Raw genomic sequence first — 280,618 nt, 5'->3', positions numbered from 1 at the left:
CAAACCCCCCTAGGATTGCCTCTCCACTTCGGCAACCAAATGATACATTTCAACATCCCAATCTTTCATATTTAAAAAAGGTGAGCACAATAAATGGCTCTGTAGTTGTTGCTGAAATATACCTTTCACCATCCCACACTACGGCTTACGCTAAGTGGGTCTGCTGGGGATTGTGACTTAGCAACATTTGGAAGATTTTATTTAAAAAAAACTGTGCTCCAGGAGGTACAGCTTACCTAGTTTGTGCAAAGATCCTAGATTCTCTCCAAAATGAAAGAAGGAAAAGATGTGTCAAAATCCTTCAACCTTTAAATTCTAGGTGACATTGCACCATATCACCAATTATCCAATGAATAAATGTGGAAAAAAACACTTAAAGAAGGAAGCCTCTCAGAATTGGAGATTGCCATCTGCGATGAAATGCTCCTATTTATTTTCAGTAGGACCAATTTTTTTTTTTTTGGATCTACTCCACTGTATCCAGTGACTAAGCTGGCAATCTTAAATTTGTTGTCCTAAACTAAAAAATTTCCCCTAGAAACCACCACATTAAGAAAGGGCATTTGGCGCGTTCAAAATTTTCTCCTCTTGTGAAAAATCAAAGCATAAAGAGGCCTATGTGAAGAGCAGCGCGGGATAAATTTAGCTCGCTTCCCCACCCCCAAAGAAAGTTTTCCAACACTTAATTTTGCCATCACAGAGCAAGGGTGGGGGAGTTTCCTTCTGAGTTGAGAGGCTATAATGGCCTCCGTCTGGGGCTAAATCAGAAGAATTTATAGCGTCTTTGGGAGCTACTGTTATTTCAGCTGCACAGATTTAGACCTAAGCATTGTTTAATTCTCTGTCGCATGTAATGTGCATTCAGCCAAAAGAACGTTCCTTATTTTGGATGCAGATTTTAAAATCTGAAGCTGTATTTTCATGCATGAGCTTCCACGGGATGGGGCCACGACGCAGAAAACATGCCATGTTTGATGACATCATCATGCAAATGATGCCATAACCATGGCGTCATTTGTAACATTTGCACAATGACGTCATCATACATGTGATATCACTGTGGTTGGTGTAGGGCACCAATGCAGGGCCCCGATATTTGAGGGGCTGACACAAAGAAGAGAGGCTCAGCCTATTTTTCAAAGCACCAGAAGGCAGGGCAAGAAGCAACGGATGGAAACTAATCAAGGAGAGAAGCAACTTAGACCTAAGGAGAGATTTCCCAGCAGTGAGAACAATTAACCAATGGAACTGCTTGCCTTCAGACATTATGGGTGCTTCATCACTGGAGGCTTTTAAGAAGAGACCGGACAGCCACTTGTCTGGATTAATATAGGGTTAGGCTTGAGCAGGACGTTGGACTAGAACGGTGGCCCCCAATCATTTGGGCACCAGAGACCAGTTCCGTGCAGAGAGGTTTTTCCACGGATCGGAAGGAGTGTGATTTCGTGTGCTGCCTGCATCTCATAGATGGGGTTTCGCTTGTTTGCACAAACCTGTTTCAGGCATGCTGGTGGCCCAGTGCTGGTCCATGGCCCGGGTGTTGGGGATACCCTGGACTAGACGACTGTTGAGGTCCCTTCCAACTCTGTTATTCTATTTTGTTCTGTTTTTTCTTATTTGGAATTTCTTACTTCAAATCAGTTTCTACAACATCTCTACAATATTGCTGTCAGAAGCTGTCATTGTTCAACTTGGCAGATGGTTTCTACTACTGTTAACTGGTACAGTTTAGGCACAGCATACACGAATGATTTGACACAAAGATTTTACTGTAATCAAATAAATTTGGAGAGCTGGGTCTGAGTGCAGTCTTCAACTACGTTACAGCTGAAGTTGCCATCCACCACCAGAGGTAAAGGTAAAGGTTCCCCTTGCACGTATGTACTAGTTGTTTCTGACTTTAGGGGGCGGTGCTGATCTCCGTTTCAAAACTGAAGAGCCAGCGCCATTTGAAGACGTCTCCATGGTCATGACTTAAACGCCGAAGGCGCAAGGAACGCTGTTACCTTCCCACCAAAGGTGGTTCCTATTTTTCTAGTTGCATTTTTACATGCTTTCAAACTGCTAGATTGGCAGAAGCTGGGATAAGTAATGGGAACTCACTCTGTTATGTGGCTCTAGGGATTCGAACTGCCGAACTGCCGACCTTTCTCACCGACAAGCTCAGTGTCTTAGCCACTGAATGTTAGACTAATCCTGGTTACAGGGATATATTTCTTCTAACAAGGAAACTAAATCCAATTGGAGGAAAGGAATTCACCCCACCTCCCAATCCTCCGATTGAGCAGCCCTGATTAATCTCTCTGGAGCTCCTTTTCGCAGTCATTTTCTCATTCCTATGTATTTTAGAAGTCACAGGCAGCCTTGGGAAACCGCATCGATTTTGCAAGCATAAGAATCGAGAGGATGTTTTCTTACTTGGAAAAAATTGCAAGCTAAAGTTTTGCTTGCTTTGTACGCAAGCATGTTTCCATCTCCCCCTTTTCCAAAGGGTCAGAATATCACAGCATCCATAAAGCGTTTTATTTGGAAGAGGGAGATCCCTGGAACATTGTAAATTTTGTGTATATTTGCGAGCAGACCAATCATTACGGCTGTACGGAAACAAGCAGGAGGGAGCAGATTCAACTAATTCCACAGCAATGTGCCGAAAATCCCCCAATGCTTTCAAGCAAGCCAAATAAGCGCTATTTATTTTCTGCTGTACGACACTCCGCACTAAAACACCTATTTTTTCATTGTTTAAAAACCAATAGGGGAAGGGGAAAAAAACCCCAATGCCTCACCGGAGTAAGAGAGATGGAGTTGCCTATTTGCACTTATAGGAAGAAAATGGCAAACGTAATTATAATTCAAGTACAAGTTCAGTGTATCTACTCAAGTGGGGAAAACTGGCCATTGTCAGCCATTTGTCCTACCAGTCTGGTGTCCAGATGCTAAATGGGGGCCAGCAACAACCATGCCTCCAGCTCTTCTGATTTCAAACTGGATTTGGAATGGATAAAATTTCAAATGCAATTTGCCTTCCAACTGAGGACTTAGCAAGAGGATATCTCTTGCTTTAAAAAACGGGCTTACAGTAAAGCTATTCCCTGCTCGTGGTTCTTGACAAGAAAAGCCCACATTTCTGAAGGGCAGAAAATTATTACGTTCATGTAGAATTTGACACATGATACACACTATCTTCCCTTGACAGCAGGTGCCAATTTCATGATGAATAGATTTCTTTGGTGATCGAAGTCCACAAAGAAAGGATGATGCAACTCTGCAGAACACAATTCCCGGCTTAACTCATGCTATGATTTTTGTCTTTAAAAAAATAAGCAAAGGCAACTGTGATAGAGCTTAAGACTGCTACATTTCTCTGGGGAAAAGCTGGAGAGCAATAAGCCACAATGCTAATAATTTTTTTTAAGGATTAAAAAAACGAAGGTGTTGATTTATTCTCCAAAGTACCTGAGGGTAGGACAAGAAGGAATGGATAGAAGCTTAGCAAAGAGAGATCCAACCTAGAACTAAGGAGACATTTCCTATCAGGGAGAATAATTAACCAGTGGAACAGCTTGCCTCCAGAAGGTGTGGGTGCGCCATCACTGGAAGTTTTGAAGAAGAGAATGGGCAACTATTTACTGGGCATGATATAAGTCCTCCTGCCTTGAGCAGAGAGTTGGACTAGGACTGTTATGGCAAACGTATGGCACGCATGCCAGAGGTGGCATGCAGAGACCTCTCTGTGGGCACGTGTGCCATCACCAGCTGCTCTTCATGGGTGCTGGGGTGCCGGAGAACAGTCTGAAAAATGTCCAAAAAGAAGGCTGTTTTCCGGACCATTTCTGGGGTGGTTTTCAGACAATTCTTGGGGCCATTTTCAGGTGGTTTTCAGACCGTTTTCCAGGATGTTTTCAGGTGGTTTTTCGAGCCATTTCCAGGCCATTTTTTGAGCTGTTTTCAGGGCCATTTTTGCCCAAAAATGGCCTGGAAAACAGCTCAAAAAATGGCCTGAAAACAGTCCCCCAAAACAGCGTGGAAATGGTCCAAAAAGGCCTGAAAACAGCTGTTAGATACTTGCGCTAACTACAGTGGTTTCCACCAAGGTCATTTATTCCGGCGGGAACAGATGTTGAATCCTATTGGTCGAAGGGTCTGACAGCTCCCTATAAAAGGGCTGCTGTCAGACTCAACCTCCGCTGGATTGTTCTCACTTGTTGTACTTAATAAAGAGCTGTTGTTACCGTTAAGCCTGTGTGTGCCTATCCATTACCCAATCTAACAACAGCCTCCAAAATGGCCCCCAAAACTGGCATGCATTTGCTGGCCAGCTGGTGGTTGGGGTTTTGGTGCTTCGGTGCACGCACAAGCACATGCATACATACACGTTCCAGTTTGAGCACTTGGTGCTGAAAAGGTTCTCCATCACTGGACTAGGAGACCTCCGAGGTCCCTTCTAACCCTACAATTCTCTGTTCTGTGGAACGTTCCTGACTAACCTCCATCTTCCTTGAGGACTTGGCTATTGCTGATAAAGCAGGTATCATTTGACCGTTTCTGCTACCGAGGCTGTGATTAACTTATTTCTTCTAGCACAAGAAGAAATTGAAAATAAGTAGCTTTCCTTTGGGGGCCTTACTGACTTGCTTCTAGAGAAAGAAAAGGAGAGGTGGGGGAATTCAGCCAAACTATTCCAATCTTTTTTCTTTTCTTCTTCTGGCACACATGGAAAATGCGTTCCACTGTTTAGACAATCTTTTAGCATCCATGCCTTACCACTCATTGGTTAACCGATGGCTCCTATGTTTATGTAATTGCAGGGTTCACTTCCAATCTGACACCTTAAGGCCTTGCCCAAGGTTGAAATGAAATGATTCATTTATGACTATTTTTGCAAAGAAGGGTGGAGTGGGGGGGGGCGGCGGGAAGCCAGCATAGAGTTGTTTGCTTTAGCCTTCGTGAAGTCCCCATTCATGGGTGTGTGAAATTCATCAGTGTCCTGGTGAGTATTTGCTGGTGAATGAAATCTGTATGGGGGCCAGTGGAAGGGGAAAAAAAGAGGAGATGTGCCAGCCAGAAGAGAGCAAGATTTTCCTGGGATCTACCCTATTGTGGTGGCACTGGAGAGACACAGTTTTAGGAGGCATGTGCGTGCTTTGTCTTGGCTAAATTCTCCTTTAGCCTCACAACACACAAATTCAGCTATTTTGAATCTGGTGCTTCTATTGAATCCAACGAAGGACATATATGGGGGCCGTGAAAGCTTCTCTTCCATCTCCTTTCTTCTTCCTTTAATTGTTGTATTAATTTTGTTTTTATTATCTTGAATTATGAAAGATGGATGTATTGATTTTCTTTTGTAAAAAAATCTGACAGTTTTTAATCCCTTTTTAATTTTCTTGTAGTCCACTCTAGGCTACCTCATAAGGACGGACAATATAAAAATACATTTAGTCATAATAATACCACATAATTAAGACTGGCAAAAACAAGCCCTCCATACATTTCTTGCAAGATTTCTGCATGCTTTTTATTCAGATCGTGGTTCTATATTGGCACATTAAACCGGTTATTTGAGGGAGACCTTATCTTCTGTTCAATCCAACAAGCTTGGCACATTTAGGTTACCTTCGATTGGGCAACATCTCCTCCTGGAAATCTGGAACCCTACCTTCTCTGTCATGGCATCTGCCTTCTGGAATGAGCCCCCCACCTGCCCCCTCTTGAGATTGGGATAACTCCTACCAAGATGATATTCTAGAGGCCATTCTTAGACTTGGTTCCTTTCCCAGGCTGGATGCTTGGAGTCCCTCGTAGGATCTATATATGTTGCTGTTGGCTGGGTTCACCATCTTCTTTATTGTTTACTTTATCTGGATTGTATATTGCTGTTTGTTTACATGCTGCGAACTGCCCAGGGTTGACTAAACTGAAAAGAATCTTGGGCACCATTGCCTCTTCCCTAATGGCCAGATGCAGCCATTTTGCTTCCCCGGGGTAATAGTCAAAATGATAGGTTGCTCCATGCATAAAAAGAACAAAAACTGGACTCAATTTCATTTCAATATAGGGATGGAATGGGGTCCACATATTATCCAGAATTTTGTGAAGGTTTACACAGTGCCTCTCTCTACTGAGCAAACATATGATCTGCTGTCAGCTGATAAAGTGCTGTTTTCTCGGGTTCTTGCACCGTATTTTGCCAGCTGCTACCCTTTGATTGGCAATATTTGGTATGTCATTCTGTCCAGTGGTAGGTCCGCTTTTAGCACATGGACAGAGTAGTACTGGCAATAAATCTTTACTGCTGGATGATGTTGATGTTATTACCCTGCAGTTTGATAATAACTGGGAATTAGCGGCATTGTGTCTGCAGAATGCAGAAAAAGCAAAGGCAACAAACCAGCAACAATAACCACTACAACAATACGCTTTGTCATCTCCTGCGTTCACATTTCAACAAAATTGCTATAATTTTTGTTAGCAAATGGAGACTTAGGGGCATCTGGTCTGGATCAAAACATTTTCTCAAAACAGCAGAGTTCAGAAGAGGCATCCAATCTTATGTTGATTCCATCTTTAAGCATCATTTCAAAAATACTAACAGAATAACAGAGTTGGAGGGCATCTTGGAGGTCTTCTAGTCCAACCCGCTGCTCAGGCAGGAAACCCTATACCATTTCAGACAAAGGGTTGTCCAACCTCTTCTTAAAAACGTCCAGTGTTGGAGCATTCCCAACTTCTGGAGGCAAGTTGTTCCACTGGTTAATTGTTCTCACTGTCAGGAAATTTCTCATCAGTTCTAGGTTGCTTCTCTCCTTGATTAGTTTCCACCCATTGCTTCTTGTCCTGCCCTCAGGGGCTTTGCAAAATAGGCTGAGCCTCTCTTCTTTGTGTCAGCCCCTCAAATATCGGAAACCGGCAGAGATGCCTGATACCAACCACAGTGATATCACATGTATTATGATGTCATTGTGCAAATGTTACAAATAATGCCATGGCTATCACATCATTTGCATGCTTATATCTGTTATCTTAAACATGCTTGATAAAATAATATAAAATAAAATATAAAATAAAATAAATAAAAACCCTGGAAAAAGTTAAATGCTTCAGACAGCTTTGGTTTTCTGCGGGGACCTTAAGTATATTTTATCCATCATATAAATGCGACCTGGGTACATTTTTCCTATCCCGATTCCATAGTTTCCCATCCGAAAAATGGCTTCATGATAGCCTCTAGGCCTCTGTGGGTTGTATTCTCCAAAATACAACTCCTCCTAAAAGAAAACAGCTTCTAACCACACCCTCTTCAGGCTATGCTGATCCATTTCCCACTTTCTTTCCTTAAACTCAGACTAAACAGCGCAAGGTTGGCAAATGTGGCAGATATTTATGGAAAGAATGTACCCATGAAGTCACTGAGGAGGTGGGTGGCCATCTACCAAGGAGGTGGTCTAAGAAGGCACCGTTTCAACCTGGAATTGACAAAGGGTTCGCAAAATGAGGCTCCGCCGGACAGCTATTCTGCCAGATTCCATAACTGTCCTTTCCCATTTCAGAAGGAAAAAAAAAAACCAGCCTAAGAGTGAACCATCTGCCTCCTTTGCTCTCTGCTTTGATGAATCAAAAGGTAAGGGAAATGGGAAAGCTTTCAAATTAAACTCAATTTTTCAATTAAAGGAGAATATAGTTTTGGTGACGTCTTTGTGAATTATGAAGGCACGATGGTTCACTGGTTAAAGATGCTGAGGCTGTCAGCTGACAGCCGGGTTCAAGATCCGAGCATCATATGATGGGGCGAGCTCCCATCGCTTGCCCTAGATCCTGCCCACGGAGCTGTTTGAAAGTGGGCAAATATGAGTCGACAAATAAGTATCACTTTGGTGGGAAGGTAACAGCGTTCTGTGTATAGTCATGCTGGCCAGAGGACTACGGCAGCGTCCTCGGACAATGCCAGCTTTCTTGGCTAAGAAACAGAGATGAGTATCAAGCAAATGAGCTGAAAAGACTACCAGGAAAAATTGGGAAAGAACCAATAAGAGAAGGGGTTCCTGTATTAAGATAAAGGTAAAGGTTCCCCTAGCACATATGTGCTAGTTGTTCCCAACTCTAGGGGGCGGTGCTTAACTTCGTTTCTAAGAGCCAGCGCTGTCCAAAGACGTCTCCGTGGTCATGTGGCCAGCATGAATAAACGCTGAAGGCGCACGAAATGCCATTACCTTCCCACCAAAGGTGGTTCCTATTTTTCTACTTGCATTTTTACATGCTTTCGAATTGCTAGGTTGGTAATGGGAGCTCACACCGTTACGCGGTGGTAGAGATTTGAACCGCCAAACCTTTCTGATCGACAAGCTCAGCATCTTAACCACTGAGCCACCGCATCCCTTTTTCTATATTATTTAGTGAGTGACAAAAACTGATAGAGAATATTGCAGTTCAGGGTTGAACTGTGAAGGTCCTTGGTGTGCTCTCTGAGCTTGGTGGTTTTCTTGCAGATGTTTCATTACCCAACTAGATAACATCATCAGTGCTAGAAAGGAATGGGGTATGCATAGAGGAGGAGGAAGATGAAGACTATGGGGTCCTTGGTGTGCTCTCTGAGCTTGGTGGTTTTCTTGCAGATGTTTCATTACCCAACTAGCTAGCATCACCAATGGATCTTTAGTGACAAGAAATATGTAGGGATGTCTTGCCTTGAGCTACCCAGTTATCTCTTCAACAGCCTTCCTGATTTCCCATCTTTCTCTTCAACCCAAGGAAGGAAACCAGGAGGGGATTTTTTTTTTGGGGGGAGACTCTTTCAAGTGGAAAAATAGACACACCCAGGGAAGCTGCGGAAGGATGAAACATGATTCCTAGAAAACAAGGACACAGGGACAAAAAACCTTTGTCCCCTCCAGCAAGAAAGGAAGTTCAAAAAACGTCACCAGACGAAACTGAAAAACCAATTGCCTGGAAGCTCGAGAACAAGGTAGAAGTACAGAAATATATTTCCCGATGAATAGGTATTTTGGGGGAATCCAAAAGATACATTGCAGCACGGTTTCAACCCTACCCAAAGTGAGTAGAAAGCAATTGAAATATGATGTAGGTGAGCATAAAGTAACGCAACTTTGAAAGGGCACGCAGACATGCAGAGAGTCTAATTTCTAAATTAACCACTCAGGAAGGGGGAGGGGGGAAACCCTTAGGCATTACTGTTCACTGCTCAGTGGAAACTTCTGCTCAACACACAGCAGTGGTCAGAAAGAAAGAAAAATAAGTAGGAAAACAAATCAAAAACAAAACATTAGGTCCACATTAAAAACCACACTGGGAAGAATAGGGTATATTATTATAACACTGCTAAATAGCTGCACCGTAAGCATTTAAGTTAAAGACATACCTTCAACTCTGGAAAGAAAGAACGAGAGAGGGGGGAGGGAGGCTGGGAGGAAGGAAGGAAGGGTAGGAGGCAGGGAGGGAGGAGGAAGGAAGGAAGGAAGGAAGGAGGAAGGGAGGAAGGAAATCTGCTTATTACTTACATTAGTAATACATTTACATTAATTATATTTACATTAATCTACTGTTTTTTGCTGTTATTGACAACAAATATTCATTAAATATTTACATGCAAAGCAGCAGAGTAATAATTACCACAATAACAATGCTATAATCGTCATAATGATGATACCAATGAGAGATACCAATGGAACAGATGAGATTGATAATACAGTCAAACTACATGAGTAAATAGACATAAGACACTATTGTGGGAATTAATGAAGGAAAAACTAATGGGGAAATTGGTATCCATTCCCCAAATGCTTTCTTGCTGATTTTTTCTTCCATTCAGATTCTTTGGAGATTATTAAGCAATCCAAATTACAGGATAGGAACAAAACTCCTTATCTTTGGGAATTATCTGCCGCTTTGAGAAAGCTTTTGTGGATGCCACACAGTTTAGCCTATCTGGATATATGGAGCTTGTGGATTTTATGAAAGCATGTTTGTTTCTGTCCTCATTAAGGTGTAGTAGACAACCGTGACCCATTGGATCCTCATTTCACAGACATTTCCTTACCAGATTCCTCAAGTCCTTCCAAAACGGCACAGCTTCTAATCTACGTGAAAAGTTCTTCAAAATTCAGGGAGATAATTCAAAGATGTGTCTGCCTTGAATGCTGAACTGCATAGCAGACTCAAACACCAGGAGTTGACCACAGGAAAACTTTTACATTTTGTATTAACTCATAAAATGCTCCTTGATAATTTTAGGTCATAAAATATTTTGTAAAATTTGCCAAAGTTCAATTCCAAGGAGTCATGGGTCCTGGATTTTGGATGCATTCTGTAAATTAGGCCATTTGAGGTACCTTGGTTGAAAACATTTTGCCCTGTGATATATGTATGTATGTATGTACGTATGTATGTTTGTGTTGTATTTGTGCTGATAAATAAATAAAGGGAGACTAGTATAGATCTATTTCAAGCTATTAGCTCTCACCAGCTAGCCATACCCTTACTGGGATTCCCTTTATTTATTTATCAGCACAAATACAACACAAACATAGCAAAGGCAACATTAAAAATAAAAATATGGTTTTCTGCCTGGATGGTCTTCTGTAATGAGCCGAAGGACAAAAAGGGGGAGTAGTGAGCTCCCTCCCATATTTTGGGCATACCAGGGGTTGTAACACAAATACATATATTGTCCTTCGGCTCATCACAGAAGACCATACACACACACACACACACACACACACACACTTATTTCAGTTACGTTTGCGAAAATTCAGATGCTTGGCAACTGACTCATATTTATGATGGCTGCAACATCCCAGGATCATGAGATCACTTTTTGCGACCATCTGACAAGCAAAGTCAATGGGGAAGCCAAATTCACTTAACAACCATATTACTAACTGAACAATGGTAGTGATTCACTTAACAACTATGGCAAGAAAGTGAAACATCTTCAGAAGAAAAAACAAGGAAGTCCAGTTGCCTCCTGAAAAAGCACCTTTGGGACAACCATGACCAGGATGACTAAGAATCTCTACAGACTGTTAGATCGCAAACAATGTAATACTTGTGAAACAAACTTGAAACCCTGCTTCGTAAGCCATCACCATGTGAGAACACACAGAGAGACACCAAAAACCAAAGTAGCCAACTCCTAAAGAGTTTCTGTAGCAAAAACAAATATAGTTGAAGGTGTAAATGATTACATTCCTCACAACAAACGCAGTTAGCCAACACACCACAACTGAGCTGGGAACTGAATCTGTGAATCTCACATCACAGTGAAATGCTGGTTTAGATGCTAAGCAGTAACATCTCTCCCTTCTTCCAATATTGGAGAAAAGTTTGCAAGCTGAGCCACATAGGAAATAAACCACCTACCTGGAAATACACCTTGATCAGATCTTCAGGGAAGGATGGACCGCTCGAAAGGACTATCTTTCGTGCTATGGAGGGATTGCCGATAGCTAATGAGATGAGGCTAAGAGCATAGCCATGATCACCTCGCCTTTCACAGAAGTTGTCTCTATAGTTGGGTGGGTTTGAAGCACATTCCCATGTTTTGCCAGTTATCTTGAGAACATCAGCATTCAACACGCAAGGGCCTCCTTGTCAGCTGATGTGGTCTTCCTGAAGACTTTGAGGCAGAAGAATGGGGGAAGACGAGGCATGACTTCGTATATAGGAGGTTTAAAAGGAACAGGAACTCCAGTAGTTTTCATAGCTTGTGAAAAGAAACACCAAGTTAGAGACAGAAGTAAATAATTGCATAAATGTAGCTGGGCATAAATAGAACTCTACTTTTTTTTTAAAAAAATGAGATGTGTGTGTGCGCGCGCGCCTTTATTTATGCCTCTGGTGCTGAATTAGCATTCAGTTCTAAATCCTTGTTTTATTGCAAAAAGAGGGAACCAAAAAACAATACCACCCACCGTACCCTGAATGGGCTCATTGCCTACTGTGGAACAAGAACATTTTCAGTCCAATTTGTGTCTTTATATAATGGGTAGTTCCTGAAAACTAAACAGCTTGCCGTGGCTGGGCAAGAGGCGCAATGTTCGGCATAAATCAACGTTGCCGACTCAAGTTGGACTTTAGGGAGAAGGGGGGGGGGGACACGTTTCCTGATGCTTGAATGTGCATGTGTATGCGTGATGAATGAATTCTTTGTTCAGAAAAAAATATATGTAATTGCTTGCAGGAGCAGACTGAGCATGCTTCTGCTCTCTTTCTCTCTCTTACACACAGAGTGATGTACTGTGCAAATGACCAGTCTCCGTCAATGCAATCAAGATATGAGAAAGATGCAAAGACATATGGTTTCTATAACGAACCAACAAATATTGGAAGACTGCTATCATGTCGCCCCTAGTCCTCCTCTTCGTTAGACCAGGCATTTTCACTGAACAGTTCAGCCTCCAGTCCCCTAACCATCTTTTGCTCTTCTCTACACTCTTTCTAAAGTCTCAGCATCTTTTTTGTATCATGGTGACCAAAACTGGACAACTGTTAAGTATTCCAAGTGTGGAATACTGTGTGATGATGGCTCCTTTGCCTTCACTACACAAGCTCTACGATGATCATCCTTTTCTCCTGCCTGCTCTTCAACGAAGGACAAATCAAGACTGAAACATCTACTCTGGGAGGGAAATAAAAGAGCACGCCAAGTCTTCCTCAGATGGAGAGCCAGAACAAATGCTGTCCTCATATCTGCCTTGCAATTCTTCAAATGTTTTCATCCTCCCATGAAAGAGGCTTTTGTGTTCCCACCTTATTCGGGGGTTGTTTGAACATTTCTGAGCGATTCTTTCTTGGTGATTTTCAGCTGACTTCCTCGTTGTAGGTGGTGGCGTACATGACTACGGCCATTATTTTCTGCGATGTATTTTTCCATCACTCTGTAGCCCATCTATACTTTCAAATCAGGGGGGGGAAGCCCAATAGGATTCCTTGGTACTAAATCAAGATCACGTGAAGTGTTAATACCGCTTTATAATGCCTTGGTAAGGCCACACTTGGAATACTGCATCCAGTTTTGGTCGCTATGATGTAAAAAAGATGTGGAGACCCTAGAAAGAGTGCAGAGCAACAAGGATGATTAGGGGACTGGAGGCTAAAACATATGAAGAATGGTTGCAGGAACTGGGCATGGCTACCCTAGTGAAGAGAAGGACATGATAACAGTCTTCCAATATCTTAGAGGCTGCCACAAAAAAGAGGGCATCAAACTATTCTCCAAAACACCTGAAGGCAGGACAAGAAACAATGGGGGGGGGGGGAACTAATCAAGGAGAGAAGCAACTTAGAACTAAGGAGAAATTTCCTGACAGTTAGAACGATTAACCAGTGGAACAACTTGTCTCCAGGAGTTGGGAATGCTCCAGCACTGGAAATTTTTAAGGTGATATTGGATAACCATTTGTCTGAAATGATATTGGGTTTCCTGCCTAGGCAAGGAGTTGGACTAGAAGATCTCCAAGGTCCCTTCCAACTCTGTTATTCCATTCAATGGAAGCTTGGCCAGTGTTGATTACTGGAGAAAAGGCTTGTAGAAAGAAAAAGATGATCCTTTGCCCATCTCAAATGCAAGAACACCGGGCTCCATCCTTATAAGTCCCACCACAATTCACTTCTCATAAAAGAAATATCAAAAGCAGGTGCGTTTTCATTAAATAGAACAGGAATCTTGTAGAAAAATCACACAGATTAATATTTCCTGCCAAGGACAAGCCATGGAAGCATCTTTTAGTCAATAAATCTGAGTAAAATGCTATAAAGATGCATCAGAAAGAGGAAGGAGGCAGAGTTGATCAGAATGAAGCTGAAAGGGATCTTGGAGGTCTTCTAGCCCAACCCCTTGCTCAAGTAGGAAACTCTACACCATTTCAGACAGGTAGCTGTCCAGTCTCTTCTTAAAAACCTCCAGTGGTGAAGCACCCACAACGTCTGAAGGCAAGCCGTTCCATTGGTTAATTGTCCTCACTGGTAGGACGTTTCTTATTATTTCCAACTTGCTTCTCTCCTCGATTAATTTCTATCCATTGTTTCTTGTCCTGCCCTCTGGTGCTTTGGAAAATAGGGTGACGTCCTCTTCTTTGTAGCAATTCAGCCGGTTCTATTTGATTCGGTCGAACCGGTAGCCGTGGCGGAACGGAGGCTCCGCCCACCCGCCCTGACATCATCACGTCCTGTTTTTGACGCTCTACGCATCCACGAAAGGCCCTGCGGATGTGCAGACGCTCACACTTGCGAACCGGTAGTGAAGGTAAGTTGATTTCACCCCTGTGGCAACCTGCTCAAATATTGAAAGATCGCTATCATGTCACACACACACAGACACCCCTAGTCCTTTCAATGAAATAGTACAATTTAAATAGCAAAATAGTAACCCTCCGCTTTTCATAAAATCTCTGCCTTTTGCTGCTGCAGAGGGCCATCTCCCAATTGGGACAGAGGGCTGGGACTTCAATGCTGCCTTTTGGGAAGAGGACGGCTTTTGCCAATGGGGCACATTCAGAGGGAAGAAACGAAACAGTCCCTCGTGTAGAAATCCTGATAAGCTACATGGATCCTTGGTTCTGGGTGGTCCAGCTTTGTTCCATTTTCTTCCAAGTTTCCATGTGTGGCAGGGGGTATCTTGACATAAGTCAGCAGGACTACTACACACACACACACACACACACACACACACACACACACACACACACACGATACTTTCTGCAAACACAAAGCAGGAATGTGTCTGCATAAATTCACCCTCAAGAAGTATAGCTCATCCTTCGACAGCCATGCCAGAAAGTAAATGCTTTCCAGGTTTTGTATTTTTATTTTTTGAATGAATCGTTTACGGAAGAGGCTCTGAGTTCACAAAAGCCTGAGAGTAGCTCCCTCCAACAGCTTCTCGCTTCCCCCACTCCAGACTCCTTGGCCAGTTGTGGGATTTTCAGTCCAACACGGAACATGTTGGCTTTAGAAGATACCCAGAGACAGAAAGACCGAGAGCATAGCCAGCCGCAGACTTCTTTCAGGTATGTTGCTTGAGGCGCATTTATTTTTTTTTAATCTAAAAATTTCTATACTGTTCTTCCAGGGCTTACACCGCAACTCACCCAGGACAGCTCACAAAATCCCGGTGGAAAATGCAAACTGTTTAAAAGGAAAACAAAACCAAAGTAAAAATATTACGGAAAAGAAGATTGTGGTTGGAGAAGGTCACACGCCATCATAACGGCCTTTGCTTATAGAACAGGGGTCTCCAAACTTGGCATCCTTTAAGACTTGTGGACTTCAACTCCCAGAATTCCTCAGCCACCATGGCTGGCTGAGGAATTCTGGGAGTTGAAGTCCACATGTCTTAAAAGTTGCCAAGTTTGGAGACCTGGAGACCTGGCTGAGAAATTCTGGGAGTTGAAGTCCGCAAGTCTTAATGTTACTACGTTTGGAGAGCCCTACTGTAGAACGAAAGCCTTCCTAAGAAAGGAATGAGAGGAGAATGGTTCAGCTGCTTTCCTGAGTCAGGGAGTTCCACATCTTTTCCTCTTTTATTTTTGACAGCAAGGCAGATGATTAGCTTGAGTAAAAAGTAGCTAGGGTTCTTCTGTCCATGAATTGCATCCTGGAAAATTCCTCCAAACATTTGTCTTTCTAAAATGCTTTGTTTCCCTGCTATGAAGAAAAACAAGAAAGATATACAGTAAGCATCCTTTCCATTGCTAATTCAATCCTACAAATATTTCCACCATCCTCACTTCTTCATGCCAAAATGACTGGCAGCCCAGGGGTGGGGCAGAGAAATACTGTTCTGAAGTTTCGTGGGCCTTCTCCAATGGATCACTCTCTAGATACGGTTGGACAATCTTTTCCAGAATTTCCAGTCAGATTCCCAATGGGGAATTATGGGGTCTTTAGTACCAACACATCTAGAAGCTGCCCAATAAAGAAAACCTGCTACAGCTTTATCTTCTTACGGTCATTAGAGTAAAATAAACATTCTTAAAAAGAGAGAGAGGGGAGAAGAGAGAGAGGGAGGGAGGGAGGGAGGGAGGGAGGGAGGGAAGAAGAAGAAGAAGAAGAAGAAGAAGAAGAAGAAGAAGAAGAAGAAGAAGAAGAAGAAGAAGAAGAAGAAGAAGAAGAAGAAGAGATATAGATAGATGATAGATAGATAGATAGATAGATAGATAGATAGATAGATAGATAGATAGATAGATAGATAGATAGATAGATAGATATAGATAGATAGATAGATAGATAGATAGAATCTTCTTAAAGAGTGATGCTGCCATCCTGTGGCCAAAACGAAAGAAGGTCGAAGTTAGAGAATTGTTTTTACTCAACATTTTATTCAAGATTCAATCATTAATTTTGAAAGTTATTCAGTTTACACTGCTATTATGTTTCAATATACCTTTAATCCTTTCTTCATTCTCCTCCTGCTCCTCCTCTTCTTCATCATCACCAGCATCATGCTGTTTTTTTCTTCTTGTTGTTGTTTTTCTTTCACGAAAGCAGGAAGTTTAACTGTTCATTCCGAGGATCTTTCATAGACATTCTCTATTTTGTGTTCTCGTCTCCTCTGACTGAGGCTTCGGCCTGTTGAACATTGTCGTTGAATCGTCGCTAGGATTCCCCGTGACTATTATCCAGTGGTTCTTGCTCTCTTCAGCTTTGTGGGAATCCAGATAGGTGTGGCAGTTGATTTCGCATTCTTTCCCAAAGTAGGTCCTTGAAAAAGAGAAACAACACACAGGGAAGAAAAAAAAACTAAACAGAAACTGCAAAACAGCCTTTCCAAAGGTCCCTTTTGGCCAGTGGTGGGATAACAACCGGTTCTCTGCCCTAATGACCAGCTGGGTAGGCGGGGCTTGGTGGTCATGTGACCATGTGGGCGTGGCCAACTCAACATCACTCATGTCGATGGGCGCTTGGCCTTAGCTGTTGCAATGGAACAAGGGTTAACCGGAGAGGCAGCTTTTGTAAGCAGGGCAATCAAGATGAGGCTAGAAACAACACCAGAATGTTTCTTTCCTTCCTGCCTTCCTTACAGGATTAGCCCTGTCAAGTGGGGGAAAACAAAAGGAGATTTCTTCCAACAACCAGTTCTCCCGAATATGTGCGAACCGGCTGAACCCTAACTACTGCCTCCAACCCTGATCACGAGAAAGAATTAAAGCTCGTTTAAATGCAGGTTGCAGATCTGGAGATGCCTGGGGCTCACCTTAGCCAGAAGGTCCTGGGAACTGCGAGTGCCTGATTTGTATGGCTATGAACTATGACAACTTTCGTATTTGCCTACAAAAGAAGGACAAAAGGACAGGGAGGCTTTAAATGTCCATATTTCAACTGCTCATTTCAATCAATTATACTGGCCCAGAATTCTCAAGCATAGAATATAAAATAAAACGTATTTCCTACTTAAACAGGTTTCGAATGCAAGTATACGTAGTCCTCGACATACAACTGGTTGCTTAGCAACTGTTTGACATAAAAACTGGGCCCTCCCCCCAAAACTAACCCATTTCTGAAGTTGCAATGTTTGCCCCTCCCCAGAGTCATGTGACTACATCTGGGCACCTGGCAACCAGCCTGCATCTATAGCCCCACAGTCTCACAAATTGTCATTTGTGACATTTTTGCAGGAAGCCGGGCTTTGCCTTTGCTTAAAATCGCAGTGTTTGCTTTATGACCACTGCTTTCATTTAATGACTGCCACAAAAAAAAGGATGTAAAATTGGATCTGGTCATCTGATGTCCCCGTTTTATGACTATCGTGTCTTACGGCCGTAATTGCAGAGCTCAATTATCGTTGAAGACTACCCATATCTTCACATCTTCACATTCCTTTTACGTACAATATGGGCTAGTCGTTCCCGACTCTAGGGGGCGGTGCTCGCCTCCGTTTCAAAGGCGAAGAGCCAGCGCTGTCCGAAGACGTCTCTGTGGTCATGTGGCCATCATGACTCAACGCCGAAGGCGCACGGAAGGCTGTTACCTTCCCACCAAAGGTGGTCCCTATATTTTTACTTTTTACATGCGAACTCCTAGGTTGGCAGAGGTTGGGACACGTAGCGGGAGCTCACTCCATTACGCGGCACTAGGAATTCGAACCACCAAACTGCCAACCTGTCTGATCAACAAGCTCAGTGTCTCAGCCATTGAGCCACCATGCCCCTTGGTCACATTCCTTTTAAACCCTTCTAATACCATATCTCTTGGAGACATGTTAATGTTATTCTGTTCCTCTTCTGCAGTACAAACAACAGCATAGACTTTAGCTACTCACTAAGAAAGATATGAATGCTGATTCGACCCAAAGTGAGAAACATAAAATATATTCACATGAATCAGTTCACATTTTAATACCGAACATTTTGAAAATGGAGATAAAAATGAAACCAGAACTTTTTTTGGGAGGGGGGAGGGTTTGTATTGGAACTTCCAGAACTGAAGAAGCTTCTGGGATGAGAAGTGAAAAGTCTTCAAGGAAAAATTAAGAAAGTCGAGTTGCCTCTTAGAAAAAGGATTTTTGGGAAATTATTCAGAATGGCTTCCCTTAAAGCTCGCTCTCACACACTCACATTGTCTCTTTACAAATACAGATGTTTTCTTACCGCGATTGGCAACCCTTCGTATTCCATGCGTAACTGTGGATCCAGGAAGGTAAACTGCCAGGCGCACAGGTATGAAAGTTCATCCGTCATGAAGACAGGCTGGAGAGAAGATTTCTTGGCCATATTCTGAAATGATTTATGGTCGCTGGACATAAACAGCTGGAAATGAAGACAGAAGGGGGTGATTTGTCTGGAAATTAGATAAACATTGTTGAAGATCAACAGAAAACAAAAGGGGGAAAATTAACAGTAGATTTACTGTTCCCTATGATCAGTGGCTGCCTTCTCCCATTTGCAAATCTGAGGCTGAACATATGGAGGGTTCTGTATAGTTTCCCTGAATGGGAGGAGACACAGAAATATAACTGTATTGAACCAGAAGCTGGGACCCTTGCCAAAGATACAGAGATCTACAGGTTGTGCTTGGGATCATCTCCTTTGAATGACCTCATAATCCCTTGAGAAGTGGCGTTTGGGCAACTGAATAGAGCTGAGTGTTTTCTGGCCAGATGCCCTTTCTGTTGCCAATGTGGAGTTTTTTTCAGCAGATACATTGACTTTTTCAGTGTATATACACCCAAAAGTGGGTGGAAATGTCTGTGTGCCTTATAGAGCAAATGTTGCCAAAGCCCCGCCCACCCACTGGCCCCCACCCTTCAGCCTCTGCCTCCCAGCAATTTGCCTCCTTGCAGCAAACAGCCGTGTCAGCTTCAGCACAGCCTGATTTAGCATGAGCAGTTGATTGGCGGTTGGATCTGCCTGGCGGAATACTGCCTATCAGCTGTTCCAGGCTGCGGAGATCCCCGCTGTTGCTGCCGTCGCCACCCATTGCCCCCACCTATTGCCGCCTCCGCGTGCCCCATTTTCAGCCTTTGCATGTCCCATTTTCAGCCTGTTCCAGGCAGTGGGGGACTGCTGTTGTCGCCTATCCCCACCGCCTGGAAAGGGCTGAAAACGGGGCGCGCAGAGGCTGAAAATGGCTCATGCGGAGGCCACAAATGGGGTGCACGGAGACAGCGATAGACAGCAGCAGCGATGGACAGTGACCGCGATCCCTGCGGTCTGGAACAGCTGATAGGTGGTATTCTGGGAGGCCGATCCATCCACCAATCAGCTGCTCGTGCTAAATCAGATTGTGCTGAAGCTGACCAGGCAGTTTGCTTTTTGCTGCAAATTGCTGGGAGACAGAGGCAGATTTTTTTCTTGTTTTCCTCCCCAAAAGCTAGGCGCGTCTTATAGTCCGGTGCATCTTATATTTTGAAAAATACCATATTCTCAATGTGCCCAGAGAGAGAAATATCTGCCTCTACCTAGGATCGAACTCACAGCCTCCTAATTGTGAGGTGAGAGCTCCACTCCAGGTTGTGCTTGGGATACAGGTGTAAATTTGAAATTGAACAATAGGATCCACCTGTAGGGAAGGAGAGGGTTTTTTTAAAAAAAAGATCAAAATGCAACAATGCATCTAGGATTATAACTCTGAATTGGATTAGGGACGATATGAAAGTTGGAAAGTGTTTCTCACGTGGCTTTATCCTATTTCAGATTATTTTTTAATCAGGCCTGTCTAGCTAGACATCAGTTCTCCGGACAAATGTATTTTCTATTAGCTCCTCCAAAAATGGTTTCCTTTGGAATGAAACATTGAACTTTGTTATTAAGTTGATGTCATTTATCACTAACCATTTTCTCCTGAAATCCACCAGCTGCTCCTAGGCCAAAATTCTGCCCGTATCTAAGAGGTTCCCCCATGGCTTCTCCTTCGAGGCTATAATAAGGAGAAAAATATCAATGCAACACAACGCAATACAATCATTTACTTTGAAGCGACTCCTTTAATCCTATATACAGGGGTGGGGGAATTCCCTGGCAGTCTAACCAAGAGGGGGAGAAGGAGTCACTTGTTCCTAAGAGCTTCCAGTCCGACTTTTCATAGGGAGAAAGAGAACTTTTGGGGAGAAAAGGTAGAGATTTTCAAGGTATTTCAGGCCACCAACTTGATGGCATTCTTTACTAATTTATTTTCAACATAGGTAAAGGTTCCCCTCGCACATATGTGGGGGGAGGGAGCTGGAACCGGTTCTAAACGGCACTGTCGATTTGTGGAACCTCTTCTATAGAAGAGATTAGAACTGGCAGGAACCCAACCCTGGTATATATGTATGTATGTATGTATGTGTGTGTGTATATGTGTGTGTGTGTGTGTGTACATATATATATATATATGTACACACACACACACACACACACAAAGATATATGAAAGAATAAGAAGGGGGTTAGGAACTGAAGGATGGTAGTAAGGGTAAGTGTAAATAATATGAAATAATGAAAATGAAATGTAATAACTATGAGTAACAATATTATGTTTATTTGTGTTGAAATGTTTGATACCCAGGTATCACACCATTCACACATTGATATGTATAAATAACATAAAATTTAAAAACTGGGAAAAAAGAAGGAAGATGTGTGTGTGTGTGTGTGTGTGTGGAGAGAGAGAGAGAGAGAGAGAGAATGAGTGACCCCACTCACTTTTGGTTTTATTTAACGCTTCCTTCTGGCCCCACCCACCCTCCCAGCTGCCCTCGGTGTGATGTCATCATCATCATCATCATCATCACGGCTCCTCCCACAATGACACTCGGGCCCCATCCATTGTTCCACCCCTTTCCCTCTCAACTATCCGCCCGGCTTGGTCCCTTTGCCCATCTTACTGCCAAATCTTTTCACCAGAGAGTCCCACCTTAAAATCCGAAACACATTCCGCCCAATGGGGTTCATGTGTTCGATTGCACTCAAGTCACACGGAGCTGTCAAATTATCACCCGTGTACAGAGTCGATATATCAGGATTCACAGCCAAGGACAGATTTCCACCCATAATAATAGCTTTTTCCTCTGGGAGTCTAACGACGTCGAGGTTCACAAACAGAACCGTGTCTCCGAAATGAATATATCCATCTTTTGAAATGGAAAGTTGCTCCTGTTGGTGAGAAGAGGAAGGAAGACAGTAAGTGTGCACAGTTCCCCTTTATCTTTCCCACAATAGCAATAGCACTTAAACTTGTATACCACTTTACAGCCCTCTCTAAGGGGTTTACAGAGTCAGCCTATTTGTCAGCGTTCCAAATATCATGCAGAATTAAATCATTGTCCAAGGCAAAGTAGTCCTTAAAACTCCAATTTAATAAGACAGGCATGTTGGCATTAAGCTGGTGAAATTTCAACTCTAAGGTACATCCGGTGAATTCCCCAAGTTAAAAGTTCATCATCTATCCCCACACCCCATAATTCATCACATGGTCCAATCTTCATCTTCCACGCTGGCATGTACACCCCTCTTCTTCCGGCCAGGTGTCGAGGTGCGGAGACAAAAGACGACCTTGAGCTTCTAAGAAATCCATAACAATACATTCCACAATCCTACTCCTTTCTATTCCCCCCTCCCAACTACTATACCAATGAAACAGCATAATATGTATGTTTTAATTATGTGGCAGGCCAAAGATCCTAAAAGGAACAGAATTACAGGCCTGACACTATTTGCCCTCAACCATCCTCATTCTACCCACCTCGGAAGGATGGAAAGAAGGCTGAGTCAACCTTGAGCCTGGTGAGATCCGAACTGCCAAATTGCAGGCAGCTGGCAGGCAGCAGAAGCAGCCTGCAGTACTGCACTCTAACCACTGCGCCACAGTTGTTAAGTAAATCTGGCTTCCCCATGGCCAGAGTAAATGAGTAGGGAACAAAATCCAAGTATTCTAGAGAATTAGGGAAACCCTCAAACACGTTTTGGGATGTAATACCTTCTTGTAAAGAGTATCTTTCAGTCTTCGCGATTTCTGGATGATTAGTTCTCCATTTTCTCTTTTATATAGAAAATCTTTCAACGATTCCTATTTTTAAAAGGGGAAAAAAAAAAGAATTTCTTATGCCTCCTGTATATTACTGCAGTGTGATCAGGTGTACCAAATCACCCACCTTAGGAAATTCGACCCAAATGGCTAAATCCCATCTAAAGAATGAAAACAAGGACATTAAAAAAAAACTATGAAAAGGTTTTCCCACATCTATGAGGACAGAGCAAATGAAGTGAAGGCAATAATATCTTGTAGACGTGCCCAGTGAAGTTGTTTGAGGAATACAGTTGCTGTAAATTCTTGCATAAAATAATCTGCTGAACCAATGCAACAGAGTAGGTCATCCAATAAATTCTGCCTCTTTCTAGAAGTTGCCAATGGCTCATAGAAATACATTTTTAGAAAGAGAGAACGTGCATTTAGCATCAGCATCTTTTAACAACCCCATAATCCCTTGTGGGGTGGCGTCTGGGCAACTGAGTGGAGCTGGCAGAGTGTTTTAGTGGCCGGATGCTCTTCCTGTCACCAATGCGGAGTTCTGTTCAGCAGATATATTCTGAGTGTACCCAGAGAGAGAAATATCTGCCTCTACCCAGGATCGAACTCACAGCCTCCTGATTGTGAGGAGAATGCACATTTAGCATGCAGCATTAAAGTCTGCAATACACCAAATAACTCCCCAAATAATGCAGAATGAGATGGAATTAGGGTTTAAAGAAATAACCCAAGCATCAGGCTGTAAATAAAGCAAGTCACCAAGAGTCAACCTGAACATCAGGAAAACCTAGACCTGCTGCTATCAAACCTCCCTATTACAATCAAATTCCTCTCTAAGTTGCTTTTGAGATTTGCACAAAGGACCAAACATAAACGGAACCATGCAAAAGGTGGATAGTTTTTATTTACCTCTTCTAAGCACACATCTTCAAACCAGTTACCGAGAAGCACACCAGGACTGTACATCCGGCCACTCTTACTTGTCCGGGGGTTAATCATCTGGAGTAGCTCAGGGCACCAAGGTGGCTTAAAGAAGAGGATACTTTGGACAAGGCTGGGGCACCCTGAGATCAGCAAAATAACCGATCAATGTTGAGTTTACAGGTTGCTATGGGGACTGTGAGTGGCCAGGATTGGTCCAGCAGGAAAGGGCTATCAGCCAATCAGAATAGATCTGGCTTAGAATGGGTGAGAAAAGAGGTGAAAAGTTATCCTTTCAATGGACTGGGGACAGTCTCAAACAAGACACAATTCTCTTGTAAAGCAGAGAGAGAGAGAGAGAGAATGCAAAAGTACATGCTTCTTTTGAAAGATAAACACGCATATGAATATTCCAGATTAAAAATAATGAACCGTTCTTCCTCACAGCTTTAGAGTGAATGACATCCTGTTTTTTTGATGGAGGCAATGTTTTTTTTTTTTAAACGCTAAATAAATAAGGCAACATGTACAAGAAGAAAAGCAAGGAAATGAAAGGGATAATTAAAGCTGGGGAAAGAAAGGGATAAGCCAAGTGCTTGTATCTCAAATTGTTTGTGTATCTCCTTCCCTTGTATAGTATTTAAGGTATATGTTGATAAGTAAGGGAAAAAACCCCTTTTTATGATCCTGTAATCCATTAATTAATAATACCCCGAATTAATAATTTTATTGATATGTAAGAAACACATAATTAAGTTCAGAATAAAGGCATTGTTTAATGTATTGGCTTAAAAAACAGAATCAATTCAACCCAGCCATAACAGCTTATAAATCCAAGCCTTAACTTGACTGCAAATGTTTTTACCCGCCAAACAAACAAGGATGAATTTATCCTGATCTTCCCATGGAGGATTTCCACATCTTGAGAAATGCAATAAAAAAAAACATTTCAAATTAACCAAGATATCTGGGTTCACACCACCTTCACCCACCCAAAGTAGATGAAATGGTATGTATAGACATTTTAAAAAGACAAAATAAATAAAATACTAGTTGTGAGGAAGGGAAGTGGGGACATCCAAGCTGGAAACCAAAGATGGTGATTTCACAGTATTTACACTGTCATAGCATGATGTGATAGTGATGAGAATTATGAATTCTCATAATTCAAATAATGGATAGTTTAATATTCTCATCAAGAATTATGTTACAAATAAGCTTGCTTTTACTATATCCAACCTTAAAATCAATGATTAATTAATATAAAAACAGAACAAAGTGTCTTGTGGCATTTTAAAGAGTGACCAGTCCAACGAATATTTAGTATGTTGTTGGTAAAGATAGGTAATAATATATTTTACTTTCTGGAACTTTTAAAATCAAATTCTTATTTATTTATTTAGTCACTTATTAGAGACATGGATAATGTGCACTATTGCCATTGCATATTTTAGAATATCTGACAAACTGCAGATCATATGCAGCTTTAAAGCGTCATTATTTGTGTATTTAGTAGAACAACATATTTAAGAGTTCATAAAACTTTGCATCAGCAGGCTTATTAAAGGCAATGCAACAGCGCCATCTTCTGGAATATCTGAGACAATGCACATGATGGCTAAGTTTATTTTAAAACTGATCTCTAGATCATAAAACCCTCCTGCTGGATACTGAAATAAGAGAGTGGATAAACATTGGTTTTTGCTCAAGTTTATTTAGAATTCCCAATTGAGAGTTTGGAACCAACTTGTAGAGTGTAGAGATTTCCCCATTCATAATAATCTGATTAAAATGTCTAGGATCATAAGAAAACTGTATTTTGTGTGCATGTGAAGTTTTTTTTAAAAACGTTTTAATTAGATTGGCTGGGTAATCTCTGGATATTTGTACAGAAGACATATTCAAGCCATCTTTAAAGGGAAGCTGAAACTTAAGTCTGCAATTTTATACATGTTTATCTTGAAGATCTCTCCGAGAATAGGTCTTATTAAAATCAAAAGTGCTTGTTTTCAAATAGAATTGGGCTGTGCTGGACATCACATATTAGCTATACAGAATTTAAATGGGTAATTGTTATCCCATTTCTTCTGCAATCCAAGCACAGCTTAGTGAAACATTTTATTTTCTTTTTTCTTTAGCAAAACTGCTATGTATCAAATTTTCTACAGTTGTTTTAATTATAAACAAAAGAGATTCCTGATTGTTGCTGCTTTCAGAATGCTTTCCTGTGATTATCTGGCCGTTCTAATAAGCCACTTTAGCTGGGCATCATGACACGTTAAATGTACAACTATATTTTAGCCTAAAGAATTGTGCAAACTCGGTCAACTGTGGTTAGTTTATGATTCAGTGTGTCATGCGAGCCCCTAAAAAGGAATTGATTTAAGAAACACAGCTAACTACAAACATAAGTGTGCGATACAAACATGTTACAGAAAGGTAGAGAAAGGGAAGCAATTACTTTAAAATAAATTATTACTTTCCATATGTCATATTAACCATAATCAATAATCAATACATCAGTGGCTAGTTCGTATCCTTTGTTTTGCTTTATCTTGGAAAAGATTAGAAGCCGGCTCTTGGATCCATTCCCTGTTTTCTAAATCTTTATCCTGAAATTGATTTTGAGTTTGCCTTTACCCAGAATTGGAATTTGATCAATTCTATTTTTAATCCGCATGACCACACCAAATAGTGGGAAGGGGGGGGAGGGGTTGTTTTGCCATTTGGGAGAAACATGTCAGATAAGTGCATCTTTGAACACCCATTTGGGCCGTTCATTTCCTCTTTGGCAGGAAGTACTCCATCAAGGGGATTTTTGTTTTTAAGTTTTCCACCTATTCATAGTTGTTGGGAAGGACCCACCCAGGCTGAGCCTCCTTCCTATATGCAAGTCATTCTTCTCTTCACAGCTGGGAAGACAAAACTTCACAAAAGTAAATTGTGGGCTGTCCTTGACATCCTTTTACCACTAATTTTACCCATAATTACTCCCCCTCCCTCCAGTTTCTCCTTCCTTCTATATTCATAAAAAGAGAGAAGACAATGCATTGCGTAAATGCATAAATACATTTACGACCAGTTTGATGTAGTGGTGAAAAGCACTGGATTAGGAACTAGGCGACCAGGAGTTCTAGTCCCACATTAGGTACAAATACAACTGGGTGGCTTTGACCCAATCTTTCACTCTCAGCCCTAGCAAAAAGGAGGCAAGAGCAAACGACCTCCAAAATGTTAGGCTTGTCCAGGCGGTCTTCAGAAGTCATACACAAAAAGAAGGTTGCCATTTAAAAAAAAAGGCAGAGTGCCTCTGAAATTAGGCAAAATAAGGCAACTGCTTTAGACCAAGATTTTTGACTATTAGAAACATGACAATAAACAGCTAACTGTTCTGTAGAACCACATTATTTGCTTATCCTTAGACTCAAAAGTTGGATAGGGTCTCCTGCTTGGGATGGGGGTGGGGGGTTGGACTACATGACATACAAGATCCCTTCCAACCAGGGGTGGGCTTCAAAAATTTCAGCAACTGGTTCTCTGCCCATTGCTGGATGGGCGTGGCCATGGCTTAGTCAGCTTCCTGCAGCATGGTGTGGTGGGGGGATGGGTTCACCTTCCCAAGGCTCTGGAGAATTTCCTTGAGCCTCCAGGAAAATTGCCTCTCCTGGGCTTCGGAGGCTCTCTGGAAGCTGGAAATGGGCCCGTTTCCAGCCTACTAGAACCTCTGGGAGGCCCATTTTCTCCCTTGCTGAGCCTCTGCATAGGCCCTGCGCTTACTTTACATCCAAAACAGACCACCTGGAGACTCCTGGGGAGGGGAGGGGTGGGCGGGGCCAGCCAAGGGCAGGATTTGGAGGTTCTCCAAACCGGCCATAACGTTAGCTACGGGTTCTCCCGAACTCGGGCAAACTTGTAGCAGCCCACCTCTGCTTCCAACTCTGTTAATCTGTTTTAAAAAAAAACTCTACAAAAATGACTGAATAATGAATCATGGCAGGAAACTTGTAGGAGAGATCTGGGAGTCAAGAATCAAGTTCTGTTTTTGTTGTTGTTGTTGTGGATTGTGATTTTTTTTTTTTTGTAAGTAGTCCTTCCTACCTGGCCAACGTGGTTCTAAGTCAAAATCTCCTTTGCTTTCCGAAGTGGTTGCCTCCAAACAGAGATTCTTTGGCTCACTGTTAAAACCAAGACCAGATTACGCCCCCCCTCCCCCGCCCCCAGTTTGTCAATCATTACATTTTGGGTAGGTGCCTTGTTTAAATTATCACCCCCAATTTTAGGTTTTTGGTATCTGTCAGTTGCAGGAAGGGCCTGGAGAGGGAGAGCAGCTGATCCAGAGTTCGGCGTTCCCTTTTTCTTTTAACCGTCTAAATTGGCCTCTTTTCGGAGTTCCCACCCAGTGATATAATTCTTGGGAAAAATGCCCTTGCAAGAAATATGGGACATGAGGATTGTAGCTAATGCTCCGTTCTTTTGGGACACCTGCAGAGGTTTGGCCTTTGTTTAGCCGTGGATTAAAAGGAATGAAGAATTTGAGGGCGGGTTTGGATGAAGTTTCACAATAGGGCAAAATGGGCAAACAACAAAGCAGGCATTATGAGCCTCAATCTTGATTGGAATGTGAAAGATTTTTTGTTACTAAGGGATTTAATTCCTGCCCAAATTACCTTCTTAATATTAGCTTTTCCATCAGGGCCATTCTTGGTCCCCCTGGTAATTGAAGGCTACCTGTATTCATCTGAGTCAAAAAATAGATCTGGGGGTCTGATAAAACTACTTTGCAACCCTTTTTAAAAATGCTGTAATTTGTTCTAACTGATGCACTGTAGCTTTTTGTTTTCTTGCTTTAATTTGGCCATTGTTGTCTGCTTCTAATATTAGAATGTTGGAAGCAGTTCAGGTCCTGAAGGAATCAGTCCTGCATTTCTTTAGCAGAATTCCTTTCCTTTCTTCTCTCTTCCTTTCCTTTCCATTCCTTTCCTTTCCTTCTTTCTCTCCTTTCCTTTCCTTCTTTCTCTCTTCCTTTCCTTTCCTTGTTTCTCTTCCTTCCCTTTCTTCTTCCTTTCCTTTCCTTTCCTTTCCTTTCCTCCCTCCCCTCCCCTCCCCTTCTCTTCTTTCCTTTCATTTCCTCTTAAGTCATGTGGAAGCAATTATGATTAAGAGCTTTTGATTATATTCCAAGTTCCACGTGAGTTGTAGTGGTTAAATGTTTTGCTGGGTGGGAAAAGAGGATGTTTGCAAGAGAGGAGGGAAAAGTTGCATCCTTGTTATTCATTACTGGTACTTTTTAAACATTTAGAATTATTGCATCTGCAGATTAGGATGAATCAGGATTGTGCCATGTCAGATCTCAGATGTGTTTGGGGTATAAATTGTTAATACAAAAAAGATATTAACTACAAAAAAGATATTGAGACTTTAGAAAGAATGCACAGAACAGCAGCTAAGATGATGAGGGGACCGGAGGCTAAAACATACAATGAACAGTTGCAGGAACTGGGCATGGCTAGTCTAGTGAAGAGAAGGACCAGGGGAGACATGAGAGCAGTCTTCCAATATTTGAGGGGCTGCCACAGAGAGGAGGGGGTCAAGCTACTTTCCAAAGCATCTGAAGGCCAGACAAGGAATAACGGATGGAAACTGACCAAGGAGTGACTCAACCTAGAAATAAAGAGAAATTTTCTGATAATGAGAGCAATCAATCCATGGAACAGAAGTTGCCTTCAGAGGTTGTGGGAGCTTCATCACTGGAAGCTTTCAAGACTAAACTGAGCTGCCACCTGTCAGAAATGGTATAGGGTCTCCTGCTTGGGCCGAGGGTTGGACTAGATGACCAACAAGGTGCCTTCCAACTCTCTTAATCTGTATCTGTGGTTGAGTCTTTCCACATGACACTTTCTTGCTGGCTTTATATTCAGTGTTAAATCCGAAGTTGGATTTCCTGTAATGAGTCAAAGATCTAGATCTGCAAGTTCTTCAACAACTCTATGACTTAGCTAATGACAAAATAGGGTTTGTATTAAATGTAGTTTATTGAATGAATCACAGTTGGCTTCATTTAGCACGCTCAGCCAGTATCCGTGATTCACAAACCACAATGGCCGGATTCATGATTTGTGCTAAACTGAAAACAAAACATCTATCAGCTTAGCATAATATTTAAACGTAGCCAGCACTTCCAAAATCCCAGTTGTGTTCAGTGGACTCTGAACAGCTGGCAGCAGAATCGGACAGTGAGGAGGTTGGGGAGGAACATGGCCCAGTCCTGGAGTCTGTGGAAGGCTCTGATGAGGGCTCTGTGTCGGAGGCAGAGAGGGGGCCAGAGCCGTATGCCAGTTATCAGCTGCCTTTGGAGTCAGACATCAGTCAGGCAAGACGAACAGCTGGAGCCTGTTCCCAGTGTGCGCATGCGCAGAGTTGCCTGACAAAGGGAACAGCTAAAGAACAGGGGTCGACTTGGGAGTAAGGCCACAGGTGGGCGATGAATGGCCCCTCCCAGAGGACATAAAAGAGGAGCGAAAGGGGAGTGGAGTTTGCAGGAGACAATTAGTTCTCTTAATTGGCTCATGACTCTCCGAGATTCCTTGCCAGGTTTTGCAGATATCGGCCTGGCAAGCTCTCCAAGCCTGACAAGGTCTGTGACTGTAAATCCTCCCTTGAAAGACTTTGTTGGATGTGAATCACCAGAATTCACTGTAAATTAATGAAAAGGGTTTTTGTCAGGACAAGGAGTTTGCTTCATGCTCTTGGGAAGCCTAGCGATTCACTTAACCAAATGTGGTAAGAAAAGTCCTAAAATGGGGACAAATTTCTCACTTAACAACATAAAGTTTGAATTTAGAATATGGCTCAATTATGGTCATAAGTCGAGGGCTACCTGTGTTGCTTCTCCTTCTCCCTTTAACACTTAGCCCTGCTCGTTTCCCTCCAAACTGGTCACTCCTAATTCCAACTTCAGGGAACTGGCTGAGGTAGAGAAGCTAATGCAAAGCAGCAGGCTCGTTTTGCAGGGCTGTGTACATTCTCTCTCTATGATGTCATCCCTGCTGTTGGCTTGGGGCAAAATGCTTTCCACTCCACTGTTGTTGGCGGTTTTATTTATTTAAATTTGCCATCAAAGAGGATGGATCATTGGTATGTTCTCATCCATGTTGGGGATTTAATGCATGCATTAAAAATGAATGAAAGGAGGGTTGTTTTTTTAAAACATCATTCCCAATATAGCTAAACCTCCCTCAAAATCACATTTTCTCCCCCCCCTCCCATAAAAAATGAAAAGCACACAGCCCGCTCTCAGATAAACTAGCAGGAAAACTGATGACATTCTCTAAAACACAGCCCACATTTATTTGATTTTTTAAGATGCATATTCCACCTTTTGTGCAGAACTGCTCCAGGTAGACTAGAGATGAGGGGTCAGCAACCTGTGGCTCTGGAGCCATATGTGGCTCTTTCATCCCTCTGCTGTGGCTCCCTGTCACCAGTTGGCACCACAATTTTGAAAGAAGGTTGGGAGTGGGGCAGGGGTGGGCTCCTGCCAGTTCTAATCTCTTCTATAGAAGAGGTTCCACAAATCTACAGTGCCGTTCAGAACTGGTTCCAGCTCCCTCCCCCCACCCGTCCGCACATCATCAAGATGAAGAGCGAGAGGAGGAATTCTGGGAGTTGAAGTCCACAAGTCTTAAAGCTTTCAACTTTGAACACCCCTGGAGGTTTTTTTCTAAAGGGTTAGGGGTGCAAGGGTCTTGTAACTTGAGAGCTTTAAGACTTGCACACTTCAGTGCCAGAGTTCCTGAGCCAACATGACTGGAGGAGGAATTCTGGGAGTTGAAGTCCACAAGACTTAAAACTGTCAAGTTTGAACACCCCCTGTTTTTTTTAAAGAATTATGGGTGCATAGGTCTTGTAACTTGACAGTTTTAAGACTTGCATGCTTCAAATGCCAGAGTTTCTGAGCCAACATTTTGGGTGCTAAGCAAGAGCGTTGTTAAGTGAGTTTCACCACATTTTACAAGTTGGCCACGCCCACCCAGTCACATGAACTGCCAAGCCACTTCCACCCGGTCACATGGCCGCCAAGCCACTCCCACAAAGCAGGCCACACCTACAGAAGAGGTTCTAAAAAAAATTGAAACCCACCACTGGAGTGGGGGAAAGCACAGCACTCCAGGAAGAGACTCTAGGGCCAGGAGCAGTTTTTCCAGTCAACTCCACAATTGATAGGGCTTTCGGTTAGGACAGGTTAGGACAATAGGAAAAAGAATGCCGTGCTAGGAGGAGACTCTATGGTGGGGGAACCGGACTTCTGGTTGGCTCCAGAATTGAACGGGTGGCTTCCGGTTAGGACCTTTGTGGGTCTTTGAGGGTTTAAAGTTGCCAACCTCTGCCATAAACTATGGTGCTCACATTTTTATTTATTTTATTTATTAAATTTTCAGGTTCTGCCCATCTTCCCTAAAAGGTGACTTTGGACAGCTACCACAATAATTTTGTAAGCCAGGTCGGGTTGAAAACGGCTGGTCCAAAGTCATTCAGTAAGCTTTTGAGGGTGGACAAATAAGATTTTCTTGCTCTTGTCTAGCACCTTAACCATCAGTTCGCAAAATACGATTCATAAAGTATTTAGTTGATGCAACCATATTTTAAAACATAGCCAGGTGACTGAGTAAACCATGATAAAGCAACCTGTAGTTTAATAATAATAAGTTTAATGAATGTCATTCACTTTTAAATCAGCACAATGCACAATTATAACTTAGTGCTAGCCAAAAACAACCCAAACTATCTTGTTCAACAGCATTAAGGATTTTCACCTTTTTGGGGAGGGCAGACTTCTAGTACAGGCTCAGTAATGGAAGTCCATGGTGTAATTATAATTCATCTATCTCCATGTGTAGCTTTCCTTCTGATGTCCCATTGCTTAAAAATGGCTTTAAGAGTGAGATGGGTGGCAAATAAATTGAATAAATAACAAATAATAATAATGTCAGTGCCAAAATGCACAGCAGCCTGCCTGGTTTTGGAATATTGCTGTTTCTGATATCAACGCAGGAGAAGGACAGACAGAGCTTGGGCACAGAGTCAACAGAGGTATCAACTTGGAGCCATTACATTACCACAAAGAGTCCAACTCCGTTTGGATTCCATTGATTCTAGCACCAATTTAATGCTGACCATTAGCTGACTAGATTCTTGTGTATAGTAAGGTAAAGGTAAAGGTTCCCCTCGCACATATGTGCTAGTCATTCCCGACTTTAGGGGGCGGTGCTGATCTCCATTTCAAAGCCGAAGAGCCAGCGCTGTCCGCAGACGTCTCCGTGGTCATGTGGCCGGCATGACTCAATGTCAAAGGCTCACAGAATGCTATTACCTTCCCACCAAAGGTGGTCCCTATTTTTCTACTTGCATTTTTGCATGTTTTCAAATTGCTAGGTTGGCAGAAGATGGGAAAAGTAACGGGAGCTCACTCCGTTATGTGGCGCGAAGGATTCGAGCCGCCAAACTGCCAACCTTTCTGATCGACAAGCTCAGCATCTTAGCCACTGAGCCACCGCGTCATGTATAGACATGAGCAAAAAATCAGCAACTTCACATGTAACTCTGATTCTTTTTGCCTGACATCGGATGTTTATCATGATTTCATACTCTTTCAAACTTTCATTTTTACCAGCCTCTCACCTTCTAGACTGCAGAAGGCACAATCTCCCCTGCCTTTAGGGGTGGGGGGGGAATGAGGTGTGAAACCCCTTCCCATGATGACACATGTTTCTAATTTGAACATTGTTGAAAGAAACAGGAAAACACAGTACTACGGGTGGCTTTCTAACTAGGCAGGTTTCGAGAACGATCTGGTGAGGCAAAGCACTCGGCTCTGAGCTCTTGTGTGGATTGCAACACAACTGTGTTCTCTCTTCCTCCACCCCCGCACTCGCCTTTTCATTTAATAGTGGAGATATTTATAGAAAGCCTTTTCGTGCAATAATCTGCCAGTTGCAGTCACATCATGTGAATATGCTGTCATTAAAATCAGGGTGAAAGGGTAAGAGAAAATATAGAAATTACCCACCTTTTAAATGTTTGAACTTGGCAACAATTAGCTGGGTGGGTCCAAGCTGAAGCTTTTTGTCCAAATTTTAGCAGAAGGGAAGGGTGGGAAAAATTGTTCTTAATTCATTCCACAGCCTGTTTTGTTAAAAATCTATCTGACCCGCTGTGTGATTTACATGAAGGAAACTCATCGACTATTTTGAAATATAGATTTTTAAGGAAGTCTCTTTCTGTTGGCTTTTTAAAATTTTATCCTTGAAGAATTGTGAATGAATTCTACAGAACACATGCACTTGGGGCAGGAAGGATAGTGTCATTCTACACTCTTCGTTTTTCAGCCTATTCAACTGCCTAAAAAATTATCTTGATCAAACTGGAATCGCCAAACAATAGTTATGAAATCAAAAGCTATTTTGGTATTTATGAATGAAACTCTCAAGCTGTTGTTTACAGTTCTTAGAGTTCTCTTTGGCAGGATTTGGTGAATAAAGCTCTCCACTCATTAGAAGAGACGCAGAGAGAGAACAAAAGGTGATTTGAGTTTTAAGAGCTTAAAACGAATCTTGCCAATATATTAATAGGGACACTAACATATTAATATTTCATATTTAGTCATCGATAGCTGCCATTAGAATTCACAATGGGCCAAAAAATGTAAAATTTGCTTCACCCAACATGTTTATGGAGATTCTCAATCATCCATGGTTGTACCAGAGGTGCCTTTCTTCAGAACTGAAGAAGCTTCTTTGATGAGGAGCGAAATGTTTTCCAGGAAAAAGCAAAGCTCAATTGCCTTTTGAAAAACACCTTTGGGACTTCACTCAACATGATAAAGTGTAATGCAACTTTATTTTGCCTTAGCATATGTGCACCTAGTCATTGCACTTCATGTAGTATGCTGTATTATCTGATGTGATGGATGGATTTTAAATTTATTAATTGCTTAATATACACAAAGACAGAGTGCCTTTCTCACAAAGTCAGAGGGAATCTGCTAGGACATTTCCTCATAAACAAAAAAAAAAAACCAGAGTTGGAAGGAAACTTGGAGATCTTCTAGTCCTACTATGGCACATGTGCCCAAAGCGTCACGCGAAGCCATGTCGCCCGGCACGCACAGCCTTGCCTGCTTGTCTTCTGGGTTTCTGGTGCGCATGCGCATGAGACAACCAGCTGTCCTTCAGCAGAAGGCAGTGCCAAAAACTGGTGTGCACATGTGTGCCTGCCAGATGATTGTCAGGTGTGCATGCATGCTAGAACCTGGAAGTTCGGCTTTTCCGAAGTGCAGCCCCAACAAGCATATGCACGCCCACATATTTCCGCGCAGTGGTGGGTTTCAATTTTTTTTAGAAGCTCGTAGGTGTGGCTGCTTTGTGGGAGTGGCTTGCTGGCCATGTGACTAGGTGGGAGTGGCTTGCCATCCACGTGACCAGGTGGGAGTGGCTTGCTGGCCATGTGACCAGGTGGGAGTGGCTTGCCAGCCATGTGACTGGGTGGGCGTGGCCAACTTGTAAAATGTGGTGAAACTCACTTAACAACGCTCTTGCTTAGCAACCAAAATGTTGGCTCAGAAACTTCAGCATGTGAAGCACGCAAGTCTTAAAGCTGTCAATCTACAAGACCCTTGCACCCCAACCCTTTAGGAAAAAAACCCCCAGGGATGTTCAAACTTGACAGCTTTAAGACTTGTGGACTTCAACTCCCAGAATTCTTCATCTTGATGATGTGCGGACAGGCGGGGGGAGAGAACTAGAACCGGTTCTAAACGGCACTGTAGATTTGTGGAACCTCTTCTATAGAAGAGGTTATAACTGGCAGGAACCCATGCCGGTTTCCGCGCGACCTTTTTGGTACTCGGTGCCGAAAAAGTTTGTCATCACTGTTCTAGTCCAACCCTCTGCTCAAGTAGAAGACCCTATACCATTCCAGATGTATGGCAAACAAAAAGCAGTCAAATTTTAAAACAAATTGTAAAAGTGTGTGCTTTTTTAAAAAATACTATTTGTTTCTCAGAAATGGTCCTGCCACATAGAACAACCTTGGAAAGCCAGTTGGCTCTAGTAGCTAAGACACTAGGTTAGAAACTGGAAGATTGTGAGTTCTAATCTTATTTTAGGCACAAAATCCAGATGTTTGACCTTGGGCCAGTTATTCCTTCCTAGGAAGAATAAAATGGCAAATCACTTCTGAAATTCTTGACAGGAAAACTTCAGGGACATGTCTGGGTGGTTATCAGGAGTCAGCTCTGACTTGAAGGCATAAAATAATAATAACAACAACAACCATATATTCTTACTTGAACTTACAAGGTAGAATAAGAAAGAGAGTGTTTGAATTTTTTTTTTTAAATCCTCCTTTTTCCTATTCTGTTTTGTACCTTTTGAATTATAAGCTTATGGAAAGGATTTATTTTCCTTTCCAAATTATTATTTTTTCTGAGAAAATCCTTTCATACCAGTATGCAGATAAAATATAAAAGTCCTCCTCCAAATGGCTTTTTTAGAATGAACGCTAACAAATATTTTTGGTCCTAAATGTTTTGGACGCTCTTTCCAGAGATCTCAAGAATCCTTTGAGAACTTAAAGGAGACTCTAAAGAAAACTCATTATATCACTGTCTACTTTCCAGTTTCAGATAATATATTTCCAGACTGATATTTCCACGCCAGAAACTCCTCAAAACAGGACTTTGGGGGTGAGTCAACTAAATTATATCACTTGAAGCATCCTGTATCTCTTGAGCTCAAAGGGAGAGAAGGGGGGGGGGGGGGTTAGACCTAAATAACTTATTACTTTTATTTTAAGAGCCTCTTCCTGGATGGATCAAACAATTAATTATCAGCTCAAGTGGCCCAAGCAGAAATACATATCTAAGACACTTCCGTCCGTCTACTTCTTGCTTGTGTCTGAGTAGATTCTGTAGGCAGCAAAACAAATAATCTCATGATTAACTTTTCTTAAAAGAAGAGTTGGAAATTTTATCATCCTTTTTTACCTTTGAATTCATGTTCAGCACAAAAGGAAATGGGAAGAGTAAGATAAGGGTAGGATAAGCTTTCCCTGTATTTGTTCCTCATCTGACTTACTATCAGAAAAATCAGTTTTTCTGTTTAAAACAAAACAAGATACTCCCTCGTCTCTCTTCTGTGCTCCAAGCTGTAGTTTAGCTAGAAATGAACTTCCCTTTGTATTTTCTTAACCTAGTTTTACATTAATTTTGTCATTCTGTAGGCTCTCCTAAAATGTTTTGCTGTGGGGTGTGTGTGTGGAACCCAAATGTCCTCCTCAATCTGAAACAGTACAGTCCTGCAAAAATCCCTGCTAATTATTTTGCTGATTCTATAGCTTGGCTGCCACTTAAAAAGGTAAAGGTTCCCCTCGCACATATGTGCTAGTCTTTCCTGACTCTAGGGGGTGGTGCTCATCTCCGTTTCTAAGCCGAAGAGGCAGCGCTGTCCGAAAACGGCTCCATGGTCATGTGGCCAGCAACGCTCAACACTGAAGATGCACGGAACGCTGTTACCTTCCCACCAAAGGTGGTTCCTATTTTTCTATTTGCATTTTTATATGCTTTCGAACTGCTAGGTTGGCAGAAGCTGGGACAAGTAACGGGAGCTCGCTCCGTTATGCGGCGCTAGGCATTCGAACTGACGAACTGCTGACCTTTCGGATCAACAAGCTCAGCATCTTAGCCACTGAGCTACCACGTCCCTCATGTGACTTTAGGATGCTGCAAATGGCCATAAATATGAGCTAGTTATCAAGTACCCAAAATGCAATTATGCAATGGGGGGGGGGGAGCCATCAGAACTTCAGAACTGGGTCATAAATAGTTCTGGTGAGGTACATCATAACTCCAAATGGTCATTAAGCAAGGACTACCTGTATTGTTTCTTGTTGCTTGTGAGATTTGCTTCATATGCATCTGGGGAACCTTTACCTTTAAAGTCACATGACTGAAGATGTTTGACATTTTTTTTTCATTTTCCATTTTCAAATTTAGTTCTGGTTTCTAGAACAAACAACTATCCATCCAAGAAAATGGGTTCATTTAACAACCACTGCAAGCTAAGTCATAAAATTAGGAATGTAGCCCACTTAATAATAATCAAACTTAATGATCATAATTCTGGGCTCAATTATGGTTGTAAGTTGAGGATTACCTATAGAACAATAACACCAACATGAGAACTGTATTCTTCAACAAACCCAGATCCTCCACATCTACATCAACAGCATTTGCACAAGCCTCCACAATTCCATGCACAAGATTAGAGCCAACATCTGCCAGCAGCCTCCCTCTGGACTTTACGTAGGACAAGAAGCGCCAGCTTTGTACAAAAAGAATTAATGGAGATACATGTGATCTCTTGACTCAAAACAAGGACAAAGAAATGTTAGAGCATTTCAACCTCCAAGAGATTCCGTGGCAGACCTTGAAACGGTTGTTTTGGAAAAGCAGACCTTCAACAGCGCCGCTGAGCAAGACATTGTTGAACCCATATGCCTCAAATGTTTTGGGCTACCTCAAGAGAGTCTGAACAAACATGAAGGGCTTTAACCCATCACAATTGTTAGCTGCAATCGGCATAACCAGCCTCTCTTCTTCTCCTGTCCTCCCAAATCCATTCTAGGCATCTGATGAAGAGAACCGCAGCTCCCAAAAACTTGTGCTTTTTAATAAAATTTGTGAGCTGGAAAAGATGCTCAAGAAAATAGGCTCAAGATCCAAATGGATCTTGACAGACTTCAACACTGGGCCCAATCTAACAAAATGAAATTCAATGTAGAGAAAAGTAAAGTCTTACACTTAGGCAAGAAAAACCAAAAGTATAAACATAGACTGGGTGAAACCAGGCTTAAGAGCAGTGACTGTGAGAGGGATCTTGGGGTTTTAGTGGACAACCAGCTAAATATGAGTTAGCAGTGCGCAGCGGCAGCCAAAAAAGCCAATGCAATCCTAAATTGCATTAACAGAGGGATACAATCAAGATCAAGTGAGATACTAATACCACTCTATAAAGTCCTAGTGATGATTAGGGGACTGGAGACTAAAACATATGAAGAACGGTTGCAGGAACTGGACATGGCTAGTCTAGTAAATAGAAGGACCAGGGGAGACATGATAGCAGTCTTCCAATATTTGAGGCGTTGCCACAGAGAGGAGGGGGGGTCAAGCTCTTTTCCAAAGCACCTGAAGGCCAGACAAGGAATAATGGATGGAAACTGACCAAGGAGAGATTCAACCTAGAAACAAGGAGGAACTTTCTGACAGTGAGAACAATCAACCCATGGAACAGAAGTCGCCTTCAGAAGTGGTGGGAGCTCCATCACTTGAGACTTTCAAGAAGAGATTGGACATTTGTCATTTGTCACCAATGGTGTAGGGTCTCCTGCTTGAGTGGGGGGTTGGACTAGATGTCCTATAAGGTCCCTCCCAGCTCTGTTAATCTGTTAAAAGATGCTGCCTGACTCTTGATTTTCCCCCCCCTCCCTGTACCGGGATTTTCACACAAACTCAAGTTTCGCTGCTACCATGTGTCTAGAATTTGAGATTTGCCCTTGGCTCTGTATTAAATTACTCACTTTAAATATTTACATGTAATATCAACAGATGGTTGAACAAGCACCAGATTAGAACTAGTGAAAATATGTCTGCTGTATTTGAAATGATTTTCTTCCCTTGCATGTAAGGGAAACGTTCATAAGCAAAGCGAGGCAATTCATCTAAATCAGTGTTTTTGAAACTTGCCAACTTGAAGAGGCATGGAGTTCAACTCCCAGAATTCCCCAGCCAGCACAGCTGAGGAATTCTGGGAGTTGAAGTCCTCGCATCTTCAAGTTGCCAACCCTGACCAAAATGCTTGTCTGGAAGCACTCAAGCATCTCACCCTGTGGCAGACAGAACCTTCGGTTGTCCTTTAAAACCGGCTTGGCAGGTTTCTGAAAATACATTTTTGAAAAAATACGGGACACAGAATCATGGCCTCCAGTTATAAGAAAAGAAACACAGGTTGAAACTAGAGTTAACGGCGTAATGGGAAGAGCAATTTGATGGCAGACCCAATGGTGTCCTTCCTTTTGGCCCCGTGTCATCAGGGAGATGTAATTTATTGTGGATTCTGCCCAGCGCATAGAGCTTGAGTTTCTTGTTAGCCACAATAGCCTCTTTCAACTCTATAATTCAATCACTACAAAGTCCCGCAAAGTCCCGGAGTTAGAAAGCAAAATAAGCATTAAAATGTGAACACACACACACACACACACACACACACACACACACAGCCTTCTATGAATAGCCCAAGAGAATTAGTTTAAACTCATTGCATTTAATTGGCTCTTAGGAGCTTAAGAGGGACACAAATACGGTAGTCTCTTTATGGCATCAATTATTGCTAGCCCTAACCTATCATGGGTTTTTTTTTTCTTTCAATTAAGTACTGACCTCTTTTTATTTTGGGGCAACTCTGCTCTACTTCTCGGGGCATTTTTGCTGAGAAACTCTACCAAGGTCTGTAGAAGAGCTATTCTAGCCTAAATCGGCCAATAGGGCTGAAATGATTTTTCACTCATAACGCTAAAGGAATCTTTTTTAATTCAGAAAAATCAGATCCAAGGTAACCTACGGTCTAATGTGGGGGTTTCTCTCTCCTCCCCCAAAGCTTGGCAACTTGAAGACATGCAAACTTCACTTCCCAGAATGATGACTGGGGAATCCTGGGAGTTGAAGTCCACAAGTCCTAGAGTCGCCAAGTTTGAGAAACACAAACAGGTAACCGGACATGGAGGTGCACCTTTTTATGCTGCAATCCTAAAATCCAGTTTGGCTGCATTTACAAATGACTGCGGAGCACAAACTAGTCCAACCGGATTTATCCAGATATAGTAGGGAAAACCATCCCCAAAAGGGTTTAATAAGAAAGCAGTAGCTAAACCACGAGGGCATTGTGGCATGCATAGATAGCCTCATTTGAGAGTCCCCTTCATATTTTTCAGATGTGGAATGTAGTACAGGGCAGTTTTTGTTCTTAAGGCTATTTTTTGTCTGAGTCCAATGTTTTCCTTACCAGTGTAGCTCTGACATGGCAACTTTGCATTCACATTCGGTGGTGGGTTTCAAATTTTTTTAGAACCTCTTCGGTAGGTGTGGTCTGCTTTGTGCGAATGGCTTGCCGGCCATGTGACCGGGTGGGAATAGCTTGCCAGCCATGTGACTGGGTGGGCGTGGCCAACTTGTAAAATGTGGTGAAACTCACTTAACAACGCTCTTGCTTAGCAACCAAAATGTTGGCTCAGAAACTCTGGCATTTGAAGCACGCAGGTCTTAAAGCTGTCAAGTTACAAGACCCTTGCACCCCTACTTCTTTAGAAAAAAAACCCAGGGATGTTCAAACTTGACAGCTTTATGACTTGTGGACTTCAACTCCCAGAATTCCTCCTCTCGCTCTTCATCTTGATGATGTGCGGACGGGTGGGGGGAGGGAGCTGGAACCGGTTCTAAACGGCACGGTAGATTTTTGGAACCTCTTCTATAGAAGAAGTTACAACTGGCAGGAACCCGCATGCTCAGTTATTCATGGAAAGGGCACCCACATCCTGAAGCCATAACCAGAACAAACTATGGCGGTTGCAGTCATCTATCACACTAAGTTGGCACCAAGTCTATTTATTTGCTCCCTTTTGAGGCAGTTTTTGACTGCTGTTGACTTCCTGGACTATTCCTGTAGTTTCTTGGCAAAGGTTTTTTTATTTTTTTTGCTATTGCCTCCTTGCTAGGCGACTATGCTGGCTTCATGCCTGAAATAGAACTAGAATTCCCAATCTCCTGGTCTCTATCCTGGTGCCTTAACCACTACACCAAAGAGGCTTGGTATAAGTTTGATAGCTTAATTACCAAGTTTTCCTGATAATAAGACAGGGTCTTATTCCCCCCCCCCAAATAAGCGCTTGACCTTATTTTCAGCGGCATCTTATTATTTTTGCGGTGCGCCGGCAGGGGTCACCTCATGGCTGCTGCTGTGTTGCACTGCTGCGGCAGCACAAAACAGCTGCTTGTGGCCATGCGCATGCTTCCAGACATGCTTCCCAGGACTCTGTACCCTACTGTCAGGCCGGCCATGCCGCTGCGACCGGATGTCCCATTGCTGCCTCCCTGTTCTTTGCTAATGGCTTTTGTGGCAGCCATTAGCGTGACAGAAGGGGTGTGGTGGCTAGGGTTGTGGGAGCAGCTGTTAGGTAAGGGCATTTGGGGTGTATGGGGCATGTCCTCCCCTCTGGCCTCACTTCCTCACCCCGTGATATTTGTGTGGCAGGCAGCCAGAGGAAATGGCGGGGACCGGCTGCGCACGGTTTCAATATTTTTGGGGAGGACTTTTTTTGGGGGGGAGGGCTTATTTTAGCACATGCACTCAAAAGCCTGATTGGGCTTATTATCCGGGGAGGTCTTATTTGTGAGGAAACAGGCTAGAAACCATGGTTTAAAAAGTCACATGGGAACCTTATTCCCAAGTTGTACACCCGTTGGTTGACAGAGCTGTTGCTTCCCCACCCGCCCAAAAAATTTTTTTTTAAAGCACCGTTCATCCCATCTGAAAGTAAAAGAGCTTCCCAAGTGAAAAGATGGAAAGACAGATCAGAGGGAATGCAGTGGACCTTTTTCCCTCCTTTTACAGGAAATGGATGAAATCTAGGCTGAAATAATTTCTCAGCCTGTTTTTTTTTTAAACTGCTGCTGTGGAGGAAACATATCCTGTTAACAACAGGAAACCAATAGCTTTTGCTAAGTAACTGAGTTCTGAGGACCAATATGGGGAGGCGGGAAAAATGGAGAATGGCAGCCTGCTTGAGGATGCAAGGGAGCGATTAAATGGTCTGGAAACACAATGCAAATGCAGCCAGACTGTTGCTCCTTAGGGCACATGATCTCTGTGTTGCACCCCAACAGGGGAAGAGGAAACTGTGTGCAGGCAAATGCATGTGTGGGAGACATTAAACATTGCTTTTTTTAAAAGGAGACTCTTAGAAGGGAATATAGTCCTTTAAAATCAGGAACGTATTCAGGAAAAGTAGTGTGTTGCTTTCTTCCCTTGTGAATTTTATTCGTTTGAAGATGATTCTTTCATGCATCTTCTCTAGTTCTTTTTTCAATGGCAAAGATACCCCATACAGCACCAGAGCCATGGTTTTAGTTGTATGTATGGGGATGCTGAAGGTGGCTCAGTGGCTAAGATTCTGAGCTTGTCGATCAGAAAGGTCGGCAGTTCGAATCCCTAGCACCATGTAACGGAGTGAGCTCCCGTTACTTGTCCCAGATTCTGCCAACCTAGCAGTTCGAAAGCACGTAAAAAATGCAAGTAGAAAAATAGGGACCATCTTTGGTGGGAAGGCAACAGCATTCTGTGTGCCTTCGGTGTTTAGTCATGCTGGCCCATGACCAACAAGACGTTTTCAGACAGCACTGGCTCTTCGGCTTTGAAATGGAAATAAGCAATGCCCCCTAGAGTTGGGAACAACTAGCACTTATTTATCTTTTATGGGGATCTGGGGTTTTAGGTCCTGCATTATGGTCTCTGCTAAGAGTCCCAAGACTGATTGGTTAGGCTCATGATTCTGGGTATTTTGATCTTAAGTGTGTTTTGTAGTACTGCTGCCATGGATTCTGGATCTATGGACCCGAAGAGTGCTCCCACAAGAGAAGCTGTCTAAGAACATTATTCAAACAAGTGCAAATGCTGGCTGGGGAATTCTGGGAGTTAAAAGTCCACCCATTTTAAAGTTGCCAAGTTTGAAAAACACTGATGTAAGCCTTTTGCAAGTCTGTGGAAGAATGTGAGCTCTACGGAGTCACGATTCTACCATTTGCAACTCCAACTTCATAGCAGTCAAAATTTTGCCACAGATTGGGAGGGCCTTGTTATTACTGTTTATCTCTTGAACTGGGGCTGCAGTAGGTGATAGGAGCTCCAAGAGCACTTCCTTTCACACACACACCCCTGCTCTACCATCTCTATGTTTCCAGGGGGGGGGGGGAAACCTCTCAAGGTAAAGATTAAGCACATATTCCAAGGCCAAATTATCTGTTTACTCACAGTGACATTAGCAGAGAGACACAGTCCAAAAGCAGAATTCAAAGTTGCTCAAGTAGCAAATTCAAGACCCAACTAGTGAAGGTCCAAAAGGACAATGACAAAGCTGAGACACAGAACTCCAAAGAAGGCTGTTGATGAGTTACCCAAGCATCCGTCTCTGCTCGGGGAGGCTCTTTGATTCAGGAAGCTCCCTCAACCCCACCCAAGCCCAGCTGTTACTCATTATTTTAAGGCTGCAGAGCTACTCTTAATTCCCAAATAGACAATTGTTTTCTTGGTGGCCTTTGAAGTTCGGAATTCCTCCTCAGATAGCAACAGCAACCAAAATATCATGTTTACAAATCGGGCTAAGCCACGATGTGTTTGCCTTTTTTTTACCATGGCACAAACCCAGCTACTGTGCTTTGTTTAACTATGGTTTATGCCATATATTAACCTGGTCTCCAGGGATTAAACCATAGGAAAACAAAGAAAAGCTTAACACAATGAGCAAATTCAGCCAAATTTGGCTGAACTTCATGTCAAGCAGGCCTCCCTCAGCAAACAAGAAAGAAACCACTTAACTCCATTTTGCAGAATTAAGAGTACCTTTACTGGTTCTGAAAAGATAGCAGCTAAGCAAAGCAAGATCTGAGGCAAAAGCGCGCGAAATCATACATATCAATATGTGACCAAACCCTTCCCCCTGGTAGCCCTCATCCCACTGTCCAATCTGTAAATCCCTTAGGTGTCATGTGAGTTCTTCAAGGAGCATCATCAGGTTGGTATGCAGGACAGTTGGCCTTGACCGATACCAAGCACTAATCTCCACTAGACCATATTCCAAAAGGAAGAAAGGAGGACATGCCTCCCAAGAGTGTGTCCATGTTGTTTTCCTTACAACAATGCAAAAGAGTTGTGCTGTAACCTCATTGTGGTTTTAATTCACTGACCAGCCCACCTTGAAATGTCCTTTATGGTCTTTCATCCAAATGCTAATCAGGTCTGATCCTCTTACCGTGTTTCCCCGAAAATACAATGTGTCCTGATTATAAGGCCATGCCACATTTTTCTGGTGGGCAAAAATATAAGCCCTCCCCCGCAAATAAGCCCCCTGGACAACCCCCCACCTCTGGCCAGGCAGAGCACTGCTTACCAATCTAGCGGTATCCCGAAGATGCCAAGCCGCGGGAACCCAGGGGGGGGAGGCAAAGGTGATCACGTTGCTTGGCGCCTTCGGGGTACCGCTAGGTTGGTAAGCGACGCTGTGCCCAGCTGAAGAGGGGGGTTGCCGGGCGGCTGCTTTCTTGCGAGCGGGCTCCCAAAGAGCCGGGCACAGCCTCAGGGGCGAACGGCTGTGTTGTGCTGTCGCAGCAGTGCAACACAACAGCAATGAAGTGACCACGCTCACGAGCAGCCACCCGGCAAACCCCCTTTCCAGCCGGGCACAGCACCATTCACTGACCTAGGGGTATTGCCAAGCCGCGTGAGCGCCTGCTTGCCACTGCCTGGCTCCCACGGCTTGGCGCCTTCGAAATGCTAGTGATTGGTGCTCTGCATGGCTGGAGAGGGGGGTTGCGCGAGTGGCTGTTCCACTCTCGCTCATGTGTCTCCCAGCCTCACGATGCCCTGGCCCAACTCTCCCTGCAGAGCCAGGGCACCTCCGTTGCCGCCGCCACCATCCCAGCATGGCTTTTTCGGCGACTTCCAAATGAAAAAGCCATGCTGGGGTGGCGGTGGTGGCTGTGGTGGCAGCAGGGGTGCCGCCGCAAACAGGCGCTCGTGCGGCTTGGCGATACCCCTAGGTCAGTGAATGGCACTGTGCCTGGCTGGAGAGGGGGGTTGCCGGGTGGGTGGTCGTGAGCGTGGTCGCTTGCAACACAGCCGTTCGCCCCTGAGGCTGTGCCCGGCTCTTTGGGAGCCTGCTCGCAAGAGAGCAGCTGTCCGGCAACCCAAAAACGATAAACCCTTCCCTCATAATAAGGCCCAAGCCATATTTTGTGGGTAAAAAGAAAATAAGACCCTGTCTTATTTTCGGGGAAACATGGCTTTTCAAGATCCGCCAAAATCAACCAGGATACTCAGAGGCAAACTGATCTGTTCTTCATCAGTTTCCTATTTTAGTACTGTACATTCCACTACCCCAAGGAATCGGCCAGATCTTTAGTTTGTTTTGAAATGTATCATGCTCAGCACGGCCTGTTGAACCACCGTTTGTTGAACGAATCATCCTTGCTTGGCATTAGTATGTTGTAAAGAATGAATTGGGAGCCACCAGGGTCAGATTCACAGAATTAAAGCCAATGACATTATGGCTTAGTGCTTATGAGCTGGTCTTAACACTTCAAGTTGTTATCCCGTTGAAGTTGTTTTCTCAAGGAATAATATATCCAACTGTTGAGAATTGGAATTCTTCCTGCTTTTAGGAAGTTGGATTGTTTCCACTGTTGCTAGTGAACGGCGTATTTCATAATGCTACAGGATTTAGTTCTGAAGGCAACAGTTGTGCCCAGTTACTGTTTTGCCCAGAATTTCAAATATGGGTAAGAAATTAAGTCAGACAGTTCTCTATCTTTAACATGAAATACTTTTTTAAAAATTGCATCTGATGGGGAGTGTGAGGAGGAAAGAAATAAATATGATTGGAAGGTCTTCAAATTATTTTCAGTTTCTGCTGCTTTGGACCAAAGAGTTACAAATAGATTTGGTACAAAATTCTAGCCCCAAATCAAAATCACGGAGCATTTAGCAATTCAAACTCCATTTTTATGACCCTGCTGTCCCTTAATCTGGGGTAGAGTCGGAGTAGCAGATGGAGGTGAACATTTGCTGGCCGGAGGCCTTTCCTGACACCTACACAGAGTTCACAGCAGATATGTTCTCTTTGCGGCCTGAGAGAGAAATATCTGCCACTACCTAGGATTGAACTCACAACATTCCGAGTGGGAGGCAAGCATCGTCACACTAAGCCAACCCCAAATTAAGGAACTAGAGCCGGGATGTCAAATTGGTGGCCTGTGGGCCAGATGCTTCAGGTGCAGGCCACACCCACCCCAGCTCCGTAAATGAGAAAAACGTGACAAAACGTCACATGATGGCAATATGATGTGACAAGTTTGATACCCGTGGACTAGAGGTTTTTAAAAAGGGAGATTTAAAGGAAGTTTGAAGCAATTCAGAACAGAAAAAAAGCTCAATATCCAAGAACATTACCCCAGTGAAAATACTGTGTCTTAATTGTAAACTGGCTGCTTCATTTCTCCCCATCTGCACACATGGACAGCATTCCCTTGCAAGCTCTTGACTCATTTCTTTTAAGTAGGTCTTCCTGTTCTTAAATCAAGGGCAGCAGCAAACAGTTCTCTGGCTTCAGCAAAATGCCCCAATACAAAGGTTTTAAGAGACAGCAGTTCTAGACTTAAAACAACAGATGGACTTGCTCTCTTTCTGAACACGCCACATCAGAGTGCACGGAAAATGGAATTCAAAAGCTTTTCCAAAACCGCAGCCTGGGTGAAAAATAAAATAAAAATAAATCTGATCAGAGCGCTCTATAAAGTACAGCTTATCCCCGAACAACATTTGCCAGGATTTTAACAGTAGCTGAATAAGACACCTCCTCTACCTTATGAGGCCAATAGAGGGGGTGGGGAAAATAAAGATTAAGTCCATAGAGTTTATCCGAGGAATTTCTTTAATTAAGAAGGATCATTTTGTGTCATGAAAACACAAAACTTGGCTTGCACGTCATCAGGGCTAACCCTGAGATATCGGGAAAGGAGAGGAAGACAGAGAGAAGGCTTCAAACCCTGACTCCAGCAGGAAGTCAGTGGGAAAACGTTGGGGGCTCACAGGGTACAGTTCTAGGAAAGGATTTCTTTGAGTTCTGGGCAAGATGCTGAATTTTTGGAGATTGCTTCATTTTATCATCATCATTATTTTGAAGTGTCAGTCTAGGAACAAGTTAAAGGTTCCCCTCGCACATATGTTATGCTAGTCGTTCCTGACTCTAGGGGGCGGTGCTCATCTCCGTTTCAAAGCTGAGAAGCCAGCGCTGTCTGAAGACGTCTCCGTGGTCATGTGGCCGGCATGACTAAATGCCGAAGGCGCATGGAACGCTGTTCCCTTCCCACCAAAGGTGGTTCCTATTTTTCTACTTGCATTTTTACATATTTTCCAACTGCTAGGTTGGCAGAAGCTGGGGCAAGTAACAGGAGCTCACTCCGTTACACAGCGATAGGGATTTGAACTGCCGAACTGCTGACCTTCTGATCGACAAGCTCAGCATCTTAGCCACTGAATCACCGCATCCCTATTAGGAACAAGTTACATAATATTATGATAGGCGGGCCAGAAATGAAACGGTTGCAACTTCTTTGCAGGACAATAGAAGAAAGAGGGGAGCTTGCAGGGATGATGATATGAATGGAAAAAGGATCATTTTAGGAATGCTTATTTTAAAACATATACACCACTTTTCACTTCGGGATGAAACTCTCCAGACTAGTCAGTCTGTTTAAAGTCAAACTCAATCAGCATCCGTTAATCGTTGGAAATGTTTAAAAATAGCTTCTCTCCACCCGTCGTATTTTTTTCTTCTTCTTCAGGCTGTGTGAGAACTTTTAAAATATTTGTCTTGGTGTCATTTTTGAAATGATGCTGTGTGTTGGAGTTACGTTGAGGGGGTTTGCTGGGACATCTTTTTCTGTGGCATAGAAACCTAGATGCTATCTAGGTTAGGAGGTGCTGTTGAAATCCTTTATCCAGGGTTTCTCCAGATTCTTCTGAATCGAAGTGTGATAATTGTAAAAATGAGACCGGACAGCCATTTGACCAGGATGGTATAAGGTCTTCTGCCTTGAGCAGGAGGTTGAACTAGAAGTCCTCTGAGGTCTCTTCCAGCTCTATGATTCACCTGTCCCAAACGGATGACTTGTTTATTCACTCATGCCCTCCCTTCTCTGATTACCTCCAAATCAAGGGAAATGCAGGAATACTGTACCTAAGAGAGTCTAGAATCTTGTTTAGATGGAGATTTTGGAAGCAAATTCTCTTTCATTAAGTTGAATGAAAAATGAAAAATGAAGACTTCTGCTCCACAGTGCTAAAAATAGAATAGTGGGATATCAGTAAAATGAGACAGTTGAATCTCTTGTGGCAGTCAGCTTCATTTAATGCTATTTTAGGAAAGCATTCCATTATGTTTTCCATCAGCATCTTATTTCCATTTAAAACCAATGGTTCTTGACCTGTGTTTCCAAAATACGGTGATATTGAGCACTCCCTCCACCAATTTTCTGTGTACAACAACCTTGTGAGGTAGACTGAAACAAAAGATAGGAGGTAATGTCACCCAGTGAGCTTCCCATCACCAAGGACAGACCTAAATACAGAGTACCCTGTATTGTGTTCTTTTCTCAAATATTACATTGTAAGGCCCTTAAGGAGAGAAATGTCTTTTTAAAAAATGGGGACAAAGAAGAGATTTTAAAACTTTTCCAGGCTGCACAATCTGTTAAGAAGAATAAATTTCCTGACCAAGAGTTAAAGTTCTAGTAATAATAGGCTGACTTCAAGGTCTCATGGGACATTTCCAAGCTCTTGTTGAACCCTAGAAGTTCCATGAAACCATTTGAAAAACTCAGCAAGAAAGTACCAAAAACATTACAAGTAGTCCTTGATGTACAACTGTTTGTTTAGTGATTTTTCGAAGTTACAACAGCACTGAAAAAGTGACTTACTTGCACCTAAGACCATCACAGATTCCCATGGTCACATGATCAAAATTCAACCAGTTTGCTTAACGACCATGTTATTCAGTTAATAGCTGCAAGGAATGAGGTTTGAACCTAAAAGGTAAAGATAAAGGTTCCCATCGCACATATATGCTAGTCATCCCTGACTCTAGGAGGTGGTGCTTCAAAACCGAAGAGCCAATGCTATCTCCGTGGTCATGTGGCCGACATGACTAAACGCCGAAGGCGCACGGAATGTTGTTACCTTCCCACCAAGGAGTTTCCTATTTTTCTACTTGCATTTTTACATGCTTTCGAACTGCTAAGTTGCTTGGACAAGTAACGGGAGCTTACTCCTTTACGCGGTGCTAAGGATTTGAACCGCCCAACTCCTGACCTTTCTGATCGACAAGCTCAGCATCTTAGCCACTGAGCCACCTTTTTTGAACCTATAACAATATCCTAATCAAGGAAGTACTAATTCAAACCATCAAGCATTAAGTAACAGCATAATCAAGGAAGTACCAAGGAGAAAACACTTTTACCAACACTGATAAGGCAAGCTATTGTATATCAACAGGATGCAAACCCCACTCCCTTCTAGAACTGATGATGTTACTTAGTTGGGTAATGAAACATCTGCAGATAAACAATTAAATTCAGAGAGCACCAAGGACTCCAGAATTCAACCCTAAACTACATTTATTCTTTCCTATTGAGACTGGATTTTCATTTACTCTCCTCTGCCATCTGACAACCTTACAAGCACAAGCATTCCAAACTCCACCCACGAGAATTAATTTCCTTGTAAATAAAGTTCAAAAAACAAATTGTCTTTCATCAAACTGAATGACAATTGGTTGGAGGAAAACACAGAAACGTTTATCTGCCTAAAAAATGAGAAGGGAATTATCTAGAATGCTGTATTTTTTCCCAAACAGAAATTGAAACTGCATTTTCTAAGTCTGTAAATTTCCCTAACTTTCCTAATTCAGGGGCAAAAAATAGTAACTTTCACTTCCATTTGAAGTAACCAAGGCAAGAATAAACAAATATTCTGTCTCTCCAAATCATGATGTTGCAGAATAAAAATATAACCCAGCTGCAAAATTGCAATCATAGATATTTGAATGGATGGAGGAAAACCCTGAACAATCCCATACTAATGTGTGCAGGACATGAACAAATGGAGTACCAACAACAGAGCTGAAACAATCAGAAATGCCTGTTGAATTCCTCCCTTATAGTGTACTAATGAAATGTTCCATTTCTACACATCCATGCAACATTTCAACACACAAATTTACGGCTAATCCTGGCATAGATAGATACCATCATCACATAAAATAATAAAAAAAGCAAGCTGCAACTGCAAAGAAACTTACTAAAGAGAAGGCTGCGTTCACACGATTCTAAACTGCGTCTTATTTTACCATAGTTGATTGACTAAACCACAGGAGGTAGGGTTCATCCAACATGCTAATCCAAACTAAACAAAGAGCATTACAGTTTAGCACAAAGGAGCATGGACTACATACATCCATGTCTTGATTTATCCCCTTTTCATTTCAAATTAATCCCAAAACCTCAGACTATTTAAATTCCATCTGCAATGGGAATTACTTCTGAGTGACTATCTAGGAATGTGCTATTTTGCGCATCCAAGTCCCTTGGTTTTAATAGGCATTAACTCACTTAACTTTGCAATTAATCAGGCTTTCCAGATCAAACAACCTATGCTATTCCCCTCCCCCCATACAGGGGGACTCCTCACTCCCCCACATAAGTTTAAAACAGAAACACCATATTTTTTTTAAAGAGCTTCCGCAGATCAATGTTTTATGATGAACCAATATATTCCAAAGCAAGTTGCTTTTCTGTAACCCCAAACACTTAAAGAAACATAAATATAGAGGCAACTACAACTGTTGTTGAGATTTAAAACAACAACAACAACAACACACAGTTGAGTTAGGAGTGTTTCAAAGAGTTAGGAAAGAAGCCAAAGCAAAAAATGTCCGGCCTAATCTGTCCCCAGAGCATACAATGGGTCTAATGATGAATAATTTTTTTAAGATCAAGACCACGGCTGCCCAGATGGTTAATATTATTTCTATCTCCGATTCCCACCCCGTTGTAGTGGAACAACCAATCGCTAGATAAACCAGGGGGAACCATTGTTTTGTCATTGCCATCTTCCCCAGTAAATCATCCTGGCTGGGTGATGACAGCATGATAAACCTAAATTAATAAAACATGACTCATAGTTGGTCATTTAATCTAAATAAATCTCGTTATGGCTTCTCGTGATGTTTGGGTTCACCTCCCCTCCTCAGGAAGGGCTCCAAGCACAAAACAAATGCAATAGCACTTAAGACTGATCTCCTGCTCCATAGTTCTTTACAGCCTGCTCTTAGAAGTTTACAAATGTCAGCATATTGCCCCCAACAATCTGGGTCCTCATTTGACCAACCTCAGAAGGATGGAAGGCTGAGTCAACCTTGAGCCCCGTCAGGATTGAACTCTAGACTGTGGGCAGAATTTGCCTGCAATATTGCATTCTACCTACTGTGCCACCAGGGCTCATCTTATCTGTCAGAAAATAGATCTGTTCAGGTATTTATTTTTTTAAATTATCAATTTTGGAGAATCAAAGGGCTACAGTGAGAAGTGGCAATGCTGGAATAGCTAGGATTTGGGACCATGTCTATCTCTTTCTGCTCCAGCTTTTCCTAGCTGCATTAATTCCATCTCTTGAATGCATCGTGTATTTGGGATAGAAGAGAAATGAGAGGCAGAAGAGATGCAGGAAGGAAATGTGCCTGCTCCACCCCTAAACGGCATCCATGAAACTAAAAAATAAAATAAAATTGGAGAACTGCAAGGAGCATTCATTGAACAGGAAGGTAGTTAGGTATCATGGATCAGGTGGAAGTGACATCACAGATCTATTTTATCATTGCAAATATTGCATCTAATGCAGAGCTGTCAAACACGCGGCCTACGGGCCAGGTGCATCACATGCTGGCGTCCACGCCCAGCTTAATGAAAGGGGGAAAAGTTGCAATACGTCATGTGACGCCACCGTGACGAAGCATGTTTGACACCCCTGGTGTAATGTTATGCCGGATGCTTATGCTTGAGATCATGGTCACGATTAGGAAGCAGCTGAAAACCATACCTTAAACTTGACTTGATCCCAGTTCAACCATGAGTTTTTAAAACAATTAAGGAAGGAGAAAAATAATTAGATATAAACATCCAGCCTCATGCCTTTGAGGATATTTCTGAAGGTAGATTGGTCACTCTTTGTTAGCAAAGCCTCTTTGAATAGCTCTTCTACTGGTAGAGCAAGGACAGAGATGAAGTTCAGGAATAGGTTCTGCCAGTTACTGTCAGAATGCTAGCTGGGGAATTCTGGTAGTTTTAGTCCACAAGTTCTAAATTTGTCAAGGTTGGACACCCCTGCATTAAAATATTCTCTGGAAATTACATCCGATAAGCCATTATTGCTTTCCTCATGATTTGGATAAACCACAACTTTATAAACGAGGGTTTACAAATCATAATTACTACAAAGCACATTATGTGAAAGGAAATATGATGGCTTAACATGATGCATGAATCCAGCTGTTAATGTACATTCTATAGACAGCCAAAGTAGCACAGGGTTAAAATGTTGTAGTAGTATTGGGAAGGCACAGGTAGCAGTCTGCTTCCATCACGGAAATTCTTCAGTAACTTTCAGGTAGATGATTTCAGGTAGATGAGAATAAAATTAGAGAGGATTGCCTAGAGCTCCTGAGAAACAGGATGATTAAGATATTATACATTGTCCTTGACTCAGAACCATTCATTTAGTGACTGTTTAAAGTTGCAATGAAAAAAAGTGACTTACGACTGGTGGTTTACACTTGCAATCGAGAATCAAAATTCAGCTGCATGGCAACCAACATGCATTTACGATGGTTGCAGTATCCCAATGCGATTGCCATTTTGCAATTTTCCCAGTTGGCTTCCAACAAGTCAAGTCAATGGGGGAATTGACTTTAAGCCGATTTGCTTAATAACTACATGATTCACTTAGCAACCGCTTAACCACCATGCAAAAAAAAAAAGAAGTTATACAAACTGGAAGTGACTCACTCTTAACAGCTATTTTGCCTAGCAAAATCACCACTCAAGGATAACCCCGGAATGTTAGGGCTTCCCTTTTGTAATAAAGGTTTACCTCCTAGGCATGCTTCAAAATCTTATGCACACATTAATAATCAGATCACACAGGCAGGCATAGTGTATGTGTGTAAATGCACACGCATACGATCTTTCTTAAACTGTTTATTGCAAATTAAGATCACCAATGCAATGACTACAACGGTTGTGGCTCATTTCACGGTAGAATCTTATGTCTATTCAGAAGTAAATATAACTTCAGATAAACTTAGGGACGACTCTTGCAGCCTGATTTTCTTGCAGATAAGGGGGCATCGCTGGGTTGCAAAGTCTCTCTAGCCACACATGACATAAATAAGCACTGTGTTTAGTATTTTTTTTAATGTCTTAAGTCTAATAAAAGTTTATTTCAAATTAATAGAAGCCAATGAATGTTATCTTTTATCACCCGCTTGTATATTTTTTAAATGTTTGCCATTTATCAGTGAAGCAAGTTTAATAAAGTGATGGGACAAATGGTAAAAAATGTGAAGGAACTTGGTCATCTCATGAGTGGATCTACTGGTTGACATTTTATTAAAGGTGCCAGGAAAAGAGCTCTTCGTTTGCAAATAGCTAATGAGAATTATTTTGCTCTAATTGCAAAGGGTTTTTTTCCCAGGAAAAAACATGCTAGTGAACAGCAAGCCATCTTCCACTACAACAGATATCAAAGGTGATGTGGGGCTTTGCGAAAGCGTGACAAATTCTGATATCCACGCTTTAAAGAAAACAAGGTGCAGTTCTTGAACAGAGGAAGCCACTCGATGTGCTCTAGATTATCACTTGAAAGGATGGGAGCATTATCTGGTCCAGAAAGGCTTAGGTAAGCATGGTTCATTATTATTCATTACATATTGCCTGCGCTACCTCTGAGGGTGTCAACGTAATACAAATCCTTTCCCATCTTAGCACCTTAACACCTTGAAGTTTTGCTAAGGTTAAGCTGCATCCCTGAACAGAACATTACTATTACAAATTTCCCTTTATTAACATCGTATGGAATACCCTCTATGGGTAGTTCTCGGCTAACAACAGTTCACTTATTGACTGTTCCAAGTTACAACAGCACTGAAAAAAAGTGAGCCATGACCATTTTTTTCACACTTTCGACCACTGCAGCATCCTCATGGGTCACATGATCAAAAATCAGATGCTTGGCAACGGATTAATATTTTTGACGGTGGCAGTGTCCTGGGGTCACTTTTGTAACCTTCTGACAAGCAAAGTCAAAGCCAGATTCACTCAACAACTCATGTTTACTAACTTAACAATTGCAGTATTTTAACTTAACAACTATGGCAAGAAAGGTCGTAAAATGGGGCAGAACTCACTTAACCAATGTCTCAGTAACAGAAGTTTTGGGCTCAACTGTGGTTCGAGGATTACCTGTACTATGCTCACTGGGTCTTGACCTCTAGACTACACACCTTAGGAACGTGATGGTGAATCTAGGGCACGTGTGCTGGAAATGGCACGCAGACCCATCTCTCTGGGCACGTATACCATTGCCTGTTGATCTTCTGGGTTCCGGCAAGCACATGCACACCAGCCAGCTGGCCTTCACATGCATGGGAGCGTCAGAAATTGGAAGAGCAGCCGGGAAACTGAGCTTCTGGTTTCTGGTGCCCGTGCATTTGTGCGCTAGGGAGCTGCTGTTCTGATTTCCGGTGCTCCCTTGCGCGCACTCCCATTTTGGCACTTGGGGCCGAAAAGGTTCGCCAACACTGCCCTAGGACTATAGGATTTTGTCTACTCCAAAGTAAACTTCATAGAGCAGGGCTTTCCCCAAATTTCCACATCTAGAAATCTGTATTTTAAGTCGGCAAAACTCAACATGTTACAATGAGAAGCTCCTAAGTGAAAACAAAAAGGCGTGTTTCCGAATAAATATATCTAAACTCCTAGTGGATTCATTTTTGGAACATTTGGATCAGATAACAGTACAGCTCATTTGGGAATATTCCGGAAACAAACATAGCCATTCAACTTCTCAAACTCCAACTTTTGGCAAAGTAAAATTCAGGTGAATGCAAGTGAAGGAGAGGAGAAAGCAAAAGAACGCGTCATTTTAAAAAGTCAGATCTCAAATCTACAGAAGCTCATAGTAAATTAAACCTCCTTCCCAATCATCCACTTTTTTTGGGGGGGGGGGAAGACACATTTACACAACAGAAGGTATTCTTTAAGTGTTGAGAGATTCACAAAAAGCTGAGAAACAACATTTTAATAGATGAAATAAATACTCCAGTACATGCAAGATTAAAAAAAACACTGAAAAAATAATAATTAAAAATCAAAATCACTCATTGTTATAGTGTAATTTACCCAATCCCTATTTTAACACACTCACAGTAGCTTCCCCCCCCATTGGAAAATGACACCCAGCTTTCCCTGCAAATGCACTTCTAACCCATCACTTGATTCAAAAGTAACCATACAAAACAAAACAATAATCGTAGCTACATCCATTCTTAAAAGTTTTCTTTCTTCCAGAGTGTATGAAAAACTGAGGTAACTTTTTCTCTCTCCCCTTTTTCTTCTTCCTGCTCAACTGAGCAATAAAATCTAGGAGATTTTGGTAGAACCACCCTCCTCCCACAAACCCCCATCTCCTGACATTTTAAAAATCGCATCCAGCACGATTAAAGCTTGGACCCCCGTCAGTAAACCTTTCCTAGGATTACCGTAACCCCTGCTTGACCACAGGCTTCAACAAAATAAGGAAGCAATGAAGCAGAACCAGCTTGGATGCAAGCCTTAAGGAACCATTCCAAAGAGACTAGCCTGGGCAAGGTCCTAGGAGCCTGCTGGCAGCCAGCAATGGAAGAACAGGGAATTTAAATCATTTTGCACAAGGCCTACGAGAGAGGAGAGCCTTGTCCTCCAAGAACTGACCTTGATTTTGGGCCAAGCAGAAGGAAGCGCGGACTGCAGGTTTTCCTTTGCTCCCTTGCCTGAATGGAATTCTACCTGCCTGTCTTAGACCACTGCAAGCTGCCTACAGTTCCATGCTTACATATAAGGCTGCTCGGATGATTTTTAAAGATTTGGGAGGGAGGGGAATGTGCTTCCTGTTCCCTTTCCCCAGGTAAAACATCCATGCCGATTATGACATGTAAGCTAAAAAAGCATGGTCTCACAACCTCCTCACACTGTTATTTTAACAATAAGAAGAATTAAAGGACTGCGCTACACAAATTCTTTGGTATACGAAAAGAAAATCTGGGGCAGGAAAGGGATGTCCTATCTTTATGTTAGAGGCGGCCATGCAATCTAAAAATGAATAGATTAATTCACAGAATTTGCATTTGCTGGCGGTAAAGTCCGGGGTGACGAGCGTTCCCTTAGGGCCTGAGATAACAGGTTGCAGCCATCGGAGACCGCGCACGCTGAGTTCCTCAACCTTTCCCTGTATTCAGTCATCTTGGTGCTACTGTCGTTGTGTTGGGCTATATCCCTGAGGCATTGAGTAAGGAGCACGCACGCCGAGACGACACTCATCGCACCGCCCAAAATGGCCGTCTGCACAGCTTTCCCCTCTGGGTTGATGGTGGCCGCTCTGCCCAAAAACTGAGGCTCTGTGGCAAAGCCCACCAACGCACACACAGACTGCACCAAAGGTCCACTAAACAAGACGCACCGGTTGCGTGTCAGCTCGCTGGGGGACGTCTTGACCTCCCGGACACAGGCCAGGAGTGCAGAAGCGCTGGTGCTCATACATTTGACGCTAAGCTTGAACTGCTCCTTGGCAAACCTATCCTTGGACTTCTCGCTGGCCAGGACGCAGGCGTCGGTCAGGAACTTCAAGTTTTTGGACATGTTCTGAGAGACCTCCAAAAGGAGCTGAGGGCTTAGGTCAACCAGAGGGGTGGTCTTCAAGACCCCACACCCGTGTTCCACCTCGTGCTTACATCTGGTCACCTTGTAGCGATCCACCAAGCCGGGTAAAGCCGGCTGAGCCCCTGGCGTCTCCACTGCCGCCAGGTAAGCGGCATGGGCCGAGCACTCTGTCAAAGAGACTACCAAGTCCCCCATCTCCCCCAGGATGTCCCCCACCTCGGTGAAACGGCCCATGTTGAGTTGGCTCTGGATGTCATGGGTCAAAATGGAGAGGCCTTTGGTCCTGGCGATGATGGTGTCCCTGCACTTTTCAAAGGATTCTCCGAAGACGGACAAGCTCTCTGTATGGACAGGCCGGCTCTCGCTGGTTAGCAGGAGCAGATCCGCTACCAGCTGCATCTTGATCTTGCAGAGGTCACAGGTGGCCACAAGCTTCCTCCTTGGCAAAGAGCTGCCGCTGGGGGTGGATGTCTCAGTTGTGGACTTGCCAGAGCCGCCGCTAGCCATGGTGCCGGAGGGGCACACACATGCCTCTGGGGACCCCACTGCTGCGACCACTCCGCTTCCAGATGCCTCCTGAGGAGTCCCCGCTGAGCCCGGCAGGATCGCTCTGCCCTTTCCGCACCATCATTCCATTAATCTGCACAAATAAACCAGAGTCTCTCGGAGCACCAGAGGGAAAGAAAGGGGGCTGGCAGACCCACCACCAAGTCGGAATCAAGCAGGGCAGAAGCGACCAGGGTCCCCTCCACCTTCCAAAGGTGCCACCACTCCAGACACCGGTCACAACATCCAGCCTGCGGATGAGAAACGCTGCGGTGGCCGCCACTGGCTCATGGGACCCTCAAACCCACGGTTCTTTAAGGGCATCTTCGCGGCTCCGGCTGACTTTTCTTTCCGAGAGAGGCGAGGAAGAACCCAGCCGCCGCGACGCAGACCTGCCAATACAAAGAGCAACGTTAAAACTTCCCTGCAGGCTGGCTTCATTCGGCCGGATCTCGCCTCCCCCAGCAAAGCCAGCGACCTCCCGACAGACTTCACGCCTTTCCAAGGGAAGCTGGCCCCGCGGGCAGTAAAAGCGCAAGACCGGCGCGCCGCCCGTTCGCTCTGCCGCCCCCCACCCCTGGCGCGGAAAGCGGGAGGGCACCGGTCTTCCTCTCCCCGCTATCAGGAAGAGCAGGCGAGGGTGTGGCCCGGCTCAGCTTGAGCAGCCCAGCAGCAGCAGCGACGGCGGTGGCGGGCGGAGAGCGAGGGAGGGGAGGGCCGGCTGGGCTCGCCAAGAAGCGTTTTTACGCGCTCACCTCCGGAGCAAAGGAGGACACGGGCGTCCGGGGGAAGACGCGGCGCAGAGGGCGGGGGAGGCAGCGCCTCTTGCTCGGCGGCCACCTTTCCTTCCTTCGCCAACCCGGAATCCTCTGGGCCGTTTCTCGCCTCTTTTGCCCCGATCACGCCACCCACTTGGCTCCCCCGTTTCCGGGAAGACGCATCTCCGGCGGCCTCCAAGGCGTTGGCGCATCCGCTTGGCGGGCGGAGAACTTCGGGCTCGCCTCGCCGGTCAGGTGGAGGGCTGTCCGGGGACTCCCTGAGGACGAGATCCTCGCCGGCTTCGGTCCCCTCCTCCGGCCATGGCCGAGCTTTCCTTCCCCCTTGGAAGACGCCCCGACTTCCAGACGGGTGGAGGACTCCGAGGCCGGAAAGCAACACTTCCTATCTGCGGGGAGGAGCGGGCTTGGGGAGGGGGCTCTCCGGACTTCCCAACTTTGTTTTAAAAAGTGGGGGAGGGATGGCTGCTAAGCGGCGCCCACTTCTGCGGTGGCTGCCACCGCCCGGCCGGGATGCCTTGGCTGCTGCAGGGTTGGGAAGGGCGGGCGGCCGTGCGCCCTAGCCGACGCGCCTGCTTGCTTGCTTGCTTGCCTGGCTCCCCCCCCCTCCCCACGCCGCCCTTTTCCCTCCCGTTGCCTCCGCTGCAACCTCGCCTTAAGCCTATAGCAATCTTTTGTGCGGCTTGTCGCCGCCCTTCCTTTTAAATGCCCACGCCCGCTGCTTACGGAAAACTCCTCCCCGGTGGAAGAAAGGAGAGGAAAGGCGGGGCGGCGGGAGCAGCGCCGCCGCCGCCGCCGGTCTCCAGCTTCGGTTGGTTGCTGCGCTCCCCGGGTTGGGTTCGGGGTTTGCGCAAAGCTGGGCTTGGTTTCTGTTGAAGGGCCAACGCGGCTGCTACCGCCCTTGACACACATTCGTCTTCGGGCGCCTGTCCAGCCTGGTCTAAATTGTGCATTCATTCAGGACGAAGTCCTCCCCCCCCCTTTTTTTTTTAATAAAAAAGTTATGACTGCATTTAACCTGAACGGAAGATTAATCCCCCCTCCCGAGTTATCTTTCAAACGGGAGTTGTCTCTTGGAGGATTTTGAAGTAGGATAATGCACGTGGCTGGGAGTGCCCGCGCTTTCTTTTTTCTTTTTCCTCCTCCGGAGAAGGGCTTCAAATCGAGGCCATCCATTATTAGTAATAATAGTCCCCAACTCTATTAGCTGTGCAAAGCTGACCATCTACTGAAAGGCTGACAACATTGATGAGGTCACTGATGCCCAAGGAGTTTTTCCCAAGCCAGCTGTTGGGATTTGATTTTTTTTTGCCCCTTCCCTTCTTCAAGATAGAAAAATAAGGGGAGGGGTGGGGGCGAAGGAAGGAAGAAATAATAACAATGCAAACTAATGAGGTCAGCCCATTGGTCTTGCGAGCTGATTGGGTCGCGGTTTGGTTCCTACTGGCCAATTAGAAAACAGCACAATTTAAATAAAAAGAGAGAGAGAGAGACCAGCGCTGTCTTTCATTATTGGACGCGTTCCCGGTGTTTAAAAGAAAAGGGGGAAAGTGTGCATAAGACCGTTAAAACAATAGGTCATAAAACGAGAAACCAAAAAACACCACCGTTTGAACACCTCGTGACCACATGAAGATCCGTCAGAGGTCGAAAGCTGGTTTTTCATCCTGCAGCTGGTTTCGGAGAAGCGTTTCTGAGAACCGATTGGCCGGATTCAAGCAACATATAAGATAAAATGAGTGGCTGTGCAGTTTGTTGGTTCGCAATGTATGGAGCAAATTCTGCCAGCAATATAGGCTTCGTTTGTGGATGGTTTTGTGCATGCAAACCCAGGAGATTGTGTTAAAGTCACAGTAAACTGCTGTGAACACAAGCCACGGCAAAAGTTAATTCTGGGGCTTGCTTATTTATTTATTTGTTTTAAATTATTAATAAAAGCTATTCTCGAAAGCACCTGAGGGCAGGGCAAGAATCAATGGATGGAAGCTAATCAAGGAGAGAAGCAACTTAGAACTGAGGAAAAATGTCCTGAAAGTTAGAACAATTAATCAGTGGAACAACTTGCCTCCTGAAGTTGTGAATGCTCAAACACTGGAAATTTTTAAGATGTTGGATAACCCTTTGTCTGAAGTGTAGGGTTGGACTAGAAGACCTCCAAGGTCCCTTCCAACTCTATTATTCTAATTTGTGACAATCTTGTTCTCTCGCCCTTCCTCACAATCTAGATTGACACATCTCTGCAAGCCACATTGGGCTTTGCTTTTGATTTAGCTTGTAAGTAAGTATAATCTTTATTGTCATTGTACTTAAATACAACGAAATTGGTTTTAACCTCACTGGTACAAAATTATAACAGAAACGAAAAAAGAACCACTATATTTTCTGGTGTTTACTTCAAGCATTAGCAAGTTGTATATATATTACATTGTATAGTTTGAAGGGGCCAGTTAAGTCGCTGAATTCAACCCTGTAATCTTCATGAATCAAAATCAAAGCACCCCCTTACAGATGATCGAACTTGTCTGGTGGAAAGTGCTGATTTGTACATTTGTACAAGCCAGGAATGATCTTTGTTTCTTAAATAAACTAATCTGTTTGTGAATTGGTATCCTGGAGAAGAGCCCAATGCTGGGAAAGATTGAGGGCAAAAGAAGAAGGGGACAGCAGAGAATGAGATGGCTGGATGAGATGGCACCAAAGCAGTAGGCGTGAGCTTAAATAGACTCCAGAGGATGGTAGAGGACAGGAAGACCTGGAGGAACATTGTCCATGGGGTCACGATAGGTCGGACATGACACTGCAACTAACCAAGGTAGTTAAGTTCACCCATATCCACAATGAACCACATTACGGCTTATGGTAATAAGTCCCTTCGGGGAGAGGGGGCGGTCTATGAATCTAATAAATGAAATGAAATAATACCTATATCCACCACCACCCCCCCAAAAAATCTGACCAGAATTATACACCAAATCAAAACGATTAGATTTTGCTTACAAACCCTGCGATTCTTTGACTTTGGAGGTTTCAGAAACCTACCCACATTTTTGTAGATAACAGGTAGTTATCAATTAGTGCTGATAATAAACCCCATGAAATTCACATTATTTGAATTTGCACTATCCAGAGTGAGATTTCTAGGGAAAATTGGGTAGCTGGTTACAGCTTGACAAAAAAGGGCCACGAAAAAGTTAAAACATATTTTTTATAAATGTATTAATATAACAGTAAATTTTAAAAGAACATACCTAAAACTTAAATTCATTTTTAATAAAGCTAAAGAGTAGACTAGTTTCTAGAGTAGTTCTAGAAAGAAATAAAAGAAATAAAAACAAAATCTAAATCGCAGTCCTATCTACCTTCTAGGTAGACAGATCTCATAAATACTTAACTACAGTTATTCAATGGAAGATACAAACTTTCATATACAAACTTTATCCTATATTCTGCAGTACTTCTTCAAAATGAGCCTTTACTTTTTTTGAGCTTTTCCTGAATAATGGATCCTTCCTTTTCTTCATTTTGCACACTTTAAAAAAAAATATCACCATATCGTAGTGTATCACATGCCGATTAGTGTCCAAAACCCCAACACATTATCCTCACACTGGATTTGGGCTTGCATTAAATTGCAACCTGATAGCAATGTATGATTCACACTAAAATCTATATATATAAAAGCAAAAACCACTCATGTGACATCACAAAATTTCCAGAACCGTAAAGCCTACAAACCTGAAATTTGGCACGTATGTTCCTCTTGGCTTCTAGGTGCTCGCTAAGAAAGGATTTTTTGAAATGACCATCAGATAATTAGTATTTTTATACAGAATTAATACACGTCGATGCTAAGGAGTTAGACATTCTACTCCCCCTCCCCACCTGAAAAGAACTCTGTTCCAACTGCCAGTTGCCTTATATTAACATGCTCTGATGCTAAGGAGTTACACATTCTACATTAATTTTCAAGCTTTAAGTGTCAATTTATCAAGCCCAATCACAAAGTTTCGTAGCAAAGCATGGGTATCCAGCTAGTGTATCATGAATCAAACTCACACTAGTTGTGACCTACCTGTGTACATTCTTCAGGGCTAAAAGGAACTTCCTGCCAAAGGGAAGTCAAGGTATCAATTCTGCAAATGAATGAAAGACTGGTCAGTTCCCGGTTGCACATGAATACATTGATCAAAAGAGCTGTAAGGTTAGTAAAAGTGACAACCGCTTTGTGAGTTTGCTGAAGGCAATGGTTACATTTCTGAGGCTTCTGTGAAAATCTTTCCATACATTTCAGGAAATATAGACCGGGTGCTTCTGCCACAGCTGGGCAACATACGGGTTGGGTTATACACAATGCAAGTCAGGAAGGGTGGGAGCCGAGTTAATTTCTGCGCAAATGTTGTGAACTCCTTTGATGTTGACGAAAACAGGCCCAAAAGGGAGTCTCCAATTCCTGTTCCCCATTTTTTTAAAAAACAAAACGAAACCACACAACCACACTTAACTCTGATAGCTAGCCCGGGGCTAAACACCCTTTTAAAAAGTATCCTAAGACTTCCCGTGTAGTTCTCCTTTTGTTTTTCTTTTGTAAATGGTATACCCTGACAATACACTCTATTCAAAACGTTTATGAATAAAATAAATAAAAAACAAACAAACAAACAAAAATATCCTAAGACCAGCAAAGTCATCTAAAAACATGGCCTGGTATTTATCATTAAAAGATTATGAAAATAAATATATTTTTACGTATATTTACAATATTTTCAAATACATATTTTAATCTATATAAAAAATATTTCTTTATTGTAGTCTGTCAGAGAAGTGAGCAGCAGCCATCCAGCTAAAAGTCAGAGACACTAATAGAAATTGGCAGTCTTTTAAATATATATATATATATATATATGTATGTATGTATGTATGTATGTACGTACGTACGTACGTACGTACGTACGTACGTACATACATACATATATTTATCAGTCAACATCATCCAGAAAGAACAAACACAAATTAGGCAGGAACATCATGAGGTAAATCAAACAGTATATAGAACATAGAAGAAAAAGGCGGGAAACATGGGAAGAATAGAACAGAATAGAATAGAATGACGGAGTTGGAAGGGACCTTGGAGGTCTTCTAGTCCAACCCCCTGCTTAGGCAGGAAACCCTACACCACTTCAGACAAATGGATATCCAATATCTTCTTTAAAATGCCCACTTTATACTTAGGGCAACCAAAGATAGCATAAATTACCTCAGGCATGAGTCAGCACACTCTAACTAATCAACTACAACGGTTATGTTTTGGTCTATTGTACACTTTACTGTTCCAGCTACTGTTACCTATTACTAAAAGATTTTGAAAACAAATATATATACAAATATGAATTATCTATTTGTATTCCACTTAAAGGGGCAAATCTATCCAACACACCTATTTTCCCTCACAACAACCCTGTGAGGTGGGTTGGCTAAGAAAAAGGCTTTCATGACTAAGGCGGGGCTAAAATGCAAAGTCTCCTAGTGATTGGTCCAAAGTCATCCAGTCGGCTTTCATCCTAAAGTGGGACTAGAATTCAGTCTTCTAGTGATTGGGCCAAAGTCATCCAGCTGGCTTTCATCCTAAGGCAGAACTTGAACTCATGATCTCTCAGTTTCTAGCCTGGTGTTTTAGCCACTAGACCAAGCTGTCTCTCTGTATAATTTATCTATAGCCATACCCAGTTCCTGTAACCGTTCTTCATATATTTTAGTCTCCAGTCCCCTAATTGCGCTCCTGGTTGATCTCCTCTGCACTTTTTCTAGAGTCTCAACATATTTTTTATAGTGTGGTGACCAAAACTGGATGCAGTTAGGTGTGGTCTTATTAGGGCTTTATAGAGTGGTATTAGTACCTCACTTGATCTTGATTATATCCCTCTATTAATGCAACTTATGCATTATGCAATATGTTGCAAACTACTTGGAACTCAATAAATACAAGACCAATAAAAGAAAACAAACATTTGCAATGGCCAGTATGTAGCAAAGCAATTTCCTGATATTGTAACACAACGATTATGTTTACAAGAAAATAGAAGAATTCATCACTTTGTTTGGCCGTTGCGTTCCAAGCATATGGATTCAGAAGTAAACCACCTGCATGCATGCATGCTAAGGAGCTTTCTCCCGAGGAATTTATACAAGATTACAGTTTTGGATTGGGACGCTTGTCTAGGATTATTTCGGTATTTAATGAAAACTGGATTTCTGCTTGCTTTTTTTAAAGAGAAGAAAACGAGGGGAATTAAGTAAGCGTGTTTACAACAACAACAAAGTCCCACCCTTAGAATGCAAAGTAGTACAGTCCGCCTCCCCCTTTCCTTCTGCCTCACTTGCAAAGCTCCTTGTTTAAAAAGTGCTTGTCGCGCCCAGCGCCTCCCGATTTTTCCTCGTTTCAGGCCTCGGTGCGCCTGCGCAGAGGTTTCCCCGCCAGGCGGGCGGGCGAATCCTTGGTTTCCGATTCCCCTTCCGAGGTGGGCGGGAGAAGATGGCGGCGGCTTGCCGGTGGTTGTTCGTGGCGGTGGTGGTGATCTGCGCCTGCTTGGTGGCTGCGGAGGAGCCGAAGAAGAGCTCCGACAAGCCGGGGAAGAAGAAGAAAGACATTCGGGACTACAACGATGCCGACATGGCTCGGCTGTTGGAGCAATGGGAGGTATAGGCGAAGTGGAGGAGGAAGTGGAGGAAGAAGAGAGGAGGGAGAGGAAGTTTCTTAGAAGCCCCCACTCTACCCCACTTTTCTGCCCTCTCAGGAGCGAGGCTTGGCTTCCTTTGGTTCCATTAAAAAGCTTCGATCCTAGCTAGTCCGATCATAGATTAACAGAGCTGGAAGGGACCTTGGAGGTCATCTAGTCCAACCCCCCTGTTCAAACAGGACGCCCTTACAGAATCATGAAATCACAGAGCTGGAAGGGACCTTAGGGTTCATCTAGTCCAACCCCCCTGTTCAAGCAGGAGGCTCTTACAGAATCATGAAATCACAGAGCTGGAAGGGACCTTGGAGGTCATCTAGTCCAACCCATCAATCTTCAGGTCCTGCTTCACTAAGTGAGGGGAATGCGGGCGGTCTGAAAGTAGGATTGTGAAAAGGATTGTGCGTTCAATAAATGCATTGTTGTTGCTAGTTGCGAAGTTGACCCATTGCAATCCCATGGAAAACACTCCTCAAGGGCTTCCTGTCCTCTACCATGCCCTGGAGTCCATTTAAGCTCACGGTGACTCCATCCAGCCACCTCATTCTCTGTTGTCCCCTTCTTCTTCTTTTGCCCTCCATCGTTCCCAGCATGAGGCTCTTCTCCAGGGAGTCTTTCTTCCTTCTCATTAGGTGGCCAAAGTATTTGAGTTTCATCTTCAGGATCTGGCCTTCTAAAGAGCAGTCAGGGTTGATCTCCTCTAGGACTGACCGGTTGGATCACCTGGCAGTCTAAGGGACTCGCAGGAGTCTTCTCCAGCACCATAGTTCAAAGGCCTCCATTCTTTGGCGACAGGAAGGGCATCTGGCCATTAAATCACCCTGCTAGCTCCATTCAGTTGTCCAGACTCCACCCCGCAAGGGATTATGGGATCATTGAATGAAGATGATGATTTAGTTGGCTATCAAATTGAGTGTAAAGGATGCCAAAGGAATGAATAAGTGCTTCTATTTTTCAGGGATCCGCTTATATCCCTTGGAGGTGGTTAAGGCTTGTCTTCCTTTTCAAAGTCTTTTCAAGGCTCCTGCTTTCTTTCAAAAACAGGAGGATGATGATATAGAGGAAGGAGATCTTCCTGAGCACAAGCGCCAATCTGCACCAATCGACTTCTCCAAGATCGATCCAAGCAAACCCGAGAGTGTCTTGAAAATGACCAAAAAGGGGAAAACACTCATGATGTTTGTCACCGTGTCAGGAGAGCCAACTGAAAAAGAGACGGAGCAAATTACAAACTTGTGGCAAGGAAGCCTGTTCAATGCCAATTACGATGTACAGAGGTAAGACCCGCTAAGGGTTGTGTGATTTCTCCACACCCGCTTGGATTTCTTTTCCCTCGGGCATTCTCCTAGTTGCAGCAGTGATTCCCTGTGTCCAGGTTGAAATGTGGCTCATCTTTTACCGCCGGTTGCAATGTTCCATGGTCATGCGACCACGATTTACAATGTTTTTTGACAAGTTTCTGGCCAAAAGGAAAAAAATGCCCTTAAGAATAAATGCATTTGCTTAATGACAGCTGCAAAAATTGGGTTTAGTCACGTGGGTGCATTGAGTTATGACATAAATTCTTGAAGTTTACTTGAAATATATTTAACCTGATCCTTATATTTTAAGAAGTATTTTATTGGGGCGGGGGTGAATCACCTTCCAGGTAAATGTAATATTTTATCGACTGAGCACTGTACATGTATGCATTGTAGCTAGTTTCCCTCTTTGCTGTGTTTTTTCTCTGATCTAAATCGAACATTTACCATTACCTTTTATGCTATAATAAATCCCAATTTGAGTACCATTTACTTTTTTAAATGCAGATGTGCCCATTAGTACTTGAACATCTATGCAGATTCTGGATTTATTTATTAGTCATATTTATGACTACCCATCTCTCACAGAGTGTCTCTGGGTAGCATATAAACATATTTCTGGATTTCTGCCTCCTGAAAATGTAGGAGTTTAGCAAAGACTAACTAAATGTCTTCTGAAATCTAGGTTCATTGTTGGTTCAAATCGTGCCATTTTCATGCTGCGTGATGGAAGCTATGCGTGGGAGATCAAAGACTTTCTGGTAAACCAAGAGAGATGTGAAGATGTCACTGTGGAAGGTCAAGTCTACCATGGTAAAGGAGGCCGAGGAAAAGAAAAAAATAAACTGAAGCCTGACAAATCCTCCAAGAAAAAAGAACCAGAGGTGAAACCTGGAACCGTTACAGATAGCAACCGTGCAAGCAGAGGAAAAGAGGACCTTTGATATCAATGCCCTGAAATACTGTCAAAAAAGGTTTAGAACGTTTCAGAAAGAGAAAACTCTGGGTTGGTTTTCCAAGTTTCCAAGTATTAATGATTAAGGGAGCAGTTTACTTATTAATGAGGGGTATTCATTTAGAAATGGCAGAGTTGGTAGATAATGGCTGTGGGCTGCTTACATTCATTCAACTATTAAGTCTCAACTCCCTATCAGTTTAGTATTATGGTACTTTGTCCAGGGGATGAGAAGATGGGTTGAATGTGGGTCACCATTTGGAGAACTGATTCTGACAGGTGGTATCGCAGATGGCTCAAAAGAATAGGGAGAAGGAAAAGCCAGACTTAGAAGACTCCTGGTGTTTCAATATTTTGATTAATCCTAAAATTACCAATACACTTCCCATTGCATCTTAAAGCTTGAGATTTGTCTACCGATTCTACCAAAACAGATCCAGAGCAATAGTTTCTCAGTCGATTTGCTTTTTTAAAATACTGATAATCCAATATTCCACACCGAAATGGAAATAAAACTTTCTGTTAATTAGCTAATAAGGCTAGAGAATTACCACACTAAATCGATTGATGTACTTCTCCTTCATTGTTTGAAGTAGTATAAAATGTGAGGAATGCTCACAGGCGCAATTCAATTGATTGCGAGAACGAAGTGTGGGGGAATATGGTACGGTTTTTCTGTGGGTAAACCTATCCAAACAAATGGATATGTTACAGGTGACATTGGTTTCTTCTGAAATGTTTACCGAAAAAGTTCAATAAGTTTGCGGCCATTGTATTGGATTTCATTTGCTGTTACCGTTTTATATTCCGTGCCGTGGAAAAATGTGCAATGCTTTGAACAGCCATGGCAGTTTTTTTTTTTTTCTTAAAAAAAAGATAACTAAGAAAAAAAAATGCTGTCTGTTTGAATACTTCCTCCGAAACTTCAATAAATTTCTATGATTTTTTCAGAAGAGATTGCTGTTTGGAATTGTTTGTTTGTTTGTTTGGATTTATATGCCGCCCTTCTCCAAAAGGACTCAGGGCGGCGTACAACATTAAAAAAACACACATCCCAAAAGTTAAAAAGAAATTAAATATATATCCAAAAAAAAACACAAATCGAATTTATGGAACAATACATTTAAAAAATGAGTTAAAATTAACAGGCCAGGCCGGCTTGCTGGAAAAGCCAACTTTTTAGGGCACGTCGGAAGGACCGGAGGTCAGGGATTATGCGAAGCTCCGGGGGCAGCTCATTCCTTATTCATCCATCCTTCTCTTACTGTGGTAGCTGATGTGAGTTCAGACTATCCACATGGTGGTGCTATCTTTATGCCAAAGGAAATGTGCTTGTTTTGATGTCTGCTTAATGTAATGTGCAAATCTTTTCCAGAAGCCAGGCCTGTTTTAACAAATTGACATTTTACATGCCGAGGTTGTTCTATAAAAGCCTCGTTGCTTTGAACTTTGGAGGGCGATTGGAGTGCTAATTGACGGTTTATCCTTGATGTTAAATTTGTCTGCTTCCTACATCCATCTCCCCCCCCCCCCCCTTCTTGATTTTGTTTTGAAAGAGTGTTTTCTGGCATTCAACTTGCAAGGACAAGTAAGTGCATTTTTACTCCAGCAGGTTAAAAGATTTTTACTGGGGATGGAATGGTGCTGTTTAAAGAAAGGCAAAATAACTTGGACTTTGTATTTTTTTTAAAAAGACCTGGAAGGAATAGCCATAGGCAAGATTAGAAACATGCCTGATGGCAGGGGTGGGATTGAAATTTTTTAGCAACCTGTTCTCTGTCCGGTTGCTGGGGGTGTGTGGCCATGGGGGTGTGACCTAGTCTGCTTCCTGCACCACAGTGGCAGGGGAGGGGGTATTTTCACCCTCCCCAGGCTCCGGAGGCTTTCGTCCAGCCTCTGGGAGGGCGAAAACGGCCTCCTTCAGGCTCCGGAGGCCCTCTAGAGACAGAAATGTGCCCGTTTCCAGTACTTCTGGGAGGCCCGTTTTTGCCCTCCCAGAGCCTCCATGCGGGCCCTGCACTTGGCATGATGAACAGGCCGCATGAAGACTCCTGGGAGGGGAAGGGTGAGGTGGGCCGGAGTCCCTACTGGTTCGGCGAGCTAGATTAAAATTAACATCCAGTTTTGCCAAACCAGTCCGAACTGGCTGAATCCCACCCCTGCCTGATGACATATTTGCATGACGAACCAGTCCGAACTGGCTGAATCCCACCCCTGCCTGATGACATATTTGCATGACGAATAAATGTATTGCCTGCTATTTTGCAGTTATTTGTGAAACGAGATTCCTAATCTTCAGTTCCAGTACAAGACTTTTATCAATCAGTGTAACCAAGAGAGGGAAAAATGGGATGACGCAGAACCGTCTCTTAGGTAGCGGGAAAAGCAGCATCAGCACAATATATAAAGAGCTTTTAAGTGCAGACAGACTTTGGAAATAGAGGTGCAAAAACATATCCGAAGGTGCTTTTTTTCTAAAAGCCAACTGGGCTCTCTTAGTCTTTTTTTTTTTCTTCAAAAATGCTTCTTTTAACTGAAGAAGCTTCTTGGCTGAGAAGCGAAACGTTCTCAAAGAAACTAAGCAAGTCCAGTTGCCTTTTGGAAAAAGCAATTGAGAATCCCAATAGAGATTTAGATGTGCAAACATTTCATGAAGATTTCTCTGCCTGTCCTGCAGTTCTTTAACCTACGTTGGGGGTGTGAGAGATGCAGAGAGACACCAACATATTTGAAGGGGACAGGAGTGGGGATGTAGGTAGCCATTGTTTAGCAATCATAATTGGGACCAGCAACTTGGGTGTTAAAAGAAGTGGTCGCTTGTGACTGCTTATCATCTTCCTTCAACGTTCCTTTGTTTTATAGGCCTGTGACGGTTGGAAAGGTGAGGATTGGTTGGAAAGTTACACATATACATAGTTTATTCTTTAGCCCAGAGGCCATATCAAAGTGCAGAATCCCAAACACAAATTATTGCTAAAATCCGATTAAAAAAAAAAAACAATTTGAAAATGAAATTGGGATATAAATACAATTTGAAATGAAGTTGGAATGTAAAGTTACTTTTTCATCAGAGATGAAACTACAAAGCGTGTCATGCCCTCGTGGGAGCCTGAATCTGCAGAGGAAGATGAGCTGGAAGTTGACCGAGATCGAGGGGGTGGCTTCGGAAGAAGATGGGGAGGAGCAAGCCCAGTCAGGCCAGGGCCTTTTAGGATTAGGACGGCTTGTAAGCAGGGAGGAACACGGGCAGGATGACGAAGAGAGTTTAAGCAGAGAATGTGAGAGACAGCTCAGGTGATGAGCAGGGAGCACTCCCTCCTGATCCTTGAGCATGGAGAGTGGAGAAAAGGCAAGAACAGCCAGACTGAATCATCTTCTCAGGAAGAGAGCGCCCTGCCCTTCACAAGGCACACCTGGGGACTGACTTAAGGAGTCGCTGTAGGGAGGGGCATTTGTGGAGTGTTGAGTGCCGATGTTGGAACTTCCTTGGATACCTTCTTGGTTTTTGGATTCTTGCCTTGCTCCTTGGCTTTCTGGACTCTTCAACTGGCCTGCTGGATTTTCTTGCTTGCAGCCATGGTGCTCGCAATATTGGATTGGACTATTTGCAGCCAGAAGCTGCTTGAGGTGTGTGCGCGCGCACACATGCGTGTCATCCCTTGGCTCTGGGAACTTGCCAGAAACGTGGGAGTGTTTGGGAGGAATTTGGAGCAATAAAGGGGCGGTTTGAACTGCCAGCTGCCTGCGTTGCCTCTATGCTGGGTCATCACAAAGAGTGACTAAAGAAGGCAGTTGTTAATCTAAGACTACCTGTACACTTTATTTTCTATATTACAAAATGCACAATAAGAGCATCAGCCTTTTTTACAGGTAGTGCTAATAAACAACTTCCAGGGTCAAAGATCATGTGGTCACTATTAAGAGCTATTAACAATAATGCGTATTGTTAAAATATTCATGACTGGGAGAGACATGGGAACAAGGTCAGCCAATGAATAGGCATACCAACGAAGTCAGCCAATGGGAGCTTAAACAGATCTGTGTCTGTGCAGAGAATTGAAACAGAAACATGAATCAGTCTGCTGCTCTGAGAAGTAAACTAGGCAGGCAGCCTGGGCTTGTCTGCTGAAATGAAACTTAACTGCTTGTGTTTGCCTGTAACTCTCCTGCCTTGTGTTTACTTGGAAGAACCTCCTGTTGGCATTGTACATTTATTCATCTATTCGTATTCTTATGTATATAAAGAAGTTAATGAATCCTGCTGCGTCAGTTCTGTTTGTGCGCTTCTGGATTTGAATTTATGCAACACACACTGACATATTCATTTTATCCGTCATCCTCCCCGCTGTCAGAACTGATGAAGCTTCTTGGATGAGAAGCAAAATGTTTTCCCTGTCCTCAAGGCAAAAAAAAAACCCAGTCCCAGTTGCCTTTTGAAGAAAAAAGCACCTTTGAGAGCAGCTCAGAAATGTTGCTTACCAGCTTAGGTCGAAGAACTCCACTAGAGGGAGAACAAGCATAAGGAAGAAGATTGCTGTATTAGCTTGCGGTTGAACCAGCTTCTCTGCCTACGGTTGACTTAAAGCAAGTTCACCGAGTTAACCCAGTTGTTTAGGCTTGCATAAGATGGTGACGTCTAAACCAGGATAGTAGCACCATATCCTAGCAATGCCTGTTGTGCAAAGCTGGCCACAGCTAGGATTTACGGAACGTCATTGTTGGGAAATGGGAGCTGCTTCTCAGCAACGTTTTAGCCGTTTTGTTTTCCAAAATACTTTTTTTTTTTCATCAGGGGCACAGACCAAGGAAGACGGGGGAAGATTTTGCTTATGTAGATTGCTTAAAATACCAAAGGGAATTTTTAACTCTTTGGGATTTGGAACGTAGAAGTGAGTCACATCTAAGTAAACAGTGAACAGAACTGCAGTTTACATAGAACAGCAGGGTGAAGTTGTGGTTGTATTCCATATTTTCGCCAACGGCTTGGAAGGAGGTCCCAAAATGCAGCTTTTTATTATTTTACTTGTTTATTTTATTAAATGTTATGCCGCTCATTTTCCCTGTAAGAGGACTCTGGATGGCTCTTTAAACTCCTTCGCCCAAATGGTGAGAAATGCTCTTGATACTTTTGCTCCGGCATGTTGTTGTTGTTGTTGTTTTTTTAAAAAAAAAAGCTTTTTAAAGGATACTTTATATACAAAAGGGATGCGGTGGCTCAATGGCTAAGACATTGAGCTGGTCAATCAGAAGGTGGCCAGTTTGGCGGTTCGAATCTGTAGCGCCGCGTAACGGAGTGAGCTCCCGTGACTTGTCCCAGCTTCTGCCAACCTAGCCGTTCGAAAGCACGTAAAAAATGCAAGTAATAGAATAGGGACCACCTTTGGTGGGAAGGTCACAGCATTCTGTGCGCCTTCGGTGTTTAATCATGCCGGCCACATGACCCCCAAGACATTTTCAGACAGCACTGGCTCTTCGGCTTTGAAATGGAGATGAGCACCGCCCCCTAGAGTCAGGAACGACTAACACATATATGTAAGAGGAACCTTTACATTTACCTTTTCATTATAAGAGGACTCTGGATGGTTTTTTAAACTTGCCCTACACCCAAATGGTGCAAAATGTTTGGTTTTTTTTTTTTTTTTAAAAAACGCTTTTAAGGTATGTTTTATATGCATAGATCAAGCACAAAAAGTGAACACTTTTTTTTTTACTCGTAGAGAATGGGTTAAAAGGTGTTTTAGTAGTTTAGCATAATAAAGTCACCAAACGGGGATAAGCAATTGACAAATTGCACTGAAATTTTATTTCAATTGTGTATTCCAAACCACAAAATGTTAAATTGCAATTGAAAACAAGAGGTTTATCATAAAAAAAAAAAGAAATCTGCCAAGAGACAGTGGCCATTAAAAAAATTCAACTCTAAAGAGTTTTTCCATTCTTTTTTGGGGGGCAATCTCCCCCCTCTTCCCCCTTGTAACATCTTTGCTCTCTTCCATTATAACCCTTTTAGTGCCTTTGCAATAAATAAATATATCATTCCCACCTTCAGGATTTTTTTTTTTTTTTTTAGAAAATATACAAAACGCTATACATCTTGTTCCGAAAAAGGACCAGCTATTTCGGGTAAAAGATTTGAACTGACATACGGACAAAATAACAAAATATCATGTAAAACGGACTGTTCAATGTAGGCTGGAAAGAGACAACTTAGCTGTGGATATAATTTTTAAAAAGTCACAGTTCATAGAACGCAAATGGTCAGTTGGATGTCAGAAACCTTAATATGTCACTCTTAGGTTACAAGCAGTCCTTGACTTAACCACCATTCGTTTAGTGGCCGAAGTTACAACGGGCACCAAAAAAAGTGACTTACGACCGTTTTTCACACTTATGGCCATTGCAGCTTCCCCATAATCACGTGATCAAAATTGGGATGCTTGGCAACTGGTTCATATTTATGACGGCTGCGGTGTCTTGGAGTTACATGATCCCTTTTTGTGACCTGACAAAGTCGGATTCACTTAACTTTTGGGCTCCATTGTGGCCGTACGTCGAGGACTTCCTGTACAGAAGGGCAGAGGCTGGAGAAGCTGCCCTTAAGGACTATCGTTATTGTACAATATTCCCGCTCAATGGCTGCTGAGATTTGAAGCTTTCTGATCCAGGAAGCGTGGGCAGGGAACGTATACACAACCCTGTTTGCCTATAGCTCAATATAGCTTCAGTTATTAAATATGCGTACGAGGGAAGAAGTAGCATCTTTCAGGCTAGGAACAGGCTAGGCCCGTGATGGCGAACCTATGACATATGTGCCAGAGGTGGCCTGCAGAGCTTTCTCTGTGGGCATGCACACCATCGCCAGCAGCTCTTCCAGGTCCTGTCGCATGCATGCACACCAGCCAGCTGTTTTCTTCCAGGCTTCGGCATGCATGCATGCTCGCACCAGTTTTGGCACCTGATGCCGAAAAGGTTAACCCTCACTGGCAAGGCGTTCCTCTTTAGCCAAATATATCCCGTACATTCAGAGTAATTGTTTTTATAAGCTACGATTTCCTAAGACTGGATCTTCATTGTTGTTCTCGTGTGAGATGTCCCACCGTCTCAGTAATAGCTTTAGTGTAATTAGCAAGCTTGAGGCTATTCTGGTATTTGAATGCGGCATGGTAGTCCGTCTATAAAAATCCCCCTCTCTTGTCCACTCTTCGCGGTGCCCGTTGACCAGCCTAGCAATACTGATGGGCTTGGAACATCTGGCAGCTCTTGCTAAGCTGTGCATTTCGACTTTAGCCTGCACGTCCTTATTTACATAGCCAGCAGTACCACGTAAAAATGGGATTCGTTTCCTGAGTCTGCATTTGAACATTCAAGACAAGTGAAAGGTTGAATTGGAGAAGAAGAAGAAGAAGAAGAAGAAGAAGAAGAAGAAGAAGAAGAAGAAGAAGAAGAAGAAGAAGAAGAAGAAGAAGAAGAAGAAGAAGAAGAAGAAGAAGCATCTTCTGTACGTCCAATTAATTGAGGACCACTGTGATCCACGAATCAATCATAAGGTGGCTTCATAGAAAGGAGATGAGAGGAGACCATTAAAAAAGAAAATATCTGTGGCCGTGAGCCTCCTGGCAGGTCAGAGAATCTGTTCGTAATCGAAACCGATCAAACCAAAGTGGACTCATTTGGCTAAGGAATGTTGGTTGTTCAAGCTGAAGGCTTATTTACAGTATCTTCTCTCTTATGTACAGCAACAAAATATATTACACCTTAGAAGAGCCTTCCTTGTTCTCTGGAGGGCGTTTTGAAAGAGGAGATGCTTCCTCAGAGTTTCATTTTCTTGACCACAGGAACGGGCAGCGCTTGGAAGATTCTCACGGCGTCCTCATCGGTCTCCAGCTTGATCCAGAAAGGCTGGAAGCTGCCCTTGTAGCCGACAAAAGCCATCTTATCTTTAAATAAATAAATAAGAGTGTGCGGTGAGAAAAAACAATCCCGGGACAATATTTATAACCAATACTCTGCAGAGAGTGTATTTCAGCACCATCAGAGGCCATTTCCATGAATCATCATCATCTTTTAATAATCCTTGCCCAGCGGGGGGCGGGGGGGGGGAATCTGCGCAACTGATTGGAGCTGAGTGCTTACTGGCCAGATGCCCTTCCTGTTGCCAATGTGGAGTTTTGTTCAGCAGATACATTCTCATTGTGCGCAGAGAGAGAGAAATATCTGCCTCTACCTAGGATTGAACTCACAGGCTCCTGATTGTGGGGCCGAGAGCTCCATCAGTAGGCTACTGCACCACTCAGAGGCCATTTCTGTGAATGCTACACCTCAAACCCACAACATTTTTTCTTGAGAAGATTCATGTTGCTTTCTCTTTCTTTGTCCTCTCAAGAACATTTTAGAGATCATAACCAAAAGCATCAAATAGCCAGTTCTCCAAAAATAGTTGGTTAATTATTATTATTTTTGAAAATTGAAGATGGTTGAGCTTGATGTTCCTTTTGGGCCTGTCCATCTCCACACTTCTATAATTCTACAAAGAGCCCTTTCCCTCCCAGTTTAATAGGCATTAAGATTTTTTTTTAATTGAGTGGGTTGAATAATAGCAAACTAGGAATGGAAAAAATTGCCATTCTGCATTTGGTGATAACAGAATTTCTAGGAATGTTCTAAGTATGAAGAACCCAATTACTTTAAATCCAGTTCTCTCTCCGGCTACCACATTGGGACAGATGGAACTGATGTGTGGAATACTTAAAAATACCTCTCAAATACATTTCATGTTCAGTAAACACTGTGCAATATTTCTAAGGACTTTTCCAAATCTCGACCCCCAAGTTTCCTTTCCTGATGCAGAATCCTTACTATTCTTTGCTGGTTTAGAATCCAGGATTTTTAAATTGATTGTATTTGAAGTGCAGCTGAATTGTATAACTAATATTCATCTTTTCGTGAGGTGGGAGTGCCTTTGAATCTGTCTTGATTCCTGGTGACTGCCTAGATATGTCCCTGGTAAGATGCCAAAGTAAATTTGTGGCAAGAATTCAGAAGTGGTTTGCCATTGCCTCCATGCTTGGGCTGAGAGAGACTGACTGGCCCAAGGTCACCCAGCTAACGTCATGCCTAAGTTGGGATTGGACTTCACAGGCCGGTTTCTAGCCTGCTGCTTTAACCCCTACAGAAAACTGGCTCTCCATGCATGGTAGCGCAGTGGTTAGAATGTGGTATTGCAGGCTAAATTCTGCCCACTGCCAGCAGTTCGATCTTGACCGGCTTAAGGTTGATTCAGTCTTCCATCCTTCCGAGGTGGGCAAAATGAGGACCCAGATTATTGGGAGCAAGATGCTGACTCGGTAAACCACTTAGAGGGGGTTGTAAAGCACTGTGAAGTGGTATATAAGTGCTTTTGCTCCATATTTATTATACTAAAAGACATTCCTGAATTTTTGGCTGCAAAAGGGAAGGCCAGAAAGTGAGTTACAGAAAGGGCCTCTCCTCTCCAAAGCTTCATCTCAATGCAGTTGCATGAAGGATTTCAACAGTTTACCAAGATGAAATATTTGGAGTATGTTCAGATATAAAAACCAAATGGACAATTCTTAAGGGTTTTACCATTATCTTCTCCTCTACCAGCCTTCTAGAAAAGACATTGGGCGGTAAAAATTATGATCTGAAAAGAAAGGTGCAGCCATTGGACAGCAAAACCTGCTCAGCCATAATAAAAGCATGTCCCATTTCAGATGGTATTTCATGATATTAAGAATGCATTACCTTTCAATTTAAAACCGGGTTTTGCTCCAAGGGTCTCCAGCACTTTGGTCCATGGACTTTTCGAAACAAATCTTCCCTTCGAAGTCATTACCACTATAGAACTAGAAGAGAGCAGGAAAATTACATGCCTCATTTCCTTGAATTAGTTATTCACCCAAACTGATTAGCTGAGCAGCCTCATTGCAGTCATCAATCATAGATATCCACAGAATTTCTCCAATCATCCCAAATTTGCTCCATAGACCTATTTAATCTAATCAATTTATGTATGGTTTGGTTGTGGACGTTGGTTTTTTCAAAGTTTTTTTTTTTGGACAGACAAAGACAAAACATAAAACACAAGACCATCTTCAATTGCATTCAGAGTGTTGATTGGTTGCAAGATTTTTGTGCATCCTTTCCATAGTTCTCACTTACAATTTATATGAAATCACATATTATCAATCCAATATATATGTATACATATTATCATTGTACGTCATTTATTTGACTATCACTATTATTCCTTCCTTTTAAACGAGATATTCTAGATATTGGATTCATTTATATTATAACGATTCATTCCATCATCTTAAATCTATCCAATAATAAGGTATCATTATATTGTATTCTGTATCATTCTGTAATTCTTAGATTATAAAATTCTCTAGTGTCTTTCATTTCCATGTTTTTTTTTTAATCTAACCACTGAAAAAATAAATCCCATATCTTGTAATATTGTTTATCTTCTTGTTCTCTAATTTTAAATGTCAATTTACTCATTTCAGCACATTCCATTATTTTCTGGACATTTCTTTTGAATGTTGATTATGCTGATGAATATTTCCGGTGCTACCATAGGTGAAGGCTGCATGCTGTAATTGGATGACTTTACAAATATGTCTTATTTCTGAAACTTGGAGACCCCTCCCCCCTTTCAGTTTACTTACTTGTTTCGAATGTTGTTGACATAATTGATGATCTGAGCTGGGATTCCTTGTAGAATAATATTTTTGAAACTCATCCGGTTAACAACTTTTCCTTCGTGACCATCAATCACGACTACTTGAATACCCTCTTCAGAAAGGTAGAATGTCTTGCCATCAACCTACACAAAAGGAAAAAGTGATTTTTAACATCCTCCCAGAATGGAGGTTTTGGAAACAAATTGCTGCTTGTTCTGAAAGTTTTCTTGGATGCTTCATTTTGGAGATATGTCGTCTGCTTACAGAATTGTATTGTAAATTGAACTTAAAATGAACATCCTTATATAAAAATAAATTGGCATGTTAATACGCAATTTTTTTAAAAAATATGTGGTGCAAACACTTACTGAGATATAGGCAAAGTCGTCCTTGAGATGGTAATATTTGGTCTTGTAGCTCTCTATCTTTAGCTCTACAAAATGATCCCTCTTGTTCTGTTTATGAAAAAGAAAGAAAATGGCATTTACATCTAATCTTCAAGGATTTTCTAAACAAACTTTTAATATTGGAATCAGATAGAGCAGAATAGAATTTTTTATTGGCCAAGTGTGATTGGACACACGAGGAATTTAACTTTGCTGCATATGCTCTCAGTGTAGATAAAAGAAAAGATATACTCATCATGAATCGTAAGGTACAACACTTAATGATAGTCATAGGGTACAAATAAGCAATCAAATCATACTAGGAAACAATCAATATAAATTGTAAGCAACAAAGTTATAGTTATACAGTCATAAGTGGGAGGAGATGGGTGATAGGAACGATGAGAAGATTAATAGTAATCATAATGCAGACTTAGTAAATAGTTTGACAGTGTTGAGGAAATGATTTGTTTAGCAGAGAGGTGGCATTCGGGAAAAAACAGTTCTTATGTCTAGATGTTCTGGTGTGCAGTGCTCTATAGTGTTGTAGGAATTGAAACAATTTATGTCCAGGATGCGAGGGGTCTGTAGATCTTTTCACAGCCCTCTTTTTGACTTGTGCAGTATACAGGTTGGTAGCCATTGTTTTTTCTGCAGTTCTAACTATCCGTTGAAGTCTGTCTCTGTCTTGTTGGGTTGCAGAGCCAAACCAGACAGTTATGGAGGTGCAGATGGCAGACTCAATAATTCCTTTGTAGAACTGCATCAGCAGCTCCTTGGGCAGTTTGAGCTTCCTGAGTTGGCACAGAAAGAACAAAGATCTGGGCAATTTATGGCCTTACTCTGAAGGCATCACACCCAAACTCCACCTCTTTTGCTTTTCTTTCCTGGTATAAAGTCAGAAACTTTGATCCATGTGGAAGAAGATATAATAGACTAAAATGTTATTCACACCATTAAAATTAAAGCTAATCAAGAGAAAATCCTCTTGAATTAGATGACCCAGAGCTGGAGTTCGGTTCTATAGCTGCGTTCACATGTTATGCTGAATCATAGGCTGGTTTCAGCCCGCATGGTTAGTTTCTGAGTCAATGGTTTGGGTGGACCTGGAACATTTTATTAATTGAACAAGCAGGTATTAAATTAACCATAGCTAAAGGATATTGAGTAAATACAAAGTATGCCAGATAGAATCCCCTGTCAGTCACCCTCCTCTCTGCCAACACATGAAGAAAGGTTTTTCTACTGAAGCCAACATCAAGAGAGACTCAAACCCAAGCCTCCAGGCGTAACATGTTCTGAAACTTTCCCCTAAAGTCAAAACAAGACCTTGAGAATCCCAGAGAGATATTCCCCTAAGGAAATGAAAACAGTAAATCAATCTACCATGTGTGCACTGGGCAGCTTTTTGGGCATTGGCACGTCCACGGTTGGCTTCTCGGCATATTTTGGGTAAGCCAGAGCTTCACAGTCACTGGTCCCAGTTTGCTTGGGGATATTGGCTTTGATCCTGATCCGTTCACAGCCTCGGTTGGAACAGAAAGCAAATGGCTCCTTCTCATGCTGAGCTTTCAGTTTGAGAAAGAGCAACCTATTAAAAGAAAAAGAAGAAGAAGAAAGCAAGAGTTGAACAGCCACGACCGAAGATATGACATAGTCATCAAGGCAACAGACGTCATCCGAATAGGACGCAACTCTTCCTGGCAGTGGCAAAGATGAAGCTCCACGGGGACTTTCCAGTGGAGGTGCAAGCCCTTCTCCCTTCTACCTGAGGCCTGTATCCATAAGGCAGTGATGGCAAACCTTTTCAGCAACAAGGGCCCAAACCAGAATGTGCACGCATGTGTACATGTGTGCGTGTTAGCATGCATGCACCGGCCAGCTGGTCTTCAGGTTTCTGGCATGCGCACCTGCCCGCCAAACTTCATGCACGTCGGAGCACCCGAAAACCACGACCCACTGGCTGGCACACGTATACCTGTTTTTTGGGCATTTTCCAGGCTGTTTTTAGGCCAGTTTTGGGGCCATTTTCCAGGCCAAAAATGGGTGGAAAACGACCCGGAAAACAGCCTGGTTTTTTTGGACCTTTTTTGGGGTGTTTTGGGGGCCATTTTCTGGTGCTTTGTACCCTGAAGAGAGGAAACCAGAAGAGCAGTGGCAATGGTGTTCATGCCCACAGAGAGGGCTCCATGTGCCATCTCTGATACGCGTGCTATAGGTTCATCATTACAGCCATAAGTATTAGGATGGATTCTTTCCTTTGGGGCAGGAGGGACTACAAGGGACAGGGTCAAACCTGAAGCTGGCCTGACCTGACTGAGGTCATTTTCTTTCTTGTTGCTTCAATGCTGACACAGCCTAGAGCTGAGGGGAAGGGAGGGAGAGTGGTGGTGGTGGGGGTAGTAGAGACAATTGAAGTGCTGTAGTCAAAATAAAACTCTTTCCCCTGGGAACCAAGGACATTCATGCAGGTGCTTGGAAGGAGGAGACTGGGATCATATAACAACTGGACTGTGTGCTAATTGGACCTTGTAACCAGTGTGTCAGGCCTGGAAGCCGTCTTTTGCGTTGGGCCTTCCAGCCTGCCACAATTATAGCTGTGGGAAACTGGGAGGGGAGGGATTATATGGAGTGGGGTAGATATAGTCAAAATAACATCCCTTACTCAAGATAGTCAATATCTTGAGTAAGGAACTGGAGTGGTGTGACTGGAGGCATCTCCAATTGGGATGGTGTTTGATTGGACCATGGGATGGACATGTGGGTGCTGGGCAGGGACTTGAACTTTCGTTTGGGTGGGGGAAACCTGGAAACTTTCAGATTCAGGTTTTCCCAGATGTGCCAATATGACATCTCGAATAAAATGGAACTTTGAGGAATCCCAAGCCTCGGACTCTTCTTTCATTAGGGGTGTTACTTGGACCCCTGACACAGTGACTCTGGGGAAGTGACAAAACTTTTACTTTCAATTAGGGGAAAATCGGTGGGAATTTAAGAGTCGGTTTTCACCAGGTTCGTGCCAATACGAGATACACCAATAAATTGTTCTTTGATGAAAATGCCTGCCTTGGAGTTCTCCTTGTTGTGGATGTATTTCTTGGAGCCTTGACATTCAGGCCTCTAGGACTTAAAACCAAACCATCTTCCTGATTGGGCAAGTTCCCGTTCTCTTTTTGATGGCCAACAAGAATGCTGGAAATGTGTGGAAAGCAGATCTCTCTCTCTCTCTCTCCATGTTCTCATGAAGATTTCAAAACCCATGAAGGTAGACGCAACTGATGTACTGTCCCATGGAGCGAAGTGGCTAAGACTGCTGTGCGAGAACCTTGCAAGGCCACATATGCAGTGGTGGGATTCAAACATTTCTACTACCGGTTCTGTGGGCGTGGTGTGACTTGGTGGGTGTGGGAGGGGAAGGATACTGTAAAATCCCCATTCCCTCCCCACTCCAGGGGAAGGTTACTACAAAACCACCATTCCCTCCTGATCAGCTGGGACTCGGGAGGCAGAGAATAGATGGGGGCGGGGCCAGTCAGAGGTGGTATTTACCAATTCTCCAAACTACTCAAAATTTCCACTACCAGAACTGGTCAGAACCTGCTGAATACCACCTCTGCACATATGGTATTGCTTTCCTTGCTGATGATGTTCCCATCAAAAAGGACACCAACGGGCAGGGTTTGAACAATTTACATAGACAAGCCCTAAGGATGATTGATGCTTTTCATTCATTCAAATCCAATCAGAAATATAGCTCTTTCTACCCACAATGCACACGGAAATTTGAGAATCCTTGCTAATTCCTTACCCAGTGTCTTCATCCCAGTAGTAGTAGCCTTTGGTAGGATATCGATATTCAAGCTTATCCATTTGAAGAGCTGGGTAAAACACCCCTGTTTTATAGGTTTTCTTCAAAAGGCGATTGTGAATATCTGAGAGAATGGAAAATGTTGTCCCTTTAGGATAACAAAATCCAACTTGGATCCAGTCGTTCCTAAATAAAGAAAAGGAAAATAAGCATTACTAAAAACAAAAAGCTCTACCCCAAATCTCATGACTATGACTTTTCTGGAACGCGCCACGAGCCAAGCCAAATATTTAACTTTTTTTTTTAAAAAAAGCGATTCTTTCCATGCTGGCTTAAATGTTTAGATGCTGGTGCTTAACTAGTTCCAAGTCAATTTAAAGATCCATTAATGTCACATGGAACAGTTCTCCGGTGGTAGGTCATTGGCTCTGAGCAAGGAATTAGTCTGAGTTAGAATCATTCCGTCGTTGACATGATGACTGCTTTGCCTCTCTTTTTGCAAGAACTTAGAACGTGAAGGTGAAAAGATGGTAAAACTCAGAATGAAGTTGTTGAAATGATGGTGGCAGAGCTAGAAGATTGTAATGTGTAGTGTTTCCCTAGATCAGACAGAAGTGGGATTCAGCCTGTTCAGACTGGTTCAGGCGAATCGGATGCTAATTTTACATCCAAACCGATACTTGCAAGGACCGGCTGGCCCCGCCCACCCCTCCAAACCGATAGTTGCAAGGACCGGATGGCCTCGCCCACCCCTCCCCTCCCAGGAGTCTTCATGTGGCCCATCTTGGATGCCAGGTAAACGCAGGGCCCGTGCGGAGACTCCGGGAGAGTGAAAAATGGGCCACCTGGAAATTCCAGAAGTCTGGAAACGGGCCTGTTTCCAGTCTCCAAGAGCCTCTGGAGCCCAGGGTGGGCCGTTTTCACCCTCCCATAGGCTCAAGGAAAGCCTCTGGAGCCTGGGGAGAGCGAAAGTGCCCCCCTCACCATGGTGCAGGATGCCGAGTAGCCCACACCCACCATGGCCAAGCTCACCCAGCAACCGGATAGAGAACCGGTTGCTAAAAAAATTGAATCCACCCCTGGCTCAGGGGTCCCCAACCCCTACTGGTCCACGGTCCATTCAGAATCGGGCTGTGGAAGCAGTGGGTGAGTGCATGTGCAAGTGTGCAGGCTTTACTTGCATCTACAGTGGGTGGATGAGTGCACGCGCAGCTCCCTTTGTGCGAGTGGCATCGCTTACACAAATGCAGCTGCATGCACACACACACACGTTGACCCACCACTTGCACAGAACCCTCCCCCCCCTCCCCCCACCAGTCTGCAAAGCAGAAAGGTTGGGGACTGTTGCCCTAGATGATGGGCATGAAAAGTCCAGAAAGGTTTTTTTTTTTTTTTAGGGCTTGCATCCTCACTTGTTGAAATTGATGAGCCAGATAGCCAATTCCTCAGGAGCTGCCTTGTCCCAGTGGATGGTGTAGCCTTTCTGCAGAGTGATGACAGGCTGATACTGTTGATAATGGGTACTTTTGCTCAGGGCGCCTTCTAAATACAAAGGGTGCGTGTAGAAATCATTTTTGATGATTTTCATCTTCAGATTGGAGGATTTATATGCTTGGATGTACACCTGTTCAGAAAAAAAAGAGAAAGCATATTTAATGATAGTATATTTAATTAGAATGCAGTATTGCAAGCTATGTCTTCCGACTGCCAGCAGTTCAATCCTGACCAGCTCAACAGGTTGACTCTGACTTCTGTCCTCCAAGGCTGGTAAAATGAGGACCCACATTATTAGGGGCAATGTGCTGACACTATAAACCACCTAGAGAGGGCTGTAAAACACTGAAGAAGTATATAAGTCTAAGTGCTATTGCTATTTATTCCTACCTTCAATAAGGGCTTTCTAGGCACCTCTATCTTTCAGGCAATGGCATTGTTTTTAAATTATTTAAATCTTTCATGTTGCATGAAGTTTGGCTTCCCATTCAGCTATCAGTGCATAGAAGAAACTAAGACTTGTAGAAGGCTGTAATTGAGTTTATTGGAGCTTTTTAACTTCAATGGGGCTTTGTGGAAAACAAACTCATTCTACTAATTCTTGTTAGAGTTTGTTGCAGCAATCAAATCCAGAAAGCCCACACAGGTAACTGATTCAGCAGGATTCATTAACTTATCTTTATATACATAATAACACATGAAATAATATATACCATACCAAGAGTGGTTCTTCCAACGTGGTAGAGAGGAGAGATTGTAAGTAGGTACAAACATAGACAGGACAGAAGAGAATTTCTCTTTCAGTGCTCAGCACAGACTCAGAGCTAAACTAAGCCATGACCAGACTCCTTACTGTTCCAGCTCCCATTGGCTGACTTTGTTACTAAGCCCTATTCCAGTTCATGAATACACTGACAATTCTGTTATATCTTTGGGTTCCCTATTGGATTGCAAATAGCCCATAAATTCAATTTTCACCCCGTCCTAGGTGTGACAGGGAACTGTGAACCAACAGCCCTCTAATCTGTGCTCCCACCGCCATCCCTGCTACCTGTGCGTAGCGTCCACTACAGATGGATCCTCTCCAGTCTGGAACTTCAATGCAGTCTCGATGCTTAATGAGCCAGTTGTCCTCCTTGATAAGGTATGATCCGGGATATTCTGACACTGAGCCATCCACATCGTGGAAAACGGACGTTTTATCGCCATCCATGTCCAACCCATTGAACCAAGGGCCAGGTTCTCCAAAGAAAACTCTGGAGGAAATCTATAGGTGAGGAGAGAGACATATCGCTCAGTAAATGCTTGGATCTCTTTGAGAAGGAACACAACTTGCTTCCCACATGATGATCTCTGAATAGACGTGTTCATGGGTTTCTCCCAATAATGGAATATATGCTCCTCATTTTATTTATTTATTTATTTATTTATTTATTTATTTATTTATTTATTTATTTATTTATTTATTTATTTATTTCGTCAAGCATGTATTAGATAACAGATCTAAATATAAACACGATTTTGAAGACATGAAATGGATACGAATAAATGGGGACAATAGGACAGGGACAGTAGGCACTTTGGTGCGCTTATGCACGCCCCCTTACAGACCTCTTAGGAATGGGGTGAGGTCAGCTGTAGACAGGTTAAAATTATGGGGGTTTGAGGATGTAACGATGGAGTCAGGTAGAGCATTCCAGGCATTGACCACTCAGTTGCTGAAGTCGTATTTTCAGCAATCGAGTTTGGAGCAGTTTACCTTGCGTTTGTATCTATTTTTTGCTCATGTATTATTGTGGTTGAAGCTGACGGATTCCTTGACAGGTAGGACGTTGTAGCAGATAATTTTATGCACTACGCTTAGGTCAGGACGAAGGTGGCGTAGTTCTAATTAATTTAATTAGGCAGGCATTTTAATTGATCATGTGTGATCATGTGACCCCGAGATGCTAAAACCATCATAAATATATATACAAGGGCCATTTTGATCACGTGTCCATGGGATGTCGCAACGCTTTTGTGTGGGGACGAGTTGTAAGTCACTTTTTTCAGCACCATTTTAACTTTGGATGGTCTCTAAATGAATGGCTGCCAGTTGACGGCAAAGATAAATCCCTAAAATGGGGCTATGATGATGGCCTCAACAACAAAATCATTGTAAACTTTAACATAGCCAAAGCCAACTTGTAGATCCTTATTTGAAGCTAAATCCAAACTCAGTTCAACACCAATTGCCAATGTACAGGGAGGAAATTCTGTCACTGGGGCAGAATTTCCTCTGCAAATTCTGTTGGAACTCTACGATGCCTTCAAGATTTGTTCTTGGCACAATCCTTCAGTTCATCAATCTACCCTTGAAGGCAAACTCACCGGGACGTCTTCGAAGAACAAATTTGTGACGTTGTTGTTGGGGCAGCTCTGCCAGGCGTTGTTCAGGCGGAAAGCCAGAGCACTGGTGTGTCGGCCTTCCAGTGCAGCAAATTTTCGGAAAGTGCAATTCTGAACGTTGATTGGTCCATCGTAGAACTGAATGCCTCTGATGGGGAAATTCCTGAAAAATATTTGCGAAAGATGTGCATTAGATTGGTTCTAAGGCAGGGGAGTCAAACTATTTCATTGAGGGCCGCATCTGTTGTGGCCTGCCAGCGGCCAGCAGAGCTCGCAGCAGATTCGGACAGTGAGGAGGTTGGGGAGGAACATGGGCCAGTCCTAGAGTCTGGGGAAGGCTCTGATGAGGGCTCTGTGTTGGAGGCAGAGAGAGAGCCAGAGCCGTATGCTGGTTATCAGCTGCCTTCAGAGTCATCAGTGAGGCAGAAGAACAGCTGGAGCCTGTTCCCAGTGTGCTCATGCAGAGAGTTGCCAGAAGAAGGGAACAGCTAAAGAACAGGGGTTGAGTTGGGAGTAAGGACACAGGTGGAGGATGAATGGCCCCTCCCAGAGGAAATAAAAGAGGAGCGAAAGGGGAGTGGAGTTTGCAGGAGACAATTAGTTCACTTCATTGGTTGTGACTCTCCGAGACTCCTTGCCAAGTTCTGCAGATATCAACCTAGCAGCTCTCCAAGCCAGATAAGGTCTGTGACTGTAAATCCTCCCTTGAAAGACTTTGCTGGATGTGAATGAGCAGAATTCACAGTCAATTAATAACAGGGGTTTTTGTCAGGACAAGGAGTCTGCTTCATGCTCTCAGGAAGACTCGGTCAGAACAGCATCAGGGTTGTGTTTGACCTCTTGGGGCCAGGCTGGACATGGTCAGCTTGACGTCACTCATGCTGGGGGCACCTATAGTGGCCTGATCGCTCTGCTAGCGAAAACGGACTCCCAAGCTCTGTTTTCGGCTGCAACAGCCCCCTGCAACCCTCTGCCAGGGTTTAGGAATCTCAAATGTGTTATCAGTAGCTGTTCATTGTAGAAGAACAGAACAAGATCAAAGATGGATTTTTTCCCCCCAGCTATGGTCTCTTCAATGACAGGTTTAGGAAAAAAAAAAGGATCAAATTAAATTCTATCCTGGTTTGAAAACCTGAACCCAACAAGAAAATGTCCAGAGAGAAACTCACTGTCCAATGGGTAAAGTCCGCCCACTGTGGTCTAATCCTCCAGGTCCCCAGATGTTGTTGTTCAATGTTTCAGTCCCCGTATTTCCACTTTCACCCACGAAAAGGCTGTTTTTAATCTCTTGTTTTGATCCGTCATCGTGCGGGAAGGTTCCCCCGCTAGGAGAGAACAAAATGGCGGGTCAGCGTGGCTTCTTGGCCCAAACTCTGCTTTTCTGTAATTGCAAGAGGTGAAAAACCCTGAACAAGAACTAAGAATGCTGACCTAAAGACGAGGCGAGGCTGGGCATGACGAGAAGTGGCTGGGAAGGGAGGGGCGAGGAGAGCCGGGCGAGGAAAGGTGCCCCTCAACGTGAGTGATGTTGAGTTGGCCACACTCACCCAGTCACATGACCACCCAGCCAAGCCTACCCAGCTGGTCATTAGGGAACTAGTGGTTAAATTATTTATTCCAGACATGGATAGAGACAAGAGGTAGAAATGAGAGAGAAAATAAGTTTACGAATGTCAATAATTGTTAGTATGGAAAATAAAGATGTATAAAACTATAACTATAGTTAAGGAAAAAAATGTAAATAGGGTAATGTAAGAAGAAATTTAGTTAAAAGTTTTTTTTTTCCCTTTTGGTCATATCACTATCATTGCTGTTATTATATTATTTTTTACTGTTATTAGCTTGTGTGCTACGATTTCCTATCAACTTTTGATCCAGCAAGCCGGCCTGGCCTGTTAATTTTAACTTATTTTAAATGTATTGTCTTTTTTAAAAAAAAAATTTTTTTTTGGATATGGATTTAATTTTTTTTAACTTTTGGGATGTGTTTTTTTTTTTAATGTTGTACGCTGCCCTGAGTCCTTTTGGAGAAGGGCGGCATATAAATCCAAATAAACAAACAAACAAAACAAACAAACTTTTCTTTCGCTTTGCTTTATTTGTAACTGTTATCCTGACATATCATTGCCTTTCCAAAATGTTTATGAATTAAAACAAATTTAAAAACATTATTTGAATCTCACCACTGCCTAAAAAGGTGCTTTTTCCAAAAGGAAACCGGGATTCGTTTTTGCTTAAAGACATTTTGCTTCTCATCCAATAAGCTTCCCCCATTCTTCTTGGATGAGAAGAAAAACATCTCCAAGCAAAAAGAAGGAAAGTCCAGTTGCCTTTTGAAAAAGCACTTATGGGACAACCATGACCTGGATGACTGAGGGTCTCCATAGACAAGAAGGCTTACCTAGCCAGAGTGAGGCCAATCCCATTGTCAGCAAACCTGCAAAGAAGAGAGACATTCCTGGTTAATCTAGAGAACTAGATTCCAATCTGTGCTTAATGACATTATTAATTTAGGCTATTTAACATCCTTGGTTCCCATTGTTGCAGTGGGGGGGAAAATAATGATTTCTTAGACTAAATGAGCTTCTTTGAATATTCAAGGATATGGAAGGAAAATTCATTAAACAAAGTTTAATGAAGTTCAGTTTACAAACTGAATCTATGTATTATTTCAGAAGTCCTGGGTCTCCCAAAATGGTGCTAGATTAGGGCATAAACAAGATAACTATTTCCTTCATTGCACTGTTCAAACAGAATCCATCCATCCATCCATCCATCCATCCATCCATCCATCTATCTAAATGGCTCTGTGTGTGTGTGTGTTCCAGCATTACTCTGGAACGCCTTGAGTAATTTCAACCAAACTTGGTACACAGATGATTTACTCTCTGGAAAAAAAAACTATTGTGGAGGTAAGACACCCCTAAAGCCCCTCGGTGTGTGTGTTCTGTTCAGATGCGGCCTTAAAATGGCTTCTACTGTACTGCGGTAAAATGGCTTCTACTGTGCAGTGGAGTTGCCATGGTAACAACTTCACAGTCCTCCACAAGGGGGCTCCTTCTGATAAGGGGGAAAATCCAACACTAGAAATTACCTTTGGTCTGGACATTTCCCCCCTATAAATAAATACCAGGGCAACACCGGGTTATCGGCTAGTTAAACCTAACAGAAGCTGCAAACCCTAGAGAACTCTGTAAAGGTGTTACTTTAATAACACACAAATTTTGCAGCTGACCTACCCCCACCCCCAGATCATTTTGATGAAATCTTTCTGTTGGGCCTTTCCTAACCAGTCCTTTACATTCTTGGAAAATTGTGGCTCTGATCATTTATTCTGAAGCCACCCCATGAAGTTGAAGGACAATTACAGAGCATGAAGTACAGTGAAGTTTCCTTCAAGACAAGGTTCACTCCTAGGGACTGAACAGGCAAGTCTCTACAGTTTTCTTGGCAATATTTTTGCCTTTGCCTTCTTCCTAGGGCTAAGCAAGAGTGGCTGGCTCAATGTCACCCAGCTGGTTTTTCTTCCTAAAGTGGAATTCCCAGTTTCCAGCCCAGCACCTTAATCACTACGCCAACTGGCACTTTCCAGTTTAACTAAGCTGCAGGATTCCCAGTTGTCTCCTTCTAACTACTATTCAGGTTCAATCCTGCTTATTTTTTAGACCAGAAAGTGGGTCTAAATTTGATTTTAAGTGGGGGGGGGGGAAGGGAAAGTTGTGGGATAGAAAGATGGGGGAACCCCCTGAAATTATTAAATTAAATTAAAATTATTGCATTAAAAGAGCTAGCAAGTTAAGTCCCTGGTTGAAAGCAAATCCCTCTGTTGCCTTCCCAAGTTGCTGCACTGCAAAAACAATGTAAATTGCAATATACTTTAGCATAGAATGTGTTGATCTGGTGCAGTAACAAAATATTAAGACAGCTAGATCCCTACAGCTATAAAAATACTTAAGTTATGAAACCTGGAAACTTATTTGAACTTGGCCTGGATAAACACTGCCAAAAACTTAACAAGCTGGGGGAAAAAAACTTTCTGCGATTTGGAAGAAGAAGAAAAATGAGCCGAGATATTCAAATTGGTTGTTAATATACAATTACAAGGGCTTGATGGGTGAAAAGAAACCCGAAGGTTAAAGGAAGAGAAATAAGCCTGTATTTGATATTGCCTATGCTGGTTTGCTTTCCACCATGTTTCACCATTATATGCATTATACATTATATGTATAATACATATAATATATTTGTGTGTATTAAATCTATATTCTACTAAAAGTCTCTGACTCTGACTTTTAACTGGGTGAAACAGTGCATCCGTTCAACACTTTTTAGAATAACAGAGTTGGAAGGGACCTTGGAGGTCTTCTAGTCCAACCCCCTGCCTAGGCAGGAAATCCTGCACCACTTCAGACAAATGGTTGACCAATATCTTCTTAAAAACTTCCAGTGTTGGGGCATTCCCAACTTCTGGAGGCAACTTCTTCCACTGATTAATTGTTTTAACTGTCAGGAAATTTCTCCTCAGTTCTAAGTTGCTTCTTTTCTTGATTCATTTCTATCCATTGCTTCTAGTTCTGCCTTCTGGTGCTTTGGAGAATAGCTTTGACTCCTTCTTCTTTGTGGCCGCCTCTGAGATATTGGAACACTGCTATCATGTCTCCTCTAGTCCTTCTTTTCATTAAACTAGACATACCCAGTTCCTGCAACCGTTCTTCATATGTTTTAGTCTCCAGTCCCCTAATCATCTTTGTTGCTCTTCTCTGCACTCTTTCTAGAGTCTCCACATCTTCTCTACATCGTGGTGACCAAAACTGAATGCAGTATTCCAGGTGTGGCCTTACCAAGGCATTATAAAGTGGTATTAACCCTTCACATGATCTTGATTCTATCCCTCTAATTATGCAGCCCATGTTTATGTGTTGGCTTTTTTGGCAGCTGCTGCACAATGAACCAAGGTATTCCAAGTGGGCTAATTTACAGAATGGGTCCAATATCCAGGACTCCTAATTACCAAGGGAATGAAGTTTTTAAGGTTGTGGCTGCTTTCATGCTGCCAGCTGTTACTGGACTGCTGGGCTGTGTGGTCATGTGATCTTCATTTTCAAAATTCCATGACAGTTTCTCAGCCAGTCTCATAATCCCTTGCTCCCTCCCCTCCTCCCAGCCGCAGCCACTAACCTGCTTGCTGAGAAGAGAAGGGAAAGAGATTTCCGATGTTCCCTGCCAGAATCCCAACAAGGAAACTCATTGGGGAAGCCAGCAGGAAGTCGGAAGTCACTCCTACTTCCATAGGTTTTTTGTTTTTTTGGCTGCCTTCGGTCATTCTGTTTTTCTATTTAGGTAAAGAAGTATCTCTGGAACAATGGCTCAACAAGGCACTGGTTGTCAGTAGCAACTAAAATTAACCACGCAGCATCATTTGTATTGTGGTTTGAAGCTGGAGTAAGTAAAGCTCTTTGTTCTAAGGAGGTTGCTAAACTAAAGGTTAACAAAAAGGAGAATCAGCCTTTTGTGGCTTGAAAGCAAAGGCAGGAAATAAGAGGATAAGCAAGGCTTAGGACTATTTTAATGCTAAATTTGTATTATATATTTAAAGCAGTTTTAATAGCATTGACGTCTATCAATGTAACATGGAACTATCAAGATAGCTGGCTTGGAATTGTGGCTAGGTGCGGAGCTAGAAACCAGGAGATTGTGAGTTCTAGTCCTTTCTTAGGCATGAAAGCCAGTTGGTTGACCTTGGGCCTGTCCTTCTCTCTCTCTCTCTCTCTCTCTCTCAGGCCACCCCATTCACAAACTTGTGTTTGTGAGGAAATAGGACAGAGGAGCATTGGTACAGTGGCTAGAGTGCAGTACTGCAGGCTACTTCTGCTGACTGCTGGCTGCCTGAAATTTGGCAGATCGAATCTCCCCATGACTCAGTCTTCCATCCTTCTGAAGTTAGTAAAATGAGGACCCAGATTGTTGGGGGCAAGAGGCTGACTCTGTAAACCGCTGAGAGAGGGCTGTGAAAGCACTGTAAAGCGGTATATAAGTCTAAGTGCTATTGCTACACTATTCTGTGTCCTGAGTATGAAAGAAAGGCGGAATGTCAATCTAAGAACGAATGAAAGTTTAAGAGCTGCATGGAGAGGGAATATAACTCAGAGGGCACCCTGTTTAAAAGCCTTGGGCTTGCAATTAAAAACAAACAAGCACCAGCTACAGGTGAGATGAGAAGAAGTGCTACATGAACCACGGAAAGTTACTGCCAGATGCAACTGCCAAGACTGAGTAGGATGGACAAACAGTGAAGTCTATTTTAAGGCCACTTGTTATTTCTCCGTGGCAGCATCACCAAATTCCCAGAAACTTTTTTCGCTATAAGAATTAAATTGTAAGATGTCAACCTGTAGCTCTACCACCCAGAGCTATTTTTAGAGTGAAATCTCTTTGTAAGAAAGGGAGGAGCGATTAGTGATAAAATAAGAGTGCATTCTTCAAAGAACAAATAACACTACAGGTACTCCTTGTGTTATGGCTGTAATTGAGCCCCGAATGAAACATTCGTTAACTGAGATTTGACCCAGATGGGACATGTATATTCCCTTTCATTTGTGAGTCGTGTCCCATATTATGACTTTTCATGCCACAGTTGTTAAGTGAATCACTCTGTTTGTTCAGTTAGTAACGCAGTTGTTCAGTGAATCTGGCTTCTCCATTGATTTGGTTGGTCAGAAGGTTGTCACAGCTGATCACATAATCCCAGGACTTTGCAACCGTCATAAATACGAGTCAGTTGCCAAGCATCGGAATGTTGATCAGGTGATTCTGCAGCGGTTGTAAGTGTGAAAAAGGTCACAAGTCACTTTTTCCCAGTGCTGCTGTAACTTTGAATGGTCCCTAAATGAACTGTTGTAAATCGAAGACTACCTGTATTTTAAATTACCAGCATCAAATGTTTCCCTTACATTTCTCTTTTGGCAAAGTCTGTTAAAACTAACTTTGGATTTCTGTAGATTGTAGGACAATTATAGATCACCACCAGAAATGCTACTGAACAGTTTTCATATTAATCCTTGCTTATCTGAGATAACACTTGGCTGTGTGTAGATTAGAAGCCAGGCCTATGTCAAAACAATTTTTTGGGTAAAATATCCGTCGTTCTCAAAAACACGAGGTTGCTTTGTTTTAAACGAAGACAGGCTGTCCTGAGACTAGAAGGAGGAGGAAATATGCAGGGTCAGTTCTCAAGAGACAAACAGACTGCAGCTCAGAGGCAAAACAACAGTCATGTGCTTTGCAGAGTTGTGTTGCCAAGCTCGGATTTCTGCAACAGGATCCGATCCAGGTGTGTTAGGGCTTCGTGCAGCCGGTGGCTCGGAGGGTTGGCACTTCGAACAACTGCAGACCTAACGCATTTGGAAGATGTTAGGCTGGGGAAGGTTAAGCGGCCAATTTGCCACAGTAACCACAAGCACCTGTTGGAATGGATGGAGTCAGCACAGCCATTGTTTGTTGAAGAGGAGGGCAATTTCCGGTGTCAAATAAGCACACACCAGTTGCTTGCACTCCTTGGCTTCTAGAGGACGCCAGTAGCAACCTGGAAATTGGGGGTGACTCCAGGTCAAGCGGAATCTCACCAAGACAGGAAATCTTGGGAGAGTCAGCTTTGAGCGGAGCTGCATTAAAACTTAAATAAATAAAGATGAATCTGGGTCTCGTTTCAGCGGAGTAAGGAAGATACTTAGGGACGATTCACATCCCGGTCAGTGTCTTTTCTTACTTTTACCATTGGACAGAAGACACAGAAAGTGTAGCCAGCTGGACGAACAGGTTTAAAAACAGCTTTCCGACTCCTAAATACAACTACAATCACTCCATGCACACATGGAAACATATGACAGGTTTTTCCCTAATTACTTGTAAAAGGACCATTTTCTAGATTATTCATGTTGTTTTGTATATTGTTATACATTGCACCAGTAGAGGCTAAATCAATTCTGTTGTATATACAGTATGTACAATGATAATAATGGTTGTTGTTATTGTTATTATTATTATTATGGATGATTTTGTATAAAGCAAGGGTCACAGAGTTGTAGAATCATAGGGCTGGAAGGGAACAGCTAAAGAACAGGGGTTGACTTGGGAGTAAGGCCACAGGTGGACGATGAACGGCCCCTCCCAGAGGAAATAAAAGAGGAGCGAAAGGGTAGTGGAGTTTGCAGGAGACAATTAGTTCGCTTAATTGGTTCGTGACTCTCCGAGACTCCTTGCCAAGTTTTTCAGATATCGGCTTGGCAGCTCTCCAAGCCAGATAAAGTCTGTGACTGTAAATCCTCCCTTGAAAGACTTTGCTGCATATGAATGAGCAGAATTCACAGCAAATTAATAAAAGAGGTTTTTGTCGGGACAAGGTATTTGCTTCATGCTCTCGGGAAGCCTAGCTCAGAACAGGTTAAGACTCACTGGCAGTTGTCCAGCCACACGTCTCCTCCTCTCAACCAAGCTCCATGGTCCTGGTTCTTGTAAGCGATGAACCGCTGAATCAGAGCTGGCTCTCTGGGCTTCAAAGGATCAGCATCCTGGTGTGGGCTGTATCTGGAATTGCAAGAGGCAAAAAGGGGGGGGGGGGGAGATCAGTGAACCTCAGGAAACCCCTTGAGATCAGCTGCTTTGATATTATCCCCTCACAAGTTCCTGCATCCAAATCAAGCTTCTAGTTCTCATTAGAGAACTTCAAGGATCAGGAGATGCCTGAGGGGAAAAAAAATAGCCAATCGGGATTCTGGAAGAAGATTAGAAACCTATAGAGATTGAGAACTTAAGACAGAGACTTGGAGTAGGAAAGGTGTTTCCAGATAATGATGTTTTGTGGCTTGGCAGGTTAGATCCTCTTTGCCAGAAAATAGCCCAAATCCATGCAAAATTTCCCATGGATGGGAACAACAACTGTGGTTCCAAATCCAAGGGCATCAAAATCAGTTTACCTTCCAGAAATCAGAGTCAGGATTGGCCGTTTGTCTTTGGCTGATGCTGGCGTTGTTTTAACTCCATTATCAATGATCATTCCAGCCTGAGGAGAAATAGGAAAGGGGTTGGGGTAAGCAATATCTATGCTGAACAAATCTTAAGAGGGTGGGCAAAGCATACATTTTTTAAGTGGGGCGGTCAACAACATCAACCACAGCAAAGGAATTTGATGCCTTATCTGGTACAAAATGGATCACACTTTCTTTTAGTTTCATGATTTTGGAGGTTCCATACCATTCCACCACCCGTCTCAAATTGATGACTCCAAGAAATCAGTCAGTCAGTCAGTCAGTCTGTCTGTCTGTCTGTCTGTCTGTCTGTCTGTCTTTCCTTCCTTCCATCCTTCCTTCTTTCTTTTTCTTTCTTTCCTTCCTTCCTTCCTTCCCTTTCTTCTTTCTTTCTTTCTTTCTTTCTTTCTTTCTTCCTTCCTTCCTTCCTTCCTTCCTTCCTTCCTTCCTTCCTTCCTTCCTTCCTATCTTATTTATTTATTTATTTATTTATTTATTTATTTATTTATTTATTTATTTATTTATTTATTTATTTATTATTTCCTCTCTCTCCCTCCCTCCCCACGGAGAAAAGGTAACAAAACAGAATATGCATATTTTCTCCTTTGCTTAAAGATAGCAGGAGAGTTGGCCATTGATTTCAGGGGAAGAGTGACCAATAACAGCTTTCTCCGTCAGAAATCGGAGAAGAGGAAAACGAGCATTAAACCACATGAAGCGCAGCTTGTGTGTGTTTTCACGGTGGACTTACTCTGTAGTTGGAGTGGGCCCGATTGTTATAAAATGAGCCCATTGGAAGGTGCTCCGAATAGCCAGGTGGGTACATTCCGACAGAAAGTCCTGTTGGCACGTGATGTAACACAAACCAAAATCCTGTTTCCTGCAGAGGAAAACAACAAAGGTTTCAGACAAAGCATAACTGGGTTACGTGAGATATTGCAAACAAGGAAAATCTAATTATTTTACATAGAATAGAATAGAATAGAATAGAATAGAATAGAATAGAATAGAACAGCTGGTGGGTATGTTCTTTGAACTTTGCAAGTGTTGATCTAGTTTTCATGGCTCACAATATGCATAGTATAAGTAATTAAAGCTTCCTAGGAGATCAAAGACCACAATTCTGTGTGACATACAATTCTGCACCTGCTTCCTTTCTATCCTCTCTACAAGAGCAGGACATTTTACCCTCTTTCTGTACATTATTCCATTCTCTCCTTGGCATTGTTGTGCATGAGAATTCCCATCAGCTACTTAGCGAGCTGTAGTTTCAGGCTCGCTTCTCCTACACGAGTCCTCCAAATAGCAACAAGACTTATGTCAAAAGAACATCAAAGGAGCTCCATTGAAGCCTGTTACTCTTCCTCTCTCTCTCTTGGATCCTTCAATCTCCAACAAAGATTCAGTAAGATCAGCTGCTTTGGGGAAGCTCTTGGTTACAATTATGCATAAATCACTGCTCTGGATTCTCAACTGGAAAATTTGCTTTTAAAAATAACGATGCGCACAGACATATCTTTGCAGAATGGTTTTCAGGAAATATATTGTAATTCTTCCACACCCTAAAAATAATACTTTTTGTATGTGTTTAGGGTGCGATCAATTTTAATTCAAGAAAGGGCTGGTCTCTCACAATTACTCAGGAAACAAAAGGGTTATTTTACAGAAATGATTTGCAAACCGGCTGATGGGTTAGTAAGCTTTTGTTCCCAACCCATGTTGGATGAAAGAATCTCATCCTGCTAAGCATGCCCACAAATGGCACTTTTGTTCCCATTGGAAAACTTTTGGCCCCGAGAGGGAAAATCATCATACTCACTTCAGATCCTGCAGCTGCACAGTTTATGAGGTTGTTGTGTGGGTTTGCCAGCCAGAAAACTGATACGGCACTGTTGGATAAGATAACCAAGTATGAGAAAGCAAAGGCAGTTGCGTCACAGTGAGATGGGCAGCATATAAATGTCATACATGAAATAAAACCCAAGCATTTTCTGTGAAAAATGATTCAGGATAAGTAGAAGGACCATTTTCCTTAATCCGGGCGGGCTGTGCATTTAGGAACTGTATGATGTATCCATGGAACTTTATCCAGTTCAATTGATGCCCAGAAATCATGCATGTCTGATACCGCCTCAAAAACAGAGTGTCAACTCGCAAACGCAAGTTGCCACAGGCAAGGGAGAGGGGAACTGATGGAACAGCACAGCAGCCACAACCAGAAGCCCATTCTACGCATATCTTTCTCAAGGTTGTCTCCCAGCCGTAGGGGCATGATCTCTGCAGCCCGGGAAAGTGCTCCATTGGAGAATGTGATTTATGACACACACTGGGAGGAGAGGGGAAACAGGATCATACTTGGGCCGTAAATTATGTGGGGTCAGAGCTGGCTTCATTTGGGCATGTGCTGATATGTTGCTCCTTATAAATAACTGGATTTCTTTTGAAGCTTGGCTCGAGGCTCATGATTTAATTAGGGCATCCGGTGGAAAATAATGAATGAAAAGTTAAATCTTGGTCCGAAATAATAGCTAGGCCTTTTGTTTTCCAGGCATTTTAAAAAGGAATGATGAATAAGGTGCACACTTCTGTTCTCCCACCGGAGAGCAAAATAACTTAAATGTTTTTGATTTGGTCTGGAGAGCAAAAGAATTGAAACGTTTTTGATTTGGTCTGATGTTCCTCATGAAAAATGCCTTTTTTGGGAAGGACCCAATGTTCAGGTGGCTATTTTATGCAAGCAGAAGAATGAACATTTCATTTGGTTATGAGTTCTCCTCGTATGCTCAGCTAGCCGTGCAACATTCTGTAAGCCAGAGATAATTTAAAAATGAAATGTTTCCTTACTCACTTGCAATCCTGTCTAGGTTTTGGGACATATCCTGCATAAGCATCTTCAGTGATGGTCTTGCACATTCTGGTGTCCCGGTCAGACGGTAGCAAAGTGCCTGGTTTCACCACAAGTCCAAGGCAGTGATCAAAGGTATTACGTACTTCAGGCCCATCTTCAGTGAAAAAGCAATGACCCAATGAGTCATACCCAACCACGTCCTTGATCTGAATGGACAAAAAATAGCAAGAAGATGTATGATGGATCTGTGCCCAGGATGGTCCAAGGACAAGCCTTCCTCTCAACAAAAGTGTGTAAAGGACACAGCTCCAAGAATGCTCAGCTTCCAATACCCCATCAAACCGAAGAATAGATTAGAATAACAGAGTTGAAAGGGACCTTGGAGGTCTTCTAGTCCAACCCCCTGCTAAGGTAGGAACCCCTACACCACTTCAGAGAAATGGTTATCCAATATCTTCTTAAAAATTTACAGTGTTGGAGCAGTCACAACTTCTGGAGGCAGGTTTTTCCACTGATTGATTGTTCTCACTGTCAGGAAATTTCTCCTTAGTTCTAGGTTGCTTCTCTCCTTGATTAATTTCCACCCATTGCTTCTTGTTCTACCCTCAGGTGCCTTGGAAAATGAGGACCCAGACGGTTGGGGGAAATATGCTGACTTGTAAACCACTTAGAGAGGACCGTAAAGCACTGCGGTGTATGAATCTACAATAAGTGCCATTGCTTATGGTCTCTTGCTTGCACGGACACAAAACTTCTATTTCAAGGAAACAATTCCTTCTCCCCATTCTTGCAACGGATAAAAGCAAGTACGTAGAAGAGGCTTTTTCTTCATCCAAATAAGGTACATGCAGTAGAGCCGTGATGGCAAACCTATGGCATGAGTGCCAGAGGTGTCACGCGGATCCCTCTCTGTGGGCAAGCAGGCAGATACCAGCTGCATTTTCTGGTTTCCAGCACGCGCATGTGCGCCAACCAACTGCCGCCAGAAAACGGCCTGAAAAATGACTGAAAAACACACCCTCTTTTGGGGTGTTTCAGGCCATTTTCCAAGCCATTTTGGGGCCGTTTTTGATCCCTCAAAAACCAGTCTGAAAAATGGCCTGAACCCCCCCCCCCCCCAAGGCATGCACACACAGGCCAGCTGCATTTTGGGTTTCCGGTGCTCTGGCGCATGCGCATATGCACGCACTTTCTAATTTGGGCACTCAGTGCCGAAAAGGTTTGTCATCACTGCAATAAAGTATAAGAGCTGTAAACTGGAGCAGGATACTGGCTTTAATTCTCTTCTCCTCCTCCCCCTTCCTTCACTCCTTCGAGCATCATGTGCCCGACAGAAGACATGGCTTTAAGTCAAGAGAATTTATAAACGAGCAATGCCTAAAAACCAGCCAAAGGAACAGGGATGGGCTTTTTCTCCCGTTAAAGCCAGAGCCATGAATTAAAAATGGAAATTACCCCACTACCAGATGCAATAACGGCCACAGTTAACGGTCAGCTTCGAAATGCATCTGGAACCTCTTCCTTTTGGCAGGCGCTCTGCCAAGCTTCGTTACGTTTTGCACCCAGGGACCGCTTCCCGTACATATATAGAGCATATCAATGTTTTCTGGCTGAACATGCGGCCCCCGCGGCCATAAATACCAACATCCCTCCCCATAACTCGGGGCCAGAATCTGAAGGCGGCAGCTTTCGCCAGGGTGCCACAGCCTTTAGGAAGGCAATGAGGAGAGCAGAAATGCAGGGCACTTTAAAACCTCAATTACAACCAGAGCAACATTTTACATTTTAACTGGTACAGATGGCAGCCAGCCCAGACTGATTTACCGGCCTCTCCTGGGTAAGGGGTGGGGTGGGGCGGGAGGGGGGGGGTTCAGTCATGTATGGTGTTTTTCACACCAGATAAGCTGCCCCATTAGGACCCTTTGCTGTCTGTGCAGACATGTAGTTAAAGACTAGCTGAATTCTTTGGACTAAAAGACTGGTGCAGTTCTGGGGTAATAGGAAGGTTGCGATTTGGTGGTATCCCTGTGAAATTTGGTCCCTGGTATGTGCGGGGATGCGGTGGCTCAGTGGCTAAGATGCTGAGCTTGTCGATCAGAAAGGTCAGCAGTTCAGCGGTTCGAATCCCTAGCGCCGCGAAACAGAGTGAGCTCCCATTATTTGTCCCAGCTTTTGCCAACCTAGCAGTTCAAAAGCACGTGAAAATTGCAAGTAGAAAAATAGGAACCACCTTTGGTGGGAAGGTAACAGCGTTCCATGTCCCTTCGGTGTTTAGTCATGCCGGCCCCATGACCATGGAGACATCTTTGGACGGTGCTGACTCTTCAGCTTTGAAGCAGAGATGAGCACCGCCCCCTAGATTCGGGAATGACCAGCACATATGTGCGAGGGGAGCCTTTACCTTTAAGATGAATTCTTATGTTTGAGAGCAGCCTTGTTCTCTTGGTAGGATAGAGCGGGGGTGTCAAACTCGGTTTCATTGAGGGCTGCATCAAGGTTGTGTTTGACCTCGGGAGGGTGGGCATGTCCAGTGCAATATCACTCATGTCTGGGTTGCCTGTGGTGGCCTGAGCACTCTGCCAGAGAAAACGGGCTCCCGAGCTCTGTTTTCAGCTGCTGCAGCCTCCTGCAATCCTCTGCCAGGGAAAACAGAGTTCCGTTTTTGGCTGCGATGGCCTCCTGCAACTCTCTGCCAGCAAAAACAGAGTTCCGTTTTCAGCTGCCACGGCCTCCTGCAACCCTCTGACAGTGAAAACAGAGTTCGGGAGGGCCGCCCACAGCCCTCTCATGCTCTGTTTTTTACAGCGATGGCCTCCTGCAACCCTCTGCCAATGAAAACAGAGCTCCGTTTTCACTGGCAGAGGCCAGTCCTTCACTGTTTCCAGGGCAGCACTGCAGGCCAGAACTAAGTACCCCACAGGCCGGATCCAGCCCCTGGGACCTTGAGTCTGACACCCCTGGAATAGAGGCTTCCCCAAATAGTTGCAGTTCTCTGTATACAGAGAAGCAATTCCTTGCAGAGGTCCATGGAGAGACCCTATCATCCAGGTCCCAAAGGTGCTTTTCAAAAGACAAAAGGTACTTCCTTGGGGTTTTTTCCCCTTGAAAATGTTTCAGAGCTTCTTGGATGAAAAGCACAAGGTTTTCAAGGGGGAAAAAGAAATCAAGACAGTCCAGTTGTCTTTTGAAAAGCATCTCTGGGAATTCCTTGCAAGCCAATCTGCAAGTCAACCAAACTGAATTTGCCAAAGCTCATTCCCATTTCCGTGTAGGTAACTCTGCGGCCTTCATCCTGAGGCTGGCTCATGCCTATGACTCATAGACGTGCCACCTGCAACTTGTATTTAATTTATGTTTATGTTAAGCCATTGATATGCTGATCCACCTTGCTGGGATGACCTGGGGCAGCTATCAGAGGCAAAACGAAAACAGCAGCAATCCAAGACAGTTCAAAACAAGTACAGCAGCCATGAATATATATTATTCTAGAGGTCCAAATGAAACTCTTCCCATTTACAAAGGACTGACAGCAAGCAACTGAGCAACCAACAAGCCTGGCCTAACCAGGTGCTTTCAATGCTTGAAGTTACGTTTGCTTCCAAATGTAGAATACAACATACAACATCGCTCTTTGAAAGCAAGTTTACCCGATAGTGTCTATATAGCTTTGGGTTTGTCTAGTCTAGAGAAAAGAAGAACTAGGGGTGACATGACAGCAGTATTCCAATTTTTGAGGGGCTGTCGCAAAGAAGAGGGGGTCAAAGTATTCTCCAAAGCACCACAAGGCAAGACAAGAAGCAATGGATGGAAACTAATCAAGTAGAGAAGCAACCTGGAATTAAGAAGAAACTTCCTAACAGTGAGGACAATTAACCAGTGGAACAACTTGCTTTAAGAAATCATGAGCGCTTCATTGGAGGCTTTTAAGAGGCTGGAGAGCCACTTGTCTGAAATGGTATTGGGTCTCCTGCTTATGCAGGGGGCTGGACTAGAAGACCTCCAATGTCCCTTCCAGCTCTATTCTATTCATTCATTCTAAATATGTTAACCCCACACCAGTGGTGAAATTCATTTTTTTTTACTACTGATTGTGGGTGGCTTGGTGGTCATGGTGTGGCTTGGTGGGTGTGGTTTGGTGGACATGGTAGGGGAAGGCTACTGCAAAATCTCCATTCCCACCCCTCTGGGGCGAGTCAGAGGTGGCATTTGCCGGTTCTCTGAACTACTCAAAATTTCTGCTACCGGTTCTCCAGAACCTGCTGGATTTCACCCCTGCCCCGCACCCCAAAAGGGGACAAAGTTCATGGAGTAAGGAGCCTCTAGATGAGAAGAAGAATGGGCAATGGTCCCATCCTTGCTGACATGACAGCCTGGAATATGTTTTGAGAATGCAAAAGGGACCATCAACCCTTCATCCAAATATTACCTGCACTAGACTCACCTTGCAAGCGGCAATTCTTAGAACCTAGCTTGGCTAATTATATATTTTAAAAAAGCAGGATGCAGTCTACCTTGCAACAGATATCCAAACTTTAGGCTGAACTGGATATTTAAAAAAGGAAAAAGGAAATGTCAAACTGCTCTAGAATTGTGACCAAGAAAACAATATTGATGGTCTACAAAACCACCACCCGCTGAGATCATCTCAAGGGAAGTTTTACTTTCCCGTCTCCTCTCTTTACTGGATGCATAATCAGATCAGATCAGAAAACCTGTCAATTTCCGTCTAGCTGATGCCATCTCATCTTTACAGGAATAGAAGAACCAAATCCCAGCATCTTACCAGCAAACCGTTGGAGCCATGCACGGTGACACAACGAGAGAAGGTGTGATGGATAGACATATCTTTCACGTAAGTAGGAGGCTCGTAGCCTCCCTTCTCATCCACGTCTTGAGCCATGTGGAAATGAATTGGGTAGTGACCCAGCAGCTGCTGGCCCATATGCTTCAGCTCCAGGCCTTCCATGTGGACCGATTTAAATCCAAACTCAATCTAGAAAAGAGAGATAAATATGGAATGAAAATCTCTGAACTTGCATCTTTAAGTAGGTTATTAACACACAGCCGCCGCACACCATCAAAGGGCATCCAGATCAGTGGTGGGTTTCAAATTTTTTTAGAACCTCTTCTGTAGGTGTGGCCTGCTTTGTGGGAGTGGCTTGCCAGCCATGTGACTGGGTGGGAGTGGCTTGCCAGCCATGTGACTGGGTGGGCATGGCCAACTTGTAAAATGTGGTGAAACTCACTTAACAATGCTCTTGCTTAGCAACCAAAATGTTGGCTCAGAAACTCTGGCATTTGAAGCATGCAAGTCTTAAAGCTGTCAAGTTACAAGACCCTCGCACCCCCAACCCTTTAGAAAAAAAACCCAGGAGTGTTCAAACTTGACAGCTTTAAGACTTGTGGACTTCAACTTTCAGAATTCCTCCTCCAGTCATGTTGGCTCAGGAACTCTGGCATTGAAGCACGCAAGTCTTAAAGCTTACAAGACCCTTGCACCTCTAACTCTTTAGAAAAAAACCCCAGGGGTGTTCAAAGTTGATAGCTTTAAGACTTCAACTCCCATAATTCCTCCTCTCGCTCTTCATCTTGATGATGTGCGGACGGGCGGGGGAAGGGAGCTGGAGCCGGTTCTAAACGGCACTGTAGATTTGTGGAACCTCTTCTATAGAAGAGGTTAGAACTGGCAGGAACCCACCCCTGATCCAGATCAGGAGTAATATATACTTACCTTTCCTACCAGTTTGCAAATGTGAGCGCACATGCACTTTTGTGGGAAAAAGGGCCTAAACGGGTTTTGCCATGCCCATCCAGTCACATGACCCCACCACCACAAAGCCACCCTCACAGAACCGGTGGGCAAAAAAAAAAAAAAAAAGATTTCACCACTGCATAGCACAGCGTACTTCTGCAGTCATAAATAGTTCTGGTCAACCAACTTCAAAGTTAACATTTTATTTCTTCCCGTTTCAAGCAAAAAGTCCCAAAGGGGTTGGAAATAGAGCTAGCAAAAGTCTTTCCTTTGATCAGAGCAGTCAATTTTACCATCTCTGCCATGTTATTTTATGCTTTTGATACCGAGAAGAACTCCACCAGCCAAGGAAGGGAACCAACAAGCCATACCTTGATGTGGCCACCAAAAGTGTCAAAGTCGAAGAAGGAACACAGATGGGCCTTATAATTGTAACATCTCCTCTCCATCTCTCCCTTCACCAGAATGTTCCGGGTTAGCAGCCCGACTTCCGCTCGCATGTCAACTCCGTCAATTATCTCTCCGGTGTGAAGGTAGTTGGCTTTTCCTAGGGGAAAACATAACAGTCAGGGTGTCACAAAAGGGACAAGATTAACATAACGGGAGAGGTTCAAAGGGAAATAAATCAGCATGATCAACCTGTTAGCCATGGTGGCGCAGTGGTTAGAGTGCAGTACTGCAGGTTACTTCTGTTGACTGCTGGCTGCCTGCAATTTGACAGTTCGAATCTCACCAGGCTCAAGGTTGATTCAGCCTTCCATCCTTCCAAGGCGGGTCAAATGAGGAGCCAAAATTGTTGGGGGCAATTGGCTGACTCTGTAAACCGCTTAGAGAGGGCTGGAAAGCACCATGAAGTGCTAAGTGCTAAGTGCTATTGGTATGCTAAGTGCTATAAGTGCTAAGTGCTATTGGTATGGCCAGGAACCCCTTCTAAAAGTTGGGAAGAGCCAAGACGTCTTGTGAAGAAGACAAGAAGCAGCAAAGGATGGGCAAATCCATTGTCCTCAATAAACTGAATCCATTTTCCAAACACATAACCACACCCATACCAAAAAACCCCAAGATTTATGCCTATCAGAATTTTACCACATTTTACCATATACATATTTTTCTGCCTCTCTCTATACACTTAATCTCAATTTACGACCTCAATTGAGCCCAAAATATCTGTGGTTAAGCAAGAGAGTTGTTAAGTGAGCTTTGCCCCATTTTTCAACTTTTCTTGCCACACTTGATGAGTGAAACCCTACTGTCGCTAAGTTAGTGATGCGGTTGTTAAGTGTACCTGGCTTCTCCATCGACTTTGCTTCTCAGGTGGTCACGTCATGTGATCACTTGATCCCAGGCCATTATGCAACTGTCACAAGTACATGCCAGTTGCCAAGCATCCAAATTTTGATCACATGACCACGGTCATTAAGTCTGAAAAATCGTCACCGTTTTTCATTACCATTGTAACTTTAAATAGCAATAGCACTTAGACTTATATACAGCTTTACAGGGCTTTACAGCCCTCTCTAAGCGGTCAGTAAGCATATTCAGCATAGAGTCAGCCTCTTGCCCCCAACAATCTGGGTCCTCATTTTAACCACCTGGGAAGGATGGAAGGCTGAGTCAACCTTGAGCCTGGTGAGATTTGAACTGCTAAATTGCAGGCAGACAGCAGTCAGCAGAAGTAGCCTGCATGACTGCACTCTAACTACTGCGTCACCACAACTCATTGTCACAAAGTGAATAGTTATAACTCAAGGACTATCTGTACTTCCATTGCACCTGGTGTCAGCGAGTTTTGTGACTTTACAGGGTAACAAGGTGGATTTTTAAAGACAAAACAAAACAAAATTATATCTAAGTGAATGATGCCAAAAGTTTAAAAATATCCCAAGCAATCTGTTCTCTTTGGGTAATGGTTCTTTGCTCAAACACCCACCGCCCTGAGAAGTGAATTATAAAACATCCACCTGGAAGCAGCAATGTTTTTTACGCTAGCCTCAGCATTCAGAAGCTATCTGCCCAGACCTGCTAAGAATGTTGTGGCAAGAATGTTGAATGTGTAGCAAGAGGTTCCTTGATATCTCAAGTGCTGGACCTTGTTTACATCGTGCATTCTGCTGATTTGACACAATCTGAGATAAGGCAACAACCACGGGTGGTTTGAGGTGAGTTTAGCTAGGTATGTTTTTCTCCTTCAGAAGCGGTGATGCCGTGTTTATTACCACAGCCATTAACTTTAAAGGAATTGCCTTGTTTGATGGTGAACATAGCCACAGTTTATTTAGAAGTCATGCCATCAGAGGGTAACTGTGCACGGTGTCCTGCATTAAATAATCCAACCACATCCATGAGCAGCTCTGGATACCCACGAGAAACAGCTGGAGAGAGTTGGCTTGTTTGCCTTTCTCCCCGATCTGACTTAGGGCTCTTTAATTATGCCTCTAGTTTTGTTTTTGTTTCTTCGTCCTTGAAGGCCAATCTGCTTAGCTGAGATTTGCACAAAATCTCACACAGTTTCAATATTCGGATTACATGTCGAATGGGATAAATGACATGCAATTCATGACATACAAAACAACAGAAGTGAAGTAGCATGCAGAGATTTTTTTTCAATATTCTGCAGGTTTTGTAAAATCTGCATCACTCAAGGCCTTATAGCTTGATGTTTTTTTCTTAGAATAAAAGAAAATTGATCCGTAATGGGTTTTAAAATGTTTTTACACAAAATATGCATTGCTCCTGCTTATTAAGATCACCTCTGAAAGAACTGATTAAAGAGGTGAACACAAAAGAAAAGTGGAAGGAAGCATGTTTACTTCTTAAAGGCTTTCGCTGAAAGAATTCAATCAGGAGGAGAGGGAAAATAGTGACGGCGAAGTATTAATTTCCTTCCTAAACTTTCCCCCAGACTTCACATTTCAAAATATGTGTGTCCTGCGGAAAGAAAATATGCCACAAAGAAGAGGGGACCAACCTATTCTCCAAAGCACCTGAAGGTGGGACAAGAAGCAATGGATGGAAATTAGAACTAGGAAACTAGAACTAAGGAGAAATTTTCTGATAGTGACAACAATTAATGAGGCTTGTCTTTAGACGTTGTGGGTACTCCAACACCAGAGGATTTTAAGAAGAGATTTGTCTGACATAGTATAGGGTTTCCCGCTTGAGCAGAGGGTTGGACTAGAAGGTCCTTTCCAAATCTGTGATTCTGTTATTCATGTTTTTGTCCCATACAAGTGAGTTGTTTTGAACTATTCAGGTCTTAAAAGAAAGGAGTAGAATTCTAGTTTATTCAGTAACAGCTGCTGAAAAGCAATTTGAGTTTTGGTTATCTGATTGCATAGTGTCGGTTATCAGTGTTTTTTTTTTTAGCCTTAAATTTTGGGATCTTGGCATTTTAAATGTAGCTCAACCCACGTGCCTGGGAGAAGAGAGGGAACCAGAAGCCACTGGATTCCAAGAAAGGTTTAACATGAATAATGCAGAAGAAACCTACAATGGCAGGACTCTTATGCACATAACATTGAGAAGCACACATTAAAGGCAGGCCAATTTGCATTAGATAACAACCACAGGAAGCTGCCAACTGTACAGAATACAACGAAACAAAAACCATCTTATCCAGAACAGCAGTAAATCAAGCTTATATCTAAGAGTGAAGGCCGGTACATCTGAAAAGCCTTTTCTGTGAATGCAGAAGTTCGCAAATTCACTTTGCAAATTGCCAAGAAAGGGGATCTGCAAAAGATCTGCAGATGTATTTAAATCTTCTCACAATGCAAAAACGTTTATCGTGTGGGAGCTTCATCACTGGAAGCTTTCAAGAAACGATTGGAGTGCCATCTGTCAGAAATGGTGTAGGGTCTCCTGCTTGGGCATGGGGTTGGACTAGATGACCTACAAGGTCCCTTCCAACTCTGTTCCTCTGTATTGAACCTCTCTATTGCATTTTACCAATCCCTTGCAGAATTCTCGACGGACTAGCCAGTCCAGCTGAGAAATTCTGGAGGATGATATTTGTCCATATGCTGGAGGGCACTTATTTTGCACTATATAGACACTGGCATGCATATTATTGATAGACTTCCTCGAGGCCTTATTCTTGAGCAATTTAAGCTGCTAATTTTTTTTTTAAATGCATGCAAAAGCTTTTGCATTAGGAGAACCTGAGAAGATAAGTCAGAGGGATGCATGGCTTTCCCCAGGCTAAAGATCAAAATTTAGCCTTGGAGTGGTATTCCAGCAATCATACTCTACAAAGCAGTGTCTGGGACAAGACAAAATTAAAGATTGGCCTGGTTGGCACTTAATTTGTTAAAATTAAATATCATTAAGGTGAGCATTCTCCAGTCAGGTACTTAATCGCTTTCTTCTTTCATCAAACTAACAATAACTTCTTAGGATCAACTTTCGAAGATCTGGGGCATATCACACAAGGCTTTTGAGAAATGCATCAGGATGGAACATAAATCAATTTAAAAAAAAAACTTTTTAAAATTATCCCTCTGGAGATGAGCCATCCTGGTATGGAATTTTCTGAACCACGCATTCAGAGGAAGTAGCTCATAGTAATCAAAACATTTCAGATATTTATCTTTATAATAAGCACTACTCATTGCTTGCCTTGCTTCCTATCTACCTATCTGCATGCATTACATGATCATGTCATAAACCTGGTTTCCGAACGAACCCATTTTCACAAGGCACTGGATGATAAGCCAACCGAATGAGCCCGGTTCTCACAACATGCTCAGCCACAAAGCAATCTAACTAAATGATGTACTTTGAGACAAATGGATCTGCTAAACTTGATTCACTTCAGTGGGTTGAGTGAACACAACTATGGGTGTGTTTGAACGACAAACGGTTCTGAAGGGCGAAACTGCCGTTGAAAACAAGGCAAACATTTCTCCTGTCCAGTTGTGTCTGACACTACGGGAAGTACGTATCCCTGATTCCTAGCCAAAGGGAGCCAGTGTTGTCTGAAGATGCTTCCATGGTTCATGTGGCTGGCAGGACGATATGCTGAGGCTACGGAATGCTATTATCTTCCCATCAAAGTGGTACCTATTTATATACTTGCATTAGCATGCTTTCAAACTGTAGGAGGGCAGGAGCTGGAGCAAGGAACAGGAGCTCACTCCATCATGGGTCTCGAACTGTCTACCTTCTGGTCAACAAGCCTTAACCGCTAGGTCACTATGTTCCCCCCCCCCCAAAAAAAAAACTTGGCATTATTCATTTTTAAAGAAGATACAGTAGACAATGGGGACTATAAACCAACCCTCCATCTGACTTCAGACATCCCATACATTTTACACACTGTTAGGATTCCCATGGATTTAAGGTAAACCTTTGCAGAAATCTATGGATAATCCATTTTGTGTAACCCTGTTCAGAGTCCAAGATATTAGCAAAGGCCAAACTGGAAACAGCCCTGTCATGGCCACATCGGAGCCTGAATTTGCTGAGGATGACGAACTGGAGCTGTAGCTGACGGAGATTGAAGGGGCAGCTTCATTGGATTTGGAGGAATGTGGGGAGAAGCGGGACAAGGCAGCCCAAGACCCCTCAGGATTGGGATGGCTTGTCAGCAGGGAGAAATAGGGGGAGGATGACCGAGAGAGGGCAAGCAATGGAAACGAGGAGCGACTGAGCTCAGGCGATGAGCAAGGACTGCCTCCTCCTGATCCGAGCATGGAGAGTGGAGAGAAGATGGGAACAGTGGAGGCCAACCTGACAACTCAAGAGGAGAGCGCCCCTCTTTCACAAGGCACACCTGTGGACTGAGATTTAAGGAGATGCTGTGGGGAGGGGAGTTTGTCGGGAACAAACACGGAATTTGTAGAGTTTGGTGTGCCAGTACAGACATTTGGACTGGTTGCTTCTTTGGACTTCGTGGATCCAGTGCTTTGTTTGTGCACTCATTGTTTCCCTGTTCCTTTCCTTTGCTGGACTGCGGGCAGCCAGAGGTTTGCCATGGGTGTGTGCATGTACGCTTTGCTCTGGGACTTGCCAAGAACGTGGGAGTGTTTGGGGGGAGGTTTGGAGCGTTAAAGGGGCATTTGAACTCTCAGCTGGCTGTGTGACCTTCATGCCTTGTCCCGCGGTCATCACAAGCCCTCTATAAAAACCAGGCTAGTCTATCTGATCATTTTGCCTGCCAATTTATTCGCCGTTTTCTCTCTTACGTGAAAAGGGGGCATTGCATCATTTCTGTCCACCTACAATGCTCCCCAGATTTGAAAGCAGCCTCACCTCCACGTAGTTACAAGTCGAAAGATAACAGCAGGGATTTTAGGTTTTGTTTGATCTCCTTTTTCCCAGAACCTCCCTTCCTGCTTTCCTGCAGCCCTTTGTCTGCTTTTGCTCCGAGTCTCCAATTCAGCAAAGTCCGGATGCAAAGCATCAAAAGCATCGAATCCTTCACAGAAAAGGGAGGAGGGGAATCTCAGAACTCGCCCATGTCAGGAAAACCCAAATCTGACGCAAGAAAGGAAAACTGCAATATCTCAAATAAGGGAGGTATTTCCTTTCACCCATTTGCCTGGCATGGGAATTGAAATCTTACATGGACTTCTGAACTTCACCCATTGGTATACGGGCTGTTTAGAAAACAAAATCATCCCACATAGCTGATGTCCGACTAGGTCTTCTTCAAATTTTATTTTACGAAAGAAAACTTTCTTTAGAAGATGCTTTCCCTGTGACATTCTTGCAGTGGCAACCAATTTCAGGCATAGCAGTCATGAAAGGAAATGAAACTGAGTGTTGTGGGACAGGAGCGTTGAGGAAGGAGGTTCAGGAAATCGGTCCTTCGTCAATAATAGCAATAGCATTTAGACTTATAGACCGCTTTACAGTGCTTTACAGCCCTCTCTAAGCGGTTTACAGAGTCAACCTATTGTCCCCAACAATCTGGGCCCTCATTTGACCCACCTCGGAAGGATGGAAGGCTGAGTCAACCTTGAGCCTGGTGAGATTTGAACTGCTAAATTGCAGGCAGACAGCAGTCAGCAGAAGTAGCCTGCAGTACTGCACTCTAACCATTGCGCCACCATGGTTAATGTTTTGACTTTCTCTTCCCACAAGGAAACTGAGACCCGGAGAAGGCTGCTGATATCTGGTCATAGTCACTCATGCCCTAGTCACCTCCTGGGTGGACTACTGTAATGTGCTTTACATGGGTCTGCCCCAGTGATGGGTTTGTAACCGGTTTACTACCGGTTTGCTGAGCCCGCGCTGAGAGACTTTCAGGAAAGTCTTGCCAGCTGCAGAAGTTTTTCCGACAGTGAAAAGAAGGCCAAGGGCGACATGCACAAGTGAGGTGAGTGAGTGGATGACATCCCTCTCCCCCCCCTCCCAAAATAAGACCTGGTGCCTTTTTGGTGGCAAAAATATATATAAGACAGTGTCATATTCTAGGTTTACACTCTGGTCCACCATTTTGGTGGGAGCTGAGCTAGCAGCTGATTGGCTGGCCTCCTGACAGCTGAGGTATAAAAGGGAGCTGTCAGACGGAAGCGTCAGCTGTTGCCTGTCACTGAGCCCGTTTCACTGTTAGCTTGTTATCGTTGTAGGAATAAACCTGTTAGCCTTTATTCCTGCTTGCACTTCAGTAATTTGGCAACCCCCCACAGTTCTCAGTACAGAACAGACAGGGTCTTATTTTTCGGGGAAACACGGTGGTCGAAAAGTCATGTTAAATGAGGCAGTGGTGAAGATGCCAATGCGCAAACCGCTATTATTTTTCATCGGGTCGCGTAACACGCTTGGCTTTAGAAAGAAAGAAGAAAGGAACGGAAAGTTGGCATGTTACAAAGCCCAGGCCTTCTGCATCGTCATTCTTTCTAAAATTACTCCGGGATCTAAAATTGTCCTGCCGATATTGTTGAGAAATAAAGATAGCAGGTAACTTACAACTTAGTGCTTTTGTTGGAAGGATGCCAAGGGAAGAGAAAAAATGAATAAGACAACGATAAGATGGATGGATAGAAACCAACCCTGGGTGACTGGTACCTGTTTGCTTTTTGATAATATTCTCAGCCATCCCCACCAAGTCCGCTAGCGGGTTGTTGTTTTTTTGTTGGTAAGGAGATAACTTTCCTCTCATCGCAGCTACTTTATGGGAATGAACAAAACAGGCCCTCCAATGCCAGATGTCTAATCCGTTTTGATGGCTTTCTTGAGTTGAATCATTGATGTTAAATTGCCTTAATTTTAAAGAGTTAAAAGTAGATTGGCAGGAAGGAGGAAGGGGGGTGACCGCAATTCTTCACAACCAATTTAATGGTCTTTGCTACTGACAAACAAAAGAGGCTTGATTCCTTGCTGATCCTCCGGGAAGCTGTTTATACCACAAATTTAAATTGCTCTAAAATGGTTCCCTTCCTTCAGCAAGTCTTCTGTGTGCAGAATATGAAAAATATTGCTGTCTAAGTTAACTGGTAGAGGCACGTGGTGGCTCAGTGGCTAAGACGCTGAGCTTGTTGATCAGAAAGGTTGGCAGTTTGGTGGTTCGAATCCCTAGCGCCGCGTAACGGAGTGAGCTCCCAGGTATGTGCGAGGGGAACCTTTACCTTTAAGTTTACTGGTAAAGGTATTTATTGTAATCCTACCATTCCGGAGAAAGAAAACTTAGAAAACTGGGTAATTTTTTTCCCCTGGACCACAGATCCACGCATGGCGTTGGGTCTTTAAAGTCACCAGCTCCCCAAATGCAAAGCGATCAATGGGAAGAGCAAAGCAGCAACTAAAGAGAAATTTCCGAAGAGTGGGAACAATGAACCAGTGGAACGACTTGCCTCCAGAAGTTGTGGGTGCTCCATCACTGGAGGCTATTCAGAAGAGACTGGACAGTCTCTTGTCTGAAATGGTGGACGGTCCCCTGCTTGAGCAGGGGTTGGACTAGAAGGCCTCCAGTGTCCCTTTCGACCCTGTTGGTTTGTTATTCTCGGGACAAGCAAAAGGAAGGAATTCTTTAAGCATTTCAGATTAACAAGAGTTGGAAGATACCTTATAGGTCATCTAGTCCAACCCCCCGCTCAAGCAGGAGACCCTACACCATTTCTGACAGATGGCAGTCCAATCTCTTCTTGAAAGTCTCAAGTGATGAAGCTCCCACAACTTCTGAAGGCAACTTCTGTTCCGCGGGTTGATTGGTCTCACTGTCAGAAAGCTCCTCCTTATTTCTAGGTTGACTCTCTCCTTGTTCAGCTTCCATCCATTATTTCTTGTCTGGTCTTCAGATGCTTTCGAAAACAGGTTGACCCCCTACGCTCTGTGGCAGCCCCTCAAATATTGGAAGGATGCTATCATGTCTCTTTTGGTCCTTCTCATCACTAGATTAGCCATGCCCAGTTCCTGCAACCGTTCGTCATATGTTTTAGCCTCCAGTCCCTTAATCATCCTGGTTGCTCTTCTTTGCATTCTTTCTAGAGTCTCAACATCTTTTTTCTCTCCTTCCTCTTCAGCTCTCTCCCACCACTCTCATTTTCGGATACATCAGGAGCTTAGGACAGACATTCAACATTCCACTTTCTTTCTATTATCTCTGGATTATCTTTGAGGGGGATCACACTCATTTAGCGTGATTTTTTTCTAATCATGTAAATGTTGCTGGAAAAAGGGGGAGGACAAAGAAAATAGAACTATAGAGACACTTTCTCTACAGAGAAAATGCCTGCCATCTTTAATCATGAGGCTATGATGCATTTCAAAAACCAGAAAAAATATTTTCCTTGGCATAAGCCTCCCACTTTCTTTCAGCCCTGGCAACCACAAGCCAAAAAAGCTGCATTTCCTACTGAACCACTTGCATCAGAGTTAACGGGATTCATGATTTAAGGATGAGCAGTACCACGATAGAGGTAGGGGAGGATCCGATCTCCCTTTCTCCTTTTCTCACGCGGCCCAATTTCATTGCAAAGTCACAGACCCATCAACACTCTCATTCTGCATTAATCCACTGACTTGACAGATCAGTCAAAGCTCTAGGTGCCTAAAATATGGTTTTGGAATAAGCTACAATCGTACGGGCTCGCTTACGGGCCGAAGAAAAGGAAGAACAATGATAACAGAATATCGGAGTTGGAAGGGACCTTGAAAGTCTTCTAATCCAACCCGCTGCTCAAGCAGGAGATCCTATGCAACTTCAGACAGATGATTGTCCAAACTCTTCTTAAAAACCTCCAATGAGAGAGCAGCCACAACTTCTGAAGGCAAGGCAAGATAATGAGCACAACGGAGGAGTCCAATTGTAGAGCATGTAGTGCCTTGCTTAAATTATCTGAATAACTTCACATCTATTCTGGAAGGTAGAAAGGATTACCTTTTGCAGGATTGTCTGAGGTGTGTGTGTGTGTGTGTGTGTGGTATGTTCCTTTGAATCAGTGTGAGTCCTGGTGACTGCCTGTATTGCAGGCTGACTCTCCCCACAGCCAGGAGTTCAATCCTGACCAGCTGAAGGTTGACTCAGCCTTCCATCTTTCTGAGGTCGGTAAAATGAGGACCCCAGATTGTTGGGGGCAAGAGGCTGATTCTCTGTAAAGCAGCAGCCCCCAACCTTTTGGCCACCACGGACGGGTTCTGTGAAGAAAGGTTTGTCTGTGGATCGGAGGGGACATTGTTTGGTGTGCTGCTTGCGTCCCACAGATGGGGCTTCACTTGTTTGCATGGACTGGTTTCTGGCATGCTGTGGACCAGTTCTGGTCTGCAGACTGGGGTGGGGGGTGGGGACCCCTGCTATAAAGCACTATGGGGCGATATATAACTCTAAGTGTTATTGCTATTGTACCGTTGAGGACAAGAGATCGGTTATGTAACTTAATATTTAGTAATACTCTCAGCCCCAAAGATACCCAGACAAACACAGGACAATAGATCTCCTTCAAATCGCACGTCATTCAGCCTTACCTGCCACTTTGACTTCGTTGGGCTTACAGGCTCTGCAGGGCAAGATCTCAAACTCTTCAGCTTGGTGCATGGAGTAGTCAGTGCTGGCCACCACGATCTTGTCCCCCACCTTCCACGACTGCACATTGTCAGCCAGCCTCAGGATTGTGCTGTTCACGTTGGTATCTACTTGCATGGTAAGCTTGGGTCTTGCTGAAAAGCCAACAAGGGAAAGAAAGTGGGTGAGGGAAGGAAGCTCTCAGGAACATCCCAGGTGCTTCTTCTGCAATTTCTCCATGGCCCAAACATGTTTCTTACTCACAAAACAAGGATTTTGGAAAGATAAGACATCTGTTCTCAACCACAAGCTAAATCTGTGTGCCTTCCTCTTATTCAGGAAGCACAGTAAGTAGTACCTACGTTGTTGTTATGTAGCTACAATCTACCACATAGATCTGATGATTATAATCAGGAAGTTGTCGTTATTATTGTTATTTATACACACACAGAGTTTGCCTCCAGAGGTTGTGAATGCTCCAACGTTGGGAGTTTTTAAGAAGTCTCTCAACACTGTCATATTACCTACTAAGTCTGCATTACTATTATTATTCTCCTCGTTCTTCCTAGTACCTACCTCTTCCCACTTATTGTTATAACCAAGTTGCTTGTATCTTTAAAATTTATATTGTTGTATTTGTCTCCCAGTATAATTTGATGGCTTATTAGTAACTTAAGACTATCACTAAGTGTTGTATCTTATGATTCTTGATGAATGTATTCTATTTCATTTTTCTTTATGTACACTGAGAGCGTTCCTTGTGTGTCCAATTACATTTGGCCAATAAAGAATTCTATTCTATTCTATTCTATTCTATTCTATTCTATTCTAATCATCATGGAAAACAGCATGAAGTTGCCCTATCTTCCATTCCACCTCCTTGACAAAACCCTAAAGAGGCAAAAGAGCCTCTATATGGAGGGTAGCCTATTGAGTGCCATTCATATAAAATAAAATGCCAGAAGAAAATATTCCATGCAAGTAGAAAGCTAGCCTGACAGGGAAACATAGATTTCACCTTGCCGTACTTGCTTTCCGTCTGCAGTTTTTTTTTTTTCTAAAGAAAAAATAAAATCAAACGCACACTTAGCGTGCAGCCCTTTATGCCATCCTAGGACTCTGTCGCGTTCCATATCCTTTTAGAGTCAGGCCTTATACGCTCTCTACTTCAACAGCTGGGACAGCTGCATGAGGACTAGCAACATGGTACAGAGAATGCAAAGCGAAGTTGGACGTGGAAAGCGTTTGTGTGGCAGAAGCTGCTGCAGAAACCCCAAAGTTTTAGACTCGTGCAAAAAAAGAAAACCAAACAGACCTGCTTTTCTACTTAAGCCTCTGAAGTAAAATCTTGCTGCCTTCAGAACATATCGACCAGTAGAGCAAATTTCAGAATAGTTTCCTCCCGGTTATACTGTGTGCTCAACTTTTGAGAATGAGTCACCTACCCGGTTGGCCACATAAGAAGCGCACTCTGTAGTTATGACAGCCTTTTTCCGTCTGCTCTGGGCCGCGGCAGAAAAACCTATAATCATGGCCTTTTTTGTATAGGACCTCAGTTGCCAGTTTCATTCCCTCAAGTGTGACCGCCTGGGAGGAGCAAACACAATAATAGCCAAGCATATGATTATCAAGAGCAACAGCTGGTACAACAACAACTGGAACTATAGGCTCAGCAACACTTGTGAGAGGGAGGAAAAACAAGCATTTTCTGCCCGGTAAACTTCTTATCTAAATCATTGCAATGAGTCGAGAAGAGGAATCTACCTCGGAGCACAACCCAAAGCACCATTACAAACACAGAATTCATATTTTCCATGATCTCCACTGGGTCCCCCAGGTCTGAGGTCATCATATGAGCCTATCAAGCAGTTCTTGGCTTTGGACCATAGTTGTGGAAAACCCATCCATGTCTCCATCTTAAGATCATCATTAGATGCTTTGTGCTCTAGAACATTCCAAGGCAAATTCCTTACACTTAAAATGGCCCCTAAATGATCTTCTGAAATAAATATATATATATATATATATATCTGATAAGGAAGAGAGCCTGTGGCTTAGTGGCTAAGACTCCTGCCTAATATATAATACAGCCCAGGTTCAAATCCCAGTAAGGGTATGGCTAGCTGATGAGAGCTAATTAGCTCAAAATAGATCTATACTAGTCTCCCTTTATTTATTTATCAGTACAAATACAACACACACACACACACACACACATATGAACTATATATGTGTGCGTATGTGTGTTGTATTTGTGCATTAAAAATAAAAAATATGGTTTTTCTGCCTGGATGGTTTTCTGTGATGGGCCGAATGACAGAAAGAGGGAGTAGTGAGCTCCCTCCCATATTTGGGCATACCAGGGGTTGTAACACAAATACACACACACACACACACACACACACACACACACACACATGTCTGCCACCGACTTTTTCTGTTTTTCACCCCAAACCAAAGGCCTCTTAATTGCCCTAGGCTCTTTCAGTATATTGCAAGATTTCTATTTTAAGTTGATACAGAAATGTCTGCTGTTAATACTTTTATCTTTTGTTTATCGATTTGATTTTTATCCAGCCTTTATTATTTTTATAAATAAGTAGCCGACAATATGGCATTGCCCGGGTATTTATTTATAGGGGGGGAAATGTCCTGACCAAACGTAATTTCTAATGTTGGATTTTCCCCCTTAAAAGAGGGAACTTCCTTGTGGAGTACTGTGAAGCCATTACCATGGCAACCCCATTGTGCTGTACAGTAGAAGCCAGTAGGACAGTACAGCACAACAGGTTGCATCTAAACAGAACACCACCACCCCCAATGGGGGTTAGGGGTGTCTTACCCCACAGTATTTTTTTCCAGTGAGTAAGCCATCTGTTTACCACGTTTGGTTGAAATTGCTTGAGGTGTTCCAGAGTTATGCTGGAACACACGCACACACACACACACACAAACACATACAGACAAAGACATAAAGGCAGACAGACATATAGATAGATAGATTCAATGCAGTTATTTCTTCATATGTGTGGTGCTCATCTCCATTCAAAGCCGAAGAGCCAGCCCTGTCCCAAAACGTCTCGGTGGTCATGAGGCTGGCATGACTAACCGCCAAAGGCGCACAGAATGCTGTTGCCTTCCCACCAAAGGTGGTTCTTATTTTTCTACTTGCATTTTTTACGTGCTTTTGGACTGCTAGGTTGGCAGAAGCTGGGACGCGTAACGGGAGCTCACTCTGTTAACGCGGCGCTAGGGATTCAAACCGCCAAACTGCCGACCTTTCTGATCGACAAGCTCTGCATCTTAGCCACTGAGCCCCCCCCCCATCCCCTGATTGAGAGTTTGAGGACTATCTCTAATTCTTTTTTTAAAAAAAAATATAGATGTTGATTCAACTATCTTTTGACTCAAATGCCCTGATTGACTGAAATATCTTTTTGTTTCATGCTGCCACTTGTTTCAAAGGCCTAATGACACCTAGATTAAAAACCACGTGCTGAAGACAGCTCAGCAAGAAGGCGGAGAATAACAATTTTGACAGAATAACAGTCTATTCCAGGTTTATCCAGGAGCGAGTCCAACATAACAAGCAGCAGGTTGCTCTCTACGAAAATAATCCGTGAGCCACGGCTCTTTTGATGGCTTGAGGCAAATCTCTTCCTTCAAGTGTCATCCCTCAGGGGTGTATTAAAGATTTTGCTTTACTTTATTAAGCGGTGCCAAGTTCTTCGCGGAAATCTCTGAAAACTTTGGAGCGGTTTTGGAACAGAGCAGATTATTTGACTCATCGTTCTTAAACGATGATAAATCATTATGAAATGGTTTACGGTGGGATTATTTGTTATGATTGGCAGCCCGGTGGCTTCTGATCCATCCGTGACAGAAGAATGGAATTTTCTTAATTAGTTGGCTTTTCAAAACAGAGAGATTATCAATATCAGGCATGGCAGCCAAAATCTAATGAGTGACTCCGACTAACACATATGTTGCTTGCATTGCCTTCTTTCTCGTTCTATTAAAAATTAGTTATGTAATGAAGATTTACCCCCCCCTCTCTCCCTCCCTCTCTCTCTCTAAATAATAGTTTGGGGGAGGGAGTTGTTCAACAGTTAAAAGTGTCGCTTGAGTAAAGGAAGTGTTTGCACAACATAAAAAAGATGTTGAGACTTTGGAAAGAGTGCAGAGAAGAGCAACAAAAACAATTAGAGGGCTGGAAGCTGCAACATATGAAGAATGGTTACAGGAATTGGGTATGGCTAGTCTAGAAAAAGAAGGACTAGCACTATTCCAATATTTGAGGGGCTCCTATACAAACGAGGGGGATCAACCTATTGTCCAAAGCACCAAAAAGCAAGATAAGGAGCAATGGATGGAAACTAACCAAGGAGAGAAGCAACCTAGAACTAAGGAGAAATTTCCTAACGGTGAGAGCAATCAACCAATGGATTAGCTAGCCTTCAGAAGTTGTGGGTGTTCCATCACTGAAAGCTTTCAAAAAAGAGACTGGACAGCCATTTGTCTGAAAGGATATTGTGTCTCCTGCTCAAGTAGGGGGTTGGACTAGAAGACCTCCAAGGTCCCTTCCAACTCTACTATTCTATGTTCTGTGTACAGGCAGCATTCGTACTTGAACTGTAGGATGAAATATTGTAGGGGGAAAGTTCAGATGGTCATTTGTCTCCTGCTTGAGCAGGGGGTTGGACTAGAAGACCTCCAAGATCCCTTCCAATTCTGTTAGTCTATTATTCCGAAACAGCAGATTTTAATCATGGCACAAAAAGCTAGGCTCCATGACTCTTACATGTTTTCATGTTGGCTCTACACCACTCATCTCACACCAACCTGAGCAAAACAATATACTGTGCCAATACTGAGCAGAAGACAGTCCATTGAAAAGCACAAAGGTCCCATCAACTTCAAAAGAAATTACTTCCATTTTCCATTTTATTACACAATGATTGGAACCGCAGGTAATGCCAAGTGGAAAGTACAGATCAGTGGCTGTTAATGTCTTCCTATTTCTCATTTCCCCCCCCCCCCACAGATCCATTAAGTTGAATTCTACTTTTTTAAAAAATAAAATAAAGTTAACGTATGTGTTTAAGGGGTCATTTCTGTAATTTTTTTTACTTGAAATTTTGTCAGGGAGAGTTTTGTAAAACATTTCCCCTAGCAATATGCATTTGAGTACCGTCTTTTCCTGACAATATAGGTTTTGAATATTAGAGATGTTTCTCTAAGAAGAAAAGTGAGAATTGGGTTGAGAAACAGCAAAATGTGACTTTCAAATGAGGCTTAAGTTTTGCTTCACATATTCGTTCATGCCTCATTACATTTGATTTCAATTGCAAACCGTACAAATTTCTCTCTCATTCCTATCTGGAGAGAGATCACCATCTATTAGCCAAAAATCTTTCAACAACAAAGCTCCCATCAATTGCAATACAAAAGAGAAACAAATTATGGGAAACAGGTATAATGTTAGAACAACTTTAAGGTAAACGTGGCACCTTTAAGACTTGTGAACTTCAACTTCAATATGGCTGCCTGGGGAATTCTGGGAGTTGAAGTCCACAAGTCTTAATTTTGCCATGTTTGAAGGCCCCTAGGACAGAGGATGATTACTCCGTATGACATACCTGGAGATCCACAGGATGATCACAGATTTCTGGGTGAGCAGCTCTTAAGTCTAAGAGTCTTTCTCCATCTTTGGATTTTGATATTTTTGGCTTCTCATACCACTGAGTCCACTCAACATCTGCGGGTAAAAAAGGAAACAACTCAAATTAAGGTCATTTTGGACAAAACAGATCTTAACGAATGCCGGAAAAAATGTGCTGTTCCATTAAATCTCGGTGCCAAAATATGTTGGCAAATCTGTTTAAAAGCTACCCACTCCTGGTGTTTTCTCTAGGTCATCAGATGTTAGGTGTCGCAAGGCACATCAGACTAGCGATGAAAGGAGAAACCAATCTTTCCACGGGAAATATTTGGCCTTTGAAGGAAGGCTGGAGAAGAAGAGCCGTGGCAAAACCAAAATAAATAGCCCCATGATGGAACATTTATGGTTTACTGGTAGATTTCAAGGTATAATATCGCAGAGATTCCAATGACAACATAATTAAATAAAGATTAATATGAGTGTTTTATCCAATAAATGATGTTATTTTCTTCAATTTATGTTTATTTCAAATGCTCAAATCACAAAATTTTGCTCCCATGAGAAAATGACAAAGGTTAATAGGTCCAAAAAGGACAATTTATGAGAGATTGGAGCAGCATCACAAGTTTCTGGAGGACTGCAGAAGACTATGTGGTCCAGTGGTGGGATTCAAATTTTGTGGGCATGGCTTGGTGGCATGGCTTGATTTGGTGGGCGTGGTTTGGTTTGGTGGGCGTGGCAGGGGAAGGTTACTGCAAAATCCCCATTTCCTCCCCATCAGCTGGGACTCGGGAGGCAGAGAATAGATGGGGCGGGGCCAGCCAGAGGTGGCATTTGCCGGTTCTCCGAACTACTCAAAATTTCCGCTACCGCTTCTCCAGAACAGGGAAGAACCTGCTGAATACCACCTCTGATGTGATCATGCCATTAGAAGCAAACTGGATGAATCTGGAGGTCTGCGTATCTGTTTTGAGCATCTGGAGGGAGAAATTAATTTAAGTATAAGACAGAGAGAGGGAATTTGCCTTGAGGCCAATTGCTAGTGTCCATCTTTAAATTTATCTCCAAATTTAATGATTTTCTCTGTGGGGCTGCTACAAATGGGTGCTGGAGGGCTGCCTGAACCACGTTGGCACAATGTTAGAATGCAGCATTGCAGGCTAACTCTGCCAACTGCCAGCAGTTCGATCCTGACTGACTCAAGGTTGATTCAACCTTCCATCCTTCTGAGATTGGTAAAATGAGGACCTAGATTGCAAGAGACTGACTCTGTAAAGCTCTTAGCAAGGGCTGTAAAAGCCCCGTAAAGTGATACATAAGTCTACGTGCTATTGCTATGAAGAGCCGTGGTGGCACAGTGCAGTATTGCAGGCTAACTCTGCCCACAGCCAGGCGTTTGATCCTGATTGGCTCAAGATTGATTCAGACTTCCATCCTTCCAAGATTGATAAAATGAAGACCCAGACTGTTGGGGAAAATATATTGACTCTGTAAACTGCTTAAAGAGGGCTGTAAAGCAATATGAAATAGTATGAAGGTCTAAGTGCTATTGCTATTGCCTACAGTCAGTGTGTAATCACTGGCCTGGCTATGATGAAGCAAAGCTATCAGTTCTTTTGTGCAGCATCAAAACAGCTTGCAATGCCCCTGTCTACTATGGGACCAAAAAGATGGAAATTGAAGTCCTTGTGTTGCTGTGCATCTACACACATCAGGGCCAATGCTGAGGGATGCTGGGTGTTGTAGTTCAGCCTGAGGTTGATGGTTTGTATGTTGGGGTTTGAGGAATATCTCCAACTGCACTGAAAACTGCATTGCAAACTTCCTCCAAACAAGAAAAGCCTCACCTTTAACCCATTCACTGGTTGAAGACACATTGAAACGTTCTCCGTTTTCAGCTTGGAACAATTTGAATACTTTGGCAAGAGCTGAGCCTTTGCGTCCTGCAAAAAAATAAAATTAAAATTAAAAAAAAAAAAAACGAAAGGGAAGGGAAGCAAGAGAAGGACTTCCCAGCAATCCCCAAAGCTGCAGTTCATTACGGAGAAGCTGTCAACGGTTCAGTTTTTAATGTTCCTTTGGGGGATTTAGAGCACACATATGAAAGGGACCTGCGTAGTTTTAAAGGCAAGTGCTCAATATTGACACAAATTGTTTATATCATCTCTTAAGCAAAACTGATTGTCAGCCTGCAAATTCTGCAGAATGACAAGGGGGAAAGGAATATAAATTGCTTATAATTTTCCCACGTCTCTCAAGTTCTGGTTGCAGAACAGCTTACAAAGGGACTCCTGGACGACCTAGAGAAGTTGAGGCTGAGAGACTTCAGCTGATAGGATTCAAAATCAGAGAAAGGAACCTAGATTTTTTGGCTCTGGCGCCTCTACAAACTCAAGAAATATGGTGGCATAATCCTTCCTCTGCTTAAAAACTAAGGCCTTTCATTCTCAGAATGATCAGCCTGAAGTTTGAGAAGTGAAGCCCATCCACTAAAAAAGACAACAAGGCCGGAGAAGACCAATGTAGGTTCTCCATTCCAGACAACATAAGACCTGGCCTCAAATAATGCTGAAGTAGCCCAAATGCCTTATGCCAGAATGCCACTCAATATAACTTAGCTGCCACTATTCTAATGGCTAAATATTGATGTTTACCTTGATATTCAACATGATCTTCAACAGATGACAAAGGTTTTCCTTTGACTGTAATGAAGCTCCAGGGATGCCTGGGGAATTAAAGAACAACAACATGCAACTTAGCATGACTCTTTTGCAAGAAATGCATGCATCTTACAACACAGAAACTCAGTATTACTTCTTTGTAAGAAATGCATGCATCTTTTTGGAATATGGCTTGTTTTGTTCTCTTTTTCTCAGCTCCCCAGACATACTAAACTCTGAGATATATTTTTTTAAAGTTCATGACTGAAGCTAGACTCCTGGTGCCTGCATCCAGCTGTTTTCCTGGCAGCTTGATGGAAGTAGTTTGCCACTGCCTTCTGTTGCAATGTGTTTTTGACTTCCCAAGCATAGCTAACTTCAACCTGGCTAAAGTTAATGGTGCCTCTGCCCTTATTCACACACAAATATATTTTCCAAGAACCGTTATAAAGCCAGAATATCTTTGTGTCGCTTAATGAATTTATTTCCTTCAGCTTGAAGCAAAGCAAAGAGTTACAACATCTAAGATTCCCATCATGCAAACGCCTTACTTACAGCATAAAATTCACCCGTTTCCAAGTTGACAAAGCTCCAGCTATGAATGAGAAAGTTCTCAGAACTTCTTCAGAGGAATCCCATCAGGAATCAAACTATAAAGAACTAGCTTTTGCAAAGATTAAAAGTGCCGAATTCTTAGAAATGCCTTTCTATGAACTGAAAATATCTGGCTGTTAATTCCACTCTCTGGAAGAATCAAGACTAGGGAAATCAATAAAGCAGAATACAAAGAGGGAACTTATAGGTAGATTCATTTTACTGATTGAGTAAATATGTCTCTCTCCCTGTGTTTTTAATAAATAGAACTCTGCCTTAAACTCATGGAGCTCTGAAAAGTTAGCAATCTCGATGAGTAATATGTCCATGTGGTTTCTTCTTCTTCTTAATATATTATTTTTTGCTATTAATGTTTCAAACCAGACAGTTGCAGAGGCCACTAAGAACACGAGCAAGAGGACACAGATTGGGGGGTTGGGGTGGGGGGTAAATAACCAGACATAAACAAGAAGAACTGGGAATTCTCTGTTCTACCAGAGTTTGCCTTGCTGTTCCAAGCAACAAATTCATGAATTAATGGCCTTGGTCACTACCAAATGAGAAGGGCCCGGTAAGAAATTCAATACAGCTTGCAGGATTCTAACTGGGATTCAAAAGTTTAAAACAAATCAGACTAAAAGGGACACATTATTGAGCATAATGTTGATAGAACGTTCCATCATTGCCGTATTTAAATTTGCTTCTCTGTGTGGTTAGAATGGTGCTGGATTCCACAAGCTGCATGCTTGATTCCAAATTGGCTGTTTGTTCATCATCCTTAAAGTAGGTCAGGAGGCCATTTTTGCCCTATGCTGCCTGAAAAGAAAAGAGGCAAAGTCTATCTTGTTACTATGAGAGTAACAAGACTGAAATCACATTAATGCCACTTTATAATGCCTTGGTAAGGCCACACTTGGAATACTGCATTCAGTTTTGGTCACCACGGTGTAGAAAAGATGTGGAGACCCTAGAAAGAGTGCAGAGAAGAGCAACAAAGATGATTAGGGGACTGGAGACTAAAACATATGAAGAACGGTTGCAGGAACTGGGTATGTCTAGTTTGATAGAAAGAAGGACTAGGGGAGACATGATAGCAGCCTTCCAATATCTCAGGGATTCAAACCACTGAACTGCTGACCTTTCTGATCGACAACCTCAGCGTCTTAGCCACTGAGCCACCGTGTCCCTTATGTGGGCCTGATCTTTCCCACCTAACATTTGCCTTGGATTCAGACAGAGGTGCCAACTGCCTAGCCATTGGGATCAATGTCTGACGTAGAGAAGCTTCACCTTCCTTTTATATCCACAACAGTTTAAATGCTCCTTTTTCATTGCTAGGTCAAGTAAAGTTGGTCAAAGGTTCTTCTATTTATAGTTGCCTTCCATAAGGCATCTCCAAATGCACAATAAGTAGTTGATTGACACAAGCCACCCATTTTTTACTGTCTGCCTTGGACAGTAAAGACAGACAATCATTAAGCAACTGGCAGCTGACAAGTACACAGCTGGCTCTCCTCCATTTGGCCGGAGAACTACATGTTACTTTTAAAAAAAGAGTGACAGAGACTGAGAACAGGGAAGGATTGATGAGGAGAGAAAGTGGGAGAAAGTGCATGGAATGGTGGGGGGGCCCTGGGGAACCTCTGGCTTACACCCCTTCCAATGAGAAAAAACCACTAATTGAAACCACCAAGGGCAGGATGGGTTCACCAATGGTTAAGCTCACACTGCAGTCACAGCAAGAGGACCATGGCAGCAACCCAGAGCTACAGCAAAGACTAAGAGTGGCCCAAAGCGAAAAAATATGTTTGCACTTGACAAATTGGCAGACGGGAAGAGAATGTGTCCCACTGCTTGGAGCGGCAAGATTTTTTTGTCTTCAAGGTACAGATATTGGGCAGGATTAAGAGCGCCGTTTTCCTCAAGCGGCAATCACGGGTTTGGTTTCAATCAAAAACGGCGAAGGCTGCCCAAGATGAGGGATGTCTAATTAGAACAATTCTGAGCAATGCAATCTCAGGAGGAGGAGGAGGAGGAGGAGTGCTTGGAGTGCTATTCTGAGCAGGGAGAGAGGTGGAGAGAGAGAAAAAAAGTTCTGTCCATGTGAAGCCAGAGCTGCTTCTGGATAGAATTTGGACAGGCCATGCGGAAAAGGAATTTGGAAAGACTACAAACCGTGTCCAGAGGAGTGGGATGGACAAGTGGAAGAAAATGCATGTCAAGCCTCCTAGAAGGCTGGCGGGGAGAGAAGATTTGCTTCCATGCCTGCAAACATTAAACCCAACCACAAATACTTGACAGAACTAGATCAGCTAAGAATACGTTCTAAAAAAACACACACACTAGAGAGGCAGTGTTGTATAATGGCTAAAGCAATGGAGTAGGAGGCCCAGGCTCAAGTCCACCCTTGGCCACCGAAACTCCCTGGGTGACTTCAGGCCGGTCAGTTTTGCTCTCATCCCAAACTACCTGGCAGGGTGAGGATTTATGAGGAAACAATGGAGTGCTGTTTATGCCACCTCCACAAAAGGCAGGACATCACAAATACACACATACCCCACAATTAAAACTCCAAAACAAAGTGTGGAACCACAGCCCAACGCTTGTGAGGCAACCCTCTCCAGGGTTATTCATAAGAAAGGCAAGGCAGCTGACTCCCAGGTAAGTGCTTCCCGAAGATTGCAGCTCATTTTTTCTCATAACAAAAAGACCAGTCTGGGAAGTTTAGGGCGGGTGGTTTAATCAAGATTACTCAACTTTCGGAGTGTAAGTTGGCAGAGGGGATCAGAATTCCTGCAGTTTGTTTTTTGGGGAGAGGGACAATAAAAGGACAGGGAATTGGCACTCTGGTGGAACCTCACCAGAAGTGGCTTCATATTGAGTGAGAACAGAGATTCACCACCGTCTGCGTAAGGAAAAGGCAACATTTCTATGGTTAAGAATTTTGAGACCCTACTGCAGAATGAACTATACATGAATGAATGAATGAATGAACTACCGTATTTTTCAGAATATAAATCGCTCTGAGGTATAAGACGCACCTAGCTTTTAGGGAGGAAACAAGGGAAAAAATCTGCTTCTGCCTCCCATCAATTTGCCTCCTTGCAACAAACAGCATAGACAATATATACTGTTTGTAGTGTTATATTTCAGACTATACTTGTACAGATATTGTTAAAATTGATGTGCTTTCTGGAAGTATAGTTATTCTCTGCTATTTAAAAGAATAACACTTTTTAAAACCAATAGCACTGGGCCTCTTCAGATCAAGCATTTATTTTAAAAAGCTTCTTCATTTTGTTAAATTGTCTAGAATAATAAAGCAGTCTTTAAAAAATAAGTAATAATTGGAACATTCTATAGGCATGTATAGTTGTTGACTTACCTCCTTGCAGCAAACAGACTGATTAGCACAAGAAAAAAAAATCTGCCTCTGCCTCCCAGCAATTTGCCTCATGGAGAAACAGCAAGTTTCACTTTCAATTTCTCCCGATCATCAGCTGTTTCAGGCTGCAGGGATTGCTATAGCCTATTGAAGCCTCCGCAGGTTTGCTGCAAAGAGGTAAACTGCTGGGAGCCAGAGGCCAAAGGGTTGGGGTCGGTGGGTGGTTGGGGCTATATTCAGTGTATAAGACACACCCAAATTTTCACCCTCTTTAGGGGGTGAAAGGTGCGTCTTATACTCCGAAAATATGGTATATATATGTCTGGAATCCACACTGTATATCGGACATTAATACAATTGAACAAGTCCAGAGGTATTTCACCAGAAGAGTACTCTGTTCCTCTGCTCACAATAGAATCCCTTATGCTACCAGGCTTGAAATTTTGGGCTTGGACAACCTGGAGCTATGCTGCCTACAGTCTGACCAAGCATAATACACAAAATTACCTGCTACAATGTTTTACCTGTCAGTGACTACTTCAGTTTCAACCACAATAATACACTGGCAAACAATCAATACAAACTCAAGGGAAACCACTCCAAACTTGATTGCAGAAAATACGACTTCAGCAACAGAGTGGTCAACGCCTGGAATGCTCTACCCGACTCTGTTGTTACAGCCTCAAACCCCCACAACTTCAACCTTAAACTGTTTAATGTTGACCTCACCCCATTCCTAAGAGGTCCGTAAAGGGGGCGTGCATAAGCGCACCAGCATGCCCACCATCCCTGTCCTACTGTCCCCATTTATTTGTACCCATTTCCTGTGCTCATGTCCATGTTTATACTTATACCTATTAATTCATGCATGTTTGACAAACTAAATAAATAAATAAAATAAATACATCTCTCACCAAATGGTGACAAGGAAACGGTCAGCCTGTGAGGTAGTCCAGGTTGGAAGCATGCCCAGACGAACCAATTCTACTTTACTATAAAGTTACATGAATCAAATCTTGCAAGTCTAAAAGTACACATCTCCCCCTGTCACCTTTACAACCCAAGAAATGAGGGAGGGTCCCATTCCTTCTGCAGGCTCAGCTGCCTCTTATTATCTCGCTGTTTCCCCCTGGCTCTTCTTCCTGTTTCTGAAGGTTATTCTCACATACCATTACAGAAACTGGTAAAGCGACTCCCTTTAAGCTTTCCCAGCACAAGGGCTTCTACTCCAGCAGAACTACTATATCCTGTTTTGGACAATTGGGCAGGTTTTCCAAAAGAAACTACGAAATGCAACCACACTAATTTCTGTTCTCCAAAAAATGACCCTGCAGACCTTGAAGACACTATAAGCTGCACCTAAGGTGATGCTACATGTTAGTGATGTCTTTTGCAATGTGTGAACTTCCTGCTTCCCATCTTTGAGTTAAAAGAATCTTGCAAATCATCAGGTAGAGCAGGATTCCTAGGGAGGCAAAGTATACAGTCATTTGATGCATTGATACCCATGGCTTTCTTGTAGAGCCTCATAACTACTCTACAAGATCTTGAAGGAATTTTAGAGCCTGTGGAAATATTCAGGGACTGAACATGGGGCCTTCTGCATGGAGTATTTCTACTCTAACTCTGAATTGAGGTCATTAGTCCAATTTGCACCGATTGATTCAGTTTCAAAGCATTCCTTCAACCCAACTGTGCGGCCCAAACCCACCTCAAGCAGTGTCCTTGGCCTCTGAAATATTCTCGGGTGAAAAGGAAGAGGAGAGGAGGGAAAATCACTGTGAGGGGTGTTTGTACACTTGAGCAGAGGGTGAGGGGAAAGTGAAATTATTTTAGATCCAGGAAAAGCACAATAAGGACTTTGTGTTGTAAACCTGGGAGGACAGGCTCCTACCTAAAGCCAAGGTGGAGGAAATGCTTGCTGCCCAGTTTGGTCATTGCTTTCCTGGCCGAGTCATCCAAATTCTTGGAGCCTTCGTCATTGACCGCGACCGACAGGATCATGCCGTCCTCCACAGCGTTCAAATACTGCACAAAGCGGAGGCTTTCGCTTTTGAGTTTGTAGGTGTCAAATCTGAAGAAACACAGAAGGACACGTGAGAAGTAGAAAGAGCTGCCTTTGCCATGTTGATTCATGCCCAGGCACTCTCGAAGAAGAAGAAGATAGCATCAATGCTTGCTTTCACACTCAGGAGAAGCCAACTCTGCAGGACAGAATGACCTGCAGGAATCAGATAATTCACACTCATCCCACTATAGTCAAGGGTGGGCTTCAAAAATTTTAGCAAGGGGTTGTCTGCCCGGTTGCTGGGTGGGCATGGCCATGGTGGGTGTGGCCTAGTCAGCTTTCTGCACCAGGGAGGAGGGGGGTGTTTTTGCCCTCCCCGGGCTCCGGAGGCTTTCTTCGAGCCTCCGGGAGGGTGAAAATACCCTCCCCAGGCTCCAGAGGCGCTCTGGAGGCTGGCAACTCGCCCATTTCCAGCCTTCCTGAATTTCTGGTAGGCCTGTTTTTCACCCTCCCCGAACCTCTGTGTGCACCCTGCACTTACCTGCATCCAAAATGGGCTGCGTGGGGACTCCAGGGAGGGGTATGGTGGGGTGGGCAAGGCCAGCCAGAAGTGGGATTTGGGGGTTCTCCGAACTGCACAGAATCTTAACTAGAGGTTCTCCCAAATCAGAGGTGAGTTGCTGCCGGTTCGACCCGGATCAGGCGAACCGGTAGTAGCGGTGGCGAGAGGCTCCGCTCACCCGCCCAGATGCTTCTGTGTGTGCACAGAAGCTTCTGTGTATGTGCAGAAGCGTCGTGCGAGCGAACAAGTGCGCACGAGCAAACCGGTACTAAAAAAAAATGGAAACCCATCACTGTCCCGAATCCCTGAGAACTCCCAGCAGCCCACTCCTGATTATAGTGGATTTTTCTTGCCATTATATTTGTCACGGAAATACAAGAAATATCAAATGTATTTCTCCATTCCTTTCTAACTTTCAAGCCTTGACCTGCAAGTTGATATATCTTTTACTCCTTTCCCGATCATATCATTGATATATACATGATTCTACTGGAAGTGCTTATTCTTTTTTATGATGCTGAGCTAGTCCGTAATTTACCAACTCACTCAAACCACTTTCTGTGCATTCTACAGCCCTCTCTTCTTTTCCTGCCTATTTTCAGGAAGTTAAACACTGTAATTTTAAGCCTGATAAAGTAGAAGGGGCAATCAACTTCAGAATGAAGTTTAAGGAAAAAGTGTGGGTTTTGACCTCCAGCTATTCTCCCTGCCTAAACCACACCCATTCCATCCACCCCTTCTATATTCACCTGCAGCCCCAGCCCATTCCAAAATCTCAATATATTGCATCCTGCAATTCACAAACTGTGTTTGCACAAAACCCCTTGACCAAGTCAGGTAGAGAAATGGTCAGTGAATTTGCCCAACATACTAAGCTTGATTAGCATTAACCTTACCGAGCTCCTATTCTGGTTTTACATCTTGTGTGAATTTAGTCTATTGGGTTCAATGCACCATGCAACCCAGATGAAGGGTTAATTTAGTAGTTAGGAAGCACGTTGGTCATGAAGTGTGAGAGACAGTGCAGCACGGGGGTTAAAGTGTTGCATTGGGATTGGAGATCCATGTTTAGGTTTCAGGAGATGTGGTGGCCCAGTGGTTAGGGCGCAGTACTGCAGGCTACTTCTGCTGACTGCCGGCTGACTGCAATTTGGCAGTTCGAATCTCACCAGGCTCAAGGTTGATGCAGCCTTCTATCCTTCTGAGGTCGGTAAAATGAGGACCCAGATTGTTGGAGGCAAGAAACTGACTCTGCAAACCGCTTAGAGAAGGCTGTAAATCACTGTGAAGCGGTCTATAAGTCTAAATGCTATTGGTATTACTCTAAAATGCAACCTAACTCACAAGGTGAGAATAATAGTGGAGGAGAAAATACAATGCATGTTGCAATGAAGTCCTGAAGGAATAACAATTGCACACACACAAAACATACACACACTTTCTTTTTAGTGGGACGGTCACCATCCTGTGTATGATCTGTTTTCTTTTCTATTTAGCTAAATTCCCTTGGCCTTTTCAAACTAGTTCACAAGAAGAAACATTCATACACTCTTGAAAATGATGGTGCACATCCAAAGCTTAAAGCCAACATCAAATCAGCATTTATTTAAATGATTGAATGATCATCATTGATTTAAATGATTTAAATGATTGAATGATTTGTGGGAACATATTCAGGCTGTCAACTCAGGAAATGTTTTGCAGGACCAAATCCCACCAAAATTAGCGCCTGGGGCAGCTAATGTATTATTCTAAAAATATAGGTAAAGGTTTCCCTCGCACATGTGTGCTAGTCATTCCCAACTCTAGGGGGCAGTGCTCATCTCCGTTTCAAGGCTGAAGAGCCAGTGCTGTCCGAAGACGTCTCCGTGGTCATGTGGCCAGCATGACTAAATGGCAAAGGCGCACGGAACTCTGTTACCTTCCCACCAAAGGTGGTTCCTATTTTTCTACTTGCATTTTTATGTGCTTTCGAACTGCTAGGTTGGCAGAAGCTGGAACAAGTAATGGGAGCTCACTCCATTATGCAGCGCTAGGGATTCGAACTGCGAAAATGCCCACCTTTCTGATCAACAAGCTCAACCTCTTTGCCACTGAGCCACCACGTTAATGGTGGGTTCCTACCAGTTCGGACCGGTTTGACTGAACCAGTAGTGGTTTGGTGGTCTGGGCCGTTGGAACCGGTAGTGACCCAGGCCTGCCACGCTCCTGAACTGCTTCCCCAGTCGGCGCCATCTTGTTTTTCAGTTCTGCACATACGCAGAACAATTTTAATTGCAGTGCGCATGCGTGTGAAGCAGCACACGAGCGAACTGGCAGAAGTGCTGGACGGAACCCACCCCTGCGCCGCGTCCCTCGTTGAAAAAGTATAGTACAACTTATGAATGGTGTTTTTGCAATTCTGTTTGGCCCGTGAGATCAGAGCGGCTGAGAATATGTTTTTGGACCTCAAGCAAACAATGTAAAGAAGGAAAGAGAAACGCTTGCTTGCATTGGCTGAAATAGGGAAAGAGTTTGAACTCACCGGTCAGAATGGACGACAGCTCCAGTCTTGGGATCAACAACATGGACGATGATCCCACGATGCCCCCAGCTTCGTTCGAAGTAGTAGCCCCCTTCTTCCAATCCCCCTGGATTCAGAGTCTTGTTTAAGAAGGTCCAGGATAGCTTTCGCTCACCGTGAACCTCAAGACTCCCGCCGTTAAAGACGCCAATGAACTTTCGCCCAAAGTACCTGTCAGGTTGGCTGCCATCATCAGCCCTGTGGGGTGAATTTGAATAGCGTTTTATTTCTCACCTTTGGGAATTGCTGTACAGCAATAGTTGAAGAGTGCCAAAAAATAAATAAACCGAGTGTATTATAAAGCCATCAGTTGGAATCATCAAATAAAGGATGATGAATAAATGTTTTCTGAAAGCAGCAATCCGAAAAATAAAGGAAGACCATTTATTACATCGCAACAGAAATAGGAAAGGGCAGAAAAATGAAATTCTTTCACTTCCACACCAAAAGAAGCAGGATTTATGATGCAAGAATTCTACATGGGAAGCTACTATTGTTTAACTAGTAAATAGCAAAAAGATTCAAACAGATCCTAGTCAGACGGTCCAGATCTGAAGAAGTCTCCCAGACAAGTCTACTTGCCCCTGAAGATATATCTTTGGAAGTACTATTCTTATTCTGATTCTCAATTAGTCACTTTTGCGATCTCAGAATTGCAAAAGTTTGCAATGAAGTTTGCCTCCAAATATAACCCGAGGGTTAGGTTGATTAAGAACATATAAGAACAGAATTTTGTCTGGGTGATGATAGGGTCACATCTAACCCCTATCGTGCCATTGGAACCTCAAACTAAAACTCTCCACCAGAAAAACCTAGGTAATTTCAATTACATTTCAATTTCTTAATCATCTTTAACTCAGGCTATTTTTTTATTCATGGCGATATCAGTTCTGATTCGTAATCATTTGTATTTCTGCAAGGTCCAACTTTGGATGAGGAGTTATGTCTGCAAATTAAGTATCCTCTCTATTAAGTTATTTAAGAAGAGATTGGATAACCATTTGTCTGAATTGGTGTAGGGTTTTCCTGCCTAAGCAGGGGGTTGGATGAGGAGACCTCCAAGGTCCCTTCCAACTCTGCTATTCTATATTCTAAAATAGTCCGAATTGAAAATCAGTTAACAGCTCTCAACCAGAAATATTCAGCCCTGGCTGATGATATGCCCAAGTGTGTCCATAAAGAATTCTATTCTATTCTGTTCTGTTCTGTTCTGTTCTGTTCTGTTCTGTTCTATTCTATTCTATTCTATTCTATTCTATTCTATTCTATTCTATTCTATTATTCTATTCTATTCTATTCTTCCTAGTGCATTGTAGTAATTTTGGTGTCTAATGTACCAGATCTCTGCTCCTCCATCCATCCACCTAGAAAGAAAAGGCTTGTGGGGGTAATCTTCAAAATTATGGATGAGGTTGATTTAATTACATACCGTCCATATAAGATGATTGTCAGACTGCTCCGGAAAGGGCAGCTCTCACTCCCGATATGTAGTTCTCCATCATTTTCTATCCGTATATGACGAGTACGCAGAACAATAGGGGCTGTGTTATCTTTAATCACCAGTTTTCCTAACAGAGGAGAAGCAAAAGGGGTATTTAAGTGGGTTGACTTAAAACTATACCACAAAGTTAAGATTTTTTCCTTCTCTATTATCCCTGCTTGGACTTCTCAATCGTGCCTCGTTTGAAGGAAGGCAAATGATAAACCATGGTCTATAATGCAGATTTTTAATCTTCTGATTCCCACCCCCCCCCCCGCCCTTCCTTCCTTGCTGGATTCTCTCCAAACAAATTCCCTGAAAAGAAAGACTTTCTCTTTTTCAGAAGGGAAAAAAAATCCGATCGGTTAGCGCTGTCGTTTGGTGATTATTGTTTGTATCAGGGGTGGGCTGCTGGGGGTTTGCAAGGGTTCGGGAGAACCTCTAGCTAAGATTCTGTGCAGTTCAGAGAACCCGCAAATCCTAGCTGGCCCTGCCCACCCTGCCCCTCCCCTCCCAGGAGTCCCCACGCGGCCTATTTTGAATGCAGGTAAGTAAACGCAGGGCGTGCGCAGAGAGCTGTTTCCACAGCCCGGTTGCAAAATCCCTTATGGCTGCAGCCCACAGATTTAGACAGGAGACTCCTGGTCTAAAAGGTTTGCCTCCTTCCATTCTACAAGACAAGTAGGGAATAAGAACTTCCTCAAGCCAGGTCTCTTGGCACCACTAGCCTGCAGTACAGTGCCTTTTTATAGCCGACTGCGCCTTTACCCATCCTATAATTATGGACACTCGGTGAATGGTTAGGAGAACATTGAAAAAAGGAAGTGGAAAAGAAACACAACAATCAAATTTATAGTTTTTTCCAACTGGGACAACAAAACAAGCTTAGCTGCAGACAAGGTACCTGATGACATCTTTCCCCCAGAATTTCTACCCTGATATTAACCAAAGTTGGTTTTATCCATATTAAACTTAACACTGTTTATCTTGACAATGCTATATTTGTATCTGCGTTGCATGACTTCCCTCCGTCTTTTCATTTAGTAGGGAGCAGCAGCATTCCAACATAAATCTCCCCATAAATAGAGGCCAACCAACCTTCAGGCGAGGAAGTCCAGCAAAATGTTTACTGGGTGATGCTGTTTATGTAAAGCTGCCCTCGGTATAAATAACTGAAACTGTCTGTACCGAATCCAGTCATTAGCCAAGACAGCGTTGTAATACTTACACCTGGCACAGGCAAACTAGAATACCAGAGAGAGGCATGAAGCATTGCTTGCCTGAGATTCTGGAATAAGGAATGTGCTTTTGTTTTAGGACAAATTAAAAAGGAATTTTGCATTCTCTCCAAAACAAATGTAATAAATAATGAAGTAAGTCAAGGACCTAGGAGTAGTCATCTCAAACGATCCAGAGCTCACTCTAACAGCATTGCAAAAAAGGAATTAAGAGTTGTTAACTTAATTTTGCAAAGCCTCTTCTCCGGCAACATTGTACTGCAAACTAGGGCATACAAAACCTTTGCCAGACCAATCCTCGAATACAGCTCGTCTGCCTGGAATCCACACTCTATATCGGACATTAACTCAATTGAGCAAGTCCAGAGGTATTTGATTAACTTAATTGTCCCATAATGCATTTCATCACTCAATTCAATGATTCTCCAACTTGGCAGCTTGAAGACATGCGGACTTCAACTCCCAGAATTCCCAAGCCAGCATGAGGTAAACTCTGTTCTAGGTCAATCTGGAAGAGGTGGATTCAGCTAAATAAGTTGATATTTAACCTAAACAGGAAATTAGATGCTTATTAGAATAAAAAGCATCACATAATTATCTTAACATGATTATCTTATATTATTTTATCTTGTGATTCTTGATGAATGTATTCTATTTTATTTTACTTTATGTACACTGAGAGTATATGCACCAAAAACAAATTCCCTTTGTGTCCAATCACACTTGGCCATAAATAATTATATTCTATTCTGTTCCATTCCGTTCCACCTATTCTGTTCTATTCTATTCTATTCTATTCTATTCTATTCTATTCTATTCTATTCTATTCTATTCTACTCTACTCTACTCTACTCTATTCTTAGGGGTTTCATAAAAAATATATCAAAGAATGAATTTTAAAAACCGTTTTAGGAATATTAAGCTTATTTTCAAGAAAGGAAGGTCTTCATCAAGGAACCGAGTAAGCTGCTCTGCATTCTGAGTATAGCACATATGCTATGGCTTTCCATCAAACCATCCTTACCTCCATTTGTGATGACAATGGAATGAACGGTGGCAGAAGAAGATAAGAGAAGCTTTTGGCCTTGGCTAATGTTCACGCGATTCTCTTCATCGTGTCCTGGCTGCCAGAGTTTCAGTTCTGGATCCAAATGGGGACAAGGCGGGACCATTCCTGTTGGCACACACAAAGGGAACTATAACGAACATGGGCTTCTTTATCTGATACCTAGAACACAAGTCCATTAAGCTCAGAAGACAAAGGAACCATCTCTGAAGCTGCTGAGTTCGGAAGCAGAGAGAAAATGAAAATGTGGACTGAAGGCAGAGATAATTTTAAGGATGGTATTGCCCACAGTGGATCTTGGAGAATCACAGAGAAAGCATGGCATCTTCAATCTGGAACGCTACCTACACTTTCCTACACTTGTGCCTCAGCTGAAACATAGAGGGATGGACTTCCAATCCATCATGCTTGGATGTCATGTGGCTTCAGCATCCTTCATGATTTAAAAAAAATGCACTGGCCTACAATGGATGAAGGCAATGGTGAAGAAAGTGAATGTGTGACCTTGAGGTCGATTAAACGTTGGACTAGACCCAATTTCAACTCATGAAAGTTGGTCAATGCCTGGAATGTACTACCTGACTCTGTAGTTTCTTCCCCAAACTCCCACAACTTTAACCTTAGTCTGTCTATTGTTGACCTCACCCCATTCCTAAAAGGTCTGTAAGGGGGTGTGCATAAGCACACCAAAGTGCCTACCATCCCTGTCCTAATATCCCCATTTATTCGTATCCATTTCATGTATTCATAATCATGTTTATACTTATATCTGTCATCTTATACATGCTTGACAAATAACTAACTAACTAAACTAACTAACTAACTAAAAATAAATATAAATTTGGGGGAAAACCCTTCTCTCACCATATGTACCATATGTTATGTCTCTTTAAGCCTAAGCAAAGCTGCTAATTCCTTCCCCACAGCTCACAGAAATGAGAATCGTATTTCCTTAGGAAGAGCCAATGTGGATTCACTTTCACTGTAAATAGCTTCCGAGCCAAGTATTTGAGAACTTCTCCAACTGACAGAATTCTTCTATGCCATTGGAAGGATAAAGCAAGAACAGAGAATTTCCCCCAGAGTTTCCTGCCTGTATTCAGCTCTGAAATGGATCTGTCAAATGTGCTCACTCGAGGTTTCATGAACCTGTACTTAGCTGAACTTCCAACTGCAGTAACCAGAAGTAACCAAAATGTACTCTTCCTTTAATTGTGTCCGGAGGAGGAGATGACATTTCTAGGTAAAGGTAAAAGTTCCCCTTGCACATATGTGCTAGTCGTTCCCGACTCAAGGGGCGGTGCTCATCTCCGTTTCAAAGCCAAAGAGCCAGTGCTGTCCGAAGACGTCTCCGTGGTCATGTGGCCAGCATGACTAAACACCAAAGGCGCACAGAACGCTGTTATCTTCCCACCAAAGTGGCCCCTATTTTTCTACTTGCATTTTTACATGCTTTCGAACTGCTAGGTTGGCAGAAGCTGGGACAAGTAATGGGAGCTCACTCTGTTACGCAGCGCTAGGGATTCGAACCACCGAACTGCTGACCTTTCTGATCAACAAGCTCAGCGTCTTAGCCACCGAGCCACCGTGTCCCTGACACTTCTACAAATATCCTGACTTATTACTCAGGGATAGAAGAGCTGCACATGCTAAAATTCCCCTCTATGGTCCAAAATTGTTGATGGAAAAATTGTGGTTTCTCTTGCTATTTTCTCCCTAATTCTAATGGCTGGCTCTCACTTGAAATAATGTCACATGAACAATACACTCTAACACGCGTAACAAAATCGATTTCATGCATAGAGAACATTCCTTAAAGGAAAACAAAAGCTTATTTCCTATCTTCTATTGTGTACCTTCCCTCCTTCCAGACTGACAACTTCAAGATGCCCTGGAGGTTGACTAGTCTTGACTGGACTTTAAACTATATTATACTTGTTTGCGTAAAAATAAACAATATATCTGGCTAAGCATATAAGAAATAACTCTTATTTTCAAGGGGCCAAGGCAGTTTTCTACAGCAATCCATACAACGTTGTTGTTCAACTTCCAATACATTGAGAAATAATTCCTACCCCCTATGGAATCTTTAGGGGAAAAAAGAGAAAAACAAATTAGTGTTTATGGGTTCTAGGATTAGGAAGGCTATTTTATGGAAAGAAGGAAAATATGACGTAATCTCAGAGAGAGTAAAATATAATTGCATTTATAACTGCTATCCAAAAGTTCAGAAATTCCTCTCCCTCTCCTCTCCTCTGCTTTCTTTCTTTTTTCTTCTTTTTCCTTTCTCCTTTCTATTTCCATTTTCTTTTTTTCTTTTTCATTCTTTTCTTTCTTTCCCTTCTTTCCTTCCTTTCCTTCCTTCCTCCCTCCCTCTTTCTTTCTTCCTTTCTTTTCTTTCTAGCTTACTTATTCACTCTTATTTTCCTTGGTTTTTTTAAATATCTGTGTTGTTTTTATCTTGTTAAACTTTTCTTCAATATAAATTATATTTTAAAAAGAGGGGAATAATTCCTGATATGTGGACCATGGTGGAGCCGTTTCAAGAGATAAAAAAAATCTCTACCCCATCTTATTCTAATCTAACTATTTTTGTGATGGTCAAAAGCTCTTGGGAGGCGAAACGCCACACTAGCTGGACACCTTGACCTGCTCAAGAGAGTAAAGACTGGCCACTATGTTCCCTGGCTCACTCTCCTTAAGCTCTCCAAGGAGGCATTCCAGAGGCATACTTAGAAAATAAAAGGCTGTTAATTGTCTTCAGATAAAAGGGTGTTTTATAACTGGCCACCCTTACCATTTTACAAGAGGTCCTAAACAGACTTTCAACATTCCAAAGTTGAGGACTTCTAGTCTAGAATATCCCTACTTTGGCTTCGACGAGGAAATGCCCAGATGACTGAACAGAAGGCACCATTTTAATAGCTTACCATCAAAAGCCAGTAATTCAAGGGTGGGTTGGGGGCAATTTTAAGTTGCACAGATGGTTAATGGCCAAGCTTGGAAGATAAATCAAAGAAAGCGATTGCAAACTCCAGTGGGCGACAGTGACAGTTTTACAACCTCTCTCTTAGTGTCTCTTTCTCTTTGTCCATTCTCTAGTTGCCTCCCAACACAAATGAAATCTCTCATCCAGTGCAAATGTCCCCATGATTTAATACTCAGCTAGGAATTCCCTCCCCTCCCCCCTGCACCTTCCTGGTCTATCACAAGATCATATCAAGAAACACTGACTTTTCAGTAGACTGAGAAATAGGAAAAGGAACAGATAGCTTTAGTTGTAGCTCAGGAGATCTTACAACTCTGAGCACACTTCTTTAAAAGTCAGAGAAAACAAACAGGTAGCATATAAGACCATGGGGGAAAAAAGGGGCGACGTTACTACCGCAGTGTTTTTAACATCTCCCATGATAAACCAAGAGAGATATTAAATGGATGTTGCTTTTAACATAGGGATTTTCTTCACTGAAACACTGAGCCATGGTCATTGGCATGCAACATTTTCTGGCTTCCTGAGAGCATGAACCAAACTCCTTGTCTTGGCAAAAAAACTTTTTATTAATTTACTGTGGATTCTGCTCATTCACATCCAGCAAAGTCTTTCAAGGGAGGATTTACAGTCACAGACCTTATCTGGCTTGGAGAGTTTGCCAGGCCGATATCTGCAAAACTTGACAAGGAGTCTCGGAGAGTAACGAACCAATCAAGCGAACTAATTGTCTCCTGCAAACTCCACTCCCCTTTCGCTCCTCTTTTATTTCCTCTGGGAGGGGCCATTCATCATCCACCTGTGGCCTTACTCCCAAGTCGACCCCTGTTCGTTAGCTGTTCCCTTCATCTGGCAACTCTGTGCATGCGCACACTGGGAAGAGGCTCCAGCTGTTCCTCTGCCTCACTGATGTCTGACTCTGAAGGCAGCCGATAACTGCCAGACAGCCTTGGCCCCCCCTCTCTGCCTCCGACACAGAGCCCTCATCAGAGCCTTCCCCAGACTCCAGGACTGGCCCATGTTCCTCCCCAACCTCCTCACTGTCTGAATCTGCTGCCAGCTCTGTTGGCTGCTGGAGGGCCACAACACAACAGTTCTTACCCATATGTTGAGCAGGTAGCATAAATAAGACAGAAAGTATTCCGATGGCCAGAAACATCATTGGATGCATAAAGGTCTCTTGAGCTTCTTTGTCTTCTGAAAACCTGCAGACAGGAAGAATCACATGAGGAGGAATCATTCAACCTTCATGCATGTATGTTTTATATTAAAAAAGGAGCATCAAGCAACATTAAGCTTTATTGTATGACTAAGTAATACGCTAATGTTTCCCTTTGCTTAACTTGGCTGCACAAAGGTAAAAGAAATTGCATTTACGTTTGCCCGTACTGCCTCACCTTTTATGTACCCTTTGCGTGGGCTTAGTATTGAAATTACTTGGCATTATAAAAACACAGAAAGAAACAATGAAAATAAAAAGTCTTGTGCAAGTACACTAACTCATGTGGTTGAAGATTCATGTGGGAACAAGAGAACTCTGTCTCAAGTTATCCCCCGGCTTCAAAATCTATTTCAGCTTTAAGTGCGCATATCTTAAAGCTCACACCCTTGAGACAAAAAGAGTGGTTTGATCATGCACCAGACAAAGAATGAGCATTTGCAAACTTTTAAGATGAAAGTCCATGGCACACAATAACAAAGCAAAACAAAAAACAACCCCTAGAATTGTGTAGTTCTTTCAGATGCAGAGTATGTTATATTACTTGACTTATTGGTTATTTATTTATTAAATTTCTATGCCGGCTGTCTCCTCTAGAAGGTGATTTGTCATGATAAACTACTAGGCGATATATTCGATGGATTTTGCCTTTAACCTAGGAATTAGTGAACCATTATCATCTCTGGGCGATATGTTTTAGAAAAAAGATGATAGATAGATAGATAGATGATAGATAGATAGATAGATAGATAGATAGATAGATAGATAGATAGATAGATAGATAGATAGATAGATAGATGATGGATGGATGGATGCATGAATGGATGGATGGATGGATGGATGGATGGATGGATGGATGGATGGATAGATAGATGGATAGATGGATAGATAGGTAGGTAGGTACTCTGTTTTCCCCAAAATAAGACCTCCCTGGATAATAAATCCAATTGGGCTTTTGAGCTCATGTGATAAAATAAGCCCTCCCCTGAAAATACTGCAACACAGCAGCAGCCCTGAGGTGACCACGCTTGCCTCCTCCTGCACCTCAAAAATAATAAGACCTCCCTGAAAATAAGGCCATGCTTATTTTGAGGGTCAAAAGAAAATAAGATCCTGTCTTATTTTTGGGAAAACACGGTAGATAGATGATAGATAGATAGATAGATAGATAGATAGATAGATAGATAGATAGATAGATAGATAGATAGATGGATGGATGGATGGATGGATGGATGGATGGATGGATGGATGGATGGATGGATGGATGGATGGATGATGGATGGATGGATGGATGGATACATAATAGAATATAGGGAAGGAGGGAGAGAGAGAAGAAATGATAGTGGTAGATAGTAGGTAGGTAGGTAGAGGGATGATAGATGATGACTGATAGACAGACAGACAGACAGACAGACTGATCATAGTGATCTCCAAATAAACATATTCAGCACATTTTCAAAAGGCCTTCAAGACAATAGAGCATCAGTGGATAGAGCATTAATTATAAAATAACGCAATATAGCAGAAAAAGAAATATTCCAGATTTTAAAAATTTAGGAACAAGAAAGGGGAGAATGTTCAGTGATAGTCCTCCATAAATGAGTCCCCCAGTTGAAAATGTCATCTTCTCCTCCTGTCCTCCATCAGATAGTCAAGGCATCCAGAGGAGAAATTTGAAAGAAAATCTTAATGAAAGTCTTAATAGTTGTTTTTTTTCTTGCTGATTACTATCTATGGCCAGAGGTCTGGCTTCGTATGAGAAGGTGGTGCATAGAAGCCAATATCCACACAAGATTGAGGAAAGACCAAACTTTTATTTCTGTACAAAAGCAGAAAAGGATGCCTCTGAATTTCACACCCAAGGAGCACATCACAAATCAAGCATAGTTATTTTTGTATAATTTACTACAGGAAACAAAAATAAGAGAAATGCTTACTGATTGAATTACACATGCTCACAAAACAATGCCCTATTTAATTCCGCTCCATTATCATGTAAATTGTCTACCTTATATGGGTGGGGTGTTTTATTATTATATATAATGAACTTTGCTTATCTCTGGTCATTTGTCCAGACTCTCCTAATCACTGCTTAAGCTAAATATCATATCACCTTCCTGGATATTAGTATCTTGCAAGGTATTGTAGCCAAGTATCAAAACCACAATCTATTAACCAATCTACTGTATATAAGAAAGTATTTGTGGTGAACTTATGGCATGTTAGAGAAGTGTTACTTCTAGCAGGCAAAGACACAACTAAACTAATGGTTCTGGCTATAGTTAATTCATAGCTTACAAAAGCCTGAAATTACTTTCCTGTTATCTATTTCCTTAGTTTCTTATGACTATTACTTTGTAGCTTGTATCTCATGATTTATATTGATTATTTACAATACAATACAATAATACAATACAATACAATACAATAGTAGAGTTGAAAGGGACCTTGGAGGTCTTCTAGTCCAACCCCCTGCCTAGGCAGGAAACCCTATACCGTTTCAGGCAAATGGCTATCCAACATCTTCTTAAAGACTTCCAGTGTTGGGGCATTCACAACTTCTGGAGGCAAGCTGTTCCACTGATTTTTTGTGCCCACTGATTAATTGTTCTAACTGTCAGGAAATATTTGTGCCCTATTGTGACATATGTCAATTATTTAGTATCCTGTGACTATCACTGAGCGTTGTATGTTATGATTTATGATTGGATTTTATGATTATGATCATTATTTATCATTTGTTGCTTGTAGGTACACTGAGAGCTGATGTACCAGAGACGAATTTATTGTATGTTCAATCACACCTGGCCAATAAGGAATTCTACATTACTCTATGACAAGCCACGCCATGCCACGCCACTCCCCAACCCCACCCCCACTTCCACCTCCTACACTACTCCACTCCACTCCACATCACCTCCACTTCCACCTCCCCTCCACCTCCACCCCCTACTCTACTCTACTCTCAATAAGCCACCATACCCCACTGTAGAATGAGTCAAAATTTACGTGATTCTTACTTATAGCTAAGTAAGATTCAGGCAAATTTTGACTCATTCTACCGTATTCACGGGAGTAATTAGTTTGGAAGCTGAAGCATGTCAACCCTGACTGGTACCACAAAGAAAAATAGGCGGGGCCATCCTTTCTCTCTCTCTTCTTTGGCATGCTTCCCTCGCTTTTCTTGGCATCCCTTTTATTCCCTCTCTTCACCTTTCCGATACCATCTTTCCTTTCTCTCAGCCCTTACAAAACAGGCTACTATAGGACAAGTAAGAAGCTTCCCTCAAATGTATGACGTCACTACTTACAAAGACCTTTTGAAATTGTGCCATAAGCCTTTGTGACTTGAAGGTATAATATTATTTGTCTTTTAAAACTGGTGCTCAAGGCAGGTATAATTCCCAGTGAGGAGATAGAAAAGGATACCCATAACTGCATCATGCAGGGGTGAGACAGTTCTAATATATTTCTCCAATCTAGTGCCCTTTAGATCTCTTGGACACACATCTGCAACAACTGCAAACAGCAAACATCATAACATGCAAACATCATAACATGCAACCATCATAACATGCTGGCTGCAAAGTCTGAGAGTTCCAATGCCAACACATCTAGAAAAATGCCAGGCTAGAAAGGGAATAGCTGTAGATCAAAGACACTCTAACCATGAAAGAAACAGTTTGATTAATATTTTAGACCAGTGTATCTCAACCGTGACAAGTTGAAGAGGTGGTAGACTTCAACTGCTGGAATTATCTAGTCTTCCTGGGAAATTCTAAGAGTTTCTAAGTCCGCACATCTGCCAAGGTTAAGAAGCATTGCTTTAGACAACTCAGAATGCTTATGATATAAATTAAATGAGAACTAAATAGAACACCAACCTTTCCACAGCTTTTTCATCCTATTCAGCCAGCTATGCTCCAGCAAGACTATGAGAATTATTCTAAAGCACAAATACACCATTGCCTAATTGCCACTGCTGTTGACTTAGCTTAAAATAATTGCTGGGCAGGTAGGCGAAAAGATTATGAGCCATTGCAGTAAACACGTCAATGGCATTTTAAACACAAAGGGTGCTCAACCACTTCTTAACAATTATACTGGATAAGACAAGGCCAACAATATTAGGCAGCATTCTTAGACAGCACAAAGCTATGATTGGATTCCTGCAGAGAAAAAAATGCAGATCTGGAGTCTTAGGCTACAGCATAAACCTGGTGCCATAGTAAATATATGTGTGTTTGTGTGTGTGTGTAGTTTTCTTCTCTTGCCAGCCAGCCAGCCAGATTGATTTGGTTATTGCAAGTTCTGACAACATGCTAAACCTTAAAGTCACTTAACACGCAAAATTCCTGTGTTTCCATAACACACAGTACCAAACAAATACATGACATTTCTTGGTTCTTACAACAAACAAAGATAATGACTGAGTTTCCCATACATAAGGTAAAAGTACCTCTCGGACATATGTGCTAGTCATTCCCAACTCTAGGGGGTGGTACTCGTCTCTGTTTCAAAGCCGAAGAGCCAGCACTGTCCCCGAAGACGCCTCTGTGGTCATGTGGCCGGCATGATTGAACACCGAAGGTGCATAGAACGCTCTTACCTTCCCACCAAAGGTAGTTCCTATTTTTCTACTTGCATTTTTACATGCTTTTGAACTGCTAGGTTGGCAGAAGCTGGGACAAGTAACGGGAGCTCACTCTGTTAACGTGGCACTAGGGATTCGAACCACCGAACTGCCGACCTTTCTGATCGACAAGCTCAGCGTCTTAGTCACTGAGCCACCGCGAGCCACCGTTCCGATACCTACTGGACACAAAATGTAAAACCACGTTGTAGCCTAGTTAAATGTGTCTTCCCCACCCCACCCCAGCTCCATCTTGATATGGACCATTTTTTCCTAACCAGTCAACTTTTGCAAGATGTTAGAAAGTACAACTCAATATATCTCAGCTCAGGAAGAATTGAAAAGGTCCTATAAGGTTTTTTCCTCAATGTAAAGATGAAGAAATCACTCAAGATATGGAAGCGCAGGTCCCTGAAGAGATGGCTACTTGCTCCAAACGGAACTAACCAGCTTTTGAATTCCGTAAGCAGCTATGTGAAAAGGCCACTGTTACTCTTCTTGGGCAAACTAGGTTCTCCAGTGGAAGGCAGAACATAGATTTTCAGCCTGTTTGATTTGGAAGTTAGAGGAGAAGGAGGAGGAAGAGAGAGTCAGAATTCTCTTCTTTACAATGGAAAACGCAAGTCCAACTGTTTATCGTCTCTCAATGCCAAAGCGAATGTTTAGAACAGGGGTGTCCAAACTTGGGAACTTTAAGACTTGTGGACTTCAACTCCCATAATTCCCCAGCCAGCCATGCTGGCTGGGGAATTCTGGGAGTTGAAGTCCACAAGTCTTAAAGTTCCCAAGTTTGGACACCCCTGGTTTAGAACTTCGCCTACTGCCAGCTGGCTCTATTAGTAAGCCACTAATTCCATACTCATGTGGAAATACAGCAAGTGCCTTCGAGCTTCGCTGGAAAATGCTGCCTTATTATCATCTCTCATCGAATAGCTTTCTTATTTCTTTTAATGGTCGAGGAGGTCCACCATTGTGTAGATAGCTCACAACAGTGACCCTCCTCGAGGAAATTTGCTTTGAGAGGACGATGCCCAAGTATAGCAGAGGACACTGTGCAGAAGCCATGAGAGTGCCTTCATGTGCTTGTGCTTGCCAAGCCTGCGACCCCCATCCCGAGTCTCATCTCTTTAAATCCCCTGCACTCCCAGATAAATCAGCAAGCAAGAAACTTTCCATCCTGTTCACTCAAATGCAATCAGTTGTCATTTATGTAAGTGGGACTTAACCTTAACTTTACTTTATTGTCATTGTACGTGTGTAAAACGACATTCACATAGCACTCAGAGACCAGGCCCGACACACATGACAATCCCCACACACACCTCCACCCACCCCAAAATTCCCCACCCTTAAACCACCCAAGCATCCACACAACAGACCAAGTAGTGCTGTCCAATAGCTCACTGATGGTGACCCTTTAGCCACTCAGAAGACGTGTGGTCTTCTACTTTTAATCGTTCTGTATCTTCGGCCAGAAGGCAACAGTCTAAAAAGATTGTAAGCAGGATGGGAAGAGTCTCTGAGAATGTACCATTGGTGGGATTCAATTTTTTTACTACTGGTTCTGTGGGCGTGGCTTGGTGGGCGTGGCATGGCTTGGTGGGCGTGGCAGGGGAAGGATACTGCAAAATCCCCATTCCCTCCCCACCCCATTAACCTGTTTTCCATCTCTGCTCTCCTGTGCAGGCCAACAGAAGAAGACCCAGCCAATCAGCTGGGACTTGGGAGGCAGCAAATAGATGGGGGCAGGGCCAGCCAGAGGTGGTATTTGCCGCTTGTCCCAACTACTCAACATTTCCGCTACTAGTTTGCCAGAACAAGTAAGAACCGGCTGAATACCACCTCTGGACTTAACCGAGATTCTGAATATGTGAAATTTTTAGGAAGAAGCTTCTCACAGGCTTGGCTGTTCAACAATGGAAACTGAATCAGTGAAGATCAGGTGTCAGGCCTGTAGTTATGTTTCTTTTAGGATCTTTGGCCTGCCACACTTTCTATTAATTTCCTATGCTGGTTCATTAGTGTAGTAGTTGGGAGGGGGGAATAGAAAGGAGTAGAATTGTGGAATGTATTGTTGTCATTCTTTTATAGAAGCTCAAGGTCATCTTTTGTCTCTGCACCTCGACACCTGACCGGAAGCAGAGGGGTGTAGATGCCAGCGTGGAAGATGATGATTGGAACATGTGATGGATTTGTGCGTGTGGGGATAGGATCATGAACTTTCAACTGGGTGGAATTCCAGGAAGAACATTAGAGTTGGAATTCCATAGACGTGCTAACTTGCCTGTATGATTAAAAGGGAACTTTAAGGATGATTCTGCCTTGGTCTCTGATGATTTCATACATGGTATTTAGAACGCCTGACATCAGGAGACACAACCTTATTAAGAGGCTGGTGCCATACATCTGTCGGATGAGGCCTACTGTTAACTCCTAAAAAAAAACCTGTCCATAGTGACACCATATCCTTGCTTTGACTACCTGTTCACTTATCTAAGAGAAAACCTACCATGACCACTTTCACAACTGCACCAAAGCTGCCGTGAGAGAAGATTTGGTTTAGACTTGGTCTTTATTGCAAAGCCAGTCATTATGGCATATAAACCGTGATTTATGGCACAGCATTACTTGTTCCCCTCGGCAATCACTTATTTATGGAAATATAATTTAGTGAACCATAGCTTATGCAGTGCACGAACTAGGATGATGCAGAGTTTGGAAGAGGGTTATCATTTATTTTAATGATTAGGCACAAGGAAAGGTTGCACTTTCTCTCTCTCCTAAAGCAGTAGAAGAGAAAAGATAAGCTACGATGTGGTTTCTCTAACATGAAAGAAAAGAAGAATTAGGGGTGATGTGATAGCAGTATTACACTATTTGTGGGGCTGCCCCAAAGAAGAAGGGGTCAAATTATTTTACAAGGCACCAGAAGGCAAGACAAGAAACAATGGATGGAAATTAATCAAGGAGAGAAGCAACCTGGAATTAAGGAGAAACTTCCTAACGGTGAGGACAATTAACCAGTGGAATAGTTTGCCTTCAGAAATTGTCACTGGAGGTTTTTAAGAAGAAACTAGACAGCCACTTGAAATAGTACAGGTTCTCCTGTTTGAGCAGTGGGCTGGACTACAAGACTTCCAAGGTCCATGTTTGGTCCTGTCCTGTCCTATTACTCTACTCTACTCTACTCTACTCTACTCTACTCTACTCTACTCTACTCTACTCTACTCTACTCTATTATTACATTCAACTTTACTCTACTCTACCCTACTCTTCTCTACTCAACTCCAGTCTATTCTATTCTATTCTATTCTAGACTGGGTGGGAAATTCCCTATGATGAGACAGATGCTTGCACATCTTCACTTGGGAAGGAACTGCTTTCTGGACAGAGAAAACCTAGTAGTACAAGAGGCAAGAGAAAGGACAGGAACAATGCCAAGGAAGAGATATTGTTTAGCTCTTCTCAGACTTCAGAGCTGGCAAGATTTAAAGTTTAGCTTGCAAGATTTAAAGTCAACAAACCGACACTGTGCAGCGAAATCTGTTTCTTTTAAGGAGTCTATGTTTGCTCCTCTTAAAAGGAGAAATTTAGCAGGTGCCACATTATCCTGCACAGAAAGAAGAAAGTTTAATGTCTTTAATTACAGTACATTCCAAAAGGTGTTTGTGTTTTCTTTTTGCCTCTTTAGAAAGTAGCTCATTTATTAAGTAGCCAGTTGGGCCAAAAGAGTTAGAAAAATTGTTCCAATATAAGCTGGAATTCCTCTAACACACACACACACACAAGTAGCCATTAAGGAGCTGTTTGGCTTGGACATCAATGGGTTTTTACATCTCTTATTTTGGCCAGAGGCTTGTTTTGAAAAGATTCCCAGTCCCTGGGATCTTTCCAGATAGCAAATATTAGCAGATGGTGCTGAAAGCAGATTTTTAAAAAAAAGACCTTTGATAACTGCTTACTGCAGGTGTCAGTCTCCAGACAAAAAAATAATAATAATGCAAAACAAGGCAGTGGCAGGTCACAATTCTTATTCAAGCCAGAAGGCCCAGCTGGGTCATGAATAGCCTTTAGGAGGCTTATAGAGTGCTCCTGGGGGCTGGGGAGGGCAAAGTGCTCCTGGAGAGGTGGGCCCCCTAAAAAACGAGCAAAAAACAGCCCGTTTTTCGCTCATTTCTGCCCTCCCCGGGAGCACTTTATAAGCCTCCTAAAGGCTCTGCATGGCCATTTTGGTGAAGGGGGTGGGGTTTTGGGAGGCAAAAAATGCTGTATTCAGTGTATAAGACTCACCCAGATTTTCAGCCTCTTTTCTGAGGAAAAAAAGTGCGTCTTATACTCCAAAAAATACGGTACACTGCCAGAAACGGGACATTCAGTGTACAGCTTAAAATTCCAGGGCTAAATCCAACTCTCCAACTCCTTAAGTATCCGGCTCCAAGCCCCCTCCTATTTGTACTGACTTGTAGGTATTAACACAGGAAAAAAAATGGGGGGGACAGACAACTGTCTCTTGCCAATGACCCACAACCTTGTCTGCCCTTAACAGAGGAACAAGCCCAATTTCAATTCTGTCCTAGACCTCTCTCCCTATTTTCTTCCAAAGACTAAACCAGTTGGACATCTCTGCTTTAGATCCCCGAGAATACAATCCAGTCCCTGACTGTGTAACGAGGAATTTCCATCACGACAAGAAGCAGAAGTTCAAATGTCCTCATTTGCTCGAGGAACAAATGACTTGGAGATGCAGAACAAGTCTTAGCTCGCTTGAAACTTACCTGGAGAAGTTTGAGGATTCGGCTTGCACCTGGATCGCTCTCCACCGACCCTTTGTGGATTCCCCAACTTGAGATCTGTTCCAATGGCTTGACTGGCTAGTTGCTGAAACCTGCTCGCTGCTCCTGTACCTGCTTGTTTCTTACACACTGGGGTGGAGACAGATTTCTTTTCTGCCTCTGTAGCATAGATCTTGTTTACCAGCGGCTCAGCTCACCTTGTTTCCCCCCCTTGTTGGGGTGGCAATTTGAGTGAATGTGTAATTTTCCAGAAGGTCAAACTTATTGTTTCCTCTTCTTCTTCTGGGCGAGTAATACTACCCTTGTCCCAAGCAGAAATTGTAGTAGAACATCCTTGACTCTGTCGAGTGAAGGTTGAGATCTTGCACACAGAAGAGCAAAAGACAGAGTGAGGAATAATATTCTCTCTCTCTCTAAAAGTAAATGACTAGCACATCTGTGCTAGTCATTCCTGACTCTAGGGGGCAGTGCTCATCTCTGTTTCAAAGCCGAAGAGCGAGGGCTGTCCGAAGACGTCTCCGTGGTCATGTGGCCGGCATGACTCAATGCCAAAGGCGCATGGAACGCTGTTACCTTCCCACCAAGGTGGTTCCCAATTTTCCACATTGCATTTTTACATGCTTTCGAACTGCTAGGTTGGCAGAAACTGGGACAAGTGACGGGAGCTCACTCGGTTACGCGGAGCTAGGGATTCAAACCGCCAACCTTTCTGATTGACAAGCTCAGTCTCTTAGCCACTAAGCCACCATGTCCCTATATCTCTCTGGTCCTGACCTAAATCTGAGCAACTCTGACATTAATTCACATTTCCTGACAGTTAGAACAATGAATCAATGGAACGACTTCCCTCCAGAAGTTGTGACTGCGCCAACACTGGAAGGCAAGGCAAGAAACAGTGGATGGAAACTAATCAAGGCAAGAAGCAACTTAGAAGTAAGGAGAAATTTCCTATTAGTGAGGGCAATCAACCAACGGAACGGTTTGCTTTCAGTGCTCCAGTGCTCTAACACTGGAAGTTTTTAAGAAGAGGCTGGACAGGCTCTTGTCTGAAATGGTAGGATTTCCTGCCCGAGCAAGGGGTTGGACTAGAAGACCTCCCTTCCGACTCTGTCATTCTATTCTTGATGGCCTAGGAACTTCTTCCTTCCAGTTCACAATTTCAATCTCGTGGAAGGTTAAAAAAAAAAGACTTTCTTTGTACAAAGCAACAAATAACTTTTCAGGTGCTGCCGAAATCGTTCCATGTGCCTGAATGAAAATATTTCTTCCTGCAGATAATAGCAGGTAAATAGATCCAGCGCAGCCCCAATGGACTATGATTAAGCAAGATGTAAATTTGCCTTCCACATTCCTGAATTTCTTTGTGGTTGTTTTGGTTTGGGCTGGTTTTTTTTTTTTGTTTTTTTTTTGTACAGCAGCGGAGAAGTAGGCTTGAATGCCTGCAGGCAAGAACTTGGGAACAGGGCAGAAGGCAGAGAGAAGCTAAGCAGGTTCTCAGTTCTCACCTGTGGGTGAGGCTTTCCAGAGAAGATGGTTCTTACACCCTCTTGAAAATTCTGGCTCCTACCACAGATGGCCAATGCAAAATAAAAGTCAACCAAATAGCACCTAGCAATAGCACTTAGACCATTTCACCTTTACAGCCCTCTCTAAGCGATTTCCAAAGTTAGTCTCTTGCCCCCAACAATCTGGGTCCACATTTTACCCACCTTGGAAGGATGGAAGGTTGTGTCAACCTTGAGCTAGTCAAGAAAAAAACTCCTGGCAACATGAAGAGTTAGCCTGGAATACTGCATTGTAACCAATGTGCAAGAAGGAAGGAAGGAAGGAAGGAAGGAAGGAAGGAAGGAAGAGCACTTAGACTTGTATACCACTTCACAGTGCTTTTACAGCCCTCTCTAAGCTGTTTACAGAGTCAGCATATCCTCATTTTACCCACCTCGGAAGGATGGAAGACTTCATCAACCTTGAGCAGAGGTGGTATTCAGTAGGTTCTGACCAGTTCTGGAGAACCGGTAGCGGAAATTTTGAGTAGTTTGGAGAACCAATAAATACCACCTCTGATTGGCCTCGCTATTCTCTGCCTCCCGAGTCCCAGCTGATCAGGAAGGAATGGAGATTTTGCAGTAACCTTCCCCTGCCACACCCACCAAGCCATGCCACACCTACAGAACGGGTAGTAAAAAAAATTCAAATCCCACCCCTGACTTTGAGCCTGGTGAGATTCGAACTGTCAAATTGCAGGCAGCCGGCAGTCGGCAGTCGTAGCCTGCAGTACTGCACTCTAACCACTGCGCCACCATAGCATATTGCCGTGCCACAGTTGATGATCCTAGATGTGGTCTGCATGGGATATTACCATGCTCCAAACTTCACAAACTTAGTAAAACAAAGCCAGGATAATGGAAGCAAGAAAGTTGCCTTACTTGTGTTTTACAGACCTGTTTCCAGCTTTGTTCTGTTATTGTTTTTTCTTGGCAGCCTCAGGTGTCTTTCTGACCCTCGAATTCTCCAAACAGCCCCACTTTTTATCTGACACACTTTTGTTTGTGAGTCATGCAAGCAGCCGATGCTCTGTGGTTTGAGAATGAGTCAGTGACATGAAGTCAGGCAGACAGGAGGCAAGGCTGTGCCAATGCAAGGGAAATTGAGCCACCAGGGGAAAAAAATGTAGGCCAGGGACCTAACCTCGTAATGCTCTGGATCTGAGCCTTGAAGGCTCCTAACACAACGAGAGAGAAGTGGAAGAAACTCCAGCCGGAGCCATCTGCAACTTGGCCAAACTCTAAAATGATGGCCAACGGCTGTGGCCCCCTCTCTAGAATTACCCCAAAGACAAGATTTATTTCCCTATGAAGAAGAAGCACCAGACAGTCAGAGTTGCTCAAAACAAACCACAGGACACAAGACAGAATCTTCAAGGGAAGCAGGATTCTATGTGGATAATTACAATTTCCCAAAACATCTAAAGGGCAGTTTAACGTTAACTCTAAAATAATGGCTTTTAGTCCTTCAACATCAACCATCTCAGCAAACTCTGGGTTTACTTTGCAGAAACCCTGCGAGTTGCAGAGGATTCTGAAGCCGGCTGGACTTGACCTGTGCCTGGAAAGTAAACCACAATGCATCTCAGCCTGTTTATTTTAGACTGACCAGTTTCTAATAATTGAAGCTAAGGGTTTCCCTCCCCCCAACCTTACAGGAAATGGAACTGGACATTATTCTAAAACAAAATAGATGGACTATCACTAAGTTACCCCTTTCTCTAGATGTCGTTTTCTATAGGATGTCTTGGGCAAGGGGTTGGATTAGATGACTTACAAGGTCCCTCCCAACTCTTGATATTCTGTTATTATTATTCTGTCTTTTGATTTCTACAGGCGGATCAAAGTCAATAGGGGAAGCCAGTTTCACTTAACAACCATGTGACTCATTGAACAATTGCAAAGATTCATTTAATGGCAAGAAAGGTTCACAAAATAATCAATTGCAATGATGAATTTAGTGGCAGGAAAGGTCAATAAATGAAGCAAAACTCACTTACCAAATGTCTCACTTAACAATAGAAATTTTGGGCTCAATTGCAGGTCGTAAGTCAAGGATTAGGAGCTGTAATACAAAACAGCTGGAGAATTTGGCAATGGTGTTTTAAAATCCTACTGGAGTGTGATTAAAAGAGCATTTGCAAAATCTTCCCTGCCAAAGAGATTCTTAACATACATCTACTCAAGAATCATTTTTTTATTTGGGAAAAAAAAATATGGATTCTACCCAATGACAAGTTCAATTTTTCAAAACTACGGTAGCAGCATAATCTTCAATCCAGGCTGTGAATTGGACACTTTTTTTCAAATGGAGGCTACCCCTCCTTTATAATTTTTAGTGTCCTGATCTCAGAAGGCTGGGGAGTGGCTGTAACATTAGTTGAGGCACCACTGATGTCTCCTGCCCTTTGTGGGATTGATGATAAAAATGCAAGGAGTAGATGGGAGCAATTTTTTTTTAAAAAAAATCAAATTTGAATCATCTATTTGATTGCCAATCCCATTAAGATTTCCGATTTGGAAAATCGGTTTAATACAGGTATCTGTGCACCCCCGGAAGGTATTTCAAAATTATTTAAAAGCATCTGATTCGGAGGTCTAAAACCATTCAATAAAAGTAAAGGTTCCCCTCGCACATATGTGCTAGTCGTTCCCAGCTCTAGGGGATGGGGTTTATGTCCTTTTCAAAGCTGAAGAGCCAGCGCTGTCCGAAGATGTCTCCGTGGTCATGTGGCTGGCATGACTAAATGCCGAAGACGCACAGAATGCTGTTACCTTCCCACCAAAGGTGGTCCCTATTTTCCTACTTGCATTTTTTACATGCTTTCGAACTGCTAGGTTGGCAGAAGCTGGGACAAGTAACGGGGGCTCACTCCATTATGCGGCGCTAGGGATTCGAACCGCCGAACCGCCGATCTTTCTGATCGACAAGCTCAGCATCTTAGCCACTGAGCCACTGCATCCCGCAAAACCATTCAATAATTTGTGTGAAAAGATTCATCTGAACTCTCTTCATCCCTGTACCTCTAGCAATACATCCTACGAAGGTTGCCGCGCCTATTTTCAGCGGTTTTCCTAGCCAAAGAATTCCGCAGCATTGCGTTTTGCTATCCAAATTCAACAAAATCATCAGAAGGTCTCTAGGGAATGCAGAGCCTAAGGGGGATATATATATATATCCCCCTTAGGCTCTGCATTCCCTAGAGACCTTCTGATGATTTTGTTGAATTTGGATATATATATCCTACTAGTTATCCATGCCTTTTAGACCCAGCGAACATTAATACATTTAATTCCCTCTAAGTCTTCTACATCCTTGCCAGGATATCTCAGGAAAGGAGAGCTTTAAAGATCTGGTTCCATTCTCCAGATCTGACACTGAGAGCCAGGAACCTGTTTGAGGATCTAGGAATGTTTCACATCACCCAAAGCAATTTGCAGTGAATACTTTTGTGACCATGAAAACTATTTTCAAACCAAAGCTGACCTCCATCCTTCCAAGATTAGAGAAACAGAACTATCAGGATCTGACTCCTAGTGAAACCTCAACCCTTGTTCTCTTCTGCTTAGAAAGGAGCAGAGCCGGCATATAAAATATTGAATCTGTCATCTGCACCTCTACAACTGTCTGATTTGGCTCTACAACCAAACAAGACAGACACCAACTTCAGAAGATAATTAGAATGGCAGAAAAAACAATTGCTACCAACCTGCCTTCCACTGAGGACCTGTATATTGCACAAGTGAAAAAGAGGGCTGTGAAAATATCTACAGACCCCTCACATCCCGGACATAAATTGTTTCAACTTCTGCCCTCAACGACACGCTCTGCACACCAGAACAACTAGACACAAGGACAGTTTTTTTCCCCCTGAATGCCATCACTCTGCTAAACAATTAATTCCCACAGCACTGTCACATTACCTACTAAGACTGTATTACTATGATTCTTCTCTTTCTTCCTAGTATCTATCTTTTTCCTAGTAGCTATCTCCTCCCACTTATTGCTATGACCATGTTGCTTGTATCTTTCAAATTTATACTGTTTTGTTTCCTAGTATAATTTGATTGCTTATTAGTAACCTATGACTATCACTAAGTGTTGTATCTTATGATTTTTGATGAATGTATCTTTTTTTTAAATGTGAGAGCATGTGCACCAAAGACAAATTCCTTTTGTGTCCAACCACACTTGGCCAAAAAAGAATTCTATTCTATTCTATTCTATTCTATTCTATTCTATTCTATTCTATTCCATTCCATTCCATTCCATTCTATTCTATTCCTTCTCCTATTCTATTTTCTGTTCTGTTCTGTTCTATTCTATTCTATTCCTTCTCTTATTTTCTATGCTATGCTATCCTATGCTATTCGAGCAGAGACGGCATATAAAATAACACAACAAAGCTTCCCCGCCCCTCATCAAAATACAGTAAAATATATTTATTGGAGGAGTGGGGGTGTGTGTCAAATGAATGTTATATTTTCAAGGCATTCTCCAATAAAAAGCCTGTAACAAGCATCTCAGGATGTGTTGTTGCATCCAGCAATTAAGATGTGGCACGATGGTGTCGCTGATTAAGAAAGCTTTCGAGCGGTCGTAAAATGACATTCTGGCTTGTTCCCCAAAAGGCTTCTCACGTCATCCATCATCTGCACTCTTCTCCGTATTAGGGGGATGTATTATTGGAGGGATATTGGAGGGACTTCTGATCAGCACCTTGATTGCAGATTTGAATCCCAAGGGATCGGATCTTCCTTGATTTGCAAGCTTAGCAAAAGTGACTGGAATGGGGGAGAAAGACAGAAAAACAAGAAAATACAATTGGTCACTTGGGCAAATGATTTGTAGAAAAATGTATGCAATGTTCAGTACACGGAATTCTTGTTAACACTTGCTTGCATTCCATGAAATATGACATAGTGTAGGTTGCTTAATGCTCCCCCTTCAAATTGCTTTTGGATACATACCCATTTTTTTAAAAGATACAGAACAAAAAACCAGGACAGGCTCACCAAAGGAGACATAAGGGTGCGTTTTGGAGAGAGCTTTTTTTTCTGGCAATAGGCCCTCATTCAGCATCAATACCTTCCAAGCTCCTGAAAAGTGCTTAACTGTCAGGACTGATTTTTGATCTGTCTTTCAGCTGTGCAACATCCAGAATCTGATTCTCTAATGGAAAAAGTATGCAATCTACGCTGAAGAATCCAAAACCTAACATAGGGTGTTTAAGTTTGCACTCATCAATGGTGCATCATCACCCAGGGCTGAATATTTCTGATTGAGAACTGGTAACTGATTTTCAATTCTGACTATTTTAGAATATAGAATAACAGAGTTGGAAGGGACCTTGGAGGTCCTCTAGTCCAACCCCCTGCTTAGGCAGGAAACCCTCCACCACTTTAGGCAAAGGGTTATCCAACATCTTCTTAAAAACCCCTTGCCCCAGTTGGCAGCACTGAAAAAAAAAGAATTTAGTGTTAGGGTCTACAGGAGAATCTAAGAACTCTCCGAATTGAGCCTTCCTGCTTTTACAGAGAAGCAGGCACAAAGGAGATGCTGGGCCAGGGAGTCCCTTTGTGCAATGGGCACGTGGGCAGAGCCATGGAACAATGGGGTGACCCGTTCAAGGCAGCCTCATTAACTCTGATGTGTTTCTGTAGGAAGGGAGGCAGCTGGAGGGAAGGAGGGAGCCAAAAAGGCCTGTCAGCAAACTTCTCCTGCTTATGCAAGCAAATCTGTCAGAGCTAAGGAATCCATAGATGGCAAATGCTGGGGCCTCTGCCTCCTGCTACGGCCACCTCCCAGGTGGAATGGGATGGCCTTTTGCAAAATGGAGAGGGCAGAATGATTAAAAGGATCAGGGAGGGGGGTGCAGATTCCACCCTTGCCTTGTAGCTGGCAGGGGATGGGTTTTAATTAGCTCAACTGCAACAACCCAGAGAGAAATTTGGATGTGGTGGCTGGGAAGTGAAGACAGTGGAGAATGTCAAAGGCCATCATGCTTTTGGGGAAAGGAGGAAAAGATTGACGTTCTATGGGGCCGCTTCTCCAATATTTGAGGACCCCACCAACACAGCTTGAGAAATGTATCTCTTGTGGAAGGGAAGTTCTTCGTATGAAGGCTTTACAGCAACCAAACAAGATAAATGGAGACTTCAGAGGATAATTAGAACTGCAGAAAAAACAATGGCTACCAACCTGCCTTCCATTGAGGACTTATATATTGCACGAGTCAAAAAGAGGGCTGTGAAAATATCTACAGACCCCTCGCATCCTGGACATAAATGGTTTCAATTTCTACTCTCAAAACAACATTATAGGGCATTTCACACCACACCATTTAGACACAAGGACAGGTTTTCCCCCATGCCATCACTCTGCTAAACAACTAAAGCCCACATCACTGTCAAACCATCTAGTAGGGCTACAGTATATTTACTATTATCCTCATCTTTCCTATTACTTATCTCCTTATCTTCTTATGACTATAACTTTGTTGCTTGTATCTTAGAGTTGATGTTGTTTACTTTGTATCCTAGTATGATTTATGTTGATTGCTTATTTAGTATCCTATGACTATCACTAAGTGTTGCATCTTATAATTTATGATGAATGTATTTTTATGATGATTATGATCATGATTTATCACATATTGCTTGTATGTACACTGAGAGCTTATGCACTGGAGACAAATTCCTTGTGTGTCCAATCATACTCTACTCTACTCTACTCTACCCTACTCTACTCTACTCTACTCTACTCTACTCTATTCTACTCTATTCTACTCTCAATAAGTCACCATACCTCCAAGTTGGAGGCTATAAGCAAGAATCAGGGAAATTTCCATTCTATTCTATTCTTTATCCTCAACCGTTTTCTGGATGAACGGAGATGCAACCATAAATGCGATTGCTAAGTTCCTGCATCATGGTGACCTCCAAACTAGGTATTTTCCACAACCAATTGAGGCTAAACATTGGTTAGACTTGGAATCACACATGGCTTTCCCAGGGATAGAAAAGATTTTAGTGCTGCTGAACAAAGCACTCAGCATTCCTTCAACAGGCCATATTGACTGAAGCTAAGACGCTGTTTAACGTCTCTAGAACCTTACAGCTTCCCCATCCTTGCTTTGCTTTTCATTTCAGAGCATTGTTTAAGGTCAGCGTTTGTCAGCCTTGCAACTTTAAGATGTGTGGACTTCAGCTCCCAGACTTCCCCATGCCTGCTGGGGAATTCTGGGAGTGGAAGTCGACAATCTGAAAGTTGTCAAGTTTTGAGAAATGCCGCTCTGTCTTGATCGATATAAGTGGCCCAAATAACAAAGAAGCCTAATTAATTTCTCAATCACCGCAATCCTGAAACAAAATGCCCACAGGAGAAAAAGAACAATAGTTGTTAAGAAATGTAAAGCCCCCTATTATTGCCAGTTTGAGCCTGCTTCATTTTTTTATTTTAAACCACTATATTTTCTCCCATCTCCCACTAATTTTTGCAGGGTAGCAAAAAACAAACAAATAAAAAGAACCCTGTAGAGCTTAAACCATGCCAAGCTCTTCATTCTCTGTACCAATGTGATAGAGGCGTTTGCAACATTGGTATTTAGAACAAGGAGAGTGAATCGGAGGTGGTATTCAGCCAGTTCTGACAGCTGCTGGACAAACGGTAGTGGAAATTTTGAGTAGTTCAGAGAACTGGCAATTAGGCTGGCCACGCCCCTGCTGCCTCCCAGCAGCCCAGCCGATCTTCTTTTGTTGCCCTGAACAGGAGAACGGAGCTGGAAAGCAGGTTAGTGGCGTGGGGAAGAGAATGGGGATTTTGCAGTATCCTTCCCCTGCCACACCCACAAAGTCACACCCACAAAGCCACGCCCCACAGAACTGGTAGGAAAAAAAATTGAATCCCATCACTGGAGTAAATGTCAGTAATTTTTTTTTAATAATATCAACTTACTTTGGGGGCCACAAAAGCACAGAACAGCATCCAAGAACCCTAACATTGCAGAAGACTAAATATTCAGCAATTGGAAATAAAGCTGTTAACTTGCAGGAAAAGGTACAGAACTGCGTCACAGGGTCTGGCTTTCCTATCAGGGCAAGATCTTTTCTTTCTAAAACAAAGATTTGGCTGAGTTTTCCAGCCAAATATTCTTGACCTATTTTTCAGAAGAATTACTATAGAGGGGGGGGAAAATAAAAACAAACCAAACCCATCAAGTCAGGTTAAATATGTTAAGCAAACGGCAATTGCTTTATTTCACTAATACCATCTACGTAAATTTTGGGGTAGCAGGTTATGATGAATTCTGTGAATGGTGTTTTTTTTTAAGTCCAGCAAAAAAGAAAAGAAGTTGAAGCAAAATCTTTCTAAGGACTGGGATGGATTTTCAATTGAAACAAGTTTTATTTGAAGAAGCACCGTTTATGAAGAAGAGAATAGCCAGTTCTTTAAACCTGACATCTGTGCAAAGATTGCTTTTACAGATATTTAATTTTTTTTCTTTTTCTTTTTTTAAAAAGGAAGCATTTTTCTTGTTCCTTTTGAGACCTGGATCTTGCCCAGTTCAAATGCAAGGCACTCAAGATAAAATCTGCCTCTCACTCCATCCATGAAATGCTCAGTTTATTGTGCATAATCTTCTGGTCAAATTCTGCATCTGCATTTAAAAACTTTGGACCAAAATGTCACCAGATTGGAACAATCCTCAAAAAATATTTGAATAACTGATGCTCATATTTCAGAATTAATTGGGGAACAGGCCTACAAAGAATGAGATCTCTTAATTCTTCTAAGCCACATACCATCACTGGTTGCCCTTACCTGTGAGTGACAGATTAGAAAACAGCTGCCAGCCCATGTAGGTGGGACCACAGCAAAGACAAGGGAGGGCTGGATAGAAAAATTAACCCCGATTCCTTTCAACTTAACCTTAATTAAATACTGTATCCATTACTCCCCCTTCATGGATTACTGCCTTGTCGTGGTGAAGGGACTTGCGTAGCTCAATCAATCTATGAGCTATGCCGGGCAAGGCTGCCCACGATGGACAGGTCATGGCAGAGAGCTCTGACAAAACATGACCCACTGGAGAAGGAAATGGCAACCTACTCCAGTATCTTTGCCATGAAAACCCTATGGACATTTTACTTTCCTGGGCTCCAAGATCACCGCAAATGGGGACTGCAACCAAGAAATTAAAAGACACTTTCTCCTGGGGAGGAAAGTGATGGCAAATGTAGACAGCATGCTAAAAAGCAGAGACATCACCCTGCCAACAAAAGTGCATATAGTCAAGGCTATGGTTTTCCCAGTTGCAATGGCTGGCTGTGAAAACTGGACCATAAGAAAGGCTGAGCACCAAGAAATTGAGGTCTTTGAACTCTGGTGCTGGAGAAGATTCCTGTGAGTCCCTTGGACTGCAAAGCGATCCAACCAGTCAGTCCTAGAGGAGATCAACACTGACTGCTCTTTAGAAGGCCAGATCCTGAAGATTGAACTCAAGTACTTTGGCCACCTAATGAGAAGGAAGGACTCAATGGAGAAGAGCCTAATTCTGGGAAAGATTGAGGACAAGAGAAGAAGAGGAAGACAGAGAATGAGGTGGCTGGATGGAGTCACCGAAGCAGTAGGCGTGAGTTTAAATGGACTCCAGAGGATGGTAGATGATAGGACAGTCTGGAGGAACGTTGTCCATGGGGTCATGATGGGTCGGACATGACTTCACAACTAACAACCACCACAATCCATTACTCCTTGATCCAAGGAGATGGGGGAAATTGAGGGCTTCTTGGTGCTTTCTGAGCTTGGCTGTTTTCTTGCAGAAGTTTCATTACCCAAACTAGGTAAGATCATCAGTGGAAACCCTATTCCCTTATAGCACTGATGATGATACCTAGTATGGTAATGAAACATCTGCAAGAAAACAACCAAGGTCCAAGAGCACCAAGGACCTCTCATTTCAAACCTGAGCTACAAATAGTCTCCTTTATTGGTACCACAGATGGGAAAATTTTCATTCCTCCAACTTTCTTCAGTCTTTTATATAACACCTTAAGCATCGCAGAATTTGCTGATCCAGAGTTTTTTTTAATGTCCAAGCTGAAGGAGGAAATCTGACCTTGCCTAATAGTATGCTCTCCATGTTTTTTCCCCCTCCCTGTTTCCATTCAGGTTTCTCCCCATCCTTTCTGAATGAGTCACTTTTAAGCTTGGCTAAAAGCAGGGAGTTTCAGCCTAGTGTGACAGACACTGTCAAAAATGGTGAATGCATCAGACAGGGTTGAATTTGGATGGGAAGCAGGAGGCTTCAATTAATGCTGATCCATGGATTTTGCCACTTGCCCTCAAGCAGAGATGAGGAATCGTGGATGCCTACCAACTTTTTCAGGCTCTCCCTTGAGATTAGATATACTGGGCAGGATTGTTGCTAACTAGGGCACTAGGTTGATGACTTCCATACTACGGTATTCAACTCAGCCAAATCCTATTAGGATAAAAAAAAAGGTTACTGCCCCAAAACTTTGCATGGTACAGCTCTTATAAGTAGGCCAGATCAAAGCATTCTTAAAAACTGTATTTTGTGGATTCTAGGCTATCAAGGGACACTGTGGCTCAGTCACTAAGACACTGAGTTTGTCAATCAGTAAGGTCGGCAGTTTGGTGGTTCGAATCCCTAGTGCCGCATAATGGCATGAGCTCCCATTACTTGTCCCAGCTTCTGTCAACCTAGCAGTTCGAAAGCACGTAAAAATGCAAGTAGAAAAATAGGGACCACCTTTGGTGGGAAGGGAACAGCGTTCGCTGCGCCTTCGGTGTTTAGTCACGCCAGCCACATGACCACGGAGACGTCTTCGGACAGCGCTGGCTCTTTGGATTTGAAACGGAGATGAGCACCGCCCCCTAGAGTCGGGAATGACTAGCACATATGTGCAAGGGGAACCTTTACCTTTAGGCTATAGTAAGAGCATTTTCCCTTCGCTTCTTCTCCTTATACCAAAGACAGTTGAGGTGGGAAAATCTTGACTTTCTTTCTCACATTTTCTTGTTTTCTCAGGCTAAGTTAACATTTTACTCAAAGTTTCCACCTATTTTCTTCAAGAAAACCCATTTCTGCTTTCCTTAAGAGGGCACAATTTGCTTTAACCCCCTCGGAAGTCAAATTCAAAGTTGATGCTTTTCAGACTTGGAGTGAAGCTGGGAAGGTTGTGTCCCTGTTTAAGCCTGGAGAAGTGAATTCGCATCTTCCTCCTTCGTGAAGCCATGCCGTTGCATTTAGTGACAGTTAAAAGAGGGAAGGATGGGGAGTACTCAGATGGAGGATCGTGAACTGTACGAATCTGTTTTCAGATTATTTGACCTGCTTTTGCCAGCCACCAAGAATTTTGCCTATAAATCTCTTTTGTTCCATGTTTATGTGGCAAGAAAGAAAAACCACAAGGAATGTGGAACAGATGCAAAAAAATAAAAAAAGGGCAGCATCCAACTCTTCTGCTTAAAATACATCCAAGGCAAAAAAAAAAAAAAAGACTTAGCATGCAAATAGGAAGGTCCAGTCACTGATTTACTTTAAAATAAATAAATAAAAAAAAGGAAATGAAAGGGGAAAGGGAGGGAAAGTAAACACGGCAAGTTTTATTGGAAAGTCTACTGGCACCATTCATTTTTAAAAAAAAAAAGAAAGAAAGAAAGAAAGAAAGAAAGAAAGAGCAGAAAGAGGGAGGAAAGGAAGGAACAAAAGAAAGAAAGACAGACAGAAAGAAAAAAGGAAGGAAGGAAGGAAAGAAGGAAGGAAGGAAAGAAGGAAGGAAAGAAGAAAGGAAGGAAGGAAGGAACAAAAGAAAAAGGACAGACAAACAAAAAGAAAGACACAGACAGAAAGAAAGAAAGAAAGAAAGAAAGAAAGAAAGAAAGAAAGAGGGGGAGGAAGGAAGGAAGGGGAGAGAGAGAGAAAGAAAGAAAGAAAGAAAGAAAGAAAGAAAGAAAGAAAGAAAGAAAGAAAGAAAGAAAGAAAGATTAGTCAAGGAGAACCTGAAGATAATAACTAGGATTATTTTCAGATGATTGTTAGAAACTGCTTGGGCTAATGATAGAGCTCTTGAAAAGAACATGCTTAATGACAACGCCTCTTTTAAAGGGTTTTAATATGGAATGGTGGGAAAGAAATCAATAACTACAATGCTGCTACCAGCATTCCATAGTTGATAATATCATGAAGAAGAACTTGGCTGGAGGAGGCTTAGCTGTTTGACTTATGCAACCGCCAGCCCGATGCATTCAAGCAGCTTTTAACCACAGGGAGGAAGCTTATCTTTCAATATTAAGAAGATTAGTGGTCATTAATAGCCTTTTCATTCATTCATGACTGTGCTTCCTTTCAAACTGTCTTAAGTGCCTGGCCATCACGGCATGCCATGCCACTGCATTCATCAGTTTAACTAACTGCTGGGTGAAGAAACAGATCCTTCTACCTCAGTCTTTCTCAACTCTGGTGGCTTGAAGAAGTGTAGACTTCAACTCCCAGATTTTCCTGGTCAGCCTGCTGCTCTGCCTTGATTTAGGAAGCTATTATCCAAGACAGAGAGCCGATAAAAGTTGATTTTAAGGCGTCTATCTTAGCTGGAAAACACAGTCTATATGCCAAAGAGCCTTGGTGGTGCAGTGGTTAGAATGCAGTACTGCAGACTAATCTGACCACAGTCTGGAGTTTGATCCTGATGAATTCAAGGTTGGCTCATCCTTCCGAGGTCATTAAAATGAGGACCCAGATTGTTGGGGGCAAGAGGCTGACTCTGTAAACCGCTTAGAGCGGGTTGTAAAACACTATGACGCGGTATATAGTCTAAGTGCTATTGCTATCTTTCAGCACTATTCTTCACCCAACCGTCACTTATATAAAGGACATTTGTCATGAACATTTATAGGTATTTCAAAAAAATTGGTTAGTGCACCATAAACCTCCATGGCATTGGTTGTATCAAAGAGCTTCTTATACACAAATATGACAGAGCACCCATCCCTGTGGAAAAAATATCCCCTGGTTGAGATACAAGAAAACTGGACCATGCAGCTATTAAACTACACGGACTGTTGCTTGGATACATTCATGTATCATGTTGAATGACAGACCTACCTTATCAAAAAGCCACCTTGGCGTGGTCGTCTGTCTCTGCCATCCTGAGAAATTGAATCCGGATCCACATGTACATCAATTGAATGTCTGCTCCTGACACCAACCTGAAATTATTTACAAAAAGGGTAGTTTGAATTAACACACACAATTAATTGCTAGATTCAACAGCTAGGTTACTGGGACTAGAATAGGATTAACTGTTTGAATTTTTGCATGGGTCAAATACATCAGGTTCAGCACCTGTCCAGTCTTCTCTGGGCCTGGAGGTTAAGCCTGATTAGATGTCTTTTGAGTTAATGCCCTTGCTCCCATATCTCATTGGCTCATGGACAACTGTTGGGAGAGTCTAGAACTGTGCTCTTTAATGTGGTACCCTCTGGATTGCAACAACCAGTATTCCTAGGTAGTCCAGCCAATAGCTAGGAATTCTGGGGGTTGTAGTTTCAACACATCCAGAGCATGCCTTGTTGGAGAGGACAGTTGCAGAAGAAGATGGACCAGTTCAATGGACTGGCAGAACCACATATGTTGTTGTTAGTTGCAAAGTCGTGTCCTACCCATCGTAACTCCATGGACAATGTTCCTCCAGGCCTTCCTGTCCTCTCCTCCAGAGTCCGTTTAAGCTCACGCCAACTGCTTCGGTGACTCCATCCAGCCACCTCATTCTTTGTCACCCCCTTTTTCTTCTGCCCTTAATTGTTCCCAGCATGAGGTTCTTCTCCAGTGAGTCCTTCCTTCTCATTAAGTGGCCAAAGTATTTGAGTTTTATCTTCAGGATCTGGCCTTCTAAAGAGCAGTCAGTGTTGATCTCCTCTAGGACTGACTGGTTGGATCGCTTTGCAGTCCAAGGGACTCACAGGAGTCTTCTCTAGCACCATAGTTCAAAGGCCTCCATTCTTTGGCGCCCAGCCTTCCTTATGGTCCAACTTTCACAGCCATCCATTGCAACTGGGAAAGCCACATATAGGGTCTGCAAAAGGACGTGACTTGAAACCATAAAAGTTTCATACAAAGGCATTCATCTGGAACCTCTATATTGGAGTTACACTCAATATCCACTACTGTTGCAAAAACCATAAATATAATTCCCTGCATCCTCCAACAAGGCACCAACGTCTAAAATTCAGGAGACACGGGCTGGTCAGCCAATCCTAAATGCTCATATATATCATATAGAGTCAGTTTGATCTAGTGGTTAAGGCCCCAGGCTAGAAAGCAGGAGATCTTGAGTTCAGGTCCAATCTGAACCATGAAAAGTCAGCTCGGTGACTTTGGGCCAGTCACACTCTCTCAGCCCAACCCTCCTCAGGACTGCTGTTCCGGGGAAATTAGAAGGAGAAAGGAGTGTCGGATTTTATTCGCTGCCTTGAGTTATAACAATAAACAATAAGGCTGGGATACAAGTAAATCAATAAAAGACATTGAAAAGCATGCTTGGGTATCTAAATCAGATAGGCATTTGTGTGGCTGTCTTCTAGACACAAGACTTGCCCTTTCATTTGATCGAAGGTGGCAATTATCCCCTTAAACAAGAAGTCAGCAGTGCATCCTTAAAATGGCAGTTTAAGGGTAACAATTTTGTACAACTGTTAATTTGGAAGGAGGAGAAATGCCCACCTGGGAACATGAAAAACTGGGCTGACTAACTATTTGGTTTTCAAGTGCTTGATTTGATTGGATAAATCTCCAACCTGCAATAAGATTGATTATGAGCGGTGGTGGCGCAGTGGTTAGACTGCAGTACTGCAGGCTATTTCTGCTGCCTGCTGGCTGCCTGCAATTTGGCAGGTTGAATCTCACCAGGCTCAAGGTTGACTCAGCCTTCCATCCTCCTGAAGTGGATAAAAGGAGGACCCATATTGTTGGGGGCAACTATGCTGAGTTTGTAAACCATTTAGAGGGCTGTAAAGCACTGTAAAGTGGTAAAGGCAAAGGTTCCCTTCGTGCATAGGTGCTAGTTGTTCCTGACTCTAGGGGGCGGTGCTCATCTCCGTTTCAAAGCTGAGAGCCAGCGTTGTCTGAAGATGTCTCCGTGGTCATGTGGCCGGCATGATTAAATGCCAAAGGCGCATAGAACGCTGTTACCTTCCCACCAAAGGTGGTTCCTATTTTTCTACTTGCATTTTTACATGCTTTTGAACTGCTAGGTTGGCAGAAGCTGGGACAAGTAACGGGAGCTTACTCTGTTATGCGACGCTAGGGATACGAACCGCCAAACTGCCGATCTTTCTGATCAACAAGTTCAGCGTCTTAGCCACTGAGCCACCCTATTTATATAAGTCTAAATGCTATTATTATTGCTATTATTGAGCACGGGATGGAAAATAATTACTGGGGAGCAAAGAGAGAGAGAGGAAATAAAGGGGGAAAACTATTATTAAAGCAGCAGCGAACAACTTTAGCATATGTTAACCAATAGTACAAGTTTGGATGATCCACATGAGAGTTTGTCTTTCTTCAAAAGAAAGGCAGTCAGTTAAGTCAAATTTTTTCCCTGCCATCTACAAATCTCCATTCATGTTCTTTCTAACACAGGAATAGTAGATGTGATTAATTTCCATATTTTGCACACGAACGTTTCACTGGGCATGAAATGGTAGCATTTGTACTGTAAAATCTAAGCAAGCAAAAGAAAGGACAAGAGAGAATTTTTGAAAAAAATAAATGAATCTAACAGACAGCTTTCTGAAAGAAAGGGCAATAAAGGACATAAGGTCAGTATACATATTATACATTTATCTCCCAACTCCCTTTCGTAGATGACAACCATTTCTGAGTGGATTTGGTCAATCCCAGGATAAAGGGATTTTTCCCCGACTTAGTGTGTGGTTAGCCATACTACAATTTTTTTTTATTTAAAAAGAAAACAAAGCAAAACATTCAATTGACTGCCTTGGGGGGGGGGGATGTCAAGCTCCCAGAGGAATTTTAATTACATTTATTAAGGCCTTGGATGTGAAGGTTTTTTTTAAAAAAAAACATTGTTTTCCAAAGCATGTGTATTTAGAACACATTGTGTAAAACAAACACATTGCCAGAACAAAAGGAAAAGCTGAAGAACTCACAAACACAAGTGAGCGACAAATAACAGATTTTAACATTTTTAGGGTGGAGAGGGGCTCTCAATCTTTCCTAAGAAATCAATCCAAGACAGAGACAGAAAAACTTAGCCTATTAACATTTGTTAGCACAACAGTTCTGTTTTTACAAAGAAAGGTGAAGGTTAAAACTGCCTTAAGAAAAGGATGAGAGCCAGTTTGATGTAGAGGTTAAGGTGTTAAGACAGAAACCAGGATCCTGTGAATTCTAGTCCCGCTTTAATAAGCTGGTGGTCTTAAGCCAGTCATTCTCTCTCAGGCCTGCAAATCACAATTGTCTGAGTTCACCCAGACATCAAGCTGAATATTCTTCTTGATATCATTAAAATGAGCTCTCCCTGAGACAAATTAGGAGTATTCAGGAGGAGACCAAATTCCCAAAATGTCTACTTAAGGGAATATTCAAGTCCAAGGCCATGCAATTCTATATCAGGTTGCCAACTGAGCTTGAAGCATCGGATCATTTAAATCAATTTGATCCAGTTCAAACCACACAAACACATGCCTTTCTGCACAGTGGTTAGAGTGCAGTACTGCAGGCTCCTTCTGCTGACTGCCGGCTGCCTGCAATTTGGCAGTTCGAATCTCACCAGGCTCAAGGTTGACTCAGCCTTCCATCCTTCCGAGGTGGGTCAAATGAGGACTCAGATTGTTGTGGGCAATATGCTGTCCCTGTAAACCGCTTAGAGAGGACTGTAAAAGCACTGTAAAGCAGTATATAAGTCTAAGTGCTATTGCTATTTCTGGCATCTTAACTATTCATTTTGATTTCTCATATGGAGACCGATTAACCCACCATATTTGGTAAACAGACATGACATTTTTTACACTGATTAGTTAGAAGGCATCACACAAAGTTCAGAGTTTGTAAAGTGGATGATCAAAATCACAGGATGAAATGCTGCCTCTTGGACTTTGAAATCTCCAACGGAGCAAGCTATCTCTATAAAACGAAGTCCTTCACTTCACAATAATAAAACCAGCTAAAAGCAGAAGGTTTCGTCTCCAAACTCCCAACACATTCTGGGTAAAGGTAAAGGTTCCCCTCACACATGTGTGCTAGTCGTTCCCAACTCTAGGGAGTGGTGTTCATCTCCATTTCAAAGCCAAAGAGCCAGTACTATCCGAAAATGTCTCTGTGGTCATGTGCCGGATGATTAAACACTTTTGAACTGCTAGGTTGGCAGAAGCTGGGGCAAGTAACAGGAGCTCACTCCGTTACACAGCACTGGGGATTTGAACCGCCAAACTGTCAACCTTTCTGATCCACAAACTCAGCATCTTAGCCACTAAGCCAACACATTCCTCTCTATATTCTAGGTAGGAGGCAGTAAAAAAAAAATCTTATGGAATAACAATCCTAACCCCAAACAGAGGAAAGCTATTAAACTTCCATCTCATTTAGCTCAAAGTCTAAAAGAAAAACGTTTTCAGACTTTAAAAAATAATAAAGTTGTGACATTATGCATCATTGTGGGGATGAGCCATTTTTGGTAAACAAGCTATTTGCCCAATTTGGGGGTAACATGATTCCCACTTCCTTAAAGGAGGAGTGGTAGGGAAAAATAAATGACAGTTACCCAATTCCTATTGTGACAGGCAGATGTTAACAGATTGTCCTTTCTGCTCTGGAACTTACATTCCACAGATTGAGGGGTCAACAAGAGTTGTCCAAACGCATGAGAAATTCTAATTTTAGTTCCAGAGCTGAGAGCTATAAATTAAATACAGCCTCAACGCTCGGGGTTTTGCAATGCAGACAAGTCTCTTTTCAGGACAGAGTGTCTATTTTCTCCAAACACACTTCAGGAAAGGATTAGACTCCTTTAAAACCATTTCCTATTATTATTTTTCTGAAATCAAGCACAAACATGTGGTTAAAACTGGGAGCTCGCTTGTGCAATGGTTACTATTATTAGCCGGTGTTTATTGTGCTTGCTATTGTTATCTGAACCACAGTAGCCCCCAAAGTTCAAAATTGAGTTTAGGTTTAACTGGGTTTATAAAATGCACCTGTTCTGTAGGTCAGTTAAGAAAGCTCTAGAACCAACAAATGTTCTAGCTTAGGCTTCCCAAGATCATGAAGCCGACTCCTCATCCCAATAAAACCTCTTTTATTTAGGTTTTAGGTTTAGGTCAGGAAGGTGAGCTTGGTTAAAAGGAATTCCTCTCCAGCAAAGTCCCGTCCGACAGTCTTTCAAAAGATTTCACAACTACAGACCTTTATCAGGCTTGGAGAGCTGCCAGGCTAATATCTTCCAAACGCCACTCTGTAGCATGTCCTTTATCGAAAAAGTCTGTAGAGGTTCTGAGTCAGGGTTGCCCCAAAGGTGCTTTTTTTCAGGAGGCAACTGGACTTCCTTGTTTTTTTTCTTTGAAGACATTTTACCTCTCATCCAAGAAGCTTCTTCAGCATGGAGGATAATGGGGATCGATCCATCAATCCTTCCATCCCCCACTATCCTGTCAGAGCTGAAGAAGCTTCTTGGATGAGAAGCGAAATGTCTCCAAAAGGCAAAAACAAGGAAGTTCAGTTTTGGGATCTCCTTTTTATAATAATCCTATTCCTCCATTTCTTCAATATTAGTATAACTCTTGTCCAGCAGCAAATTAGCCAGGGTGAGTTCTCCTGCAACAAATGGTCCTAGATCCGTGATGGCGAACATATGCCACATGGGCCCAAAGTGGCACGTGAAGCAATGTCTTCTAGGTTTCTGGCCCACATACGCGCATGATGATCAGCTGTCCTTCGCGCAAACGGCAGTGGCGAAAACCAGTGGGCGCATGCCCACTGGCCAGCTGATTGTGAGGTGTGCATGTGCGCCAGAACCAGGAAGTTTGGCTTTTCCAAGAGTGCGATGCCTTCGCGCATGTAGCAGCATTGAAAACCGGCATGCACATGTGCGCCAGTCAGCTGATCATTGGGCGCGCATGCACATTAGAACCCAGAAGTTTGGCTTTTTCAGAGCGCAGCCCCGATAAATGTGGTTATGTGCATATGTGCCGTTTCCGCGTGACCTTTTCAGCACTCAGTGCCGAAAAGATTCGCCATTACTGTCCTAGACCCTGTTTTCCATACTGAATGTCTTGCCTTCAATCACCCATTTTCCAAATCCATCTGAAATCTAAATTCCAAATCAAATCCTGAGAGTTTACTGCTGATCAATTGTAGCTCTTAATCTTGATTCGGTACAAAGCAAATCTCTCTATCCTTATCCTATCCTAGTTGGCCAGAGTCACTTTGGACGGTGAGATGAGTGGCCTATACTTTTAATAAATACATTAAGTGAAGAAATACAGGCAATGCTCAACTTGCGACAGTTGACTTAGTGAGCATCCAAAGTTGCAACAGCACTGGAAAAAAATGACTTATGACCGTTTCTCACACTTCTGACACTCGCAGCATCCCTGTGGTCACGTGATCAAAATTCAGATGCTTCGTATTTATGACCGTCCTGGGGTCAAAGGATCCCCTTTGGTGACCTTCCGACAAGCAAAGTCAATGGGGAAGCCAGATTCACTTCATAAACACGATACTCACTTAACAACAGCAGTGAGTCACATAACAAGCGTAGCAAGAAAGCTCGTACAATGGAGCAAAACTCACCTAACCCACATCTCACTTAGCAACAGAAATGATGGGCTGAATTGTGGCCATAAGTCAAGGACGACCTACATTTAAACTAGCTGACCCTTTAGGGAAAAAAATGAATCTTTTCATGAAGGAAAGCAAACCTTTTCCTTCAAAAGGCTTCCTTTCCAAAACTATAAGTTTTTGAAGCTTTGCTTTTCAAGATCCAGATTTCCCCCGCTACAGAATACAGGAAGGTGAGCTTGGTTGGCTTCCTTTGGCTTGGCGCCTTAGAACCATTGAATTCTGGCAGGGCTATTTTCTAGCAAACGTGGGTGGTAAATTATATTAAGGTAGACATGTTTGGTCTTGGGGAAACTTAACACAACTATTAATATTAATCCACACAGGTTGAACATTGGCTGAAAGGTTCCTAACTTACTCTCCCCCGGGGCGGTCATGCTGGTGCCATTCTCCTTGCGATCTTTACTCACCAAAACGTAATAATAATCGTGCCGCTCGGTTGCAAGCCAAAAGCTCACGCCTACACCAGACAACTCTGGAGTCACGCCTGCCAACCTCTTCCCCTGGCAGGAATTGACAACAGGCCTAACTTAAAAACAGCATCTCTCCATGGGTGTCTATTTAGGCATAAGCCACAGGCTGAAACTAAAAAAAACAACACAACTATTGCTAGAGAAAATTACAGTGGAAGGGTAGGCTATGAATTTCACTCCGGCTTCTGAAATTTAGAAACATATCCTTGCATCTTTTTCCTTGTGTTTTTTTTTTTAAAAAAAACAATCTGAGAGATTTGCTAATCAGGATTTAAAGAGATGATTTAAAATTTGCCCTATGATTCCTTGGTTATTAATCCAGCTTTAGAATCATCTTAGGGACGCTAAGATGCTGAGCTTGTCGATCAGAAAGGTCGGCAGTTCGGCAGTTCGAATCGCTAGCACTGCATAACGGAGTGAGCTCTGGTTACTTGTCCCAGCTTCTGCCAACCTAGCAGTTCGAAAGCATGTAAAAAATGCAAGTAGAAAAATAGGAACCACCTTTGGTGGGAAGGTAACAGCGTTCCGTGCACCTTCAGCATTGAGCCATGCCGGCTACATGACCACGGAGACGTCTTCGGACAACGCTGGCTCTTCGGCTTTGAAACGGAGATGAGCACTGCTCCTAGAGTCGGGAATGACTAGCACATATGTGCAAGGGGAACCTTTACCTTTAGAATCATGTTAGAATTCTTCTAAGAATCCATGCACTATGGTGCTGGAGAAGACTCCTGCAAGTCCCTTGGACTGCAAGGCGATCAAACCGGTTAGTCCTAGAGATCAAACCTGACTGCTCTTTATCCTGAAGATGAAACCCAAATACTTTGGCCACCTAATGAGAAGGAAGGAATTCCTGGAGAAGAGCCTAATGCTGGGAAAGATTGAGGACAAGAGAAGAAGGGGATGACAGAGAATGAGGTGACTGGATGGAGTCACTGAAGCAGTAGGCGTGAGCTTAAATGGACTCCAGAGGATGGTAGATGATAGGACAGTCTGGAGGAACATTGTCTATAGGGTTGCAATGGGTTGGACACGACTTTGCAACTAACAACAGAATCCTTCTCCCTAATAATTCTGCTTTAAAAAAAACCTTACTTATATTTTTGTCTGGTGCAAAAAACACCTGAAAATTTGATTTGGCTTTCAAGAAATCACAGAGTTTGTCTCCAAGACACAGAGAAATCCAGAAGCTGATATCTTTATCAGCAACTCCTTTGAGGAATAGCATCTATTCCGCATCACAGATGACTTTTCTTTTCCCCCTGCACTTTTTATTATTGGAAAGCTGTTTCTCCCTCTGGTTTCCATTCTAAATGTTTACTCTTGAAGAAACAGAGCTCAATATTAAATCTCTGTAAACCTCTGCGGAGCACAGCACACAAAAGATATTTAAACCCCAAAGCTACAATCAGCTTTAAAAAAGATTCCAGCAGCAAGAATCTCAAACCTAAAATAACTCTTTTGCTTAATGTTTCACATCAATGTGCTTATTTTTTTCTTCCTTCTTTTTAAATAAACTCACTATAGCTCTGTTTTCATCTTCTTGGAAGCAGCTAGCAAAAGGAACTGAATACATTAGAATAGAGTAATACAGTTGGAAGGGACTTTGGAGGTCTTCTAGTCCAACTCCCTGCTTAGGCAGGAAACCCTACACCACTTCAGACAACCTATCTCCAACATCTTCTTAAAAATGTCCAGTGTTGGAGCATTCACTACTTTTGAAAGCAAGTTGTTCCATTTATTAATTGTTTTTACATGCTTTCAAACTGCTAGGTTGGCAGAAGCTGGGACAAGTAACGGGAGCTCACTCCATTACGCGGTGCTAGGGCTTCGAACCGCCAATCTTTCTGATCGACAACCTTAGCCACTGAGCCACTGCATCCCTAGATTTTCTTACAAAGTAAAGCTATTATTGAAGTTCACTGGCGCCCTCGTTGCCAACAATACAGCAGCTCCTAAGAGCTCTTCAAGCTTCATTTCCATCTTCTTCCTCTTTCTCCCTCTGAAGACAAATGCAATTGCTCATAAGAGGAAAAGAGGAGAGAGAGAAAAGTCCCTATTAAGCTAGGCATGTCTGCAACAGGCTGCCTCAAGCCTCAGTGTATTAACTCTGCTCTCCCACTTGAGTGTATCACCAGCAAGGAATTTAATCATTGGGCGATTAAGAATTTAGAAAGCAGAAAAAAAGAATAACACTCAAAAGGAAGTAGGATCCAAAGAGGCTTGGCAGAATACGTTTGTGCTCATTGCTGCTGTTGCTTGTTTAAAAGTGTCCCTCAACTAATAATTGGTCTCTCTCTTTCTCTCTCTCTCTTTTTGGCACATGTTATTAATTTCCTAGAGTTAATTCCTAATTCTTCGCATTTTGAAAAACCAAGGAGGTGGGGGGGGGGAGATGCATCTCATCTAGTTTTCTTTCTTTACTGGCACCATCCCACCTTAATGAAGGAGGGAGAAAACTGAATGCTCCATTGCCAACTATGTTTGCTGGTTAGCACAGATCCAGGAATTAATCATATATACTGTAGCTCTGCACAGATTAAAGAAAACTATTATTCTAATTCAGTGAAGAAAGAGAGTAGAAGAAGAAAGGAAGAAGAAAGAAGAAGTGAGATGAAAGAGAGAGAAAGAAAGAAAGAGAAAGAGACAGAAAGAAAAAGAAAGAAAGAAACTATTATAGTCCTGCAATTGTCTTGTTTTACTGTGTTATTTTTGTTATGTTATTCCCATTCAAAGCTCAATATTACTAGAGCAATATTATTATTCCAATGCAATAGGGAGCCTGGAAAAATTAATAGGAATTCCCTGTCTGGTGTTCTCCAGATGTTCTAACACTCTGACTGGCAATTCTGGGAGTTGTAGTCCCAAACCAGCTGGTGGCAAGACGGGGAAAGAAAAACTACTATTTTTATGATGTACCTCCAATGAGTTTGTGTCTATTGGAAAAGACCTAATAGGAGACTTATTTCTTATACTTCTTCCCATAGGTTAGCATGGCAAAGCTGCTGTGTTCCTAAACAGATTAAACTGGAGCGGAAGACAGCAACAAGGAGATGCTATCTCTTCTGTTCAATCAAGGAATCATCCTACAGCTGCCACTACTTGGAGAATAAAGAAGACCATCTATGCTGGAGTAATGAACGGAGGTCTTTCTTCAAACCTCTCTCTTGTTGAAGTCCACATCTCCATTTTATTAGCCCATAAAGCATAATCAATTCGTGCCACAGTTAGTATTAGAAGAACAAGCTGGTTGAGATGTCCCCTTTTCTTCTAAACGCTACAAAACTGATAGAGGAGCTTGGATAGGAAGGTGCAAAATGGATTGTGGTAGATATACAGTAGCTCATATTTTCTAGTTACCATCATTCTACAAGATCAATGGTTCTTGCTGAAAACAGCATCTCCATGTTTCTTCAGATTTTATTCCATCCCTAGCGAAGAGTGGTATAGCCACTCTTTCTAAATTATATCTTATGCCAAGATCTCTTTTTAATGCATTCCACCTCCTGAGCCCAAGCTAATATATTCAAGTGAAGGATTCCAAGTGTTAACATTCCTTTCAATCTTACCCAAAGCAATTTGGACACTTCCCATTGTAACCATTTTAGGCCAACTAATTAATCTGCATCTCTGTTCAGATTTCATCTTAACAGACTTGCAACAAAGCATTGAAGAGAAGCTCTTTTGCAAGTGTCTCTGGCAACTTTTGCTATCGTTGGCTCAAGACAGGATGAGATATGCAGATTTGTTAGGTTGGCCTTCACTGCCAATTTCACTAGAGGAAAGTCTAGGAGACTAAGATAAGAATCAACAGTAGCAGACACACAGATCGGTTCTCTGATTGCAAATCTTTCATCACGAGAAAGGAATCTTCAACTTTGTAAATCATTTTGCAAGACACAAGGTCTGCTGGCAGAGCTATTCTCCCTTCAGTTCATGAAAAGCAAAATTAAGATCTCCAGCATCATGGAAGAAGCAGAAGACAACTTGCCCATAGTCAACTTGCCACAGCCAATTCACCATGGTGAACTCGCCATGGTGAACCATGGTGAACTTGTCACACCCAACCTACCATGGCCAGCTCACCATGGGGCCACTCACTGTGGGACAAGAATTACACTAATATCGAAGAAATGATGGACTAGAATCATTGAAGAAAGAATACCAAAGGAGAGAGAGAATGAAATGCAAATGAGAAAAAATAAAATAATTATTTAACCATTTTAAATAATTAAACTGAACTGTTGAATTGTCCCACAGTGAGTTATCCTTTGATGAGTTGGCCATGGTGAGTTGACTACGATGAGTTGACCATGATGGGTTGGCCATGGTGAGTTGGCCATGGCGGGTTGATCATGATGAGTTGGCCATGGTGAGTTGGCCATGATGAGTTAGCCATGGTGAATTGGCTACTCCAAGTTGTCCCATTCCGGAAGATGCACATGATTAAGAAGATATGGGCACATGATTAAGTCAGGCCAATTGAATTCATTCATTGTATGAATGAATATTTTGACAATGTGATCCACTTTTCCTTCCTCAAAGCTGGCAAAGAAAAAAGACCTTGGCTGTTGCTGACTTGTTGTCCTTTTGTATTCATGACATGTCCATTTTTTTTTCACCCAACTTCACCAGCTATCTTTATCCTTTCCCCAAAACTCCTCTTCTGATCTGTCTCACAAGGCAGAGCCTACTGAAAGTCTTTGCCCTCCATCAAATGATCAGCAATTTGATCCAGCCTTGGATAAGATGTTAGGCCGTCACACCCATTACACAAAGAATGGGTGCAAAGATGAGACAAGAGGCTGAAATTATAGTGGTAGAACATTGACAGCAAACAGAACATCCATTCTGCAATTATTACAGGTTTATAGACCTGGAAAAGCTTTTCTCTACCCTAATGCTAAATAAGAGCAGGTCCCAAATTATTTTTATGAGTTCCACAGGGGCAATTAAAATTCCTATAGATGCATCGCATTCTTGGCCCAACAATTGCCTTATCTCCCCCCCCCCCCCCCCCCGAACAGTATTTCTACCCAACCTTAACAATTGCACGGGTTTGCACGGGTGAATTTACACACCATGCTATAAGCCAAAATTAAATCAATTAAATAAATCTTAGCTTTGCGGGGATATGTCAACCCAGCATTCTGGCCACTCGTTGATATCAGCTAATAAATCTAGGCCAGTGAAAATTCCATCTCTCCTAACATGTTGTGACCTTCCAATACATCGGTGGATGTTTTTTTGGTGCCAAGTCAGCAAAAGAATTAATCATACACAAGGCTTAAGTGTCAGCATTACAGATGACCCCAGGAATGGTCTAACACCCCCTGCCATTAAAATTCTTCATTTCCCCTATGAACTTTTCTTGGCCAATATAAAATATTTATTCCAGATACTATGGCTGCCCCTGTTGGAAAGATCATTCTCCTTCACTATCTCGGTCCACTGGGGTAAAAACAATGTAGCTGTGCTATCAAGCTGAGTTTAAGCAAGACCACACGATACCTATTAAATGTGCCAATCAAAGTTCCTGGATTTGCACAATCGGCATTTTGCACATACTTCCCCCTCTATCGAAAACAGTGCGTCAGGTTAAACATTAACCATCGTTCTGAAATCTGCATGCTCACACACACACACCTTACTGAACTCAGAAAAATGGAAGGCCTCCAGATTGTCTGGGCTTATCTCTAGCCTTGCTGTTATCTTGACTCGTTTCCTCATTTCATATTTCTAAAAGGTAAAGGTAAAAAGTTCCCCTCGCACATATGTGCTAGTCATTCCCGACTCTAGGAGGCGGTGCTCATCTCCTTTTCAAAGCTGAAGAACCAGCTCTGTACGAAGACATCTCCGTGGTCATGCGGCCGGCACGACTCAATGCCGAAGGCGCACGGAACGCTGTTACCTTCCCACCAAAGGTGGTTCCTATTTTTCTACTTGCATTTTTACGTGCTTCAGAACTGCTAGATTGGCAGAAACTGGGAGAAGTGACAGAAGCTCACTCCATTACACGGCACTAGGATTCGAACCGCTGAACTGCTGTCCTTTCTGATCGACAAGCTCAGCATCTTAGCCACTGAGCCACCACGTCTCTTATTACTTCCTACAAACAAACCCCAACAATGGGGCAGCCCTGCCCCAAATCAATTCCAATTACAGGTAGTCCTCAGTGGATGAGCCCAAAATTTATGTTGCTAAATGAGACATTTGTTGAGGGAGCTTTGCTCCATTTTAAAAATCTTTCTCGCCACAGAATCACTGCAGTGTTAAGTTAACAATACCATTGTGAAGTGAATCTGGTTTCCTCATTGGCTTTGCTTGTCCGATGGTCACACAAGAGGATCACATGGCCCTGGTGTGTGGCAACTTTATCCTGGGAAGTTGACATAGACCAACACCATGAAGCTCAGCTCGGTGTACACCGGGCGTCAGCAACCAGTGGCTCTGGAGCCACATGTGGCTCTTTCATCCCTCTGCTGCGGCTCCCTGTTACCGGTCAGTAAAAGGAAAAAGGATGCTGCACTAGGAGGAGACTCTATGGTGGGGGAACCAGACTTCCAGTCGGTAAAAGGAAAAGGATGCTGCGCTAGGAGGATACCCTATGGTGGGGAAACCGGACTTCCGGTCGGCAGAGGGAAAAGGATGCCACGCTAGGAGGCAACTCTATGGTGGGGGAACCAGACTTCCGGTCAGCTCTAGAATTGAATGGGGGGCTTCCGGTTAGGACCTTTGTGACTTTTTGAGTGTTTAAGGTTGCCGACTTTACACCAAGTTTTCTCAAGAGAGATTTCATGGAATTCTAGGGTTGCAGGAAAGATTGTGATTGGGGGGTGGGGGGTGGAAAACCTTTAAATTTTGCCTATTCTGTCATGCTAACCATAGATATAATATAGTAATTTTCATTCAAGAGTTCCCTGAAACCTTACAATTATTTCCAGGGTTTCTTCCTTGCTACAAAATGGTTGAGAAAGACTACTCCACCCTGACCCACAGCATCTGTCCAGCGCTTCAGCCAGAAACTTCATCCTCACCCACTACCTGACCTTTTCTTTTATTGCAAAAAGTCACCCTCCAGCCTTCTGCTCATAAAGCAGCTGATTTACCATCTCCTCCTCCACAGCCGCTTCTAATCTTTGCTCGTCACCTTAGCGCTGGCTTGCTATTTAAATATCAGCCTAAGACTAAACAAGACTTGGGGAATCTTCTGGCTTCGCCAAGAAGCTGAGGCATCCCTTGTAAAAACGAACCAGACCTGAAGGGAGGTGGAAAGAGAGAAAAAACACCAGCCAGAGTGCGAGGGCATTGTGTTGAATTCCCTGCATCTCGTTTCCAAAACAGTCTAGCCGCCATCTGCCAAGCAAGGTCAGCAGTGGCAGCTTCCAAATGGCTCATAATTGGAAATGCATTCAAGGCGAAGGCGTTTCGCACACCAGAAGCGGAGGCCAGCTATTTCTCAGAAGAAACAGAGATGCAATCTAGGCAACTGGGGGACAAGGGGGGGGGATGCGAGGAAATGTGATATGTATGTGTGCATGAGAGAAAGATTTAGGGACGTGGTGGCTCAGTGGCTAAGACACTGAGCTTGTCGATCAGAAAGGTCAGCGGTTCTATGATTCAAATCCCTAGCGTCACGTAACGGAGCAAGCTCCCATTACTTTTCCCAGCTTCTGCCAACCTAGCAGTTCGAAAACACGTAAAAATGCAAGTAGAAAAATAGGAACCACCTTCGTTGGGAAGGTAACAGCATTTCGTGCGCCTTCGGTGTTTAGTCATGCCGGCCACATGACCACGGAGACATCTCCGGACAGCACTGGCACTTTGGCTTTGAAACAGAGATGAGCACTTCCCCCTAGAGTTGGGAATGGCAAGCACATATGTGTGATGGTAACCTTTACCTCTATGAGAGAGAGAGAAAGTAGATGTTCCCAAACCTCTAGGTCAGGGGTATCAAACTCAAGGCACGGGGGCCGGATCTGGATCCGGTCAGTGGCGTGCTTAGATCTGACCCTTAGGGCCACCCTGGAAACAGCGAAGGACCAGCCCACAGTTCCTCTGCCAGTGAAAATGGAGTTCAGGAGAGCTGCATGTGGTCCTCCCGAGCTCCATTTACGCTGGCAGAGGGCTGCAGGAGGTCATTGCTGCTGAAAACGGAGCTCGGGAGTTGTTGGAGTTAAGCAGCCACCAACAGAAAGAGTTGGCAAAACAGCTTGCTCAGTTTGAATTGGATCTGACCGAGAAGGTGGCTCAGCAGAAGCACCTCACTGAGGACTACGAGCATAGGCTTTCCAAGCAGAGGGAAGACCCATGGGAGTGCAAGGCCAGGTACTGCCGTCTGGAGGCTCAGTGGGCTGAGATGGTCAGCCAGTTCCAGGCCATGATGCAATCCCACTGGAAAGAGGCCCTCTGGCTCTTCGCCACCAGCGGCTCTTCCCTCCAGCCTTTGCCCAAAGCTCCGCACCAGGAGGCTGAAGCAGACCCAGGTCGGAATGTCTGCCCCCCTCCGACCCATACAAAAAGACCCCGAAGGGGGAGACTCTCTGCAGCAACACAAGCATTCATTGCAGGTATCCGGCCCAGGGGCCATAGTTTGAGGACCCCTGATTTAGTGAAATATAAAAAAATGCAAATAATTTTTCAGCGGACCAGCAAAACGTTTTCACAGACCACCAGTTGGTGATCCCTGCTATAAAGCAGTGTGGGGCAATATGGAAGCCTAAGTGCTATTGCTATTCTTATAAGGTCTCCTGCCTTGAGCAGAGGGTTGGACTAGAAGACCTCCAAGATCCCTCCCAGCCTTATTTTTCTATTCTATTCTGTGAAATGTGGCATACAGTCCCAAACTATTGTAAGACGGTTGAGAATTCTTTCAGCCAGAAAAATCCTGCTGGTGTGCGTAGGTATGTTTTATTCTTGCATCTCTGATGCTTTATATAACTTCAAAATTAAATACCAGTTGCAGGTTTAGGCTACAAGCACATTTTCACACAGGCATCCATGCCAACCATGGCTGCCCTTTAGCAGAGGGAGAGAACGAAATAGGAACTCCATTATGAATGCAGCAGCTCACGTAAACTAGGACAACTCTGCCAGGGAAGCCTCAGAGAATGCCAACAGTAACTCGAATTGGTTTCCAAAATAAACTTACTGGAAGGGGAAACAACTCTGCACATCAGAGAGATGGCAGCAAAAGGGAAAAACAGGGGGAGCTTTTCCTCCTTCGTCTTTTGTCAATGTCATTCTTAAAAGGTTGCTTTAAACAGGCCAGCTTTCTCAGAAGCTTAACAAAACAGTAAGAATTTAGAGTAGCAAGAGGTAGCCAACAAAAAAACCCCACTGAAAACCAGGGAAGGGTCTTGCTTTATGCTTCCCATCTTATGGAACTGTTCTGACCGAGGCTTCCCAAGAGCATGAAGCAAACACCTTGTCCCGACAAAAAACCCTTTTATTAATTTACTGTGAATTCTGCTCATTCACATCCAGCAAAGTCTTTCAAGGGAGGATTTACAGTCACAGACCTTATCTGGCTTGGAGAGCTGACAGGCCGATATCTGCAAAACTTGGCAAGGAGTCTCGGAGTCACGAACCAAGTAAGCGAACTAATTGTCTCCTGCAAACTCCACTCCCCTTTCGCCCCTCTCTTATTTCCTCTGGGAGGGGCCATTCATCGTCCACCTGTGGCCTTACTCCCAAGTTGACCCCTGTTCTTTAGCTGTTCCCTTCGTCTGGCAACTCTGTGCATGTGCATACTGGGAACAGGCTCCAGTTGTTCATCTGCCTCACTGATGTCTGACTGTGAAGGCAGCTGATAACTGGCATACGGCTCTGTCCCCCTCTCTGCCTCCGACACAGAGCCCTCGTCCGAGCCTTCTCCAAACTCCAGGACTGGGCCATGCTCCTCCCCAACCTCCTCACTGTCCGAATCTGCTGCCAGCTCTGCTGGCTGCTGGCGGGCCACAACAGGAACTTACCAAAGTTGATCCCATGCAAGATAACCTACTGCTGCAGCTCCGCCATCCCAGGGGACGGTGTCACTTTGCTGCGACCTCACTTGAGGCCGAAACTTGGAAGATCAGCCCACCGAGCTCAGCTTCTGCAAGGGATGCTTGTTAAATGCCTAGCAATGGGCTTCAGGCATTTGGAATTCATTCCAGCGGGTGTCTAGAAAGAGACTCTAGAAAGGTCTCACTCTAGATAGAGCGCAGAGAAGAGCAACAAAGATAATTAGGGGATTGGAGACTAAAAAAATACGAAGAACAGTTGCAGAAATCAGGCATGTCTAGTTTAATGAAAAGAAGGATCAGGGGAGAGATGATAGCAGAGTTCCAATATCTCAGGGGTTGCCCCAAAGAAGAGGGAGTCAAGCTATTCTCCAAGGCACCTGAGGGCAGGACAAGAAGCAATGGAGGGAAACTAATCAAGGACAGAAGCAACCTAGAACTAAGGAGAAATTCCCTGACAGTGAGAACAATTAATCAGTGGAACAGCTTCCCTCCAGAAGTTGTGAATGCTCCAACACTGGAGGTTTTCAAGAAGAGGTTGGATAACCATTTGCCTGAAGTGGGGTAGGGTTTCCTGCCTAAGCAGAGAGTTGGACTAGAAGACCTCCAAGGTCCCTTCCATTTCTGTTATTCTTCTATTTCCCCATTCAAGAGAATGGGGAAATGCAAATCACCGAACAACAATATTAACTGATAGCTGTGTCCGCATGTCACATTCAGCAAAAGCCATTTTGGAAAGGGAGGGCCATTCCAAGAATTTCATAAGGGCATGCAAAGCTTAAGACATCAAGGTTGCCTCCTCAAAGGATGTGCCCTGTTTTCCAGGAGGGAAAGAAAAACAGACTCGGTCATGGAATTTCCAAGATGAAAGTGAACTAAAGTTTTCACGGACCTCCATGATTGGCTCAGTCCCTTTATGTCTCCTCCAAGCTAACATTTGGAGAAAGTATAAAAACCAGCTTGTGTTTCCAAGAACCAAATAAACTGGATGCTCCTTTTCGGGGCACGAAATGACAGAACGTGGACAGCTACAAATGTTTGCTCTGTTGGAAAGGAAATGCCTCTCTCTGGTACCTGTGCCAGTTATTTAGGTTCGTTCGACCCTTTAGACCAGGCGACTTTCGTACGGCTTTCATTGCCCCGTCGTAATGTTTGTTGACGGGGAAGACGGCAATAAGAAAACGAGAGATCCCAGGAAAAAAAAAAAAGTCACTGTTTGCTCTTCCTTAGACGTAGCCAAGGAAAGGTTCTCAGATGGGAAAAAAATGGTCTTACCACTCCCATCGCCATAATGAAAAGGGAATGGGAACAGGGATGAAATGGTAAGGGTTCGGGCCAGTTTGCCTGAAGCAGTAGTAAAAAAAAATGCTTTAAAAAGATTTTAAAAGTTACGACAATTAGCTGTGCTTCAATCAATTGTCTGTGAGGTTCCTGCTTGTTGCAGGGGGCATTGTGTGTGAAGTCCAACTGCTTTTACATTGTTTGTGAGTCAGTTGTGCAGCCACTCCCTCCTGGTCACATGACCACCAAGCCACGCCACTTAATGCCACTTTATAATGCCTTGGTAAGGCCACACTTGGAATACTGCATCCAGTTTTGGTTGCCACGCTGTAAAAAAGATGCTGAGATTCTGGAAAGAGTGCAGAGAAGAGCAACAAAGATGATCACGTCTGAAGGCTAAACATATAAAAAATGGTTGCAGGAATTGGGTATGTCTAGTTTAATGAAAAGATGGACAAGGGGTGACATGATAGCAGTGTTCCGATATCTCAGGGGTTGCCACAAAGAAGAGGGAGTCAAACTATTCTCCAAAGCACCTGAGGGCAGGACAAGAAGCAATGGATGGAAATTAATCAAGGAGAGGAGCAACCTAGAACTAAGAAGAAATCCTGGCAGGACAATTAATCCGTGGAACAATTTGCTTCCAGAAGTTGTGGGTGCTCCATCACTGGGAGCTTTTTCATGATTGGACAACCATTTGTCTGACTGAGGAGGGGGTTGGACTAGAAGACCTCTAAGGTCCCTCCCAACTCTGTTAATGTTATTCTGTTAATGTCTTTTAGATTTGAAAAAAGGTGACTTAACCCCAAACAACAACATCTAGCAGCAGCATTTCTAAGGATCCTCAAAAGATAACAGTGATTTAAAGTATCTTATGAAAAGAAAAGTAAAAATAGTTAAAAACAACAACAAAAAAGGTTGACACGAACATATTTTATATGTTTATTTTTTTATCTCCCACCTCGAGGTATGGTTTACTTTGAAAAGAAGAAAACAAAATTTTGTTCTCTGCGTATTTGGTTGTTGTTTAACAAGTGACTCAAAAAAGCAAGACACAGAAGACATAAAATAAGCAGAAAAGGGAAGGAGGTGAATCATGCATAAGTTTTCCATTTCCATTTCAAATAGTTTTAAAATTTTGCGTCGAGCTGGAATTAAATGATACAGAATTCCTTTCCCGTCAGCAGAATAGGAATAAAACAGCTACTTCTCATGACTTGGCACAATAATAATAGCAAAATAAAATACTGATTTGCAGGCCCAAACAAATTAGGCCAAATTTGCATCTATTTGCTTGTTTCAACTCATGGATGCAGGGTTCCAGGAAAGACGAAATTGCAATCTAACCGTCCTTTTTTTTTTTCCCAAAAAAATCTCATTTTATTGCAAGATCGGTATATGTGAGCCAGGAAAAGATCATAAACAAAGCAACACTAGACAGCCACTGGAGGTCCACAGTCTAGCTACTCCCCAAATCTTTTATTTAAAAAATTCTAATCAGATCTAGTCAGATCTTTTACCACTGATGAACAAGCCGTTCACAATAGTCTCCGCTAGCACATCCAAGGAGAAAGAAGGTAGGAAGCATATAGTACAAGAGGAGGAGTTACAGACGGACTACAAATTAACTCATGGTTGGCTTAGCTTTGGCTTATTCAATTGTCATACAGGTAACTCCTCAACTTGCAACAGTCCATTTAGTAACCATTCAGGAGACACTATATCAGTGAGGGCAAACCTTTTCGGCACCGAGTACCCAAACCTGAAGATGCATGCATGCGTGTGCATGAACCGTAGCACTGGAAACCCAAAGATCAGCTGGCTGGTGCGCACATGCCTGCTTTTGGGGCAGTTTCAGGCAGTTTTTTGGGCTGTTTTCAGGCTGTTTTCGGGCCCAAAACAGCCCAAAAAAACGGCCTGAGAACGGTCAGAAAAAACAACCTGTTTTGGGGGCATTTTTCAGGCCATTGTCCAGTGCTCTGGCACCCATGAAGACCAGCTGGTCAGCGTGCATGCGCGTCAATAATGGTATCCTATTTTCTTCACTACTGGTTCGGTAGCCGGAGCATCTAGGCATGTGCAGAAGGTCCGTGATGACATCTAGGTGGGTAGGCGGAACCTCGTGCCACCTGAACCAGTGTGATCCAGCAGCATACCGCCTCTGATGTGCATGGAAACCAGAAGAGCAGCTGGTGATGGCTCACATGCCCACAGAGAGGGCTCTGCGTGCCACCTCTGACACGCATCCCATAGGTTCACCATAATGGCCCTATACTATTCCAGACAGATGGTTTTCCAACCTCTTCTTAAAGACGTTCAGTGTTGGGGCATTCACAACTTCCGGAGGCAAGCTGTTCCACTGGTTAATTGTTCTAACTGTCAGAGAATTTCTCCTTAGTTCTAAGTTGCTTCTCTCCTTGATTAGTTTCCACCCATTGTTTCTTGTTCTACCCTCAGGTGCTTTGGAGAATAGTTTGACTCCCTCTTCTTTGTGGGAAACCCCTGAGATATTGGAAGGTTGCTATCCTGTCTCCCCTAGTCCTTCTTTTCATTAAAACTAGAAAAAGGTAAGCGATATGGTTTGTTTTCTCTTGGACTTACAGCCCTTTTCTCTCATACATACACACCCTCCCATGAGAGAGTGTACAGGGACTCAGGGAGGGAGGCAACATTAGACCCCAAATTAATTTCTTGAAATAGATGCCTAATAGCCTCGGGATAAAATTAGACTGCTGGATGACCTTAACATTTCTTTATAGCTAAATTTTATGTTTAGGGACCATAATAATTTTTAGGGCAGGCTGAGCCCAGTAATTTACTGACACGTACATTATTTAAGGAAGTGAAGGATATTAAGCAGATGCTAGCCGAACATGACACTCAAATTCATATTTTAAATTCCCCTTAATTCAGTAAGGAATTCTCACATCTAATGAGAAAATCCTGGGGAACGTTAATCATCTATCTGTGGATTCGAAACGTAACAATTGCCAACACCCTGATTTTTCTGTTGCATGATATTCCCCAACTAATATTTCTAGTGCTAACTAGCAGAGCAGTGAAGAAAAGAGATCATCAGATAGGAAGAAAATGAAGGTCATGACCCTGATTTTGAAGACAACCTTTGGATGCATGCAAGATTCGAACAAGAGCTGCAATATCCTAAGATTCTTAAAAATTAAAAGCAAGTTTTCAGAATTCATGCTAGTAGCCCCTAAGGTACTAAGTAAAATTGTGTATAAAGTCTCATACACAGAACATGACAATAAAAACATCCACGGTGTCTCGAGAGGAAGAAATAGTTCTAGACTGTGCAGAAATGAATAGATTAACATTGAAAATTAAGCAGAAAGAAGAAGTGGAATATTATGGCAACCCCTGAGATATTGGAAGACTGCTATCATGTCTCCCATAGTCCTTCTTTTCATTAAACTAGACATACCCAGTTCCTGCAACCGTTCTTCATATGTTTTAATCTCCCCGCCACAGAGTAATTCTTGTGAGGTCCTCTTTTTGCTATTTGCCCTAAATAAAAAACAGTTTCAATCTGTTTTTCCTGAAGTAGGATAACGGCAGCCCAAACCTTTTCAAGATACAGTGGAGTTATGCCATTTTAGCCTCACAATGATCATACAAAGGTTGAAAAAAGGATGCAAAGGATAACCAAGTTTTTTTTTTTTACATTACTGTTCTTCACACCCCCGCCACAGAGTAATTCTTGTGAGGTCCTCTTTTTGCTATTTGCCCTAAACAAACTACCCACAAGAGGGTGTGAAAGTTATTCTGTTGGACAATAATTAAATCAATTCAAATGGTTGATTAATCTGGTCTTTTAAAATTGATTCCTAAAAGGGGTTCCTTGCATATTAGACTGTCGAGCCAGGATTAAATCTCTTTTTCAGTTCTACTGATAAGATAACTTTGTCATATATTTTTTTACCGGTCTCCATTAAAAATGAAATTCTGTTGCCTGCACTCAAGAGAAAGTGTGTATCTTCCCAAACACACACATAACACCCATGTGCACACATGCTGTGAACATTTTCATTTCTATTGGCATCCGTTGGAAAGGCTGATTTGCTAGAAGTGTCTTCAACACAGATGTTTATAGTGTCTTGCTATCTACCTTTTGTGGATAACTAAATCAAGGATTAGTCATGACCTATTCTTCTCTTGCTATTTGGTTAATTATATCTTGAAAACTATTCTAGGAACATTAAAGAGCTATTGAATATTTAACACTCTTTGTTATTAGGAGCCCAAGGCAAGGTTTGTTGGAGGAGATGAACAAGCCGTCTTCCTGGAGCCAAGCAGGTCTGGACAGATAACAGATCTAGATCTCCAGGGTAGAACCAGGAATGAACTCACAATTATCTTCAATTCCCCAAAGGTTTCAGGCTTGCAACAACAACATTGTGCTTTTCTGTCCTAAAGGATAAGTGGGGAGTCCAAAGACGTCTCCGAGGTCATGTGGCTGGCATGACTAAATGCCAAAGGCGCACGGAACGCTGTTACCTTCCCACCAAAGGTGGTTCCTATTTTTCTACTTGCATTTTTTACGTGCTTTCGAACTGCTAGGTTGGCAGAAGCTGGGACAAGTAACGGGAGCTCATTCCGTTACGCGGTGCTAGGGATTCGAACCGCCGAACTGCCAACCTTTCGGATCGACAAGCTCAGCGTCTTAGCCACTGTGTCCCTTAAGTCTTGAGATGCCGTTAAAACCTTTTCTAGCTAACTCTAGGTTTCTAGGAGCCCTGGATGGATAAGGAAAACTCACTGAGCATATTCTTGTTATCCTAACCCAAATTCCGAAAACACCCATGGGAATTTATAGTATTCCAGAAGAGGATGGCGGCCTCCCTAGGATTGACAGTGTGTTAACAGACTGAACTATGTATATTCATGAATATTTCAGATGTGGCTTTAAGCATCAACAACTATGTACTGATTTTGGTACAGGCAGATTGATCACGTATTCGACACTCTAAAAATTCTCGTTCTTTTTTTTCCCCCCGGATGATCCAGCCCTGTTGCCAAGCTAAGAGCATTCCTGCATTTTTCTTCTCCTTCTGAGTTTTGTTCAGGAAGCACGAATCTGTTCAGCTTACTCCGTATTCCCGCCCCTTTAATAAATCTGGTTTCTTTTAAAATACTTCCCCTATTTTTGTGTGTGTCTGTTAATAGCATTATGTATAGTTTGAGGAGTCAATTCTCTATTTTTGGCACTTTCTTATCTTTATCATAAGGATTTCTGGACAGGTGCCACCTTAATTTTTGCAGCTACCTTCAACCTAGTGTATATTTGTACTTATCATTTCTGTCCATTTGATTAAAAATGCCTAGTTTATTGAAAACAGATTTCCTTTGCCCCATTTTTTTTGCTTATTTTATCAAACCAGATAAAATTCCATTTCCATCAAGTTCCTTGATGTTTCTCTTCTCTTTCCTTAATTTATCCATCTTCCTTAGGACATGTCTTTATTTTATTAAGTGAATAATAAAGGCCCAGGACGCTGTCACTCATCTTTCCCCCAACCTCGTGTCCTCCAGGAATATACTCTACTCCAAAACACATGGAGAACATCAGGCAAGGAGAAGGCTGAACTAAATACATCCCAGAAATGGCAATAACAACAGCGAGTAAGGCCTTGATTGTTTCCATCACTCCTTCTAGGAGCAAATTTGAGAGGGAGGTGCCAAGGAAGTGAAGCCAAAATTAGAAAACAGAAGGCGTACTCGGGAGGGTTGTTTTAAAAGGCAGATTGCCCCCAGAAGCGTAGAGAGACCAACAAATTCAGTTGCTGACAATGGGTTGGAAAACCAAATTGAAAACTGCAGTAAGGAAAGAAGGAGAACAGCCTTGGCTCGTCCTGTAGGCAGGACAAGAAGCAATGGATGGAAGATCATTAAAGAGATATCCAACCTAGAACTATGGAGAAATGTCTTGACAGTGAGAGCAACTCACCAATAGAACGTCTTGCCTTCAGAAGTTGTGGGTGCTCGAACACTGGAGGTTTTCAAAAAAGGGATTGGATAGTCTGAAATGGTTATAGGGTTTCCTGCTTGAGCAGGGGGTTGGATTAGAAGACCTCCAAGGTCCCTTCCAACTCTTTTTATTCTGTTAAAACTTGAGAGAATGAAGCACAAGAACGAACAACAATATTTTTGTGAAAACCATGACCTGGATGATTGAGAATCTCCATAGACCTGAAGAACAGCTTGTCTTCAGAAATTGTGGGCACTGCATCACTGGAGGTTTTTAAAATAGAGACTGGACAGTCACTTGTCTGAGATTATATAGGTTCTCCTGCTTGAGCAGTGGGCTGGACTAGATGACCTCCACATCCTTTCCAGCTCTATTCTATTTTCTCTTCTTCTCTTCCCTTCCCTTCCCTTCCCTTCCTTTCCACACTGTACACTCTACTCTACTCTACTCTACTCTACTCTACTCTACTCTACTCTACTCTACTCTACTCTACTCTACTCTACTCCACTCCACTCCACTCCACTCCACTCCACTCCACTCCACTCCACTCTGCTCACAAGATCTTCAGGACAGATCCCAAGAAGCAAAGTAAAGATACTGCCACCAGAGCTGCAGTTTGCAGACTCAAACACAACCTACATTCTAAACAGCAGAATGTATCAGGGCAGGTTGATGATCCATCCCAACGGTGACTTAAAATACCTTAGGAAAGGATCTGTGCTAGAAGCTGATGACGTTCTGAATGTAACAGAAGCTGTGTTTTTAGTCTGAAAGTCTTAAAGAGCTTAAGGGATGATTAGCAAGGCAAGATGGGCGGTATAAATCTAATAAATAATCTAAGCGAGCACCTATTTAGTTCCAGATACATCAGTCCGGCAACCTGGACTAGCAGGACCAGATGCTCTCTCTGACCCACAATTCTGACCCATAATTCTCTTCACCAGCAAGACCAGGTCTCTTTTCTGACCCATAATTATCTTCACTAGCAAGACCAGATGTCATATCTGACCCACAATTCTGACCCATAATTTTCTTCACCAGCAAGACCAGATGTCATTTCTGACCCACAGTGCTCCTTCGGACCCATAATTCTTTTCGCTAGGATGCTCAAGTTTTCAAGGACCTCTTTGTGATGCTCAGGGGCACAGATTTTTTTCCCCCCAATCCTGAGAATGCCTTTGGCTCTCGTTCTTTCAAACAGACCTTCCTTTCAGCCAAGCCCCTTAAAGAATGTGACTAATCATGATCAAGCTTTTGTTGAAATCTTGTATTCTGGTCATGTCATATTTTATTTTTACAGCTAACTGCCTTGCCTGCCAGACAGATAGAAGGGCAGGGTGTAAATTGAAACAATAAAGTTAATTAAATGACCGGGTGGGGAGTAGAGAGAATTAAAGCATGGGACTTGGAGACAAGATCACAGGGGAAGTAAAAACTCCACTCAGCTCTTGCCAGAAGGGATCCAAGTGCCAGAAATGGATCCAAATCAGACTTTTTTTTTTGAAGGAGGCACAAACCCAAAGAGGTGGTAGACCCATCAATTCTAAATGGTGGCCAACTTACCCAGTTCCCCAGTTGGAGGAGTCTCCAACTGAATCCAAAGCTTTATTTTATTTTATTTTATTTCCATGATGGAGCTGTCTCTTTCCTTTCCCCCCTCTTTTGTTTTTAATTTGGTGTTCTGTACGACGTGCTATGCTTATTTATTTATTTCTTTTGCTTCGTTGGTGTGGCCAACCATCTCAGCTTAAAGAGCCTCAATGGAGAAAAAGACAAGAAGAGCTGGCCACCCCAATCCCAGGGAAACGGCTAAACAACGAAGATGGATGAGTTCATATCAACCGTGGATCAAATCTCAATAAATGGGAATGATTTATTTGCTCTCCCTAACTAATTTGACCTTTACATTTAATAGGAAACTAAGATGAGGATCTACAGAGCAATCCTAAAATGAGCCCTCCTCCCTTTTTTTTGAAAGCGATTGTCAGATAACTTCAGCAGCAGCAGAGTCACCGAAGACCCACACAAGAATGTAATACTCTCTCTCTCCCCCCTTCTCTCTCTGTCTCTGTCTTTGTGTGTGTGTGTCTCCTTCTCTCTCTCTCTCTCTCTCCTTCTCTGTCTCTCTGTCTGTCTCTCTCTCTGTGTGTGTGTCTCTCTCTCTGCCTGTCTGTCTCTCTCTGTCTGTCCTTCTCTCTCTCTCTCCTCTGTCTCTCTGTGTCTCTCTCTCTGTGTGTCTCTCTCGCTCTGTCTCTCTCTGTGTGTGTCTCTCCTTCTCTCTCTCTCCTTCTCTGTCTCTCTTTCTCTGTGTGTGTGTGTGTGTCTGTGTTTGTATGTGTCTCCTCTCTCTCTCTCTCTGTCTGTCTCTCTTTCTCTGTGTCTCTCTCTGTCTCTCTCTCTCTCTCTGTCTCTCTCTCTCTGTGTGTCTCTCTCCTCTCTCTCTCTCTCCTCTGTTTCTCTGTTTGTCTCTCGCTGACTTTCTCTCTCTGTCTCTGTCTCTCTGTCTCGCTGTGTGTGTCTCTTCTTCTCTCTCTCTCCTTCTCTGTCTCTGTCTGTCTTTCTTTCTCTGTCTCTCTGTGTATGTATATGTCTCTCTCTCTGTCTCTCGCTGTCTCTCGCTGTCTGTCTCTCTCTTTGTGTGTGTGTGTGTGTCTGTGTGTGTGTCTGTGTCTGTCTGTCTGTCTGTCTCTCTCTCTCTCTCTCTCTCACACACACACACGCTCCCTCTTTCGGTCTCTCTCTGTGTCTCTGTCTCTCCCTTTCTCTCTCTCTCTTAGCTTGATCTGCTGGCAAGATACGATCTTACGTGTGTGCTGAAAGCATTTTACTGGCTGCTAATTGCACAGAGGTGAAATACAAATGTTGCTGATGACCTTTAAAGTTCTCTACAGACTACGTCCAGTTCCCTGAAAAGAATGCCTCTTTCTATCTAATCCCACCCCAACTGTTCAGATCCTCTCGAGAGATTTAACTGACAACTGCCAGAAGTTCATCTCACAGAGCTCAGGATCAAACCTCCTTTGTTGTTGTCCGAGTTCTCTGGAATGCGCTCTGGGCCACATGAAAGGATGTCCCAGGTGGCTTTTAGAAAAACCTTTAAAACACATCCTTTTCCATCGAGGAAAAGACACGCAGCTCAAGGTTGGAGACAAAGTGAGCGCCAAGAAGGGCTTTGAGGTGGTTTCATTGTCTCAAGGATCAAGTCACAAAACACGAAGGAAAACCAAATGCATGAAGAAGAAAGGGAAGACTGAGAAAGTTGCGGTTGGATGGAATTAATAAGATCATGAAACACACAAAGACATGAGAACGTTGCAGAAGAAAAGACAATCAATGAATGAAGAAGTATGTGGCGGCGGATATACGATGAAAAGCAAGGATAAACAAAGAATCATATTGAAGAGCATATAATGTCATTTTAGCTACATTTCCTTTTCTTTTTCCTTACCTAATGCTGTTCATTTCTTTGGCTTACTATGTCTCCTTTTCTATGCTTGACATAACACTGTTTGCTCTGAATAGGAACAGTATGCTGGTTATGTATGTATGTAACCGACCAAAATTAACCACAAACTGTGAATGAACTTACTTATTTCAGGGCAGGGTCCTACATACACCATCGGCGCCGGTCCCTCCGGAGCTGTTTTGTCCTCCCCAAGATCCAACGCTGCGATCTTTGCCAACAAAGACAGAAGGAGTTCCTTCCGGACAGCGGCTTTCATCTATGGAGAAAGTCCCATTGTTATAATTAGATGGGCAGCAATGCGCTAAATGTGCAAAACCAATGAGAACATATCAACCTTGCATCAAAGCAAGTCCAACTTTGCTGAAGGGGAAGGGAGGGAGGGAGGGAGGGAGGGAGGGAGGGAGGGAGGGAGGGAGGGAGGAAGGAAGGAAGGAAGGAAGGAAGGAAGGAAGGAAGGAAGGAAGGAAGGAGATAGTGAGGGAAGGCAGGCAGGCAGGTAGGCAGGACACACCTGGAATACTGTGTCCAGGTTTGGTCACCACATTACAAAAAAGATGTTGAGACTTTGGAAAAAATGCAAAGAACAGCAACTAAGATGATTAAAGGCCTGGAGACAAAAAAAAAACATATGAAGAATGTTTGCAAGAACTAGCTATGGCTAGTTTGGAGAAAAGAAGGACTAAGGAGGATATGATAGCAGTATTCTAGTATTTGAAGGCCGCAAAGAAAAGGAGGAGGAGGGTCAGCTTATTTTCCAAAGCACCAGAAGGCAGGACAAGAAACAACAGATGGAAACTAATCAAGGAGAGATTCAAGCTAGAATTAAGGAGAAACTTCCTAACAGTGAGGACAATTAACCAGTGGGGCGCCTTGCCTTCAGAACTTGTGGACGCTTCATCATTGAAGGTTTTTAAGAAAAGACTGGACAGCCCCCTGTCTGAAATGGTTTGGGGTCTCCTGATGGATGGATGGATGGATGGATGGATGGATGGATGGATGGATGGATAGATGGATGGATGGATGAATGGATGGATGGATGGATGGGTGGGTGGGTGGAAAAATACATTAGAGAGAAAGGAATGGAGGGAGGGAGGGAAGGAAGGAAGGAAGGAAAAATACATGAGTTAGAAAAGGAGGGAGGGAAGAAGGGAAAGAAAAATAGGTGAGTGAGAGACAAAGGAAGGAAGGAAGGAAGGAAGGAAACAAAAATAAACAAGTGAGAGAGGAAGGAAGGAAGGAAGGAAGGAAGGAAGGAAGGAAGGAAGGAAGGAAGGACCTACTGAAAAGACTTAAAGAAGTCTTTTAAGTCCAGTACACAAATTTGGCATGTGGAATATTAGGGATCACAAAATGGCTGTTCAGAAGTCAAGCTGGTGACGATGGACCTTGCCACTTTCTCAAATGCCCCCCAAGATGCTCTCCAACAACTCTTTGGCCAGCTTTCTTTGGCCTCTTTTTCTGGGCATCTACCCAAAGCCCTGGCCTGCAGCTCCTGCCATCTTTATTTGCCAGGGGGCCCAGATGGGGATAGAGGCATTCCTCCAATAAGGATGACAGTGGAGGTTGGTATTTTTATTTTGCAGCATGCTGTCTTCCGATCTTTTTTTTTTTTTAATTAAAAGAGCATTTTTTAAAAATGAAGCTAGAATGGGCCAAGGGCCATTTGGCTAGCTCATAACATCATGCCGTCTGCTCCAAATGGAAATGTTTTCATGTCAGCACACATGGAATTTACGCTTTTGCAAGGAGATGTGGAGCTACTTTCTAACAGTCAAGAGCTTTTTATTAACTCGCAGCAATCAACAAAAACATTAAAAGCAAAAACAAAAGCGCAACAACCCACAAGAACCCCAAGGAAAAGGAAAACATCCAGAAAATGAGCTACATCAAAACATACAGGGGAGAAAAAAAAATCCTGCATAGTTTGGGATTACATAGAAATGCGTCGGTAATCCTAAACAGATATAATTTTAAACCTTTTCAGTCTTTCCATTCAAAGGTTTATTTGTACAGAAAGAGGCAATCTAAGAGGAATTACTGCGTTGATGGAATCAAAACCTTTTGAATGAAAGAATTCAAGATTCTTCGTGGCCTGGAGTAATTCTTCATCGGGGCTATTGCTCAAAATTAAATGCCATTGATCCAAATTAGGATATCCAATCAGGAAAGTAAGTATGTCTGTGTGTGTGAGTGTATATATAAAGAAATCCTCGGGATTGGCTGGACTACACACACACACGTTTGTGTGTATGTAATATGTTGTTATGACTACCTACCTACCTACCTACCTACCTACCTACCTACCTACCTACCTACGGTGCCTGCATGCCTGCCTGCCATCCATCCATCCATCCATCTTTCTATGTACCTACCTACCTACCATGTCTGCCTGCCTGCCTGCCTGCCTGCCTGCCTGCCATCCATCCATCCATCCATCCATCCATCCATCCATCCATCCATCCATCCATCCATCCATCCATCCATCCTTCTATGTATCTACCTACCTACCTACAGTGCTTGCCTGTCTGCCATCCATCCATCCATCTATCTATCTTTCTACCTACCTACCTACCTACCTACCTACCTACCTACCTACCTATGGTGCCTGCCTGCCTGCCATCCATCCATCCATCCATCTTTCTATGTATGTACCTACCTACCTACCTACCTACCTACCTACCTACGGTGCCTGCCTGCTTGCCTGCCTGCCATCCATCCATCTTTCTACCTACCTACCTACCTACCTACCTACCTACCTACCTACCTACCTACTTACCTACCTACCACGGTGCCTGCCTGCCATCCATCCATCCATCCATCTTTCCGTTACGCAGCCAAAGGGATTTGAACCGCCGAACTGCCAACCTTTCTGATCCACAAGCTCAGCATCTTAGTCACTGAGCCACCACGTCCCTCTGTATATTACCTTCTACTGTATAGTGCAATATGAATGCAATATCAGGGGTTTTCAATTCAGTTGTGTAGAATGCGAAGGATGTGTGTTTTTATATGTATAATGTACACTGAAGATGGCGTTTAATTTCGTTGTACGGGGTGCAATGACAATAAAGTAACTAAGCTAAACTAATTGGAAATCGCTGTCCACGCAGCTAGGGGAGGAGGGCCAGTCCAAGCTAACCCACCCTCCTAAATTTCTTGAGCTGAAACAGAGCCCCCAAGTTCCAGCTTTCCTGGCAACGTTTCTGCAGTTTGGAAGGGCTTCAACTATGCGGAGCTTATGTGACTGCATATTGTACTTCCAGACTATAAATAGACAGCCTGGAATCCTACAGTAGGAAAAGCATCTCCTGGACTGTTAAGCCCTCAGGAATGGGGGAAATATGCTGCCGTGGAAGTAGTCCCATGATTCAGGAAACTCCCCCCCCCCCGAAACTCTACTCTGTCCTTTCCTAGATCTCTAAAACTCTACTCCGTCCTTTCCTAGATCTTTAAAACTCTGTCTTTCCTAGATCTCTGGATGCCACAGCAAGCGTGGGTAGGGTACTTTCCCAAAATCTACAAGCAGCGGGTTACAGGCAGTCCTCGATTTACAACAGTTCATTGAGTGGCCGTGCAAAGTTACGACGGCCCTGAAAACAGTGACTCGCGGCCATCTTACATTAAAAACAATTCCAATCACAAAGGCAAAAATTACATCCCGACACCAAATAAGTACAAATAAACAACAGTGCGATCTACCACTCTTTAGGCTACAATAATAACACACATAGTTTAATCATGCAAATGCAAAATACAATTTGAAAAGATTATAAAAGCAGTCTTGGACACAAAATCAACACGTCAGTATTCTGCCCACCTTCTAGAACAACTGGGTTGGGGTTTTGTTTCCCCATAAAGTAGACACAACCCAATTTTTCTATATGGGGCCCTCCAGATATCCTGGGCTCTAAGTTTCAGAGCATCCAGACAAGTATTAGCCAACCTGGATGGGAATTCAGTCTATGCACAAAATGTCTCGCCAAAAGGCATACTTAAAATTTTGGTTGGGTTTGCCTAACATGTTACTCTAGGCCAAAAGGGAGCTGGCTAACTCGTGATTCAGCCTGTTGTGGTACCCAACCTCTTTGCAAAATGTTCTAGAAACACAATCATTACCTTAAGCCCGTAATGGGGTTCATTTGTTATGCAAATGCAGCACTTGTCTTTGGTTAATTTGGGTTTTGGTTGCAGCATGTCAAGTGACTCCAGGCCTTGAGTCATATACTGGATGCCAGAACAGAAATAGAATTTTATTTAGTTTTAATTTTAAGTTAAATTAAGTGGGTTAGGATGATTAACAGATAAAACATCACATTTCGCCTCCTGGGCAGGTGAACTAGTTAGAAAACTGATGAGACTTAGCTTTAGATCTCCACCCCAGGTTCTCTGAGTGATGCCATGGACATCTTATCCCAGAGCCTGGAGGCTGTGAGGGCCTGGATGGAGAACAATATAGGCTCAACACAAGCAGGACAGAGTGGGTTTCCGTCCTTCCTTGGGCTGAGGACCTTCTGTCTTTGGTTCTGGATAGGGTAGCACTACTTCAGACAGTCCCAATGTGTCAATTTACACATTACAATTGGGCGACAACTTTTGTGAGCCTTCAGAACTACATCCAAGCTTTCAAGAAGCCACGTGGTGGTTTATTCAGGCTGCAGGGATCAGAAGTTTCAAAAGGATCTTCCCCCCTTTGTCCTGGTAACCAAGTACCCAGCAAGTAGAGATGTCAAGAACTTTATACAATACAATACAATACAATAGTAGAGTTGGAAGGGACCTTGGAGGCCTTCTAGTCCAACCCCCTGCCTAGGCAGGAAACCCTATACCGTTTCAGGCAAATGGCTATCCAACATCTTCTTAAAGACTTCTTAAAGACTTTGGGACCTTCCTCTACAGAAGGATGGTTCCGCCCAAATATTTAAAGTCAAGAGCAAATCAGGAAAGTTGAAATTCAAGTTGGCAGTGCGTTAGCATGCTAACTATGGGAAATGCTATTCTATTAGATATGGAATAGTGTCCACCGGAGAAAGATATTAAGGCTGACTCATCCTTCCATCCTTCCGAGGCTAAAATGAGGATCCAGATTGTTGGGGGAAAGAGGCTGACTCTGTAAACTGCTAAGAGAGGGCTGTAAAGCACTGTGAACAGGGCTGGGTTCCTGCCAGTTCTAATCTCTTCTATAGAAGAGGTTTCACAAATCTACAGTGCCGTTTAGAACCGGTTCCAGCTCCCTCCCCCCTGCCCGTCCGCACATCATCAAGATGAAGAGCGAGAGGAGGAATTCTGGGAGTTGAAGTCCACAAGTCTTAAAGCTGTCAAGTTTGAACCCCCCTGGGGTTTTTTTTTTCTAAAGGGTTAGGGGTGCGAGGGTCTTGTAACTTGACAGCTTTAAGATTTCCATGCTTCAAATGCCAGAGTTTCTGAGCCAACATTTTGGTTGCTAAGCATGACCATTGTTAAGTGAGTTTCATCACATTTTACAAGTTGGCCATGCCCACCCAGTCACATGGCTGGCAGAAGAGGTTCTAAAAAATTTTGAAACCTACCACTCACTGCGAAGCACTGTGAAGTGGTATACAAGTCTAAGTGCTATTGCTATTAGTGCACCATAGAATCTTGACAAGCAAGCATCTCCTGTAGCTTCTTCCCAGAGCATCCTTTTCCTGGGGGGAGTCCAAACTTGAAATTGTGTGCCAACACGAGAATGAGTTCTCAGGTTGCCCTACTGAATGGAGACATGACCTCAGCTCGGAGAGAAGGCTGAAAGTCTAACTTATCAGATGCATGAATCAAAGACAATACAGCAGTTCTCTTAGTCAACAAGCCCATTTGATAGGATTTGCCAACATTCCTCGGTGCAAACAGCAGTGACTCCTGCTTTAACTGACAAGGTTGTGTCAAAGTCTATAGATATATGTCTATTATGCGGTGTGGGTTCAGCAACTATGCCAGCCCTTCATCAGCCGTCAGATGGGAAAATGAGCAAGCATTTAATTGCCTCTGCTATGGCACACCCACAGGGAACATACTGTATCTCCCAAGCTACAAGTAGGAGACACTGCATGTTTGGGCCTGAGAAATACATGAAGGAATCTTGCAAGTTCAAACACCAATTTTCAGTGTCGTAGAACCACGTTCACAACCTGTCTACCAAGGTTAGCCATCCTCCTGTCAAGAGAACGTGCGAAGTTCGGAGAGCCAACTTAAATCGTCCGACAGCTCTGGAATCGTGTCGCCCTGCAGTTTAGTTCCTCGAAGATGGACCTTTGACAGCTATCAGTAGTTAACTAATGGAAGTGTTCTGATTCTTCTTGCAAAGATTTTGTTTTTAAAAAGCCGTGTTAAAACATTGCAAAGGATCTCATGGCATCCTAACAATAGTTCTCAAGATTTCATACACATTAAGTACCCCCATCCCAAAAAAGAGAGCACAACGCAACAGATGAGTTGTGCTAAGATTCTGTGACTCTATGCAATGTCACAAAATGTTCTGTTCTATTGTAGTCTGTTCTATTCTATTCTATTCTCTACTCTATTCTTTAATCTACTCTACTCTATTCTACTCTACTCTACATTCTATTCTATTCCACATCCTATCCTACATCTTATTCTATATTCTATCCTATCCTACATTCTATTCTATCCAGTCCATATTAATTCTGGGAGTTTTCCTCCCTTGGGTTAACAACAGCACAGAGACTGGTCAAGGGCCTTGAACCCAATGTCACTGATTTCTTTAAGCTGAGATTTAATTTTCACTGTCTAATGCTCTCTCTCCTGTTAGTATGCACAGTATGTGCTTTGGTATCTGCACTCCCGTGCAAAAAGAGATAATTTTTTTGGGCCATGAGCCCGAAAGACATTTTGAAAACATTTTGGATAGATTCCTTCGGCATTACCTTGTATGGTAGGTGGAGTGCCAAATTTGACCACAACCGAACATTTTATGGAATAGTCCTCAACGCGTATTGTTGGAGAGCACAATCGTTATTTATTACGTTACGAAGCTATATATAAGTTCGCTCTTTGGAAGTGACCCAAATCTTCTCATATTTGAAAGCCCAGAAGGGATCTGGAAGATTTGGCTTGAGGAGAAATTGACGTGATCCCATTTCTTACCCCGCCTCCCCCAATCTACCCCAGACCACAAATCTTTTCAACTATGCAAGCAGAGGAAGAGCTAAACTGACACAATCAGTTTATCAATTATCTTCCCTGCTCTGTGGAATGCAACATAATTTTCACATATAATGCTATGTTCCTTAGGCTCATAAATCAGCACAATGTTGTATGCAGTTTAACTGGATTGGAAGCCATGACACTAGGCCATCATTTGGGGGGAGGGGGGAATGCATATTGAGGCAATGTTTAAACATGATGATTTAGGTGCTTGGAAAGCTGACAAGGACACAACGCACAGCATAATAAAATTGATTGGGTTGGATAAATTCCTTGGCCTTTGGCCTAACTTTTATCAAACTTCATCGCTCGTTTCTAAAATTACATTGAATTAAAACAGATAAAGCAAAATCCACATTACAGTAGGGCCCTGTAGATTAAAGTGTCCCATCTATCAGTACAGGCAGTCCTCGGCTTACAACAGTTCACTTAGTGCCCGTTCAAAGTTATAACACACGATAGCACTGGGGGGAAAAGTGACTCATGACCGTTGCAGCATCTCCATGGTTTACATCTGGATGCTTGACAACCGACTCACATTTATGACGGTTAGAGTGCCCTGGTGGTCATGGGACCCCTTTTGCAACCTTCTGATGAGTAAAGTCACCGGGGGGGAGGGGGGGAGCCAGAGTCACTTAACAACCATGTTGCCAATTTAACAACTGCAGTGATTCGCTTAACAAAATGTTGGCAGGAAAAGTCGTAAAATGGGGCAAAACTTATTTAACCAATTTCTCACTTAGCAACATACATTTGGGGCTCACTTGTGGTCATGGAGAATTACCTGTACTAAATGAGCAGGGATTAAAAGAGCAAAGTTGGTTAACAGGTTGTTGTTAACAGGATGAACAGGGTTAAAGCTATAACACATGTGCCGAATTATTCAATTAAAATGGAAGCTTCCATTTGTACCAATAGATGGAAGCGTTCCATGATCCTTGCCTTCAGGGGATTTTAATCTCTCGCAATCCAATCCAAGAACACAGTTCTACCAAAAGCCAGAAGGAAACGTACATCTATATGTATGGCCATTCGTACAGATCTTCTCTTTTGTTCAATTCCCACAACATAAAGCCAACAACCCCAAAGATATCAGATGCTCTTGTTTTTAAATCTTGATCTCCCTTTGATATCCCTTGCTAGATAAGGGAGATTTTATAGGAGAGGAAAGAGCATATATGTTGAATAACGTAATAAATAAAACAAAACAGCTATATCACAAAGCACAACTTGGTCCTATGAGGACTCGCAACTTATCCGCAACACAACCTGAGCAGACCACAGGAATCCCACTAGAAGATAAATTGACAGCATAAACTTAGGACTTCATCATGAATAAGCTGCTAATACCAAACCAGACTTTTGATCCAATCTTCACCTATCAGATACAATAAACATAGAATGAGGGACACCCATGATTTTCTCAGACCTGCCATGAAATTTCTCTGGAAGATCCTGTAGTCCTTACACAGGAGACAAAACAGATGGGCGGCAGCAGACTATTTTGATCCCCCAAATTTACTAAACTGTGCCTGAAAATATTAAAATAGCAAGCAAAATCTACACTCTTTCAGATCTTAATATTCTATAGACAATTGGCTCAATCCTATCTATGTTGATGGGGTATTATTCTCCCTAATTAGGAAAGAAATGAATTTTTCCCTGAAATAAAGTATGACGGCTTACAATTATAGGCAAAGAACCATATTGTTATAATTTTGTTGGTTTTAATCCCAATGTGTGGGCTTGTCCAGAGTTGCTTCTGTAATTGAACCAATCCATTCATTCATTCATATACAATGAATGAATGAATTAAACAAACTCAGGACTCATCACATCCCTGGGCATTTAGGTATAAACTCAAACAATTACTCCCTAGATTTTGTAACAAAGAAGGGGATAAAGAAACCACAGGCCATATCTGGATAATTATGTCCTCACTTTCATCTGCCTTCCAAAGGACAGAAAAACTGTAGTTGAAAAACTGGCATTGATTCAACCCCTAGTAGCAATCTTCCATTTCTCCTTGAAGAAGTATATTTCATGTCAAAAGTTCAACGGCTGCTCTCATATCTATACCATCTACTATCTCCCCCATAGAAAGATAAAGTGGTCTTCTCCTTGCTTAAAAAAACCACAGTCCCCTATTATTAATTAACCAAACAATTCAAAACAAGCCACCAATCTAATTATTATCTTCCCCACGTCTCGTCTGCTATTGATACCTCTGGATGAGAAGTCATGACCTTATTTAAAGTATTTAAGAAAGTGCCTTGATGATACGCTACCCTCTCTTTATCTCTCCCACTTTTCCCTGTTGTTTCTTCAATCATTTTTCCTTCTAGAAAAAGAAAAAAAAAGTTCAAATGGAAAATAACAGATCTTCAATCAGCTCCATTTAATTGTCATTGCTAGAATCCTAACCCTTTGAAAAGACTATTTGGACAAAGCCTCAGGAAGATTAGTCAGTGCCAGAAGGAAGGCACCATGGATGAAAATGAGAAGTCAGTTGCCAGTTGCTTAAAAAAATATAAAAAAAACAGTAATTGTTCACTAGAAATTGGCCACGCAACAACCAATGTTTTCTAGGATTGTCAAGAAAGTGGAAAGGAATCAACTATCAAATAAACCTTTCTGTGTTACCACTAGTAAAAGCACTTATCTGTCTACAAAAGGAGTGAAACGCCTAAAATAAAGAGTTGAAGAAACTCGGTCGTATATGGTGTCTCATTTTCCAAAGAAGAGTGTAAAAAAAGGGATAATTTAAAAAAAAAAAAATCATACCATTAATTTTCACTTGGCTGCTCCAGCTTTCAGGACAGGATAACCGTGTGAACTTGTCTTTCACCTGGAAACATGGAGTAGGATGGCAAAGGTGATTTCCCCCACTGGTCACTTCATTCATCAGATCCAGAAATATTCCTTTCAACACATCAGACCCATCATGGGTGCTCCTGGAGAAAGGTGGGCAGGGCAGGAAAAATGGAAAATAGTTGTGCTACCTTTAGATCTTTTCTACAAGGTCACTCTTTGCCCATTTAAAAATAAATTTTTATTTTAAAAAATTAATTCAGAATCCAGAAGAGCAAAAACCAGAACCTTGTATCTCTTGACATCCAAAGTGGTAGAGGAGGAGGAGGAGGAGGAGGAGGAGGAGGAGGAGGAGGAGGAGGAGGAGGAGGAGGAGGAGGAGGAGGAGGAGGAGGAGGAGGAGAAGAAGAAGAAGAAGAAGAAGAAGAAGAAGAAGAAGAAGAAGAAGAAGAAGAAGAAGAAGAAGAAGAAGAAGAAGAAGAAGAAGAAGAAGAAGGAGAAGGAGAAGAAGAATCTACAAGCACTATAACTACTCATCTTTCTTTAAGGTCATTATTTCAAATTCCATTTTGAACAGTGGCGCTTATACCCTTAACATGCCTACTTCCTTTTGTCAAGAGAATGAAAGGAAGAAATTCAGACAGAAGGCACAAGTTTTGTCTACAAAAGAAATAAGACCATCACAAGATAAAAGGCTGGGGTAGCCAAGTTCTTTAGAAGCTACTGCCAGACAAAATATTTCTTGGGCTGGTGGGCTCATTGGGAATTTTGGGTCCAAATCTTAGGGACCAAACATGAGACTCTGTCAGTTTTGACCAGCAACCAGAAGCTACTGTGAATTACCTCCTCAAACACCCTCTGTCTAGGTACAGAACTCAACAATGGTTCACCTCTTCTGGAAAAAGCTCACCAGAAACTTTCCTAATCTTCCAGCAATAAAACCATTACAGTAAATGAATCCGCTTCTTCTCACGTGCTTCAAAACTATTTGTCTCAGGAAACTGTTTCGGTGTACATAATGGTATAGCTAATCCAGGCTTTGTGGAAATTTAAGATGTCTGGACTGAAAGAACATCAAAGGAACAGAACAGAGAAAGGAAAGGTATCACACAAGGAAAGAAGCAGATTCCTTAAAGGAGATTATTGAGCCTGAACAGCAGATGGTGCTGAGAAGACATTGAACAGAAATGGGTAATAGGCAACTATGCCAATTTCATTGGATTAGTGATCATGCCACTATTGGAATCTGATAACAGCTGGGCAGTGTTTCTCAACTTCAGGACCTTCTAGTTATATAGACTTCAACCTGGGGGAATCCTGGGAGCTGAAGTTCATGCAACTTAAAGTTCCTGAGTTTGAGAAACGTTGAGCTAGAAGGATGTACATATTTTCCTCCCTGCGGTAGCGTTTTGGGGAAACCTGGACAGCAAGTTTTAAACAGGCCTGGTTTTACATTTTTAACGCCCTCTCTGCCAACTCTGATCGGTCCGTTTAACAGAACTGTACTGAGAGAGAGAGAGATGACAAGAAAACTGATTTAACTGCTATCAAAAGTTGAAGTTAGCTTCTAAGCCAACGTAGCCACTTATCTGTTGCAGACCCTGACCTGCAAGAGTTCAAACAGTTCTTCACTTTAATCTAAGAAAGGAAGAGACCCAAAGACCAATTCTTACGAGAACAATTCTTAAGCCAAATATTAGCTAGTGAGAGCTAAAAAAAAAAAAAAAACGAGACTGCCCTGACTTTCTAACTTTATCAAAAAGAAGTTACTCCTTTTTTAAAGCAAGTTAAAGACTTGATAAAAAAATATCAGAGAGTGTTGAATGTTATCACGTCAATAGGGAGATAAGGCTCAGCTGTTGCTTTGTCTAATCTACCTTCCAAGTATCTTGGATTTTAACTTCTATCAGCCCCGTTTTGAGTGAGGAATGATATCGTGTATTATGTTAGATGAGGCACAGCACCTTGTCTCCTCCAGCAGTCTCTTGGGTTAGAGAAAACTGATTTGAAGAGACAAAAGATAAAGCTGAATAATTTACCTTGATACGACAGCAGGAAGAAACACCTTTGTCCCAACCACCGGAAGCACTGACTCCCAAGTGAATGTCTTCACCTGTTTTAAGGCTTTTGCTGCTATGGTCAACCATGCTATTTCCTTCCCAGGGAATGCATCTTCTTTAGTGAAAATGATCTCGCTTTCTGAGGAAGTTCACAACAAACCAGGACACTCTGGAGTAAGACATAGATGTGACCAACAATATCCGTGAGACTCAGTCATCAATAATCGAACAGAATGGAATTCTTTATTGGCTAAGTGTGATTGGATACACAAAGAATTTGTCTTTGGTGCACATGCTCTCAGTCTTAAGAAGGTACTTGGTTGATACCTAGGACGCTGGCAGCAAACCGTATCAACCATTAGCACCAGTCACTGGTATTTGTAATGCATTTTTGAATGTTCAGTTGGCTGTTTCATGTTTAATGAATAAAGTATATAATAATGAATTTATTATAATAAGACAATGCTGGATGTTAGATGTGTAACCATTCGGTTGGTTTTAGGCAGATGGGACATTGATTTAGAAACTTTCTATAAATGTGCGGATAAATGAAAATAATGTGATTTCTCAACTATTCAACAACTTCAAGTATTGTTTTTCTTTAACACATAGATGTAAATGGTTTAACATATAAATTTCTAAATCCTAATTTATGTCTATTATGGCCTCTGGTGTGCTGCAGCTTTAACAGTTAACAGAACAGGGGGAAAAAAAACCTATGATCATTCAAGAGTTACAGAATTGGAAAACATCTCAGAGCTTATAGCAATAGCATTTAGATATATCCTGCTCCATGGGGCTTTACAGCCCTCTCTAAGTGGTTTACAGAGTCAGAATATTGCCCCCAACAAACTGGGTCCTCATTTTACCGACGTTGGAAGGTGTAAGGCCGAGTCAGCCTTGAGCCAGTCAGAATTGAACTCCTGGCAGTGGGCAGAGTTTGCCTGAATGTTGTTCCAATATTTGAGGGGCTGCCACAGAGGGGAGATGGTTCGGAAGTTGTGGGAGGTTCAACACTGGAGGCTTTCAAGAAGAGACTAGGCTGCCATCTGTCAGAAAGGATGCACGGTCTCCTGCTTGGGTGGGGCTTGGACTAGATGACCTACAAGACCCCTCCCAACTCCGATCTGTAAATCTGTAAACTATCTTTAAAAGAGGAGATGCAAGAGGCAACTTCACAACAACAAATGAACCCAGCCTGATCTAAGCAACGGCTTTGCCAGTTCTACAATGGCAAAAAACCATCTATAAAATCCACTTCACTTTAATCATCTCTCCCAAGTGGGAAGAAATGGATCAAAACAGAGCAGTGAGATAGAGATAGCTGAGTATGAATCAGCCGGGCCGAATACTAAAGGCTTGGGCTTGTGAAGGGACCATTTCATTCGCACCTTACTAGCACTAGTAAGTCGTACAGTGAAAATGAGAGCTTCACTGCCTCTATCTCTGAAGAACAAGTAAGAGGAATCATTGCATGAGCATGACACCGAGTGCAATGCAATTCTGGGATTTGCTGTCAGCAATGCAACAGTTAAGAAAGGAGCCAGGAGCTGTCCATGGTGGCACTATAGCTTTTGAAGAGTCTTCCCCACTCAAAGAGGTTGCTGTAACACCCACAAACTCTGAACACAGAAGGTGTTGAGTGACAGAAGTCAGCCAACATTACTGCAAAGCCTTTACATTGCTAGAGCTGGATATCCCGAGAAGAACCTAATTTTCCTAATTTGGCGCCTTCCAGATACTCTGGACTGCAACTCCCATGATGCTGGGTAGAGGCCCAATAATAGGAGCTGTTGCCTGACACAACCAATTCATCCTCTGGCATGAAATAAAACTGGTCTTCGGTTGTTTTCTTAATCACTCTCTACTTTTCACTTTATCTCTCTTTTCCAAGTTGTAAACCCCTCTTTTGGGGGCAGGAACTTGAATCCTTTACCCAACTCTTAAGTTCTTTTCCTACCACCAAAACAAGGCAGAGAAGAGATCCGATTTAATTGTCAAGGTGTCTTGGCCATTCTAAGACCTTTTTTTTAAATCAATGAATGCAGGATCATGATTTAACTGAAGGAAGATGTATAAGCTGCATCTACATAGACCTGAAGCTGACAAGGAAGTACAGAAGCCCCCAGAGGATAAAGCTTTCTATAGCGCAATTGTCATAACAACTATATGGGACCCGTGGGATCCAAAGATGGGTGTAATTGTTGCTAAGGAACATAAGCAGGTGCCTACTCTCACAGCCACACTGGGCTTGTGAATCAGTCAAAGACATTTGGTCAATCACTGTGAAAAAATGAGGCATCCTCTGGATTGAATCAGCATGGCTCTGAAGAACCAGAGGTCCCAGTTCCTACCAAGTAATTGTTTTGCAGCCAGCAAAAATCAAAGGGGAACTGATTTATTGTACCAAGCCACTATGCAGTTTTGTCAACCTTAAACACTCAAAGAGCCACAAAGATCCTAACTGGAAACCCCCCCGTTCAATTCTGGAGCTGTCTGGAAGTCCAGTTCCCCCACCATAGAGTCTCCTCCTAGCGTGGCATCCTTTTTCCTCCTACCTCTCCTAACCGAAAGCCCTATCCATTGTTGAGCTGATCGGCAACAGGGAGCCACAGCAGAGGGATGAAAGAGCCACATGCGGCTCCAGAGCCCCAGGTTGCTGACCCCTGGCTTAAGGTCATGTGGGAATCTCAGCTATTAAGGTCTGTAAACCATGGTTTTCAAAAAGCTCAGCATGCCATGTGAATCTAGCCATTTGTGGCTTCCAAAACCAACATCACAGTTTGAGATATTTTCCTCTCAAGCTTTTCAAAACCAGGCTTTTTGGGGCTGTCAAGGAAAAGAGCCTGATCAGATTATCCAAAGGAAAACAAAATTAAACTAAAGGGCTGTTCAATAATAATAATAAAAAAAACCAAGAGTAAAACCAGGGGGTGCTAATCAGCTTTGATCCAATACATATCATCACACTGATTTCATCCATCAAAACGGATTTGCATTTATAATTCAGTTCAGATTTGTGATCCAAGCCTGATTTGATCGGATCCAGAATAGAAATGTATTTTTGATTCAAAAGCATTCTGTTCACTTTGACACACTAAAATCCACAATTTTATTTGAAGGGTTGATTTCACTGAAATCCCTCCAAACTGACTCAACGCTTTACACAGCTCTTGTGAAAATTGGACAGAAACAATTTCAGAAACAGAATTGGCACTACATATAAACAATCTATGTTCTAAAATTTACACATCCAGGCTTTATTCTTAGTCAACAACAAAAAAACCCACAATAATACATCTATACACAACATTTCAAGAACAAATCCACATTCAAAGAGGCTAAGCTAAGGCTAAAATTACACAATACAGTAGATTAAATTAAAATTACTTAGCCTTAAACTAATGTGTAGTTTGACCCATAAGGTAAAGGTTCCCCTTGCACATATGTGCTAGTCGTTGCCAACTCCAGGGGGCAGCGCTCATCTCCGTTTCAAAGCCAAAGAGCCAGGGCTGTCCGAAGATGTCTCCATGGTCATGTGGCCAGAATGACTCAACGCCAGAGGCGCACGGAACGCTGTTACCTTCCCACCAAAGGTAGTCCCTATTTTTCTACTTGCATTTTTACATGCTTTCGAACTGCTAGGTTGGCAGAAGCTGGGACAAGTAATGGGAGCTCACTCGGTTACGTGCTGCTAGGGATTCGAACCGCCTAACTGCCGCTCGACAAGCTCAGCATCTTAGCCACTGAGCCACCACATCCCTCATGCTTATGTTTAAAAACTAGCAAGACTATTTTTGATTTAAACAAGCTACAAAATCAAGAAAGCCATGCATAAAAATGATCATTCTGTAACTTACCTTACTGCAGATACAGGTTGAATTTGCTACACTGAAAGATCTTGAGACGAAGTGTCGCCTCCAGGGTTATACTCTTGGCTGAAGAATCTCCAACGGCCACAGCTGCTTCATGGCATGGCGTTCCCAGAGCTTTCCACTTCCATCTATAAGAAGCTTGAGTTTCAAAATGCTCTGCAACCTATCGTCTGGGCAGACTTGGCACCAAGAATCCAAATATCAAGGCCACACGGCTCCTCCGAAACCTTTTAGAGTTGAAACAGTCAAACCGGAGTTCCCATTTGTCCAACCAGAAGCCCTTTTGCCACACACTTCCAGTATGCTTTCTTGGCCACACCCAGGAACATTTTGCCACAGCTTTTCACATCAGCTCCTTCAACACTTTCCTGTAGAGACAAATGGTAGAATGGTGGGCAAGGCTCAGAATCCACGCGCCAAGAGTTCCACCATCTTTCAAGAGGACTTGACGAATGAGTGGCTCTTCAGATCATCTGCAAAGATCACAATCCCAAGAAGGGAAGCCAAAATATCATTTTTTGTCCCCCGGATAGATAAATATAGTACAAGGCAGTTGTTAAAATAGTCATGACTGGGAGAGACATGGGAACAAGGTCAGCCAATGAATAGGTATAGCAACTAAGTCAGCGAATGGGAGCTTAAACAGATCTGGGTCCGTGCAGAGAATTGAAACAGAAGCATAAGCAGTCTGCTGTTCTGAAAAGTAAACTGGGCAGTCTGTCTGGGCTTGTCTCTGTCTGAAATGAAACTAACTGCTTGTGTTTGCCTGTAACTCTCCTTCCTTGTGTTTACTTGGAAGAACCACCTGTTGGTATGGTACATTTATTCATCTATTCTTATGTATATAAAGAAGTTGATGAATCCAGCTGAAACAGTTATCTGTGTGTGCTTTCTGGACTTGAATTTATGCAACTAACTCTTGGCAGCAGTCAAACCCAAATTTGGGACACTCCAGATGAGTGGACCGTCTCCCAGAATTCAGCAGCCAACTTAGCTGAAAATTCTGGAAGTTGAAGGCACAACATCCGGAGATTATCAGGAATGGAGAAAGCAGAGATAAAGACTAAAAGCACCAGGCTGCAACTCAGAAGGTCACAATTCAAATTTTGTTGCTGCTACCAGAGAGTCATAATAACCAAGTCATTCACTTGCATTTTCAGCTTCAACATCTGCAGTACAAGATTAATGCTGACTTGGCTAAAAGACTCCACATTCCTAAAGGAATGACTATGTGGTGATATAAGCAAAAATAATCCAGTTATATCATATTAAGACAAATCGCCTTCAAGTGGAGCTCAACTCCTGGTGATTTTATAAACACATTCCCGGCAATTGTCTTGGCAACACTAGAGAAGTGATTTGTGGCTATTTCTGTTTTCTAGACTAGCCTAAAGCGCTAAAGATTTCTTTGGTGATCTCCCATTCACAGACATACCCGATCAAGGTTTGTCTGCTGAGCCTAGACGCCACCATCAAGGAATAAATTGTGCCAGGAGTATTTCTCTCTCCTTGCTTTGACAAACTTTTGTGGCTAATTTGTACAGCACATTAAATCATAATGTAGACAACATGCTTTCCAGCCAGAGGCGAAGAGTTAAGCCAACCACTTGTGATTTGAAAGGCCTGTTTGCTCTTATGCGAATACTTTGGCTGGAGTACTAAAGATTCAAGAGGGCAAGATTAAAAATGGGGTTTAGTAAACTATAAAGCAATCTGCATTTGTTCCCAGTTTATAGAGCTTTAGAGAGCCAAAGTGGCACAGTGGTTAGAGGGCAGTACTGCAGGCTACTTCAGCTGACTGCTAGCTGCAGTTCGGCAGTTCAAATCTCACCAGGCTCAAGATTGACTCAGCCTTCCATCCTTCCGAGGTGGGAAAAATGAAGACTCAGTTTGTTGGGGGCAAGTGGCTGGCTCTGTAAACCGCTTACAGAGGGCTGTAAAACCACTACAAAGCGGTGTATAAGTCTAAGGGCTATTGCTATTATAATGTGGCAACTCACAAGAGCTTACTATGGCATCTGAACCATGCGCCAGATTAAAACATGGTTTTTGCCAGGTATCCCGTGCCAAAAAAAAGCATGGGCTTTGCATCCACATTGAAAGCACCAAGCAGCCCTTCTTAAAGGCTGAGAGTAAGGATCCGCTTTAAATATCAAATAAAAAGTAGCTGGAGTTAGAAACCTTGGAGAACTGGCTATTGTGGAGATTATAAGCAATCGAGTAAAACATGCACGGGGGCTATTTTCAAATTCCTGTGGCGCTCAGAAGTGCTATGCTCTGATTCTCTCAACCCCCCCAAAACCCCACAATTTTCCAGGGCAGCTGGATTGGCCATTTAAACGCCCTCTCCCCTTCCATGTCAATCAGGGGATTACTACTACTGCAATCTTAAACGGGTGGAAGGGAGAGAGGGCAAAACTTGATTCTCCCCCCCCCCCACTCCACAACGCCCAGATGAATGGATGCCGTCCAAACTGGCACGTGTCTGGGCACAAATTCCACCACCTCAGCATCTCCTCCTTTTGCCAAGCCCCGACACGTGCGAGGAGCTGAACCACGCGTCGGTTTTATTTATTCCTAAAGCGCCGCTTTGAAAGGCAATGAATCAGCCAGGCTGGGACTGGGGAGAACGGCTAAAGGAAGGAGAACCTGCTCTTCTGGGCTGACCCCCCCCCCCGGCTCTCCTTTCAACGGCGCCGCTCACATCTGCCTTGGAGGATTCCTCCTGAGTTAGCCCAGGGCCCAGCTTGTTGGGGCTCCGAAGCCAAGGCGGGGGGAGGGGAGGGGGCGGAATCCTTAAAGAGCGGAGATGGAGAGGAGACCACCAGGAAATCCCAGATCCCGACTGGGAAAAGGGCAGCGCGAGAAAAAGGCAACCCCCTTCTTGGAACTGCTGCTTGCAAAACCCTCCCAGGGGTTCGCCTCGACCACTTTCACCTACACACACACACGCGCGTACCGAATAGACTGGAGCTTCGCGCAGCTGGGCTTACCTTTCCGGCTTGTTTGAGGGACGGCTGGGCGGCGTGCAGCCTTCTAAGCACAGACTCTCGGACCCCACCACGGCGGGGAAGGGGGTGAAGTGGTCGTGTCCTGGTTTGTCCCGGAACCAGGTTTGGTCCGCCTGGTGGGATACAGGCAGCTGCGGGTGGGAGAGAGAGAAAAAGAGAAGCGGAAAGCCGCGAGGCCCGCCAAGGCTTGCCAGGCAGGCTGGCTTAGCGGGCAAAAGGAGGGCGTGCGAGCCGGGTTCAACTACTCACCTGGAGACGAGTCGGGCGAGAGGCGAGGAGAGAAACGCGCTTCTGGCGGCCGAGCTGCGAGCCATCCCACGCTGAGCCGTCACACCTGCAACCCGCGCAAGCGCTTCTTCTCCAAGTCTTCGGGCTACTTTCTGCCCGCTGCCTTAAAGGGGCGGCTGAGTGGGGCTTACCTGGCCCGTCAACCCGTCAGCTGCTTCCTCCGTTTCTCAACTCCTTGCTCCGCTTTCGGGGGGACGGGGCATTGGGGCTCCCCGGAGCAGGACAGCCGCCTTTGACCATCGCAAATCCGATTTCGGAAGAGGCGGGCGCGCAAAACCCTCAAGTCCTCCCTCTGCCTGGGGAGGGGGCTTGCTTCGGAGTAAGCGTTGTTGAGGGAGTTGCTCGGAAGAAAAACGAAGTTGCTCCCCCAAAACGTGAACCTTGGGGGTCCCCAAACTTGGCAGCTTTTAAAACTTGTGGACTTCAACTTCCAGAATTCTCCAGAATTCTAGGAGTTGAAATCCGCAAGTCTTAAAGTTGCCAAGTTTGAAGACCTCTGCCTTAAACTGTCCAGCGTGGACCTCACCCCATCCTCAAGAGGTCTGTAAGGGAGCGTGCATAAGCGCACCAGCGTGACTACCGTCCCTGTCCTACTGTCCTCCATCTATCTGTACTCATTCCTTATGTATATGCGTATACCTGCTGATACTTATATGTTGATATGTTCTATTCATACTTATACTTTTTTTTTCTCATACAGGCTTGGCAGACCAAAACAAATACAATAAATGAATAAAAATAAGTAAGCCGCCAGTCCAAGCGCTGGGAAAAGAAAGAGTCGCTGCGGCCAATCCAGCGGCAACGGCGCCCCCTGGTGGCGATGTCCAACGGGTGGGCATGCCAGCGGCTCTTACCTATTCGAGCGCAAAGCGAGCGGCGCGCCACTCTGGACCCCGGGTAAGTTGCCTTTCCCTACCTCCTTTTTTGCCTCTTCCTTCCACGGGGAGAGATGGGTCGGAGGGTCCGGCGTTTGCGATCCTCGAAGCTGCCCTTTGGGTGGCTGGGATGGCGAGGGAGCGAGCGGTGATCCTGCCCCGAAGGCTTTCCTGCAGCGCTCCGGTGCCCGGCTTTTTCCTCCTGCCCGGCCACCAGTCCCGCTTATTTATAGGATTACCGGAGCGCTGTTGACTCGGCTCCTCCCCGCCAGTGACGCCTCCTGGCACGCCGGGCATCTCTGCTGGCGCCCGGAGGAGAGGAAAGAGAGGGGGGGAAGCCGGTGAGGAGGAGGAGGAGGAGGAGGAGAGGAGGCGGGAGGCGGAACGTGAGATCTGGAGAGGGGGGGAATCCCAGGCAGGGGTGGAGAAACGCCTCCTCTTCCACCACCCCCCACCAGCACCGGTCTCCCTTCCTCCGGTGTAGCGCTTGAGATCGCGCTGCTCAGCTTTCCCGCCCGGGACGGTTCTGCGGAGAGAGATCCACACTTAGCAAACGCATCGCCAGCTTCTTCCCCCTGCCTGCTCCCTGATCAGCTTTGGTTTGTTGAAGTGTGGTTTAGCGATCCTGACCAAGCTACAGTTAGTGGATGGGTCCCTGAGCTAGAGATTAGCACGTTCAACCCAAACCATGATAATTCCTTCCCATCCCTTCCTCTCTGCTTTTCCCTCTGCCCCTTAATTCCTTCCTTTCCCCCTTCCTCCCTCCTTCCTTTCCCTTTCCTTCCCTTCCTCTCTGCTCTTCCCTTTTCCCCTTGATTCCTTCCTTCCCTCCTTCCCTCCCTCCTTCCTTTCCCTTTTGTCCTTCCTTCCTTCCTTCCTTCCTTCCTTCCTTCCTTCCTTCCTTCCTTCCTTCCTTCCTTCCTTCCTTCCTTCCTTCCTTCCTTCCTTCCTTCCTTCCTTCCTTCCTTCCTTCCTTCCTGAGAATGAGTGTCAGGCAATTCCTTTCCCCTAGCCCTCTCCTCCATTATCATTCCATCTGAAACAAATGCCCTAACATTTAAGACTTTCTTTTTGCTTTAGGGAAAAAGATGCAACTCATTTTAATTGCTTCCCCCCTCCCACCTCAGCTCCAAGCACTCGCTCAGTCATGAGTTAGGATAGACCATCCTTTTGAAAAAAGGCAGAACATAACAGGTCTTGCAGAAGTATCTTGGGGTGGGGGTGGAGGGGCGCAAATCATCCCAGGGAGATTTTTTTTTTATCAACACTGCAAGATGATACTCAGATTTTTTTCCCAACAGTTCTCCACAACATAGCATAACGTAGCACCTTTCAGTTCATCCCTTTTGCTTTTTAAAACTATTATCCTGGTTTGTACAACACGGATCGTGGCTTGTTTAGCTGCATGAGATGCTGACCTCAAATGAGGCTTTCTCATTTTAATTTTCTGTGATGTGCAAAGTCTGCCCCACCTGATTATTTCATGCTTCACTGTTGTGCAAATCCAGAAAATTGGCTTAAGTGACTTGTAGGTATGTGCATTATGCAATCAAAGATACTTCTAGCTGGAGTGGTTTTTGAGAATCCACCCTTACACTTCCCCCCCCCCTCATTAAATGTATTTTGCATGGTTACTGATTGTAGAAGTGTCTCCACTCTTACTAATGGTGTCATTTTAGTTATACCATACAGTTAAACTTCAACTGAGCATGAAGTTTAAATGGGATATTTGTTCAGTGAATTTTGCCCAATTTTACGACCTCTCTTGCTACAGTTGTTAAGTGAATCGCTGCAGTTTAGTCAGTAACATGGTTGTTAACATGGCGAATTGGCCATGGAGAATTGGCCATGGCAAATTGGCCATGATGAGTTGGCCATGACAAGTTGTCCTAGACCCAAGGTAGAAGATAGTGGTAGAGGAAGGAGAAAGAAATATACAATCAGCTGATTTTAAGATTAACCCAACAATAGAATAGGAATGGGAATAGAATAGAATAGAATAGAATAGAATAGAATAGAATGTGGGGTAGGGTAGGGTAGGAATAGGAATAGGAATAGGAATAGGAATAGAAATAGAATAGAATAGAATAGAATAGAATAGAATAGAATAGAATAGAATAGAATAGAATAGAATAGAATAGAATGTAGGGTAGAATAGGGATAGGGATAGGGATAGGGATAGGATGGAAAGGAAAGGAATAGAATAGAATGGAATGGAATGGAATGGAATGGAATGGAATGGAATGGAATGGAATAGAATAGAATAGAATAGAATAGAATAGAATGTAGGGTAGAGTAGAGTAGGGATAGGGATAGGAATGGAATGGAATGGAATAGAATAAAATAACTTTCTTGTCACTTTGGGTGACTAATCAGCATACGTTAAAATGAAATTTCCTTGCATACAGCTCTCAAAAGGTCACCACCTCCAATATACACTGCATACACATGACAAAATAAATAACTACAAAATTATGTGTGTCTATCCACATATATTATAAGGCACAGAGAAACAACACAGTTTAGTTCAGATGGAAACATGTACATGGCGAGATAAACTCATCTTGCGAGTTTACCAGACGGATGCCGTAGGGAAAAAAGCTGTTATAGAATCAGGTAGTCCTGCTAGAAATAGAATAGAAAGAAATCTGATTTTCTGACCTAAGCCCAGAATCCGTCAGAAGTTGAGCACTTTCAAAGATCCGACAATGTGTAGAATATCAAGACTTCCATCATGTTTGGCCTTTTCTCAAGTTAGCCATCGACCTGAATTCCTTCACGATTGTCACTTTTCATCTTGTATTTTATGCCTGTTGTGAGAGATGGGCATGAGAAATGCGTTATGGGTTAAGGCTTAATGTTCTTCTTTAGGTTTTTCCACCGTAGCAAACACTGTCACTGAATTTCTAAGAAACAATGTTTTATGGCTTATTCCACAATGGGCCTACTCAGAAAATGCTCTCACGGGCTTCCTCCAGTGTCCAAGCAGGGTTGCAAAAGATGCCATATATTTATATTTCAGGTCAACTGTATCAGTAAACAAGAGTTTTGGAATTTGGGGGAAAATTCAGATGAACAGCCTTCTCTGGAATGCTTAAACTTACCCTAAAAAAAAACACCCTAAGCCATAAGATGCCTTGATTTTGGTGGTCAACAGAGAATCCTGATTTATGGTTTAATAAAGAGGTCCATGGACTTTGGGGGTCCTGACTATCCCACTCCCCAGGTTTTGAGCAACTTAGAGTCACAAATATTTTTTAAAGCTGACGAGGATTATTCCAGAAAATTGGGGGAATCAACACATCTCGTTTTGGGTGGGTTTGTGCAAGGCTAAGTAGGGACTAGAGATCCAGTGTAGGTATAGTGATGGCTAACCTTTTTTGTCACCAAGTACCAAAAGCGTGGCTGTGCATGCGCACCCATAATGCAATGGGCGTGTGACCCACCCCACACGCCTCGCTTCCCTGTGCATGCATGCGCCCACCCGATCTCTTTCACCCACAGGTCTTCAGGTGTATTGGACTTCCGTTCCCATCATTCCCAACTGACTTGGAAATCCCAATACTCTTTGGAGCTTACGAATCAGGCTACGCTACTTCCTTTCTAGCAGGATTTGGCTGACCATTTGAAAAATAGGATGCTGAGAAACATCCTGGTCTGGCCCAATGAGGACCTTCTGGAGATGTTTGGCTTCCTAGCCCAAGGAGATAGAAGAATGTTATCACCGAAACCTTTGGAAAGCCTATCCTAGGGAGACAGATGAATTTATGGCATCACAACAACTATTCAATCTCCTGCCAAGGATCGGGGTTTTGAAACCAGGCCCAGAGATTGCACTTAAAGATTGCACAAGGGTTTAATCTTGAGGAACATAACAATCCGCCCTGTATCAGTTTGGGAGGCACACTTTCTTCACCTCTAACCTGCAAGAAAAGGAGGCATTCTATGATGGGGAGCTAGGAAGTTCTCCAGACCAGAGGTCATTGTGAATTTGAAGAGATGACTCCAAAAATGTTTTATAAGAGCCCAGCTCTCTGATCCTTCTTTGAAGCATTAGACAGTGGGATGGAGAGGTGAACAAAGATGTCAAAAATAAATATGGTGCTGTTTTGGTCCGCCAGTGGCCAATGGAGCTGGCAGAAGAGTCGGACATTGAGGAGGTTGGGAGGAGCATGGGCCAGTCCTGGAGGCTGGGGAAGGCTCGGGCAAGGGCTCTGCATCAGAGGCAGAGGTGGATCCAAGGCCATCTGGCAGTGATCAGGTACCTTCGGAGCTAGACAGGAGTGAGGCAGAGGAACAGCTCTTATCTCTCTGCTTCACCATTGTCTTCTCAAACAACAACAGTTTCTTGGGCAAAGAAAAACAATCTCTCCCAAGACCGCCAGCCTGATACCAAGAGGTGAACTTTCCCCATGGAATGCAAGTGCTTTCCCATTAAGTTACGGCCTTATCTTTAACACAAGAAACTGAGAAGCCATGCAGTTCTCATGATAGGCGATAGCCACAGATCAGTGGTGGGATTCAAATAATTTAACAACCAGTTCTCTGCCTTAATGACTACTGGGTAGGCGGGGCTCAGTGGTCATGTGACTGGGTGGGTGTGGCCAACTCAACATCACTCACGTCGATGGGTGCTTCGCCTTAGCTGTGACAATGTAATCAGGGTTAACCAGAGAGGCAGTTCCTGTAAGCAGGGCAATAAAGATGAGGCTAGAAGCAACACCAGAATGTTTCCTTCCTGCCTTCCTTACAGGATTAGCCCTGTAAAGTGGAAAAAAACAAAAGGAGATTTCTTCCAACAAATGGTTCTTCCAACTGCTTAGGAAGTTAACAACCAGTTCTCCCGAATAGGTGTGAAGTGGCTGAATCCCACCACTGCCGTAGATTGTGGGTCTCCAACAAAATTCTGAGGAGGTACTAAAGTGTGCCCAATGCAACAATGTTCTTTAAGAGGATTCTAAACAGATCTTCTTTATTACTGAATATAGTAGAATTTCAACTCAGACCCTGATCTCAACCATGAACGCATTGGCCAGTTTGCACAGTTCCCTAAATCATAGGCTGTTTTAAGCCAGAATGGCTAGGCTCACGCATTGCACTAAGCAATAGAGCATGGATTATAAGAGCTGTGGTGCCACAGTGATTAGAATGCAGTATTGCAGGCTAATTCTGCAGACTGCCAGCAGTTCGATTCTCACCGACTCAAGGTTGACTCAGCCTTCCATCTTTCTGAGGTCAGTAAAACGAGAACCCAAATTGTTGGAGGAAATATGCTGACTTTGTAAACCGCTTAGAGGGGGTTGTAAAGCACCAAGAAGCAGTATATAAGTCTCAGTGCTATTGCTGTGGTTTACAAATCCCAGTGGCTGTTTTGCAGAGATTATGTTAAAGCAGAGAAGCATCTCATTATGTCTTGTCGTGATGGATATCTAGCTACTGAGGTGTGTAACCAGTCTCATTATTCACAGCCAATCTTGTTTCTCAACCAAACACTATACGGGACCAAAGAAGACTGACTAACCTTACGAGGATAACAAAATAACGTGCGAAATGAATTTGCAGTGACTTTATTGGGACATTAGTGGAAGGTCATCTGTTTGACTCCCATGGAATTTCGGAGCGGTACTGTTTGCGTGCATATTTGTTCATTCTTTTCTCCATCACCACCAGCTGTTGGCTGGGTGAGATCATTGGGGGATTTGCAGAACGTGATATGCCACAACTTATTTTTCCTCAATTTCATCTGAGTCAGATAATATTGTTGTTGGAAGGCCTGAATCACACTCTCACTTGATAATGGGATGGGCGAGTCCCAATCGATTCAAAATCTTTTGTTGACAATATGGAACGTTGGGTGTGTACCCGATCTGGACCCAGGCATTTAGCTTGGAGATATTCCCTTGAGACGCAATTGTGAACAGATATTCTGGACCACGGGTGAAATGCTCTGAAGTCTGCTACCGGTTCGCTTTGCTACCAGTTCACTTCGCTACCAGTTTGCTTCGCGCACATGTACACCGCAGATGAGGAGGATTAAAAAGCCTTTTCTGAGTCTGCAAAGGTAAGTAGAACAGCGGGGATGGGGGGGCATAGCTGATTGTCACACAGCTGATTGTTGGAACTACCGGTTCGCCCGAACCAGTAGCATTTTTTACTACCGGTTTGGTCTGAACCGGTAGCATTTCCCCTCTGTTCTGGACCCAAAAGCATCCCAAAGGGGTTTTCCCAAAAGGCAACTGGACTTTCTTGGGTTTTTTTTTTTTTCAGAACTAAAGAAACTTCTTGGATGAGAAGCAAAACGTTATCGAGGGGGAAACCCCCGCCAAAAAAGTCCAAAAGTTGCCTTTTGGAAATGCACTTTTGGGACAACCATGACCTGAATGATGGAGATTTTCCATGGATATCTGGACCTGCTGGACTTAAGCATCCTATTTCAAGCTCATCTGGTTTCTTAGCCAAGCCCAGGGATTTCAGTGTGATCCACTTTCCAGACCAACCTTCCTCAACCCGGTGCTGGCTATGGATTCTGGGAGTGGAATTTAAAAAAAAACACAGAAGTGGGTGATTTTGGTTGAGTTCAGTATATTTTAAAGGTGTTTTTTTGTGTCTGTGTAGAGTTAAAAATGTGGGGACTCGGGTGATGGACTTGGAGCTCCTACCGTGTTTCCCTGAAAATAAGACAGGGTCTTATTTTCTTTTGACCCCCAAAATAAGCGCTTGGCCTTATTTTCAGGCAGGTCTTATTATTTTTGAGGTGCAGGAGGCCCCTTAACCTTGGCCCACAGATCAGCTGATCCAGAGAGGGCCAGAAGTTCTGTCTCAATTTCTGGCACACTCTTGCCAGCCCTAGCGTCACTGGGCCTGTCGCTCTTTTTGTGGCCGTCACTAAGAGAAGGGATGCAGTAGCTAGGGTTTGCAAGAGCAGCCTCTGCGAGGGCATTCTGCATGGATAGCAGGTGCATGTGGGGAGCATGCGGCATGTCCGCCCCTTCTCCCCAGGAAATGGTGGGGACTGGCTGTGCATGCATTTAAATATTTTAGTGGAGGGCTTATTTTGGGGGGAGGGCTTACTTTAGCGCATACATTCAAAAGCCTGATTGGGCTTATTATCCAGGGAGGTCTTATTTTCGGGGAAACGGGGTATGTAAAAAGTGGCATGTAAAATTCAATAAACACATGATAAATAACAAGTCTGCCTCCATCATAGGTGGTGTCTTCTTTCCCCATAGCACTTTCAGGGTTCAAATATCTTACTCATCTCAACATCCTTAGTGCAGGATGACTAATCCCAGAGTCATTGCAAGCTTTTTATCTGGGGAAAACTATAGAGCAATAGAAAAAAAAAGAGGAAATATTTCTAATGAAGGTCAGAACTATTTCAGATCCTCATAAAAAGCAGTGAATAAGGCACGGGCAAGTGTTGCACCAACAAGAAGCCACAATTGAAAGAGGTCCAAAATTGGGGAAACGTTTTCACCACAAAGGAGGAGCCTGTAATTTCCACTTTGACCCACAGGGGGCCCTTTAACCCATTAATCCCATTTCTAATATCCTTCCTATCGATTTCGGATGGACATCCATTGTGTTGGGAAACATCAGGTGACACTCACAATGTATAAATTTCATCGACATTGAATTTTTGGTATGTCCAAATGCCACAAGCAACTGATTAGTGATCCACGAACATTTCCTATGACACTCAGTGAAGGGCTTTTCCCTGCTTCTCTCCTAAAAAAAGAACAATAGTCATTAAAACAAAACTTTAAGCCGAACTGGATATGATGTGCATTTAGTCAAAGATTGTTTTTAACATTCATCATATCTGTTGTAGGACAGAAGATCATTTCTATGGCCACCCAACTCGCACCCAGGGGGCATAATAATTATTTAATAGGCTTGGGAAGGTAATGATTGTACTGTAAATCTTTCTCCCCTTCCTAGAAATAATTGAAGATAATTTTTATGTCAATTTTTTCCCCAGTGCAAACAACACCGAATATAAAAAAAAAATCAAAAGAAACTGAAACAAGATCTTTTAGTAGAATAATTAATTCTTGATTTTAAATTACTTGGTTGTGGGTTCGCAAATGTATGGTAAAGGTTCCCCTCGCACATATGTGTTAGTCGTTCCCAACTGGGGAGGTGCAATGCTCATCTCCCTTTCAAAGCACGTCTCCGTGGTCATAGGGCCGGCATGATTAAATGCCGAAGGTGCACGGAACCTTCCCACCAAAGGTGGTTCCTATTTTTCTACTTGCATGACATCTTTCAAACTACTAGGTTGGCAAAAGCTGGGACAAGTCACGGGAGCTCACTCGGTTATGGGCCGCTAGGGATTCGAACTGCCGACTTTTCTGACCGACAAGCTCAGCATCTTAGCCACTGAACCACGGGGGGGGGGGGATGCCCCCTGTTTCATGTTTTCCGTAGCAACAGGTGCATTTTCGCAGTTGCTCCCACTGATTCAAACAAACATTTGCAGGCAAAAAAAAAAAAAAATCAACATGAGATCTATTTGGGCCATTTGTGGGGGAAAATGTTTTGCTTTATCGTAAAAAAGGGGACATCCGAAATGGTTGCTTGAATATCTTAGGCCAGCATCTGGCTGGCAAGCAGGAAGACAGAGGAGGAGGAACCTGGCAAAAGCTAGCAGATGGGAAGTAGGCAGGAAGACTTTCCCAGGGCCATCAGACGAGCTTTTCTGGTGAGGAAGAGCTCTTGGGTGGCAACCCATCCCTGATCTCTCTTGCTGGAGAAATGTTAGGATAGAGACTTCAAAAGAGGCCAGAACATGATGAGTTCAGCTTGGCTGGGAGTTCTAGCTATTGCTTCGAAAAAAGAAGGAAAAGTTCTGCAAAAAAGAAGATGTTCAAAAGTTTTACATTTCTGAACATGGTGGCTCAGTGGCTAACATGCTGAACTTGTCAATCAGAAAGGTCAGCAGTTTGGCGGTTCGAATCCCTAGCACCACGTAACGGAGTGAGTTCCCGTGACTTGTCCCAGCTTCTGCCAACCTAGCTGTTCGAAAGCACATAAAAATGCAAGTAGAAAAATACGGACAACCTTTGGTGGGAAAATAACAGCTTTCTGTGCGCCTTCGCCATTTAGTCATGCCGGCCATATGACCACGGAGACGTCTTCGGACAGTGCTGGCTCTTCGGCTTTGAAACAGAGATGAGCACCACCCCCTAGCGTCAGGAACGACTAGCACATATGTGTGAGGGGAACCGTTTCTGAACATCTTCACATTTTCAACGTCGACAAAGAAAATTCCTTTCATTACAATATCACTAAGGCTACAGGGAAAGAAGCTCTCATCATTCTTTGTTTTAAAATATTAACCAGGTGTAAATCACCCCAAGTCATTGAGACGGGCAGCATATCAATGTAATAATTTATTGTTAGAAAGCAAAAAGAGATTCTTGTGTGGTGCAGGAAAGCAATTGGATCCCCTGTTTGGATCTTTCAGAGGGGAAAAAATGTGACGCCCAACTCTGCTGAAATTTGCACCACAGAGTTTCTTTTTGGCAAGATGGGTAGAAAGTAATTTTTTTAAAAAATGCAACTACTTGAACCAAAATTAGCAAAGGAGCCCAAGTCCCTGGGCTCATACAATTTTTAAGTAACAAGTTGCCACAACAAGGTGGACCACAAACTAGCCCCAAAGCATTTGTCAATTGGTTCTGAATGTGTTTGGGGCAAACTACACACTTAAAGCACCAAAGAATGAATGGCTCACAAAGATTTATCATAAATTCTTGGGATGAAGGAAAAGTTAAGAGCTTTTCCCAACTTTTGTCCATGTGCGCTTTGCTTTAACACAGTTCGTTGCCTACGCCAGGGGTCTCCAACCTTGGCAACTTTAAGGCTTGTGGACTTCAACTCCCAGAATTCCTCAGCCAGCAAAGCTGTCTTAAAGTTGCCAAGGTTGGAGACCCCTGACCTAGGCCCCGATTGGCTGGATGTGTGCATTAGACGAGACTGTAAATTGTGGTTTACAAAAACACTGCGCTCTAAACTGAAATCAAACCATGGTATGGAATGGCGTGAAAAGGAACTCACGCTACAAAAACCACAAAGCACTGCAAGTCCTATCCTCCGCAGCCTGCATTGATTATTAGGAAAAGCTCTCCTTGTCCGAAAGACGGAGAGAGAAGGAGAATGTCCACCCCAAACGGAAAGCGTCTCCGCGCCTCCGTTACATTCGCTGGTAATGCTCCTTCTTGACTTCATGGTCAGGTGTACGATCCAGAGATCTCAATCTCGCCGTTTTGGGAAGGGACGGCGAAGAATGGTCCTCGCAGCTCTGAGCAACTTAGGGACCCTCTCCTCGTTCCCGAATAAATATTTCCACAACCCCTGAGCGAACTCCGGAGAGGAATAGCCTCGTCCTGCGCCTACTTTTCGGGATCCTGGGAAGGGAGAAGAGGTCATCAGTCCGGCCGGCTCCAGGAGAGGAACGCGAGCGCGTAACGGAGGCGCAGAAGTCCAGACAGTGGGTCTCCAAAAGGACGCGCGCGCTCCTGCCGCCACCGTCTCTCTCTCTCTCTCTCTTTTAAATCGGAGGCAAATCTTGGCGAGGCCGTTTCCTCCCTCAAGGCATCCCCATCTCAGGTGTGGTACCTCGGGATAAGCAGCCAACTCTCAGGTCGCAACCAGGCGCGTCCGAAGTCAATCCCGCCGACCAACGGTGCGACTCTCAAGCGTCCATCCAGAGTTGCGGGGGGGGGGGGCTGCTCCATCCCGGCGCAGAGAATGGGAAGGGGAGGGAAGAAGGCGTCTTGGGACCAAGAGAATATCCCGATTGCAATAGAAAAAATGACGGGCAAGACGCGCAAGGAGGGAGTCCGGCGAAGGATATCGAGCAGAGCGGCTTTGGCGATGGAGAAGCCGTGGTGCAGTTCGAGGGGGGGTGGGGGTGGAAACCTGGAGGAAGGGTGGGGAGTTTCGGAGCACCAGCGAAAACTGAGGCGCGTTTTCCCGGTTTTTGGTGGCTGCTTGGGGTTGACCAGCCTTCAGCTGTCAAGCGTTGCAGCGACGGGAGGTGGTCCTGGGGAAGCCCTGGGGGAAAACACTCCCCTCTGTGGGTTTCAGGTTCAGCAAGGGCTTTCTCCGGAATGATGCTCAGGTCGCAGCGGGGATGTTGCTGTGCGCGCATCTCGCCTTGTAACTTGAGGATAAGAGCGCCCCTTGTCAGCGAAGAGCCGTTCTCTTCAGTAACGTTTTGGATCAAACCAGCGCAGGAAGCCCCATTCAATAAGCTGAGGGGCCTCTTCAGTGGCTCCCACCCATCTTTGGACCAGCTCCAAAGCATTTTATTCTGCAGACATTTCCAAAAGCCATGAAATGAACAAATGTCAATGGAGATTCTCAGCCAGGGTGGTCCCAAAGCTGCTTTCTTTCAAGAGGCCAACTGGACCAGTGATGAAATTCATTTTTTTTGTTACTACCGGTTCTGTGGGCTTGGCTTGGTGGGCGTGACAGGGGAAGGATGCTACAAAATCCCCATTCCTGGGACCAGCCAGAGGCTACTGTTTCTCCAGAACCTGCTGAATTTCACCCCTGATCTGGACTTTATTGGAAGCTTCTTGGAGGAGGAGTGAAAGGTCTTCAAAGAAAAACAAGGGAGTCCAGTTGCCTCTTGGAAAAAAAGCACCTTTGGGACGAAATGGAGACTTCCTTCCTGTCTTTTGTTAGTTGTTCAATGGCCTTAGAGAAGCTTTGGGACTTATCCCCCTTCCTTAATCCTTGCAGAGTTTCCAAAGAAGGCAGAGACCCTTAATAAATATTCTTCCTCCTAACCAGCAACACACCTTGTGAGCTTTCTAAATTTAATTTGCAGCTCAGAAGAAAAGTTGGGTTAACTATTTGACCTCACTGTTGCTGTGTATCATGAATAATATAGGGATCTTCGTTGTTGTTAGTTGCGAAGTCGTGTCCGACCCATTGGGACCCCATGGATAACGTTCCCCCAGGCCTTCCTGTCATCTACCATCTATTTAAGCTCACGCCTACTGCTTCGGTGACTCCATCCAGCCACCTCATTCTCTGACTACCCCTTCTTCTCTTGTCCTCAATCTTTCCCAGCATGAGGCTCTTCTCCAGGGAGTCCTTCCTTCTCATTAGGTGGCCAAAGTATTTGAGTTTCCTCTTAAGGATCTGGCCTTCTGAAGGGCAGTCAGGGTTGATTTCCTCTAGGACTGACCGGTTGGATCGCCTTGCAGTCCAAGGGACTCGCAGGAGTCTTCCCCAGCACCAGCCTCCATTCTTTAGTGATCAGCCTTCCTTATGGTCCAACCTTCACAGCCATCCATTGCAACTGGGAAAACCACAATCTTGATTATATGTACTTTTGTTGGCAGGATGATGTCTCTGCTTTTTAGTATGCTGTCTAGTTTTGCCATAGCTTTTCTCCCCAGGAGCAAGCGTCTTTTAATTTCTTGGCTGCAGTGATCTTGGAACCCAGGAAAAGAAAATCTGTCACAACCTCCATTTCTTCCCCATCTATTTGCCAGGAATTGAGAGGGCTGGATGCCACGATCTTAGTTTTTTTTTTAATGTTGTGTTTCAAGCCAACTTTTGCACTCTCCTTCTTCACCCCCTTCTAGAGGCTCTTTAGTTCCTCTTCACTTTCTGCCATTAGAATGGTATCATCTGTATATCTGAAGGGATCTCTGAGCCAAGTGTAAATGTACTTAATAAGATAATCTTTCTTCGGGTGAACTGAAAGAAAAATCCAATCCCAATGTTTCATCTATAACTGAAAAACTTTTAATGGGTGCAAGCAGCAAATTGGGCCTTGTAGTCAGTTAAAGGTAAAAGTTCTCATACATATGTGCTAGTTGTTCCCGACTCCAGGGGGCGGTGCTCATCTCCATTTTAAAGCCGAAGAGCCTGCGCTGTCCCAAGACATCACCGTGGTCATGTGGCCGGCATGACTAAACACTGAAGGCGCACGGAACGCTGTTACCTTCCCACCAAAGGTGGTTCCTATTTTTCTACTTGCATTTTTACCTGCTTTCGAACTGCTAGTTTGGCAGAAGCTGGGACAAGTAACGGGAGCTCACTCTGTTACGCGGCGCTAGGGATTCAAATCACTGAACTGCCAACCTTTCTGATCGACAAGCTCAGTATCTTAGCCACTGACCCACCGCATCCCTTCAGTTACCATCAGCAAGTAGGATAGGCAAGCACATTGATAACTGCACTCTATCCTGCAGGAGTATTGTACCTGCAGGTGTGGTTTAAGAAAAATTGGTTGAGAAAAACAGGCACTGAGATTTCAGAAACCCCAAAAAGAGCAATCAAGATAGTAAGGGATCTAGAAAGGAGTTACTTGTTTCTGGTAAGGCAACGCAACAATCATGGTCAAATATTTGAAAGGAAGCCCTGGGAAATCTCAGCAGGGAGCAGAAGGCAGCTAAAGTGAGAACATTTGGATAGCAAAACAAATGACTTGAAGAGGTGGTGGAGTTTCATCAGATATATACTGTATATAGAGGCTGGGCAATTTGTAGCAGCTGCCAAAACTTGAAGATGGTATAAAACTCTTTAAGAAAATACCTAGCCGCTAGGTCCTAGCGCCTTCCAGATATTGAATTTTAAAAATTGAATACGAGGGCTGCGTTTTCCCAATTTGTTAAACCATGTTTTACTAAACTGGGTCTTCACACATATTTACACAACTCACTGAACCACAAATGCCCCATGTACGTTTGCATGAGACAAGCCACAAAGCTGCCAATTCTATTTTAGCCTTGCATGTTGAACACTCCTCTTCCCATGCATTAAAAAGAAATTAATTCAATATATTAAAATCAATATATTATCTTTATTCTGGCTTTGCTGTGCAACTAATGTTTAGTTTCTCAACAGGGATGTTGGGGGGGATGACTACATTCCTGCTGCAGTCAAAGCCTTGAACAGTGGTTGTTTTTTTTTTTTTTTACTTAGTAGTTGCCTGTAAAATACTCCAGTATCTTCCTTATGCAGCTGCTTTACATGCATCAAAAGGCAGGTGTTTATTTGAGAGGCAGCCCTGCAACACTGAAGTTCTTTGTCACATTCAGAGTTTACTTATTGGCAGCAGAGAAGCATGTCTCAGCCTCTCATATATAATAGCTCTTGGAATAGAAATGGCCAAATATGTTTTGCAGCTTGCATCTAGGGAGGCCTGTTTCCTCCAGCAAAGAGTTCACAGTGGCAAGGTCAGGATTAAAAGATAGCTGGAGTTCTTCTGCCATTGTGCGCTCAGGGGAAGGGTCTGCTCTAGGCCATTAAACCCCCACCAGCAACCTTTTGTGGCCTGCCAGCGGCCAGTGAGGAGGTTGGGGAGGAACATGGGCCAGCCCTGGAGTCTGGGGAAGGCTCTGATGAGGGCTCTGTGTCAGAGGCAGAGAGGGGGGCCAAGTCATATGCCAGTTATCAGCTGCCTTCAGAGTTAGACATCAGTGAGGCAGAGGAACAGCTGGAGCCTGTTCCCAGTTGCCAGCCAAAGGGAACAGCTATAGAACAGGGGTCAATTTGGGAGTAAGGCCAGAGGATGAATGGCCCCTCCCAGAGGGAATAAAAGAGGAGCGAAAGGGGAGTGGAACTTGCAGGAGACAATTAATTCGCTTAATTGGTTTGTGACTCTCCGAGAGTCCTTGCGAAGTTTTGCAGATATCGTCCTGGCAGCTCTCCAAGCCAGATAAGGTCTGTGACTGTAAATCCTCCCTTGAAAGACTTTGCTGGATGTGAATGAGCAGAATTTACAGTCAATTAATAAAAGGGTTTTTTGTCGGAACCAGGAGTTTGCTTCATGCTCTTGGGAAGCCTCGGTCAGAAGACAACCAGCTTAGGCAGGATAGGCAATCTTTTGATAGCCAGAAACCCCAATTAACATTTTTGGAGAGATTGTGGGGGGAGGGGAACGACAATTTTTGTGGTTGCCATGATTCAGAATGCTAGGAAACGGGGCCATTGGAGAGAGAACTCCAGGGGTTGAGAACGATGAAATGGTACATTGGTCTGCAATGTGGCCCCCCAAGACAAAATATGTGGGTTAATACCTAAGACCCAACATAGGAAACACTTGGCGAAATTTTAGTCCTTAAAGTACCAAAGCACTTGAATGCCAGTAAGCTGGAATGAAACTCTTGTGTAAAATCAAACACAATTAAACTCAGAATAGCCAACACAGGGCAGAATACAAAATGATCCCAAAAGAGATGCTCTTTCTAAAATGGGGATTAGCGATTTAAATTTCCCCGTTGGATTCCAACAGCAACATCACTAAGCTGCCATGCTTCCATACTGCAACAAAATAGTATCTCAAATGAAAGCTTCTCTCTTCCTTCTGTTATCCTTTGGCAGACACCAACAGAAATATTTGGTTATGCCAGGGGTCGGCAACCCATGGCTCTGGAGCCACATGTGGCTCTTTCATCCCTCTGCTGCGGCTCCCGGTCGCTGGTCAGCTCCACAATTGGTAGGGCTTTCGGTTAGGACAGGTAGAGGAAAAAGGACGCCGTGCTAGGAGGAGACTCTATGGTGGGGAAACCGGATTTCCGGTCGGCTCCAGAATTGAATGGGGGGGGGGGGGGGCTTCCGGTTAAGACCTTTGTGGCTCTTTGAGTGTTTAAGGTTGCCGTCCTCTGGGTTATGCATTCTCCATTTACGGTACAGTGATTAGGAAAAAGCAATACAATAATTGGCAATCTCTATTCCATGCATCCTTTATTCCATTACAACCACTGTTGTTGCGCTCTGGCAACAAATACACAAACCATAATCAATTGCAATCTGTTTGTACAACAATCAAAGGCTTACAGTACATTTAAGGCCGTTCAACTTGGGGACAAAACTTTAGGCCTTTTAGTGTAATGATTTAAAGAGTGTTTTGCATATTCTGTGCAATTCCAGTGTCAGAATTTAAAAAATTCCCCTAAACAAACAAGAAAAAAAAGAACGACCAGTTTCAATGAGTTACGCAAATTCATCAAAAAAAAAAAAAAAAAAAAAAAAACGAATGTGCAATTTGTTAGTTGTCCTGGTAACCTTATAAAACCTTTTAATAGCAAAGCAAGGCAGGGATAAAAACTTATAATCATATACCAGAATTTATTAACTAGACTTAAATTTTATAAATCGCCAGGAGTTATGCGTTAACGGAAACCCACTTATATACAATATTTTTTTTTTAAAAAAAAACCTTTAAAAAGGAATGCAAGTCACACAAGTAACTGCCAAAGCTGGCTCTTATTTAAGATTGAGAACATTATCTTAGTTAGGAATGGGGTTAGTAAATTTGTACATTTCTTCCAGTTTTATTGTTTTAAAAAGAATTCATATCCATATAGCTATTATAACTTTCATTTTAAAATTTGCAAAAAAAAATAATAATAATAGACAATTGAAATGCTGCTTGAGAATTGCCTCAGCGTACCAAACTGTGGGCACTCTCCCAAAAATTTTCATTCATTATTATAGTTAGGAAGGAAAAGTCACCCAAAATCTTCCCCTAAGAAACACAATGAAAAATCACCACAAAATTCCTTTCCGGTTACAATAACACAGTTTAAAAATGTGACATGGGAAATGCTCCGAGACTGAAGCTGTGGCCCAGGTCCTTTGCATTCCAGATCATGGGAAGATTTTAAAAAGAGGGAGAGAGAGGGGGAGGGGGAAAAAAGAAAATCCCTATACATACAGATATCTAAGACGAACTACCTGAAGGGCAGGATAGGAAAATCTGGAAATATTATCCTGCACTTAGATTACATAGTGTCCTCACGTTCATCCATTGTCCTTCTACATCGCCAGCGCTTCTAGTGTAAGGAAAGTACAAAATATTGTGTGGGTTACAGTAGTGGCCGCTAGAACAGCTTCCTGATATAAAAAAGGAGAGTCAAGACTTGATTGGATCTCGCCCTATCCAAAGGGCTTTTCTTCATAGTATAAAGCTATGACAGTTAATCCAGTTAATGCATGTGCAAAAACAGGTAAATTCTTCTATTCACAGTTAAATGAGGTAAAAAAATTTAAAAAAAGCAAAGGCAAAAAAAGGAAAGGAAAAAAAAATATCAAGTACTGTAGGTGTCTTCAAGAATTAGGAAGTTCGTGAGATATGAACTGTTTTAGCCGTTCTAGGTATTGTGCATAGAGCTCTATGTCGTTGTGGCCAGCCCCTTCCACCCAAAGGGGCTCTACAGCCCGGGGGCATCGCTCATACATTGCCAAACCGTGGGAAAAATCTATGACTTCGTCTTCAGTGCCATGGATCACCAAAACGGGAGAGGTGACTTTTGAAATCTTGTCAATGCTGAGGAAAGAAGCACAAAGGTAAAATACGTTATTAAAGAGGATGCAACGTTCAGTCGTATTGTTGTTTCTTGAAACTTTTTGTTCAGGAACCTTAAGGAGAAGGCCATCAGCCACGGGCCTAAATTCCTTAAAAAAGAAGAAGCAGCCATCCGTTCTATGGAGAGATTCAGTAGCAATAGATGGCTCAGAAAAGCACTAGATGTGTATCAAAGCATCCTTTTCAAACAACTAGATCAGGGGACCGGGGCCCACTACCAAGCTGTGGCTTGTTTGAAAACGGACCGCAGGAGAAAAGGACAAGTGCGCGAAGCTCCGCTCATACGAGCAGAGGGCAAGCTCCATTTGTGTGAATGGAGCTTCGTGCGCGAGCACAACACACCCTCCGCTCTCGTGGGAAGCTCCATTCGTGCGAGTGGAGGACGTTTGTGCGCACCACTCGCCCAAATGGAGCTGTGCCTTGACCTTGAAAAAAGTTCAGAGAAGAGCAACTGAGATGATCAAAAGCCTGGAGGCTAAAACGTATGAAGAACGGCGGCGGGATTTGGGTTTGGCTAGTCTAGAGAAAAGAAGGACTAGGGGGGACAGGAAAGCAGTATTCCGGGAGATCACTTCCGGTTCCTGTAGGTGACGGACATGTTCTCCGCTGCTCGTCTCCCTGGTGGGCTCCGTTCAGGAGCACAGGGGGCCCTGGAGGTGTCTTCTGCCGCAGGGCGGCTTGCTGGAATCCCCAGACTCGGCGGCAGCCGGGGGGGGGGTATTTCCAGCCTTGTCCCAGGTGCCGGGGAGCGGAGGGGGGGCATGAGACAGCTGCGGGCTGTGAGATTTGGGGGGATTTCTACCACTAGCACGGGAGCTGCCAAAATTTTCTTTGTACCCTTTTTACCTTTCCCTATAAATGTTCAAAAACCAATACAATTCTTTAAAAAAAAAGAGGATAGTAGTATTCCAATATTTGAGGTGCTGCCACAAAGAAGAGGGGCTCAAATTATTATCCAAGGCACCAGAAGGCAGGACAAGAAACAATGGTTGGAAACTGATCAGAGAGAGAAGCAACCTGGAATTGAGGAGAAACTTCCTAACATTGAAGACAATTAACCAGTGCAATAGCTTGCTTTCGGAAGTTGTGGGTACTTCATCACTGGAGGTTTTTAAGAAGCAATTAGACAGCCACTTATCTGAAATTGTATAGGTTCTCCTGCTTGAGCAGGGGGCTGAACTAGAAGACCTCCAAGGTCCCTTGTGGCTCTATTCTATTCCATTCTAAAGCCTGCCACTCCTCTCCTCCTCTTCCTCACTGCCATGCTGGGTCACCCAGCTGGAAAGGTTGGGAACTGCTGAACTAGAGGCCAGCGCAGGCCAGCTGATGCTCTGGTACCTGAGAGCCTTTTTGACATTTGTGCATCTCCCACTATTGAACTGCTACTCTCAGCATCCTTCTCGCTAGGCTACACTTGTTACAGTCACTGGTGTCAACATCCAGCAGCATCTGGAGAATCAGAATTCCTTTCTGCCTGAGAACATATCCCCACTTTCCATGTTTGGATGAAAAGATATCAATAGATATCGCAAGGTAAAGGTTCCCCTTGCACATATGTGCTAGTTGTTCCCGACTCTAGGGGGCGATGCTCATCTCCGTTTCAAAGCCGAAGAGCCAGTGCTGTCCAAAGATGTCTCCATGGTCATGTGGCCGGCATGACTAAATGCCCAAAGGGCACGGAACGCTGTTACCTTCCCACCAAAGGTGGCTCCTATTTTTCTACTTGCATTTTTACAAGCTTTCGAACTGCTAGGTTGGGAGAAGCTGGGACAAGTAACAGGAGCTCACTCCGTTAGACAGCGGTGGGGATTCGAACCGCCAAACTGCCAACCTTTCTGATCGACAAGCTTAGCGTCTTAGCCATTGAGCCACTGCATCCCTTATAGATATCGTATGCAGACTAAATTTTTAAAAAAATAGGAACTGGAAAATGTTATGTAAATGTTTGCACTTGGGCTCCTCCGTAATTGATAGTGTCTGATAAAGGACATTCCCCTAGAAGCTGCCTTCAAGGAATTAACAAAGCTGTCCATGTACTACAATGAGATCTGTCTGGCATGTTTCAGGGGGAAATATTTTGCTTTACTGTAAATGTCTGGTGGGCGTGCAGGAATAAACCAGCAAAAACTAGCAGATAGGAGGTAGGCAGAAGGCGACTTCCTTATGACAGTCAGATGGGCTTTTCCAGCTGTTGGACCCCAACGTATCTCAAATCTTCTTTCTTGCTGAAAAGAAGAATAGTCTTGAGAATCCAAAAGAGATGGAGCTGAGTGAGCCCGATGGCAGCCCTGCCTGTCTGTGAAATCTGTTTTCTGTAGTTATACTTCTGTTTTGTTTTTCCCAACTAGTCCGACGTTCGTACTGCCAATTCTATGAAAACTTTTTAAATGGCATTTTCAAACTTGCCTACTTTCTCTCACCAGAAAGAACAACGCACAACCAGTTTGTGCTTACTTGCTAATCAGCTTTACATATTTTTGCAGCGAACAGACTCATTTCACAACCACGTAGTCTAATATCACACTCCCACTCCAAGCTCCAGGTAATCACCCCAAAGATCAGATTTATTTCAGAAACAATGGAATTTAGCTATTTTTCCCCCTCTAATTCTGTTCAGTTCTGCTGTGCTGCTATTCTGTTAGAGAATAGAGATCCCAGATGATTATTATTACCTCTTTCACAATTTACAATATACTTATAAGTTTTTTCTTTACGGCTACACATGGAATTTAACTGTTATTTAATGAATGATGCTTCCCACCAATGGAATTCTGCACATACCTCGGGAAAGCATCAAAGCAGTATGTTTTTCTGGTGTCAGGGAAAGCTACCCTCAATCCAGACATCAAAGGTGAATGAAGGATTACCGCTGCACACTCGTACCGAGATGCCAGGTCTACCGTGGGAACAGTTCCAATACTCTGCCCATACAGAATGATGTTTTCAGGACTGACACCATACCTGCAAGGGGAAAGCAAAGTAGATCAGATATGTGCCTTATTTTTTAAAAAGTCATTTATTCTTTTTTGTTAACCCGTTTTTTTAGATTTTTAGAAAAAAAGACCACCTTTTTTTAGATATAAGATATATATTAAACACACTGTCAAATCCTGGGTTGGTTTTCTACAATTTTGGGAACATATTATTGATATGGCTTTATATATAGTTCATAGGCAACACATGAATTACACTTGGGGTAAGATAATGGGAAATATACAAGGAAAGACAAAAAGCACAAATTTATCAACCAAGTTATTTTTTTGGCCTTAATTCTGTATATCTGGACAGTAACTACCACTATATTTCTCTGTCAGAGAAATATGTTTCACATGTTGCCATATTCCTAGCGGTTAATAAATTTTCTTAATAAATACTTTCTATTTCAGCTAGATATCAATATTTCAGGATAGCCAATGCCAAGTTCCTCATGCAGGAAGATGATGTTAGGAGAGGATGGGGCGCAGAAGGGAAGCCAGGAAACATGAATGAAAGAGGCAATTAATTATTATACATCACTTGGTCAAATATCTACCACACCAGGCTTCCCCAGGCCTAGACATGAAACTCTTCTGAGTTCTTTACAAGGGCACTCGGTGGATCTGAACGATCATTTATTTCTGCCTCAGTTTCCCTGCTTCTAAAGTGGGAAAACCTGCTTATTTCAAAATGGCTGGTATGAAAACACTGGCATTCATTGTTAATTGTATATGATTATGGCATGACTGATTTTGGTGCAGGCATAAGATAATGACATAGATATACTTAAAGCATTAAAAGGTAAAGGTTCCCCTCGCACATATGTGCTAATCATTCCCAACTCTAGGGGGCTTGCTCATTTCCATTTCAAAGCCAAAGAGCCAGTGCTGTCCGAAGACATCTCCGTGGTCATGTGGCCTGGATGACTCAACACCTAAGGTGCACTGAATGCTGTTACCTTCCCACCAAAGGTGGTCCCTATTTTTCTACTTGCATTTTTACATGCTGTCGAAAAGCTAGGTTGGCAGAAACTGGGGCAAGTAACGGGAGCTCACTCCGTTATGCGGCGCTAGGGATTCGAACCACTGAACTGCCGACCTTTCTGATTGACAAGCTCAGCATTTTAGCCACGCAGCCACCCCTTTATTTAAAGCAATACTCGAACATATTTGTCTCGCAGTATAGGTTTTAGGCTGTCTGAGCTAAGCAGTTCGGCTTTAGAGTGCTCCATGCATTTTCAAGGCGAGTTGTGGATTCGCTCTTAAAAAATATTTTCTTTGAAGAAAAAAGGGAGGGGGAGAAACGTCTCTAAGAAAACAGAAAACCATGTGGCTTTATGGAACATGCAGAATAAAATGTATGAGCAAGCTGCTCCTGGACAGATCATCTCTTACAAAAAAAAAAAAAAAAAAATCCCTAAAACGACAGGATGCCAAGCGCATGCTTGGAGGAAGGGAGTAGAAGAGATGGACACAGTGGAAAGATACAGGGTTGAAAAGGTAAAAGTTTAGTACATTTTGGGACCGGCTGACAGAATACTTGCATTCTGAAATAAAAACACAGTGTCCTCATAGATGAACCAAGGTACGCCAGAAATGACATATCCAACTTTTCCCAAACCAATTTAAACACGGCAAGAGTTTAAGACCACAATGGCACTGCTTTTAAAAACATAAAACTGTGTGAAAGAAGTGGGGGACGTCAGATCTGCAACAACATTTATTCATAAACTGTAAACAAGTATCTGCGCTGCTGTGAGAGGCAATTTGTTATGACAGAACTACTAATGTACCAGATCTGGTATGTTCTGATGCACAAAAAATGCCAAGAAAAGATTTCAAAGTTTTTTCCCTCTCCTTTTACAGTTCAGGATCAGATAAACAAGCATCCAACTCTTTGCCTCTTGTTCTCCAATAATCAGCCTTTTGTGAGGGTTTTTTTTTCTTTGGGGGGGGGGGAGGAAGAGGATGTGGATGCATATATAAAAACATAGCTATTAAGCTAGAAGAGGAACCAGACTGATGCTCCAACAGCAGCAATTTTGCACATAAGCAGCACTGGGTTTGCTGCCTTGCAAGCTACTATTCACCCCCAAAAGAAGATCCTTCTCCCACAATATTGGGGTGATCTTTTCTAACTTACAGAAATATTTTAGAATGTGAAATTCTGAAAAACTCCCCCCTCCCCGAAATTGTACCAAAACAAAATCACATAAAGAGCCATGGTCGTGCAGTGGTTACAATGCAGTACTGCAGGCTAATTCTGCTGCCTGCCGGCTGTGTGCAGTTCGATCCTGACTTTAAACTTTGCAATATATTTTCTCATCCTTTTTGCTGGATTTGAAGCGTACTTTACACCCCAATTGGCTTATTCGTTCTCTTTTTTGCCCAGATCCCTATATAAGAGCCGTGATGGTGCAGCAGTTAGAATGCTGACTGCCAGCAGTTCAAGTCTCACTGGCTCAAGTTTGATTCAGCCTTCTATCCTTCCAAGGTGGGTAAAATGAGGAACCAAATTGTTGGGGGCAAGAGGCTGACTCTGAAACTGCTTAGAGAGCTGTAAAGCACTGTGAAGCAGTGTAGAAGTCTAAATAATATTGCTATTCCTGTTCTCCTTTTCTGAAAAGCACACAAATTAGGATTTTTATTACCAAGCTACCTTTTAAATTCCATAAAGATTCCAAGGCAGCTTAAATAAAAACCCATTGGGACATGCTCCATCTGTCCTTTTGCAAATACGGCTCTGGGATAGTGTTACCCTTCACCAATCTGGAACATTAGTGTGAGAACAAATATTACATTGGCTTTTCCAATATGGTTCTTTGTGCAAACTGTTACTCAAAGCTAGTTGCCTCTTACTCTCTGAATTCCCAGGTTATTTTTCTATAGAAAAGGGTGGATGGAGCTCAATGCAACTGCTGCTTCTTACACCAACTGCTAACATTGGTACCCAGTACTGCTGGACTTCTTCAACATAAGGGAATTCTTTGCAAAGCCTGGCATAAAATTTTGCAATGGATAGGGTTAAGCACAAAGCCTGGGTTTTCAAGTTACAACCATAAACACTTGCACAGTGTTTTCTTTTTTTTTATCATTCTGGTTTGTTCAGAAAAACTAACCTTTGTACGTACGTTTAATTAGTTCAATTATTTAATTGAAGATGTCCTTCAGCAAAGGAAGTATTAGAAATCTCAAGGTTTGTTTATCACGTGCAAGGAAGCCACTTAAAGAGTCCCTTCACTGACCAAACAATTAATAATTCAGAAGAAAGCTACATTTCTTTACGGTGTTTTGTTTTGTTTTAATTGGAGTGATACACAATATCTGTTCAAACTCAAGCTCTGGTAAACAATTCTGCAATAGATACCTATCAGAGGAAGTTCTCCTCCAGGGTTTCTGGGACAGAATACAAGCTCCCCGCCCCCACATCTGAATACTTGACAGGGATCTATATTAACAGGAAGCTGCCTTATAAATAAGCACCCACCTGTGATGAGTAAAAATGGGCCCAGGAAACCAGCCCATTTTTTAAAAAAAACAACTATATAACAAATAGTCCTGTTTTGGAGAGGGATCCAAACCCATCTTCCTCCAGGCAAATTCACTTAGTGACTTTGGTTAAGTTACTCTCTCTACCAAATCTACCTCAAAGGTTCTTTTGTTTTGGAGGTAAAATGGAGACACCCCATGTAAGCTTCCTAGAGCAGTGGGGTGTAGACTTAGCATGGGATAACTTTGGTGCTTATGCAATGTATATGCACATAACAACCAATAAGGATTTTTAAGCCACTGTTGTTGAATAGAGTCGATTCTCACATTGTATCTTTTTTTCCTCCATTGTGGATTAGTGTGCACGCAAAACCAACTGGTATGGTTTATAAAACATGGTGAAGGGCAAACATGGCAAAATAATGCAGCCCAAGGTATAAAAGCCAGACATTAGTTGAAGTTTACCACATAGGTTTATATCAGAAAGTTGGTTACTGACTTGCAAGAAAAGCATTTTTAAGTTACTGCTGGGTTTTTGTTTTTTTTTGAAATCCAGAATCTATCATTTAACACCTGCTAAAGAATTAATACTTTCACTTAAAAGCAAAAATAATAATAAAAGGGATCACCTTAGCAAAACAAATGTTTTAAGTATAGCTAACTCAATGTACTTTTGCCTCTTAGCGAATCTGGAAACCAGTATCTTGACTTGAATCGCTGTCCAAAGACTGGATACAATTCTAAGCAATAAATAAAAGCTTGACCATGGGAAAGATTAAACTGACTTAATCACACAAGGAGTTATTTATTTCAAGACCGTTGAGTTATATCACAGCTTCACACATCATCTAAATCCAATTGGGAAATAAACTAATGGTTAAGTCCAGGATGTGCATAAACAAACCTTCTCTTGCAGCATTGCTCTGATTCTCTATTTCACTTTTTAGAAAGTCTATTGGAATGAAGGCAACTGAGGAAGGAAGAAATTAATCTTTCTCAGCTCAGGATAAGGAGATCCTAGCCTGATCAGACCTCTGTAACAATTACTTTTCTCTGTTATCAGTTACTGAATATTACGTTGCAATTAAATCAGAAAGCTCTGCTCAGCAAAAATTATGCCAGCTCATTGTATCTCAGTTCTCCAACTGAATATGCTCAGTACTTTTATTAAATAGGGCTGTGACTAATAACCTGTGATTATTCTATGGTGAGTACACAGCATGCACCTTTCTGATTTAGAAAAAATAAACTTGTCTGACACTGCACAAAGAATAAAACATTAAGAGCTAAATATGCGTGAATTCATCACAGTTGAAAAGGGAGACACCATGTTCCAAACAGATTTAGATAGTTCCTCTTACAGATACAGAAGTTATAAAAATACACAGATGCAAAATGAAAGGATCTCGCTTTCTCATCAGGATAAAAGGAATCTGTGTGAAGGAAGGGTTGGGGGAAAATCGGACCTCAATTTCCTTATGATGGAAGGAATTTCATTCTCTGATCTCAACTGACTTGTCTGAAATGGGGTAGAGTTTCCTGCTTGAGCAGGGGTTGGACTAGAAGACCTCCAAGGTCCCTTCCGACTCTTGTTTTCTGTTGTTCATTTCAAAAAAGGAGACAGTAAAAACAAAACATCTTTGAACTGAGCTAAGCTCCAGCTGACTGCATGAATGGCAAGAATACTAACTAGTATATCCCAAACTGAGAGCATAGCCTGTATCCTATGCAAGCTTGGGCATAATTAATACAGGGGACCCTTGATTTACAATAGTTTGTTTAGCGACAGTTACAATGGAACTGAAAAGAATGCTTTATAGCAGATCTTCATGCTTATAACCGCCATAGCATCCCATAAAATTTGGATACTTGGAAATCATATTTAGGACAATTGCAATCTGCCAGGGGTCATGTGATCAGCATTTGCAGGCTTTAGTTAAGCAAAGTCAACCCAGGAAGTCAGATTTACTTAACCACCATGGCAAAAAAAAAGGTCATAAACATGGGGTCTCATTTAACCAAAGGCTTGCTTAGCAACAGAAATTTGAGTCCTAATTAAATTGAGGACTACCTGTAATCCCTTCTATTATGCTCAAATGGACTCATTTCCAGGTAGTGAACATAATTTTCGTTTCCTCTTCAGGGAGCTGGAAGAAAATATAAAAGACTTCAACCTCAAAGTTGATTGCTCTCATTGGCCAGTGTGGACTTGAATAATCTCCTAACATCTGTCTTCAAGACTGCAGTTATTCAATATTAATGTCAAGCCAGACACTAACTGATATACTCAAATTAAACTGCTAAATCCAAAGCACGTTTGCTATCAATCTTCTTTTATATTATACCAGCAACAACCTGCCAAAGATTAAAGTACGCTACCTCAACTTCCTGAATTTCAGAGTTCTCAGGTAACATGATCTTTCATGAAGTCAAAGCCTTAAAAGCCAACAAATGCTACACTTCCTGATTATTACTGGTTGTGAAAAAGAACTTTGAATTCATTAAAATGTATCTTGGCGAGGGAAGGATTTTTATGTGATTGTCCTCATCTATGTATTACAGGTTAAGCAATCTAACATAATAGGTTTGATACTACCTAGTTAGCACAATACAACCATAGCTATATTTTGACTGTCACTATAATATTGTTGTGTTGTCTAAGAATGCAGAAAACCAAATCTCACAGTGAAGAGATAAATTGCAAAACATCACTATTGTCTTTTTTTTGTTACCTGACATACAATTAAAGGCTTGTGAGTCCCTGGTAGCAACCTCCCATTTTCAGTTCAATCAGAGAGAAACAAGAAAGACTGTGATTTAAACATCAACTGTTGTGTAGCATTGGCAGTAAGCAGCTTTCTATTTAAGAAGCACAAAGGTCTCTTACATGCAAGGCCTGACAGTAACTGAATATTTGGGATTGCAACAAAGTCAGCATTGCAAACATGACTGGAAAACAAACAACAACAAGAATACAATAGTCAATACAGCTGCATCAGTGACAACTCTCATAATCGTTTTGCTCCAAACAGGTACGGTAAAGGATTTCCTCATACATATGTGCTAGTCGTTCCCGACTCTAGGGGGCGGTGCTCATCTCCGTTTCAAAGCTGAGGAGCCAGCACTGTCTGAAGACGTCTCCATGGTCATGTGGCCGGCATGACTAAACACCAAAGGCGCACAGAACGTTGTTCCCTTCCCAGCAAAGGTGGCTCCTATTTTTCTACTTGCATTTTTACATGCTTTCAAACTATGTTGGCAGAAGTTGGGGCAAGTAACAGGAGCTCACTCTGTTACACAGCACTAGGGATTCAAACCGCTGAACTGCCGACCTTTCTGAACAAGCTCAGTGTCTTAGCGCCCCAAAGATGCGATTAAAACTACCTGCCACCATTTCCTAAGGTATTTTTTGCTCATCTTGTTCATTTACCTTGTTCTTAAAGCCTGCCAAGCTGCATCGATATCTGCGTAGAGGTTTTTTTCCGATGGTTTACCAGTGCTGACTCCATAACCCGAGTAATCATAGGAGAAGACATTGCAGTTGATGCGGGAGCCGAGGCCAATATAGAAGCTGCACATCTGGCCCAGGTCGACAGCATTGCCATGCGAGAAAAGCAGGGTATACCGGCTGGAAGGAGCACAGCGAACAAACATGCACCCGAGCCGATTATCCCGGGATGTGCGCGAAAAGAAGACTTCAACGGCATCCAGTTCTCGTTGGGAATACTGCCAGTCGGCCCGTTCAGTCAAATGGAGGCTACAGCTGCTGGTCGGCGTCCCCACCGTAGCAGCGCTTTCTTGCTGTTCTAGTTGCATCACAGTGTAGGTGGGTTCCGGGGGCAAAAAAGCCAGTTTGGCCGCTATGCGACTGGGGCAAGGCGGGCAGCAGAAGAGCCAACATAGCTCACCTAAAGAGAAACCGTTCATTCTGGGGCCTTGTTCTGGCATCAGAGACGCTGGATGAAAAAAACCACACCGAGAAAGAGACAGGAAAAGGACTCGGGAGACGATCCCGGAGGAAACGTTGTTTCCCTTCAAGCGACGCAGATCGGAGGCGACCCGTTTCATCAACTCACAGGATTAGACTCTTACAAATTCACGCCCAAGAAGTCCATGGCTTCTAGGAGCAACCTGAATGGGCGCCAAGAAACGAAGTCCATCCTCAATTTTTGCTCCTGAAACGCCTCCTCAGCTCCAATTAGGATGGGTTTCCGGGTGTGGCTTTCAGCCGCTGGGCATTCAGCCTCTCTTGACGCCTTCTCTTCTGAACTGTCACCTACCCCAGGTACCTAAATCTGGCATGATCGTTACAGACTCCCCCTAAACCCACATGGAAGATGCCCAAGATCCTTCCTGGCTTATGGAGAGCGCCACTCTATTAATTCTCAGCACTTTTATGGAGCTTTTTTTTTTGGGGGGGGGGGGGGAATGAAATTATGGCAGCCCCTACTCCAAGATTTGATGCCCTTCCACAAGGAAGCCCCTCTCACAATGAAGGAAGCCCCCTCTCAAAATGAAGGAAGCCCCTCTCACAATGAAGGAAGCTCCTCTCACAATGAAGGAAGCCCTCTCTCAAAATGAACGAAGCCCCTCTCTAATCACCCCAAATACCCCTCCACGACCCCTTCCTCGCTCTCTTTAACACCTGAAGGCCTCCAATGCTTGGGACTCCCACCTGCCTTGTTTGAAACTCTCCCTCCCAGCCTCGACTACAGCCCTCCCCCTCTTTGGCTTTATCCCCTTCCCCTTAAAGTTAGGGAGACCCCCACCCAAGCAGTCTCACAAAGGGAAGGGCCCACCCTGCCAAAAAGAACCCCGCCCCCTAAGCCAGCCTGAGGGGCTTCTCCACGTTCAAGGCGGCCTTGAGGAAACGGGGAGGGATGAAAGGGGGGGGGGGGCTCCAAGGGACGGAGCGAGAAGGCCTCGAGAGAAAACCAGGCCCGGATAGTCAGGCGGTCCTTCCTCCTCCTCCCGCGTCCTTCGCCCTCCACGCGGCTGCAGGGGCGTCCCAAGACTTCGGAAGCGGGAAGGAGGCCTAGCCGGCGGCTTCGGAGCAAGACCGGGCCTCCCTTTCGACCTCGTCTTCTTCCTCCTCGGACTACCTTTCCCTCCTCCCAATCAAGCGAGAGTTCACTTCCGGGTCATGGGCCGCCCCGTTCCCACGGCTGGACCGCGAAAGAGCAGCACTATACTGTGTACCGCCGGAAGAGAGAGAAAGGACAGAGGGGAGGGGGGGAGAAGGAAGAGTCCAACCAACCAAAGGGAAGAGCGGCTGGGTTTATTTCCTCCCCCTTCTCCGTCTCACCCCTTCTGCGCCTGCGCATTCTCCACCGCTTTTCGTCCCTTCTCCGTATTATTAACCATAGAGTCCTGCCGCGATTTATTACTGCCCCCTGGACAGGCGCAGCTAAAACTGCTGCTGCTTTAGAACAATCCCGCCCTAGTTTAGCCGGCTTTTGGCACGTGTAGGCAGCCGGTGCTTTAGCTGGTCCTGTTCAGACGACCTCGGCTTCATCTGTGCCTGAAGTTGATCTGTGCAGACTGACATGGGAGAAATCCCCATTTTGTCCAAGGGAGAGGGGGTTAATTCTGAATAGACCTGTTTGGCATTACAAAAGTCCTGACTAAGCAAAACACGAATAGGGATAGGGATAGGGATGGCATAGCATAACATAGAAGAAGAAGGAATAGGATAGGATAGGATAGGATAGGATAGGAGAAGGAATAGAATAGAATAGAATAGAATAGAATAGAATAGAATAGAATAGAATAGAATAGAAGAAGGAATTGAATTGAATTGTGTATTGGCCAAGCGTCTTCTGTGCATAAGCTCTCAATATACATAAAAGACATACATGATAAATCATGGTCATAGTCATCATAAATATACATTCATCATAAATCATAGGATACTAAATAAGCAATCAACATAAATCATAGTAGGGAACAGAAGCAATATAAATCATAGAGATATAAGCAACAAAGTCATAGTCATAAGCAGAAAAGGAGATAGGTAAAATGAAGGACGAGAAGAATAGATTACAGCCTCACTAAATAGTTTGACTGTGTGGTGGGCACTTTCTATCGTGTTACGTTATTTCTATATGTTCAGTATTATAGCTCAAATTTGCTTCCAAATTAGTTGGACTGGTAGATCAGGTTGTTAGTTTGATTTTTATATCCTGCACGTCTCAATCCATTTTCTCAAATTAAGGTTACTGCTATTTCAGGAACACAATGCTGTTGTAAAGACATCACTAATAAAATCCCAGCGCTTCTTTTATAGATGATATTGTAATTCTTAACACACTTCCACCCGATGAGTAGCTGATGGCTTCCCTTGTTCTGTTCTTTCACTGGAGACCTTGAAATGGAAATGCTGGATTTTCTTGTATAGTAAGGAAGGATGTTACGCTGTCTTTTTTCCCCCTCCACCTGGAAATTGGATGTATTTCAGGCGCCAAAACCAACTTTCATAAAAGAAGAATTGACGCACCAAAATTAGGCAAGCAAATCAGCTAAACCAACAGCGTGCTAAGAAGAGCTTTGGCTGATATCACAATATAAGGAAATTACTCAGCCTGATTCTGCAAAAAAATTTTTTAACAAAATAAAGTTCTATTGGTCTCCCACATCCTGACAAGAGCTTTCTCTTTAGGGTAGGGCTTGTACAGTAGAGACAATCCACAGAGTAGTTCCTTTGATTCATGCCAAGAAAAATGTGAATGCAAAGAAATATCAGTAAATTGCTTTTTTAGATTGCCAATTTTACTTTTGCAACAACCCTGATGATCCCATTAGGATTACTCTGCTTTGCTGCTAACATCAGCATTGAAGGAAAAGAGGTCATGGGAGCAAATACAGAAAAGGGCTTGTTTTTTTAAAACCCCACCCATCCTTTCCCCAATGGAACAATTTCCTTTGAGCGATGGCTTAAGCCTCAGGGTGCGTTTCCTGCCATTTCCTCCTTCATTGTTTTCTTAAACTTATCCTACAGTTGCTCATGATTATTCTGTGCCATCATCAGCTCAAGACCTTTCATTCATATATCAACTCTTCTTGAATGAATAACCATTGCCTTGTTGGAAATATCAACACTGGAGCTTCCTCTTTCTCTCTTTAGCTTAGAAATTTGAGAGCAAATTTGCCTGGTCAACATACAGATACATCTCAAGGCGATAAGCTAGACTGAAAACTTACTGTGAAAGAGAGGGGGAGAGAGAGAGATCCAGATAGATGGAGAGTCAAAGCAGATGATAATTCCTATGCAAACAATGATTGACTCTGAAAATATAATGAGGGTTAGACCTGGTTAATATTTTAAGGTTCTTGGTGCTCTCTAAGCTTGGCTGTTTTCTTGCAGACGTTTCTTTACCCAACTAGGTAATATCACCAGTGCTGGAAAGGACTGAGGTTTGCTCTCTGTTTATATACAAATGGCTTCCCCATCAGTCCCATACAATATTTGTCCCAATACTTATATGGGAGACAATCAGAAAATATCAAGGCTGTAGACTAGATTAAAAGTTAAAGGTTCCCCTCGCACATAAGTGCTAGTCATTCCTGACTCTAGGGGGTGGTGCTCATCTCCATTTCAAAGCTGAAGAGCTAGCGCTGCCCGAAGACGTCTCCGTGGTCATGTGGCCGGCATGACTAAATGCCGAAGGTGCACAGAACGCTGTTACCTTCCCACCAAAGTGATCCCTATTTTTCTACTTGCATTTTTACATACTTTCGAACTGCTAGGTTGGCAGAAGCTGGGACAAGTAACGGGACTCACTCCCTTACGTGGCACTTGGGATTTGAACTGCCGACGTTTCTGATCAACAAGCTCAGCATCTTAGCCACTGAGCCACTGCATCCCCGTACACTAGATTAACAACTGAAATAAGGGAAGGACAATCTACTCTCTATTGTTGGAAAGAAATATCAACAACAATGGCAATGCAGTTATTATGAAATAAGAATTGAGAAATCTTCACCTTCATCTCTAAGCAGAATTAGTGAAGAGTAGGTAGATTTTTTTTTAGTTTTTACTATTATTTTAATAAAAAACATTGACAGACTATAGATTGTGGTTCATATAACACTCTAAGTAATATTTTGCAGGGTTGGGCAGCGTATAGATTTAATCAATTACTATTGTTTGGTGTGAAACTAGAAAATGGTGGCTTATTTGGTAATCTTGTTCAAAGCAATGTAGGCTTGGATAATGTGTGAAGCTCATTACAGGATGAATTCACTTTTATTCTACTGTTGGTTGAATATGTATGAAATACTAAGCCTGAAATGGACGATTCAAAGAACTTGTTATATTGCGTGAACCCTTTTAATTTCTTTGACGGAAAGTGTTGCACATATTCTTTAGCCATTATTTTATGGTACATCATTCTGGACCCAAAATTGTGGGGAACACAATTACAGTAACATCTGTGTGCATTATAAAAATGGTAAAATCAATTAAGCTTGTTTTAAAATGAAACAGATTTCTTCTGGGAAAAGGCAAAATTAAGGAAAACGTAAATACTGTATTCTTCTAAATCTGGAAAATTATTCCCCAAAATTTGCAGGATATAGCAATGTTTCTATTAAATGGTAGGCACATCCTCATTTCCACAAAGGCCATTCTGGAGTTTTAATTTCTGAAAACAAAATTGTGGGGAATACAGCATTTACAGTAAAATCCGTGTCTGTCATAAAATATGGTACGCCATAATCGGTTTAGCTTGCTTTAAAATGAAACAGATTTCCTGTCCCTTTCCCTTTTTTTCTGTACACAGAGCACACTATTGGTTATTGGTTTAACTTTTTTTTTGTAATGTTATAGCTCTTGATACATGCATTATTTCAATGCAGATATCAACTTAGTACTACTGAAAATATTTTTTTTCCTGTTTCTTCTGGCGAAAGGTAAAATTGGGCAAAATACAAATATTATTTCAGAACTGCGGAAATTATTCATATGTATTAGCAGATACAGCACAGCAATTTTTTAAAATCAAACTGTATGTACTGTATATCCTTATTTCGCAAAGGCAACTACCCAATTTTTCTACATTAAATTATAAAAATAAGTGTAGCAATTGGAGGAAAAGAGGAAAGCTATGATTCAGCAGGATCAGAGCAATTCAGCTTGAGTAATTTCCTGGCCTAAAACCAGCTATAAATCGCAATTTCTACTTATTCAGTACTTGGGAAGTGATCATATTCATGTTGCTTTAATTATTGTGTTACTGTGCCTTTTCTATGAGGTAGTAGCTGTACTCCAGAAATTCCCATCCAGATGCATTGTACTCTTTCAACTCAAATACGTATGCAGTGTTTTTATTAACTGTTTTTTTTAAAAGACATTTTTTTTGCCAATTCCATTTTCTGCCAGTTTCTACTTTCCCAATCTTTTCATTGACCAATATCCATTTGAGTGACCCAGTAGAAGCCTGCAAAAGGAAATTAAGACTGTCTTCAAAGAATTAGCATCCTAATCGTATTTCTTTCAAGGGATTTGATTTTTGTTTTTTGGTCCATTGTATTGACGCTTAAAGTTCAGAAACTGAATGCAGGTTTACAGGGGTTTTGATAACATGAAATGTCTAGTTCTAAATGCAATTTTTCTTAGGATGCCTTCAGATATGGAATGTATTATGTAATTCTGTTCTCTCTCATATAATTTGATCAAAGGTACATGTTAGATTGGGTAATGGATAGGCACACACAGGCTTAACGGTAACAACGGCTCTTTATTAAGTACAACAAGTGAGAACAATCTAGCTAAGGTTGAGTCTGACAGCAGCCCTTTTATAGGGAGCTGTCAGACCCTTCGACAATAGGATTAAAGCTCTGTTCCCGCCGGAACAGAGGACCTTGGTGGAAATCACTGCAGTTAGAACAAGTATCTACCACTGTAGTTAGAGCAAGTACCTAATAGTACAGATGATAACATCTGCATTTATCTTGAGTTCTTCTACTACTCCTTCTGCTTCTATCTTCCTACTACTTAAAGCACCCTGCTCCAGAGGTATTATTCAGCCAGTTCTGTCCAGTTTGGGCAAACTGGTAGCGGTGGCTGTGAAAGGCTCCGCCTCCCCCCCCCCAACGTAATGTGCAAGGACTGCACATGCGCAGATGAGGCACGTGTGAGCGAAGTGAGCGCGAGGGGGGGGGCGCTAACATTTGCGAACCAGTAGGGAAGGGATGTGAATCCCAGCTCTGCCCTGCTCCATAAACTGCATCCTCTGTTGGGAACAGAAAACAATCTTCCTCTGTTGCTGAACTTGCCCTGCAGACAGAGGTGGTATTCAGAAGGTTCTAACCAGTTTTTGGAGAACCAGTAGTGGAAAATTTGAGTAGTTCGGAGAACCGGTAAATACTACCTCTGACCGCCCCTGCCCCCATCTATTCTCTGCCTCCTAAGTCCCAACTCAGGGGGGGAGGAAATGAAGATTTTGCAGTAACCTTCCCCTGCCATGCCCACCAAGACATGCCCACAGAACCGGTAGTAAAAAATGTTGAATCCCATCACTGCCCACCCCCACCCCCGCCGAGATCCATAGGACACCTACCCCGGTTATGTCGGAAGGCTTTTAAAACATGTCTGCCTCCCGCCAGCATTGGGTTAGATGAGGGGTAGGCTGTAATGGGGCAATGGATGTTATGTTAAGATGTTTCATCGCTCACCCCAATGTACATTGTGCTTTCTTTTTGATTGCTGTTTGGGGACTTTTTTTGATCATTGAAACCCACCTGGCGTCACGTAGTTTCAATGAAGTGGCCATGCAAATGAATGAATGCATGAATTATGGTGCCAGGTTATTTGAGAGACATGACCCAGAGGTGTTTCATTTTGTTGTTGTTATTCAAAAGGCAACCGGACTTTATTGGGGCTCCTCCTGGTGCCGTCTGCTAGGCAATGCCAGCGGGCGACACCTAGGAGTAGATCCTTCTCTGTGATGGGCCCAACCCTCTGGAATGACCTCCCCCCAGACATTCGAACTACCACCGACCTCCGCTCCTTCCGGCAAAAGTTAAAGACTCACCTGTTTCAATCAGCTGGCCTGGCACTTTCTTAGTTTTACCTCCCAGGGATTTATTTTATTTTAGGGTTTGGGGTTTTAATTGTGATGTTTTTAGGATTAGAATTATTTATTTCTTAGTACAGCCTATCTCCCCTCCAAATGTATCTTAAATGTAGCTTAAATGTATTTAATTTTATGACTGGTTTTATTGTATTGACTGTACACCGCCCCGAGTCCCTTTTTGGGAGAGGGGCGGTCTAAAAATCTAAGAAATAAATAAATAAATAAATAAATTGGTGGGTTTTCTTTTCTTTTTTAAAATAAATTTTATTTATAAACACTTTTTTTTTGAAAAAACGTGCATTGTCAGGGTATATATCCATGATGGTCATTCACCGTCCACCTGTGGCTTTACTCCCGAGTTAGCCCTTGTTCCCTAACTGTTCCTGTCTCCCGGCAGCTCTGTGCATGTGCACATCGGGAACAGGCTCCAGTTGTTTGTCTGCCCCACTGATCTCCGACTCAGAGGCAGCTGATAACTGTCAGATGGCCCCGGCCCTATCTCTGCCTCCAACGCAAGGTCCTCATCCGAGCTTTCCCCAGACTCCAGGACTGGACCACATTCCTCCCCAACCTCCTCAGTGTCTGAGTCTGCTCCCAGCTCTGCTGGCCGCTGATGGGCCACAACACAACTCACATTTGCACAGTGTGACTCCAGTCTTTCCTTGGTTTTGGAGGCTAATTTTGCTTTTATGTTACCAGCAATACTCACCTATCAATGCTGGGAACAGAGGAAGTCACCATGCAGTCATCTGGAGCTATCCCAGTACTTTGTAGGCATGGTTTGTCCCAGTTCAGAGAAGGATTTTCAGAATTACACAACTCTTAACTAACTGAGCCTCGAGGACAAGGAAGGAAGCTTTCTTAGAACAGGGTCAATTAGAAAAGCTGGAGGTTGTCTCCAAATGGGCAGGTGTCAGGGTACATTTAGATCCAAGTGGGGAAAAAAAGGCGAAAAGGTCTCAAATTTTGTTGACTTTTTGTGTTATTATTGTTATTTCTTCCCCAGCTTGGATCTTTATTTCCCTGTAGGTCTTTTGGCAGGGCAGGCTAAGTGTGGAGATGAAAGGAAGAGAAGAATCAAGATTTTTCTTTTACAATGTGAAAAAAATGGTATTTTTAAAAATCTTTTAATATATTTACACAGCTGCTCAGCTACTGTTCAAATACTTTCTCGTGAAGCAATATCTGATGACCGGCATCATTGCAGGAGGAACGCCATGGAAAAAGAACCTGGGTCAGAACTGGGAAACTACCCATTTTCCAATACATCTGCCTGAAGGCCACGTGACAGTCTATCAGAAAAGGAAAAAGGGGTTATGACCCAGTGGGGGAAAGCTGGATTTGAAAGTCTCATTTGACCTTCTGCTGAGCCAATATACTGCTAATGTTGTGATGGGAAATCAAATTGGTATTTTCAGTCACAACAAAACACACCGTGTTTTCCTGAAAATAAGAGAGGTTCTTATTTTCTTTTGACCCCCCAAAATAAGCACTTGGCCTTATTTTCTGGGAGGTCTTATTAGTTTAGAGGTGCAGGGGGCAGCGAGCGTGGTCACCTCCTGGCTGCTGCTGTGTTGTACCTCACTGGACCTGCTGCTCTTTTTGCAGCGGCCATAAGTGTGACAGAAGGGGCATGGTGGCTAGGTTGCAGGAGAAGCTGTTAGGTGTGGGGTGTGTGGGGCATGTCCCCCCCTCTGTCCCCCAGCCTCCCCTCCTCCCCTCAGGTTGTTTGCATGGCAAGCAACCAGAAAAAATGGTGGGGACCAGCTGAGCATGCGTTTAAAGATTTTTGGGGGAGGGCTTATTTTCGGAGGAGGGATTATTTTAGCCCAGGTGCTCAAAAGCCCAATTGGGCTTATTATCCAGGGAGGTCTTATTTGCAAGGAAACAGGGTAGCTGAACAAAGCAAAAGTCCAGCTGTGATGATTCCACAAAAAAATGTTCCTGGAAAGAGGGTATATTGAAAGCATTGAGATTTTTTTAAAAAAGCTTTTTCTTCGATCAATATCTTATGAACATTCTTTCCTGTTTGAACATGAAATTGAACTGCCTAAGTCCATGGGGCTGGATATCATTTTGGCAAGAAATTAAAAGAAACAACAACACCCTACCGTTCTCCAATTATTGGATTCTAGCTCCATCAGCCATTGCCCTTACTAATGATAAGGCTGTTGGGAGACTCGTAATGGAGAACACCTCGGCTGCATTTGACAATTTGGTGGTTGGAAGAGGAAGTGTGGAGCCAGCTGTTTTGCCAACCCTTTCTCATGGTGGCTGCTTAGCTCCAGCAACTGCTTCCTGTTGGGGTCCTAAGGAGCCCTGGCAGGCAGGAGGAGGAGTGAGTGGGAAGAGAGAGGTGAGTAGAGGCTGGCGAGGTGCCCCTTGACGTGAGTGACATTGAGTTGGCCACACCAATCCAGTCACATGACCACCTAGCCACGCCCACCCAGCCGGTCATTAGGCAGATCATATTAGTGGTCCGCGGGATTTAAAATTAAGAATGTAGTGGTCCCAGAGGTCCGAAAGGGGTTGATGACTCCTGTTCTACTCCAATCCCCTGCTCTCAGGCCCTCTTTGTCCCTGGACTTGACAATCATTTTAGGATTTTGACTTTTTGTACTAAAATGCTTTATACCGTCAGCCACTTTGCAAATTTGTTTGGAGAAACAATGTATAAACATAAGCAAAAGAAAGACACAGTGGAATCCTGTATTATTTTTAAAAGTAAATCTTAAGTATAATAATTAAATCAATAAAAAGAACCACATTATCCTACAGACTGGAATCAAACAAGAGCTCTACATTCCATGGTAAGTAGCTTATGACCTTTTATTATTTTAATGAAATTTTAAAAGGCAAGTTATTCATTATTTATATCGACACACAAAACTGCTTCTGCTACATAGAACATTCAGAAGTACATAACACATTTTTATCCACAGCACAATTCCACACACTGACATGAAAGAGTTCAACAGAGATTGATGCCAATGGTAAGAAAAGTCATTTAAATAAAGAAAACACCTGTAGTTATCTCTTAGGAGGAAAAAAAAACCCTGATGCAAAATAACGTACAATTTCCAAAGGTTAGAACTACTTATTACACTCAACTTGGGTTACTGTGAAAATAATTTCCTGTATCAAGTGTGAGAGTCAGACACCACGAGTGTTTCCTACTACCCTTGTTCACATCCTTTCTGTTGACATTATTATTCACATTAGCTATGTTGCAGGATATGCTGGAGTGGCCTAAAATGGGATTGATAATCTACATAATTTAGGATGTTGTAAGAAACAGGCATTGCCTTAAGTCACAACAGGGTTTGTTTGGATACAGCCTGTTATGCAAATGCAGGGATTATTTTTGTCAACTTGGGTTTAGCAAGATCGGTGGATCCAGCCACTTTTCCTTGCTTGTAGTTAAGACTATTTCTGGTTGAATGTAAAAATTGTTCCTTCAGTCTGATGGATTCTTCTGGATCTACAGCTGCAAATCGTCTGGACTGTGTCACATCTGGGAATAGCCAAGGCACTGAACATTAAGAATACTCAGTGCGCATGCCAAAACTAGGCTTAACGTGATTTGTAAACTCAAGCATTGGTTTGTAAACCATGACTTATGGCTGAGCAATAAGTGTGAACTCAGCCACCTGTGGCATATGGACTCATTCATTTTTAAACCCATGGCTTAAACACATTGTGCTAACTATCAGCTGCAATCTGGACTTGTGACATTCCACCAATCCATTTATCACTGATGGTATGTAAAGGCCTCCCTCTTAACCTGGGGACACAGACCTACAAGTCCCATCATACCTGCCAGGGATGAAGGAGGCTTTACCCCGACTCATTTGGAGGGTGCTAAGTTCTGGACAATCAAGGATTCTGCAAATGCATGTCTCAAGAAAGCCACAATGACTCAACAAGTGTTGTTCTACATTCACAGAAAGCAAAGGGAAGATTGGATGAACTGGACTAATGCAGTCATTCACACCTGTTCTCGAAGACCACATACTACGTGACATGTATATATCTCCTGTTCCAAAGAGGGGAGCTTACTAGATCTCAGCCTAAGTCAGGGGTCAGCAACCCATAGCTCTGGAGCCACATGTGGCTCTTTCATCCTTCTGCTGCGGCTATCTGTTGCTGGTCATTAAAAGGAAAAAGTACGCCGTACTAGGAAGAGACTCTATGGTGGGGGTTACCAGACTTTCAGTCGATAAAAGGAAAAAGGACGCTGCACTAGGAGGAGACTTTATGGTGGGAGAACCGGATGTTGGGTCGGCAGAGGGAAAAGGATGCTGCGCTAGGAGGAAACTCTATGGTGGGGGAACCAGACTTCCGGTAGGCTCCAGAATTGAACGGGGACCTTCTGGTTAGGACCTTTGTGGCTCTTTGATTGTTTAACATTGCTGACCCTTGACCCAGCTCAACTGCCCTTTAAGTTTATTTTATAAATGCCATGCTATCATGCACCTTCTCCAAACAGCTTCCTTTGCTGCAGACTTCCCATTTCTACAGCAAACTCAAAATCCAGACAGACAGAGAGACAGACGGACACAAAGAACTGATTCCATATGATACTAGATATACAGATGGTATAAAAATGTCCACATGTTCAAGTTTAGCTGGATTTAACATGGAGTTAGAAAGACCATAAACATTTTCTTTTGCCAGAAAGCACCAGATTACAGGAATGTAACCTTACATTCAAACTGGCCTAGAATGACTATAAATAACGAAGGCATTAACACACACACACACACACACACAAACAGACTTTCCTCGAGAAAATGGGTGAGCCACATCATCACTGGCCCAATCTCACAATTTACTGGCCACTTACTGATCCCTGCCATAGAAGTCACAATCTTTCTGTTAATCCTTCTTTGCAGTCACAAAAACATCACATTTAAATAAGGTGACTTGCAAGCACGGCACCACCAAACAATGGCATGAACAAGCAGATTTTGCACCTCTGCACCTGACCGGATGTGGATGGGTGGAAATGCCGGCATTTCAATGGAAGATTGGACCATGTGATGGACTTGTGGGTGTGGGGCAAGTTCACAAACTTTCAACTGGGTGGAAAACACAGGAAGCTTTCAGATTCGGGTTTTCCACAGATTGTACCAACATGTGTCTCTTATTAAATTGGAACTTGAGGAAGGCTCTGCCTTGGACTCTGATTTAATTCTGGATGATATTTGGAACGCTGACAGTTACAACCTCACAACTATAATAGTTCTACCTTTGTGTTGCGCATAGTTGATGCTACTCAGGGGTAGGCTTCAAAATTTTTAGCATGGGGTTCTCTTCCCAGTTTCTGGGTGGGCGTGGCCATGGTGGGTGTGGTCTAGTAGGCCTCCTGCACCATGGGGGGAAGTTCTTTTCCCTCCCCAGGCTCTGGAGGCTTTCCTCAAGCCTCCGGGAGGGCTAAAACAGCTTCTCCAGGCTCTGGAGCCCCCCTGGAGATCGGGAAATGGGCCCATTTCTGTCCTTCCTGAACTTCCAGTAGGATCGGTTTTCGCCCTGTCCGAGCCTCCGAACGGACCCTGCAATTACCTGCACTCAAAACGGCCACTTAGGGACCCCAGGGAGGGGCGGTGAGGGGCAGGTGGCCAGTGCCAGCCTGTCCTTGCAACAACTGGTTTGGTGAACCAGATGCAAAATTGGCATCCAGTTCGCTCAAACCGGTCCGGACCGGCTGAATCCCAACCCTGCTTTGTTGTTGTGCCTAGTCGGTGCTACCATATACTCAGAGTCTATCTGCAGGAAAAAAATAGCTTAGAATTACAGTAGGTAAGTTCTTGCCACCCTTGTTAGTCAAGATCTTTTTAAAGGGTTGGGCTGCAGTGACTAAATCCACAAATGCATACCAAGTAATTTAAGTATCTTCCCCCAGTGAAGCAAAGTATGGAGGCTGATTTCTTTTAATCCATCCCAGCCCAAGACTGCTATGCATTGCTCATTAAATCTCCTTTGTTCAAAGTTCTAGAGAAAACCGGTGGGTTTGTTTTGAATAGTGGGTGAAGGATTGGCGCACCTAATATTTAAGCAAGATAATTTTCGTGGAGATGGGAAATTAGCAACGATTCACATTCTGATGTTAAGAACTCAGGAAACAATAAATGAACACAAAGTGCCTCCCCGTTCTTCCCCCCCCCCTTACCTTCACCCATTCAACCCTGAGCTCCTCTGCCAATGGGAATGAAATACAGATAGTCCTCAACTTACAACAGTCCATTGAGTGACCGTTCAAAGTTTCAACGGCATTGAAAAAAGAGACTTGCAACCGTTTTTCACAGTTGCCACATTTGCAACATCTCCATGATCATGCGATCAAAATTCCGACGCTTGCTGACTGGTTCAGACTTACGACCATTGCAGCATCCTGGGGTCATGTGATCCACTTTTGCAAACTTCTGACAAGCCAAGTCAAGGGGTCAGCTGCAGTGGTTCACTTAACTATTGTGGCAAGAAATTGTCATAACATGGGGCAAATGGCTCACTTAACAACAGCGATTTTGAGCTCAATTGTGGTCATAAGTCGAAGACTACCTGTGCAAACTGAACCCTTATATGAGTCCCGATACACGTACATTATTAGAACTTGCGTGGTTAACATTGGGGAGGAGAGCAAGTTATCTCAAAGAAAAGAATGGAGGCTGCTTGTATAAGAGCTTCTATGATAATGTTAACACCAACAAACAAATGAACAAACAAAAACCATAGCCTAGGCTACATCAGTAGGTTTTTCCCCAACCCTGTGCCAGAGCATGTTTTCTGGCAAGATAAATTTACTCAGAAAATGGTGGAAACATGCCCAAATCAGCAAAGTCTTCTATGTTGTAATTGCCAGTCCCTTGTGTTGGATCCCCTGGAATAGGTAGCATATCCTGTAAAAGAACGAAAAAGCAAAAGAAAATGTGATTTTTGGTTTAACCTGGGGTGGGGGTGAAAAAGAAACTCTTTTTGAAACTTCTGCAACTCAAGACCAACACTTAGAGAGAGCTGTAAAAGCTCTGTGAAGCAGTATATAAAGTCTATGTGCTATTGCTACTCTAGTTTTGCATCTTGTGTGAACTCAGTCTATTGGGTTTAATGCATCCTGCAAAACAGATTAAGGGTTAATTTAATAATTAGGAAGCATGTTGGTCATGAAGTGTGGGAGACGATATAGCATGGAGGTTAAGGTGTTGCATTGGGATTGGAGATCCAGGTTTAGGCTTCAAGTGGTGGCCCAGTGGTTAGAATGCAGTACTGCAGGCTGACTGCTGGCTGGCTGCAAATTGGCAGTTCAAATCTCACCAGGCTCAAAGGTTGACTCAGCCTTCCATCCTTCCAAGGTGGGTACAATGAAGAGCCAAATAGTTGGGGGCAAGATGCTGACTCTGTAAACCGCTTAGAGATGGCTGTAAAGCACTGTAAAGCAGTATATAAGTCTAAGTGGTATTGCTATTGCTATCTAAGGAGCTCTCCTCTTCTGGATGTCTCCAAGCAGAAACTGGATGGGCAGTTGTTATCGATGCCTTAACGTGGAATCCAATAGCGAGCAGGAGTTGGATGTAATCATTGCTATTATGCCTCCTTCCAATTCAATGACTCTATGGAATCCCTAAAGCTAGAACAATGGTGACCAAACATTTTTGGGGGTGGTCCTCACTTACCTGGAACACTTCTGTCTGGCTAGTTTGCTGGTGAGGATGCTGCTCACTGTTTTGCTGGTTATGGTGCTGACTTTGCCACTGGGACCAGACCTCTGAAGGCCGTCCTTGAAATTGTCCACTGCTTTGGCTGCTCTCCGCTAGAAGACAAAACAAAAGAAAATCACTGCGATGATTCTTGTTAGATCATGGCTTTCCCAGGCGGCTTATCACCTCCTCATTTGTGATTTTGTTAACCCAGTTTATACCTAACAGCCGTCTGTAAATCCATACTTCAAATGCTTCTAGTTTCTAACTGAATCTGTTAGCTACAAGATACCTGCTGACAGAATACCTTATCCTCCTTCCTAAGCCCTCATTTTGTGAACAAATCAACCGGTGAGAAACAATAGAGTTTCACCTTCCATGAGATCGTTCTATGCTTCTCTATGCAAGGGGAAAAAAATCTCCCTTTCTCTAAGCAATGAGAGGCACAGTGTTATCCAGGCTGGAGAAATCTGAGCAAGGTCTTTGCAGAATACAGGTTAAGACTCATTGCTTGCCTTTGATCCTTAGGGTAGGGCTTCCCTCTCTTTTCTGTCACTTTGCACAATATTCCTGGGTACTGCAAAGAAGCCCCTTCTTTAAATCATTTATTGTTGTTAGTTTTACGAAGTTTTGTCCGACCCATCGCAGCCCCATGGACAACGTTCCTCAAAGCCTTCCTGTCCTCTACCATCCTCTGGAGTCCATTCAATCTCATGCCTACTGCTTCGGTGACTCCATCTAGCCAATTCATTCTCTGTTGTCTCCTCCTTCTTTTGCCCTCCATCATTCCCAGCATGAGGCTCTTCTCCAGTGAGTCCTTCCGTCTCATTATGTGGCCAAAGTATGTGAGTTTCATCTTCAAGATCTGGCCTTCCAAAGAGCAGTCAGGGTTGATCTCCTCTAGGACTGACCAGTTTGATGACCTTAAAAAACATCATCTAAATGCATACAAAAAGGTTTGTCAAGAGTCCAAAGGAGACATTTTGCTCCCAACCCTCCAGAAAACGAAATGTCTTTCCAGGATTATTCCTCAAACTGTATGTTCATTCTTCTCAAAGGAGAACACTAAACCTCTTTATTATAATAAGAATTAGAAACTTGCGCTAACTTTTAATTTGGCTTTTATATACTGTACATAGATAAAAAGTAGGCCTTTTGGACTATTTTTTAATGTAGTCCAAAAGACCAACTTTTTATCTAATACATAAGCCAAATGCCACACATGCATCATTATGAACTCTCCAGAACCGTAAAGCCTACAAACTTGAAATTTGGCACCTATGTTCCTCTTGGCTTTTAGGTGCTCACTAAAAAAGGATTTTTCAAAATGACCATCTGATCATTAGTATTCTTTATACAGTAATTAACACACTCTGATGCTAAGGAGTTCTACTCCCCCCACTCACCTGAAAAGAACTCTGTTCCAACTGCCAGTTACCTCATATTCCGTTACCTCAGTTCAAACTGGCAGATGTTCCACTCCTTCATTTAGGAGTGATCTGGGGCTCTTTACAGTACTAAACGTCGGTATCTCATGAAAATGTCTATGCCTTCCACCTATGGAACTTCTTCCGGACTCAAGGCAGCGGGAGCAATATTCCCTTATGTGTTTCAATCACCGACCACCACTGAGTCAACGGATTGAACCAGAGTGAACCGGATTTCTCCTGCATTGCCCGATCACAGTTTCATTGCGAAGCACGGATATCCAGCTAGTATTATTATATTAATAATACAAACAATGGTATAATTATCAGCATGTTTTTGCAGATAAACATCGTTTGATGCTGATCTTTTTTAAAACAAATCCTGTTGGCAACTTTTGAATTAGAAGAACCAGTGTCCTGAAAAAAACCACACACTAGACATTACATTCAGTGTCCGGAAAAGCAAGTTTTGTTTCCCCTTCTCCTTGCCTTAGGCTGGAATAATTCACTGTAGAACTTTTAAAAAAGAAAAAAAGGAAGGAAGGAAGAAAGAAAGAAAACCACAGATATTTTGGGTTGTGTATGCTTTGATGTTTATGTGCTCTCTTCACCTTTTGTTTCTGGCATGTCAACTCACACCCTGTTCTGAATTTTCAGTAAGGACTGTTTTGGTCGGGGGTAGTGCTTCAATTTGCTGAATTGAGAACATATCCTGTTCAATTTCACCCTCACCCCTGCTTTTCTGGGGCATTTTATTTTTTAAAAATTCAAACAGGAGCAAATTGTCAGATGAAAAGGAATCAGTCTGGAAGAATACTGGGCTATTAGCCAGTCAGAATTCTTAAGTCTTTTTTTTTTTGCAGTCACAATGCCTTTATGCACATAGTGTTATATTTTGGCTAGCATCACTTTTGGAAAACTCTGTATTTGATTCCTGAAAAGGGGCTTGCAAGAGCCAGGTTATGGAAGCTGCCAAGAGGAATAAAGATAACCCTTGATAGGGGTCATGGAGTCAAATCTTCTAGACCAGTGGGTGTTTTTTTCCTCAAACTCGGCAACTTTAAGATATGTGGACTTCAGCCTCAAAATTCCCCAGCCAGCATGGAGAATTTTGGCAATTGAAGCCCTCATATCTTAAAGTCAACAAGTTCAATACTTTCAGCCTATTGTTTTGCCTTCTTCCTCTTAGAGCTGAGAGAGGAACTACCACAAAGTCACCTAGCTGGTGGGACTCGTGTCCCAGTTTCTGAACTAGTGTCTTTAACTACTATACCAAATGGACCCTTAACACCTGCCAGTTCTATGATGCAACAACTACCTTATGTATACTATCGTGCTGTATTTCTTTTTTGACAATTTCTCTAGTTTTCTCAATACCATGAGTAAAAAGGTAACCACTGCAGCCTCCCCAAGGTCATGTGATCAAAATTCAGAGGCTTGGCAACTGACTCCTCCTTATGACGGGGTCTACTTACTTGTGTATTAATGCGCTAATGCAGTTATGAGCAACTTTCATACCTACCGTACCGAAGCCCTGGAGGTTTTTAAAGAAGAGACTAGACATTCACTTGTCTGAGATGTTATAGGTTCTCCTGCTTGAGCAGGGACTGGACTAGAAGACCTCCAGTTCTGTTCTGTTCTGTTCTGTTCTGTTCTGTTCTGTTCTACCCTACCCTACCCTACCCTATTCTATTCTATTCTATTCTATTCTATTCTATTGGAAATACTTCTCAAATTTATGATGGGTACTGTGATCAACTTCTGTAATCTTCTGAAGAGCAAAGTCAATGGGCTAGATCTATGTTACTAACACAACCGTGTTACTAACTTAACAATTGCAGTGAGAAAAGTCATTAAATGGGGGCAAAACTCAACAAATGTCTCACTTAGGAGCAGAAATTCATGGGCTCAATTGTGCCCGTAAATCAAGGACTACTTATATATTAATGTGCCAATGCAGTTATGAGCAACTTCCATACCTACCAAAGCCCGTCGTCCTGTTAGCCAGGCTGGAATAGGCGTTGCCACTTGGAGAAGACGTAGCTGGACTGGAGAGGGGGCTGAAGGAAGCTGGATCAGTAGGGTAAGTATGGCTGGATCCAATGGCAAAGGGCGACGATTGGGCCTTGCTGGCTTGCGAAGGAATTTGCTGAACGGAGAGTAAACAAACGAAAATAAGATGACATATCAGTCCACATTTCTCAAAAAGAAATGAAGCAATCCAACGGAGATGCAAGCTGAGTCCCGACAGCCTCACGCATTACAACATCAGCGGTCTTTTTTCAGAGCTAATTAGGTCATTTGTTTTCATTTTTAGTGCTTGGCTATTGTCATTCAAGGAACTGGTGGAACCGAACAATTAACTTGTAGAACTGACTATTAACTGGTGGAACAGCTTGCCTGGACAGTCACTTGCCTGAGATGGCATGGGCAGGGGTGAGCTGCTACGGGTTCGCCCAGGTTCAAGAGAACCTGTAGCTAATGTAATGGACGGCTTGGAAATCCTTCAAATCCCACCCCTGGCTGCTCCCCCCTCCCAGGAGTCTCAATGTGGCCCATTTTGGATGCGAGGTAAATGCAGGGCTTATGTGGAGACTCAGGGAGGGGGAAAAAGAGGCCTCCTGGAAGTTCCAGAAGCAGTTTTTGCCCTCCCAGAGGCTCAAGGAAAGCCTCCGGAGCCTGGAGAAGGTGGAAACAGCCTCCCTTCCCCGCAGTGGTGCATGAGGTCAACTAGGCCACGCCCTTCATGGCCACGCCCACCCAGCAACCAGGCAGAGAACCCATTGCTGAAATTTTTGAAGCCCACCCCTGGGTATAGGTTCTCCTGCTTGAGCAGGGGGATGGACTAGAAGACTTCCAAGACCCCTTCCAGCTCTGCTCTGCTCTACTCTACTCTAAAGTTAGAGGAAATACTTCTCAAATTTGCAACAGATGCAAACCTGATGAGATGCTGCTTTCAGGTGTTGGAGACAAAAATTATGTCCTCGCTCAAGGATATTCCCAAAGCATCCTTTGGAGAAGAAGTCTCGTTTATCACTCTACCTTCAAATGTGCCTCTTGTGATCAAAACGATAGAGCCCAAAATATAACACGCGCTTGCCCTGTAGGAAAATAGATGTAAAACCAGCCTTTTGAAATTAATTGCTTTACCTGTCCGGAGAATGGAGGGCGACTTCCTGTCCAGGCAACCTGGCTTTGATTTAACTGCCGAGAAATCTGTGACAGATTCTGGCCTGTTGATGAAGAGGACTGGATGTCGTTGACACCTGGCACATGGACCACAGAGGAGCTGCAAAGAAGAGAATGAAAAGGGATTTGGAAGATAGAAGATTGCTTGACTTCTGGTCCTTTGTTCTAAAGGGACCGGTCCAAATATAATGGGTGCTCTCTGAGCTTGATAGTTTTCTTGCAGACATTCCATTGCCTAACTAGGTAATATCACTGATGCTAGAAAGAAGTGGGGTTTCTGGAGAAGAGGAAGAGGAGGAGGAAACTCTGGGATCCTTTGTATTTTTTGGCTGTTTTCTTGCAGACATTTCATTACCCAACTAGGTAATATCATTGATGCTAGAAAGAAGTGGGGTTTCTAGAGAGGAGGAGGAGGAGGAGGAGAGGAAGGAAGAGGGGGAGGAGGGGGAGGGGGAGGAGGGGGAGGAGAAACTGTGGGATCCTTGCTGCTTTTTGAGCTTGGCTGTTTTCTTGCAGACATCCCATTACCCAGCTAGATAATATTATCAGGGCTAGAAAGGATTGTGGTTTGTGGAGAGGAGGAGGAGGAGGAGGAGGAAACTGTGGGGTCCTTGGTACTTTTGGAGCTTGGTTGTTTTCTTGCAGACATTTCATTACCCAACTAGGTAATATCAACAGTGCTAAAATACCCAGATAAGCAGAGATTAGCCCCAAGATTAATACAGTCAAGAAGTCAACACTATCAATGGACTGATGCTATTACTACAATAATGAAACATCTGCAAGAAAACAACCAAGCTCAGGGGTCACCAAGGACCTCTCATTTCAACCCTGAGCTACAAATATTCTCTTCTATTGCTATAACTGTACGTTGAATCTGGCTATTTCTGAGCTCCAGTTTCCCCCTAATAACACTGAGGTCAAAAGATCCTATTCACGAATGTTTGCTCAATCTATGCCAAGTGTTGATTCTCTGCCTTTATTCATCCTGCCGTAAGTCACAGTACCTGAAAGATTTCCCAGAATGTCCAGGTTGAAACGGGCTTCCTTGTGAGTAGATCTGCTGGTTTCCCGTTGTGGAAGCTGAAGGCATCATCTTTTTATCTGCTGCAAGTGTAATCAACAGAAAGAGACGATTCAAAACAAGGCAGCCATCATACAAACCAGGTTTAACTTCAGTCCTACCATTGTGGCTGCCAAATTGGCTTTGTGACCGTATCCTGCACCTAGCCCTCATCCCATTCAACTAATCAAGGAGAGAAGCAACTTAGAACTAAGGAGAAATTTCCTGACAGTTAGAATAATTAATCAGTGGAACAGAAGTTTGCAATTGGGACCATTCTTTTCTGACAGTTATAGCACTTATTCACCAAAGCAGCTAAAGACAAAACAAGAAGCAATGGATGAGAACTAATCAAGGAGAGAAACAACCTAGAAGGAGAAATTTCCTGACCGTGAGAACAATTAACCAGTGGAACATCTTGCCTCCAGAGGCTGTAAATGTTCCAACACTGGAAGTTTTTAAGAAGATGTTGGATAACCCTTTGCCTGAAGTGGTGGAGGGTTTCCTGCCTAAGCAGGGGGTTGGACTAGAAGACCTCCAAGGTCCCAACTCTATTCTATTTATGTGTAGCCCACAAATGTTGTTTCATACTTCTGAATCTCTTCTAACTTTTAACAACAAAACACCACAATGGCAACGTCACCAACCCTTTCAACATCACCAACAATTTTGCGGATTGGCGGCCTTCCAACTAAATGCTACATTCTTGTCTTCCAACACTGTCTGTGGGATGATGACAAAAATACCTCCTATGCAACATTGCGCTTGAATAAGATTGCTCGTGTGACCTTGCCACAAATCGGAAGAACATTCTACAGATTGCCCCAAAGGTGCTTCTTCAAGCAGCACCTGGTTTTTCTGGTTTTTCTTTGAGGACATTTCACTTCTTGTCCAAAGAAGCTCCTTCAGCTCGTGACTGAGAATCTCCATAGACATTCTACAGATAGACATAGACATTTCACATATTCAACTAGGTTGACGTATTCCTTTTGGGTTATTTTCTGCTGCTCTTATTTGATACTAGCTGATAACCTGGCGTTGCCTGGGTTTTTATTTATAGGGGGAAAATGTCCGGACCAAATGTAATTTCTAATGTTGGATTTTCCCCCTTACCAGAGGGAGCCCCCTTGTGGAGTACTGTGAAGCCGTTACCATGGCAACTCCACTGTGCTGTACAGTAGAATTCATTTTATGGCAGCACAGTAGAAGCCATTTTAAGGCACAACTGGCTGTATCTTAACAGAACACACACACCGAGGGGTGTTAGGAGTGTCTTACTCCCACAGTATTTTTTTCCAGAGAGTAAGTCATCTGGGTACCAAGTTTAGTTGAAATTGCTCGAGTTATGCTGGAATACGCAGGCACACATTTATATATATATATATATATATATATATATATATATATAGATAGATAGATAGATAGATAGATAGATAGATAGATAGATAGATAGATAGAGATAGATAGATAGATAGATAGATAGATAGATAGACAGACAGATAGAGATAGAGATAGAGATAGAGATATATAGATATATAGATATAGATATATAGATTTGCTCATATCGAAGCATAGTATGTGGTTCATTTTTTGTGGCTTATAATATTGACCGAACCATACTGTATGATTATTTAATACTTTAAAATTCTCTCCAAAACCATTAAATACATTCATTCAATAAACAGGTTATGTGTATGGATGACTGTTGCTCTCTTCAGCCCATGAGCAAGGCTGTTTCACTTCTTTGGAATCTTGTCCTTTCTCTTCATTCTACTGCTCACAAGACTCCCATGAAGAAAATGACGGGGTCTGTAGCACATTAGAGCTTTCCTAGGTTGGATAGCATGATGAGAAAACCTCCTCTTGATCAACAGAGTGCTGATGCCCGAATTGCAAACTTTTGACTTATGCTTCCAGTTGTGCCTCATCTTCTCACCACAAGTTGCAAAATCAGGGTTTCAGAAGCAAGTCTCAGATGCAGGCAGAAATAGAGTCAGCATCTGAATTATCTAATAAGAAAAGTTCACCAAGGGAGGGTGCTTCTCTCCCGGCTTCTGTGGGACCAAATAATGAATACAGCGGGTTCAAAAATTAAGTTGCTGACCAGGAAAGCAGAGTTCAGCTCACTGTAACCTTATTTATCTTGGCCTTCAGCCATGACTTGAAGAACAATGGTGAAGCTGTACCACATTGCAAATCCACCCAAGATGTTGCAAACTACTGTCTAAAGACACTGTATTTATAATTGACTCTTGGGAGAAGCTTTGAAAATCTTGGCCGGATTTAGCACTTACTAAACAAAACTGGCTATGTTTGAAGGGGCAGTTCAGTAGAGTGACAGATCAGGATTAAGGAAGGTCAAATTTCAGTCTTCCCTTCTCCAGAATGAGCTGGTGTTCTTAAGCAAGTCATTCTCTCTTGGGCTGACTAAGCTTACAAGAATATTGTGTGGATAAAATCCAGTTATGGATGCCTTTTGCAAATTATATGCACATATGCCCAGCGAACTAACACTCAAAAAAAAAAGGAGGGGGAAGAAAAAAGTGAGACTCATCACTTGAGCATTCAGTTGTCATAAGGCGTTGGTGTAGTGCAGCCACATCAGGTGAATTTGTGAAATTTCAGTCCAAAATAATAAACATTTACGTCCCATTTTTGGAGGCCAGGGGCACCTCTGTTATCAAACTTTAAAAAAATACATTTGGCATGACTATTTTTAACAAGTCAATCAATCTTCAATCAGAATAGAATTGGAAGGGACCTTGGAGGTCTTCTAGTCCAACCCCCTGCTTAAGCAGGAGCCCCTATACCATTTCAGATACAGTAAATGACTGTCCAGTCTCTTCTTTAAAACCTCCATTGATGAAGGACCCACAACGTCTGAAGGCAAGCCCTTCCACTAATTAATTATTGTCACTGTTAGGAAATTTCTCCTTGGTTCTAAGTTGCTTCTCTCCTTGATTTGTTTCCATCCATTGCTTCTTGTCTTGCCTTCTGATGCTTTGGAAGATACATTGACCCCCTTTTCTTTGTGGCAGCCTCTCAAATACTGGAACATTGATATCAGGTCTCCCCATGTCCTTCTTTTTGTAGTCCAGGGTTCGGCAACCTTAAACACTCAAAGAGCCACAAAGGTCCTAACCGGAAGTTCGACTCTGGAACTGACTGGAAGTCCCGTTCTCCCACCATAGAGTCTCCTCCTAGTGCAGCATCCTTTTCCTTCTACCTGTCCTAACCGAAAGCCCTATTAATTGTGGAGCTGACTGGCAACTGGGAGCCGCAGCAGAGGGATAAAAGAGCCATATGCAGCTCCAGAGCCGCAGATTGCTGATCCCTGCTCTAGGCTAGCCATATCCAATTTTTCATATGTTTTAGCCTCCAGGCCTTCAATCATTTAAATTAATCATTTAATCATTCCTTCAACTATTGAACAACATAGGCACTTTCACCAAACGGGCATCCTCGAAACGTGCCAGACTACAACTCCCATAATGCTTAGCAAGCACTGCTGTGTAGGCTGAACATTTCCAGAATTACGATCCAACGTGATTGGAGGGGGCAAGTTTAAAGACAGCTGCAGTAGATCAAGGTTTCTTGACACTGGAAGGAACTCCATCTGGAAACAAATAGCATCTGGGATCGCTGTCATTACATCCCAGACAGAAAACAGAATAAAAATAGTAACAAACATTTGTCTATTATCCAGAATTTTCACCCGCCTCCCCCGCCCCCCCCTCAAGCTGAAATTCAAATGGCGCATGAGGACTTCTTAATGGGAACTTCTCAACGGCAGAAAATAAAGTTTGGATTCAGGCTTAAATTTAAAAAATGTGGAAACGTTGCCATGATGTTGAGAAATCAATGACAAATTAGTCCAAGAGACTGTACAGCATCATTTGAATGTCTCTGCTCACCCAAGCCAAGAAGCCAGGTTTGCCAAGCAAAAAGCCATCTAGCAAATCTGATTTCTGATATTTAGATATTTGTTTGGCCAGGGATAAAGGAGAAGTGAGTTATAGCTGACTTGGGAAATGCAGTAAATGCAGATATTAAAAAAATCTTCCTGCACTGTATTTTTATTTTTTGCAGGATCCGTGGTCCTATAAACACATAGTTGGAGCAATAGGGGCTATTTTCATTCCCTCCTCTCCTGCTAAGATACGTGCTTGACGGCTGCTGAGCTAATGTCCCTAGCACGATAGGCCTCTCTGTGCAAGCTCCAGCTATTTGCACGCACTGGCTCAGAAAAAAGTCAATCCAAAATCAACATTATGCAAAATATGTAAAAGTAACAAGTACTTTGCCTCAATTCCTTTTTAACTGCACCCTATGTCAAAAATGGTTCCTTTAAGGCTTGAAGCAAGTGCAAGGAATTTGATTTTTTTTCCCCAGTTGGAGTTACATTTTGCATTTACTGAAAATAGTTTGTTGTGAAAGCGACTGCCTATGAAGGCTCCTGGATTGGGGATGAAAAGCAGAAGCGGAAGCAGTATGCTCCATCCCATAGTTGGGTAGACTAGGTTGCCCTGATAGACTGGTGCCACCAGAAAAAACACTTAATCTCTCCCCTGGAATCGCTGACAAAGTAAGGAGAGCCCGTGGCTTAGAGGTTAATACATCCACCTAATATGCAAGTAACCTGGGTTCGAATCTGAGAAGGGTATAGCTAGCTGATGAGAGCTAAATAGCTTGAAATAGATCTATACTAGATCTCACTTTATTTGTTTGTTGCAAAAGCAGCTGCCTGCGAACGCTCCTAGATTGGGGCTGAAAGGTGAAAGCAGAGGCAGTACCCTGTTTCCCTGAAAAGAAGTCCTTCCCGGATAATAAGACTAATTGGGCTTTTGAGCGCATGCACTAAAATAAATCCTCCCCCCAAAAAATAAGCCCTCCCCGAAAATATTACAACAAAGCAATAGCCATGAGGTGACCACATTTGCTGCTGAGGAAACATCTTTCCTCAGTGTAATTTTTGAAGGTGAATTCCTACATTCTAGTGCAAAATAGGTCGAGATAGTGCACAAATCAAAAAGCACTACTTTAATAAGATTCTTTCATTCAGTGCTGTGTTGTTGGAATCAAGATGAAGATCCTAGCATGGCTACAAGGAAAGAAAAATAGGACATTAGAAGAGGTAGACTATCCTAGACTTCTTTTACACAGGCTATTGCTTGGCAGAGAGACGGCGAGAAGAAAAAAGAGGATATTAGAAAGAAAATTTGGTGGTTCCTATCAGTATTTAGTTTAAGATGTGCTCACCATGTAACTCCCAAGAGATGTTGCCAAGGGAATACAACCTTCAACTGGAAAAGTGTTTTTGATCAGGGCAACGTGGTCTACCCAAATATGGGATGGAGCATACTGTGTTTTCCTGAAAATAAGACAGGGCCTTATTTTCTTTTGACCCCCCCCCCCCAAATAAGCACTTGGCCTTATTTTCGGGGAGGTCTTATTATTTTTGAGGTGTAGGAGGCGGTGAGCATGGCTGCTGCTGTGTTGCAATACTTTCTGGGAGGGCTTTTTTGGGGGGGGGAGAGCTTATTTTTTTGGGAGGGCTTATTTTGGAGGGAGGGCTCATTTTAGTGCGTACGCTCAAAAGCCCGATTGTGTTTATCATCTGGGGAGGTCTTATTTTCGGGGAAACAGGGTAAATATTGGTTGCATTTTGCTTAGAGAAATAAAGAGGTATGAAATTGTAAATAGATAGGGGATCGTTTGCATGATCCTAGAAATTCACCCAGCAGATCCAGGGCTACTGTTGTCACTGGAAATAACCAGCTTCGGGGAGCAATAACTGTTAAAAAAACATTTTCCGTGATGGATGGAAGAAAGATGGCTGCATTTCGAAAGAAGGAGGCCCAGCTGTGCTGCTGTCTCCCAATGACCCTTTGTTAAAAACAGTGAGATGCTCCTGCCTTGGTTAAGAACGCCTTGCAGGGTGATTAATTAATAACAAATGTTAAAACTTCATCAGCTGACAGGGAAGGTTAGGAACAATAAACAGAGGGAAAGATCACAATATAAAAGAATCCTAAAATACATCTGGGAGGAAAAAAACACCCAACAACATTCTGTCCCCTCTCTGGAAAAAGCTTGGTTGATTTATTGACTTGCTACTCGTGCCCAGCTATCAGCTGACAACAGTTATTAGAGATGCAAGGATCTAATATTTTGTTTTGTTCCCTTAAATAGCGAAAACATACAACTGAAATGGATGTTTTGAAGACAAGCCCTTTTCCCTATGAAGAAATCCAGGATTTTCCATTAAATATGTAGCAATGAATTGAGAACTGGGAAGAAGTCAACTCTTACATCCACTGCTAAGAATAGAATAGATTGAAAATAAAAGAATAGGCTGCCAGCTACTACAGCTGTAAGACTTAGCATCTGCAAAGAAGACATGTCTTTACAAACCATCCTGAAGATTGGGATTTTTTCTGGGCGAATTTATCCCTTTTTGTAAGGGCTGAGTATGCCTTTTTAAAAATTTTAGTTTCTCCTAATTGGAGAAGACTCAACATCTTCCAACAAAGATGCTTTCATTGAATCCTAAAAATTTGCTATTTTGACCATGTTACTAATGTTCCAAGAGTGTCTCCTGCAAATTACATATAATTGTGGCAAGCAGAAGACTCCAACATGCAGGCCGTACACTTTGTATGGAGAATAGCAATAGCACTTAGACTTATATACCACTTCACAGTGCTTCACAGCCCTCTCTTAAGCAGTTTACAGAGTCGGCCTATTGCCTCCAACAATCTGGGTCCTCATTTTACTCACCTAGGAAGGATGGAAGGCTGAGTCAACCTTCAGCCGGTCTGGATTGAACTGCTGGCAGTTGGCAGAATTAGCCTGCAATACTGCATTCTGACTACTGCGTCCCAGGGCTCTACAATCGAATAATCAAATTTGCAACATGGCAATGAGATGGACTCCCTTGATGCAAAATGATCAAGAGGATGCCCTCAAAATACATGGCAAAGAATGTTTGTAGATGACTTAAAGACCTTAACTATCACATGGGAAAATGCTGAAGTATTTGCTCCAAACTGAAAATACTTGCTGCTTGATATACTACACAGCATGGGAGAATCTAATGCTAATACTAATAGGAGATACCTTCCTACATTGCCATTTTGTGAGAGTGTTAACACTCTCTAAGGGCAATCATCCATTGTCTCCCAAATCCACAGGCAAGGAGTTAACTTAGAACAATTAAGAGCTGTCGTGGCACAGTGGTTAGAGTGCAGTACTGCAGGCTGATCACTGGCTGCCAGCAGTTCGGCAGATCGAATCTCACCATTTCAAGGTTGACTCAGCCTTCCAGCCTTCCAAGGGGGATAAAATGAGGACCCAGATTGTTGGGGGCAAAAGGCTGACTCTGTAAACTGCTTAGAGAGGGCTGGAAAGCACTGTGAAGCAGTATATAAGACTAAGTGCTATTGCTAAGTGGGAAGGAAGGAAGGAAGGAAGGAAGGAAGGAAGGAAGGAAGGAAGGAAGGAAGGAAAGAAGGTTGTAAAGCACCGTGAAGCAGTATATAAGTTTAAGTGCTATTGCTAAGTGGGAAGGAAGGAAGGAAGGAAGGAAGGAAGGAAGGAAGGAAGGAAGGAAGGAAGGAAGGAAGGAAGGAAGGAAGGTTGTAAAGCACCGTGAAGCAGTATATAAGTTTAAGTGCTATTGCTAAGTGGGAAGGAAGGAAGGAAGGAAGGAAGGAAGGAAGGAAGGAAGGAGGGAAGGAAGGGCTGTAGTGGGGGCGTGGTTAGAATGCAGTATTGCAGGCTACCAACTACCAACTACCAGCAGTTCGATTCTCACTAGCTTGAGGTTGACGGCCTTCCATCCTTCCAAGGTGGGTAAAATGAGGACCCAGATTGTTGGGGGCAATAGGCTGACTCTGTAAACTGTTTAGAGAGGGATGTCAAGCACCATGAAGCGGTTTATAAGTCTAAGTGCTATTGCTAATGCAACTTGGGTTTGAATGTCTCATTTTCCCTGTTATGTGTTTTCCACTGAAACAGAGCAAGGGTTTAGGGCCTCTTGACGGGATATCAACCTGGAATCCAAAGTAACAATAACTTTACTTCTACTAACAATAAAACTTTGAGAACTTATTTTACTTACAGGCAGTTATGCCAGCAAACATCTCTGCAAATCTTGGATCTCTTTCCTGGGTGAAGATGGTGTCTGGCTTTTCCACTGCTTTCCCCCCCTCATGAACATTAGATTGTATACTTGGAACCGGCACCTAATTGCAACAGGCAGAGGGAAGGAAATCACAATTTATTTGATGGCTAAATTTCCACCCAATTTAGTTAGAAACAAGTCCTTGTTCACCCCAATTTGCTTTCTGCAACAGACATATTTCATTTTTTTGTGCTGCTCTTATTATTCCTTGGACCGTAAGCATGCTGGCTTGGTAGTTTGCAACTGTAATGAAGTTGTTGCTTGAATGGGATGGGTCCAGATAAAGTGGCCTGCGGTTGAGATGGGTGGGAGACACCAAGTGAACAGTGGCAGAGGACAAACACAAGCTCTCAGAAGCATTCTCACATTCACTCATCTCGAGGGGTTTCTAGGTAGAAAGATTCTGCAGACTTTGGAGAGGACATTCTACAGGAGTTCTCTTATTGACAATTTGGGATGGAAACAAATGACGGAAGGAGAAGAAAAAAAAACACAGACTCTGATCAGTGGTGTTTTTATAAGGTAAAGGAAAAGGTTCCCCTTGCACATATGTGCTAGTCATTCCCGACTCTAGGAGGAAGTGCTCATCTCCGTTTCAAAGCTGAAGAGCCAGCACTGTCCGAAGACGTCTCCATGGTCATGTGGCATGAATTGAACGCCGAAGGTGCACGGAACGCTGTTACCTTCCCACCAAAGCTGGTCCCTATTTTTCTACTTGCATTTTTACATGCTTCCGAACTGCTAGGTTGGCAGAAGCTGGGACAAGTAACGGGAGCTCACTCCATTATGCGGCGCTAGGGATTCAAACTGCTGGCCTTTCTGATCAACAAGCTCAGCGTCTTAACCACTGAGCCACTGCATCCCGTTTTCATACAGCACCTTAAACCCCACAAGAGTGAAAACAAAGCAGAATTTCACAAGAAAACTGGGAATATGCCTTTGTTTTTTGTCCCTTTCCTGGGAGAAGATGACATCAGACACAAAACCAGGCAAAAAATCTTGAAGGATCAGGCAAAAGAGTCATCTGGGCCAGCATTCCGGGTCACCATGAATATTAAAGACGCTAACAAACTTCTCCAGATCATACTGAAGGAGTGGGAAATCACTAAAAGTCCTCTCTTCTGTGAATTAATCTGCCCCTCTTTTAAGCTATTGACAAACCTCCTGGTGGCAAATTGCTTGGTTTGGCTATGGATTATTTTAAAGAACCCAAGGTCAGTTCAGCAGGGGCCTCTCACCTGAGTTAAGTCGTAGGAGGAAAGTCCATCTCTCTGGTGTACTTCCAACTCAGCTTGTTGCTGCTGAAGCTGCCTGAAAGGAAACGAGAAGAACAGTGGTAATAAATTCCTTTGAGATTGTCTTGGAGGAAGACTTGGGTTGTCTTGCCAATTTGGCAATCGAAAAACCAAGATGCCAATCAAGTCATTCTAAAGCTTCACTGAGCTTAATAAGAACAGAGTAAATAAAGCCCACAGATCACAGTCCAATTAGTAAAACTTCAAAGAAAAAGTTATGAGATCACATTTACAGCCACTTCATAGAAAATGGACACCTCCAACCCAGTAAAGAGATGTTGAAATCCATCCAAACTACCTCTAGAAGTCATTTAAATGCAGGGCAGGTAGAAACTTGGTCCAGCATCAAGGACTTTGAGAGAATAACAGCAAGACTTTAATCCAAAGTCTGTAAAAATAGCTTATGCGCTGTGTATGTATCTAATCGCGGGCAATTAATTTGGTAGGTTTCAGTTTATAACTGATCAGTTAATGAAATGGCTAAGGCAACTCTGAAAAAATTTTTTATCACTCATATATCCAAGGAGATCAAAATGGCACAGTCTCGCTTCCCCCCCTTGTTTTCCACAACATATCTAAAGGTAAAGGTTCCCCTCGCACATATGTGCTAGTCGTTCCCGACTCTAGGGGGTGGTGTCTAACTTTTATCAGACAGAGTTAACATAAAACGCCTAAAAAGTCAGACTCGGTGAGGCACGCAATTCTCCTGCCTCATAGTAGAGGGTGCTCGTTCTTCCTGTGACTCAGTGGCGTGACGACATCAAGGACAACTTTCTTCCCTGGCTGTGATCGCCATCGAGACAGAGAGACTTTTAAAACTAAAAGAAGACAATGAAAAATCCTACCAACAAGTTATAAATGCTTTTGTTCAGATGGAGCGATGGATGGACTTCATTTATAAGTAAAGGTAAGACCCATAATAACTTCAACTTTTTTTTCCAATTAAATGTGCTTTTTCGTGTGCTACAGTATATGTGAAGAATGCCGATAGGAGACTTTAAACATAACCCGTTAACTGCTGCCAATCAAATATTGGATAAGATAATTTGTAGGATTTTAATGTTTGTAAATCTGATTGTGATGACGTCAGTGCCTCACCAGCCATAAACCTCACCGCACGTCACTGTTTGAAGACTAAGTACAAAGTCTAGCGGAACTTTTGGCCTTTCAACAAATGCAGGCCATTCCCTTGTTACACACAAACGCCATAGATATCCTTCCTTCACTGCATTTCTGACCCAATGTTGACTGTTAGCACTTAGAACCATCCCCAAATACTGAAAGGATCTCTTTTTGTGTGGGAGGAAACGCAAAGGGAAGAAACAGGACAGCTGCTCAGTTTCAAAACTAATAGACCCTGGAAAGGTTGTGTGTATGTAGGAAGACGAATACTGCAGATTCTCCTTTTCAACACACAAAGAGATGTTAAACGCCAATGTTTTACTTCTGAGCTTGGGTGACTGTGCCCAAAACAAACTTTTGCAGGGAAGAAACATGAACATTTGAACTTAGCATTTAGTTGTTTTTCCACGCAGAAACCAGATTTGGAAAGCTGATGGCCTCAAGCCAAGTGTCAGTATCAAATAAACACAATTCTGAGGATAGCTACCAGTGTTCTTATAGCTCTCTATTTAAAAACCAAACCCAACCCTAAATAGCTTCATATATATCAAGTCTCTTTTGTTTCTTGTTCACACCTTCATACTTCTGGAGTGATATCTAGCCCTGCCTTCTATTTATACAATCTGAAGTAGTTTGAACTGTAGTTATTTTGACTATTTTTTTTGACTTATAAAGACCTATGCAGTCTGAAAAGTTTGCTCTTGGATTAATGCAGATGGTGCAGCTACAGGAGACAAGCCCGATTACCCCAAACAGGAATAATCTATTTGAGAAATGTTTCTATCTTTATTCTCCCTCTCTGACGGATAGTGTTTCATTGGAAAAACCTCATTAGCTAACTATTGAAACGTCATTCGACTTACTATACATTAAAATTATGGAAAGGATAAAGCCTTACAACTCCAATCAATTTCTAATTACCATTGGAGTGGGCTCCACTGTAAAATCAGGTCCAGCAATTAACAGATCTTAACTACTTCTTTCAATGACATTCCTTCATCAAAGGACACTATCTTAATTTTTTTTTCACAATACCTTTCACATCGCAGAACCTTAGGGAGAATGAAAAATGTGGGTTATCTAGCAGGGACAGAGGTGGTATTCAGCAGGTTCTGACCGGTTCTAGTGAACTGGTAGTGAAAATTTTGAGTAGTTCGGAGAACTGGTAAATACCACCTCTGACTGGCCCTGCCTCCGTCTATTCTCTGGGAGGGAATGGAGATTTTGCAGTATCCTTCCCCTGAAGTGGGATGGGAATGGAGATTCTACAAAATCCTTCCACTGGAGTGGGGAGGGAATGGGGATTTTGCAGTATCCTTCCCCTGGACTGTGGAGGGAATGGGGATTTTGCAGTATCCTTCCCCTGGAGTGGGATGGGAATGGAGATTCTACAAAATCCTTCCCCTGGAGTGGGGAGGGAATGGAGATTCTACAAAATCCTTCCCCTGGAGTGGGGAGGGAATGGGGATTTTGCAGTATCCTTCCCCTGGAGTGGGGATTTTGCAGTATCCTTCCACTGGAGTGGAGAGGGAATGGAGATTTTACAGTATCCTTCTCCTGCTATGCCCACCAAACTACACCATGCCCACAGAAGCAGTAGTAAAAAAAAATTGAATCCCACTCCTGAGCAGGGAGCATAATTGCCTTACAGGGGGCTTTATGGAGTATGGGAGAGATATAGTTAAAATAACATTCCTTTCTCAAGGACATCTTGCCTTACAACTGGAATGGTGTGACTAGGAGGCATCTCCAGTTGGGACGGTACCTGATTGGACCATGGGATGAATATGTGTGTTCTGGGCAGGGTCTTGGACTTTCCTTTGGGTGGGGAAAACCTGGAAGCTTTCAGATTTGGTTTTTCCCAGATGTGCCAATATGGCATCTCTAATAAAATGGAATTTTGAGGAACCTCAAACCTCCAAGTCTTCTTTTCGTTGGTAATGTTACTTGGAACGTGGACATTTTGAACAATTCCACCAATGACACTTAGCTTCCCTTCTGATCCACTTAGCTCAGATCCAGATTGTTTCTAAAAGTTTTTAAAGAGTCTGTAAAACTGTAATCAACGAATGGTATCTCTAGCTCCTTCGGCTATTTAGAATGCTACAGATGTACTGCAGCTTTCTCAAACTAGCTAAAAGGGCTTTCTCACACAATTTATGGCTCCATTAGAAAAGAGCAGCCGTAAGGCATTAGTCCATAGCAGCCTACCCCCATATTAGGGAAGGACGCCTACCTTGTTTTGCTAAGTCAACTGAGGATAAATATGACAGAATCCCAAGAAGGATTAAACATTCAATTTCTTTTCAAGTGCAATGCTATAGATGCAACCTTGAAAGGGAAAATTCCTTGCTCAGTGTCAACATAAGTAATTTATTGGCCCAAATAAATGACTTTTTTATTTTTAGGTCGGCCTAAAGACTTCTGGCTGAACAGAAGTTTGTTTATGAGCCATAGATCCTCCTGCCTCTACCATCTGACCGTGCAGAATAGACATTTATTCATTATCCATGTTTTGGTTCCTCTTTGGACCAGAGTCAACGCCAAGATAATCTACCGATCGTATCAACAAAACATTAGAATAGCATTCTGGAGAAGTGTGTGTGTTGTTCTAACTGCAGGCCCTCAAACGTGGTGGGAAAAAAAGTGAAACAAATAAGTTTTAGGAGAAATGGAGAAGAGAAAGCCACAAGGCTGAACCATCTACCTTCAAACTGATGAAATATATGACTTTGATTAGTCATTTCCACGTGAATAATTTTTTATTCTATAGGGGCAACCCCAAGGAAATCCTGTTCCTTGTGGGTCACACGATTACTGTCAGATAAAATTGAGATTTTAAACAAGGTCCTATTTATATATTGAAGAGCTATGGTGGCGCAGTGGTTAGAATGCAGTACTGCAGGCTAATTCTGCCGACTGCCAGTAGTTCGATCCTTACTGGCTCAAGGTTGACTCCGCCGTGCATCCTTCCACGTTGGGTAAAACGAGGACCTAAATTATTGGGGACAAGAGGCTGACTCTGTAAACCACTTAGAGAGGGCTGTAAAGCACTGTAAAGTGGTATATAAGTCTAAATGTTATTGCTATTGCTATGTTAAAGCTACAAAGAGACCTAGATTTTCTCAAGATCCCCCAGAGAAGGTAACACAGAGCACAAAATCTTTCCCATATTATAAAAATGTGTTTTCAAACCAAAGAAATATTGTTTCCATATCTCACACTTCCTAATCACACACACCATCACCGTTCACTCATCAGGCATTGTAAGCTTATGCCACAAAATTTTAGGTCTTTGGGAGGCTGAAATATTTGTTTTTGAATTTTGATAGGAATAAAATTAATATTTCCCCTTTAGGTTCTCTTGAAAAATCAAGCATTTTCAAAACAGCTTCTAGATCTTCCCAAACCAAGAGAACCAAACCAAGTTTTTGGGGGTCCAAATTGGGCCATCCATCCTCTAGAATTTTGAGAAGTTTTCCAAAGAGCTCCATAGTAGCTCTGTGGAACAAAGTCAGTTGCCTAAACTGATCCTGGAGAAAGAAAACAAAGCAAGGGCCTCTAGAATCATGGTTTCATTCTGTCCTTTTTTTCCTAACAAATAACTGAAGAGTGGCCAATTGCCATTTTTATTTTTCCAAATGATATTTTGCCTTGGCAAATCCCAGGCGTTCCTAGACATAACGGGAGTCAAGTCTCCTTCAAGTCAAGTTTGTCCCTAGAAACCATACCCATGATTTTTTCTTGGCAATTGTATGAAAGGAGTTTGCTCTGCTGTCTTCCAGAGTGTCTGTTTCAATTTCCCCATTGAAGCTTTTCACTTTCCTGGAGATGTTTCACCTAGGTCCGGGATGGGGAAGCTATGGCATGTGTCCCAGAGATGGCACGCAGAGCCCTCTCTGTGGGCACGTGCGCCATCGCCAGCTGCTCTTCTGGTTTCTGGCATGCCACCAGCTGGTCTACATGGGCACCAGAGTGCTGGAAAACCTCCTGAAAATGGCCCGAAAAACTACCAAACAACAGGCCGTTTTTCAGCCCTTTTGTTGGCCATTTTCCGGACCATTTTTCTTCACGGGTGCCAGAGCGGCCAGCTGGTTTTTGTGGGCACCAAAGCACAAAAAACCAGCATGAAAACAGCATAAAACACAGCCTGAAAATGGCCCCCAAACAGCCTGAAAATGTCCAAAAACCGCCCCAAAAACAGGCATGTATGCACCAGCCAGATGATATTTGGTTTTTTGGCACTCCGGCGCATGTACACACACAATGCATGCCCATTCTGGTTTGGGCACTCAGTGCCGAAAAGGTTCGCCATCAGTGACCTAAGTATTAACCAGGCTTAACTGTCAAGTCCAGATATGATTGTGTAGGGAATAAGGAAGATGGCCTTGATAGAGATAGGGAAAGGGGGCTGAAACCTTTTTTAGGTCCATAGCAATGAGATAACATTTGGAAGAGAAGTTACAGGCAGATTCTTCCCTAATTCACCAGATATAAAAAGGCAAGGAGATGTTGATGGATATTCTCAATCATCCAGGTCAGGGTGTCCCAAAGTTGTTGTTTTTTTTCAAAAGGCAACTGGACTTTCTGGTTTTTTTCCTTGAAAATGTTTCGCATCTCAGTGAAGCAGCTTCTTGGATGAGAAACAAAACGGGTTCAAGGGGAAAAACCCAAGAAAGTCCAGTTGCCTTTGGAAAAAAACACCTTTGGGATGGTTTTGGGATTAGGACAGGGCTGTCAAATTCCCGGATGTGTCATGTGCTGACCATGTCCACACTCCGGTTTAGCGAAGGGGGAAAAAGTCCCGATACATCAAGTGACGCCGCCATGACGATGTGAGTTAGACACCCTTGGGTTAGCAGGTGCGGAGTATCTGTTCACAATTGCGGATCAAGATAATATCTCCAAACTAAATTCCTGGGTCCAGCACACTTTTAAGCACAGAGATCCAGGGGAATCCAGTCAACAACAAGCCAGAGTTTATTGCTATGTTGTGTTCGAACAAACACAAACAAACTCACTCTTGTAATACAGGTGAAAAAAAAAGTCAAGAAGGCAGCCAACCCATGTAGTCATGCAACACTCACGAGGTCTCGACATGGTTGCGTAGTTGGACCTGCTACTTTGATTGTTTTTATTCCCCCCTTACCCCACCCCAAGCAGACACTCCAGAGGTGGTATTCAGCAGGTTCTGACCAGTTCAGGAGAACTGGTAGCAGAAATTTTGGGTAGTTTGGAGAATCGGTAAATACCACCTCTGACTGGCCCCATCCCCATCTATTCTCTGATTCCTGAATCCCAGCTGATCAAGAGGGAATGGGGATTTTGTAGTAAACTTCCCCTGGAGTGGGGAGGGAATGGAGATTTTACAGTACCCTTCCCCTGCCATGCCCACCAAGCCACATCCACAGAACCAGTAGTTAAAATTTTTTGAATCCCACCACTGTGACACTCCTGTCTACGTGCACAGTAATTCTTAGGATCCGTTGTGTAATTTTGTGCTCAAAACACACACAGACACACAAACACACACACACAGAGAAGGTAACATGAAAATGAAGCCCTCATTCTAAAACAAAACGGCTTTTGAGAAAGGAAGGCATTCCTTAGCGTTTAAAGGACGCACTTGACATTCGTGTTGGTGCAGATGATATACTCAATCTCATCCGAATAGGGGTTCTGAAATGTAAAGCTGCTAGTCCTGATTAACATCCATTCCCGGTTCTTGGTACGAAAGCGATACATCACGGAGAGCACTTGGCCTTTCAGCTTCACCACCTGCAGAATCATTGTAAAGATGAAGGAAAAGGAGAGGAAGTTTACAGAATAGCAAAATAAACCACCTTCAAAAGCTTCCTTTATAAGCAAGGGAGCAGTGATGGGCTGCTGGGGGTTTGCAGGGGTTTGGGAGAACCTCTAGCTAAGATTCTGTATAGTCCGGAGAACCCCCAAATCCCACTGCTGGCTGGCCCCACCCATCCCTTCCCTCCCCTCCCAGGAGTCCCCACGCGGCCCATTTTGGATGCAGGCAAGTGCAGGGTGCACGCAGAGGCTCGTGGAGGGCAAAAAACAGCTCTGCTGGAGGTTTAGGAGTTTCCAGCCTCCAGAGGGCCTCCGGAGCCTGGGGAAACCATTTTCGCCCTCCCGGAGGCTTGAACAAAGCCTCCGGAGCCTGGGGAGGGCAACACCCCCCCAGCCATGGTGCAGGAGGCCGACTAGGCCATGCCCACCATGGTCACGCCCTCCCAGCAACTGGGCAGCGAACCCCTTGCTAAAAATTTTGAAGCCCACCCCTGGCAGGGAGATCCTCACCTGATGAGGTTAGCGGCTTTTATCCTTCGATGTGACTTTTAAGAAGGTCACATTAGGACATTTTGGGCTTAGTTGTGGCTGTTTAGTCAAGCTCTACTTGTAGTAGTATTTCTACTATAGGTAGTGCTATCTTAGAAGAGATACAGCAAGTGTGTATCTCTTCTTTTGTCAGCAAATACCTTAAATATGCTGTGTCACTACAGAACATTGTTTTTCTTATTTTACAGTGGATAAGTTACAAGCTGGAGGCAAGTCAAGGAACTTGTGCAGTAGCCCATTAATATTCAGCCTTTCAGTAGGAAAACAAGCAAGTGTTGAGTTTCAGGCAAGGACCAAAGCGATCTAACCTGCAACTAAATATGGCAAGGAAAGCAGCTGGAATGAGGGCCTGGTAACCCGCCAAAGCAATTTGTCAAAAGGCACGCTGGATAAATCAAAATCGATTTGTCTTAGCGTGACACAAATTCCAAATTCTCCTCTGAAACGATGGTAGAATTGGTTCCACATGCTCTTGAGCTCTTGGGTTTGAATTATTTGCCGAGTTAAAATAATTTTGGGGAGCTAGGTATTTATTACTACCAGTTGTAAGAAAGTTTAAAAATAATCCGTTATCTATAAATCATCGATTGAGATTTTCCAAATGCATGACTTGACAGCTTAAGAGAGTCGAAATTGGCAGCGTAGCATTCGCTGGCTTGGACTGCGGGGGTTGCAGGCATTTTAATAGCTTTGGTATTGTTAAACATGAGATGAAAGGTGAACAAGTAGGGATGGTGTATTGAACACATTTTTACAACTAAAAAAAACCTGGGCTTAAAAGTTCTAACGTGCAAAATAAACAGAACGCTATTCGGATACTTTGCATTCAAATTATGATTTGTTACAGAATTTCTGCATGCAATGAGCAACTTAGGGGAGTATTAGAGAATCTAATTTTGTGCTTCCGTATAGTTCTAGGATTCGACATGAGCACAAAGAGCATATGTAGAACATAGAATAACAGTTGGAAGGGACCTTGGAGGTCTTTTAGTCCAACCCCCTGCTTGAGCAGAAGATCCTATGCTATTTTGGACAAGTGGTTGTCCAGTTTGTTCTTAAAGGCCTCCAGTGATGAAGCACCCACAACTTCTGAAGGCAAGCTATTCCATTGGTTAATTGCTCTCACCGTTAGGAAATTTCTCCTTAGTTCTAGGTTGCTTCTCTCCTTGGTTAGTTTCCATCCATCATTTCTTGTCTTCTGGTGCTTTCGAAAAATAGTTTGACCTCTTTGTAGGAGCCCCTCAAGTATTGGAACACTGCTATTATATCTCCCCTGGTCCTTCTTTCATTAGGTAAGGTAAAGGTCCCCTTGCACATGTGTGCTAATCATTCCCAACTCTAGGGGGCGGTGCTCATCTGTTTCTAAGCCGAAGAGCCAGCACTGTCCAATGACATCTCCATGGTCATGTGGCCGACATGACTAAACACAGAAGGTGCATGGAGCGCCATTACCTTCCCACCAAGGTGGTTCCCATTTTTCTACTTTTTATGTGCTTTCCAACCGCTAGGTTGGCAGAAGCTGGGACAAGTAACGGGAGCTCACTCCGTTATGTGGTGCTAGGGATTCGAACCACTCGACTGCCGACCTTTCTGATCGACAAGCGCAGCATCTTAGCCACTGAGCCACTGCGTCCCTTTTTTCATTAGACTAGACATAGCTAATTCCTCTAACTGTTCTTTGTATCCTTTAGCCTCCAGCTCCCTAATCATTCTTGTTGCTCTTCTCTGTGTTCTTTCCAGTGTTCAACATTTTTTTTATACTGCATGCAGCAAGTGTGGGGTTACTAATGAACTCAAGATTAACAAACTAAAATTCTTTTACATTAAAAATAATTATTTATGCTCTATTACATATTTGCCTGCTATTATTATCTTATGCCTGATTTCGCATTGGGATGAAGGATACAAAGAGGCTGTATGAATAAAAAGGACATTACCTGCTGGAAACTTTCTCTTAAATGGCTTTGATCTTCTGGATGGCAGAATTCTAAAATATCTTTCCCCAAAAGATCCTGGTAAGCAAACCATAAAAGGAGGGAAAAAAAAACCACACCAGTTTTTAAAAAATGTTACAATTTGCCAGAGGAATAGTTTACTAACAATGAATTTTTTAAAATAATTTTTAGTGCTACTTATAGAAAAAAAAAATAAGTAAAACTGCAATAATTTGTTTGCAAATCTGTCAGATGACTACAGCGTCTTAAGACGTGACTTACAAAACCATACCAGAGATAAGGATAATGATGTTCAGATGCTCCCAGGCTCAATGTATCTACCACGCAACTGAATCAACCACAGTTTTTCACTTTACATTTGAAATTTTCACTTTTTGCATGGAAAAGAGCCAATAAGACTAACGTAAGATATATATTTATAGAAGATACATGATTTAATGAAAAGGGAATGTTATTTAAGACATTTAAGGCTCAATCTTTCTTCCTTCCTTCCACACCGCCCCGAGTCCCTTCTGGGAGAGGGGCGGTCTAGAAATCAAATAAAAGTTAAAAAGTTAAGTTAAAAGTTCCTTCCTTTCTTCCTTCCTTCTTTCCTTCCTTCCTTCCTTCCTTCCTTCCTTCCTTCCTTCCTTCCTTCCTTCCTTCCTTCCTTCCCTCCCTCCCTCCCTCCCTCCCTCTCTTGAGAGCCCAGCCCTCCATTTCTAGCGCTGGATCTCTTTAAAAAAATATTCAGAGGCAAACTCTGAATATTCGGCGACTTAGGCAAAAAGAACGGACAGACCTGTGGCTGATAGCCAATAACACTGATGCATCTTGGATCCACAAAGGTAATTATTCCATCTGAGCTATGCCTGGATAAGAATTCTGTGGGGACTGACATTCCATTCATATCCATGCACACCGGCGAACTGGTCACCTGAGA

General features: G+C 43.0%; 6 protein-coding genes across 9 annotated transcripts in view; 1 reads left to right on the top strand and 5 right to left on the bottom strand.

Annotated features, from left to right (window-relative positions):
• Positions 1-11,382: 11,382 nt before the first annotated feature.
• CFAP161 (cilia and flagella associated protein 161) lies at positions 11,383-23,515 on the bottom strand. 3 transcript variants are annotated; one of them, XR_014176387.1, is made up of 8 exons: positions 23,370-23,515; positions 22,410-22,499; positions 21,348-21,586; positions 20,286-20,370; positions 18,603-18,761; positions 17,210-17,283; positions 16,400-16,716; positions 11,383-11,719 (listed from the first exon to the last, which is right to left on the bottom strand). XR_014176387.1 is itself a non-coding variant. In XM_081965104.1 (7 exons), the coding sequence occupies exons 1-7, from the start codon at positions 23,457-23,459 to the stop codon at positions 16,533-16,535; spliced, it is 921 nt and encodes a 306-aa protein (XP_081821230.1). In that variant the 5' UTR covers positions 23,460-23,515; the 3' UTR covers positions 16,323-16,532. The 3 variants fall into 3 exon arrangements, 1 of the variants encoding a protein (XP_081821230.1); XR_014176388.1 differs by lacking the exon at positions 11,383-11,719 and adding an exon at positions 15,382-15,660; XM_081965104.1 differs by lacking the exon at positions 11,383-11,719 and having other exon boundaries at positions 16,323-16,716.
• A 32,139-nt stretch (positions 23,516-55,654) lies between these two features.
• TLNRD1 (talin rod domain containing 1) lies at positions 55,655-59,291 on the bottom strand. Its single transcript, XM_081964461.1, has 2 exons — positions 58,587-59,291; positions 55,655-58,223 (listed from the first exon to the last, which is right to left on the bottom strand). The coding sequence occupies exon 2, from the start codon at positions 57,790-57,792 to the stop codon at positions 56,734-56,736; it is 1,059 nt and encodes a 352-aa protein (XP_081820587.1). The 5' UTR covers positions 57,793-58,223; positions 58,587-59,291; the 3' UTR covers positions 55,655-56,733.
• Positions 59,292-65,041: 5,750 nt separating this feature from the next.
• Positions 65,042-68,547, top strand: MESD (mesoderm development LRP chaperone). Its single transcript, XM_081964887.1, has 3 exons — positions 65,042-65,301; positions 66,383-66,615; positions 67,325-68,547. The coding sequence occupies exons 1-3, from the start codon at positions 65,137-65,139 to the stop codon at positions 67,581-67,583; spliced, it is 657 nt and encodes a 218-aa protein (XP_081821013.1). The 5' UTR covers positions 65,042-65,136; the 3' UTR covers positions 67,584-68,547.
• A 4,827-nt stretch (positions 68,548-73,374) lies between these two features.
• On the bottom strand, positions 73,375-212,945 carry CEMIP (cell migration inducing hyaluronidase 1). The gene is made up of 29 exons (XM_081964966.1): positions 212,577-212,945; positions 140,253-140,356; positions 136,121-136,270; positions 133,808-133,946; positions 132,340-132,576; positions 129,140-129,319; positions 123,261-123,331; positions 122,454-122,549; positions 120,584-120,702; positions 116,390-116,531; positions 114,908-115,099; positions 104,371-104,546; positions 103,031-103,240; positions 98,248-98,453; positions 97,219-97,288; positions 96,151-96,279; positions 95,349-95,434; positions 94,828-94,959; positions 88,778-88,813; positions 87,546-87,701; positions 86,359-86,539; positions 85,040-85,255; positions 83,907-84,118; positions 82,495-82,680; positions 80,073-80,277; positions 78,669-78,755; positions 78,286-78,443; positions 77,357-77,457; positions 73,375-75,531 (listed from the first exon to the last, which is right to left on the bottom strand). The coding sequence occupies exons 2-29, from the start codon at positions 140,320-140,322 to the stop codon at positions 75,404-75,406; spliced, it is 4,071 nt and encodes a 1,356-aa protein (XP_081821092.1). The 5' UTR covers positions 140,323-140,356; positions 212,577-212,945; the 3' UTR covers positions 73,375-75,403.
• A 15,290-nt stretch (positions 212,946-228,235) lies between these two features.
• On the bottom strand, positions 228,236-241,607 carry ABHD17C (abhydrolase domain containing 17C, depalmitoylase). Its single transcript, XM_081964715.1, has 3 exons — positions 239,771-241,607; positions 232,658-232,837; positions 228,236-229,837 (listed from the first exon to the last, which is right to left on the bottom strand). The coding sequence occupies exons 1-3, from the start codon at positions 240,406-240,408 to the stop codon at positions 229,618-229,620; spliced, it is 1,038 nt and encodes a 345-aa protein (XP_081820841.1). The 5' UTR covers positions 240,409-241,607; the 3' UTR covers positions 228,236-229,617.
• An 8,520-nt stretch (positions 241,608-250,127) lies between these two features.
• The window catches only part of ARNT2 (aryl hydrocarbon receptor nuclear translocator 2), a 102,410-nt gene continuing 71,919 nt past the window's right edge, over positions 250,128-280,618 (bottom strand). For both annotated transcript variants that reach the window (XM_081964738.1, XM_081964737.1), the window contains 10 exons: positions 280,478-280,612; positions 279,679-279,753; positions 277,017-277,168; positions 270,212-270,284; positions 268,911-269,034; positions 260,733-260,832; positions 259,687-259,825; positions 258,520-258,685; positions 255,086-255,222; positions 250,128-254,314 (listed from right to left, as the gene is read on the bottom strand). In XM_081964738.1, the coding sequence (XP_081820864.1) occupies positions 254,216-254,314; positions 255,086-255,222; positions 258,520-258,685; positions 259,687-259,825; positions 260,733-260,832; positions 268,911-269,034; positions 270,212-270,284; positions 277,017-277,168; positions 279,679-279,753; positions 280,478-280,612 (1,200 nt within the window). In that variant the 3' untranslated portion in view covers positions 250,128-254,215. The remainder of the gene's footprint in view (positions 254,315-255,085; positions 255,223-258,519; positions 258,686-259,686; positions 259,826-260,732; positions 260,833-268,910; positions 269,035-270,211; positions 270,285-277,016; positions 277,169-279,678; positions 279,754-280,477; positions 280,613-280,618) is intronic.

Source organism: Natrix helvetica (genome assembly GCF_964273705.1).
Source record: "Natrix helvetica genome assembly, chromosome: 12".
Classification (NCBI taxonomy): Eukaryota; Metazoa; Chordata; class Lepidosauria; order Squamata; family Natricidae; genus Natrix; species Natrix helvetica.
This window is presented reverse-complemented; position numbering and strand designations above follow the sequence as displayed.

Coding starts and splice junctions, on each gene's coding strand:
- MESD (XM_081964887.1), top strand. CDS start 65,137: ATGGCGGCGGCTTGCCGGTGGTTGTTCGTGGCGGTGGTGGTGATCTGC. Junction 65,302..66,382: donor GGCTGTTGGAGCAATGGGAG/GTATAGGCGAAG, acceptor TTTCAAAAACAG/GAGGATGATGATATAGAGGA. Junction 66,616..67,324: donor GCCAATTACGATGTACAGAG/GTAAGACCCGCT, acceptor TCTGAAATCTAG/GTTCATTGTTGGTTCAAATC.
- CFAP161 (XM_081965104.1), bottom strand. CDS start 23,459: ATGATTAACCCCCGGACAAGTAAGAGTGGCCGGATGTACAGTCCTGGT. Junction 20,371..21,347: donor AATGTGTTTCGGATTTTAAG/GTGGGACTCTCT, acceptor TCCTTATTATAG/CCTCGAAGGAGAAGCCATGG. Junction 16,717..17,209: donor CCCAGGACCTTCTGGCTAAG/GTGAGCCCCAGG, acceptor CTCTTTTTCAAG/GACCTACTTTGGGAAAGAAT.
- TLNRD1 (XM_081964461.1), bottom strand. CDS start 57,792: ATGGCTAGCGGCGGCTCTGGCAAGTCCACAACTGAGACATCCACCCCC.
- CEMIP (XM_081964966.1), bottom strand. CDS start 140,322: ATGCATCCAATGATGTTTCTGGCCATCGGAATACTTTCTGTCTTATTT. Junction 115,100..116,389: donor CTTCTTATGTGGCCAACCGG/GTAGGTGACTCA, acceptor TTGGCTTTTCAG/CAAGACCCAAGCTTACCATG. Junction 85,256..86,358: donor TGTTCTTCGAAGACGTCCCG/GTGAGTTTGCCT, acceptor CCTCACCTATAG/ATTTCCTCCAGAGTTTTCTT.
- ABHD17C (XM_081964715.1), bottom strand. CDS start 240,408: ATGAAACGGGTCGCCTCCGATCTGCGTCGCTTGAAGGGAAACAACGTT. Junction 232,838..239,770: donor TGGCAGGCTTTAAGAACAAG/GTAAATGAACAA, acceptor TTCCCCTTGCAG/GTATGGTGTCAGTCCTGAAA. Junction 229,838..232,657: donor TGCTTTGATGCTTTCCCGAG/GTATGTGCAGAA, acceptor TTCTTTCCTCAG/CATTGACAAGATTTCAAAAG.